General features: G+C 40.3%; 20 protein-coding genes and 1 long non-coding RNA gene across 70 annotated transcripts in view; 11 read left to right on the forward strand and 10 right to left on the reverse strand.

The window, feature by feature from the left end:
- cdk14 (cyclin dependent kinase 14) overlaps window positions 1-18335 on the reverse strand; it is a 98288-nt gene extending 79953 nt beyond the window's left edge. For 3 of the 7 annotated variants that reach the window (XR_014124150.1, XR_014124151.1, XM_035525925.2), the window contains exons 1-2: window positions 17926-18335; window positions 15924-15955 (exon numbers count right to left, since the gene is read on the reverse strand). Coding sequence is in view for 2 of the 7 variants with exons in the window: in XM_035525925.2 (XP_035381818.1) it covers window positions 15924-15955; window positions 17926-18019 (126 nt within the window). In the remaining 5 variants the exon portion in view is untranslated. Of the gene's footprint in view, window positions 1-15923; window positions 15956-17317; window positions 17688-17925 lie in introns of those variants that run through there. The other 4 variants (XM_081715911.1, XM_081715904.1, XM_035525929.2 and 1 more) reach the window with 3 other exon arrangements.
- A 5961-nt stretch (window positions 18336-24296) lies between these two features.
- On the reverse strand, window positions 24297-31690 carry LOC113574452 (pituitary tumor-transforming gene 1 protein-interacting protein). Its single transcript, XM_027005395.3, has 7 exons — window positions 31407-31690; window positions 30897-30943; window positions 30645-30753; window positions 28691-28808; window positions 27797-27862; window positions 27395-27441; window positions 24297-24816 (listed from the first exon to the last, which is right to left on the reverse strand). Exons 1-7 carry the CDS (start codon window positions 31513-31515, stop codon window positions 24767-24769), a joined length of 546 nt encoding a protein of 181 aa, XP_026861196.2. The 5' UTR covers window positions 31516-31690; the 3' UTR covers window positions 24297-24766.
- A 5465-nt stretch (window positions 31691-37155) lies between these two features.
- Window positions 37156-43160, forward strand: LOC113574422 (kin of IRRE-like protein 2). 2 transcript variants are annotated; one of them, XM_027005345.3, is made up of 8 exons: window positions 37156-37276; window positions 39224-39601; window positions 39808-40119; window positions 40550-40813; window positions 41332-41604; window positions 41890-41992; window positions 42132-42303; window positions 42464-43157. In XM_027005345.3, the coding sequence occupies exons 1-8, from the start codon at window positions 37234-37236 to the stop codon at window positions 42608-42610; spliced, it is 1692 nt and encodes a 563-aa protein (XP_026861146.2). In that variant the 5' UTR covers window positions 37156-37233; the 3' UTR covers window positions 42611-43157. The 2 variants fall into 2 exon arrangements, with proteins under 2 accessions (XP_026861146.2, XP_081572060.1); XM_081715934.1 differs by lacking the exon at window positions 39808-40119 and having other exon boundaries at window positions 42464-43160.
- LOC113574423 (myelin-associated glycoprotein-like) lies at window positions 41696-47557 on the reverse strand. Of its 5 annotated transcripts, XM_035525823.2 has the most exons (10): window positions 47450-47496; window positions 47156-47203; window positions 46652-47014; window positions 46231-46536; window positions 45850-46125; window positions 45539-45679; window positions 45185-45340; window positions 44855-44962; window positions 43723-43773; window positions 41696-42530 (listed from the first exon to the last, which is right to left on the reverse strand). In XM_035525823.2, the coding sequence occupies exons 1-10, from the start codon at window positions 47490-47492 to the stop codon at window positions 42505-42507; spliced, it is 1518 nt and encodes a 505-aa protein (XP_035381716.1). In that variant the 5' UTR covers window positions 47493-47496; the 3' UTR covers window positions 41696-42504. The 5 variants fall into 5 exon arrangements, with proteins under 5 accessions (XP_035381716.1, XP_035381718.1, XP_026861148.2 ...); XM_035525825.2 differs by lacking the exon at window positions 43723-43773; XM_027005347.3 differs by lacking the exon at window positions 41696-42530 and having other exon boundaries at window positions 43390-43773; window positions 45991-46125.
- Window positions 47558-49234: 1677 nt separating this feature from the next.
- On the forward strand, window positions 49235-61134 carry xrcc1 (X-ray repair complementing 1). Of its 7 annotated transcripts, none has more exons than XM_035526634.2 (18): window positions 49235-49361; window positions 49952-50052; window positions 50217-50309; window positions 50426-50533; window positions 50630-50788; window positions 50908-50985; window positions 51476-51599; window positions 53121-53212; window positions 53500-53662; window positions 53789-54011; window positions 54350-54466; window positions 55914-55992; window positions 56421-56544; window positions 57631-57679; window positions 58209-58369; window positions 58771-58861; window positions 59755-59830; window positions 60098-61134. In XM_035526634.2, exons 2-18 carry the CDS (start codon window positions 50002-50004, stop codon window positions 60203-60205), a joined length of 1896 nt encoding a protein of 631 aa, XP_035382527.1. In that variant the 5' UTR covers window positions 49235-49361; window positions 49952-50001; the 3' UTR covers window positions 60206-61134. The 7 variants fall into 7 exon arrangements, 3 of the variants coding, with proteins under 3 accessions (XP_035382527.1, XP_026861149.2, XP_035382528.1); XM_027005348.3 differs by having other exon boundaries at window positions 49253-49445; XM_035526635.2 differs by having other exon boundaries at window positions 49253-49445; window positions 56421-56517.
- A 6542-nt stretch (window positions 61135-67676) lies between these two features.
- drd2l (dopamine receptor D2 like) lies at window positions 67677-73194 on the forward strand. Its single transcript, XM_027005310.3, has 7 exons — window positions 67677-68147; window positions 68329-68438; window positions 69692-69828; window positions 70982-71187; window positions 71471-71554; window positions 71772-72081; window positions 72323-73194. Exons 1-7 carry the CDS (start codon window positions 67761-67763, stop codon window positions 72517-72519), a joined length of 1431 nt encoding a protein of 476 aa, XP_026861111.3. The 5' UTR covers window positions 67677-67760; the 3' UTR covers window positions 72520-73194.
- Window positions 73195-81743: 8549 nt separating this feature from the next.
- LOC113574425 (persulfide dioxygenase ETHE1, mitochondrial-like) lies at window positions 81744-89388 on the forward strand. 3 transcript variants are annotated; one of them, XM_081716014.1, is made up of 8 exons: window positions 81744-82291; window positions 82807-82951; window positions 84020-84168; window positions 84366-84495; window positions 85001-85090; window positions 85182-85298; window positions 85686-85779; window positions 89251-89388. In XM_081716014.1, exons 1-7 carry the CDS (start codon window positions 82121-82123, stop codon window positions 85730-85732), a joined length of 849 nt encoding a protein of 282 aa, XP_081572140.1. In that variant the 5' UTR covers window positions 81744-82120; the 3' UTR covers window positions 85733-85779; window positions 89251-89388. The 3 variants fall into 3 exon arrangements, with proteins under 3 accessions (XP_081572140.1, XP_035382233.1, XP_035382234.1); XM_035526340.2 differs by lacking the exon at window positions 89251-89388 and having other exon boundaries at window positions 85686-86115; XM_035526341.2 differs by lacking the exons at window positions 82807-82951; window positions 89251-89388 and having other exon boundaries at window positions 82152-82291; window positions 85686-86115.
- Window positions 88252-91281, forward strand: LOC113574426 (persulfide dioxygenase ETHE1, mitochondrial-like). The gene is made up of 5 exons (XM_035526342.2): window positions 88252-88378; window positions 89251-89391; window positions 90179-90268; window positions 90360-90476; window positions 90858-91281. Exons 2-5 carry the CDS (start codon window positions 89307-89309, stop codon window positions 90902-90904), a joined length of 339 nt encoding a protein of 112 aa, XP_035382235.2. The 5' UTR covers window positions 88252-88378; window positions 89251-89306; the 3' UTR covers window positions 90905-91281.
- A 150-nt stretch (window positions 91282-91431) lies between these two features.
- On the forward strand, window positions 91432-109165 carry phldb3 (pleckstrin homology-like domain, family B, member 3). 8 transcript variants are annotated; one of them, XM_035525908.2, is made up of 14 exons: window positions 91432-92808; window positions 98050-98174; window positions 98256-98366; window positions 98897-99034; window positions 99141-99254; window positions 99584-99733; window positions 101714-101824; window positions 103400-103481; window positions 104105-104261; window positions 104531-104618; window positions 105837-106016; window positions 106197-106401; window positions 106574-106659; window positions 106911-109165. In XM_035525908.2, the coding sequence occupies exons 2-14, from the start codon at window positions 98067-98069 to the stop codon at window positions 107043-107045; spliced, it is 1665 nt and encodes a 554-aa protein (XP_035381801.2). In that variant the 5' UTR covers window positions 91432-92808; window positions 98050-98066; the 3' UTR covers window positions 107046-109165. The 8 variants fall into 8 exon arrangements, with proteins under 8 accessions (XP_035381801.2, XP_035381804.1, XP_035381802.2 ...); XM_035525911.2 differs by having other exon boundaries at window positions 106194-106401; window positions 106911-109164; XM_035525909.2 differs by having other exon boundaries at window positions 99141-99242; window positions 106194-106401; window positions 106911-109164.
- A 4950-nt stretch (window positions 109166-114115) lies between these two features.
- On the forward strand, window positions 114116-122500 carry LOC113574460 (zinc-binding protein A33-like). The gene is made up of 6 exons (XM_027005407.3): window positions 114116-114636; window positions 115296-115391; window positions 115776-116006; window positions 116182-116204; window positions 117152-117270; window positions 119655-122500. Exons 1-6 carry the CDS (start codon window positions 114247-114249, stop codon window positions 120185-120187), a joined length of 1392 nt encoding a protein of 463 aa, XP_026861208.2. The 5' UTR covers window positions 114116-114246; the 3' UTR covers window positions 120188-122500.
- A 2541-nt stretch (window positions 122501-125041) lies between these two features.
- pabpc1a (poly(A) binding protein, cytoplasmic 1a) lies at window positions 125042-132429 on the forward strand. Of its 2 annotated transcripts, none has more exons than XM_035525906.2 (15): window positions 125042-125884; window positions 126369-126562; window positions 126713-126828; window positions 127353-127492; window positions 127593-127687; window positions 127983-128120; window positions 128255-128350; window positions 128676-128948; window positions 129090-129180; window positions 129286-129402; window positions 129536-129684; window positions 129832-129916; window positions 130028-130158; window positions 130355-130450; window positions 132227-132429. In XM_035525906.2, the coding sequence occupies exons 1-14, from the start codon at window positions 125692-125694 to the stop codon at window positions 130442-130444; spliced, it is 1908 nt and encodes a 635-aa protein (XP_035381799.1). In that variant the 5' UTR covers window positions 125042-125691; the 3' UTR covers window positions 130445-130450; window positions 132227-132429. The 2 variants fall into 2 exon arrangements, with proteins under 2 accessions (XP_035381799.1, XP_035381798.1); XM_035525905.2 differs by lacking the exon at window positions 132227-132429 and adding an exon at window positions 130549-130861 and having other exon boundaries at window positions 125043-125884.
- A 3052-nt stretch (window positions 132430-135481) lies between these two features.
- nr0b2a (nuclear receptor subfamily 0, group B, member 2a) lies at window positions 135482-136427 on the forward strand. Its single transcript, XM_027005309.2, has 2 exons — window positions 135482-136013; window positions 136183-136427. The coding sequence occupies exons 1-2, from the start codon at window positions 135482-135484 to the stop codon at window positions 136425-136427; spliced, it is 777 nt and encodes a 258-aa protein (XP_026861110.2).
- Window positions 136428-140172: 3745 nt separating this feature from the next.
- On the reverse strand, window positions 140173-145210 carry kdf1a (keratinocyte differentiation factor 1a). 3 transcript variants are annotated; one of them, XM_081716056.1, is made up of 4 exons: window positions 144516-145210; window positions 142679-143841; window positions 142498-142578; window positions 140174-141082 (listed from the first exon to the last, which is right to left on the reverse strand). In XM_081716056.1, the coding sequence occupies exons 2-4, from the start codon at window positions 143820-143822 to the stop codon at window positions 141045-141047; spliced, it is 1263 nt and encodes a 420-aa protein (XP_081572182.1). In that variant the 5' UTR covers window positions 143823-143841; window positions 144516-145210; the 3' UTR covers window positions 140174-141044. The 3 variants fall into 3 exon arrangements, with proteins under 3 accessions (XP_081572174.1, XP_081572182.1, XP_026861085.2); XM_027005284.3 differs by having other exon boundaries at window positions 140179-141721; window positions 144516-145208; XM_081716048.1 differs by having other exon boundaries at window positions 140173-142578.
- Window positions 145211-145526: 316 nt separating this feature from the next.
- On the reverse strand, window positions 145527-148403 carry tpbg1a (trophoblast glycoprotein 1a). 2 transcript variants are annotated; one of them, XM_027005287.3, is made up of 3 exons: window positions 147872-148403; window positions 146900-147737; window positions 145527-146383 (listed from the first exon to the last, which is right to left on the reverse strand). In XM_027005287.3, exons 1-3 carry the CDS (start codon window positions 148123-148125, stop codon window positions 146339-146341), a joined length of 1137 nt encoding a protein of 378 aa, XP_026861088.2. In that variant the 5' UTR covers window positions 148126-148403; the 3' UTR covers window positions 145527-146338. The 2 variants fall into 2 exon arrangements, with proteins under 2 accessions (XP_026861088.2, XP_026861087.2); XM_027005286.3 differs by having other exon boundaries at window positions 145527-147737.
- Window positions 148404-148637: 234 nt separating this feature from the next.
- On the reverse strand, window positions 148638-152461 carry tmem222a (transmembrane protein 222a). 12 transcript variants are annotated; one of them, XR_014124202.1, is made up of 9 exons: window positions 151904-152288; window positions 151273-151357; window positions 151146-151177; window positions 150966-151062; window positions 150719-150849; window positions 150433-150525; window positions 149921-150109; window positions 149644-149804; window positions 148638-149265 (listed from the first exon to the last, which is right to left on the reverse strand). XR_014124202.1 is itself a non-coding variant. In XM_027005298.3 (7 exons), exons 2-7 carry the CDS (start codon window positions 151330-151332, stop codon window positions 149181-149183), a joined length of 498 nt encoding a protein of 165 aa, XP_026861099.1. In that variant the 5' UTR covers window positions 151333-151357; window positions 152300-152461; the 3' UTR covers window positions 148638-149180. The 12 variants fall into 12 exon arrangements, 6 of the variants coding, with proteins under 6 accessions (XP_026861099.1, XP_026861103.1, XP_026861101.1 ...); XR_014124214.1 differs by having other exon boundaries at window positions 149644-150109; window positions 150719-150778; XR_014124203.1 differs by lacking the exon at window positions 149644-149804.
- Window positions 152462-152604: 143 nt separating this feature from the next.
- On the reverse strand, window positions 152605-160856 carry wdtc1 (WD and tetratricopeptide repeats 1). 4 transcript variants are annotated; one of them, XM_027005290.3, is made up of 16 exons: window positions 160721-160856; window positions 160399-160482; window positions 160091-160137; window positions 159725-159836; window positions 159007-159194; window positions 157394-157576; window positions 157206-157300; window positions 156664-156779; window positions 156279-156354; window positions 156079-156169; window positions 155812-155985; window positions 155280-155515; window positions 154986-155154; window positions 154646-154838; window positions 154201-154377; window positions 152605-154057 (listed from the first exon to the last, which is right to left on the reverse strand). In XM_027005290.3, exons 1-16 carry the CDS (start codon window positions 160784-160786, stop codon window positions 154028-154030), a joined length of 2037 nt encoding a protein of 678 aa, XP_026861091.2. In that variant the 5' UTR covers window positions 160787-160856; the 3' UTR covers window positions 152605-154027. The 4 variants fall into 4 exon arrangements, with proteins under 4 accessions (XP_026861091.2, XP_026861094.2, XP_026861092.2 ...); XM_027005293.3 differs by having other exon boundaries at window positions 152605-154060; XM_027005291.3 differs by having other exon boundaries at window positions 152605-154377.
- On the reverse strand, window positions 160720-166070 carry cndp1 (carnosine dipeptidase 1). Its single transcript, XM_027005365.3, has 13 exons — window positions 165952-166070; window positions 165759-165866; window positions 165424-165567; window positions 165084-165246; window positions 164746-164834; window positions 164280-164477; window positions 163996-164080; window positions 163742-163902; window positions 163403-163567; window positions 163162-163303; window positions 162816-162963; window positions 161752-162720; window positions 160720-160856 (listed from the first exon to the last, which is right to left on the reverse strand). Exons 1-12 carry the CDS (start codon window positions 165952-165954, stop codon window positions 162648-162650), a joined length of 1479 nt encoding a protein of 492 aa, XP_026861166.1. The 5' UTR covers window positions 165955-166070; the 3' UTR covers window positions 160720-160856; window positions 161752-162647.
- Window positions 166071-182050: 15980 nt separating this feature from the next.
- On the forward strand, window positions 182051-185784 carry ncoa7a (nuclear receptor coactivator 7a). Its single transcript, XM_081694734.1, is given in 8 exon segments — window positions 182051-182247; window positions 182690-182708; window positions 182710-182837; window positions 183761-183905; window positions 184322-184474; window positions 184611-184706; window positions 184808-184881; window positions 185023-185784. Coding segments are annotated over 8 exon segments (777 nt in total). The 5' UTR covers window positions 182051-182221; the 3' UTR covers window positions 185159-185784.
- A 2787-nt stretch (window positions 185785-188571) lies between these two features.
- LOC145658599 (uncharacterized) lies at window positions 188572-190209 on the reverse strand. Its single transcript, XR_014124228.1, has 3 exons — window positions 189870-190209; window positions 189565-189633; window positions 188572-188681 (listed from the first exon to the last, which is right to left on the reverse strand). It is a non-coding gene; the product is annotated as an uncharacterized LOC145658599 (long non-coding RNA).
- Window positions 190210-190218: 9 nt separating this feature from the next.
- On the forward strand, window positions 190219-198078 carry azi2 (5-azacytidine induced 2). Of its 4 annotated transcripts, XM_027005363.3 has the most exons (9): window positions 190219-190378; window positions 190974-190996; window positions 191966-192185; window positions 192644-192760; window positions 192845-192944; window positions 193359-193501; window positions 193752-193810; window positions 194266-194396; window positions 195977-198078. In XM_027005363.3, the coding sequence occupies exons 3-9, from the start codon at window positions 191973-191975 to the stop codon at window positions 196336-196338; spliced, it is 1125 nt and encodes a 374-aa protein (XP_026861164.2). In that variant the 5' UTR covers window positions 190219-190378; window positions 190974-190996; window positions 191966-191972; the 3' UTR covers window positions 196339-198078. The 4 variants fall into 4 exon arrangements, with proteins under 4 accessions (XP_026861164.2, XP_081572248.1, XP_026861165.2 ...); XM_081716122.1 differs by having other exon boundaries at window positions 190219-190996; XM_027005364.3 differs by lacking the exon at window positions 190974-190996.
- Window positions 198079-198258: 180 nt separating this feature from the next.
- On the reverse strand, window positions 198259-204608 carry cmc1 (C-x(9)-C motif containing 1). Of its 3 annotated transcripts, none has more exons than XM_027005372.3 (4): window positions 204468-204608; window positions 203010-203102; window positions 199274-199364; window positions 198259-199028 (listed from the first exon to the last, which is right to left on the reverse strand). In XM_027005372.3, the coding sequence occupies exons 1-4, from the start codon at window positions 204484-204486 to the stop codon at window positions 198908-198910; spliced, it is 324 nt and encodes a 107-aa protein (XP_026861173.1). In that variant the 5' UTR covers window positions 204487-204608; the 3' UTR covers window positions 198259-198907. The 3 variants fall into 3 exon arrangements, with proteins under 3 accessions (XP_026861173.1, XP_026861174.1, XP_081572266.1); XM_027005373.3 differs by having other exon boundaries at window positions 204427-204583; XM_081716140.1 differs by having other exon boundaries at window positions 204557-204580.
- Between the last annotated feature and the right edge of the window lie 6598 nt (window positions 204609-211206).

Raw genomic sequence — 211206 nt, forward strand, 5'->3', positions numbered from 1 at the left:
TATACAACATATTAGAACAACAGGAACATTATGACAAAAGCAAATTACTACAAATACAATACTGCAATAAATGCCACGGTATTACAACAATAACACAATACTACTACCTAACATTCAAAACCCAACTTCAACCTACAAAAAACAAAACACAGTCGTCAGTACTGTTACATTAAACTTCCATCCACTGATTCAGGCTGAGGGCAAAAATGTGCACTGGCTTGGGAAACTGACCAGTTAAAAAAGGACATTTCAAACCAAAACTGTAGATGCAACACTACTTTCAAATGTTACATAATTAGGATGTCAGCTGTCCACCACCAAACCCCTCCTACACCAGAAAGTGCTGCGTCCAAACCCTACACCCTGCTCTCTGGATGGAGCAATGCTAAGCTCAGACCAGCCTCCTCACCAGATCCCTCTAAATTATATCCATGTTTGAGGACAGAGCTACATGACATGTATAGCTACACCGCTTTACATGTTGCGAGGACCTATTTGTATATTCGGCTCTCTGTGACATCAACATTGCAAAGGCCAACGATTAGCAAATTATATAATGGGTATCCAGAAAAAGCAGCTAATTTAGGAAAACTGCAAAAAAGCACAAGAGGCAAAACCTAAAATGGCTTTAATGTGGCTCCAGAACATTGGGTTGAGAAAGTGGCAGATATTGGCAAAATCAGTAGCTGTGTGCATCTGGACACCACTGTCTCTGTCTCCTTACTCCACTGCTCAAACAGGAAAACCATCTGCTGCTCACGCGTACACACGCACGCGCACACACGCGAGAGAGAGAGAGAGAGAGAGATAACTAATCCATGCACTCTGTCAAAGCCTAAACAACTTAAGACTGATACACACCCGCACACACATTCCCGCAATTTGACCAAAGGCACAACTGTGTGGGCATGGATTGTGAAAGGAAGAGGGTTGGGAGTCAATAAGGGCTGGAGATCCACCAACCCCCCCACCATGAGTCTACCCACAGCACTAACCACCTCTGTAGTCACTATACTCTACCTCCAATTGCCTTAGCCCCTTCCAACATTACTGAACAATACTGCAGTAACCCCCTCCACCATTACTGTACGCTACTGCACAAACCCCTACACCATTACACAACCCTAGTACAGTAGCCCCTCCACCATTTCTGCCATTACCCTGCCTGACTCCTCACCAGATTATTTACTTTGACAGGCCACTTCCTACCATTATCCATGCTATTACACTGGTTTTGTACGCCCTCCCACCCCCGAATCTAATACGGTTATCTCCGTGCTCTTCTAGTGTTTCAGAGCTTGAGTGGACAGCTTCATTTCTCATGTTACAGGTTTAGAACAGGGCAGTTCCTCATCTCTCTCCCTTTCCCTCCTCGCTCTCTCTCTCGCTCTCGCTCTCTCTCTCGCTCTCTCCCCATATCTCCATAACTGTGTTTTTGCTTTTTTTGTCTTTACTCTCGGTGGGTGGCCGTCATGTCAAGAAGCTCAGGATCCATCGCCTCCATCTGACAGGTGTCAGCAGATACATTTTAGGACATTTTGAGAAATGTCGAATTTCTTTGTCCTTACAAAGCACAGCTGCAGGCTGGTGTTTTCCACCGAGTGGCTGCCTAGTGCGATTGAGAGTGAACACAGGGTAACCCATTCCACTACCCTGCTAACTTCTGCCTGACTGACGAGTCAATCCACTTCTCCTGAAGGCTGAATGGAGCAAGAGCCCAAATCAAAATAAATCAGCTCATTCTGGCTCACTTGCCTGCTGGAGAACAGGCTATTCAGTTGCAAATGACCTCAGTTCACATCATAATAAGCCTCATTCATCACTGCAAGCAATGAGAGGGCTCATTACCAGCCATTCTGCTGTCTGTTCAACTGGCCACTAGACCAGACACTCACACATCAGCAAACAGAGCAAGTTAATGGTGAACAAAAAGCACACTCACAGCATCAGTCCTGACGTATCAGGTTTAACGCTTCATGCATTTCAAATTGCTATAGATGAAAGAATGTTTGGGTAATGTCTTTGTTTACAAAAAGAAAGCACTCAGCATCTTCAAATCAGCATTTGGGTTCTGCTTCATACACAGCAATACCACTTCTCTGTCTGATTAAGTGGGTGAAGTGTAAACAGGAAGTGAGGGTGAAGTGAGCGCAAATTCACACTGCATCCCAATACTGGAAATGTGCACTGGGAATCTATCGGTTTTGCTGGATGAAAACTCAAGGACACACTGCACCTGCAGAACCCAGGCCACCACAAACACTTACCTTTTAAACATGAAGCAAGCCAGCTGCACAGCTGCTGTGGAGGAGGGCCCAGCTGTTCATGGAAAGGGTGTGTGTAGGAATAGTGGAGACAGGGAGGACGTAAGAGAGATTCACAGGTGGACAGGGAAATTCATACCCTTTGCAAAAGCCCACAAATCCTCCTAGTGACCCCCTGACACATCTGTGCTGCCGTCAACCCCCACCACCTCTCATCCATGGTCTGCCTCCCAAAATGATACCGTCTACCTCCCTCCGGCACCCAATCTGTCCACCACAGTCTCCATATCCCCAACTCCTTACCCTCTGTGGAGACTTCTTGTCTACACCCTTAAGATGCTCCCTGTTTAAGGCCCCTCCCACCCTTCTGTCACTCAACTCATGCTTCTGCCTCAATGCTTTGCCATTTACTCATCATGTACAGTATAAGTTCCTTGTAATAAAGGAGCTGTCATCGACAGGGGAGGAGACATTCAACCTGCAGCTAACTATACCATAGTGCTATTAATCACATTAAAATTTAAATCTCGATATGGACCCGTGCAATTATCTAATCGTAAATGGCTACGATTATTACTGCAATTAATATGCCTGTGCATTGTTCACGTGTAAATCTCGTGCTAAAACACTCCACCAGTGCATTGTTTTGATCTAGCGGAGTGCATGTGGCTTGACAAAGAACGGTGCCAAATGATGAAAGGAAGTCTTCCGTTTTTGCTAATATGAATATGAATACAGCAGAGGAGAGGGAAGATAGTGAGTTGGTGCCGACATAAAAAAAAAGTCCTCAGTACTTAGGATTTAAAAACAGCGACACTCGTCCTATGGAGGTGTTGTGCAAGATATGCGAGGTGAAAGTGAATTTAATTTATACCAACATCTCAGATAACACCCAGAACTTTACAACGAATGTCCTGCTTAACAGGGAAATGCAAGTACAAATGACCCTTACGAAAGTTTGACTGGGCCATCACATAATTACCAATGTGTCATGTCGTATGAGAAGACGTCGAAGAGACAATCCTGGATGCAGTCACATATTATTTAGCGAAGGACATGGTGCCCGTGTATTCTGTGAGCAAGGAAGGATCTCAGAAACTAATACACTTGACCGAAGATATAAGTTGCCTTAGCGCAACTACTTTTCACAAACAGCCGTCCATGAACTATAAAAGCAAACGCAAAGCTGAAGTTCAAACTGACGTGGCTTAAGCAGAATACTATGCAGCCGCCACAAATGTGCGGTCAAGCAGGAAACTGAGCCTTATGAGTTTAACTGTTGATTCATTAGTGACGAATGTGAACTAAAAGGTCGCTTCTTGATAACATCGTATTTGCTTTATTGTGAAGGCTGACAATTTAGTTAGTTTATTTATGATTATGTTTTAACATTTGTTAAATACGTCCTACAGAGAAAGTGGATCCATTTGTTCCCTGGCATACAATCGATAGTTTGTTTGTTTTTTAAATGACCTTTGCGTCGCTAAATAAAATGTTGGTAAATATTTGATTAATTATATATTTGATTTTAGCTTTAATTAATACTAAATTGAACATTTCATAATGCAGTTCAAATCGCAACCGCAATGTGTGTCAGTGTGTTAATGTGATTTTTTTATTTATTTTTTTTTATTTATTTTTTTTTAAAACTGGGCAGCCCTAATTCACCCCACAATCATCGAATTAATTCTGCATGTAGGAGCCTCCTGGCTCTCACACACACACACACACACACACACACACACACACACACACACACACACACACACACACACACACACACACACACAGATGCTCCTTCAGTAGTTTCACAGCTATGACTTAGAACCTATTCCTCACTAGGTGCTCTCACACCAGCCCAGAAGACCTACAACTCAAACATACAAGGATGTTATTAAAATGTATATATTTCATCTATACAATTTTCTAGGATGTATTAAAATGACCTCAAAATTCTTTGCGTCCATTGTAATTAAACTGGGCATCCACAAGGGGGAGGTGTAATGTCCTGTAATAACTAACCTCCAGAATCCCTCACTTCTCATAAATATATTTGGGGAAAGGGAAAACAAAACGATGCTTGGATGCACACAACAAATATATCCACAAATCAAAACTATACATAAGCCACACAGTTTGCTCAGCACAGACCAAATTCCTTTACATGAGGATTTGTTGGAATTATAGCTGTTTTTGAAGGTAATTATGTATTGCTATATTATTACTACTTACTATAGGCTGCAGCTAGTATTTCCTTTAAAAAGAATAATCAGAAACATTTCCCAGTCACTTATCCAGTCATGAGAAGGGCATTGGCATCAAATTGAACACACACACACACACACACACACACACACACACACACACACACACACACACACAGAGTTTCCACAGTAATGACCAGCAGGCGGCAATGCTTGGCATGTAAGTGGGGCAGGTGTACCCTGAGGAGAGTTGTATCAGATGTGAGTATGACACAAGAAACAGAACAGCACCAACAGCAGTGCCATCCCACAAATTGAGGTGGGGCACACTTCACAGCAGCCAATCACACTATACAGGCACAGGATGAGGAGGAGAGAACTTAAACCACAAGCAATGTTTAAATGCACACATTAATTCCCCTGCCCCACTGGCTGCCCCCCACCCCCCTGGATCCTGTGTCCTGTGTCCTTCACATACTGAAGCCTGCTTAACAATTTAAAGAAAAACCCTTGCCAGAAGTAATATGGGGAGGAGAGGCAACACAAAAAACTCCCACCCATAGGACAGCCTGGGCCTAGGGACAGCTAGCGAACCAGAATCAGAGAATCTTAGTTTACGAGACAGGACATATGGAAGTAGTAGTTCAGAAGGCCATGCAGTGCTTTGGAGCCTAACAGGTAACTAGTGTAATTGGTAAAGAATGGGGTTTATGTGAGAAGTACAAGGTAATGTGCAAAATGACTCTGGCTACAAAATTTTGAATGTACTGTGGAGAGAGAAAAATCTTTTAAGGTAAACCATAAAACAGAATTACAGTCATCTAACCTACATGTAATGCATGTAACTCAATCGGTATTTTTAAAACAGTGTGGGAGGTGGATATTATTCTGTGGGATACATGTTAAGACAATTTGAATATCATCAGCATAGCAATGAAATTTAAAGGCCACGATGAAAGATGATATTTCAGAGGGGTGGGATGTAAATGATAAATAACAGAGGGCTGAGAACAGAGCCTCGAGGAACACTTTGAGCAACGCAAGTAATGTTAGGTTTGTGCCTCCGAATGGATACAAACTGATACTGATCTGTTATAAATAGAATGTAAATCAGAACGGCACCTTCTAAGGTCAATAGTGGATAGTAGAGGAACATTATGATTGACCATATCGAAGGCTGCACTAAGGTCAAGAATAATAATATATACAGAATTAGAAGAGAGGGGGGGGGGAATCATCTAGAGCACAGAAAAAAGCTGATGCTGTGATAGAAGCAAAAAAAACCAGTCTGAAACATTTTGGAAAGGTTATTAGAATAATGAGGTGGGGGCAGGGTCAAGCTGACAGGATGAAGGATTAGATTTGAAAATTCTCTCAACAGGACAAAAGCCAGATAGGATGTTTCTACAGGGACTTGGGAGTGAGGCACAAAAACCTGAAGGGGGCATCCAAGGGAAATCATGTTAAAAAATAGTACTAATTTTATCCTGAAAAGAAATGGGAAAAGCAGTACATTTCTCAGGAGAGATTGAGGGTTCTTGAGTGGGAAGCTGAAGTCTGCTGATGGTAGACAAGTGTCACTTGAGTTTGTGACCCAAGCCATTAACAATATTAGAGAATAGGAAGAAAATCAGCATTTAAAATATCTTTATATTTAAGAATATGATCCAAAAACATGAGGGAATGCATGTGTAATCTAGTTGTTGTTTTTTTTCATAAAGATGCTCAACTCATGCCAGTGGTTTTCATCGCACAGAGCTCAGGAGTAAACCAAGAAAAGGAGTGAGTGGAGGGCACACTACTAGTTTTCAGGTTAGCCAGAGCCATGGACATCAGAGACCAAAATTTCTTTTCTAGTAGCAAAATCATGGCTAATCACCTAGTGTGCACCCAGCATTAGCCTTATCTAGTTCTCACTCATCATCTCAGTGATGGAGGTTCAGCACTGCATAATATGAGCAATACATCATACTATACAAATACTGTACTAGAATTACAATAATTAGCTACTGTCATCATTGCTACATTATGATTGATTTGTCTTGCAACATATTATAACATGTAATGTGACATTATTAACAGTGGTTAAAGATTACATTCTCCTCAAAGGGTTTGTTCTTGTAGTTTTCACAGTCTTTGTCAAGGGTAACCTAAGTGTATGGAACCTCTCATTAATAAAAGGGCATTTGCTCACCAGGTGCTACAATTATTTACATTTGCTGGATAATGTAAATGCTGTGATTCAGTAGAACACTCAAGAGTGCCTAAGATTGGTCAGGATGCCTGCAGCACAGCACAAAAAAATGATTTTATATATATATATATATATATATATATAAAAATGAGAGTGAGAGCGCATCTTACTTATTGCATCTTAAATTGTGTCCTATAGAATGCATGGTCAGTTTTAAAGACAAATACTGACTAATGACTAACTTAAGCTTACAGCATATCCCAAGCAATCTTTTTGCATTTTAATGGAAGCCCATCTTCATTCAAATCCAATTTGTGTAATGCAAAATTAGGTTATCGGTCTAGTCTGCTCACAGTTAGAGTGTTGGTACTGCAGAGCGATTAGTAACAGATCTGGGTGCATCCACAGAGCTTCTCTGCATACATGTAATGGCTGAATCTCACAATTCTGCTATACACATGGTTTTGCATTTTAATGTCTCACTAAAGTCATCACACAGCCCTGGTCGGCCATTAGGGGAGGTTAATTAAGACATAGATTATACAACTCATATGCTTTAATGAGACAGTCAGACTGAGCCCCTTCTAAAACAAACACACACATACACACACACACACACACACAGGTTTTTAGAGGTCAGCACTGCAGGCCAGACCACACATACCAACACAAGCACACAGTCCCTATTCCCTGTTTTACACACATGGCCTGTTCTGAGAGGCAGCTGCTTACAGCCAATTAACACTCTCAGATTAGCCCGCCCACTTGTCAGATAAATGTCTGACCTCAGAAACGCACAGCTGGTGCCAGAACACTCACTCACACTCCACTCAGTCATGGCAAAGGCGTGAGCTGAGCAGCCCAGCATGGAGAAAGCACTGAAGCACTGATGGAATTTATTCTCAGTGAACATGACTGGGAAACAGCAGGGAAAGTATTTGAGAGAGTATACAAAAATAAAACCAGAGGTGACACACACACATATATTACCCATAAAAGGATAAAGGAGGAATGTTGGAATTTTTTTTATCTTTCTAAAGGGGTGTGCCCCTAGAGAGAGAAAGATGAAAGGGAAAGAGATGTAGAAAAAGAGAGGATGGTGATTTATGTAACATTCCTTTAGAAGGCTAACATTGGGTTCTTTATTTAAGGGTGAGAAACATAAGGGGCGGCATTGTAAAAAGTGACATCCTGGATATTGAGAGGGTCAGCGAAGATTTCTTGTGCCCATTACCTAGTTCTGCTGGTAAACAGGTCATCAAGACTGGGCAGGTTTGTATTATAATATTTTCTGCACACCTAACGATACCCTGGATTGTGTTTCCAGGAACATAAAGGACTCCACAGACCCCCAACCCCCAACCATGTCCAGTAGTCTTTTTTTTTTTAATAATTCTGCTTTAAATTTTTCTGACTGCTCCACAGGATATGCAGGTCATATCAACCTGTGAATATGCAGGCTCATCATCAACTTGTACAAGACCAGTGACAGTGTCAGACACAAACTTCTGGGATTTGAAAGCTGGGATTGCAGAAGTGCAGTCATTATTGTACAATGGGAAAAGCAGCAGGGAGAGTACACTACCTTTAGGGCGTTCCCCAGCCCCACCTACTGAGCCCTACCTGTGAGGAAGTTGATAATCCACTGGCAAATGGACACGGAACACAGAGCTCGGTGTATTTGACTTGGAGCATCTCTGGAAGCATCATACTGAAGTCCAAAATCAGAATTCTAGTGTAGGTCTTTAAGCAGTCAAGGTGTTAAGGGATAAAGCATAGTCCCAAACTGACTGCATCAACAACAGGTCCACTGGTTGGATATACAGACAGCAGGAAGCCCAGCAGGCAGGGGGCTTATGATATTTTAACCAAAAGACCATTGTCATTTTTCTTCTTGCAATAGATTAAGATACTCCAGTTTCTGGGTAATGCACTCCAGTAAAAAGTCACGTTATAAAAAAGGTCTCAGGCCAAATTCTGCCAATATAGCCAAATAATTTAATTATTACATTTTTTCTGACCTTTTAATTGTACAAAAGTAGAATTTACAGATTAGTGGATGACAAAGGCCTTCCCAGAAGATTCTTAGGATTCAGATTAGTGAACAATGGAGTCAGAGGACACAGCTGAGAGCTGGAAGGCGCTGTTTGGAAGCTCACTGATAAAGAACACATTTGTAAGTAAAGATGTCTGCAGTGGGTGAGAAGTGATCCTGACATTTTGACCGAAGTTGATTCTTCAGTGTACATATAAACAAGTCCTCTGTGTATGATAGCAAGCGTGATTTGCAGGGATGTGAAGGGCCTTGGAATATATGAAACTTCAATTATTTCTTACCCAGCAATGTCTGCCATGCGCAGAGTCTGCTTTAGTTACCCACCAACGTCCACTCCAACAACAACAAAAAAATAAAAGGAAGCCAAATAAATTAAGATGCTGTGGTACCTTTCAGCTGTACTCCAATTCAGAGCAGAGTTACAAAGGAGAAGGAGAAGAAAATGAGGTGCAGGTCAGTCAGAACCCCCTTTTTCCCCCATCGCTTTCTAAAGAGGAATCATGACTGTGTGCTACAACGATAACTCATAGTTGAGATTGGCAAAAAGAACCTCGGAGTTGTTGGAAAACAGCCTTAAAAAGCTGGTTTTGTCTGTGTAGCAACACAGAGATTAAGATATCGAGGAAAATGGTACTATTATGCAAAAAAAAAAGCTGAAGTCTTGTAGATCACTCCTTGGGGGCTGAATTCATTCGGAACAGTATAGTCACTGGGTTTATTCTGAATTCAACAATGTATTCATTACGTAGTCATGGTGAAGGGGACAAAAGCAGCCGTTGCAGCTGGTATAATCTTAACTGCTCAACAAATGTGCATGACCACCACCCACTTAGTCCGTGAGGAGTTGTGTGTGTGTGTGAGAGGGAGACCAAGTTGCAGAGAAAAGCAGAGCCAGTGAATGAAAGTGAGAGAGAGTGTAAAAGAGACCAAGAGGGCATGGAACATGCTGCTGTTGTAAGCGTGACGCTGCCGAGTGCAGACAGCGTTCTGGCGAGGAGTGTGAGGCAGCCCTGTGCCGAGGGCACTCTGTTGAGGAGCGTGACGCTGCAGTGTGCCGAGAGACTGTTAGCTCTCAGAGGCAGAGCTGCTGTGGTGGGTTTCATGCTGCTCCAGCACCCACACCCTCAGCTATGCACATAGTGACATAGTGATAAACGATTTAAAAGCAGAGTAGGAAGTTTGATCTTTACTGTTCTTAAGAATGCAGCTCTGTCCCCACAAACCCTGAGAAAAGCCTGAGATCTGAGTGACCTACCCCGTTGTTTATAACTTCACCCCTTGCTGCAAGTATCTTTCCAGCTTAAACCTTGATTAATCACTTCAGAAGGTATTAATAGAGTCAAGTAGCTTATCTAGAAGCAGCACAGGACAGTGTGTGTGCAGTTTTGGATAAATTTAAAATCTCCCTCTTACAGCCTTCCTGACACTGACACACAAATGCACACACACAAATGCACACACAAACAAGTGAGCTGTTTGCTGTCTGCTTAAACCATCAGAAATGGATCCCAGCTTCATGTTCTGCAGTTGATGGGGGGGGGGGGGGTGTTCAGCCTCCTACCCATCTACCATGGCAAACCAAAACTGCTGCCAACATGATGTACTGATACTTTTATTGGTGTTCTGTTATGGAACACAGCAACAGGGCACAGCAGCCTGCAAGGGGGGGGGGTCTAAGAGAGGGGCCACGGGAGGGGCTGTAAAGATTCCTCGAGAAACACGAGTAACTCGATTACCACAAAAAATATCTTCGATATTTGTACCCCCTTTCAATATCTGAGTACTAGGCTCGATAACAACAAAAATGTGGTTGCATACCAAAATAACATTACAGCGATCTGATATTGTATTTCTTATACCGTAGCAGGGAGAGTATAATATATAGAATTCAAATGTGTTTTTGAAGTATTGCTGTGTATTTCTTAATCGTTTGCAAACAGAGAGGCTATGAATAAGCTCCCAGTATAATCCAGCATTTTCATAGCAGTAAGGTCGAGCGGGTTCTAGTGAAGACGATTGACAAATGTTTACTTAAAAGCAGACATCGAGCCTAGCCAGAGTCCGAACAGTACGAACCACCATGCTTGGTTTATCATTGGAGAGGTTCACACATCAGGCTGCTCGTCCATGCAGTTATGATGCTGCTATTGTATGGAAAGTTATTAACTGGCAAAGTCGCTAGTTCGTTAGCCAAGAACGTCAGATTGTTGAATTGTACCGGAGCCATTTGTCGTCATGCTTATTAGCAGAGACGTCGAAGTGTACATTTTTGGATCTATGAGTTACAGTAAATGGACTGGAGTAAGTTACATATAATTGTATTTGAAACGAATGAATCAACTGAATGAATGAACAAACACTGTGTTAAGGAATCACTTTCCGTACACTGGGGAAGTAAAAACTTCTGTGTTCTGGTAAATCTAACGTTAGCCAGCGTTATCTAGCTAACCACTGTTTTCCAAAACTATTTTCACACAAATGTTGAGGCCAAATCAGAGGGGTAAAGGGGAACAAACTCCCCAGTATCAGCATCAGCAAGAAAAGGAACGTCATCCAGACAAGCCATACACCAGCCACTCAGAGTTCTTCAGTATCTCCTCTCTGTTTCCTACCACCATTTTAAAGTGATTTTATCTGCTCCTATTACTCAAAACAATACCACAGTTCTACATGCCAACAGATTATTGAAGCAATCACAAACAAAACATCTGGATGGATACCTGCCAACTTCTGTGCACAAACAAACACACATGCACACACTGGAGCACAACAGTGTGACAGTATGATTGTGTGAAGATCAATTCACATTTTATTATGAGATGAGCCTGTGGGCAGAAAGCAGATGACAAACCATTCAATTTGTGACTAGCAATAGAACATTTTAAAAACCACCTCACACATGCAACATTGACCTTGATTCAGGCATGCATTCCATGTACAATGTGCTGCGTGAGGTTTAAAAGTCAATTACAGAATAGCAGCTGAGCACTATGTGTAGGAATAAATATGTTGTCATGATCGGTGAGATTTCATTCCAGCATCTCTCTCACACACACACACACACACACACACCTCCCCACTCTCTGTGTTCGACTGCTGCACCCTGCCACTATAGATGGCTGACCTCTGACCTCTCCACACTATTACTGGTCCCTTGTCTCACTTTACTGTGGGGTAACATACAGACTCTTCAAGGTCTTAAACACTATGTGCCAGACAGGGCCTTCCATTTTCAAACAATCACAAAGGAGTGAATGCCGGCCATTTTGTGTTGGGTTTATATTGAACTTGCCCCAAATTTAGCAGCTATGACTTCACTTGTATCATTACATTTTTAAGGAAAAGGAAACTATTGGAAATGTATATAAGCAAGTTAAGCAATTGCAATATCTTAATATTTTCTGTATATAAAACCAGTGCAAATTCCAGTATTTTACCTTTGTGATAATTAAGTGTAAATATGGAAGATGGAAGTAAACATAAAAGAATATACACAATAATAAAACTGATGAACAGATAAAATATACATTTTGTCCTCACTGCAGATTAATCAGACATAAGATAGTTACTTCCAACATTTAACCACCTCCAGTCAGTCAAACCTTAATAGGAACAAATATGATGATTATTCACTGATATGAACATGGAAAGTATTTGGTTATAAGTGGTTACACAGTGCCACATAAAAAAAAAAATGAAATAACTAAAATCCATGATCATAGCTGTGTGGTTTAGGAGATATGACCACAAGCCAGGGCTCAATACTGATGACTCAGTACTGATGACCCAATTCTTCCTTTCCATAATCTGATGTCTTAGTGAAAAGTATTGAAATATTGTATTGAAATAAATACAATAATCTATTGTACTCAGAACATAAGAAAATGGAAGAACAGTTATTTAATGCTTTAAACTGACTGCTTACAAATAACAAGGGAGTATTTAAGATGATGAAAGAGTATATTTATTAATTTAATTCAAGCCTGTGACACCAAACAAATGAAACTGGAAAATGTGCCAGACTGCAAGTCAGCTGAGAATAGATAATGAAGTTCTGAAGCATGAAAAGCACAACAGAGGAGCGGCAAGATTTATGATTTAAGAGTAAAATCATTACCTAAGGGGACAACTGCGTGATTCCACTCACACTAGGGAGTTCCCAGCCGAGCTCATTTCCATGTATTTCACAATGAAGAAATCAGTGCATATCACTCAGGAATGCGCAACATGGCATGGAAGTATGACTTATCAGCGAAACTGAATATGGTGTGTGTGTGTGTGTGTGTGTGTGTGTGTGTGTGTGTGTGTGTGTTCTCTAAAAGTGTCAGCTGAGCCTAATCCTACAAAATGGTTCATAAATGCATTAATTGTATGTTCAATGAATGAATGTTATGTTCTTATGACGATCTTCTCTGTCTCTCTGTCACTCAGACGCACGCACGCACGCACGCACGCGCACACGCGCACACACAATTATTTAAAAAAAAAAAAAACAACTCTCACATGAGCCCCTTATTACAAGGTACCACAGCTCATGGGTATTTTGTGAAGTGGAAAACATTTTGGTGAGGTAGTGTCAGTAGGGAGATTAAAGTGGGTGGGACAGAATGAGAAGGAGGGAGTAACGCAGAGTGGGGGAAGGGAGATTGAAGAAAGGTTGGGGGGCTTTGTTAAGGGGAACTGTATGAGGTAGAGTGGGGGGAAATGTCTGAGGCAGGGTGGGACAGGAGGGTGAGTGAGGCAGGTGAGGTTGTGTGCAGGGGGGCACATAAGGCAATGTAGAGATAAGAAAGAGTGTGAAATTCTCAAGATAGTGTGAAACAGAGTGGAGAAAGATTATGAGGCAGTGTGTGTGTGTGTTTGTTTTGGTGGACAGGTCAGAAGACAGAGCACTGTGGCCTCAATGAAAATTTTCAGCAGCACTCACATTCACTAGCAGGAAGTGAGTAACATAAGTGGAGGGAGAGATGGAGGTTGATTGGGACAAATAGCAAATTCGCCACAGGTCAGCCATATAGAATGCAGTTCGTTATGAGAAAACCTCCACTGTTTCATCCATCACCAAGACCAGTCAAAAGAATTATTGCAACTATTACAAAATAATTCTGGTGGAAAAACGTCACATGAGATGGCCTGTTGTAGTTCAGGATTGCTGAAATGATGTCTCCATTACCTACATGTGCGGTAGCCATGCCCTAACCTCCATCCGAACAAGACAGTCTGCAGTCAAGTCATTTCACACACAATGAGCCTTTCTATTCTCCAAATACACCAACACCCACACACACAGTTCTGTTCTGACTAGACAGACTGAATCAGAACAGCAGTCACATGGACCACCACATCCTGTCGAGTCACTCTCTTCCCTGATCATTAATGCTTCATGAAACACATAGAACCCAATATTATTCTCCAAAGTCTGAATCTAAAATCTGAATCTCTGTGTCCCTGGCAGTAGTAGAATCTCAATGGTTCAACACTTACTCTCTATAATCACAATTTAATACAGCTCTTTTTACACACTTTGCATTACAAGATTTCCCCACTACTGTCACTCACACACACACAAAAAAAAATATTACATATATATATATATATATATATATATATATATATATATATATATATATATATATATAAAATCATGCAGTTTCAGCAGGTCAAACGCTTGCTGCTCTCTGTGAGACAATTTGTCCTGAACAGGAAATGTCTCTTTTCCTTTCCAGATTCTTCACATTTTTTTCTCTGCTGGCTGACACACACAGACACACGCCTGCATGCACATACTTATCAAACTGACAACACTCAAAGCCAGTGGTCCGAACCTTTGGCCAAGGCTGCAAATGATCTAGTTCACCTCATTTTAGCTCAGTCACACCAGAGGTCATCCTCATTGAACAGGCATGACAGACTGATATTAATACAGGTAAATACCACCATAACAAACTATATATTGCTATAAACACAGAACTATATAAATGCATAAAACACAGCTACATTCAGCCATAAAAACAGAACTACACTTCTTCATTAAATTGAACTACATATAGCCATAAAACACAACTGCTTAGAGCCATAAGAACACAGCTACATTCTGTCCTAAAGTGCATACTGCTATTTTAATCACTCTGCAAAGCACTTTGTTAAATTTATTTTTTTAAGTATTATATATCCTGGAAAAAGAGAACTGTGATGATCTGCAGATCTCAGAAACTGAGCTGTCTGCCCCTACACCACTCTGCTGAAATCATGAAAAATAGAGAGAAATGGAAAACTCTGTGCAAGTGTTTATGTATGTGTTTGTGTTTGTGTTGGGGACAGGCTTAGAAAAGTAAAAGGCTGATGAGTGAGCACAGCTTTCTACATCCCTCCTCTTCATTAGGCTGGAGAGGCCCAGAAACTCAGACAGCTCAAACCAAAAGTGCAAGCTACCAACAGCATCAAGCTGATGAACACTGAAAGATACAGAGAATCATTCACAAACAAATTCAGGAATTAGCAATTAGCTTGAATATCTTTGTGCTGGAATGGGCTGTTACTGATTAGGTGCACAAACCATGGACAATTCTCAAAGCCTATAGCCAGCCTGAACACAGAGACCCACATGGAGGAGTGGCACTGTCCCTCACACAACTACACTACAACAATCCAGCATTTTATATGATAAATGTACACACATGAATATCAAAAAGCATGGATGTGTGTACACACACAAACACACATGCATTCCCTCTCCTCCCATCCAACAAAAGGTCAAGAACAAAGAGCAAGAGCTATTGTGTGTGTGTGTGTGTGTATGTATGTGTATATATACATTCTGGTCAGATTTTTCTTTCCTTTAATATCACTTCCAGCTCTGTTTAGAACACTAATGAAATAATCAATTGAGTTTAAGAACAAACGCCCAGCCAAGCAGATCACACAAGCTCTGAAACACACAGAGTGCAGCCAATATTTATAGCTGCTTCACACAGTGATATCTAAACAACTCAATCCAGCTGTCTGTACAACACACACACAGATGCAGCCCATAGCTGTTATTATTGTGCACAAAGCTCTATGAGAATCACACACTGTAAGCTGTGATGGGCTTGGGAGGGCTGCACCTTCCTCACACCTTCTTATCACTTCTCCAGTACTAACCACCATCTCTGCACCACTGAACACACTGTAGCCCTCACAGAAACACACTTGTTTTCACTTACCTCATCAAATCCACTGTCTTCCTTCTTGAAGGCTTGAAAGGAAAAAGAGAGTAGACATCAATTATTCAATTACAGACAGCAGCAGATCGAGCACCAAACACACTGTAATTGTGAGACTGTTATTCTCCATGTTCTATTGCTTGGAGTTGGTCAGAAAAAGGCACCGATACTATCAGATAAAGACAAAAAAAAAATAGTAGACAAAAACATTAATGGAAATACTGAATGCAAAATGATGGACTTTGGGTTTAAATACAGATATAGCATGAAAGATGAAAATGTCAGTCAGAACAACTATGGCAACATACTCCATCTAATGCTTTTATTTGGTTGGATCATCTAATTACAACACAATCATGCCAACAATCACCAATCAACCCAAAACAGATGCACTGGTAAAAACCAAACCTGTATCAAAAGGAGCAGCTTTGTTTCAAATCATTTGTGAAACAATTTACTCATGTCTGCTTTACTGGTTTAAACTGGCTACTGTCGCAGTCACTGAGCCACAAAAATGATTCACACTATACACAAAGACAAACTGAACAGGTTCTCTTTAAATTTAAACTACTTAAATTCTTCTGTTTGATATCAGACATCACATAAATGCAATCAAACAAGATAACAAAAACTCTAATGAGCACTTAAAGTGTACTGCAAAATATTTAATGGGGGAAAAACCCTATTCCATCAGGGCAATTATAATACAGACCAGCACAGATCAAAAAAAAACTGACCAAGTGTGTTACAGTGGCAAAACCCTCCTCAGACTCACATACACACATAGCCTGCACAAGGGTGGCAGGCTCTGAAAGCTACACACACACAAACACGCACACGCACACGCACGCGCACATGCGCGCACGCACACACACACAGCACAAAGCAGGTGCTAGATGAAAAGATAAAAGGTTCTTATGCAGATGTATAAAACAAGTCTGCTTTAAACAGAGGAACCACACACAGAGAAAACCACAACTGAATCCACCACTTATAAACACTGCCTGATTGTGTCTCTGCACAAACACACACCAGTAGCCATGTCCACTCTATCAGCCTGTTTGCTGTAGAGTCTGGGATGTGCAACTAGCTCCTCTGATGGGGAGACGTCTCCAGCCTGCATCCCTCCAGCATATCCATGCCAAAGAGAGTGGCTTTACTCCAGATCCCCCTCTCTGCAGGGGTCTCTTCCAATCCGATATAGGCAATTGGCAGGGTCCAGAGGGCACTTTAGAGAGAAAGATTATCTGTTTTCCTGTTCACTAATTATAAATTATCATTATAATTCATGTGTACATCACAAGACGATGCAGCACATGTGCTGTACTTTGACACAACACTAATACAGCGGGCTTTTTGTGTTGTGAAGGCGGGTGTGCCAAACCTTTTCTTACCGTCCCAAACTCGACGCTCTATGAAGTCAGATATTGGAAGGGCACGATTACAAAGTTCTCCCAGTAACATTAGATATTGAGCCTACGGCCGTGCCCGCGAGGACAAAACTTCTGAAGTTAAGATGATGACGAACCAACGGGAGAAAACCGGTGTACAATTTCTATTCGAATCATCCATTGTCCAGTTTTACGCGAAACACCGCGCTTTATCATCACGAAGGAACGATCATATCAGTGACTGCTAAATATTTTATCAATATTGTTCTGTGCACAAAATAACAACGATTGTATCCTTACATTATTGCAGTTAACACTCAAAACTGCGTCTAGTTCACCTCTTTATTGTCCTAAACGTGCATCTAATGCACAGTGAGCAAATTTTCCGAGCGGGCACCCTAGCAATAGCCACTTTTCTTTTTTACACCATTGTCTGTCACAACGCTTCTAAATACGACCCGAAAGGTAACATCTGCGGCAACCACAAGAGAACCATTCTATTCTTCATCCTTATAAATAATGTAGGTCAAATTACATTTTACTACCGTTACAATCAACTTTATGTTCATCTATGCATCTAATACCCTGACCAGAAATAAGAAGTTATTTACCAATGCGACTGAAGCTTTCCGACAAAGTTCTTCTCAACTTTTTCATTTTTCCGATTTTTTCGGCGGGTTGCGACGCTGGCATTAAATCACACATTTCAAGCGAGAATCGGATGTGCAGCCGCGCGTGTCCTTAAAACTGTAGGTTTGTGGGGTAGGCAGTTCAAATGGGGCTCTCCTGTCAAATGCGAAATAAAACTGCTCTCTGAAGCGAGGTTTTAAATCTCAAATACACATTGCATTGTTTATCCGTAAATGAGTGGTGCCTTAGACTACATATCTGGAAATAAAACAACTCGTTACAGTACAATAAACAAAAAACTTCAGGACAATCAATTTATTTGCTAAGTGCTGACACACTGCGGTTTTCTCCATGAACAGAGCGATAGTTCCCTCCCTCTCCGATCCCTCGAAGTCTGGATGTCATTTTAGGGATTCTCCCTGGTTGGCGAAAGCAACCAAAACGTGGTATAAATAAACTCCGCCTATTCTGGGGGATCATTGGTCGAGCGGGGGCAAACTCAGTCATAAGATTCGCAGGTCCCCTTTTCAATCAACGATTGACGCCCACTCCGATCGATTAGGAAACGAAAGGGTTTGAAAATTTGAAACATAATAACAATTATAATTAACATTAACAATAATAACTAAAATCCCACAAATTTTTAAACACGTGCAACAGCTGCTCCCAACCGTAGTAAGCCTATTTTATCCACAGTTGTACACTAATGATTAGGCTACGTGTGTGGAGAAAATACACAAATCCTGTGCTTGAATGAATAGGAGATATCCTTGGTAAAATATTAGGCTACTTGTGTAAAACTAGATTTCCTCTTTTCATATTTGTACTCTGAAGTACTGAGGTACTTTTCAACCAGTATAAGTAGTAAAAGTACAGTGTGATATTATATGTTATATTTTTAACTATTTATTCAAAGGAGACCTTAAAAATAAATTGTTCATTATTTTGCACTAGTGTTTCAAACATATATTTTAGATAAGGCCAATAGTTCTGCAAAGCTCCAACCTCATCAGGCCCTGCAAAATTAAAGCTGTTTGACATTTTTATATGTTTATAGATGTACTCCTAACTTGTTGTCAGCTGTTCTCAAAGCACAGTAACTGTTGTGGTGCAGGTTGCAAGTTTTTAAGTATCTGGTTTTCTATCTCCTATATGAGCATAACATGCCAATCAAATCAGCCAATTAAATGAAGTGCAATAGCTGGTTTGCTTCCATTTGAAACTGCTTCATATTCTTTTGGATAATTTGACAATCCCATTTCCTCTCATTTCAGAGTAACAAGTATCACATGCTGCAGGAAGTAGCTGTATATTGAAATGTAGTGGAATAAATATGAAAGTTCTCCAAAAATGAAAATACTTCAATAAAGTACCAAGCATAGTTACGCAACTGCAGTCTTCTGTAGTTAAAGATGTAGCTATAGTAAATTGTAGTAAACAGAGAAACAGGATGAGTAGTCTTTGATCAGCTGTGCTATTCAGAAAGTGTTTAGACCCCTTTACTTGTTGCAAACTTTATTGTGTTGTAGATTATTGCCACTGAACACAGAAGACCAGTGTTTGATCCATGGATCAGGCGAATCTAATGCAAGTAAGAATCATTAGGCAAGACTCCATAAGCTACGATACCTTTGAAACATGAACGCATGAAGAAAGAATGCCAGTTTGGAACGTCTCTCAGATTAACAAGATCTGCTTTGAATGTTGAGGAACATTTGAAAGATGACTTGTTTGTAAGTGGAACAAACCATAGACAGATGAACTGGATGCCATGGATGCTGGCTGGGATATAGGTATATTTTTTGGCTTTGAAAGTTTTTGTTTCCTGTTTTTTATAATCAGACATATAACAACCTTTCTCCAAGTATTAGTAGTGAGAAATGAACTGCTGCTTTGCACCCTCACAGAGCACATTAAAATAAGACAATCATTTAGACTTTTAAAAATCGATAGATCGCCTACAAATATGTTTATGTATATTTGGAACAGTACATACAGCTCTCTTAAATGTTCCAGTCCTTTGGGAACTTTGGGAAAAGTCATGGCAGGAGGGCCATCTCTGAAAGTGCTGACAGAGGTGCTCCAAAGGCTCACAGAGAGCTTGGAATAATGGATGTAGTTGGCAGCAGTGCAGCCTGAGAAGAAAGCCAATGAAGGAGCCAGTGCCCCTGACTGCAACTGATAACCCCAAGCACTTGGCCAGCTTCAAACACATTACCAAGTCTGCTACCGGTAGAAGCAAGACTGTGCCAGATCATCTTAGTGGTCAACTTTGCTGTTGTTTTTTAAATACTTTCACATTTTCCTCTATTTTATATTTTGTCACTATATAGCATTAGCCTAGACAGACTGAAGTTTATGGTTTTGAATCAATCAAATAAACATATCTGTAAAACAACTAAATTGCTTTAGAATGCATATGTCATAGGCTGTTTGGACTGTTCCATCTGCCAGCCCCTTTACTTGTATGTAAGTAATGCAAGTTTCAAGTATTGAAGATCAAATAGATTGTGAGTCTCTCTAGGCCACACTAGTGTACAGCAGGCTGTTCTCACTCACTTCTAGGTCTACCATCCCAAATTTTGAAAAGGTTGCCATAAGATGCTCTGTAATTGGCCCTGTTGTTGCTTATGACTGAGATGAGGTTTCCAGGTTGTGTGGGTAATAATCAGATATGACAGGTAGCTCTTCCCCTTGAGTTGCAAATATCCAGCCCAATCAATACACTGCTGTGATCTTTTGGCATAGGCTGTAGCAGCTCTTTCCACTGTGTTCTTTTGTTCTCAAAACAGAAATTGCATATTTCCTCTACATGCTTTATGCCATATTAATATTCTTGGCCCTCAGTCTTGCAGAGATTTTGATAAGCTCCATGATGTCCTTCATGGATACATTTGCATTTCTCCTGTCTAAACAAATTAGGAACAAATCATGCAGTTTACTAGTGTGATCAGTCCCTTGCATAATGAAGCAATTTCTTCTATGGCTGTGTCAACCATCCCTTAGAAATTGAGAAACTAGTTAACTAGTAACTTGTCTCTTTTTGTGGCTAACTTGATCAAACTGGGTTTACACAGAGGCACCAGCAATGTACAGCTTCAACATGACAAGTTAAAGCCCCTTTCTCTGAGCTACCAGTGCATATTTGTTGGCTAAGAGATTTTTAGTACTTGGATTCAATCTCTAACAGTAGCCAAAAATAGCACATAACCCGTCTCCTATATTTTCCCCCTTAGCTCTAGTAAGACACTGGGCAATCCATAACTACTTTCATTGGCCTATATCACTGTCTTTTTATTCGGTGTGCCAAGCACTGTACTGTGGTCAGTGTTTCCTTTAGCCTTCTGATAGCAATTTGCTGTGACTGGTCCTGCATCAACACAGTCTCTTTTCGCAGGAAGTCCTATAGAGGACCTCTGTATGAAGCTAGCTCAGGGACATATTTGTTCATATAATTGATCATTCCCAAAGGCACACTTGTGTTTTTGCATGATAATGGGCTCCTTCAAGTCACAGATGTCACATACCATGTCCAGATCAATACTGATCCAGTGGGCATCAACTACATGGCCAAGGAAGCATATTTATGACTCTCTAAATACAATCTTTTATCTAAATTGGGACCTACTTGATCTATTTTGTTCAGTGCATTTTGTGTGTGATGTGAGCTGTCATGGTTTGCCCATAAGCTATGACTTTGTCCACGGACACCAGACTTTCTAAAGGTACATTCACTTTGCACTAAAATATTTTGGGAGCTATACTGATTCCAAAGGGAAGACATCCAAAACAACAAAGGGCATTAAAATATATTTGCCCCTTCAGCCCTGCAAGAGATATAGGGCTGGAACATCTGATAAAGTAGCAGATTCTTTTTCACGTTGCTGAGAAAGAGTCTTCAGTATAATATATTTTATCAATACATTTGTACATCTCATGGAAAATCATTTTATTGCTAGGTATAAATCACAGAAGAATATATAACTAGCTCTTACTACCTTGAAAAGAAAAATGTGCTTACCTAAACTAAAACCAAACTCTGTGTCATCTTGATGCAGAAAATGAGACACTTCTTCTAAAGGTAATTTAAAAGGAACATTCCTGTGCTAAGCCTGAAAGTGAAGTCATGCATTTGATGGAAGTCTATGGTTGCACCCAAAACCATATACTACTATACTACATGGTATGCCTACGATAGTATGCTTCCAGTGTCTAAAATGTGAACAAGCTATTTTCTCATGCAATAAGTGTACATACTTATAAAATGGCAATGGTGTACATTTGTAGCAAGTCGTTACAAATGTATGTGCTTTTTGATGCAGCTTATAAAACCTTAGCAGTAGTAAAATTGTTAAGGCATTCTCAGTAAAGTGATTGCACTTGATTAGATGGTGAAAACATATGGTGAAAAAAGATTGCTCGTTTAGTGGAACGATTGCTCTTTTAGTATTTGTCTAGCAGCAACCTAAGATATTTAGGGCTCAGTGGTTAAGGTATTTGACAAAGTTGAAGGGTTGCTGGTTCAAGCCCTGCTCATGCCAAGCTGTCACTGTTGGACCCCTGAGCAAGGCCCTTAACCCTCCAGTTGTACTCAGTCATAATTGTAAGTTGCTTTGGATAAAACTGTCAGCTAAATGCCATAAAAAATATGGGTTGTGAATTGTCTTTTAATTTTGGAGCTAAGGAACTCTAAATCTGAATATTTTGTAGAGAATTGTACTTGGGTATTCTAAAAAAAAATTACACATCTGAATTGCACCTAAAAAAGCTTACTTTTGTCTATTCTTTTCAGCCCATTACATATGCATTAACAAATTATGAACCGACCCTTTAACCGAAACTAAAGTCATGTGCTTTTACTGCAGCAGAGTAATGCAGAAGAAGTGGTTTTCCCTCTTTGGAAGCTCTGTTAGTGCAAATGAGGTGTGGTACTTGCATTCCCCAAGTTTCCCCAGTGCTGCATGATTACCAGTTTAGGGCTTAAAGAATAGTTTTAGTAGGATTTTGTCTTAAATATTGCAACATTTTTTAAAAAGGTTTTTTAAAAAAAAAACAAACAAAAAAACAACAACTCAGACAAATTAGTCCTAAATAGTGCTCATTATGGCATTGGCAATATAAAAGGTGCATTTAGAGTAGGATTATAATATAGCTACACATTGTGACTGCAATCTGCAATATAATACAACATACATTGGTGAACCCTTGATGTGACATGGTTAAACCCGATTTAGTTCGGCCAAAAATGATTTACATCTTTTGGATAACCTGAATATTGTGCTTAATCAAACAAGCAAACATTCTTGAATATATGGGGCTATACAGGATCTACACAGTATACATTAAAAATGCATTATGTTAGATGGCTCTTACATAATGCAGCTTTGTGTGATATTAAAGCACAGGCCAATACTTCAATAATAATTATCAAAGAATATAGTGTCTAGCCCCTTTTTGCTTCCCAGTTCTTTAGCAATCATTTGTCTATGCAATACAAATGTTTCAACAGCAGGTTTTATTAACTTGACTAAAGTAAGGTTGTGGATGGTATGCTGTTTTGTTGTTGTTTAATATAAGATTTCTAGTAACTATACCATATAGTTGTTAAACAATGAGCATTTCATACCTAATCTAATCTAACACAACGCACAGAAATCCTTTGTTGTCTCTCTTGCTGACATGAGAAAGCTTTTCAAACTTCCATTTATAATGCTCTGCATCTGAGGGCTTTTCTTGGTGCACCAAAGGAATGTGTTTGATCAGCAATCTCATGACCACACTGGCTGCAACATTGTGCTTATGGCTGGATTAGACCATCAATAAAGTTTATTTGAATTTTTCCAGATGTCATCTTGCAAGATGAGAAGAACTACTCGGTGCAACCAATGATAGTAAATATTTAAATATTTGTCAAAACCTAGTACACCACCATACGCACAAGCAGAGACTGAGAAACATTTTCTGGTATCAATACCTCAAACAGGATCCATTTTCAGTATTAGTGATGCATCAAGTTTAAAAAAAATGGAACTAAAAACAAGAAGTAAAAATAAGAATACAAAAAGTGAATAGCTGCCCTTGCAAAGGTAACTCCAAACGTTCATGTTAAGTCTGCAGGCTCTCATACAGGCAGCTGAAGCCCTAAGCAGTGTTTGGAAGGGTGTTAATATGGAAGAATGTTAATATAGGTGTTTGGGAACAGCTGCATTAAAGATGAAAGCAGCTGTCCATAGGTAAAACAGACACCAGCAGTGTGACAAGAATTTTACCCGAAGACATCAGCACAGGAAAATGCTTAAGTACCTTGGAAAAATGTTTTAGGCTTAGTCAAGTGCTTGAAAACCTCAGCACATGATTTCTTTAAAATGACTTTATTAGGAAACATTTCATAAGATGACATCTTACAGCACAAACAGCTAATCCGGTGAGTGATTTAAAACAATGGTTTCAAGATGTCTAAATTTCACAATCAAATGTAAATTAGGTGTCAGAATACAATAAACATCAGTTCTTCAGAGATTTTCAATGAGTGCAAAAGTGCATTTAACAGAATGAGAGACAGACTATAGAAAGATAGCTCGTATTACATTAGTTCTGAGAAATTGATGAGGCATCATGCATCAAGTCAATTAGACAGATATACAAATCAGTGAAATGCTTGGGATATGATGACATCAACCTTAGGTAACTATCAAACAGCTCTCCCTCACCTAAAGCAGTTGGTTAAAAAAAAATGCTGAAACTTCAACAAGAAAGAACATAGCTAAAGAACTCTGCTCTTGTTCCTGCGTTCTCCAGGAAAGGAACCACCCCCTTTCTGTTTCACTCATTTTCAAACTTGCTGTATGGATGATCCGAGTCAGGAATAAGACCTGCAAATAAGAAAACCAAAATGTAGAATAATGTGACTGCATGTTTGGAGGGTGTGAAGTCATGATCAAATGGTGGATTTGAGAGTCATGAAGGGCAACATATCAGATGAGGGTCTTTGTGTAAATGGCATGGGGAGGAGTGTGTTAACAGTGTTGAGCAGGTGTCTTTGGGCTGTCCTTTTAACTCTGTCTGTGTGTGTGTGTGTGTGTGTGTGTCTGAAAGAGCTCTTCGGTGGACAAAAACATCGACACATCGGCAAGAGCAAAAGGAACAGAAGAGTTCTTCATTCATCATACTGTCACACCGCCTGTACAGATTCACCACTGAACACACACAAACCACAAGACAACATAACTCTCCCCTGCGCATGCCACTAGAGGACACAGATCAGAACACAGACCTACCTAGACTTTGCCCAACTCTATGGGACTGTACTAATTATACTAAACAGAACATCATCCAGCAAAGTACTCAACCGCATACAGCCATTTTCCTCTCAGAAAACACTTTCGCCATCATAACATGCACACATGACTAATAAGACAGATACTCAATACTCTTAATCTCTGAACTAGTCCAGCAAAACAATTGCTCATATAAAACAAAAAACATTGCAACATGCAATTCCCAAATACCAAGGGAGAGTATGACCTCCTCTAGCTTGAACCAATATGTCTATACATATTAAATTATACATGCCTAGATTGCCTCCTTGCAGCAGAATAGCCCCTGCACCAATAGAACAGCCTCTGCCCCAGCACAGTAGTGAAAGTAGTGTCAGCCTGCACAGGCCTTAAAGCTCTCAAAGGCATACTGACTCTCAGGCGTACAAAACAAGAACACAAATACAACTAAACAAGTCAGTCAAACTCCAGTTTATTTATACTGAACTTTTTACAGCTCACATCACAAAGCAGTTTTACAAATGGTTGGGTCCAGATCCCTAATGAACAAGTCAGTGGCAACAGTGCTAAGGAACAGCTCCCTGAGAGGATTAAGAAAGAACACTTAGGAGGACCCAAACTCAAGAGGGAACCCCTACCCCTTGGCCAGAACTAAATTCACTGCGGTAATCTGCAGTGCGGTATATCTCCAGGACTGGGCTTGGAGACCTAGAATCTACAGGACTGACTTAGCCTTGTCCTGCTTCTTCTTCCAAGCAGACAACAATTCACTGAATTCACATTTTGCAAGGTTTAATATTAGAGAGGTTTCTTGTAACCACTAGAAAACAGTAGTCACAATGTGTCCAACACAAATCGACCACAAAAAAAATAAAACAAAAAATAAATAAATAAATAAATCAATGAATTAATCTTCAGTCTCAGACATCAGACAACACACACAGCCATGTAAACATCCACAGGTCATCTTTCTGAGAGCATAACTTCATTTGATCTGTTCCCTTTGTGTAGGCGCTTCAGTAGCTGCTGAAAAATGAAGACCAGCAACATGAACACACCTTTCCCTGACCAGCAGGGTGTGTGCGCACGCAGGACAGCTCCTTGGATTTAGGCAATCTTAGCACTCACTCACAGATCACTCAACACCCCACAGACTCCGGGCTGCATGTGGACCACAGCGGGTGTAAAGCTGCCCTGTTCCCTATTGCACTGCTCATCCCTGACTTCCAGGGCCCCTCTGTTTCTCCCATTCTCCCTCCCTCTCTCAGCGGAGGTCTTCCGTGTCTCCCTAGGAGAGGGTCTCTCAGCTTTGAGATACATTTGCATTTTTCTCCTATCCCCTCTCCTATCCCCTATGGGGGGCAGTCTGGGCCTGCCACCCGGCCTCACTGAATCTATAAATCATCCAGCGCTTTGCCAACACTAATTAGCTCTGATGATTTATCATCAAGAAGAGGCTAGCTGGGTGTGCCATGACCTATTCACCCTGGTGGGATGTGGGTGGGTTTTTCCCCTTATTATGCTGTAAGGGAATCCAGAGATCATCTACAGGAGAATTATCAGTTTCCAGCCTAGATTATAGCAACAGTCACCTTACACAAGCAATATTGGAAAGGAAACGGGTCAATATTAAGATCTAATACTCAGCAGTATACAAGACTACAACAGGAAAACACATTGCTGACTAAGAGTAAGGCACTAGAGTGGCACAGGTCAGCAAAGACATTCATTAAGTATGGTCCAAAGATACCCTTGTTCTATCTTATACACATGAACATGTATACACACCAGTGACTGGTGTTATCACTCCTCATTTATGCTTCCCTTTTCTGAAAAATATACTCAGGAAAGAGTATGGTGTGTGATTGGGGTTACTTTCACTCTGAAAATGTGTAGGTGGAGTTATTGCAACTATAAAAGGTAAACGGGCATTTCATTCATAACAGAGATCCAAGTCAGCAATATACTAGATAAGCCACATACATGTTATCACCACATAATTGAATACCTGTATATTATTTATTTTACAATAATTACTTTATCAAAGGACATCAAACATTAATTTATATTTCTGCTTTACTTCATACATTTAATTAACATACAAAAAATACTTACTAAAATGTATGGAACAAAGCCATAATATAGAACCAAATAATCTAAAAACATAACTCACCATATTTCTTACGGATTTCATCATGTCTTGTCTTCCTTTCTGCCTTCCTGCAGCAAAAAAGAGGTTAAAAAACTTTAATCATCAATCAGCATTACATTCACACAGCAACAGTTCACATAGGCTATAATTTCCCTTCATTTAAGATGAAGGCTGCACTTCCTTCTCCATTCTTTAAGTCTTGTCTTTTCACATGGTTCCAGTTAGCGATGTTATTGTTGGATAAATCTTCTAACCATATTGCAAACCCTATGAATACAAAATGATAGCTTCATCCTTTTTGCTGTTTTGTTACAATTGGTGTGCTGTGGCCTTTGTCTGCACCAGTGTGCAGCCACAGACGGGCTGCAGGGGGCACTGTTTGATGGTTCCAGGTGTTTGGTGTGCATAAGGAGAACCTCTTACCTCTCGTCCGAACGCTGCCTGATCTGCTCTCTCTTCCGAGTATACTCTTCCTCATACAGGTCCTGCCTGCACACACGTACCAACACACACAGGACAACACACATCTGCACAAGTGCACATACACTCAAAAATCCAAGACCTAACTGCTAGATCATTATAAGAACTAATGAAATATAAAAGGGTGCACTCCATTTCGAGCAGACCACATGCTGTTGACTATTATTGATGGTAAATCTGATTGGTCAGCTTAGTCAGTATATCACGAACACAATACAAGTGCAGACACACACCCTTACACAACATCATCTAATTACATGTGTATACTATACCCCAAAAGATTAGAAAAACCTGCATGAGTGTTTTATCACCTTCCAATGTCCTTCACACACAATCTACACACAAATCTGCAATGAGAGACCCCCAATACTCGTGTCTTCAGCTGACAATTGGATATTTAGCACTTCTTAGAAAAACATAGAATTAAGAATTAGTGTTACAATTACTATTAGAATTAGTTCTAATTAACACATGGAAAGGTTTAGAAGGAGCTTCTGCAGATACTACTACTGCAGTGGCTTAATGGAAACAGGCACATGTCAGCGACAGCCATCCCTTCAGCTCCGCCCACACTGATGACTGACAGGACAGACTAGGGCTTAATGACTGACAGCTTGATATTGATGTAATTTTCAAACCCCCCCCCACACACACACGAAAATGAAAGAGTCCTATACAGTTCTAGAGAAGAAGCGTGGTTAGACATGCTAGACATGACTGAATAAGCTAGAAGCCAATTTGACGCCACAAAACAAAAGGGCTGGAGATCAGGAGTCAGGCGGTTGCACACCGCCAGATGCAGACACAGGAGTGCCAGCGTGCGAGACGCTGCATTACCGTGACAAGCGTCTAGAGCGTCCACAACGGTAGCAGCACCAGCAGCAGCACACAGTAACTACCAGCAGCACAACTCCACCCACCACCGCCATGGCAATGATCAGGGCCTCAAAATTCACTGTCACAGGATGAACACAGATTAAAACACACATTACTAACGCATACAAATTTATCACACTGTCGCCAGTTACAAACATTTATTACTGCTTATAATAAAACTGGCCGCTATTTTTTATACAGTCAAGATGAGGTTTAAACAGTGATGGGCTAGAAGATTCAGTGAAAATCATCTATGTAATGGGGGAAAAATACTTGGTGTGTTAATACCTTTCCATAGTTTGTGAGAAATTATATTTATTATTAGGATTAGTGCTGCCACCTGCAGTCTCTTTAGTGAAAATATTTGTACATAGTGTTTACTGGTACATTTATATTCATTTCTGAACAGATGTTTTCCAGATGACCTTGCCATATAACAGATGAGCTGTGATCTGGCCTTTAATATGGCCTGACATTGGTGCAGTCTGTCTTGATGGACAATAGGCTCAATGAGGTATGTAAGCTAAATGGGTTCCATATGAATTATTGATAATTGCTCTACTGCCTGGGGAAAATAGGGAGTATATTTAGACTTTGTTGCAAATAAATGTCTGACTTCAACTGTGTCTTATTGCATTTCAGAAACAGAAGTTTCTCAAATAAAGGCAAAACACAGTCTGCCAAGTTATTCTTGATTCCAATGCAGTACCAGAGCCAAAATAACCTGCATGTTTCCTAAGAACTCTGATTATTTTGCTTTAAAATATGTTCCTTTACATTTCCTTTGTTGAACTGAGAGGCTAAACTAATTTTGATCAGAAGATTGATTTACCGGGCTCTAGAGGGACTCTCAGGTCTCAATTACAAGGGAAATATTTCCTATTATAATTTTAGCTCCGACTTTTATGGCATTTTGTGGTTTTGGATCCTTTTATACTTAATTTACTCTTTTATGCTACTAGAACTTGAGTTGGTCCAAAGCTGAGTGAAGGTTATGACCATCTGAGATCTCAGCATGTTATAAAATGGCAGATCCTGGCCGTTCTTTTTTTCCCCTTTTCCTTTGGCTCCAGTATTTGTGACAAGTGCTATCAGTACCTTCTCTCTTCAGGTGGTCTGACATGGAGTGACATATGAACAATCTTGTCTGCGTGTAAAACGTTATTGTTCAATTTCTAGTTTTTTAGATGTTCCAATTTGACATTTTTCTTCACAAAACTGACAAAATTTGCAAATCTCTAATTCCTGTATTTTCATTGGAATATATGCATCAATACCACATTTTACAGAGTAAAGATGTTTCTGTTGAAGGTAATGCATTTTCATATATTGCTCATGACACCAGTCAGATTAATAGGAGTAAAGATTTGAACTATTCCGAGACCTATTTCCTTTCTGTTCCTCTTCTGATCTTAGCCCAAATGCAGATATAAAACCCAATATAATATGCATTGTGGTCAGCTGATGGAGAACTGAATTTGTTACCAACAGTGATGGATAACTATTGGGCTAAAACCCCTAGCCAGTTATACAACCATAACTCTTCACTGGAGTGTGGCATGGCTCTCTATCACTCCCTACTCTGATGAAGGCCAGAAACAGGTCCTCTCATAAGTGGGAGTCCTAGGCCTGTAGTCTATAGGACTGCAAATTATGCAGCACATCAAGGACAGAATGCGAATATGATGTCTACCAATACCAATCGTCTACCAATGAGAATATGATGTCCCAAAAGCAGACCCCTAACTGCCAGCACATGACACATCCACAGTTTGAATCAGAATGTCTTGGTTGTGAACAGAGTGGCACCACTGGGTAGTGTTTTTATTAGTAGTGCCATGATATTATGTCTAAGCCATCACTACATTACGGGACTCAAGAGAGGTTGTGTTGTGGAAGTGGATGAGCTACTTACCCCAGCAGACACCCCAACGGGCCTTAGAGAGTTTACACACAGAAGATGGGGGGATGACATAAGACACTGGATAATCCATGCACGTGGCATTGGTCTGACACCACAGACACTATAAAATAAAACACACTAAGCCGTCTGGCAGTAGAATAACAGATTATAAATAATTATAGATGTAAACAGGGCTTACTTTATTTGTTGCTTCTGCACGAAACTGCTATGGTACACAGCATGATTGTCTACTGTATTACTTACCGACACGTTCGTGAGACAAGTCTCACAGCTTGTTTGAGCGGCGCATGCTGCGATAGAAAAGCATAGCTGTGAGTGATAATGAAGCACTATCCACCTACCTATCTAGCTTCATAAGACCACGGTGTTTAACATTGCTTAAAACTTTGCAGGAACTTTTAAACAGTGATCGTATTTCATAAACTTTGAAAGGCACAACTGAGGTGACAGCTCATTAAAAAGCCAAACAAAAACGCCACGAGAAAGTACGTCTGCCGTTGATCGCTAGTTTAGCTAGTTAACCCTGGATATCTATCAATATATTAATAAAATAGCCTACTTTGATTTCACTTCCTACTCTTGTTACGGAACGTTAGCTAACTGTTAGCTAACCTAGCTTGCTGTAAGATACGAAGACTAGACTATATCACCGGAAGCAATAGTTCACGCAAATTAGCCAACTAGTTCATTTTCTGTAGTCAAATTTCCTAGCTAAACATTGTTAACTAGTTTGCTACTTAGTTATTAACTTACGTTTAGGAGGAGTAGGAGTAGAATGAGTTGTGGTTATTGAACCCCGAGTAACGACGACACAGATCACCAGAATAATAAACATCGACTCAATTTTGTTAAGGTTTTCCATGGTGACACTCGTTAACTCCCAATGCACCTAGCACAGAAGGTTCCGTTGAAAGATGGGCTGAATATACTTCAATTACGTTAGCTAGCTAGAAATGTAACTAGTTTTAAGTTATTAACTAGCTAGCTAAGTTAGTTTACCAGCTGGACACTGCCACAAAAACGCAAGTGAAATAATCAACATGGCCGACATAAGCGTCATAAAAAGAATATATTTTCAAAATAAAAGTGTTGCAGTTTGTGTTAGTGGAAGCTAAATAAACCGCATCGTGGATTAGTCGCCTTTATTTGTAACTGCAAAAATGTTTTCATTTTCATGGAATCAGATTAATATAGAACAGTTAAAGTTGTATATCTACGTCACACTCAGGCCTTCATTTTGTAATCATGTTCATTTATTAAAAAATACTTATGAAAAAACGGGTACTTTTTGGCCTTTGAACCTAAATGTTAGTGCGGTTTCAATGTTTATAGAGCAGACTCTCAGAGCGGGGCAGCTGAGGCTTAAAGCATCTCATATGTAAAAAGAAATATGCCTGTCCCTCGATGCGTCACTCACTGTAGAGTTCCAAACTGCTTCTAAAAATAACATCAAGACTAGAACTGTGGATCAGGAGCTTCAAGAAATGGGTATCAGTGGCCAAGAGGCTGTGCAGAATCCCAACAACATCACTATGCGCAATGTCATGCATCGGTTAAAGTGGTATAAAAGCACACGGCCATTGGAATCTGGAAGAGTGTTCTCTGGAGTGATGAATCACACTTCACCATCTTTCCGTCTGATGGACAAATCTCGATTTTGTGGATGCTAGGAGAATGCTATCTACCCGGAATAGTGGAAAAGTAAAGTTTGGTTGAGGAGGGCTAATCGTCATGGTATAATGGCACAATACCAATTTTGTACCAATATAGATAAAATAATTAAAAAACCATAAAAACTTGGCTTTGTTCATCACCTGCTTAGATCCTAGCACACACACACAGACACATACTTACACTTTCTGTCTTTCTGCTCAGTATGCCTCACTCACTGACTCTTGAAATTTACGTTATAATTTACCTGCATTTTCTTCTCATTACTGAATGCAACTGTAACTCCATATCATCTTCATATTGCCCTTGTAGTTCTTCTTCTTGTGAATTTCAGCAGTAAATTGCTGTTCTACCCACTACAACACACACACTGAGTGACCAGAGAGGGGCTATTTGTACTATAAGTCTCTTCACTTGACCTCTGCTTACTAATAGAAATGTAATCTAACAATGATTACAAGATCTTTCTATGCAAAAAATCTATGAACAGAATTATCTTAAGGTATCTTATTCTCCAACTTTTTCATATTTTCCAACTCACAATAAAACTCAGCAGGCTAATGGCAACTCTGCTTTTTTCACACTTTCATGCAGCACGAATTTACTAAAGCCATAGAGTAATTAACATCATGAATTTAGAGAAGTAGAGTGCTTTACTTTTTTTTTCTCCTTTCCGGCTCTGTTTCTGTTCATTTTGTACTGCACTTTTTTTTTTCCAGGTTGTGTGAATAGCTTAGTGAATTAGTTTATATTTACCAGTAGTTAGTACATGCTTCATGTATTTTTCTGCTTGATACTTTGTGTTTACATCTACTGCCGCTGGCTAGTCCCCTTCATAGGAGCCGAAATAAGGAGCTGAGAATTTCTTCCAAGCCTCTGCAGAGCCTTTTCAGTGTCTATACTCCTGCAGTGCCTCCTTGTGGCCATAGATGATAACTGGGTACTTTCCTGGTTAAATTGCAGGGACCAGAATATATTTACATTTACGGCATTTAGCAGACGCTCCTATCCAGAGCGACTTACAAAAGTGCGTTGTCATTTCATTTAGTCCTAAAATACATCCTAGGCAGGACAGCAGGTTAGAGTCCACTATACAAATGATCTAGAATACTGTAGAAATACATGGATCACTGCTGATCCCTAGAAGTACAAAATACATAAGCTCCATCTTAAACAATAAGTGCTAGAGTTTGTTAAACAAGATCATTGTAGGGTATTGTTTTACACTAAGTACTAATTTAGTCAGTCAATATAGGAGCAGGGTCAGCCGTCATAAATATTCCACGAATAGATGGGTCTTCAGTTTGTGTTTAAAGACTAAGGGACTCTGCTGTCCGGACAGCAAGTGGAAGCTCCTTTCACCATCTGGGAGTCAGGACAGAAAATGGTCTCGATGATGGTCTTCCATGAGACTTGAAGCCGAGCATTTCAAGCCGAGCCGTAATTGAGGTTTGAAGTACTCAAGCTACGGATCGGGCTTTGACCACTGATATGTACGGAGGGGCTGGTCCATTTTTGGCTTTGTAGGCAAGCATCAAGGTTTTAAAACTGATGCGTACAGCTACTGGAAGCCAATGAAGGGAGTGCGGCGGTGGAGCAACATGTGAACTACGAAAGACTGAAGAACAGTCGTGCTGCTGCATTCTGGACAAGTTGTAGAGGTCTGATGGCTCCTAGAGGAAGACCAGAAAGTTGCAGTAGTCTAGTTGAGATCACAAGACGCTGCACAAGCACCTGGGTAGCTTCCTGCGAGAGAAAGGGCCGAATCCTTCGTATGTTATAAAGGATAAATCTGCAAAGCCGGCTTAGATTTGAAACATGAGTTGAGAACGACCCCTGGTTGTCCAAAGTTATGGCCAGGCTACGGGCAGCTTCAGATGGTGATACCAGGGAGTTCTTTGAAGGAACCATCAAGTCTTTTTGTAAAGATAAACAAGTAATTGGTTTTACATCCTGATGTAACGGTGAGCTGTAGGGAGGCGGACACGTGCGGAGAAGAGCGAGATTTATTAGGAGCAAATCCAGATTCAGAGTCACTACGACGGTCCAGGGTAAATTTACCAATACGGAGATTACGAGGATACATGATAAACAAATTAAAAGCACACGAAGGCAAACAGGAGAAGCAGGTTATAAGACACGAAGCTAACAATAAGCAAACGGATATAATAACGCACGGATAACAAACGAAGGCTTCGAAAAACAGATAGGCTTTCAAACATAGCCAGGTTTACCTACAAACTTACATACAAACATTCAATGAACAGAAAAATACAAGGCCTCAGAGAGGATTTAAAAACATTAACTAATGAACATTAAACAAGGCACATGTGCAAATCATGAACGGTGAAAACCATAACAAGGATTGGAACGGAATGGAGAAAGGAACATGACCGGGAAACCATGGAACATGGACGATATGAGAGACCAACCGTGACACCTGACAACTGTCATTTGCATTTTTTTTTATAGGTAGGCTACAGTATCATGTGTTATATAAACGCAATTGTTTTATGTACAACACTAAAGCCATATGGTCAAGTAATAAATAAATTATTTATTGAAAATGTAATAGCTTATTTTACCAGTCAATTGCAAACAGACTTTTAAACACAAAAGAAAAAGATGCGCTACTAGAAGGGTACTTTACAACATAACATTCAGTTTCTGGTGGCTTCTGCCATTTAAGACTCTTCTTTTAACTGTGGTGTGCCCTCTTCTCATCAAACACCAGCAGGTGCCAATCAAGCCAACAACCAGAAAACCTTGTTGAGGAAGAATACTGGAATAGTTAACAAAAACAAATTGGTCAAGCAGCCTGGCTGTAATATACAAATGGCCTTTGATAGATTAATGTGTTTAAAAGACTGCTGTATTCGTCACGATCTTTGAACAGCTTTAACAAACTAATATCTGAATAATAAGCAGTTGAACATGTACCATGCTATTAACTCTCATTTTTTATGGTCTGACAACTGTCACTGACATTTACATTTTAAAATTCTTCTTTAAGAAGATGAATATGTTGACATTCTCCAGAGAGAGGGCTACTCTTTGAGTTGTCACAGTGTCTCCTGCCATTAAGAACACTCCCTAACTTGCCACACTTGTTGCTTGTACAATGAGAGTATGGTACATTTGGAGAGCTTGGAGAAATGTGGGACTAGATGCTCATTTTCTTTCCACCAGTTCAGTGGATGTGAATTCAGCAGGATGGCTTTTCCCGTGTTGTAGAATTGCATCTCGTATTCCATATCATGGAATGCATATTGACAGCATAGTTTGGGTTGTACTGATGAAATTGCCAAACAGTTCACAATTGATTCGGCAGGGCTCTGGTCCCTTCAGAGGCCTGAGTCTAAAAAGGCCTTCCAAAACAGCTGTTTTAATGTAAGTGAGGTGTACATTTAACATTTAGGTTCTGATTTAAGACATACATCAGTTCCATCAGCAGTGGGCAAGTCTTGGTTATGTTTCTATATTTTGTCAATACATCATGGCCCCTGACAATGATGGAAACATTAGCCGGCACCGTGGACAACAAGGTTCTTCAGAATGTGCAGTGTAGTGGGATCTTCAGTGTAGTCACCTCAGATGTTTTCCTTATAAATTCTATCAATATGAGTAAATAGATAAAGAAAATTATACATGTTCTGTTCATTTAATATAATAATAATAATAATAATAATAATAATAATTCAAAAATTAGTTTTTATGTAAAACTGTAAACTCATTAACTACATAAGTTCTAAGGCATTGTTACCAGGTTACACTATAGACTCATAATTCACTAATGGAGGAATGAATGCAGTGTAAAATTGCAAGAATATCTACAGTGGAAGTATTGAGAAACTACTTTAACTTTCTCTGCAACTTTCCTTGTATGCTCATGTTGTCTTGTAAAATATACCAAACAACACACACTGGTGGTGTGTCTTCACTACTATGGTGATCTCCCATTTTTGAAGTGTCTGGGCTTTTTCTCTGCTTTTGGGCTTTTCATTAAAACAATTCTCTGTTGCATTCACTTGCATCTTGCTCTGTGCCTGCAACATGTCATGTTAAATAGTAATTTTTTAGTTCACTCAGACTTATGTTTTACTTAGCCCATTTTCAATCGACTTCAAACTAACTGAATTCCCAGCAACTCTTACCCACAGTACTGAAAACCTCTAGCTATTTTTTGGAATGGCAATACCAATAATGAATTTGTCATCAATGATGATTTATATTTTAATAAGTAAACACTTTGAATGGTCAGTAGGGTTGCAGTCATATATACGAGTTAGTGAGGGGCAATTAGGAGGAAGTTGGATGAGGCACAAGGCTGATTCAGTCATACTCACATGCAACCTTATCCAAGCCTCAGACCAGAATATATCAGCACTTTAGGTTTGCTGAGAGGATTAGTCATCTTGAAATCCTTTTGAAAATAATGATATTGATAGTAGGGAGCTAAGCCCAGATTACATTTCTCTCTATTGCACCTTATTCACATGAGCCCTGATTCTGCTCACTATAGAGGACCATGGGATAAAATACAGAGATATTTTTTATCAGTGTTATCTGCTGCAGTTATTCATCAATCTCTGTCTGACAAAGCTATCTGTTACTAGCTTAATTTAACTAAATGTTATTTATCAAAATGGTAATGTGGCAATATTCAAAGTTTTTGACTCTAGTGTGATTGTGGTTGACACTGTCTTCACGTTACTCGTCCTCTATAGGAACGAGGTCTGGGTGGGTAGTACTGCGTAGGTGGGACATATGTATGAGGAAACAGGCATGGTTTTTTAAATGGAGTTCCTCTTTACACCAGAGTTGGAAAGGATCTTCCATTACTGCTCTGCTGTGTGTTTAATCACCACTGTCTGGCATCCAGCTGTCTCTCTCCAGACTGCACAGAGACATGGCTCTCAGGTTCACCATCCTCATCTCTGCCATTATGTTTTGTAAGTCCTTTTTTCTTATGACATTATCACATGTTCTTTCTTTCTTATGACATAAAACTGGAAGGTTGGACATCCACTCTGGGATAGGATAGAAAATAGTGATTTTTATATTTTTTTCCAGGCACTGGTATTTTATACTATGCACGGACTCTCTGTGTGTGTGTGTGTATATGTGTATATATATGTGTATATATATATATATATATATATATATATATATATATATATATATATATATATACAGTTATGTGCAACATCACTTATGTATTTAATTACTGATTTTGGCGGAAAAGATAATGCAACATGGGGGAAAAATTCATGACTAGGTGTAGCCAAGTAATGGCCAACCAACAGAATCAACAGTCATGACATGCATGCTGCTAATTGGGTGTAATTTACTCATTTAATGAAAGGGGCGTGTTCAAATTAATAGCAGTGTGGAGTTCAATTAGTGAGGTCATTCATTCTATGAAGAAACAGGTGTCAATTATGGTCCTTATTTAATGAAGGAGGGCAGCAAATGTTGTACCTGCTGGTTTTAACCCTTGCTCAGTGAATAAAATAGGTCATTACAGACATTGTACCGAAGGAGAAAGAACTTTGATCAAGAAGTTGATTGGAGAGGGGAAAACATATAAAGAAGTGCAGAAAATAATTGGCTGCTCAGCTAAAATGATCTCAAATGCTTTAAAATGGCAAACAAAATCCGAAACATGTGGTAGGAAAAGAAAAACTACCTTCCGTGTAGATCATAGAATAACAAGAATGGCAAAGAAGCATCCAATGATCAGCTATAGGGTCTAAAGGCCACAGACAGTTTCTGAGACGACCCATAAACACTGAATTCAAGCCACAGTACACTGTGAAGACTGTAAAACATGGAGGTATAATGGTTTGGGGATGTTTCTCATACTTTGGAGTCGGACCCATTTATCGCATACCAGGCACCATGGACCAGTTTGAATAGAAGAAATGCCCTTGAAATTGGTGTTTCAGCAGGACAACGACCCCAAACACACTAGCAAGCAGGCAACATCCTGGTTCCAGACCAACAAGATGTTGATGTTATGAAGTGGCCAGCCCAATCCCCAGACCTCAATCTGATTGAGAATTTGTGGAGTGACATCAAAAATGCTGTTTTTGATGCAAATTCAAGAACTGTGGAATGTAGTCCAATCATCTTGGGCTGGAATATCTGTTCACAGGTGTCAGATATTAGTTGACTCCATGCCACACAGATTTAAAGCAATAACAGAAATAAAGCTTATACAACTAAATATTAGTTCAATGATCAACAGAAAAGCTAAATCTGTAAACAACTTTCAGTTTATATTGTAAATATTTGAATTTGTAAATGAAAATGAAGATACTGCTATTTTTTTGAACAGCCCATTATTCTTTTTTCTTCATTTTCAGTATAAAAATTGATATTTCGTTCATTTTTTCATTTGGAATTGAATGTGCAGTGCTCCCAGTGCCTTTGTGTATATGGAAATAAATGCTATTATGAGGATTGAGCTTTTTCTCAGTTGTTTTAAACACACTGCTATTATTTTGCACATAACTGTGTGTGTGTGTGTGTGTGTGTGTGTGTGTGTATATATATATATATATATATATATATATATATATATAAAAGGTATTTTTGTTGTGCATTAATTTTAATATTAGTTTAGCAACACGAAGACATCCTGTAGATTTTCAAAGGTTTGCATACATGTGAAGATGTAGTGCTTTGTTTCTTGCTTCCACTTGTTCCTGTTTTACTGGTGTTGTGAAATCCCTTTGTCAGAGAGTCACTGTAACTGACGCATGCTGATCTGCTGAGATTTCCATTTCTCATCCTTGAGCCTCCCAGATCTGCTGAAGTGCAGTCTGGTAGTTTCCATCACACCACCCTGCCTTTGCAGCTGCTCTGTGAACCATGATGTTTGTGTGTGCCTCCAGTGTGCGTGTGGAGTAGGCCCCCTGCTCTCTTGCCCTCTGCCCCAGACAGAGTGTCTGCCCAGCTGGGTTCCTGTGCTCTCCTCCCCTGCTCCTTCCAGCCACACTCCACTGCAGGGCAGGTGGACATCAGGCTGAGGTACCGCTCCTCCATCATGAGCCTGAGGAGCACGGCCTTCAGCAGTGATGCAGGAGAGCCCCTGTGGAGTAGACAGAATCATTTTGCAGGGCGAGTGGCTCTTGTAGGGACCCTGAGCAAGGGAGACTGCTCTCTCACCATCACTAATGTCAGCACGAAAGACCCAGACATGTACGAGATACAGCTCAAAGAGCAAGGAGGATCATGGGGCAGAGCCAAGACCGTGCATCTGACCATGACCAGTGAGTTTCTCTCTACTATATGTCACCACTGTACTCTTACCTCTTTAATTCAGACCTGTACTACATATTAACACTTTTCAGTTTACTCAAATTCACACTAATAAAACACCATGTTATTACTTTAAAATACCACATGTAAGACATTAGCACCACACCATAGACACCAACATTTGTTCCATGCATACACTATTGTGTCTCTTCACCAGAGGTCCCAGAGCAGCCAGAACTCTTAGCCCCAAAGGTAGTGGTTGCTGGGAAGGTATCTGTACTGAACTGTTCAGTGAAGGTGAGCTGCCCCTCCCAGCCCCCCAGGTTACAGTGGGTGTGGGAGAGAGGAGGGCTGCAGGGCAACAGCGTGCACGGAGAGACGGAGAGAGTCCAGGTACAGAGCCAGCTACCCATGCTCCTCTCCTCTCTATCTTTCACTGCCTCTCACCTGGTCAAGCCCAGGGTGAGATGTGAGGCTGTGTATCCAGGCAACAGGAAAAGATCCACAACCAAAGAGTTTCATGTGAACTGTAAGTCTTGCTCTGAACTTGTCTATTCAGAGTTCACACTAAATGCGTACATGCTCTATATAATAAATGGTAACTAAAGGGAATTTGCTTGATGTGCCCTAGAGTAGAGCGTGGGACTGACTGCACTGCACTGTTTTGTGCACTTCCTGCTCTAACACACCTAATTCAATTTATCAGGTAATGGTCAAGGTCTTCATGAGGTGAATTAGGTGTCTTAAAGCAGTGGCGCATAAATATGCAGAGCATGGGAGCCCCAGTTCTGGGACTGAAATCCTTGTGCAGCTGATTGACTCAAGGGTCATGGCACCAGATTCCTAAAAGGGGGATTATTTAAGAACTTGCAGTGTAAGGGCTGTGGGTTTGAGGATTCCTGTTTCAGTAATATACAACACACTAGAGTAAGGCTCAGTATTTCTGGCTTTTTTTGCAGTCCCACCCACTGACGTCTCCATAGAGATCCATACTCTCTCTGTGAGGGAAGGAGGAAGTGCCCAGCTGGCTTGTGTATGTAAGGCTGAGCCACCAGTGACTGGGTACCACTGGTCTTACACTCAGTCAGGTGACAGAGTGACCCTGATGAATGGCACACCCACCATCCGCATCCTGAATGTCACCCGGGATATGAAAGTACAGTGTTCTGTGTGGAATACGCTGGGCAGGGCAACTTCCCGTCCCACCCCCCTAAATGTGCAGTGTGAGTGATGCACACCACTTCTCTCACTTACCACCTGCTGCACAATGGAGACAGAGAGTAGACTTCACACACACATACTGTTTACTAGTTTACTTACACACACGTTTTGTTCACAGAACTTTTATGTACTTTCATTTTTTTACTGGTATATAAATGCATATCACACGATTTTATTTCCGAATGGATTTTTATATTTAGCTCCTAGAGAGTATTCATTTTATTTACATGATGTGTACATATTTGTTTTAACCTTATTCCAGCTTTCTAACACACCATAATCCAAGCCAAGATTCATGCTGAAAAATACTTAATTTATATCAGACTAGACAGACAAGACACTTGTATCAAACTAGACAGATTATATTCAAATGAGAATTCTAGAATTGCAGAATTCTAATTCTAGAATAAGAAAACACAACAGAATAGGTGGGCTGTAGATTCTGTGTCTGCAAATGATAATGTGTGTGTGCATAGCCCCAGACACCCCTGCGATCTCTAATGAGTGTGTGTAACCTCAGACACCCCAATGATTGTACATAACTCCTCCTCCTGTGAGTGGGACGGGCAGCGGCTGACATGCGAGTGTATGGTGGACTCGAACCCTCGCCCAGCTGTCACCTGGAGTGTGAACGGCAGCGTTCCACCCAGGGACTACAACGTCTCTTCGTCATACTCAGAGCACACCCTGCAGGAGGTGCTCCAGGGGCTGGCTCTTGCCCCTCTGCCCGTCATCTGCTACGCCATCAACAGCCTCGGCAATGACTCCTACATACTGATGCAGGACATGAAAGGTGTGTGGGTGTGGGTGGCTTTCTGTCTGTGTACTGTATGTTTTAAATGGAAGGGCATTATATGCACCAGTCTGTTTATAGAGAGTAGGTATTTTATTGTGAACTGACTGTATATTATTTGCTTTGGAATATTTTAGTAACAATGATTCTGTTAAGATGTGCTTTGTTTATCATATGGTACTGTATGTACAGTATAGTAAGAAAATGTGTGTGTGTGTGTGTGTGTGTGTGTGTGTGTGTGTGTATTGTTTTTGGGTACTGGGGCATGTATATTTTGCCCTGTAGACAGTCTGCTGTGGTCTCCAATGCCTGTAGGATTTGGCATGTTATCCTTCCTCTTCTTCCTTTCCATTCTGCTCCTGTGTGGTTGTAGGAGGGCAGGAAGAAGGTAAGTGCCATCTAGGCAGTCTGGAACTCTTCTGTGGTTTAATACCCAGGTGGAGTGAATTAGGCTGGAGAAAATATATCTTCCTGATCAGAAAAACCCAAAACAGCACTGACCAAGTGTCTCTTATGATCCCCATTAGAAGAAGTCGGGTGGTAGCCTGCAGATCTCCTGTATTCCCAGACAGTGTTAATATCTACCAGGACCACATACCCCTCTATATCAACTGCTCTGAGGTCACGCATATCTACACCAACGGCAGCTACCAACTCATCTACCAAAACTGTACACCGTGTTTTGTCCACAGCAAACAGGTGCAGACACACATTCATCCATAAAAACATATATGGAGGATCACAATTAAAGCAACTTAGCTCCTGTAACAGAGGAATGCAATAAGCATCTGTATGGAAGGCAGTAGAAGCAGTTTATCCGGGGGTGAAGGACAGCTTGGACAGTCTGTCTTCCTTTCAGATCCATAAGAGACAGAGGAGAGGAGCCAGACGTCAGAGACCTCACCAGGAGAGAGACCGAGCCATCCCTGCAGATGAGAGAGAGAGGGACAGGCAGCAGCCTTCAGCTACAGACATAGACACTGCTGTCTATGTGGAAGTCATCTGAATAGCTGGTCAGCAGTCAGCACTCTGCCATCATTCAGCATTACAAGACATGCTGTTGCTTCATGTTCTTCATGTGTTTTTTTTACTTTTTAAATTGTACTTTTTATATCTCCAGTTAAATTGGTATGACAATTACAAAAAGAGAAAAACTTTGTTAAAGTACTTGCATGGTATGGCATAATTTGCATGTCAGGTAAAATATATTAAGTTAAATCTTTTGTTCACAATAATTGACGAAACATTCTATTAATATGCATTAGGAACACTGATGTGGTTGCAGTTTTAAATTTCAAAACGTCAGCCTTATGCTAATGTGGGGTATCACTGGAGTATCACTGATATTCAAAAGTATGGTTTGTCATACAATTGAGACATTTGATTCAGTCTTAATTCAGAGCTTTCATTTTAGTTGTCTTTTTCAGTGCTGGTTTTAGCCTTGGCCTCATTTGACCAACTCTTCCTGTCTCCTCTTTGTAACTGAACACCTTCCTCTTGGGCTTGAGTTTAAAGAAATGTCAAAAGAAATAAATCTTCTCTTAACAATAAAAATCTCTTCTAATAGTCTTCACTATATACTATAAACCCTTAAGGTAGCTCTAATCAAGCCCCTTATCAGGAAATCTAATCTTGACCCCATGACCTGTCAAATTATAGACCTATTTCAAATATTCCCTTTATATCTAACATGTTGTAGAAAGCTGTTGCACAACAGCTAAGCTCACACTTGTATAGGAAATCACATGCATTAACATTTTCAGTTGGGATATAGGCTGCCACAGTACAGAGATGACTTTAGTAAAGATAAATTGTCTTTTATTATCTCAGCAAAACCAGATTACATTTCTGTAACAGTGAGTGGTAAGGAGGCGGACGCATTTGCAGAGAAGAGCAAAATTTATCAAGGGCAAATCAAAATTCAGAGTCGTTAGGGTAGTCCAGGGTCAAGTTACCAACACGGAGAGTTTAAGAATACATAACACAAAAATAAGGGCTAGGATATTAAACAGAGGCCAGGCTAAACGACGGCTAGGAAACATGAACAACTAAAAATAGCAAACGGCGGCTAAACTGACATACAGACTTACAAATCACATAAACGGAGGCTCAACTTACATGCACTACTTAGACTTTCAATGAGCAGATACGGGCTTTCAATGAGCAGCCCTGAAACATGGCAAACACAAGGCTTAAATACTAAACATAACAAAGCTAGAAATGAGGAACAGGTGAAAGTAATGAAAATCTAACTAGGGGAGGAGAAAACAAAACTAAGAAACGGATGCAAAACAATAACCCGAGACAGGAAAACCATAGAAACATGGGTGCTAGGAGGTACCAACTGTGATAAAATCAACATAATATTATTAAACAATATGTAAAGGACATCAGACAATGGATGTTGGGAAACTTTCTCTTACTTAATTATGGTTTTTAAAAATAGGCCCACAGGCAGCCATGAGTAAGATTTTTGTAATTATTATATAATAATTAGGATTGTAATGATTATGTAATAATTATGTAATAATCCTTGATGGTCTTTCAGTTACATCAATTAAACAATTAAAGATCATGGTGTAACTATGGATTCCAGTCTCTCTTTTGAAGCTCATAATATTTCTAGGACAGTCTTTTTACACCTTAAAACATTGCAAAGATTAGAGATATACTATCATTACATGATGGAGGAAGGTTGGTCCATGTGTTTATTACTTTTACACTTTACTCTAATGCCTTACTATCTGGTTATACCAGAAGTTCATAAACAAGCCCTTGTTAGTTCAAAATGCAGTAGCTGGAGTTTTTACTAGAACTAGAAAGTTTAATCACATCACTCCTATCTTACCTACATTAGATTGGCTGCCAGTAAAATATTGTATTGATTATAAAATACTGTGGTGACTGGTTTAGAGAGAGAGAGGGAGAGAGAGAGAGAGAGAGCGAGCAGGGAGGAGCACAGTGAGTATTCACAGGATACTGTGCACCTCCCTGCAGCTTGTAACTAGTTTACATTTAATGTTAAAATGTTGATTTGTGTGCGTTTGTGTTTATTTAATTAGTCACATGCTTTTTCCAGTTTGTTGGCTTTAGAGTAGCCATTACCATCATTGTGGAGTCTGTGTTTTAGTTACCTGTCCCTTTTGCCCATTTAGTCAGTGCCATTATATATGTTAACTAAAGAGCCTTTAAAATAAAACAGGGCCCAACAGGTTTGAATTGGGCTGAATGGTTTTTCCAAAGCACTTACCACAATGCCACTGTGGGAGGAGCATGGTTATTGCAGTCAGACCCATCATGGGACCCCACAGTCCCAAGGTGGGGCCAGTATCAGATAGGACAAATGCATTCAATGTGGCTGTGGAGAGGATATAGGACACTACATTCAGACAGAGACAATATACTGTACACCAGCCACAGATTCAGACTCAAAAGAAATTCAAACTAAGCTAATAATAAAGTATTTGACAGTGTATAGTTAGCTTGCTATTAGATAATATAAAAAGCATTTAATAATGAAAAGTTAGCTCACTAATAGCTAAGAATGTAAATAGAATTTAACTGTGTGAAGTTAGCTCACTGTTGAGAGTCAGTGTGAAGGCTTTAGTGGTGGATGACAAGCTATTTTCAGCCATGCACAGTATGACTAGCTCTTTTGCTGTGCTGTTCCACAGTACTGAAGTATTGAGGCTTACTACAGCTTTATGGCCTCCTGACTGAGACGAGTCCACTTGACCTAGAAATACAAGTGGACGCTTTATTTTTCAAATACATTCATAAAAGAAATCTCAGGCAGTGTATTGATGCTATACTCTGCTATAGGAGTGTAGCTTTTTCCTTATTTACATTATCATTAATAATTTACATCATTGTTATTATCAAGAGTGTCAGACCTGCCACTGCATTTGTTCATCCTCACACAGTTCATTCTCACCATTTATTGGCTCATGTGAATGCATGAAAGTCCAATTGATAGAGGGTTTTGGATTGCCATGGGCAATGCATACACAGTTCAGCTCCAGCTCCTGCTCAGAGATAACTGAGCAGCAGCTCTCATTCATGATCTCAGGCTGGTCTGAAACAGAAAAGATCAGCTTCATACTACCAAACACTATCAAATTCTCAATGCAGTGTTTAAAGCTACCAAACACACAAGGAGGACCACACACTACATCACACTTAGAAACACCCTTTACAGAATGAAAGCAACTCATTAAACAATGAATTAATATTACATGAACTCACATAGCACATCCAGGAGGAGGGGTTGAGAGTGAGCAATGCCCATAGTGTTTTCCGCTTGGCACCAGTACTGGCCGGGCTCCCTAATTATCTTGTTTATGTAGAGCTCGTGCCCCCTCTGGGCTGTCAAAAGTTGTTCCCTACCTGCAGCCCACTGGAACCAGGAGAATGTGTGCGGTGCTGGGTGACTGTCTGCCTGGCAGGACAGAATCACAGTGTTCCCTTCTAAGACTGAGTCCAGTGGGGATGACACATTTACTGTCACATTTTTGGGAGCATCTGACACAAAGACATAGTAAATCAGCACGTCTGATTAGAAGGGTGTGGAAAGAAAGTAAAACTCACTATTCACACTCTTAATTAATTAAGCTCAATTTAACTTACAGTCGACCACCAGCCTGCACTCGGGCCCAAACTGACTCAGACCGCTGGGAAACACAGCAGAGCAGCGCAGCACTTCCCCATGGCTTCCAGAAGAGGGCAGCAGATTGAGCACAACTCTCTCCTCCCAGCCATTTTGGAGCAGGCGTCGGCTCTGCGGCTGAGCAATCGTCTGCTCAGCCCGGATGGAGCTCCAGTGCAGGGCAGGTGCTGCCTCAGGACAGGAGTGCACTACCGCACACACAAGCGAGACAGCAATGCCTTCAGCCAGGATGCCAGGACACTGCATGGAGGGAGCTGAAGGAGCATCTGCCATGAAGAAAACCAGTGAACGAAGTGATTTTATCACATACATGCAACTGCCTTCAAATGTACAAAGTAAACAAATAAATGTCCTAAACTTTAGACCAGGTGGCAGGCTGACCGATAATGCTGACTGTTGTGGATTGTTGCAAGTATGAATATTTGTCTAGGTCCGGTATCTCAATTCGAAACGTGTAGATCTTGGCGTCCGAAGACCTCAGTGGGCCTATTTTCAGGGAGCACTCATTTCTGGCCAAAGAGCCAACGAGTCTGGTTCTGTTCAGATACAGAGCGTTTACCACCTCCGAATTCATGCTGTTGTATATCTGAAAATTTGTACTGCCCTGGAACCAGATCCCTGTGAGTTTGCCAGCTGGTTGTCTCGGCCCAGGATAGGAGAAGTTGCATGGGATGTAAATGCACAGACCTGACAGACCAGAAACAGAGGCAGGAATGCTCGCGGACCACTCACTGCCCTGAACTCCTATAAACAAGATTGATGAATATAAGACCTCTAAGACATTTAGGGCTGCAACTCATATCAACTTTGTTGTGCAAGTATCTGTATATAAAACATTAGATTGTCTGGAAAATAGTCTGAATACTGAATACATTTGGTACTCACCCAATATGCTGATGAAAGCCATGCAGCAAAAACAGAGCTTCATTACTCCTAAATGGCGAGGGAAACAGATCATCTTGATGATAGTCCTTTAAAAAAGAGGAGATCCAGGTGCATACACACACAAACACATTTACATTCACAGCTCACACACACACACACACACACACACACACACACACACACACACACAACACAAGGATTTGCCAAGTGAACAATAAAGAAGACAATAACTGCTTTTAACAGCTGACTGAAGCGGAAATATACCCAAAGACAATATATTAAGAAGCTACTCACTTTTATGTAAATGTATTTTCTTCGAGTATAGAGCTACCCACATATATGTGAAAGCATGAATGAGTTGACAATGTATCAACTCAGCTTTTATACAAGCTTGTGTTTTATTTCACTGGAAAAGGTAATGGAAAGGGGAAGAGAAAGATATAGAAAGAGGCTAGTCAGCTAAAAGACGTCTTAAGATTTTTTTTTGTTCATTTGGAGAAACAAAACTGATCCTTCAAATCATATTAGTAATATGAATTTAAGTAGAAATTGAAAGTTTAAAAAAAGTAGAAATTTGAATCCTCTCCTTATTTGAGGCTACACTATTTTGAAAATATTTTTTTAGGACAATATTTTGTTTTATTTTTTTTAGTATATTGTCAGTATATTCTCACCCTTTCGGAGGGTGGGCATATCTTTTTCCTCAAGCTCAGGCCAATCAGGTGTGGGTCAGTATACACTGTTCCCAGAATTGTTCTTTTTGACTGGGATTGATGTTGTTAGTTCTGGGATCTGTTGGAGACACTCCGTCCTCCTCCAGCCTCCAGTTTAGCAGTCAAAGCCCAAGGTGCCTCTATCACCACTGAGACAACCTTGGAATTAACCTTCCAAATTATTTCAGTCTCTGGTATTTTTGCAGCTTTACATATTCCTTTCTTTGAAGGTTAACATCACTCTGCATGTCTGCACAGTGTTATATATTCAGGGTTGGTGTGGCCTATGATGGTGTGGTGGTGGTGCCAATGTGATATCTGTTCATTGGGCCCAAAATCCCTGTATATGTCTATAAATGTATAGATAAATTTATATGAACTATAGGCCGATTAGCTTGACTATTGTCAAGCTAATGGAGGGGATCGTTCGTGAGCAGATGGGGGATTATCTAACTAGGCACCATCTACTTCAGCATGGTTTTCAGAAGGGATATTCCTGCCTGACAAACTTGCTGTCTGCCAAGGAGATGTGGGCTGACATGGTTGAGCAGGGCCATGCTGTGGATGTAGTCTTTATAGACTTCTGCAAGGTGTTTGATAAGATCAAATACTTTGTTTCAAATTGAGAACCTTTGGAATATGTGGCAGGTTGTTGGACCTGACCTAACTTGGCTATTTACACCACCTCCCCTACCAGCCCTTCCGGGATATTCTATGAAACTGACTAAGCCCAGGTCAGACCGCATCAGACCTGAGGCTCCGTTCTCTGGGAAGGTTATAGACTCGTGGAACTCCCTCCCTGAAGACGTTGTCATGGCACCCACAACTGCAGCTTTCAAGAGATGATTGGATGCCCTTTCCCTGCATCTACGCATGGTCCCGCATGCGTAGTCCCTCTCGTCCTCCTTTACTTCGGAGCACAATTTTTTTAACGTTTTCTTTTGGCTTTGCCTTCATTTTACTAATTACCCGTCTTTCCCCTGGCCACTTAATTACTTTCCCTATATTGTCACGTGATTGGTGCCAGTGGGGACAGCTGTCGCTGGTCGCGTGGGTCTTACTGGTTGAGATGGAGTTGACTGTGCGTGCTACCTTTGTTCCCAGGTACCGGATATCGGCACTATGCCAGCCCCAACGACGCGCAACTGGAGGAACAATCACGGGATTTCTTTCCTAACGTTCCGGTCCCCATCTGAAATATGGTAATTAAACGAATCTGGTGTCCTTAAACACGGAAACCAACAAACTGGGCTGCAGTCTGGCCCTCGAGCAAGGTTTGCCACAAACTACACGCACTACATTTCTCTGTACTTACCGCTAGAGGCCCCATGAATTTCAGCAAATATATTGACAAATCGGAAGTTACGTCATTATTCATGAAAGGGAGTTGCTACTGCTTTTTGTGTGTTGCCGCGTAAACCGTATATACAGTTTTGGATGAGGAGAGCTGCTCACTCAGCTGTTGTGTCAGATCTGTGGAGCGCATTGGTCTTGTATGTCCAAAGACATTTTAACTGCTTAATATTAATTTTCTTCATTTAAAACTCAAACAATACATGGACTGTATTGTTAGCTAGGTAAGACTTGTTAGCTATTGCTCCTTTATGCTAGCGAGCTAACGTTCCCTTGTGTGTGCGCTTTGTAAGTTAGCCAGTTAGCATGACAAGCAATCGTATTGTCTTATATAGCGTTACCATTAGAATAAAGTCCGTCACTAAGGGGGATTATTTACGTCTATGTTGTATCTTGTAAACTCATATTTCATCCGTATATAATTGGCTAGCTAGCTATACTAATTGGTTGGCTAGCAAATTAGTATAAGAAACTTAATTGCCCTCTTGATTTGTTTACTGCGTATAAAATTGCAGTGTCCTTTTGACACCTAGCTACAGCAAGTTAGAGCTAGCTAGCTAACTAGCTAGCTAACTAAACAGCAAATGGTCATCCCATGTTTGCATGTTCAGTTGTTGAATTTAACTGCTTGAATACACCATATCTAGCTACCTGATTAGTTTAGCTCAGCTATTAGATTGTTGTTTAATCTCTTTGCTAATGCAGCAATGCCTATTTTGTTGCATTTAAGGTTTGATAATCGCATATGCAAGTTAATCATCTGAATACTAGCTAGCTAGTATGCCTGAAATCAAACTCAAGCACGTCGTTTCCTGCAGCAGTGAGGACACTGTGAGTATATTGACATTATCAAGTGCATAATTAAGATATTTTTGCCCTAATTTCAACTATAGACTTTAGTAATTCAACCTCAACGAGTAATTTAGTAATTCAATTCAACCAGTAATTCAACCTCTGACTTTAGTAATTTGGGAAACTCTTGTTTTCATGCATAGACTCACAAAGCAGACAATCTGCTGAGCTCTGACACTTATAGGAAGTGGAAAGCTGCAAGGCCAGGAGAGAAACAAACTTCAATCATTTTACAAGTATGGGGAGACTTTACTGCTGAATGCCATCGTGTAACAAACTTATTTCATTTTATTTCTGTAAGTGTTTAATGCTAATCTAGTTTTCCCTTGTGTTTAATTGCTGAATTCATTAGTTTGACAAAGAGGAGCAAGTGCACAGTATAGATATTGGAAATGAGGGTTCTGCCTTCATTGAGGTGCTTGTCGGACACTCAACATCTGTCAAAGATCAAGATTTTGAGGTATTGCCCCCCCCCCCCAAACCCCAGACACACAAAAGGGAAAGGCTTGTCGGTACCCTCATCCTGACAGTAATGCTTCCTGTGTAACCCCTGAAGGTGTTGCTGGTGACATCATCGTTCATGTCCCCCACTGAGAGTCGGGCAGGCAACAACACAAACCGAGTGCGATTCTTTGGTCCCCAGCAGCTGGTGAAGGCCACCGCTCAGGAGAAATGGGACCGGGTAAAGATTGTATGCAGCCAGCCATATAGCAAGGTCAGCCTCCTCTCTCACTTTCAAGAGGTCAGGCCATTTGGAGCCCTGGGGATCTGAATTCTGTGGATACAAGTAATGTGACTAGATTCAAGTTTTGGTTTTCTTTTTCTGAATCCTAGACCATAGCATATGGAGTCGCCTTTATAAAGTTCCACTCGCCGCCTGACAACAGTGATACCCCTGCAGATACTCCACCTGTGAGTCCCTCTGTCACGCTGATGACACTTAAAGATTTAACTTGAATAAAAGATCTACTACATGGAGTCTACGTTAAAGGCTCACTAAGTGTAATTATGGTACATGTGAAGTAATTAGGTGAAAGTTCATGCCAATTTAAGACCCTGGCAGGTGGCACTGCAGCACCTACTTGTGACAGTATGAAGAGACATTTCCTACATACAGTGGCCCTTTAATTCATTGATTAATAGTTTTGACAAACTACCTTTTTCATGTGAGCAACACATTTTGGTTCACAGTATGCTTTTTCTGCTGCATTTAATTTTAGCATAATACACGATACAGGGGAATCTATTAAGGCTTTTCATTTACGGTTTTCCCTTTGCTCTTTTACTTTTAATGAAGCATAAAGCTTTTTATTGAACATGGCAATGATAGCCCAGTGCTGAATATCCAGGAATCTGCTTGTGTTGTGAGCCCAGTCTCTTGCCTGCTCTGTGCATATGGTAGAAGCTGACTAAACTGGGCCAGTTCCGGGTGAAGGACGACTCTCCATTGTCAGGCTCTAGCCTTCAGCCTGGCAGCCTCTTCTTAAACAGAGATGCTGCAGCCAAAGATGGTGCAGGACTCAAAGGTAGGGCACCCATCATGTGCTGCAACCACGAATAAATAAATAAACAAACAAGGTACATATGTGATATGGCACAGTGGTGATTATTGCAGTCGTATGGCCATTCAAGCTACTAAGAAAGTATTAAATTGTATTTAGTGCTACTAAGTAATATGTTGGTTAATCATGTTGATTTATGAATGAACATCCTAAGTAATGTAAAATCCTATTACCATTTGACTGGAGGAGGATAAGCAGGATGTCATAGGAAACAGAAACATACATTTATTCAAACACTTAACAAAGAACACGTGGCATGCAGGCTAACACGGGTCAAACATCGACAACATCCACAATGGATGTTGTCTCCAAGACAAGAGACTTGTATACACGTACGATAATGACACAAAATAAGGATCAGGTGAGAAACACGAGAGGGCCTGACCATGCAGGCGAACGAACACACGCACACGGAGATGTTTGTTTGTGTGTGTGTGGGGGGGATGTCGTGTGTGTGGGGGGGGATGTCGTAACGTGACTGAGCCCCTCCCCAATGGCGCGACTCTCGGCGAGCTCTGAAACCAACACCAAACGGCAAGGCTGGAGGACCGAGCGACCCAGCGCAGGCCAGCATGAGCAAGACAGCGGGGGAAAGGACAGGGACCAGGACGACGAGAGACACAGGGATGCACACACTAACTGGGACGGGCACAGACACAAAGGGGGACAAAGTGATTAAGTTTAATAGGGACAGGCACGTGAACACCACACAGAGGGTTGGAATACAGTCCGGGAAACAGAGAAGGAACCCCAGCCAGTCCCCCATTCGTCAGCTGGGTCGGAGTCCGACTAGCTTGGGGGTGTGTTGTCCTTTGCTGGCTTGGGTAGCGGCAGCTACTTTGGGGTCCCCAAAATCCTCCAGTGGCACTCCCCTGTTGTGGGTGTCTGGAGTGTGCCCAAGAGTATGGAGGGTTCTCCTGCGAGGGCTGTGGGAGGGCGTTTACATCTTTTCTTCCCCTTCCATTTTTTCATTTTGTCCCAGGCATTCTTCAGTGGTCAGTGTTTCTGTGACGGGAGGAAGCTAAGCAGATGCGGGGATGAGTCGTAGGAAACATACGTTTATTCAAACACTTAACAAAGAACACGTGCACGTAGGCTAACACAGTTCAAATATCGACAACATCCACTATAAGACAAGACATAGAACGCACGATAATGACACAAAAGAAGGATCGGGTGAGAAATCAAGAGGGCATGGCCATGCAGACGACGCCACACACTCACTCGCTCATTCACGATTATGACACAAAAGAAGGATCGGGTGAGAAATCCGAGAGGGCATGACCATGCAGATGACACCACACACTCACTCATTCACGTTTGTGGGGGGGGGGGGGGGGTGCGTACCATGACACTATAGGTGTAATGTGGTGTTTAAAGTTCACACAACTCACTGCAGCAGTCATGTGGTGTTTAAAGATGACATGACTCACTGTAACAGTAATGTGGTGCTTTAACCTAATATGACTCTCTGGTTTGTGCCAGTTTCTCCCCAGAGTGCCAAACTGAGCTATGCAGCAGCCGCACTGCAGTCAGAGTCCTCCGTTCCGAGCCCCTCAAAGGCCAGCTCACCACAGGTACCCACCAATCACTGCCATGCTTCACTGCTGCTACCCACCTACAGCTCAATCATTGCCCTGTTCTGGGGAGATGAATACGCAAATGGAGTGTGATTTTTGCCCTTTTCCACTTTACCACTGTTTGCCATTTTTTACGTTTACACTGGTTTAAAACGGTGATGGCAGCTAATGTAAAGGAATACCTTTTTGTTCTAAATCTTGTAGTATAACTCATTAGTAAGGGTTTGCTCTTCTGCAAAAGATCAGCAGGACCAGACCCAATGTACTGTTTGCCCTCCTTGTAGGCTGCTGTTAAAAGGAAGTTTGAGTTCACTAAAGAGCGCCAGGAGGCTCCAGGACCCCCAGCCAAGAAGCCAAGTCCAGTGGGATCCCCACAAGCCAGTTCTGTTAAGGCCAAGCTCAGTGCTGCTCATACACACATCCCCAGCACAGCTAAGGGCAAAGCAGGTCTATCTCAACACAGGGGGGGATGTGATGGGAGTGATTCATTTGGGGGGGTTAAGTTACAGGTCACTAGTTATATGGAGAGTGTAGTTCTCTTGCTTCATCTGTGTTTGTTCTGCCCTCTTCTAGCTGCTTCTGCCCAGAAGACCCCAGAGAAGAAGCCTGAGAGTGTCGCTAAACCCAAAGCCAGGCCCAAGAGTGAGGAGAATGTCCCGTTCAACAAGATCATGGAGGGAGTCGTGTTTGTGTTGAGTGGCTTCCAGAACCCGTTCCGTGGGGAGCTGAGAGACAAGGCGCTGGCCATGGGGGCACGTTACCGCCCTGACTGGACCCCTGACTCCACACATCTCATGTAGGACATGTCACACACACAGCCTCATTGAACCCTGTAGGCCTTCATGGGGACCCTTCTGTACTGTAGGCAGGACTGTGAGTCGCCTGCGGAATATGGGACATTTACTTTCCAAAAAAACGTAAAAGATTTCCCAACAAACCAGGCAAATTAACAAGAAATTAGTGTTTCCCATTCTACTATGGTCATGACGACTAAATGCTCACTGTGACAGTGCTGTATGTGGTAATGTTTGTGTTGTGTTGCATCTATAGGGCTGTGATTGATGTGCTGTGTTTGAAGAGCTCTGGGAGTTCTTGATGCTGATGCATCTGCTTTCTCTCTGCTTCCCCCTGTAGCTGTGCCTTTGCGAACACCCCCAAGTACAGCCAGGTGAAGGCTGCTGGGGGTCTGATTGTCCATAAAGAGTGGGTGCTGGATTGCCACAAACGGAAGCAGAAGATCTCCTACAGACGGTGGGTGAGGAGCCAAGTTTTTTTCAAAAGTTGTATGTTTTACTAAACTCTTGCAATACCAAGGCTTTTTTCCCCATTAGTCAGAAGTTCCACATTAACCCAAGTTATCACAAATTCACATTAATCCAATTCAGTTTTCTATTAAGCAAAACGATGTATTTTTTTTCCTAGTTATTTGACTTGTTAATCCGTAAGAGTTGTTAAGTCAGGGAATTTTGTAACTGAAGAGAGGGAATGGTAAATGTTTTAAATTTCACCAATTTCCTCCCTAAGTGCACGGCTTTTTCAGGGCGCTCAAACTAAACCTAAAGAGATTGTTATAATGAATGATTGATTTCCAAGTCAGCAAGAGAAGTAGGAGACTGAAGTTAGCATTTCTGACTGTATCTGATTCAGAGTTTTCATTGATCATTTATAGATATCCAGACAGTAAATAATTACTTGCCCCCAAGCTCCATTATTTTGTATAGTGCATTTAGGATTGCATTTGCATCAGTCATAGGATAAGGGCCTTTTCACCATCTTTGCATAAAAATTAATAATTATACATATCACTGACATTTATTTAGTATAGTAATGTTTATTTACTCAGTACAGATTAGAACACACCATCTAAAATTTTTGAAAATCACTAATTTCATTGTTTAACAAAATCACTCGATGTTTCTTAAATATCAGGATATTGTAATACTTTTGAAATTTTTGCTTTCTTCTTGCAATTTTCATCTGTCTTTCACTCTTTCTCCCTTCTCTCACCTCCCTCTCCCTCTGTTAGAGACATGCTATTGTGTTGAATGAGAGTGGCTCTGATGTATTCTGTATTTAAAAGCTGCATCTGCAATGAGTAATTAAAGCAACCACTTCCTTTGAAGACAAGGATGGTGTATTCAGTCATGCACATGTCTGTCTCTGCAAACGTACACACACACTGACACACATACACACAGATGATGGGCACTCTGATGAAGCTAGCTGTGCGTTTTTACATTCTTTTCCAAATAGCACCCCAAACACTCCTATTAGAATTCATGTTTGCATACATACGCACACAATCGAGCAACAGAGATCTGTATTCTGAGAGTATACTCTTATACTTTGAGTGCTATTGATATTTCCCAGAGGCTGAGCTGAGTGAGATGAATCTATGAATGGTTCTGGATGATATGCTAATGAAAGGGAATGTTCACATGGCTGTTGAACTGTTTCCCACTGGTTACACTCTGTCTCACATAACGATTGTAGCTATATCACATCAGCTAGGAGAATAGTTACGACCACAGTGAATGACTGACAGACTCTTGCCCATTGGATTGCTGGTGCTGGATGTTTTTGAATATTTGCAAATAGAGAATCGGCACTGTCTCTGTGCTGTGATATAGGAGCAGACCATTTCTGTGTAATTGCACTAATTTCCTGTAAACATTTGCGTTAAAATGTTCTTTTCAAGGTATCTGATGGATGGAGCAGAGTCCAGCTCAGAGGAGAGTACCCCAGAGAAAAATGGAAGAAGTGAAGAGAAGAAAAAGGTAATTAATGTCATAAGATTAAAAAAGGATACATGAGTAAACAGCCATGGAGCATTTGGTGTGACTGACCACGTGCTTAAAACACCACGATCAATGCTCACGCTCATGTGGGTCTGCCACTGCAGCTGCCTGAGTGCACCCAGCAGTCCTCTTGCACTAGTGCAGCCCCTCCTCTTCCTCACTGGCCTCTTCAGCGACTGATTAAAACCACTAACATGACCTTTGGAAGCATAATGTTGTCTTAGAAATATCGTGATTATGGCTATTGCCTTTTTGTGCCAGCACGGACTGTCCTCTGCTTTGTGGCAGGCAAACGTGTGCGTACGTGCATGTGGGGCTTTGTTGTGTGGGTCATTGTGACTCCAGTCCTTTTTCCTCCTAGTCATTCACTCTCCTCCTCCTCCCCACCACCCTGGTGCAATTCTCAGAAAATCGCTGAGATGAGGCAGAGTACCCTCGAGAAGCATCAGGAGGAAGTTTCAGCAAAGACGGAGGAACCTTTCAGGGGATCTACCAAAGATGGAGGTGAAGATGTCACACTTCCAATGCAGGGTGGGTAGGTGGGATCAGGAGGAATGATAGTGTGACAGATTTTCCTTAAGAATGTGGAGAGGGAGGGATGAAGAAGAGAGGAGCCTTTGGTCTGACTGTGTTCTATGGTTCTTCATTTGGCAATGATCTGATGCACCATAACATTTTTCACTTGACTGGTTTCATCTGATGCTGCTGTTCATCTGTGCAGTGTTGCAGAATTAACTTGTCTAAGCAAAAATAAAAGCTTACAGCTCAAACACAATAATTTTTGATTTTCCATAATTTAAGTGTAATTTTAATTAATTTATCTCATTTAACTGATAACCATTAAAGACCCATTTAGAATATGGCAATGGAATATGGCAAATGGATGGCAATTAAACATTTTCCTAAAGTACACCTTAACTAAATTCTTGCACCTTTTTGGGACAAATAAGCATCTCGGACCTCATGCCTCCAAAGGTGACAGTAATGGCCGGTCAGGAAGAGGTTTACCTCTGCTTGGTTTTTGGAGGCACGTGGGGATGGATAGATGTTTTGAGGAAGAGGGTGAACATGAGCATGGTGAAGTGCAAAGCTGCTAGCGAAGAGGCTAGTGGAGGGGTTGGACAGCGAAGCTGCATGTAGCTAGGAAGACGCTTGGTTATGTTTCTCATTTATGCGTGTGTGTGTGTGCGCGTGCGTGTGTCTCCATCCTATCAGCTACTATTCAACCCCCCAAACATACTGTCTGAGAGGATGGATGGGCCAGGGATTAACATCAGTAGAATGCTATTCTCCAATTTAGCTTTTGTCAGGTTACATTTAGAAAGGAAAGAACAGTTATACACTTTGTTTGATCAGAGCAATATGATGTGGACAGAAGTGTGGAGGGTATTCCTCTGCATATGTTGATCATAGTGATAGTTGATGAATCTGCAGGGGGTTTTTTTTTTTTGGTTCAATCATGTCTCAGAATAGATGCAGCAATAGCAATAAGATATTTATTTAAAGAAAAATAGATTAATGGGTTAAACAACTTAAAGAATAGGTATTCAGACAGGGCTGGATCCTGTACTATGTTGGTGTAATGGGATCATTCCTCTGTGTCTGTTTTCTCCACAGATGAAGATGAGGAAGACTCTGGCATGGACACTGAGGATGAACTCAGGAGGTAATGAGCATTGTAGTGCACTCCAGAACGGGGTTTGGAATTGGCACTGTTTGGTAGCTTTGCATCCCTGAAAATGTACATCTCCACATATGGGTTAAACTGGTTCCAGGTCTATGAAGAGAAGCTTTATGAAAACCCAGAACAACTGACCTGTTGATTACAGCTCAGACTGATTTCCTCTGATTGATGATTGACTGGAACAGACAGCCGTGTTTTGAGAGTGACACTATCTTGTCCACAGTGTAATTATTTCCTGTTTTGTCCTCAGTAATGCAACCCAGAAATGTGGGGACCAGTCTGGAAGGTTCCATGCCACTGTTATATTATTGCTCATATCATTGAGGCACAATGACGTACTCCCACTTCATACACGATCACTTAGTGGCAATATCTCCAGTGACCCGACACTCCCACACAGCACACCGCAAACATATTCTGGCCCTCAGGACCCGAAAGCACTGGCTTTTGGTTTCTTGCTTACAGTTTACGTGGTAGCGGTTGTCGGAGTGCAACGTTGGCTTTTCCTCAGGGTAGAGGCACAGAGGAAGGAGAGAGAAGAGAAGGTAGTAAGAGAGGAGTCCAGGAGGAGCGCAAGAGAGCGGGAGACGGAGGACGATCCATATGGAGGCTCCACGGATGAGAACACGGATGCTGAGGAGGAGGTGGATAAACCCATTCCAGAACTGCCAGGTGGGTCCCTGAGCTCTGCTCTATGCTCTTCTTCTCATCCTGAAAAGGAGATAGAAGTGTCGGTCACCATCATTCTTTCTTCTGTCTCACTCACACTGGCTGCATTGCCATCCTTTCTGTCTCGTTTAATCTCGTTTAACCTAGTGGCACTTTTGGGGAACACATTTGGGGTATTGCTAGAGCAAATAAGGATAATTGAGTTTAGGGATAATTGAACTTATTTCACAAATGTAACTTTTGGACGTATATAAAAAATAACTTGGACAGTCAATCTTACTCATAGACACCTTGCATTTACGGTGTGTACTTTTTAAATAAAAACAGTTAATGTACTTAGGATGGAGGAGGGATGGAGATATGTTTGTACTAGTATAGGTTATTCATTTGTGTTTGTTTTTCAGACTTCTTGACAGGGAAGCGGTTTTATCTGTATGGCAAGTTTGCAGAGAACCAGAGGCGTCTGCTCCAGCGGTACATCGTTGCCTTTAATGGGTAAGAGAACAGGAGCTAGGAGGCAGCGAGGGAACTGGGATCTGTAGGACACTGGCACTTTTAACCTAAATAAACTGCAGGGATACATTAGGCCTTTAGATGGAGAATCTCAGGGAGAATAGCACCAACTAATGACCAGCTGCACCTCATCTGAACACGAGTTCACTGTTCTCTCATTTCTCAGTTCAGAATGTGCTTTATTGACAAAAAAAGATCATTAACAAATTGACTGATCAGCAATGAAATTAAATAAGTTAAAGCAAAAAAGTAAAAAAAAAATTGCACAATTTAGACAGCATCTCCATATAATGCACATTTAATTAAAAATGTATTAAAGTGGATTTTTAAAACACTGGGTATGTTTTGGTGTTTTATTTATTTATATATATATATTTATATATATTTATTTATATATATATATATATTTCTATATATATATATTTATTTATTTATTTATATATATTTATATATATATTTTTTATATATATATATTTATATATATTTATTTATATATATATTTATTTATATATATATTTATATGTATTTATATATTTATATATTTATATATATATATATATTTATTTTTATATATATATATATATATATATATATATATATATATATATATATATATATATATATATTTATTTAGTTACATTGCTTAGTGTTTGGATGGCAAAAGCTCACATTGCTTGCAGGCTTTGGTTCCTTGGATGGTTATTATTCAAATGATGTATTCTTATTTTTAGCATTGTGGTTATCCACTCTTGCAGTGTTAAGCCGTGGAACCATGCACTTGGGAACCTTGTTAGGCTAAGTTAGTTTGTTAATGTTGATGGATGTAATTGATGTATTTATGCTTTAATTCCTCTGTGTTTCTTATGTTCTTTCAGGTCGGTGGAGGACTACATGAATGAGAAGGTTCAGTTTGTCATCACCAGTCAAGGTTGGGATGATGCTTTTGAAGAAGTAAGTGCCCTTTGTTTTATTTTTTGTTTTATGCTCCATGTTCAGACAATAGTCATTTTTATCTTTGCCCACTGATGTTTTGTTTCCTGTTGACTTCTAAAGTATTTTGTTTTGACCCAAGACATTAACTGTAACCCAGCAGATTTTGTTGCAAAGTTACAGTACATCATGAAGATTCTAGTGACAGTTTTGTTTTGTTTTTTAAATAAAAGCCCCTGAGAAGAGAATTTTTTTTTCACTCACACACATTCATACTCTCCTCATCAGGCTCTCCTGGAGAATGAGAACCTCAGCTTTGTGAAGCCCTCGTGGATCTTTGCTATTAACGATCGGCAGAAGATGTTGCCCTATCAGCCTTACACTGTGGTGCCCTAGCTTTGGGACGCAAGGCAGCAAGGCAGCAAGCCTTCAACTGAACATCAGCGGAGCTCCTCTCCTCAACACGCTTTTTTGGCCTTTCACCTATTTTACAGTCGGGACCAGTCATGTGTATGGACTCTGCCTGTTACCACTCTTCAGAGTAAAGTTCTGGTGGGCTGCTGAGGAGGGTGTGTGTGTTGGTGGTGGTGTTTTTTAAACCATCACAGAGCTTTGCGCAACTACACTTGGCTCTGCTCTGGAGCGCAAGCAGGCAGACTGGTCCTGTTCAGTTGTTCAGTAGCAGTGACAGGTGAGCAGCTGCTGTTCTTCTCTTCCCTCCCTGCATTCCAGGCCACCCACGCAGCTGGCTGGCTGGCTGGCCTGTGCACATCCAATATTTAATTAGGTTCGTTACACCTGTTAGCATACTGAAACGGAGTAGGAACAAGCTGCCATGCAGCTCTGCCTGCTTCTGTATCATCATTTATTCATCTGATCCATATTTATCTGATTTTCATGACTTTTTCTGGGTTAAGTGGGATGTTGTGGTGCAGCTGAGCCTTTTTTTGTGGTTTGGTGAGAGGTCTGTGGGAGGACTATTCAAGGTGGATTTGTCCCACCACACTTTCCGTCATGGTGTGTTATATGAAATGCTGCTCCGCGATGAAGGCCTAGAGCTTAATGCAGCTATTTCAGTAAAATGCAAATTTAAATGGTTTAAAATGGTTTAAAATGGTTGTTTTCATTCTCGCTTAATCTCCAGCTGACCCTTTAAAAAGGCATATGGTGCAAGTAGGTGTATTTTTATTATAATTGTAGATTTCAACTTGAAAGTATTGTTCTTTCTTCTTTTTTGCATTTTTTTTGTCCTGCTGGTATATTTTTGTATGGTGTAGACTTTTCTACTATTAATTAGTGATTAAAAGGAGGCTTTTTAGACCATAGAGGTTTGTTGTGGTCTTTTATCCCCTAACTCCTTGTTTTATAACACACACACACACCCTCTTGCTGTAATTAATCTGTGCTTTGGGTAATGTAATGACTTCAGTATGTTCTACAAAACTGCAGATGCAGTGGACATTCCAATCGGCTGCACTGCCAACATGCTATAGGGATGAATGTGATTATATTTAGCCATTTGACATTTGTATAAACTAATTTTATTACTACTTGTATGTACTGCAGTATTTTGGTACTGTATTACTGCTGAGTTGGAGAGCCTGTATTTACAATATAAACTGTTGAATTAGAGCCTGGAGATTCATAAGAAAATACTGGCAATAATCACTGAGAAAAGTATAGGCTATATGTATTATATGCTTATGCAGGCTTCTTGCAAAATGGCTAGAACCCTCAAATTTCTCAATTTTTATTGGGTATCTTCCAGGCGCAAATGTCCTCCATCTGAGAGTTTAACTCAATTGTCAGTCCTTCTTCAGGCTCGGTGAACGGGTAATCGCAGTTAGCTAATCAGTCATTACTGTTGCGGATCTGAGAGCCAATTCGTGGCGGAGGTGCAGGGGCGCAAACGGGAGGTGCGCGAAAATCTGACAGCAGTCGGCTGAAAAAGAACTACACTCGCTATACGTAGAGGGCATTGCTTTACTACATCGAGGCCAGCGGTCATTCCGAAATCTGTACGTGTTTAGGTTGTTGTTTACCGGCAGGATTTGAACCTTAAAGCATCTACAAAAGTAAGTGAGTTTCGTATCACTTTACTGGCAGGTGGGAATGGATTCATTTTGTGTCCTTTTAATAAACTATTGTTCTGCTTGCTGTAATGGCATACTTTAATATATTTTTAGATTTCTGCTGCTACATGAGCTTTTTGATGTATTTATTGCAGCTTGCGGCGTTATCAAAAACTCACTGAAATCTGAAATCCAACCGATCATATTTAAATCGGTGTTTTTTTAAAGTCTATTTTTAATGTGTTCGTGTTCTGTCTCAAATAAAAATAAGCGAGTGTGAAGGTTTTCTTTTAGCCTACTCTGAACATTTTACTTATGTTGACAGATCGCCACCTTCGGACTGATTCGCATCGCTTGAATAAAAGGTTTTTAAAAAATAATAGATTTTATTGACGGCTCATACAAAGGACATGTATTTGACCCACAATTACTGAATTGTTTCAGTAATCTCATCTATTTTTCATTAGCTTTATAGGGGAAAAAAAAGAATGGCAGTTGTCACACTGGTTCTCCTGAGCACTTGTCTGGTGCGTTAATATTATTTGTAGAGGTGTTTGTGGCTCACCATGTCTTTAAGGCCCCGATCGAATGAGTCGTCAAAACAAAAGCTTTCACATCAAATTAGTCCAGCGGGACTTCCCAGAAAGGGCAGTTCATTTAGTATGCCCAGTCTGAACACGGTGTATAACTGAACCATCGGCTTTTATTTCTGCTGGTAATCGTCTAGAAAAGGTGTGCGCGCGCACGAGGACCATGTTATTACTGGTCTGCGAATGACCTGCCAATCCAAAACATGGATGGGCGAACTGATAATGAAAATTATTTCAAAGATTTATAAAGAACTTTTATCCCAACCTGCGCATGAACCAAATAAATCTAGAACTGAAGAAATATGGGAGTGACAATAGATACGAAATTGTGGAGTGATCTGTGTAGGGATGTCGTAACCTCTAACTTAAACTCCAGGCATGTATTAATTCAATTTAACGTTTTACACCAACTTTATTTCACCCATCTAAAATGCACAAATTTAAACCGACTATATCACTCATTTGTTTTAGATGTGGTTCAGCCGAAGGAATGCTCTTGCATTGCACTTGATCATGACTAAGAGTGCACAGCTTTTGGCAAGGAGTCATATCCAAGATTCATGACATCCCTTTTCCAGTAGATATCAGTGATTGCCAAAAAATGCATTGCGTTAAGATGGAAATAATACACTCCCATTCCTATTAAAACCTGTAAGTCTAAAATCAGACACTCTCATTCCTATTAGAATGTGTATATCTGAAATAATAAACTAAAAACAATAGTAGGGTATTCTACAAAATCTGGAAACCATTTTTATTTTTATTGATTATTTGAAAAATGTACGATCAGACCAGATCGACTGCTAAAAGTATACTTTGTGTCTTTTTTCCCCCAAAATATGTCCTTATGTAATTTGTAATAAGTTTTTTTCTTGTATCTTTAAAAAGTAAAACTAAAACATGTCACAGTCAGTCAGCTTTCAGGATAATCAGGATAATAAAGTGTCCACATTGATCTGTATTACCAAAGAAAGCATAAATAAATAGGATTGATACTGTACAAAGTTCAGGTATGAATACATTGGATTACTTATGTTTGCGCTCTTCATAAATTGTTGGGTTCACAACTCATTATGACTTAAGAGTCAGAAAGGTAATTTAACAAATAAGGCATATAATTGATGTGATCTTAAAAAATAAGTGGAAGTCATATTACAATTTGAGGATTTAAAATGGCTCTACAAGTGTCTAACTGTAGCATTAAATCTATCTACGTTTCATATCTCAAACTTCATTTTCACAAATAACTGATCAATACTGTAATTTTTTTCAGTGACGTCCATGAATGCTATGACTCCCAATTATCGACAAGATTCTCCAACTTTAACTGTTCAGCTCCTTTCCTGTGTTGGTCCTCCCATTGTATTCTGAACTGGCTCAGTGGTGCAAACAGAGCAGAATAAACTCATGCCAGAGTGAATGTATTACATTTACTTTAAATGTCAAAGAGGCTTACAAATGTAAATGAGTACAGAGCACAAATCCTGTGCATGAGATGATGCATGAGATGATGCATGTCTAGTGACCATGAGAGGTGTGCTCATGGTAGAGTGCTACTGCCTCTCCAAGAAAGCCTCATGAGTGAGTGGTAAGCGGTGCTGGGCTGTCTGTGACAATTCGATTAGACCACATCTAAACACAAAACACATGAGGAAGGAGCAGAAATGCGCCAGATTGCATTTGCAGAGGGCTATGTGTGCTTAGCCCAAACGTGTTTGAAAGGATGGAATATATATCAGCAATATATTTGCTATAATTCAATATTATTGAATGCATGCTAATAGGTACTATTGATCAGAAGGATTTTCTGGAGTGAACACTACAATAGATTGCATGGGCTAAGGTAGCTGGAGCTTTAATATAATCTGATATGTAGTTTAAACTCTGATCTGTTATATAATCTGCAAGCAGTAACACTGTGTATTTCAGAAAATTACAAAAACATCATATAGAGTGTTTTTGCTTAGAAATTGTTTTAGCCATTTAAGATTTTCTGTTAATGTATCTACTACAGTTCTGTATGTGAGATTTTATTCTGTAGAGGATTCAATGATAATGCTATAGTTGGCCCCAAAAGAACCTACCCCCCTCCCCTCATTAGGAGCATCTGTCAGTATGTGGGTTTTTAGTTTAGTGCCATGTTTAGGCCAAACATGACCTGGCACCTTACTCTCATGCTTGTCACCAGACCAAAAGGCACACACTCAAATGCAAGCATTTTATTTTAACTGATCCATTTCTTAGCAGGTTTAAGTTTGCCCCCCCCCCCCCAAATAAAATTAACCAATTATAGAAACTACTTTGAATATACAAAATTACATACAATATATATAATGTACAAAATTGAAGAAATGAAATTAATAACCATAATGCAAAACAGTAGACAGGGGAACAATAAGCAGGGTCTCATTCACCTTGTGGCCTTACAAATATTGATATATACAAAGGCAATAAATAACTGCACCTTTAATAAATAAACCAATATGTAACCAATATGCACTGTCACAGGGCTTCATCAACTGCAGTGTTGCAGGTTTCATATTAAGTACATACACTGAGAATTCAGCTGTTATTGATTTCACCAGTGTCTCCACCAATTATTTGTCCTTGTGGCAGACAGGTGTGATCAGGAGGGTGGAAGCAACTTGCAGAAAAAAAATGCTTTCTCATAGACTTGGCAAGTGTGCTACATCTCTTTGTAAAATTCCATAATGCTCACCATGTAGTTTTAGTTGCCTTTAGCTGTCTCCTTGCCTTGTTCACTTCCAGATGAGGAATGTTACTGTGGAGGCAGCCTAAATGCTTTAGTATAGGTGTGACCTCAAGTTAAGCCCTCTTCATTTTGGCTACCCATGCACAGGGGCAGCAAATGGATGGAGCTATATTTCACACATGACATGTAATTAAATATCCATGGCTCACACCAATCATTTTTCTTATAAATTAGTGAATACCAGAATCCCAAGACAGATGGTTTCTTCCCTATGAAGCATCATAGAACTTCAGTGATTTTACCACTGATAAAAGACACCCACACTGGACAGATTAGAGCTGTAAGGTGCTCTAGAATGTCTGATGGGAATCATAATAGACATGGGAATTACCTAATGAGTTCAGGTTTGTAGGGTGTGCTGCTGTCAGCACGGATCTCCCTGCAGTGTGGCTCCATGCTCCAAAAACCAGATCAAAATGCCCTCACCCTGCTCCTCTGATTGGATCGTAGAGGAGAGGGGAGGGGAGAATGTTCAGTTTTCTGTATTCTATGTATATATTGCACAGTGACCTTGAACATGGGAAAGGTGCTGCTGTATAAATTCAAGAAAGGACATATAGAAAGAACTTACTGCTCAGCCTCAGCTGCACCTCAGCATCCATCCTGAGAAGAGGGGCAAGTACAATTAGCCAAGGATAATGAAGTTCCACTGGAAATGAACTCTTATACATAAGGAATTTTTACAGAAATAGACAAGTCAGTTATCAGAGGTTTATTTGGTTTGGTTTGTACATTACTTCACTGTTTTCACATGACATGCAGATTATGACCCTAAATTAAGCCATGCTGTTAGTAAAGAGTGTCGAGATTCGTTTTATTTATTTTAATCTGACTAAATCCTAGACTCATCTCTCCTCTCATCAATCCCAGCCCACCCAAGTGTCTGGAGCATCTTCTCCTCTCATCAATCCCAGTCCACCTGTGTCTGGAGCCTCTTCTCCTCTCGTGGAGATTGTAACTGTAATGATGTCCCCTGACATCTTGGCAGAAATGACAGGATGAGGTGGAGGCTGGTCCAAGTCATCTTTCTCCACACATCATTAAGTTGTTTAAATTAACTGTTTTCAAAGGTACTAGTATGATGATATATGCTGTTTACAGTCTAGAAGTATATGCTGCTTATAGTTCAGTGTAGGCTAAAAGACAGGATAGTGACTTTTTCTGTGTAGCTGATGAATTAAGTGTAAGACTAGTCAGTGCCCTTTCTTTCATACTAGTATATTAATTTTTAATTTCGTATTTGATATTTCTAAAGCCATTCAGATTTATATATACATTTTTTAAAAGTTCTGTATCAACATAAGTGAATGTACTGTATCTGAGAATGTATCAAGGAAACTATCTGAGAGCAGGACTTATTTCAGCAGTACTTACTGTAAAAAATAGCCATTCATCTGATTTGCTATGACCTGACATGCTCTGATATTGCATAAACCCATGCTGCCTATTGACTTTATATAAAATGACAGATTAGCCTTCTGTTAAACTTAATTTACATCATTTAACATCAGTATGTTGAATTTACTGTCAAGATAGACATCCTCTGTAGCACTTCTCATGAACACATACTCTTGTACGAGCAAAGCTGTTTATGAGATTCATTTTACAATAATCTGGTAAACTTCGAGGCATTTGCTGAATCTGATGTGGCACAGTCATACAAAATCACAATAAAAGTATGATAAGTTTAAGATATGTTCTTGCCTTAAGATCACTGTTTTCTCACAAAGCAGTAAAATTTTAAAAAGTAAAATAAAAAATGTTAAAAGTTTAAGTTCTAGGTCTGTGTGGATTTATGCAGGAAAAAAAAATTGAATTATTTGAAGTACTTCTGGGTAGATGTTCATTTAATTTAAGGAAAGACTGCTATAATTTCATACAAACAGGATATATTATATAGAAAGTATTGGCAAGACTACAAAACATTTTGTCCCAAGCATTCATATCATTATGCTAGTGTGGGTGTGTTCAGAGGCTAACAAAAGCACTGTGACACTCCTTCACCTATGCGTTCACTCTGTTTGACTGGGTTGTTTGGTTTCAGTGAAAATGCAGTTATCCAGGGGTCATTTTTGCTGGGTCATGTTGGAACATGAAGCACACACACTAATCAGCAGAGAAAAAGGTTAGATGTGCTAGGGCCAAATACCAATGAAGTCAGAAACATTTTATATCTTATATGTTTAATGACTTATAGAACTCAGAGAAAGCAGAAGGCAGCTGAAAGCAGAAGGCAGTCTGACCTCGACATGCCATGTGAATGACTCTAGTGTGATAGTAGGATCTGTGAAGCACTACAAGTTATTGTAATGTTATTGTAGACAGTTATTGTAGTGATTGTGTTAATGGGTGTGAACATGGGAGACCCCATCCTCCCATATTGCTGCTAACAGAACAGATAAACTGAATAATCTAACCAAATAGATCACTAAACTGCATTTTTAAAACGGTTAAAAATAAACCAGCTGATTTAAACATAAGCAATTGTTTATAAATATTTTGTTTATACTCAGAGGATGCCAGCGATGCTTCTTTGGAACATGACGGAAGACACAGTCGCCAACACTACACCCTCTGCCTCCCTCTCTTCATCTTCCTCATCCCTCTATCTTCCCTCATTCACCTCTCTCCCTTACTCTTCTTCACTCCCTCCTTCTCTCTCTTCATTTCTCTATCAAACTAACTGCTCTGTCTCTCAATCCCCTTCATCCCCCCCCTACAACTTCTATGCTGCGTTGTTGGTACTGCTGATTTTCTGTGTGGTCTTCGGCAACGTGCTCGTGTGTGTTGCTGTATCGAGGGAAAAGGCCCTTCAGACCACAACCAACTACCTCATCGTCTCACTGGCCGTGTCGGACCTCCTCCTGGCCACTCTGGTCATGCCCTGGGGTGTCTATCTGGAGGTCAGACATCTGAACATAGAGTAACAATGAATATTAACCTCAGTTCACTGTGTTTTATTAGTAATGCAGACTAAATTACAATAATATCATTTGATTAATGATAAATTTAAAAAATGAATCTTTGCTGTGAGCCACCGCTGCTTGTGGTTGGTGTGGACTGAGTGTGCTCTGTCCCTGGTAGGTTGTTGGTGAGTGGAGGTTTAGTCGCATCCACTGTGACATCCTCCTCACGATGGATGTAATGATGTGCACAGCCAGTATCCTCAACCTCTGTGCCATCAGCATTGACAGGTGACTCGTCTCCTCCTCTCCCTCATTCTTTCTCCCCTCTCTGCTTGCTGCTTACTGAGCATAGCGGTTTGTAAAATAAGAAAACTGTGTCTTGCTTCATTGAGGTGTTCTTTGAGAACATCACTTGTATATATTATCATGCTGTCGATACCTAATCTGTTCTGCTTCTCTCTCTCTGCCTTCAGTGGGTCTCTCATTGAATTCACCTTTGGATTAAACTCTGTCTAGGCAATTACTTGTCTGAGATTGAAAAGAGCCCAGCAACAGGGAGTTATAAATTATGAATACAGCCGTCCGTAAGAGGGGTACTGTGTGGAGCGTTCTGCTAGTGTACCCATGGATTAAAGCCCAAATCAGAAACCTTAAATGTTTCATACTCTGTACCCTGTAACATGGTAACTGTACCATGTTAAATTCATTTTGTAAGTTCACCAAATTGGTTTAAATGTCCTACATTAACAAGTGTATAACAAGTAGTACGAGAGCATGCATTGATGTGAACTTTAAATTAGCTTTTTTGACAGACCAAAATGCCTTAAACAACTATTTGTCCAGAAGTTTCATTCCTTCTAAGTGGAATAAGAACAATAGTGGAAATAAGAACCACTAAAGCCAAGAAATGCTAAACAAAAGATACTTATGTTGCTTGTGCTGTCAAGGTTCAATGTATCACAGAAAAATTAAGATATGTTTGATATAAAAGTTAGATAAAACAAAAAACAAACAAACAAAAAAACAAGGTGGTACATTACAAAAAAAATGGCAGGGGCACAAGGGGATATAAAAGACATTACAGGCAGGCTAATGTTGCGTTGTTAGGTTTTGCAACTGAGGCTGTTGCCTAGACTGTGACTGTGAACAATATCATCAGGAGTTGTTAAATGACCTTGATTTACTAACTGTAAATGAAGTCCATGGTCCTGTGCAGTATTATAATGTACTAGCAATTCAAGAATCAATCTGTACGAATCTGTTTAAACTGTTGAAAAGAACCTTTTAAGAACAAGTTTGTCAGATGAGTGTTTTTTGCACAAGGCCCCAAGTCACCGGGTTGAGCAAAATCAATTTTCAAACTGAGTTTTGTTTTATAGCTTTTTAAAAAGTAAATCCCAAGTAAACAAATTTATGACTCAAATCCGACTTAAGGTACAGTAACAGTACAGTAACAGTAAATTACAGTGAAAGTCACTTGTCTTGGACTATAGTCCCATCAAGTTTGTGCTTTAGTAATGCTTTATTCCTTTGGGCTGCAGGTACACAGCTGTTGCCATGCCGATGCTCTATAATACACGTTACAGCTCGAGGAGGAGGGTAGTCTTGATGATCACGGTGGTCTGGTTCCTCTCCTTTGCCATCTCCTGTCCCTTGCTCTTTGGTCTCAATAACACAGGTGAAGGTCACCTCATCCTCACCTATCTTATATTAAACACGTATGTTCAGTCTCAGCCCTATCAAGAGTACCACATAATTGCATATGTTTATGGGATTCATGACAAATGCAAACTTCTTCTGCAGACAGGTCCTACATCTTACAGCTGTAGCCATGAATTGTATGGAAAATTGTGAAATTCTGTTTTTTTTTATAACCAGATAGATATAGAGCAGATAAATATTCTGCTCTCATGCAGATGGATTTGTGATTGCTCCTCACCACTATAAAAGCTGATTATAGCACATTTGAATGTTTTGCATTTGAATGTTTTGTTTGCTTCTTTGTTGGGTGAGAGGAAGGCATCAGGAGCTAAAAATTGGAAAATGAAACTGAAAGTACCACAGATTGCTCTAATTATAAGATAATCTTGGCACAATAATGTCATGACAACCAAGAGGGACTCAGTTATATCAGGTTGGTACTGTGCAACCATTTTACCATCCAAACACCAGAAACCAAACTCCACACCCCACACCCACAAATGTTTGACTGATCACGCATCTCTAAAAAGCGGAACACTTCGTACCCTCTTGCACCACGTTTGGGAGCGTGGGGAGAAACGAGTGGACAATCGATGCCTCCCACCTCTGTAGAGGGGGATTATCTAATACAGCATTAGCTGAATCCTAATGAATGGCTCCTTCTCAGCTCAAGAGGCAAAGTGTACCCTGTGGATCAGAAGTCCTTAACTTTCAGCAATTCTCCCCTCCCCACAAATTAACAAGCTCCACTAGAACACAGAATAGCTCCTTAATGTGATGTTTGTGGTGAGACACTTGTGTTCACAGATCATGTTCTTAAGAGCCTGACTTGGTTCCTGCTTTCTGATTGCAATACTGGATAGGTGAAACAGCTGCTCAAGTTTTAAACATCTCTTAAGTGTATCATGGATTGTAACTTTTCTAATGTGTGTGTCCAAAGCTTGAAACATGTTTGAGCCCAACTTTATCTGTTTGTACCTTCTCTAATCCACCTCCTTAACTTAATTGTACAGTCTTAGACATTGGCAGTTCACTGTCTCTTTTGTGATTTTCTTTGCTGCACTGAGGTTATTTACCTTGCACTGATGTTCGGGGGTATTTTTCTTGTCATTTCTCTTTGACTGTTTCAGCGAGTCAGGAAGGAAAGGACTGTAGCTTTGCTGACCCGGCTTTTGTTGTCTACTCTTCCGTGGCCTCCTTCTATGTACCCTTCATCGTGACTCTGCTGGTGTATGCACAGATCTGCGTGGTGCTGCGCAAACGTGGCAGACGGACAGCTCCACCCCACAGACACGGCCTGCACTCGGAGCATGCCGACGCTCTCCGCCAGCACAAGGTGAGCTGCACAGACACAACACAGCAGAGTGTGCCTCACGCAATGACCAGTGGCCCCCACACACACAGTAACCCTCAGACAGCTAGTGGCCCCCAACACTGCTAGTAGCCCCTACCCCACACAGCTAGTGGCCTTCATGCTCCTCCCCCATACAGCCAGTGGTTTCCACCCTCCTATAGGAGCAAGAGTGAGGATCATCTCTCTATAGTCAGGCCCCTTGTTCTCTCACAGAGACATTATATGGCCCTTGCATTTCAGCACATGTCTATCCCTTTTTCCCCAGAATAAATGCACCCATCCCGAAGATGTGAAGCTCTGCAATCTAATAGTGAAGCCACCTGCAGTTGCGCCCCAACGTAAGAAAGTGGTGAGTCAGCATGTCATGTGCCCACTGCACTAGCCAGAACCCAACCCATTCACTGTATACCCCTCTCACTTACTGTCACCCACCTGCATTTTAGATATTTAATTTCTTATAGAAGCTCAGCTTTTTTCAATTTTGATGTCTCTCCCTCTTCCTTTTGTCTTCATCTTTTTCATTCATTCTCTCTGTCTCTGTCTATCTGTCTCCCACTCTCGCTCAGACACTGGTGAAGGAGGCAATGGTCCACCCTCTGGAGGTGGAGCCCGTGTGTTTTCAGCAGCAGCAGGCTGGCCGGGCCAGCCTGTCCGTCTCTGTGGCACCCGGCCCCGTTGACCCAAGCCCTGCTCGCTCCGCCCGGTCAGCCCTGGCACCCTGCCCAGCCGGATCGCAGGATGGCTCGCGTGTGCGTCCGGGATGGAGGGAGAGGGCTGGAGAGAGAGAGAAGGCTGGAGCAGTTACGGAGAGAGTGCGGGGCAGCCTGTCTCAGCAGAAGGAGAGGAAGGCAACGCAGATGCTAGCGATAGTGCTGGGTGAGGAAAGCGAGAGCGAGTAAGAAAGAAAAGAGAAAGGAGAGATTCTTCAAATGGAGCAAGAGGGGCTATCGGGGATAAATAGTTTTTAAATGGTGTTACGTTTAACAGCTAGGAACTAACTGGAATTAACATTTAGAGAATTGCAATAGAAGTACTAAATGTATAAATAATTGTATAGCTTAATATTTGACTTTGTATGTGCTTAGTGTCTCATAGTTCTCTGTGTGTGTGTCCACAGGCGTGTTCATTATCTGCTGGTTGCCCTTCTTCTTGACCCACGTGCTGAAGGCCCACTGCGGAAGCTGCTGCATTTCCCCCTCCCTGTACAGTGCAGTCACCTGGCTGGGGTACCTGAACAGCGCCGTAAACCCAGTCATCTATACCACATTCAACATTGAGTTCCGCAAAGCCTTTATCAAGATCCTGCACTGCTGAACTTGAGGAGGAGATGAAAGAGATAAAGTAGTTAGAGAGAGCCTGCAGAGACTCAGAAGAGACACTACAGAGAGACAGCGGAGAGGAGAATAAGGAGTTGAAATGTGGAAGTAAGAAGAGAGATGAGATGAAGACAGGTAGGGTATATCCGCAGTAAGATAGACAGTGGAGAGACTGAAGCCTAAACAAAGACAAGCAAATAGGAATAACAGTGATAAAAATTCATCTTTGGCAATGAACAACTCCTTTGGATAGATAAGGAAGAAGTCTTGGGAGAAAGCAGACACAAAAGGTAAACCTGACCTACGAACAGCAGCGTTCATAAATAAACAAATCATAATAGACAAAAACAGAGATGCAGCAACTCAGGAAATTAGCATCCTTCAAGGAAACTGCAAAGTGTCTGCATTATCCAGATGAGTCTAGACTGCTAAGCTTTACATGAATATTTTTCACAACACAGAAGTGTGTCGGAGATGACTCCCTGCTGTGAGAGCATGTGGGGTGCAGAACACATGGAAATCTACTCAAGACCAAGCAACTCTGAACTGCAGGACACTGAACTCTATCACTGCCTAGGACATGCTGGTGATATAAAAAAAAAAAACTTGCGCAGTATTTAGAACAGAATTAAGTCAGGCACCTGGGGTAATTACAGCAGGTTTGGGGATTTTTTTTTTTTTTTTTTTTTTTTTTTTTTTACATAAAGTAAATCTTGATACACCAATGTAAATAATACACCAATTAAACACAGTGAGGCTGTGTGTTCATTTTCCATTACATTTTCTTATTTTGGAAGAAAGATGTTGTCTTTGTGGAGGTTAAATACATGTGCGTCATGCTGCATGTTCCCATTCTGTCAAGTTTGGTGTGTGGTCAGTTACAATTACCACTGTAAGAGGCTCAGCAGGTCTCAGGCTGACGGCCAGAACCTAGCACTCTCTGATCCAGCAATGCGATACACCAACAAATATCTGAGTGTGGTGAGACAGGATTCACAGGCCAGGTGTCACACACCTACAAACACGCATGCGCACACAGAAACACACACACAGTTTTTATAGGTGATATAGGGCAGAAGCTCCATTTATTGTAGTTTTACAGTGAATCGCTGGAATTGAATCTCATAGGATCACTAATGTTGGTTCACCCTTTACATTTACAGCATTTAGCAGACGCTCTTATCCAGAGTGACTTACAAAAGTGCTTTGTCATTTACTTATAAAATACTTCCTAGCTAGTAGAGTAGGTTAGAGTCCAATATACCAATGAACTAGAATACTGTGAAATGTAGAAATACAGGGATTTGCTGATGCATAGAAGTACAAAATACATAAGCTCTATCTTAGACAATGATATGTGCAATAAACAATAAGTACTAGAGTTTGTTAGTCAACAATAAACAATACCCCACAATAATATTTAATACATTTCAAGTTAGAGTGGATCATGACATAGCAGGTGACTCTGTAACAGAGTATACATTATCCTCAACTGTGCATCTCTGACCCAATGCCACAATAATAAGCATGCATTTTTCATTAGGCTCTGCAACTGATGTACAGCTATCTGTTACAGCAGGACAGCTACATTCACTGCTACCCACACAGAAGGGGCCATAACCAGCCAGCCAGCCAACCAGAAGGACCTAAAGAGAGGAAATAAAGAACTGGAATTGGGAGGAAAAAGAAACTCAAGAATAGATGAGACAGACACTGCAGTTGAAAAGAGGAGTAGCATTGAAGAACGAATCCTCCTCACACTCGATGCTTATGGGAATTTGTTGACACTTTTCAATGGTCTTGTGCTTTATGCTTTGGTCCCAGCTGAAGTTTTTTTGGGAGCCGCAAGCAGAAGAGCCAGTAGCAAGCCCAGCCCTGTACAATGATGCTGCAGCAGGTAGGCTAGTGTGCAAGTGTGCAGAGTGAATGCCTTTTTATTGCTTTGCTCTTGAATAAAGACTAACATGTTCCCGCTTGTACTGTGCTCACAGCCTGGATGAATAAAAAGTGTCCATTTGCAAGAACACATTTATTTAAAAGCTTGGATCAAATGACCTGACTCTGACTATGAGTAATCCTATGGAACTATCACATCACTCAAAAATGAATAATTTAGCATTTGTTTTAGGACAGTCAATAAGTTGTACAATCATTATCCAATCTTAGAAATAGATTTCCTAAGCCTTCGCAGACATCGGGGTAATGTACCCCAAGAAAAAAAAATCCTGTGTTCTGATGGTGTAAATATAGTAAAAAGCTAACAATATTTTAACAGAAAAATTAAATACTGTTAAAAAAAAGTTGATTGAATCATGTGATAAAAGGAAAAGGAAATCCAAATATTACCTATAAATATTGGAGAAATTACAAGAAATTGAGACTTCTTGTAAATTTGAGATCTATATCTATATATCTATATATATATATATATCTATATATCTATATATATATATATATCTATATATCTATATATATATATATATATATATATATATATATATATATATATATATATATATATATATATATATATATATAGCTTTAGATCTCAAATATATACATATACATACACACACATACATCAAGAGGAGCCGAGCACCAGCTGATGGTGGATAAAACAGTCACTTGAGACTGTAAGAACAGACAGGCTAAAACTGTGCACCACCTGTATTGATTACAAGAAAGTCTATGATTCAATGTCCCACACATAGATCCTCAAATTCTTTAGGCTGTACAAAATTGACAGGACTATCAACTCTAAGAATCTTCATCAAGTACTCAATGTCGCTGTGGAAGATGACCCTAGAGCCCAACTTCAAGCCAACATCACAAGTTACCATCAAGGGCGGGATATACCAAGGATATGCCCCATCCCCCGCTGCTATTTTGCATTGGCCTGAACCCCATTGGTGAGATCGTCACCAAGAATGGCTATGGATATCAGCTACAGAATGAAGCAACCATCAGACACCTCCTCTACATGGATGACATCAATCTGTATGGCAGAAGTGAATAAGACATCAACTTACTAATCCATCTCACATCAACGACATCAGAATGTCATTCAGACCAGATAAGTGCAGTTGTATGCCTACAAGGAGAGGAAAGGTAGCTAGATCAGAGGGGATCACACAAGAAGATATTATAACGCATGTTGAGGGAATCCCACAGGCAAATGGGTAACATGAAGAGGCCACAAGGAAAGCAAGTGCAGCCAAATGCCTACAAAGAATGAGGCAAGTCCTGAGAAGTCAGCTGAATGGAAGAAACAAGATCCAAACTATTAACACCTATGCTCTGATACCCCGCTGGCCAAAAAAAAAGGTCACCACTTGGATTTAACTAAGCAAATAGATAAGCAAAAATAACTAAATTGGATAATTACTGCATGGTTGAATATGTTTCAGCTGGCAACAAGTTATTTAACCCTAACTGATGCAGTGAGTAGCTTCTCATTTGTTAAACGATACATCCTGTGGTCATGGAAAAGATGCTAATCTGTTTCAGAAGCGTCAAATTATTGGCATGCATCAAGCAGAGAAAATATCTAAGCGGATTGCTGAAACTACTAAAATTTGGTTAAGAACTGTCCAACACATTATTAAAAAGTGGAAGGACAGTGGGAAAACATCATCCTCCAGGAAGGAATGTGGTCGGAAACAAATCTTGAATGATCGTGATCGGCAAGCACTTAAATGTGTGGTGGAATGAAATCATAGAAAAACAACAGTAGAACTCAGGGATATGTTTAATATTGAAAGTAAGAGCATTTCCACATGCACAATGCGAAGGGAACTCAAGGGATTGGGACTAAACAGCTGTGTAGCCTTAAGAATACCACTCGTCAGTGAGGCTAACTGGCAAAAACGGCTTCAATTTACTAGGGAGCATAAAGATTGGACTCTGGAGCAATGGAAGAAGGTCATGTGGTCTTATGAGTCCAGAGTTACCCTGTTCCAGAGTGATGGGTGCATCAGGGTAAGATGAGAGGCGGCTGAAGTGATGCGCCCATCATACCTAGTGCCTACTGTACAAGCCTGTGGGGGCAGTGCCATGATCTGGAATTGCTGCAGTTAGTCAGGTCTGGGTTCAGCAACGTTATGTGTCCAAAGAATGAGGTCAGCTGACTACCTCAATATACTGAACGACCAGGTTATTCCATCAATGGATTTTTTCTTCCCTGATGGCACAGGCATATTCCAAGATGACAATGCCAGGATTCATCAGACTCAAATTGTGAAAGAGTGGTTCAGGGAGCATAATTTTCACACATGGATTGGCCACCACAGAGTCCAGACCTGAATCCCGTTGAGAATCTTTGGGATGTGCTGGATAAGACTTTGCGCAGTGTTCAAAATCTCCCAATATCAATTCAAGATCTCGGGGAAAAATGAATACAACATTAATGCAACTCTGGACAGAAATAAATGTTGTGCCATTGCAGAAGCTTGTGGAAATGATGCCACAGCGAATGCGTGCTGTAATCAAAGTTAAAGGCGGTCCAACGAAATATTAGTGTGTGACCTTTTTTTTGGCCAGGCTCATATAATATTATATATATATATATAAAATGAATGAGAGTGAGAGAGATTCAAAATTGTAGTAAAGTACACAGTTTCCAGAGAAACTGTTTCAAACAAAAGGTCCTTCATCGGCTGTGCAAAGTAAAGCATGCCGACACTGGACTTTGTAGCAGTGGAAACGTGTTCTATGGATGAATCATGCTTCTTTATCAGGCAGTCTGATGGAGAGTCTGAGTTTGGCAGAAATCTTAATTCTTCAGCACACCAAAATATTTTGGACAATTATATGCTTGCAACTTTGTGGGAACAGTTTGGGGAAGACCCTTTCTGTTCCAGCATCACTGTGCCCCAGTGCACAAATCAAGAGCCATAAAGGCATGGTTGGGTGAGGAAGAGTGGTGTAGAAGAACTTTACTGGCCTGCACAGAGCCCTGACCTCAAATCCACCAAAGACCTTTGGGATGAACTAGAACCGAGAATGCAAGCCAGGCCTTCTCATCCATCATTAGTGTCTGACCTTACAAATGCTCTTCTGGATGAATGGGCAAAAGAAATCTTGTAGAAAGCCTTGTATGTGTGTAAACAGAGGAAACTAATGTTCCCCTTTGTCATTCTCTTTTTTCCAGGTTGGGGTGCCATCTGCCTGTCCACCTCAACAATCTCACACCTCACCATTTCCACCCACATCCATATTTTCGCACACTTCTCCGCCTCTATACACAGCCCCAGCTCCACCCACAAGTCTAGTTCCATACTCAGCCTCACCCCCACCCACAGCCCCATCTCTACTGATGGCACCTTCAGAAGTTTTGATGATTTTATCTCCCTCTGCTCCAGCACTCTCGAATCCCCCTGCTGTAGGTCAGCTTCCCAATCTGTTTAGTCTCCATGACTCAGAAGCAGAGTTTACACCTCCTTCATACCTTGCCCCCACATGCTACCTCAGCCCTCCAGCCTCCTCCACCTGTTCCCAGGTTCCAGGGGTGTCCCAGCTCACCCCAGAAAATCTGCCAGCAATTCTGCCCAGCTTGTCCAACATATCTTCCCCTCCTCAGCAGAATGAGAGTGACTCTAACCCTGGACATGGCTCACAGGGCCAATTAAGTGAGTTGTCTGCAGGGGATCCAGTAGGGGGCACTGCTCTCTCTAAGAGTGCTACTGATGAGCTGTCATGTAAAAGAACAAGCTGCTGTTTTCTTTTCAGCATTAGGAGCTGAGCATTTGAGTGTATATTTACAAATTATTCCCATTTTTTGCACAAAGGTGTGACTAGAAAGCAGTCTGCACGCTGTTACCACTTGCCGTTAGTTGCAGCTCTTCTTACCATCCTCATCATCTGTGCTCTCATCATTGCCATCACAGGCAAGCCACCCGTCCTCTCCTTCACACAACTGCTTTAGTGGATAAATAAAATGTTATATATTAAGGACATTGACATATAAGGAACACATACATATATATATATATATATATATATTAGGCTACTTTCCAATAAGAATGCAACATATTCAATTGTAAATGTCTAATTTAATCCTATGAAACAGCCTGAAGAAATAATGCCTCACCTTTTTCTCCTTATTAGTGAAGTTTCAGTTTTCTTCATCCAAACTGCAAGACGCCAGTGCCCCTTGTGAGAACAAATGGAACTACAGTGTCACATCTGTTCCTTCATCAGAAACGCTCCCTGTTAATCAAGCCACAAATATTTTACTAGGTACCGCCGATTCAATGTGGTGTTCAGGAGACACCCCACTAAGTTATCAAATTATCTGCTCTGATTTGTCCCACAGTTGAAAAACCTAATCAAAATAAGATTAGGCTCAACACAGAACACAGCTGTGTAGTTTGTAGTCTTAAACAAATACAGTATACACAAAGTCAAACCAACATCAGACATTAATCAAATGAACCAGAATTGCATTAGGTGTCTTCCTCCACTTCAAGCCCCTCTGTGTTTGTCTTTCTCACAGACTGCATGATGCCTGAGCGAGATGACGGTGATAGGAGGCGAATAGTTGGAGGTTTCCTGGCCATGGAGGACCAATGGGGCTGGCAGGCCAGTCTACAGTGGAGAGGGCAGCATGTGTGTGGGGGGGCCATCATAACACCCCGCTGGATCATCACAGCTGCACACTGCTTTGTAGGGTAAGCAGAGAGAGAGAGACAAGGTGTAAATGTTTGCGTACTGATGTGTGTTTTTACTTTACCCACCATTCTTGTGTCTCTCCTGTCAATATGGCAGGTTTAACATGATGATCGAGTCTGACTGGAAGGCTGTGATTGATACACTCATTGCATCAGATGTGACACATGGCAAACGCTATGACACACTCCAGATATACCCCCACCCACAGTTCTCCATGGACACCAATGACTACGATCTGGGTCTGCTTCTCACTCAGACAAAGATGAGCATGGAAGGTGGCTATGGGAGTTTCAACACGTCACTTTTTGTAGTCTGTTGTACTAAACACAATTTGAAGGAATTATTTACCTAAAATATTAACACTGGCAGAAATAACAGGTGGTTGTTTTTCAGCCTCCCAGAATAAAATATATTGTATTTACAGATGGTGTGAGACCTGTGTGTTTACCAAGCACTCATCATTCCTTCCCTACTGGTTCCTCTTGTTGGGTGACTGGCTGGGGCTACACCCAGGAGGATGGTAAAACACTTCAAATCACACTTCAAATAGAAGACATTTACTGGCATCTTTATAAGGCTTTTTATGCAAGACATTTATTTAACTTTTGCGATTCCCCACTGTAGTAGACAGCAGCCTTCCATAAATCACAGCAGACCAGAATTCACTTGCTCTGATAGGAATAATTTGCTGCAGTTACACATGATCCCAACACATGACACCCAAGTCATTGTGTTATACTTCAGAACAAGCTACAGCGACTCTGCTCTCTGTTCTTTCACTAAAACTATAGCTAAATAACTGCACCACTGCATACTCTATAGGCTTCTTATGGCATTGCAGCTCTATATCCCCTATTAGCTCATCTGTGACACATTGGACATCCCTGTTGCAGGATCTGTGTCACCCCACCTGAGGCAGGCACAGGTGCAGGTCATTGATCAGGCCTTGTGCTCCAGCCTGTCTGTGTATGGCTCTTACATCACTCCCAGAATGCTTTGTGCTGGGCTCATGGAGGGAGGTGTAGATGCTTGCCAGGTATTGCCAACAATAAGAGGCTTCTACCTTCCCCCTGGTGCACTTGCACCAGTTCGCACAGCATGTGTTTTCTGCCCTGCAGGGTGACAGTGGGGGTCCCTTGGTATGTCAGACGGGGGGTGGAATGTGGAGGCTTGCTGGTGTTGTAAGCTGGGGTGAGGGCTGTGGCAGACCCAGCAAACCAGGCGTGTACACCCGAGTGACTGAGCTTCTGCAGTGGCTAAGGCAACACTTAGAGGTACAATTTCTTCCTCTCATACCACTCTGGCCACATTTATGTCTTTTAGATTACATTCTGCTGAGATATTTCACCTTCTTGCTGTTACAGGATGAAGATGCAGAAGTCACTGACAGTAACAAATGAGGAAATTAAGTATTTTCAGCCATTTTGTTTGAGGAGTGTTATATGAATGTTTGCTGTAAAAGTTAAATTTCATGTTTTACTCTTAATAAAACAATGACATGAGTTTCAATCTTCAAGCCATTCGCTTTATCTGGTGATTGCAACTACGTGTAGGCAATCACGTAGCTGGACTGGGGGATGGGAAAGATTTTAGTGTTCTAATAAAACCACTCCCAAATTAGTGCATTTCTTACATGCTCTGCAACCAGCATTTTCAGATAACCCACTGCTGCCTGCAGAATAGCAGGATAATGTATGCCCAGTCTAAATATCTGGTCTTTTCCAGACTTGCTGATCCATGTGCATTCCCAGGAAAGTTCACAGGCAGTAGCCCTGTTTTCAAAGACCATTCTTGTATACTTGACATTCTTGTATACTTCACATTTAGTCATGGAGTGTGAAATTACAGAAACAATGACAAATGACAAACACAGAAAAAAACATAAAAACAGACCACACAAGAGAGCATGCACAAGTATCCAAACATGCCAAGGCACATAGTCCCAGATGGTCAAAATAGTATTAAACAGAATTTTTATAGCTTCAGCATTTCTGGTGTCTCATAACAGAAGAAACTTAGATACACTCTTAAAAAACAGTAAAGAAAGGCTGTAAGTTACTAAAATACATTTATTATGGTAAAATTTGGCAACTAGACAGGATAAAAAGCATGTATTTTATCTGCCTTTTAAACAGCTAAAACACCAAAGAACACTTTTAAAAGACAAAATAAACGTTGCTGTATATATGAATTTGGATATAACAAAGCACATCAGACAGAAATTTGATTGCATGGGAATAAGACCAGAACTATTCCATAAAATGTACAGAAATTTTCACAATAAAAGCAGGTAAGATCCAAATTCTTAACAAATCTAGCAAGAAAGAATCTACCCAATTAAAATCTAAATACGACTTCTCCAACTTTATTTGCCAATAAGAATTTCAAAGGCAAAGCCCTTGCTTTTTCGCCCTGGAGTATTTAGTCACACGTGTAGGAACGCAGCTAGTTGCGATACTGCATTACGACCGATAGGGTGCAATAGAACGTTTTAGACGCGACCTTGACATTTTCAGCAAGCGTCTTCCTCGTATAAGAGCAGCGAGCGTCACTGTTGTCAGCCTGTGTTTGTGTGTAAAAATGGGAGGAGAGTTTGACAGTTACAAATAGTTTGAGAGTCAGACCCATCCTTTCTTCAAAAAAACAAAGGGACGTTATTTTAATAGGCAGGTTACTGCACTACCAAACAAGATAGCTCTGCTACCTTTTACAAACGACATTAGGCTGAAGTAAAATAATCTGGCACGATACTATAACCTTACTAACTTGAACGATTGAACTAGCCTGCTTGATCAACGGTGTTTCTTTTTTGTTTTTGTTTTTTTTTAAAGTAAAAGTCCATCTAACGGCTATAAAAGCAGTGCGCGTTCTTACATCGCTACTGTAAAACCGGTTTTACAGTCGAGGAGGGGTTTTGTGGACCATCAGATATGGCTTTGGCTGCAAGTAGATTGAAAGCCTTACTCTCCCCAGTACTGCATTGTAAACCTACCAGATTGTTCGCACGTTATAATGTAGCTGCTAAAACTGCGCAGCTTTCCAAAAGTGGCTTGAGACTGTATTGTGTGCGGATGGATTCTACAGGAGTGCTATTTCGTCAGGTGAGTTACTTTAAACCTACTTGTTCAAGTTCGATCCATTAACAACTATTTTCATTAGTTGAATACGCGACGAGTTTGTGGTGACTGCTGCTGTGTGAAAGAACATTTACAATGCCACGTACATCCTGCAATGAGGCTGGGGTTGTTCGTTTGTTATAACGTTTGCTATCAAATGTTTGATTTTTCAAGAGTAACCTGGTAACATTTTCAGATGTCAGTACAACAAAATAATCTGCTAACGCACTATTAACTCTGTGTAGCATCTTAAATACGGTTAATATACATTGTTAATATACATGTTAATACTCAACAGTATTCGGGCCATCTGGTTGTACTCTGTAAATGTATATTAATTGGTGCTCAATTAGTGACAGAGAAAGGTGTACCTACCGAGCTAGAATACAGGCATTAAACTACACTGGAACGCGGATATACGGACTTCCTGTAGAGCTCGGTTTAGCTAACTCATTCTGACTTGTCTTACACCAATGTTTTCTTCTGGCTTTGATGGAAAGCTGTTTGAGCCCGAGAGCTGCACATACACCTACCTTCTGGCAGACGCAGACACCAAAGAAGCTGTGCTCATCGACCCGGTTCTGGAGACAGTGGACCGGGACCTTAAACTCATTAATGAGTTAGGGCTCAAATTGAAAGTGGCCGGTAAACACTTAATTTTTAAAAAGGAAAAAGCTTTAGCAGATGGATAATGTAAACCATGGGTTTCCAACATTCCTGCGTGACGACTACTTTCCCACATTCCAGATTTAGTCTAAAATATCTGATCCAGCTACTTAGTCTTTCAGAATACCTTGGTTATCTGAATCAGGTGTATTAGGTTTTGGTAATGATGAACACTAAGAAAAGACAGCTCTCAAGGAGGTGGGTTGGAGACCCTGAATATTCCAGGAATATTCTGTGTACCCATTTCGATCTCTGTATGCAGAGCAAAGGTGCTCAACCAGACATCAAATTCAACCCAAAATCAAGTCCTGGATTTTGTAATCACTGGTGATGAATTTGTCATATGACATAACCAATGAGACAACCAACATGACATGTGTCCAAACAGTTACAATAACTGTTTGATTAACTAGTGGTTACAAAATGCAGGACTGCACATGGTGGTTTCAAGATCGAAAGTGCTGTATAGCCAATGGATAGGGTTCCCTTAATTAATGATAATTGATTAATAATTGTATTTAAAGATATTATAATTCAATGGAAATCGAAATTCTGATTTAGCCTGAACATATCCCACTTATTCTTTAGTCTTCGTTATTGACTTCTACCTTAATTACCCACAGATTCCACTTTAGAAATATCTCCAGACATTTAGCATTTCTAAGCTAAATTATAAATGGCTTCCTATTTAACATGTGATGAACTACATAGGATATAAAATCCATCTAGCATGTCCAAAAAGTCTACACTTGCAATTTCTTAAGCATTAACTTATTTCTGGATTTAGGAAAAAATGTATAGGTACATATAAAAACCGCCAAGGAAAGCTAATTACAGAAGTTGTAGATCTGTTTGTTTTTTGTTTGTTTTATAATGCATAGTTCTCCACTGGCTCTGGTACCACTCTAAGCAAATAAGGTGTTTGAATAAGTGTATGAATAAATATAAATTCCTTGAATTTTGTCAAGTGGTCACTCTAGAGCTGTTTTAAAATCAGCTTCTGTGCCCTTTGCTGACAGCCTCCCATTAATTTTGTCTCCACTACAGCAAACACTCACTGCCATGCAGATCACATTACAGGCAGCGGGCTGCTTAAGCAGAAGGTGTTTGGGTTGAAGAGCGCCATCTCCAAAAACAGCGGAGCTACTGCAGACATCATGCTTTCCGATGGAGACACTATCTCTTTTGGGAAGCATGTAGGACCAAAGTAACACTAGTTAAAGCCCAATCATAGCGAACTACATACACATTATAGTTAATGCTTAACTAAGCTTTAATAATAATGGTTACATTAATGATTTATTGTTTATTAAACTGGATAATAAGGTTTTTGATGCTCTTTCTCACACGTAATTTGTTACATGTTCCACATGACTGCTTTTTGCTGGTCCAGAGTCTGACGGTGAGAGAGACTCCAGGACACACTGATGGCTGTGTGACCTATGTAACTGGAGATCAATCCATGGCCTTCACAGGGGATGCTCTTCTCATTAGAGGCTGTGGCAGGACTGACTTCCAGCAAGGTCACCCTCCTCGGGGCATAGTCTGTTTTTTTTTTGAAAGAGGTCATTTGGGCTGCATTCACAGTACGAGCCACATTGCTTGTCTTGATGGTTCACATTCATAATGTCAAGTGACCTGTATCTGTAATGTGAACACGTCTGTCATCCGAAATGGCACGCATGCACACATTGATATGTTTTTGCATGTTTGCATTGCATTTTACTCAAGATTATGTCAAACAGTTTGCCATCTGTACATGGTCAGGCCAAGATGGCTAGCTTTTGTTCTCTTCACAGCTAGACTAATGTGACCATAGCCTCTGTCTTCTAGTAATGGATAGGCCTTAAAAATGACACAGTTGGCATAACGCACAAAGTGCTTTAATGGTCATTGCCTTTCATTATGTGGTTATTGCTCTTTTCTGCTCTTTAGTCCCCATGACCTTGTTTTACTTGTACTTCACATGACCACAAGATGGTAGAAGTGTGTAGAGGTTTAACTCTCTTTGGTCTTTAACTTTCTTAGGCTGTTCTCAGAAACTGTATAAATCTGTCCATCAGAGGATTTTCACTTTACCTGGACATTGTCTTCTCTACCCAGGACATGACTATAAAGGTGTGTGTTCATGCTCTTCCACTCAATTAATCTATATCCTGACTTTAAAATGTGCAAGGCTTTTAACTCTTTAGTTGTTTTTTGTAAACAGGACAGACTGTGTCAACAGTGGATGAGGAAACAAAGTTTAACCCACGACTAACTAAACCACTGGATGAGTTTGTGAAAATTATGAACAATCTCAACCTCCCCAAACCTGCTAAAATAGGTACTGTTCTATTCTGTTCATACTGTATGAATAGCAGAAAATACCAGTAGCACTCGTTGTTTAAAGCCGCTAAATTAAAGTTAGAAAATGTGCAAATAAGTAAAAAAAAAAAAAAAAAAATCTCCAAAAATATATATACTTTTATGTGTGACAGAAAATGTCCTTTATGAATCAGAACAAGAGTCAAGAGAGCTTTAGAAAATCACATCTCGCTGTAGAGTATTAGGTTTGAGTTACAGTTGCTTGCTAGTATCATCTGATGAACAACTGTATGAAATCACTAAAGCCCATATGAATGAGAAGGTAATGGGGAAAATAGGGGAAACTAGAATTTAGATAGATTTATAAATCCATTTCTAAAAACATTTTCTTCTGTTTTGCTTACAGATATTGCAGTGCCTGCTAACTTGGTGTGTGGACTTCATGACGTTTAAACATTTTAATCAACATGGAGAATATGAATCTAATCTAATGAGAAAAGGTTTTTTCCTTTTTTTATTCTACAATAATTATATTGTTAATCATAAATGGGGTACTTTGTGGAATATAGTGCTTGATAGATAAGAGAATTTGAAAAACGCATGTATTCAGTAATAACAAAAAGCAATAATATAATAATGTTAAGTGTATGCTCTGTGTTTTGGATATTGAATTATGAAACCATAATTACTCTTCTCTTAGCTGTGTCATTTTGCCTCTTCTGTGATATCTGTTTATCAGTGGGTATACTCACATGCTTACAGGATCAGGGCTGTTTCCAGAGGTCAGCAAATAATCATTTGCAAATAAAATCTGGTGCATGTGTACATACTCCTCACATTCTGTCAAGGTACATTTAACTCAATAGCTTTTCCTGATGTAATGAACATCGTATATGGTATTATAGCCCATTCTCTGTAAATGTTTGTTTGTTTTTGAAGGGGGTTACACTTTATATGTAGTTATTTATATGTGTTATTTGTACCTATTCAAACTTTCCCTTCCCACATAGAGAAGAAAAATGAAAGACAGGTTTGGGTAGATGGGAGTGTCTAGTTTGACACAGGTCATGTTTGCAAGACCATGAACAGCTGTTGTCCCTTCATATTGTATATTACACACTTTCATTTCACAGTCACATTCAGCTGATGTCACAGCAACGCAATAGTTATACAAACATATTTCGTTACCTGGGGCTCTGTTGAACACAATAATGCATTTGGTTTGAACTAAAAACTGAACTTTATATATATGAGACACTTGAACTTAATCACATCCTTTTACGTTTGTTGTCACCCAGTTCCAAAGAATGAACTGATGTATCTATGAGAAATCTGGCGAATCCACTCAGATTTTATTGGGTCAGTAAGGTGAGCGTAGTCTTCGTTTTCACATTCAGGTGAAAATAAGGATACTGACATATTCGCCATCCCTTTGACACACAACCGTAAGCACTGTGTAGCTGAAGTCGCACACGAGATATTTCGTAGGACATGTCTTCATTTGCAGGGAGAATTATAGGCCCATATGGTGCATGTCACCAGTTGTCAGGACGTCATGAGTGTACAAAGCGTCCCCCGTCTGCTCTCTCCTGCCCCATTCAGCATGTCACCCTTCTGTCCGTCTGACCCTTTTTCGCTATAATGAGTGAAGCTCGTGTGAGTCGTAATCTGTCTGTTATTGAAACAATAGTGCAACAACAGCAATGCAACTGAATGCTCAGATGTGTGATTAGCTAGATCCTTGTTGAGAAACGCCACACGTGGCTAAAAATGGCAAACAACAACAAAAAAAACATAAATCAACCACTTTTATAAAAGAATGCATTGCACCAAACCAGTAAATGGCCTCACATTTTGTTTTATTACTACACTAATTGGGTGTGATTGTAACATCCATTATAGGCTTTTACACGTGACTTGACCTTATCTAAGCATTCGGAACAGGTGAGGTCGGAGAGGACGCTTATGAGAACACATTGTGGCCACACGTACTCAAACCAACAGCTTTTGCCTTTTTCTGTTTCTTTTTAACCGGATTGGATTCAGACCTCGCGCTCCCCGTCATTCGGTCTCAAGGCCGCGTACGTGCAACTGCCTCTACGTCACACCTTCAACCGCGATGTCACTCGGGTGGCAACAGAAAAGCTGGCGTCACTGTTGTCAGCCTGTGTGTGTAAAAATGGCAGGGGATAGTTAGAGATAGTTTGAGAGTTAGATACATCCTCTGATCAAAAACAAAGTGACTTGATTTTAGTAAAAGCAGCGCCCGTTCTTGAATCGCTACTGTAAAGCCGGTTTGACAGTCGAAGAGGCGTTTTCGTGGACTATGTACTGCGTTGTAAATTTACCGGATTGTTCGCATGTTGTAATGCAATTTAGCTACTAAAACTGCACAGCTTTCCAAAAGTGGTTTGAGACTACTGTGCGGGTGCATTATACAGGAGTGCTATTTCGTCAAGTGAATTACTTTAAACCTACTTGTTCAAGTTCGATCCACTAACAACTACTATTTTCATTAATTGAATACACGACGAGTCTGTGGTGACTACCGCTCTGTGAAAGCAGAACATTTATATTGCCACACATCCTGCAATAAGTCTGGGTTTGTTTGTTTTTGTAACATTTACTGTCAAATGCTTGATTTTTCAAGAGTAACCTCGTAATATTTTTCTGCTGTCAGTACAACAAAAATAATCTGCTAACGCACTATTACCTCTGTGTAGCATCTTAAATACGGTTAATATTGCGCATGTTAATACTCAACAGTGACGCTTCGGGCCATCTGGTTGTACTCTGTAAATGTATATTAATTGGTGCTCAATTAGTGACAGGCAAAGGTGTACCTACCGAGCTAGAATACAGGGATTAAACTACACTGGAACGCGGGTATACGGACTTCCTGTAGAACTCGGTTTAGCTAACTCATTCTGACTTGTCTTACACCAATGTTTTCTTCTGGCTTTGATGGAAAGCTGCACATACACCTACCTTCTGGCGGACGCAGAGACCAAAGAAGCTGTGCTCATCGACCCGGTTCTGGAGACAGTGGACGGGACCTTAAACTCATTAATGAGTTAGGGCTCAAATTGAAAGTGGCCGGTAAACACTTAATTTTTAAAAAGGAAAAAGCTTTAGCAGATGGATAATGTAAACCATGGATTTCCAACATTCCTGCGTGACGACTACTTTCCCACATTCCAGATTTAATCTAAAATATCTGATCCAGCTACTTAGTCTTTCAGAATACCTTGGTTATCTGAATCAGGTGTATTAGATTTGCGTTAGTGACGGACACTAAGCAAAGACAGCTCTCCAGGAGGTGGGTTGGAGACCCTGAATGTTCCAGGAATATTCTGTTTACCAATTTCCATCTCTGTATGCAGAGCAAAGGTGCTCAACCAGACCTCAAATAAAACCCAAAATCAAGTCCTGGATTTTCTAATCACTGATGATTAATTTATTTCATATGACATAACAAATTACATCATGTCCAGAAAGTTACATTAATGGTTCTATTAACTAGTGGTTACAAAATGCAGGGCTGCACAGGTTGGTTTCAAGACCAAAAGTGCTGTATTGCCAATGTTTATGGTTCTGTTAATTAATCATAATTGATTAATAATTGTATTTAAAGATATTATGATTCATTGGAAATCGAAATTCTGATTTAGCCTGAACATATCCCACTTATTCTTGGGTCTTCATTATTGACTTCTACCTTAATTACCCACAGATTCCACTTTAGAAATATCTCCAGACATAAGCTAAATTATAAATGGCTTCCTATTTGACATGTCATGAACTACATAGGATATAAGAGCCATTGAGCATGTCCAAAAAATGATACAGTTGCAGTTTCTTAAGCATTAAGAATGACATTAATTGTGTCAAATGGTCAGTCTAGAGCTGTTTTAAATTCAGCTTCTGTGCCCTTTGCTGACAGCCTCCCATTATTTTTGTCTCCACTACAGCAAACACTCAATACCATGCAGATCACATTACAGGCAGCGGGCTGCTTAAGCAGAAGATGTTTGGGTTGAAGAGCGCCATCTCCAAACACAGCGGAGCTACTGCAGACATCCGATGGAGACACTATCTCTTTTGGGAAGCATGTAGGACCAGAAGAGCACTAGTTAAAGTCTGATCAGAGGCAACTACATACACATTATAGTTAATGCTTAATGAAGCTTTAATAATAATGGTTACCTTAATGCTTTATTATTTATTAAACTGGATAATAAGGTTTTTGATGCTTTTTCTCACACGTGATTTGTTGCATGTTCCTCATGACTGCTTTTTGCTAGTCCAGAGTCTGACTTCTGAGTCTTCTCATTAGGGGCTGTGGCAGGACTGACTTCCAGCAAAGTCACCCAACTCAGGGCATAGTCTGTTATTTTTTTAGAATAAGGTCATTTGGGCTGTGTTCACATTACAAGCCACATTATTTATCTCTGATGTTTTGCTCACATTGCTTGTCTTGATGGTTCACATTCATAATGTCAAGTGACCTGTATCTGTAATGTGAACACGTCTGTCATCCGAAATGGCACGCATGCACACATGAGATATGTTTTTCCATGTTTGCATTGCATTTTACTCAAGAGGATGTCAAACAGTTTGCCATCTGTACATGGTCAGGCCAAGATGGCTAGCTTTTGTTCTCTTCACAGCTAGACTAATGTGACCATAGCCTCTGTCTTCCAGTAATGGATAGGCCTTAAAAATGACACAGTTGGCATAACGCACGAAGTGCTTTAATGGTCATTGCCTTTCATTATGTGGTTATTGCTCTTTTCTTCTCTTTAGTCCCCATGACCTTGTTTTACATGTACTTCACATGACCACAAGATGGCAGAAGTGTGTAGAGGTTTAACTCTCTTTGGTCTTTAACTTTCTTAGGCTGTTCTCAGAAAGTGTATAAATCTGTCCATCAGAGGATTTTCACTTTACCTGGACATTGTCTTCTCTACCCGAGACATGACTATAAAGGTGTGTGTTCATGCGCTTCCACTCAATTAATCTATATCCTGACTTTAAAATGTGCAAGACTTTTAACTCTTTAGTTGTTTTTTGTAAACAGGACAGACTGTGTCAACAGTGGATGAGGAAACAAAGTTTAACCCACGACTAACTAAACCACTTGATGAGTTTGTGAAAATTATGAACAATCTCAACCTCCCCAAACCTGCTAAAATAGGTACTGTTCTATTCTGTTCATACTGTATGAATAGCAGAAAATACCAGTAGCACTCGTTGTTTAAAGCCGCTAAATTAAAGTTAGAAAATGTGCAAATAAGTAAAAAAAAATAATAAATCTCCAAAAATATATATACTTTTATGTGTGACAGAAAATGTCCTTTATGAATCAGAACAAGAGTCAAGAGAGCTTTAGAAAATCACATCTCGCTGTAGAGTATTAGGTCTGAGTTACAGTTGCTTGCTAGTATCTAATGAACAACTGTATGAAATCACTAAAGTCCATATGAATGAGAAGGTAATGGGGAAAATAAGGGAAACTAGAATTTAGATAGATTTATAAATCCATTTCTAAAAACATTTTCTTCTGTTTTGCTTACAGATATTGCAGTGCCTGCTAACTTGGTGTGTGGACTTCATGACGTTTAAACATTTTAATCAACATGGAGAATATGAATCTAATCTAATCTAATGAGAAAAGATTTTTTCCTTTTTTTATTCTACAAAAATTTTATTGTTAATCATAAATGGGGTACTTTGTGGAATATAGCGCTTGATAGATAAGAGAGTTTGAAAAATGCATGTATTCAGTAATAACAAAAAGCAATAATATAATAATGTTAAGTGTATGCTCTGTGTTTTGGATATTGAATGGTGAAACCATAATTACTCTTCTCTTAGCTGTGTCATTTTGCCTCTTCTGTGATATCTGTTTATCGGAGGGTATACTCACATGCTTACAGGATCAGGACTGTTTCCAGAGGTCAGCAAATAATCATTTGCAAATAAAATCTGGTGCATGTGTACATACTCCTCACATTCTGTCAAGGTACATTTAACTCAATAGCTTTTCCTGATGTAATGAACATCGTATATGGTATTATAGCCCATTCTCTGTAAATGTTTGTTTGTTTGTTTTTGAAGGGGGTTACACTTTATATGTAGTTATTTATATGTGTTATTTGTACCTATTCAAACTTTCCCTTCCCACATAGAGAAGAAAAATGAAAGACAGGTTTGGGTAGATGGGAGTGTCTAGTTTGACACAGGTCCTGTTTGCAAGACCATGAACAGCTGTTGTCCCTTCATATTGTATATTACACACTCATTTCACAGTCACATTCAGCTGATGTCACAGCAACGCAATAGTTATACAAACATATTGTTTCGTCGCCGGGATCTCTGTTAAACTCAATAATACATTAGGTTTGAACTAAACAACTGAACTCTTCATATATGAGACACTTGAATTTAATCACATCTTTTTACGTTTGTTGTCACTCCATTCCAAGGGCTGAACAGATGTATCCACTCAGGTTTTGTTGTGTGAGTGGAGTCTCCATTGTCACATTCAGATGAAAATACGGCTACTGACATATTCGCCATACTTTTGACGCACACCTGCTTTGACGGAGTAAGCACTGTGTAGCTGAAGCCGTGCACGAGATATTTCGTAGGATATGTCTTCGTTTGCAGGGAAAATTATAGGCCCATATGGTGCATGTCACCAGTTGTCAGGACGTCATGAGTGTACAAAGCGTCCCCCGTCTGCTCTCTCCTGCCCCATTCAGCATGTCACCCTTCCGTCCGTCTGACCCTTTTTCGCTATAATGAGTGAAGCTCGTGTGAGTTGTAATCTGTTACTGAGGCAATAGTGTAAGCAGCAATACAGCTCTGAAAGCTCAAATTTGTGATTAGTAAAGATTCTTGTCGAGAAAAGATTTTAAAAATGAACATTTAAAAAATGAAAAAAACAAATCAGCTACGTTTATAAAAGAATACATTGCACAAAACCAGAAAAGGGCCTCATCTTCTAACATATTACTACATTATTACGGATTAAAATTATTTTAATGATTTTAACATCTATTATAGGCGTTTACACGTGACTTGACCTTATCTAAGCATTCGGAACAGGTGAGGTCGGAGAGGACGCTTATGAGAACACATTGTGGCCACACGTACTCAAACCAACAGCTTTTGCCTTTTTCTGTTTCTTTTTAACCGGATTGGATTCAGACCTCGCGCTCCCCGTCATTCGTTCTCAACGCCGCGTGAACCCACCTGCCTCTTTACGTCACACCCTCAACCGCGATGTCACTCTGGGGTGGTAACACTAAGGGCTTGAGTCCGGCTGGAGGGGCTGTGAAATAGTTTATTTGCCCTGTCAAAGAACACTTTCGCTTTTCGGTAGACTGTCGAAAGTTGATGATAAGCGTCTCTGGATATTGGGATTACTGTTTGTCAGTCTCTAAGAAGAAATATCTTCTGGAATTATCTTTTTAATACTTAACTGTAGATTGTGTGGAAGATTTCGCAGGAAGTTTGAACAGGTATGATTGATACGTGCGCTTTATTTCAGTCGATAGTTAGCCTAAATAATAAGCCTAAACAAGTGGCATATATTTTGCTTAGTTTGTAATGGTAGACTATTTCTGCAAACTAGTGTAGAAAATGTAAAGTTTGAAAAAGTAGGTTCAGTCATAAGAGCCTTTAACTAATGCAGTCATGACACTTCCATTGTGTTGGTGTTCTTGTTGAGTTTTTTTCCTCGCGTACCGCCAAATTCAAAGACAACAGCCAGTTTGAGAATTCATAATCTCGAAATCTATTCGCTCCCATTCACTCATCCGGTTCTTAAGGAACGTATATGTTCTTAGTGTTGTTTATTCCTTGTTTGTTTGTGTAGCCATCTACACTGAGAAAGGTACCAGTGTAGATACAAGTGTATGGGGACGCGCAGCTTACCTTTCCTTATTATTATCATATTCGGCAATCACTTAAGTAAATCTACGGGCATGCAATATTTTGATCCTAGGAGGTTGTTTTGGGTCACTGAGGACAGGGAACCTGTGACAAAAGGGAAGACTAAATCATTAGTAAGGAGTACATTTGTTTCTGTAGATGTTCTGTATATGAAACTAGTACTTATTGTATTGTTTATTACACTGATGTTGACTATCAGACTCTAATACTTATTGTTTATTGCACTTATCATTGTCTAAGATGAAGCTTATGTATTTTGTAATTCTAGGCATCAGCATTGATCCCTGTATTTCTAGTTATTTAGTTCATTGGTATATTGGACTCTAACCTACTCTACTGGCTAGGATGTATTCTGTGTGAGAGTAACAGACAGTAAATGACAGCACCTTTGTAAGTCACTCTGGATAAGAGCGTCTGCTAAATGCTATAAATGTAAATGCTTGATTTGATGCAGGTAGAGAGTGAAAAGTGAGAAGTAGGTGGATTGTCTTTTGTCTTCTATGGTGCTCACCTGGCTGTCAGTCCTGTCTTTAATGTATTTTAATCTTTTAATAAATGATCATTAATAAATGATCATTTAATAACTAATTTGATGGGGAGTGTGTTATTTACCATAAACAACCAGTAGTCCCCCAAATTACATGGGGAGTCTCAGAGCTGACCATGCCCCCATTTCTAAGATCATCTGACTTGTCAGACAACTCTTTCACAAGCTGATTCATGGATCAACCATGTCTCTCAGCTCTGTAATTACAAGGCAGGTTGAAGGACTGGGTTGTTCAACTTCAAGCCTACTAGTAGTATACTAGCATGTCATTTTGTTAATGGCCTTCAGCTGTTCTGTAAGGAAGGCTCTGTAATAAGAGAGGAGGCAGTTTTCAAAATGGTCACTGTGGAGAACCCTGAGACTTGCTGTAGGGTGGCACTCTGTCTGATGGTCTGACCAAGCCCAGATTAAGACCACACAAGGCCCTGAGGCTATAGCATTTCCAAGAGCCTCCTCCATAGTACTACCAAATATATTCAAGCTATTTCTGTACCATAGTGTTACCATACATATATTTAAAAAGCTGCATACACATGCATGGGCAGGCACAACGCATCTAATTTTGTAAACATGGGATGACAAAGCACGCACATGCACACACTTATTGTAAATTGAGGTAAAACCATGTCTGTCCAGTGGCATCAAAACTTCAATGCAAATTACCAAAAAAAGACAAACACTTTGCTCTCCATATGACATGCACTCACCTGTCTGTAGCTATTCTCAAATGAGAGTAAATTTGGTTAGATACAATGAATCAAGTACAATAGTGCATTACGAACAAACACTGGCTCATAGAAAATAGGTTTATTGGCACAGCAACAACACTTACAAATCAGATATATTTAAAAGATTGCTTTAACTATTAGATGGAAATCCTTGATGATGACATTAAGGTCCATGATTGTAACAATTACAATTGCAGGGACATGCATGTCTTTTCTTCTTTCACAGACTGCAAATGTTTTTGTTCATTTATTTTAAATCAAAGTCTATTTACAAAAGGGACATTCAGATGCATTGGCAAGAGGCAAGGTGGGGTCAATTTGCAGAGCTATATTCACATTTGAAAATACATTTTACAGGTTACTTGAACTTGATAGTTGCAATAATTACTTGGTGGATGTTCTTTGTTCATGCTTGCAACATTTTTAAGTGCTCCATCTCATCTGTTAAATCTTGTAAGTCCATATTTCTCCTATAGCTCTCTTGCAGACCGAATAAGAAAGAAGTTCTTTTTCATTGATATTAAGAATGCAAATAGGTCACTATTGTCTCTATAGGATTCACATCTGTCAAGCTTTTCTATGAATTTGGCATTTATGATATTAATTACATCTACAACAAGCTTCTCCAAAAGCATTTCCCAAACATGAACTACCAGGTCATGGTCAGGTTGTGATGATTCACCTGCACATCTTTCACCAGCCCCCCCCCCCCCCCTTTTTTTTTTTTTGATCAGCATCATCGACTTATTTTAAAACATTTTCCCATCCACCAAGTCTGTATTTCCTTTAGTCACCAAACCAGTTGCCATGAGGCAGCAATTTTCTTCCTTTTGTTTAGACACTGAACAAATACTCATTCAGTAAATCATACTACCGGTAGGTATGACTTTTCCGCTCTCACCAAGCCCTGAGGCTTCGGACTCACCTAGCCCATATGTTAATCTGGCCCTGGGAGTTCAGCCCCACCTAGCACATATGTTAATCTGGCCCTGGGGCTGATGTCTCCTGTCTGTCTAGTGGTGTGCAGCACTGACCTCATCTTTTGTGGATACCTCATTAATGGACATGATCTTGCATCAAGATGATGTAATTATGATGTATATGATTTATTATGCTCATGTGCATTATGTAGAACAAACTGTTGTGTAGAACAAGATCTTGGAAAAAAAAGAACTTTTAGAGCTAACCTAATGAAAGTTTATTCAGTATGTCATTTTAGATGTGTATGGTGAAAGGTGAATGGTTTTATTTGCGTAGACCACCCAGCTCCCCATTGGTACCTGAGGCCCATGGACCAAGCTTGGACCCTTCTTAGAGATAGGTGTCACACACACTGTACCCTTATTATGTAACAACAGTATGCAGCATTAACTAACTCATTTTACATGTATCATGATATAAACATAAACATTATAGGCCAACTGGACTCTTTGTTGTGGAATAAGGACCATGCTCTCTGTCTTTATCCAAAGGCATTCTCATTTCTGTATGGCTTCCCTTTCCTGGAATTTACAGTGAAGTTAAACATAGCAATTTATCATTTTTAAAAAAGCAAGTCATTTAAGTATCAATTTTCCTCCTGTTCCCTTTACTTGGGCTCTAAGGGAGGAGGGTCTGATGCAGCACACTTTTTTTGTGTGAGATTAGCTGTTGCCACTCTGATACTGAAGCATGTGGTGTGTGCTACTGGAGAGACGCAATATCAGTTGTGTTGTGTGCTCTTACATACTCTGGTGTGTGTGTGTGTGTGTGTGTGTGTGTGTGTTTGTGTGGAGCATGATCTTAGTGGAGAGGAGTCATTGGGAGCACAGTGTGTATGTGCTCTCTGGACTGCAGAAGATGCAGCAGTGAGCATGTGTGTGCATGCACACATGGATGGGATGGTTACGGCTGGATTTAGTAGTGCTCAGTAACACGGTGTGTGTGGGGGTTGATTCCGTAGTTCTCGGGAGAGAGAAGTTACACAACTACAGGATGTTTATTCTCTAATTCTCTAATCTCACTGCCACTCCTCAGCAATAAACACTCATTTACACTCATTACAGATTTAACTGGCTTTCCTCCATTATACCAACCATTGTCCATTCCTTTTTTTCATGTCATGTTGTTATGTTTGTAATGAGAATATCACCACCACTCACTCGCTAAGTCCCCTGTGCTTCTCCATGCGCACTAATGTGCTGGCATATTAAAATTGCTTAATCTGTGTCAGTGCACTCACAGTGTGGACTTCAGCACTGTCCACTTGGTGAGTGTTGGACTTGGTGAGTGTAGAACTTAGATATAACAGCATGTGTAGACTTGGTGGTGTTTTCCAAATCAATAAATGAGCAGCATGTTCTCAAACAGTCAGTTTCATTAAACTGGTTCTGGCATCAGCTGTAAAAACCTGTTTCAATGAATAAGAGATCTTACAACATCTTAAAGACTGTGGGTGTGTTTCTGTGCCTGCTTTCAAACTCAAGGGGAGAAATCAGATTTAAAACAGTGTCTAATGAAACATCAGGGAGTTGAACACCGTAAAAGCACAGTAGTTCACATGTTTACATCATGGCCAAGCTGTTTCATACTGTAGGCCTCTGGAAGGAAGCAGAAGATACATCTTCTAAGTCGCTGTAAATAATTTAAATATGTGTCCTGATACATGTTATTGTCATGAGTATGTTTATTAAATTCCAGTGTAAGCAATTTGTGATTGAGTCAGCTCAGATTGGCAGTTGGAGTTGAGTAGGGAATGCTGTCTCGTGTGTGTGTGTGTGTGTGTGTGTGTGTGTGTGTGTGTGTGTGGAAATTTGACACTAGTCTCTGACATTTAAGAACTAGCTTCATTCTCTCTTTAACTCTCCTTAATCCTTTATGTCCATGATTGTCTCTCTCCTTCCTTGACTCTATTGCACTCCTACAAACTTTCTCCCATAAACTCTCTCTCTTTCTCCTTCTATGTGTCACTGTGCCAGTCTGGGTTTGGCACTTGTCATGTCAGAGTTATATATTTATCTACAATGGCTTCAGTACTGCAGACCGTAGTCTCCTTATAAGGCATGAGTATGAAGATAAGTTGGGGGGGGGGGGGGGGGTACAATGGGGAATAGCTGTTGATAGGCTCCCACACAGAGTATTCATATACTTGTGCGTGTATACAGCCAGTGGTGCCCGGGGGAGGGGTGGTTGTGGAAAAGAAGAGCTGGTTAAGTGCAGCAGTGAGTACATACAAAGGCTCTCTGATCAAAGCACAGCAGGTTAGTTCTGAAAGGGCAGAATAAAGACATGTTTATAAGTGTATGGAGTCCCATCAGCGGTCACCATGCCCATCTCTGCACAGAAGCCACTTTTGTTTCCCTTTTAACACACACTTTCACTTTCTTTGATCAGTGTGGAGAGGGTTTTCTTTTCAGATAATAATTCCCTAATATGATGTTCTCAGCCATGCACTGTCTGACCAAACAGTCACCTGATCTATCATTAATCACATATCTCCACACAGCACTAAGGGCCCATGTCTACATCAACCCCCTCCCTTTTTCCATCTTCAGACAGATCTATTCACAATATGGACACACAAAAACCACCCTGGTTCATCCGAGTGGCTTGTGGACAAAGCCCCGCCTCCTCAGGGGCAGAGTCAGATACTGAGGGCAGTAGTACTGAAAGTGAGAGAGTAAGTGGAGGCTTTCATTGTTTCATCTACCAGAGATATTGTGAGAAGCACTGTTCATCTTATCCTCATCCTCTCTTTCAGTCCCATGCCAGACAGATGAGTGTTGACTCCACCAAGTGCCTGATCTCGCCCTCTGTGATGCAGAAGCGAATCACAGAGCTTGACCAGCAGAAGGAGGAGCTAAAAATAGAGGTGAGTGAAGGATGAATGTCTGCAGCTGTATACATCTTCAGGAAGGGAATTGACTTATTTCTATGAGAGTGCTAATTGTATAGAGTGCTGAAATATTGTTTACTGTTTGTGTGTGCGTTCAAGGGCTAGAGTGATGGTGTATGTACTTTCTCAGGCGCGAGTTACAGCATGTTTGCTCTTTGAGGACAAGAGTCATGGTGTGACTGTTCTATGGGCTGAGAGTCATGGTGTGTCTGTGCTCTGGGCTGACAACCATAGTGTGTGTGCTTCTTAGGGCTCAGAGGCACAGCGTGTGTGCTCGCTGCAAGAGTCATGGTATATGTGTTCTGTAAGTTGAGGGGGTGAGAGTGACAGTGTGTGTGCTCTCTGGGGCAAGAATGCTAGTGTGTGCAATCTGGGGTGAGAGTGATGGTGTGTTTGCACTCCGGTGTGAGAGTAAGGGTGTGTATGCACTCTGGTGTGCAAGTGATGGTGTGTGTGCACTCTGGGGTGAGAGTGATGGTGTGTGTTTTCTATGTGTGTCTGCCCAGCTGCAGCTGGAGATTGCCCTGTTACAGGGCGAGCTGCAGATGGAACAAGAGCATCTGCTCAAACACACTGCACAACTGCAGAAACTGCAGGAGACCAGAAAACAGAAGCAGATACAGAAAGATGCCACCACACAGCAGGTCTGGACCTCCCCCCCCCCCCCCCCCCCCACACACACACACACACACACACAAACAGGAGGAGATCTGATCCAGAGCATTGATTTGGGTGTTTGGTTGTGGGCAGGAGCGTGCACAGCTGGAGCAGGAAAGGCTCAGGGTGGAGGAGCTGAAGAGAAGGTGGTCAGAGAAAGGCATCACAAATCCAAGCAGCCCGAGAGAGCAGCAGGTGTTTCGACATGTAACAGCACTCTGAACCCCAAACACTAGAACTAACCACCTTTCCCACAGCTCAAAAGAGGCATTGCCTCCAGGAATATTAGAGCTGTGTTACGTGTGCTGTGTTTCTCCTGTTGTTTTCTCAGTGTGTGTATTGGCTGAGAGCCAACTGTACTGGTTTAACCAGCTTATTATTGCAATTGCTATTCCCACAGCTAGACCTAACATGCCACATATACACACACACACACAACCAGACACAGACATGATTGATCGACACACACTTCGGAGGATTGTGTGGTTGTGTATGATGGATGTTAAAGTGACAGATGTGTGTTTGTGTGTATGGAGGAGAAGGAGGCAGTGGACACAGCAGTGCGAGCATTTGAGGACTGGGAGTTCCATGTACTTGAATTAGAGAGTGGATTGGAGGAAGAACACAGCCTGGGCGAGATAGCGAGAGAGATCAGCCATGAACAGCACACAGTCAACAGCACTCAGGTGAGACAAACAGAAATAGCGAGAGAAAGAGAGACAAAGAAACTAGTTAAAAGTGTTCCCCCTGTTACGTGTTGAGGAATGCCACTGTAATTGTTCGCTCTTGTCTGGTCTGACTGGTTCATAAGTAAGTCCCATTGTGTATGGGAGCTCCACAACACTCAAAGCTGACTCCAGCACCACACTCTCTGGGCTCTGAACTCACTCACCTCCTGAAGAGCCGAGAGGGCGGGAAGGACTGGAGTAGGCGTGTGTGAAAATGTCATAGGTCCACCTCTATACCCTGCTACCTACAGCCCAAATATGTCCACATGATACTGCAAACAAGCTAATTACATTAGCAACCCAGTGAGTCAGCAAAAAATAGTTGGTCATAGTTGGTCAGAGGCTCATGAAGTAAACATGCAACATGTTGGATATTGTTTGCTAAATAAAATTGCCTTTATATATTATTGTGACCATTATGAGTAAAAATCAAATCAAATTTCAGGAACCAACTTTGCAGAAATCCAGGCAATTGAAACGGTCACAAATTTGCCTTGCCGTTTATAGGAAAGTCAAACCAGAGGACAGAGAGAGGAGATACAGAGCCCGGGTGAGGCTGAGGTGCTGTGGTGGAGAGAGAATTCTTGTGTGTGTTGATTCAGCTGCTCTGTGACCGTATGTTGTTTGGGAGCTCATCACCACACCTCTACCTGTCATCTACTAGTCATCGTCCTGACATCTACCTGTCAGCTTCGATGCACAGGCCACCTCTGTCTCCTCTAATAGGTTATACCAGCCAGTCCTGTCTCTTTTTCCTCTATCTGTTTTCTCTGTCTTTCTTTCTCTGATGTTTTCCTTCAGCTAACAAATGGCAGAGATGGAAAGTCAACACAGAAGCAGTGTGCATTTTATCTCATCAGTAAAATGTGTTAGAGATGATTTTCTGAGACACTTCCTTGTGCTAGCTGAGGAATGCCACGTTGACTCCTGTGCTCCAGTTTTTATTGACTTTCATCATCAATGACATCTCCAAGCTCCCACCTTTGGTCAAAGGCAACCTGATCCACACTAATACAATTGAAGTGTGGCGAGATGTTACCAGATTTGTAGGCCAAGAGGATTCTCCCTTCTCCCACTCACTCCTGGGATGGGTGGAGGTGTCTTTCAATACTGGAACAACAAGAGAGTTGGAATTGTTAAAAACTTGATGGAAAAGAACTGCTCTGCAATCATTTGAACAATTACAAGAAATGGCATACCATCCACTCACTTCTATGGCTTTCTTCAGGTTATTTTTTCAAGCCTGCAGTTCTAAACAGATTTGCCTATATTCCATACAGTGGGTTCATTTATTTTACAGTATAGATGTAGTAAGTGCTTTATTTTTTGAGTTTACAGTCTCACAACCCATCTAACATTGATAAGATAAAAAGGGTCTTGGGCGGGATACAGGACGCAAGTTTGAGGATGAATGCAAGAATGCAATGCACTCTCCAGGTCCTTAACCAAATCGATCCTAAACACTCCACACTGTGAATTAGGTGGAGTATGGAGGAAGAGACTGGGGTCAGTTTCTGGTAATATTAAATAAAGTTTGCAAGAGAACTCAGTAGAATTTTCAACCATGCGGTCTCATCTTAAGGGCAGTGAGCCATATGTCTGTAGGATGTAGCAGTCTTAGACTCTGTGCCTGGTGGAATCACTGAATCTGTTCTAAACAAACATCATTCATTTGCTTGGTGTCAGACTGTTCCTCCCTAAAATGAATGTGTGCATTTTGCATCACACTTCTACTGCCATGTGTCCTTCTTTTTGTATGAAAAGATTATTAAAAATAATCATAATCTGTACCTTGCCTGAGAGAGAATATGAGCTTGCAGTCTCCGTACATTCATTTTTTATAAGTATGTATACATAAGAAAATGGATATATGTAGACACAGTTCTGTATGTATGTTTATGCAGGTTATAAAAAGAGACTTTATTTTTCGTTCTATAGGAGCAGGTCCAGCAGCTGCAACAGCAGCTGAAAGAGATGGAGAGAGAGAAAGAGCGAGAGCTAAATGCCCTCCGGCAGGAGAGAAGGGAACTTCTCCACAAATCCCAGCGGGTAGAGTAACATCAGCCATTGCTCTGTGCTCACCTACCACAGCTCTCCCAAGGATGCATCCATATTAACAACATAACCACCAATAGATAAGGACTTATTTGTTCTTTATTAGTGTACTTTGGCCAGTTCTAGTTCTTCAGAATCCAGTTACATTTACATTTACATTTAGAGCATTTAGCTGACGGTTTTATCCAAAGCGACTTACAGTTATGACTGAGTACAATTTGAGCAATTGAGAATGAAGGGCTTTGCTCAGGGGCCCAGCAGTGGCAACTTGGCAGTGGTGAGGCTTGAACCAGCAACATTAATGTAGCTATGAATTTAGCTGCAGTAGGAGAAAAAAATGGGGGAGGAGACAAATAACATTTGTGAATGAAGGAGAGAAAGGGCAAGAGAAAGAAGGAAGGAGAGAGAGAGAGAGAGAGAGAGAGAGAGAAAGGAGAGGGGGCATGCAGGCATGAAAGCAGACAGAGAAGGAAGACAGCTCAATGAGGGCAGAAAGGGGGAGGGAGAGAGAGAGGAGCCAAGGGAGCAAGGCAAAATAAGTGTGGAGAGTCGGCAAATTGACACCACAGGTAAGCACAACTCAAACAAATACGAGTGCAAGTGTGAATGTGTGTGCACACGTGCACTTGTGTGTGTTTTGTGTGGTCTCTCTTTTAATTGAATTCCTTTGGATGGCAACAGCAGAGTGAGAAAGAGGAAGGAAGCAAGGCAGCAGAGACTCTCGCCATGTGTTCGTAAGAAACATTAAAAGTTCTTTTAAAAGTACACTGTGGCAAACTACAAGTCTTATGCCTGCTTACCTGTGAGAACTGTAACTGCTCACTTCAGTATGTACAAAGTTCGAGACAGGGCAGGACAGGAAAGGGTTAACAGGTTTTGCCTGAACTGCTCGTGTGTTCGTGATTCACAGAGAGAGAACAAGCGATGGAGAGAGAGACAGAAGGAGTTACAGAGAGGGAGTGTGCATGAGAGAAAGAGAAAGGGAGGGAGAATTCATGAGATAAGCAGAGTGAGGAACACTGTTTAACTCATTAGTGTTTCCAGCACTGCATAGTGCTTTTTGCTGAGCTGCAAGTGGGTTGTGTCACATGGTATGTCCAAACTCATTTTGCTCTAACTTCCTCTCGTGTCAGATAGCTTGTCTTATGCTCTTAAACAATGCTTCTTTGTGTTATACATTGATCTGAACTGAACCTCAGAGTCCAGATTTTGTCTTAAATGTCACATGATTTCTCATGAAAACATCATCTTCTAGTCTTTATTTTCCTCACATTCTATTATATCCAGAGTTTCATAAAACTTGTCTCTCAACCATTTACCGATTTCTGGTGGTATCTGCCTCAGTAGATTTTGAAAGAGAACAAACCTTTCACTGACTGGTTCAATATCACTGGGTCCGCCTCCAGCATGTCACTGCTGTCTCTATTAGCCTCTAACAAAACAGCGAAGGTGCATAATTCTAAGCATTTGCATTCAATATTTTAAACATTGGTTTGACTAGGGTTACAATACTCACAATCACTCATTTCATTGTCAGTTCAACTGAAAACAATTTAACTGTTTTTCCAGGAACCTTTGAAGGAAGCACCCGCAGTTCCCCGTAAACGCAGTTCACATCGTAAACTTTCAGAGAAGCTGCCAATATCACAAGGTGAACTGGCAACTGGTTTCAGTGGTTAAATCAGGAGTGGCACATGGAATGGCTACCTGGGTCTAAGACCAATCTTAAACATCTAATTGCGCTAACCAGAGCCAACAGGAACTTCTGGTTACCAGGGCTGTGATGTGGATCTTGGCTGGAGCAGTGACCCTACAGTTGGTCTGCAGGGCATTAAATCCCACTGCTAGTCTTCCACCTTTAGATGCAACACAGGCCAATTGTCTCATGAGCTCAGTGGTTGCTGGAGAAGGCACGCCCATGCATCAAGATACCTGCTCATACAGGCAGAGCCAGAATTATCACTGGGGTTACTGTGTAGACATGCATTTCTGCCCTTTTTTTGGCATTATAGGCATACTGAATCTTTATCTTTCATTTCCACTTTCTGATCATCTCTCCCGATCTCCCACACCCAGCCAGAGGCAGGAGCGGAACGCTCCGTTTGGGAATGGGTGTATCTGCATGAGCTCATGAGTCAGCTGTCATAAGCAAACAGCACTGCTCTTATCAAGTTCGTACAGGTGTTTGGATACTGACCCCATTCCATTGCACTCACTCCAACCCATTTTCACTCTTACAAATGGGTTGATCAACTCTGTGCTTGTATGTTTCAGGACCCCTGAGGGTGATGCCAGATAGGTCAAACCCTGAAGTTAGTCCACCTCTTCCCCACCCAGCACACAGACTCAGTAATGGGAATGCTAATGCGAGTACAAATGGTAATGGCTTCCTCACACCATGTAACAGTGCCAACAGCTCCCGAGCTGCCAGGTAAGTCAGGCGAGAGGCTGAGTGGCTGTGTTCCAACATTACACATGCTCTCTTCTGTGGCTGAGTGATCGTGTTCCAACATTACACATGCTCCTTTCTGTGGCTGAGTGGTTGTGATCCAAAATTACACATGCTCCCTTCTGTGGATGAGTGGCTGTGTTCCAACATTACCCATGCTCCCTTCTCCGCCTGTGGTGTTGCTCATTATTTATTTGGGTTTTAGTGTGTTTTGATACCTCTGCTTTATGAGTGTGTACTCTGCATTAAAGCCCCAATGTGTGTCTTCTGGACCTTGTGGAGATTGAGAGGAAATTACGAGAGGCAAAAGCAGAGAGAGAACGCTTGCTCAAGGAAAGGGTGAGTCAACAAAAGCACATACACTCTGGCCATCCTAATGTTGGTGAAGGAGTGCTATTGCTAATGCCACTACACTACACTTGCACACACCAGAATGGGACTGTCCCATCTGTACTCTGCACATCAGAGACAGAAGCAGCTCAGTGCCTTTGATATTTTAGTCATTGTTCAGGCCATGGCATCATTCCCAGTGTTTGTCTGAAAATAAACTGAATGCTGGCTTTTGCAAATATTGTGAAGTCACTCACCAAAACAGTACATTTAAAGTCTCAGTGCCTGATATGAACTGTGATTACTATATCCTAGAGATTAATACTCTTAATCTTTAGTGTTATACCAGAGCTGAGTCTCTGTAGGGGCCAAATGTGAGGATATATGACCTACCAGAATTGAGAAGAGTGACCTGAAGAGTTAGACCATGGGTGCTTGTGAGAAGGGTGAAGGTTTTAGGGAAGGGAGGTTAGATTTAAGGTGTTACGTTTTTGGAGAGTGCAAAGAAAAGCCCTAGATCAGAGACAATTGGTGTTCAAATCATTATGTATGAATTGTCACCATCTGAGAGGCTTGCCGATGACTCGCATATGACCAAGAAATGTCAAGCAGGCTAAATATCTGGACCTGTTGGCAAAAATTCCTGTAGAGTGGTGCTAGCATCAGGTTATTACTAGCAGTGAGTTGGGCACCGAGCTACAGCCAGTGAGAGCGTAAGGCACAGTGTGAGGAGAAAAACTGGGATGAGTTGTACAACAAGCATGGCTACAACAAAAGTTGTTTTCTGTCTTTGGTTTTTTTTTTTCATCCCAAATCAGCACACAAACAACTTGGACTGATTGCTTCTTGCTGATAGCCATTTCTGGAAGAAAAAAAATCCCACTTTTGCACATGGTATTTCATCAATCCCTGTGTCATTTCTCTTGTGTGTTTTTGTGGTATAACATAGTTTGGAGCTCAGACAGACTTGTTGGATGGTGAAAGATTTTGTAATGCCTGTCACTTATCAGTTGTGTAGTGTGCAAACCACAAAGTCTTAAAGATTCCTGATTACAAGACAGCAAGTTGTGTAGTGTCAACAGTACAGCAAACTGACGACTTTGAAAGTCATATAGTATGTCTTACACCAGTGAGTTTGACTGGATGGTTAGCGTTAGGTTGTATGTGCTGTGGGTTTTAGCGTTAGGGTAAATCCAAAGAGAATAACCACTCTTTGTCTTACTGCAGGAGAGGAGACAGCTTGTGGTAGACGACAGACAGAGAGAGCTGGAGGCTGTGAACACGCAAATACATTCACACACACATTCACAAACAAACATGAAATCACACTCACAAAAACGCCTGTACACCTATACTCACACACATTCTGAGGAGCACAAACCTAGTCTACTCCAGAGCCCCCCTGAGGTACTTAGCTGTGTGTGTGTGTGTGTGTGTGTGTGTGTGTGTGTGTGTGTGTGTGTGTGTAAAATCACCAATAGAGCATGAACTATCATAATAATAGTTATCTATGATCTCAGAACTGTAAACTGTAAGGCTGTGACTTACTCAAGATTCCTTTAAAACTGGCTTTTTCCTTGACAGCAGGGTGTTCCGCTCTTCCTAACTGTGAACTTTGACCTGCGGGCTCATGTGGAGTCTCTTGGTCATGGTGTGGCAAGCTGTTTGGGTGTGCAGCTGTCTCCACGGCAGTGTGGGGGTTTCCTAACGAAGCAAGGCGGTCGAGTAAAGACATGGAGGAGAAGGTGGTTCCTCTTTGACCTGGACCACCGTCGACTAGCTTACTACACTGGTGAGAGCCATGTCTACATCTGCTCAAAGCCAAACACAGCAGAGCAATTGATTAGCTTTACTTTGAAGGGGAAAACCTCACTGTGGGTGGAATTAGGGGTACTTTATCATTTGAATTCAGTGTCTAATGTTTCTTCAAAAATCTCCCTTGCTGTTTCTCTCTCTGACCTCAGATCATGATGAAAAGAAACTGAAAGGGGTGATCTACTTCCAAGCCATAGAGCAAGTTTACTGTGACCATCTGTGTACAGCTACCTTAGTGAGTTATCCATGTTTTCTTCTTCTCTAAACTCATTTGTCCTGGTCACCCACCCTGTGCCTTCCAGTGTTCTGTCTCGTCTTTTGGACTTGCTGAACCTCCTTCAGACGTTGCTCCTCTACATCTGACTCCTGCTCTAACTCTCTGTATGCCTATTCTTGTTCTCTGTATTCCTGCTGACTGCTGCTCTAACTCTGAGTGCCTGTATTTGCCATAACTCTGTCTTTTGTGCTCTGTCCTCCTCATACTAGTCACCACGGCCAAGCTTGACGTTCTGTCTGAAGACATACGAACGGCTTTTCTTCCTCGTGGCCCCCAGCGCAGAGAGCATGCGCATCTGGATGGATGTGATTGTCACAGCTACAGATGAGCACAGCAGATATTGACCAACATGCACCACGACAACTTCAAACCTGGAGCTGTGTGGCAGGTGCTGCTGTGCAGACCACAGAAACTCAGCAAGATTTTTCACTAAAACAGGCGTATCAGGCTGAACTCAACATGGGAAAAACAATGACAACACAGATCTGATAAGATAATCAGAAACTGCGAGCCCCATCTTGGGAGGACTTACATGTGGATTAGCCTGCTGAGTCATGTCTTGGTACCTGCCAGCTGCTGTAGCATGAAGGCTGAAGTCTTGATGCCAGTCCGTTAATCGAAGTCATCCAAAGATCTGCTACAAAATTTTACATTTTAGTAAATGCTGCAAGATTCCATGAACAAGAGAAAATCACTAGCCCAAAGGAGTATAGGCCCTGAAATCGTTAACTCATGGGTTATTTTTACCCAGGGAACCTGGTTAGTTTTGAATGCAAATCCACTTAACAGCATTACCTTGTGGTACTCTGTCACAGCTACAGGCTAGCTGCTTATATCCTTAATATCCTAGGCCTTATGAATAAAACCTTGCATAGATTTGACATTTCAGATTAGATGTACACAACAGAAGTTCAGATTTATGGATCTTTGCTTATACAAAGTCCCATGCACATTTCTTTGTACATCACATTCAATATACAAATGAGTCCACATACAGTGGCCTCTCATCCAGCCTTTTCTTTAAACCAGAGAATCCAGATCCTTGATGGAATATTGAAGTTAACATAAATACCTCAATATTTGCATGTGCTTGTTAATAAAGATTTGCAAAGGCAATGGGGAAGAAGCAATGGGGAACTGAAAAAGAAGCCTGAAATGAATGTACTTGTTAGAGAAGTGAAAATTATTAAGTGGCTTGCTGTCTATGATTAGTGATAAATGCATTCTTATAGTGACAGAGTGCGACAGCAGTCATAGGTCCTGACAGCATAGAGAGGCGAACAATATCCAATAAAGCTCCAATATTAACGTTTATCAGCACTGATGTTAAAAGAACAGTGTTGACTGGTACAGGCACTGGAAGGATGAGACATGAAGTCCCATAATTGTCTGAGAAACCCTCATATTAGATAAGAAAACATTCAGTAGATTAGAGAATAACATCACAAAAAAATACACAATATGAACACAGACAGAGAAACACAGAGAAGCAAATCTGTACTTTTTATTATTGAAAGCCATTATCATTTTTGCTAATTGAAAAGTATGCCCAGAACCTGTCTGTGATCAGGACTTGCAGAGGCACAGGTAAAGCTCTAAAGGTAAAGCAAAATGTATGTGAAAACAGGCATATGCAACTTTTATGTTATAGGACCACTGATGAACATTTACGACCAGCATAAAACGGAAATCTATTGGCTGCTGCCATCCTGTGGTCACTTTAAGAAGCTGAAATGTATTCTAATAAACTAAGTAACTAAACAACTGGAAAAATGTTTTAAAAAAAATTAAATTTAAATTCTTACAGGCTACATTATTTATTAAAATGGTATTATAACATTGAACTGTAAAAGCTGTAAAAGCATTGGTCTGAGTGTCTTGCATATTTTTTTCAGGATTGCAGAAACGACAACATAATGTGTAAAACTTTATGAATGATATCATACCTTTTTGTACAAGTTGTTCCATACATTTGTCTATGAAAAACAAAAGGTGTGTTGTTGTGCTCAATTCAAGAAAATATTGTAGGTGCATAAAGCAAACATTGAAAAAAAAGGTCTGCAAAAATGAAAAATGTGGCCTGCATACTACCAAAAAAATCATTGTTATTCCATTAGTATGTGAATCCAACAAGTGAAGCAAGAGCAAGCATTTCATCTTACATGCTATCGTCAGTACTCATGGGAAACTATCCTACACCCTGCTCACCTTTTTGTCTATAATGTTATAATGCATATTCCAATCTCATTACGCATGGTATTGTTTTATGGGCAAATAGAAAAAGAAGTTAACTTTGACAAAGCCTACACTCAGTGCACACAATGGGCAATTAGGCAATGTATTCGCTTTTACTAACTGGACATTTCCTGATTTAGCTGTTTTTAAATTCGAATCAGCTGCTGTTGACATCTGCAGGAAACTTTATGATGACTGTATTTATACATATGTGCATTTTGTTATCCCCAGTTTATCCATAAATATTTTGCTGAGCTCAACATAAAATAAGAAATCTAGCCTAATTTCTAACTGTGAATATATAATTTGGCACCTACCTAAAATGCATGAGTGACTGCACAGTTTAAATAGGCAGCGTGTAAGATATAGTGGCATCTAGTGGTGAGATTGCATATTGGTTGCAGATATTATAATCCCTCACACCACCCTTTCTGTGCGTAGCAGAACCCACAGTGGCCATCAAGTGCCAAGATAATTCCAAATGATGTACATAAAACAGGAAACTTTGGCATCAGTCTGAAAACATTTGTCCCTTATCAGTGATTTCCATCTAGGAAAGATCATTGCTCTTTCTTGTGCTAAATGATAAATATGATCCCCAAAGTGTGGGTTTTCCAGTGTCTCACTGCACAAAATGGTTAGCCAGCACCAGCAGCACCCACTGATGCTTCTTCTTCCTACAACTTCCAACCAGTGCTATGGCACCACCAAAGCTGCTGCTTCAATGTAAAAATGTAAAAGGCACTGCCTAAAGTCAATGTTTGGTTTGTCCATTCTGGGCTACTGTACAAACATGGCAGTGCAATATGGCAGACTCTGTTGGAAGAGGACCCACTGATAGAAGCATGGCTTTGTAGCCCCCTAAAATACACTGCACCTTTACCATCAATAGCTAGCTACATTTCTACTACTTAATCGGAAAAAACAACAACAACATTGAACACGGTCATGTGTCTATCAGTAAGTGTTTCCGGTCAATATTTAATAGCAATTATCTAAATAAACTAACATGATACACATTTGCTTGTTTCTGGTGAGGTGAAAATATTTACTGGCTTTATCATTTAGGAACAACCATTATCATATTAATCATTATAGGTGAACAATCACAAAGATAGAATGAAGTACTGTAGTAAAGGGCATCAACTATACCCCAGGTCTGACACATGTGCCCTGATCACCAGACCAAAGAGCCAGCTCCTTAGCATAGCAACCAGAGCACCCACTTCACCTGCCTGAAGTGTCAACCCTTGTCACATCATCCTCTTTCCTTCAGGAGGGGATGATCTCTTACACCACAGGTACTTAAAATGGTGTTTTCAAATATATATAGTTCTTTTTAAATTAACCAAACTTCTGTTAATGTTCTGTTAAAGGGAACCAGCTGCAGCTGACCAAAGTTATTTATATGTTCACAAAGGCAGTCTTGTATGGTTTCTGGGGATTTCCAGAAAAGGTAGTAATTGTGTCTAATGTTACAACTGCCATACCTGAGCCCTGTCCGAAACTTTTGAATGAGCAGATTCAGGAAACCTAAATCTGTATTTGCATTCCACTCCACAGGGTCCTTAAACAGTGCCCTTGTATTCCGTACACAGTACCTAGTGCACAATAACAGTCCCACAATGCATCACAAGTGATGTATCCTAAGAGGCAAGTAATATGCTTAATGCACTATGTTGTTTGGTTTGAAGATTTGTACACAGCTTCTCTGAAGAGGACCAAGGAATGATGGTGATGAATCAGAGATCTCATAGGCCTGTTACAAATATAACCAGCAGATTAATGAAGAAATCCTTTCAGATTTTCACATTTCCTTCTGTAATCACATTTGGTTGAGTTATTGGCTAGGCAATACTGCAAAAAATGGCATCTTGATTTTTTAAAACTCATGGATGCAATGACGACTCGTATAACACACAACGACATTTATTGAGAGACACAACAAAGAGAACACAGTGCTTAGGTTAATGTGAGGTCAAACACCGACAACATCCACAATTAAACAAGAAACTTATATACACACACAATAACGACACAAAACGAGGAGCAGTTGTGAAACACAGGGAGGGCATGGCCATACAAACGAACACACACACACACACACGTCTGGGATGAAGGGCCTTACCATGACATAGCCCCTCATCAACAGCGTGACACCAATGCCAAATGGTAAGGCCGGAGGACCGAGCTACCCAACACGGGCCAGTGCAAGCAGGACAGAGGGGGGGAAGACAGGGACCGAGACAACAACAGACACAGGGACGGACACACTGACAGGAACAGGCACAGACACAAAGGGAAACAGAGTGATGGGCACATTAAGTGTGACAGGGACTGGTACAGTGACAGGGACAGGTACATGACAAAATTATACAAAGGGTTATGAAAAAGTCCAGAGGAGGCTGGCAGGAACCACAGCCTGTCCCCCAGTCGTCAGCTGGATCGAAGTCCAACTAGCCTGTGGGGGATTGACCTTTGCCGATTTGGGTGGCAGCGGCTTTTCTGGCAGACGCCTCAGGAAGCACACCAGCTGTTTTGCCTGTCTCTGGGACGGGCACTGTTTACACCTCCTTCTTGCATCCTTGAGGCTTGCGCGTAGGCACACAAGCTCTGGGGCTGTGTACCTTAGGTAAGGGAGTGTCCTCAGATGACGACGATGACGCTTCTCTGCGAGTCACGCGTGGCAGCTTGCTCACTCTAGTGTGGCGTGCCTTGGGCGGAGCCTTGGGCACCGGAGGCTTGTCGTTCTCGGAATCTGCCAACTACGTGTCCATCGCAGAGGGGGAATCCTCCTCGAGGGCCTCCTCCACCTCCATTACTAGATCCTCCAAGCGGTCGACCTCCGAGTCCAACCAGAGGCTGATGTTGTGGTACTCCTCACTCCGTTTGTAATCCCCGTAGCCCTCCCGGAAGTCCCAATACAGATAATAGGACCCTGCAGAGTCCAAACCTGGATACTGGTTGTAATTGTACCAGTCGAGGGTCTGTAGGACTCCTCAGAGCCTCTGTGCTTTATGACACTGATAGTTTTACCTGCAAGTGATTACACCTTAGCAGGACTCTATATGTCAACTGAGTGCTCTCAGGGTGAGCCACCTAAGTTTACACAGCCTATTTTACACCAGATGGGGCAGCCATGTAATTTTTACACTATAGCCACATACAGTGGTGTAAAAAAGTGTTTGCCCCCTTCCTGATATCTTATGTTTTTGCATGTTTGTCACATTTAAATGTTTCAGATCATCAAACAAATTTATGTATTAGATAACAAGATAACAAAGTAAACAAAAAATGCAGTTTTTAAATGAAGGTTTTTATTATTAAGGGAAAAAATCCAAACCTACTTGCCCCCCCCCCCCTTAAAACAGAAATTAATTGTGGTTTATCACATCTTTGGAAAGATGAGTTCAATTTCTCTAGCCACACCCAGGCTTGATTACTGCCACACCTGTTCTCAATCAGGAAATCACTTAAATAGGACCTGCCTGACAAGGTGAAGTAGACCAAAAAGATCCCTAAAAGCTAGACAGCATGCTGCGATCCAAAGAAATTCAGGAACAAATGAGATTCAAAGTAAATGAGATCTATCAGTCTGGAAAAGGCTATAAAGCCATTTCTAAAGCTTTGGGACTTCAGCGAACCACAGTGAAAGCCATTATCCACAAATGGCGAAAACATGGAACAGTGGTGAACATTCCCAGGAATGGCCAGCCAACCAAAATTACCCCAAGAGCGTGACGACTCATCCAAGAGGTCATTAAAGACTCCACAACAACAAAACAAAACATTGTTTGATGATCTGAAACATTTAAGTGTGACAAACATGCAAAACAATAAGATATCAGGAAGGGGGAAAACACTTTTTCACACCACTGTATGTTATATTGTGGTTCAGTGGTAATGTGCATGTGAAACACAAAATATGCTCAGAGTCTAATTTTGATGTTTGTCTTGTGTGACAGTCTAGCAGTTTCTAGCTAGAAACAGCACAAAAATCAGTTTTCTTGCAATATAATGCAATCTAACCTATAAACAAAATAGCAAACAGCTTTGTTATTTTTAACTTCCCTATTCCCTAATTTCCCTAGTACAAAATTTAGGAAGGTCCTAGAGTCTGAGATAATTGCATTTTAATTTTAGTTTGTAAAAAGTACATTACATTTATCTTATGCTTTTAGCCAAAGCAATTTACAATTATGACTAAGTACGATTTGAGCAATTGGGGGTTAAGGGCCTTGCTCAGGGGCCCAACAGTGGCAACTTAGCAGAAGCAGGGCTTGAACTAGCAGCCTTCTGATTACTAGTTGAGTACCTTAACCTTAAGTGAGCTACCACTGCCCTAAGTACAAAAACTGAACATGACCTCAGTTGAACAGTTAAATATAAATGCACATATTTTTAGGCATGACATTCATAGTTACATTATGTAAAGTCTGGATTCACCACCATGATCGCTTTGACGTTTTCTAGAGGCAGACCCTCCTTTTCATGTTCCACTTCAGTTTGACATTTAGACTTGCCTTGCCATGCCTCGCCTTGTCATCTTGCCTCCCTCACACCATTACAAAATACATTTCAGTACTAATCACATTTTATTACCAATAAATAATACACACATCTGGCATCGGTATCTATGCTGAAGAGGTGATTAGAGCCAGAGGCTGGTAGAGTAGTCAAAAAATATACTCAAGTAAAAGTACTGTTACTTTAAAATATTAATTACTTAAGTAGAAGTAAAAGTAGTCAATTAAATTATTACTTAACTAAAAGTAAGAAAGTGTCCATTAAAAAGACTACTCAAGTAGCGAGTTACTTCATTTAATAACATCGGGCAACAAAATATATATTATATATATTATATATTACAGATATTTGAATATGAATATTTGGTCTCAGGAGCATCCCTTTTCAGCGTCCAGTAGTAGTCTGCCAACACACAGAGGGGCTCCACTTATCTTCCACAGACCTACTATACATGTGAGTATAATCTATCTATCTATCTATCTATCTATCTATATATATATATATATATATATATATATATATATATATATATATATATATATATATATATATATATATATATATATATATGATTTCATATAATATTTCATATATTGACTACTTTGAATATTGACTACTTTGGCTTTCCATAGATTCTGCCGGAGGGTCGGAAATCGGCATAACATTGTTACAATATGAAACTGAAACTGAAGCGTCTATGTTTCAAATTTCCATACGCATACCAATAGTGCTTGTTGGATAAAATAGATTTCTCTGCAAATTAGTGTTCGTGTGTCACCGATAATGGCCTCTTTTGAAGAAGAGTTATCTTGTTCGATTTGTTGTGGAATATTTAACGATCCTGTTTTACTCTCTTGCAGCCACAGTTTCTGCAAGGAGTGCTTGAGCGATGCATGGGCTAAAAAGAGAGCAAAAGAATGTCCATTGTGCCGGCGAAAGTCATCGAAAGATTTCCCTCCATTAAATCTGGCGTTAAAACAAGTATGCGAGATTTTTAAGAAAGAAAAAAGTAAACAACACGCAAACGAGAGAGCACTTTGTGATCTCCATCAGGAAAGCTTCAAACTCTTCTGTAAGCATGACGATGAGCCGGTGTGCGTTGATTGTGTTGGTTCAACAAAACATCGAGAACATAAATTCTGTAAACTGACGGAAGCGATTCAAGAAAAAAAGGCAAGTTAAAAATACATTTCTGGTAACGCAAGAGACTTGACGCTCTAGAGCAGTATTGCTGTCTATCTAATACACCTTTGAAAAATTGGGCCTACTTTAGTCTGCTCTAACACATCTGATTCATCTAGCCCTTTATGCATTATCGGGTGATTAGTGCAATATGAGCAACATTCAAGTTTTAAGGTTTCTACCAAGTTAATGCTTTTTGATGCAGGACGTTTACCATTTTACATGTAACAGATTTGTCAGATTCACAGCAAAAAGAGGAACACAGACATAACTCTGTAGCAAAGCTAAACACCAAATCAAGTTAGTTTGGTCATTTAAACCAGTGTTTCTCAACCCAGTTTCTAAAGTCAAACAGTCCACATTTTTTGCTCTAATATACCTCCTGTACCAGGTACTCCATATTTTTAGTGGACCAGCCAGGTGCATTTGAAGCTGGGGTAGGGCAAAAGTATAAAGTGTGGGTTGCTGAGACTGAGGTGGAAAATGTTAGTTTAAATAGCTCTTCTCTCTCTCGTTCTCATTCTTGCATTTCTCACTCTCACTTCCTCATATATACATGAGAAGACTTTTTGTTTGAGAGCCTTTTTTGTTTAATCATCTACTGTCTAGTAGTTTGTTCAGGCTTTTTTTCTGTTTTTTTTTTTCCTCAGGATGATCTGATGGCAGCCTTACATCCATTAAAGGAGAAGTTGGAAATTTTGGAAAAAATCAAACAAAGTTGTAATTCTACTGCAGCATACATTAAAGTGACGTATTGCTCTCCCTAACAAGCTTAGTTATCATTTTGTTTTTATACAGTGTTACTTATATTTATCAATTTGCCACCTACTTTGTCTGCTACTTATGGGAATTGACTATAACCAGAGTGATCTAATACAGCTTCTTCTACCCAGCCTCCACATCTCAAGTGATGTATGAAGGCCTCAGTTATATTACATGAGTACAAGTTGAAAGAAAAATCATAAGGTGATACATTTCTATATGATGGGAAGCTTACAATATGGGAAAATTGCAAAATGCTGAAGGCCCAATCCTAATTAGATAATCATTTATTCAGTTGTTGATTTTTTTAAGTGGAGATGGTTTTGAAGGTAGGATATTCAGAAGGTTTTGTCCTGATCTTCTTGCAGAACCAAGCTAATCAAACAGAGGCACAAATAAAGCAGGAGTTTGAAAAGCTGCACAAGTTTCTGCATCAGGAGGAAGAAGCACGCATAGCCAAGCTCAGAGAGGAGGAGACAGAGAAGAACCAAATGCTTGAGATAACTGTCCAGAACATCAGCAGAAAGTTGGACTCCATCTCAGAGTCTATAAGGAGCATTGAGAATGAGATGAAGGCAGAGGACATTTCTTTCCTTCTGGTGAGTTAGAGCCAATGTACTCACAGAATCACTATGACTCACAAGAACATTAATGTATTTAATTATAAAATGTTATGAAATGCAGTACTTGCTTTAATATAAGAGACTAAGTGTGTAATTTATAGGTATGACTTGGCTATAGCTCAAAATGTATTTTTATATATATTGCTTTCAGAGCTTCAACAAGACAAAGACCATGTAAGTCACAATTTGTTTAAGCTAAAACAACAGTTTAGCCAAAGCCATATTTACATTATTTAATTTTCATACAGATGGGTCCCCCAGCTGAAATGGCAGTGGGGGGGGGGGGGGCATGGAGCTTTTAGCATATTTTTTTTGTCACATGATTACCAACCATGAGTAGACATATCTTAAAATGGGTCACTATGCAGGATATATGTTTAAAAGTTGCTTAACTGGCCATGTCTAGCACCTTTGTGAGATATTATCCCTTTTTATTACTGACTCTTCCTCTTCATACACTGTCAGCCACAGTTTTCACACAGCTAGTCAGCCGTGAATGTCAAATCTGTACTTGAATAGTTTGTCTTTTGTCTTGGAGTATCCTACCACATGCCCTGAGTGTGATTTATTTATGTGGAATCATGATTTAACCACTGATCTCAGAGTGGCCTACAGTGGCAACAGTTTAATGACACTAAACCTTTTCTATGGCTTTTTCTATGGGAGTAGTGACAGCTACTAATGTGGTCAAACCATGAAAGAGTATTTACCTAGAAGAAGAAAGTTAAATGTATTTGAACTTGCTTTGTGAATAACAGTAAGGTGTGTGTTCTTTGTTTGTTTTATGCCATGGATGGATGTACAGTCTGCATAGGGTAAAGGGTAAAGCTGTAGGTTTTAGTTCCAACCAAGCGGGAGCACACATGATTCCACTTGATTAATCTGTTGGTCTCAATTATCAAACAATTGATTGGTTACACTTGGTGTCACTCCTAGTTACACTGAGTGTTAGCACATAAGATTCCCCACACTTGTTCTAGAACAACAAGGCAAACTAGAGTAAAACATCTGATCTCACTAGCTTTTTAAATATATTAAATTTCCACCTCTGATATCCCCAGTTAACAGATTTTTGCTTTACTCCTCTCAGCTGTGGTGTGCTTCTTCATTTATTTTTCTAGAGTGCAGGACAATATGCAGGCTCCTGCACCTATTCCTGTGCCTCTAATAGATGTTGCCAGGCACCTGAATTTGCTTAAATACCATGTCTGGAAAAAAATGCTGAGTATTATCCAGTATGGTAAGTACATTTGGTCATGCTGTGATTATTTGATGAGATTATCGGATGCTGTTTTAGGTCTTTCATAGAGCAGATAATGTAATTAGCAATTTGTGTTGACCTTTTAACGGGATACTCCAGGCTAAATGTATCTTAATCTGTGTCCCACGTCTGCAGTGAACTGCTCTCTACCAAAGACAAAAACATTTAAGAAGCACAAACAACTTGCTTGAGGCAAGCACTTATGATCATAAACAAACATTTAAACACATAAATGGGTCATATATGTTGTATAACTTGTAATGTTCCAAAAGCATTTGTAATCAGATGTGAACTACACAAAATTACAAACAGAACATTTGTGTTTATTATGTGTGCTTAATCTTATTTAAAATAATTTCCCACCTAAACACCAAAAACATGCAGATATACCATAAGAAATGTAAATTCTTATTAGATCCATATTAGATTTGACTAGCCAAACAGCAGCATCAAATGGCTTAATTATCATACCTGTCAATTCTTCTCTATGGGCCAGAAAACAATAGCCATCAATTGTAAATTGGGACCAAGAGTGGCTAACTGAGTATTGTCAGGCAAAGGTAATGAAACTCCATTATCACTCACTTAAACAAGAATCAGTGCCTGGGCTAACATGAGAAAGACAACGATCCCGGAATTGCAAATGCCCCAGCTGTTAGTTAGCTATCTCATACGGATCTTCGAAGTCTGGTGAAATTAGTCATGCATTTTAAAGTCTTGAAAGTGATCCAGTACAACTCTTGCCAAATCTGGAGTATCTAGTAAATTCATACAGTTCATGTGGTTGAGAAGCATGCTTACATATTATGTATTGCCTTCCCCACATTTTAGTAATGCACCATCATAAACTGTTCTTAACCAAACAGCAGACAGAGGTGCAAAGAAAGAGGTTCTACTTGGCATTGTCGGGAATGACTTGATTAAATGGAGGATGTTAATAAAAGTGACAATGTACCACCTTTGAATGCAGACTAGGAACTGATCATCCAGTAATTTCTATCACAGCATGAAGAGATTCACAACAGACATTTCAATGAAAGTTGTAATTTGTTATAAGTGTGGAAAAAAGGATCACATTGCAAAATGCTGCACAGGGCATTGCTTGTTTTGTGTGTACAAAGAATGGACACAAAGCAAAGGATTGTCATTCCTCATACAAAAGAAGAATGAGCTATCAGGAGTTGCTTAAGAAAGTGGGCCATCCAAAGACCCAGCTGGCATTGTTGAAAAGGCAGCATGAAGAATAGACCTTGCAGCACTGCTTAAAGATTATTACTGTGGATTAGCCACAAGCAGCTGCCAAATGAGATTGGATAAATTGTTTGATGTAGTCACACAATGCATCGTTACTATCATGAAAGGTTTTCTTTGCTTTTCAGCAAATAACTTTCTTTTCAGAGCCATTTGTACTAATAATTCATTCATAATTCACCTGTGGATGGACTGGCCCAGGTGTTCAATGGGCAGTGTATGGACTGAGGGATATAGGGGACTTCAAGTGCATTGATCACTGTATAGGCTGTTGGGCCTGCAGATAGATAACTTTTCTACAGTTAGTTTATTTATTTAGTCCTTATTATGTATTCCTAGGCTATTTTAAAATAAAAACAAAAACAAAGCAATAGCATAGAGTGTATGTGATGCAAAAGAAGGAGACTGTGATATTCTATTAATGTTAACCTTTAGCATTAGCATTAGAATGACCAGGTGATAGATGGAGAAATGACAAACAAAATGAGAAACTCCTTGAAATTTAACATATACTGTATATTGCTTGCTTCTGTGAAATGTAAAGTGCCCATTATTGATCACTGTTGAGTTGAGTGTCTTGCCTTACAGAAATGGCCAAAAGTGGCTTTACTTACTGATAAATTGCTAGAGAATAGCTAATGCAAATGGTCCATGTAGCTCACCTGAGCTACAGGAGCTAACCATGCCACCCATGACATATTTAACACACATAAAGTATATCTAACATACAAAGTTTTATCTGGCATTTTTAGTGCAGCTCTTTATCTTCCTCCCCATGCATATGGTATAGGTTACACCATGGGGAAACTTGTTCCATACTAAATTAGGTTATAAACCTGTTTTTCAGAGATTGTCTGTGGTAATGAGCAGTTAACTAAACTTGTGGCAGTGTTTAAAAAGATCTGTAATCTACTTATTTCAATCATTAGTCATAATTACTCTGACTATTGCAGATATCTGGATATTTTGGGGATAACTACACTCTGTAGTGTTTGCTTATGCTAAATGAACTTTGCTTTTATCGATTTTTTTCCCCCCCCATTGAATTGTAATAGAACTAATAGCTGCTTCAGATGAGATCAGAATTGTATCTAATATTCATAATATTTCAGTTCCGTTATGGTTGGAGCCCCTCTCTGCCCATCCCCAGCTCTCGCTCTCTGAGGAGCTAACTAGCATGAGCTACAGCATAAGGGGTACATCCATCCCCGCGAATCCAGAGCGCTTTGACCTCTATGTGTTTGTCCTGGGGGCAGAAGGCTACGACAGCGGCAACCACAGCTGGGAAGTGGAAGTGGGCTACAAGCCTAATTGTCGTATCGGTGTGGCTCGTGCATCCGTCCAGAGGAAGGGCCATTTCTCAGTGTGCCCAAAGGAGGGCCTGTACACAATTGTCATTCGTAAAAGAGAGTTTTATGCAGGCACATTGCCAGAGATTCATTTGGATTTTAGGAAGAGGCCTCAGAGAATAAAAGTAAATCTAGACTATGAGAAAGGTGAGGTGACATTCAGTGACCCCAGTGATGGTGCTGTGATATTCACCTTCAAGGACATATTCACAGAGAAGCTGTACCCTGTGTTTGGGCCATCGAAAGATTCTGCACCCCTGCGTATATGTCCTAGGGTAGTTACTGTGGCTAATTAGGAGTGATGATGCAATTTTTACTGCATTCCATAAATTGTTTCATTATTGTACATACTACACAAATCTTTCATATGAAGTATCAGCATTTTGAAAATTAAGGTAATGTAATTTTAAAAATTAGGGTAAAAAAAAAAATCAAACAGGAAAATTTGGCAATTTGTAATCAATTTAATATGAAAATTCAGGTTATGGACATGCTGGTTGTTAAAATTCAGGGAAAACATTTGGGTTACTTAGCAACCTAGTTTGATGAACTTCCCCAATCACAAAACATTTCTAACAAACCTTTTTAGAATGGAGAATGATGGGAGCATACAGTGGTGTGAAAAAGTGTTTACCCCCTTCCTGATATCTTATGTTTTTGCATGTTTGTCACACTTAAATGTTTCAGATCAAACAAATTTAAAATTTTAGACAAAGAACACAAGTAAACACAATGCAGTTTTTAAATGAAGGTTTTTAATTATTAAAGGAAAAAAAAAATCCAAACCTACATGGCCCTGTGTGAAAAAGTCATTGTCCCCTAAACCTAATAACTGGTTGGACCACCCTTCGCAGCAACAACTGCAATCAATTGTTTGCGAAAACTGGCAATGAGTCTTTTACAGTGCTGTGGAGGAATTTTGGCCCACTCATCTTTGCAGAATAGTTCTATTGGAGGGTTTTCGAGCATGAACTGCCTTTTTAAGATCATGCATCTCAATCGGATTCAGGTCAGGACTTTGACTAGGCCACTCCAAAGTCTTCATTTTGTTTTTCTCAAGCCAGTCAGAGGTGGACTCACTGGTATGTTTTGGATCATTGTCCTGCTGCAGAACCCAAGTGCTCTTCAGCTTGAGGTCACAAACAGATGGCCAGACATTCTCCTTCAGGATTTTTTTGGTAGTCAGCAGAATTCATGGTTCCATTTACCACAGCAAATCTTCCAGGTCCTGAAGCAGCAAAACAGCCCCAGACCATCACACTACCACCACCATATTTTACTGTTGGTATGACGTTCCTTTTCTGAAATGCTGTGTTACTTTTACGACAGATGTAATGGAACATACACCTTCCAAAGTTCAACTTTTGTCTCGTGAGTCTACAGAGTATTTTGCAAAAAGTCTTGGGATCAAGATGTTTTCTGGCAAAACTGAGCTGAGCCTTTATGTTGTTTTTGCTCAGCAGTGGTTTTCATCTTGGAACTCTGTCATGCAGGCCATTTTTGCCCTGTCTCTTTCTTATGGTGGAGTCATCAACACTGACCTTAACTGAGGCAAGTGAGGCCTGCAGTTCATTCACTGTTGTTGTGGGGCCTTTTGTGACCTCTTGGATGAGTCGTCGCTATGCTCTTGGGGTAATTTTGGTCTGTTCCATGTTTTCGCCATTTGTGAATAATAGCTCTCAATGTGGTTCGCTGGAGTCCCAAAGCTTTAGAAATGGCTTTGTAACATTTTCTAGACTGATAGATCTTAATTACTTTGTATCTCATTTGTTCCTGAATTTCTTTGGATCGCAGCATGCTGTCTAGCTTTTGAGGATCTTTTGGTCTACTTCACTTTGTCAGGTAGGTCCTATTTAAGTGATTTCTTGATTGAGAACAGGTGTGGCAGTAATGTGGCAGCCAAAGATATGATAAACCACAGTTAAATTATGTTTTAACAGGGAGGCAATCACTTTTTCACACAGGACCAAGTAGGTTTGGATTTTTTCCCCTTAATAATAAAAACCTTTATTGAAAAACTGCATTTTGTGTTTACTTGTGTTATCTTTGTCTAATATTTAAATTTGTTTGCTGATCTGAAACATTTAATTGTGACAAACATGCAAAAACATAAGATATCAGGAAGGGGGAAAACACTTTTTCACACAACTGTATGTGGCTATAGTGTAAAAATGACATGACTGCCCCATTTGATGTAAAATGGGCTGTGTAAACTTAGGTATAACATAATAACAAGCCTTTCATTTTATAATAACTTTTTTTCCACTTTTTCTTTCGCATATCTGCTGTAACGAGGAGCACTTATGGGGGGCATTGAAGATGATTCTAATGGCCCATGACTGACAAGGGCCTTAAAAAGGCTTTAGTGGTGGAGTGATGGGGCCCAAAATACCATAATACTAGTGTTGTGTAGCATGTTGTTTGTCATTACCAGAGGAGCAGCTGGAATCCTTTAGACCAATGTCAATGTTCATGTTCAGATTCATGTTCATGCTGGAATTCACAGATCTGTACTATTGTATGTATCCCGTTGTTCAGCACTTTATGTGTGAGTGCCATTGTTGTTTATCGTTTGTGTCTCGTGTTCAATAAATGTCCGTCATCATCAAGAGATGTCTGTGTGTCCTGCTCCTTGCCCTGCGGCATTCGGGCCATCACAGAATGATCGACCACCACTGGACCCCAACTCTCGACGAAGGTACTCCTTACGGAGATGCAGTCAAGATTGAGCTATGAGGATGGCACAGAGCCATCCTCTGGCTTTGGCAGAGAGAGGTAACTCGCTGCTCAAACGCAAGAGGATATTCCCCTAGTCTATTTTAGTAAATGGGCAGGTACTGGGTCAAGTGAAGAAGTACATTTTGATGAGCAGATCAACAAATCTAGCTCAGCCTGCTAAATAGATCTAAAGGATTGCAGCTGCTCCTCTGGTAATGATCATATTAAAATCCACATGGGTTAGAGTAAGCATCTGATTTGTAGCAGCTAGTTGCTTAATCTGAATTTCCTGCCTAATGTTACTGATTTTGTCATTAATCAAACTTAGTGTTTGCACACAGTTGAGCACAGAGAGTTGAAATTATCTCATAGTTTATAGGAACAAAGATTGCCATTGTGAATTCAGATCAGTGTTTAACATATTTAATCTGCCCATCTGAGATTTGTGGTAACTAGCAAAATTGGAATACTGAACATATAACAGGTGCACACATTTGATAGACTAAAAGTTAATTTATTTATTTAACAAAACAGGGACATGCTTACAGGATACAGAAGTGCAACTGGAGATGGGGAGGAAAATGTTCTGCTCTGTATGCTTTCACATTAATCTGCAGTTGTTTGGGTCTTTTTGTCACTTGCTTAATAATTAAACGAACTAATCATATTAATTAATTCTAACATAACATATAGTATTCATTAAATATAGCATATTGTGATGTAAACCTGAAACATTATTTAATAAACAAGAACATCTCATACAGAGAAATGTCAAGTGATACTTCTGAACTGACTGCTAACACCAAGACCAGTATGCAACCATACCAGCCTCCCATACAGGTGGCCAGCACATTAGCATCCTGCTGTATTTTGGTGACCAGAACACAATTGTTCAAAACACCATGCTTGCCTTGCTGGGGACCAGCTATGCATATCAGTGCTGTTTTTCTATCGATAGCTAGCCAGGTTCTGGTGACTCTCCTGCAATTGAATCAGATTTATCAGTAAACCACTGAAAACCGACAGAGCTCAAGTCCTATTGTTAAAAAATGCTATTATAAACTCTGCTACTATTTTGTCATACTTTGGCAGCCATTGATAAATTATGTTTTAATGTTGGACAAACAAATGTGTTTCCTTATAGAGTTAGAATAGAATTTTAAACAAATTTTAGGAAATGTCTGAATGCATTTGAACTGACTTTTATCTAAAAATATGATTAATTCAAATTGCTTATGCTCTTGCAGTAGTGACAACAGACACATACAGTAGACAAGATATTCATTGTAGGATATCTTATAAATCAAATAAATAAATCTTGAGAGGTGCAGTTTGAGAAGTATCATTTCTTCTGCATGATGCGTTTAAAAAGACTTTTTATCCCCTCACAATCTGAAGAGATTTTTTGTTGTTGTATTTGCAGAAATTGAAGCCTACAGAGGATGTATGTATACATTTGTTTTAAATACAATCCAAATCTTCAATATATCACATGTAATTTACGACAAATAAAATATTTAGATGTGATTTACATGATTTCATATGATATTTTTAAAGGATACTAAATATTTATTTTTGATATATTCATTAATTAGCAGATATTATATATGCCCTTTATGCTTGGACTTCTAACCTAAATATTAAAATAATAATAATAATTGATGTATTTATTTCACAAAATTTCTAACAGAAAGGGACGTCCTTTTACAAATTGCACCTCATTGTGAAATTCTACTATGTTTCATTCCAGGCGAATATAAAGAACATATGAACATATGCCTTTTCCAAGGCAAATTCATTTTATCCCATTAACTAACGTAATGCGATTTTTGTTGCATAGCGTTAGGCTAAAGAAAATTAATGTTACTGCGTTTATCAAACTAAAAGTATTTATTTGGAGCCATGCGGTAAATGATCCAATGTGACCAGCATATGAACGATTTTTAATTTAAAAAAAAAAAAAAAAAAGGTCATATTGCTTAAAACAAAAAAACAAAACAAAACAAAAAACAAAAACCGTACTAGCTAATATTTTGAAATGTAAGGCGTTGTTAAAGCCTAGTAGTTAATAGGCTAGTACAGACACAAGCCACTCATTCACGTTATTTATATCAGTTTAGCGTCCGATTAAATATTTTTGAAAGAACAGTTACGAAGCGTTAACAATCATTTTTTCATTTATCTCCAATATAAAGCTAAATTGTTCCATAGATCAACAAGCGCCTGTTACTGTTGAATTGATAGTCCATTTTGGAAAACTGTTTTTATAACTCGTGTAGATAGATCATTTGGTTAAACAGTTTAAGATTTTTATTTTGTGTTGGCGATTTATATCGCAACGGATCTTTATTCTTACTTGCTTTTAGGATTTCTTCGTTTACTACTTTCGACTGCGATTTCCGGTAAGGTTAAGTCTTAGTTTTAAAGCGACTTCCGTTTCCTCCCCCTACCGTTTGTGCTGTGTGAGAGCGTGTGCCCCGGAGCCAGTCTCGGCACACATCTTATATAAAAAATCAAAAATACAAAAAAAATTACAAAACAGAAAATCAACAAAAAATCTATTTTCGTAACCAACACTTGGTGAAGCAGGATCAGCAAACGTATCCTTGTGAGAACGACGTGGGATCTGAAAGTTAACTTGAAGCCTACCTTACCGGTCTGCTTTGGAGGCCGAGGAGATTAGCTAGCTTAGCTTAGCTCGCTAGCTAACGTTAACTGACTAGCAACCGCTGTTTAGTTTGCCTAGCTAGACTTAAGCGTCGAGTTGCTAGATAGTTTCGGACTGGAATTCGCTAATTAGCGTCTTTTAGCTACTGACGTCTGTCTGTTATAAGGAGGAAAAACTGACAGTTGATATTTTGATTTAACTACCGTCTGAGTCTAAAAATAAGTCAAGTTAACGCTAGGTAACTAGCCCCCATAATCACCTAGCGTGATAGCTAATAATCCATCTTCCTCGTTGTGAATCACCAGTGGATTGAGTCCGGCCTAAATCCTCTGTTTAACCGCAGTCGGCAGTTTGGTGATCGTAACACATAGTTAGCTAATTTGTCGAACAGATTGACCGACGTCACACACGACGATGAATCCAAGTGCTCCAAGTTACCCGATGGCCTCGTTGTACGTCGGTGATCTTCACCCAGATGTTACCGAGGCCATGCTATACGAGAAATTCAGCCCTGCTGGCCCAATTCTCTCCATCCGGGTTTGCAGAGACATGATGACTCGTCGCTCACTTGGATATGCGTACGTGAACTTTCAGCAGCCGGCGGATGGTAAGCAGTCTTCATATATATATATATATATTTATATGTACGATAGGTTAGGTTAACTGTCTCTAACTCGCTGCCTACCTGTTGGCTACTGCTAATGTTGGGCCTGCGCAACGTGTAGTACTGTGCTAGCTAATGCTAAAGTCGCGCGTAAGCACATGGATTTGAGGTTTAGATCGAGGTAGTCGAATCATGTTAACTTAGCAAGAATCACACATCCACATTTTAATGTAAATATAAACTTAAATATTTGACCAAAACACATTTGACATGTGACTTTTACCATCGATAAGAAATAGTTCCATGGCTCCGTTCAGAGACTTGAGAGGAATTTGAGTTTAGCAAAGAAACGGGTGACTAACATTGTCAGTTATCTTCTAAAGTCGTATTTTGTATTGGCACATTCTTCCACTGTCCCGACCACATCACTGTACATCATTCCTCCTTAACTAGCTAGCTGGATATGTAATCCACTTTTTTCTCTTAGCTGAGCGTGCTTTGGACACCATGAACTTTGACGTCATCAAAGGCAGGCCTGTGCGCATAATGTGGTCCCAGAGAGACCCCTCTCTGAGGAAGAGCGGAGTTGGCAACATCTTCATCAAGAACCTGGACAAGTCTATTGACAACAAAGCTCTTTACGACACATTCTCCGCCTTTGGAAACATCCTCTCCTGCAAGGTAAAGGAGCTGCTTTGAGTGCAGTGCTCTTTGTGCTTGGATGATGTGTAGCGCATGCACACTAAAGTCTCGTATTAACAGTGACTGGGAAAGCGGTTAACATGCATTGTGAGTTTGATTTGTGTACTCATGCGTATGCCTTTCCTGAAGGTGGTGTGTGATGAGAATGGCTCTAAGGGCTACGGCTTTGTGCACTTTGAGACCCACGAGGCTGCGGAGAGAGCCATTGAGAAAATGAACGGCATGTTGCTCAATGACCGCAAAGTGTAAGTGGGAGCAGGGACTAAGACGGGTTGCCTGTGTCAGGCTGTCACTCGGCCATTTGTTTTTGGGTTTTGTTTAACTGCACCATTTTACTAAATCCTCTTAATGGATTGGAAGGTCATGAAATATCAGGGAATTTTGATTGCGGCATCTTTAGATTTTAGGTGGTATTTATCAAAATGTTTCCCATATTGTGTGAGTGGTTGAGTTCTTGATTTTAACAAAGCCAACCTGTTTTTCTGTTCATAATAGGTCATGGAAATTTAGCCTTTTAGTCAGTGAAAGTCATGGAATTTGATGTTTGAATTAGAATGGGGACCCTGGTTTCAGTCAACATTCAAGATGTATATTTGACACATCCTTTGGTGTATGCTGCATAACAGATTTGCCATAGACAACTGGTGCTTATTGGAATGTGGACAGCTCTGGCATAGAGACTGAACTCGTAAGCAGTCAGTCAGAGGTGTGTTTCCTGCACTGCTGTCTCACTTCTTCCATGTCTCACAGCAGTTTCTCTTCTTTAAAGGTTCGTCGGCCGCTTCAAGTCTCGCAAGGAGCGTGAGGCTGAGATGGGGGCCAGAGCCAAGGAGTTCACCAATGTTTACATTAAGAACTTTGGCGAGGACATGGACGACGACAAGCTGAAGGAAATCTTCAGCAAGTTCGGTGAGGATGGTGGGCCCCATGGCGGAGGGGAGAAGTGAAATGGTGCAAGCAGAGGAGTGCTGTTGCGTGCTGCTCGCTTTGACTTTCTTTTGCATTCCAGGCCCAGCGCTGAGCATTCGCGTCATGACTGACGAGAGTGGCAAGTCCAAGGGCTTTGGCTTTGTGAGCTTCGAGAGGCACGAGGATGCCCAAAGGGTGGGTGCTGTGGCTGTGGGGACAGTGTGACTCCTTATAATTTGTGTGTGGGGAAGCTAATAATGAATGATCTGCGATTATATTAATGTGTGTGTATATGGTTAGCATGTGTATGTCCTGTCTGTGTTTCTGTCAATGTGTGACTGACATTGGTGGGGCGTGGATGGGTGTGTGTGTTTGTGGATGACATGAACAAAAAATTAGTGATTACTGTTTGTTTATATTACTGTGTTTATTAATCAGCATTAGTGCATATAAGTGTGTATATATGTGCTGACTGGGTTTGTGCGTGTAGGCCGTGGATGAGATGAATGGGAAGGAGCTGAATGGGAAGCAGGTGTATGTGGGTCGTGCCCAGAAGAAAGGCGAGAGGCAGACAGAGCTCAAACGCAAGTTTGAGCAGATGAAGCAGGACCGCATGACTCGCTACCAGGTGCCTCTGCCTTAAACACCAGCCCTTCCCACACACTAGACAAGAGGGTCTCTGGACAGAGCTCTTATTGTAGAGATCCTGATGTTTGTTTAGTTCCAGGCGCTGACTTACCTGTTGACCCTTTCTGCTCTCAGGGAGTGAACCTGTATGTTAAAAACCTAGACGATGGTCTGGACGACGAGCGTCTACGTAAGGAGTTCTCTCCATTTGGAACCATCACAAGTGCCAAGGTAACTGGGAACCTTAAAACACACAGATTCTCATCCGCATGTAGGAACTCATCCTTTTGGTAGAACTTGGTTACAGAACTCCTGAGGGACCTGAGGTTGACCAGGTTCAACCCTGGAGACCTACTTTTCTGCAGTGTTTAGTTCCATCTTGTATATAATCCAGCGAGTCAGGGTTTTAAGGAGGCGTTGTTCAGGACCATTGTCCTAACTGTCTTTAAGCTGCACAGTAGCCAAAACAGTCAAAACATACAAATAAAATCCAATAAACATTTAGTATTATGTAAATTAGCTGCTGGGTCTCAGTATCCTCGCTGCCCCCCTGCAGGTGATGATGGAGGGCGGCCGCTCCAAAGGGTTTGGCTTTGTGTGTTTCTCCTCTCCGGAGGAGGCCACCAAAGCAGTGACGGAGATGAACGGGCGCATTGTGGCCACCAAGCCACTGTACGTGGCCCTGGCGCAGCGCAAGGAGGAGCGGCAGGCCCACCTCACCAACCAGTACATGCAGCGCATGGCCAGTGTACGCGCCGTGCCCAACCCAGTGCTCAACCCCTACCAGCCCGCCCCACCCTCCGGCTACTTCATGGCAGCCATTCCACAGGTCAGACACACACACGCACACGAATGCATGTAATTCATTCCTGTGATTTGTTCCTGTGATAATTCCGTTACTTTGGCGGTTGGTGCTGTATAACACGTGTACGTATTAATGTGTGGCCACGGCCATGGTATGGTTTTGTAGGCTCAGAACCGGGCTGCCTACTACCCGAGCAGCCAGCTGGCACAGCTCCGCCCCAGCCCCCGCTGGGCCACGCAGAGCGTCCGCCCACAGCGTCAGTATCTCTCAGGCCCACTATAAGTCCTGTTGGTATTCTGCATTAGCTCCATCCACATGGATTGGCTCCCTCATGATCTCTTTTCTCCCGCTCTCACTGCAGATTTTCAGAACATGCCGAGTGCCATCAGGCCCACAGCACCCCGTCCACAGACCTTCAGCACAATCCGACCCACCTCCACCTCCCAGGTCCCACGCATGATGGCCTCTCAGCGCATGGGTGAGTCTCCTGAAAATGCATATACATCCACATGTGACTCGTTCAGACTCGCACCCACATATCCCAGTGAGTCTCAGATAATCACACTTGCTGGGCAGTGGTCCTGACTATGTTCATTGTGTTTTATCTATAGCATCTCAGCCTCTGGGGCCGCGGCCGACCAGCGCAGGAGCAGCCACCGGGGCGGCGCCGGTGAGAGCAGTACCGCAGTACAAATACGCCACAGGGGTTCGCAACCCACAGCAGCACCTGGGCACACAGCCGCAAGTGCCCATGCAGCAGGTACACACACACCTCGCACAATGCTGCTCTTATACTGAATTTGGCATTATTAATTGTATTTATTGTATACTGTACAATTTTAATACATGATTGGTTTATTGTCTGAAGTAATATATCATCTCCTCCCTGCCTCCTGTGCATGCCTAGGCTGCAGTCCATGTGCAGGGCCAGGAACCTCTCACTGCCTCCATGCTGGCTGCTGCACCTCCACAGGAGCAGAAGCAGATGCTGGGTGAGGAACACTCCTAAACATACAATGCACCATGGCATAGCTGCAGGCTGGGGCATTGGGCCACACATTAGTAGTGTTGGCGAGTCTCACCACATTCTCCTCCCCCCACAGGTGAGCGTCTGTTCCCCCTGATCCAGAACATGCACCCCACCCTCGCAGGGAAGATCACGGGTATGCTCCTGGAGATCGACAACTCAGAGCTACTGCATATGCTGGAGTCTCCTGAGTCTCTTCGCTCTAAGGTACACATACATGCTATCTCACAAATGCACCAAGTGGCCATTTGACCATAGGTCCTGTTACAGTAGTGGGCAGCAGATTCTGTGTCCATAACTCTCGTGTAGGTGCTGATGAGGCAGCTGGGGTCTACATTAGTGTATTACAGAAGTACTGGAGTGAGATTAAACAGACTGCAGTAGCAATATTGTATTTGTATAGGTGGATGAGGCAGTCGCTGTGCTCCAGGCCCACCAGGCGAAGGAAGCAGCTCAAAAATCTGTAACCAGTGCTGCGGTTCCCGCTGTCTGATGGAAGGTAAGTGAAAAGCATACTTCGCACCCCCCAGCCCAAACGCATGCGGAACAGATTAGGTACTGGTGTTCTGTAGTGAACTTGCTTTCATTCTCTTTCAGAATAAGTAAACCTGCAAGCCAGCTTCACCAAGGCAGAAAAAGGAAAAAAATACACATTGAAACTGAAAAATGAAAAACAAATTAAAATTTTCAATATTTTTGCCAGGTCTATAGACTCCAAGTCTAGGCCTTGATTATAGTAAATTTAAAAAGGGAAAAAAAAAAAAGAAAAAAGGCAAAATGATTGACATGAACAGTTTATCATTCCTTTCTGTTTATTCCTATTACTGTTTGAATGCTCAGAATCAGTTCTTGCAGTTGATAGCTGAGCATTAGGAAAGTATTGGATTGCATTAATAAAAATTTAAAGATGCTTGTTCTCGTTTTCTTTCTTTTGGTGTATGGGAGTTGTAAATATTTGGGGTTAAGAGGATTCAATTTGAAGGAACACTTCCATTTTAGAGAAGGGAGGTTTGGAAAAGCAGTCAAGTGTTTTGAGGTGGTGTTTACTCGCTTCATTCATTCATGCAAGTTCCAGTTCAGTTCCACAGAGAGATGATGGTGGTCTTTACAGAACTTGTTGCTGTTGGGTTTGAGCTAGGGTTTGGCTGGAGAAGCAGTTTGTTAGTGGTGTGTGCCTACACTAGATGGCAGTGAAAGTGGAGGAATTTTTGGTGTGTGAAAGCAAGCCGAAAGATATAGCCTGATACTGCACATACTGATCCCACCCTGAAGCTTGGCCCCAAACTGATCTATCAGATCACCATTGTTTTGATTTTGAAGCAGTGTCTCAGTTTTACATTTATTTTTGAGTAAACTAAATGATTTGATGGGAAGGAGTGTGGCGATTTTAGTGCCTCCAGCCCTCAATTATACCTAGTGTGTGGTTCGGCAACAGAAAATTTGCACAATTCACCAGCTACCACAAATGTAATCAATCGGTCAGCTTGCATTTTAGGTCTCCCAAATTCCCTTTTTAATTTTTGCATTGGAGTTGAGCTTAATATAGAGAGTACATATGGAGGCACTTTTGCCCAAAGCATTCACAATGTAATCTATTTTTAAGTTTTTTTTATTCTCTAATGTTTTGATTACAATTTTTTTTTTTTTAAATGCTATAATCTGCATAATTTCCAGCTTTGCCGTACAGTTTGTACCTCCAAAGGAAAAAAGTGTTTTGCCTCCCAAAATGTTAGCATCAGCTAAATTACATAAACAGAGTGACATTTTTAAGAACTGAATTGAGTGTGAGGAAAGTGGATGAAAAATCAGGTTGTGATTTACAGAAAAGATCTGGAGTGAAAGTTTCCAACACTTAATAGATTAGCCTCATGGCATCAGTGCAGCACTAATAAAAGGAATCACCAGACACTGAAAACCATTGATTGTGCAAAATTTGGGGTATGTGAAAAATATTTTGCCAAGCCATTGCTTTAAAGCTCAAGACATTCCTCTACATCTACATATCCTTCATATGGCATTTGTGGGGCAGGTTACGAGAGTTCAGCAAGCTGAGCAACTGCCAAGCCTCTTTAATATGCTGACCTTCAACTTTACAACACACTTATACAGCAACTCCAATAAATTCTAGAGTATTTATAGCTGTTAGAAGCTGTCACTGATGAAAATATACAGGCACATTACAAAGCAATTTTCACCAGGAAAGAAGTCCAGCAGGATTGTTTAGGCTCAATGGGTGATGTCATGGCAACATTTCTCTCTTCCAATTTTGTTTCAGGACCGTAAAGGATCCAGCTCAAGAAGTATTTTTAAAAAAACTTGGATTACAAAATCTCAAGGGGAAAAGCAATTTTTTAGTTGTGTTAATCTTAAATACCCAAAAGGTTTTGCAAAGAATAGCATAGTTCGGTGGTCCCTCTCCAGTCACATGAAACATAGAAACATTGTTATACAAGTATGTAATAAAAGTTGAAAAATGTATGTTTGGAGTATTATTCCACATTTCTCAGATCAAGATGTACCCTGCATTCTCAAAATGAGTGAAGACATGCTCAGCCTATCAAGCTTGTAGGGGCCAGTTTGCAGTATGGAGATCAAGTCAAGTAGATCTTTGTTATTACAGCCATATACAATGTGCAGTATGCAGTGAGCTGAAATAATGTTTCTCCTGGAACCAAGATACACATATACACATGCACAGTGCTGATGATAGAAGAGTGCAATGTGAATAACAACAAGCATGCAGGGTGGGGTGGTTTAAAAAGTGGTTAAAAGTGATGGTACTGGTTGAGAGACAAGTTAAAGTGTCTATAAACAGTCAAGTGTGCAATAAACAGTAAAGTCAAGATACTGTTTCTTCATTAGTTTCCGTTTACCATGAGACACATTTTGGTGAACAGTCTCCAAATGCACAGACCGACTAGAGAGGAGACACTGAGCAAACATTAATTAAGAAACCCAAGCATGTGTGTTATCTTGATTCCCTGATCACACCCCCCTTTTATAATAGCTCAGTGCTAATATGGCTGCAAATTCAGAATATAACATATGCTCCAGTCCTCCTAAGCCACTGTACATTTATTACTTCAATATATACAAATACACTTAAGTTGCAGAACTTCACCTGTACAGTTCATAAAGACCAAATCATGAAATCACAGTGTGAATAAGAATTAAAAGTAAGAATAATTTTTAAATAAACAATATTTTATTTTGACAGTACAAGAACACTGTTAGTTATTAACAGGTCTGTTGTCATTGGTCTAAATCTTTCCTGTTGATCAAAAATATATCATGGTATGATTTTATGATGATGACAGCATAAGACATTACAGATCCCTAAACCCAATCTGTGAAAGTTTTTATTCAGTCTATACACCTGTGCAAGTTGTGTATGCATAGTAATATCTGAATGTTACTTTACTTCTGCTTTGTCTCTAGCACAAAAAACTTGTACATTTCCACAAGCTTTGAAACACCTAACTGCAATATTTACAGTTATATGCATTATAGATATGTTTATGTATGTGTGTTTAATTATGTATCATGTTTGAAAACACTATTGTTTACATAGTTTAAACATTTGGTACAGGATAATGTCATAGCTTGTTTAGAACGTGAGATAAAGGTCTGTTTTTACTGGCATAGCACTGATAAGCAGCTACAATCATTGTCTTGGACTCCTGGTTCCAAAAAAACCTGCTGCCATCTCTGAATGCATTTACACAGTTAAATATAAGCTGCAGTGTATGCAAAAATGTGCAAATATAATTCATATCCTAAACAATTCCAAAGGTTTTTCCACGACTTCCACTGATTTCAATTAGAAATAATACTTAATTCATTAAAGTTTTTCAATCTGATGTTTGTTTTCTAACATACAGCTTGTATATGACTTAAGACAGAGGATAATTAGCAACTCATTATTAATTAAAATATATCAAATACTAACAAAAACTAAATGGTTTAATTGTTGAGATTAATAAACGTTGTGACAAAAGCATTGGATGTGTGTACTACTGTATCTGAAAACACAACCTAAGCCCAACAAAGAGAATTGCGTAGTGAACCATTGGAATTCAACAACAATCTGTGACACCAGTTGTAAACATTATTATTATTATTATTATTATTATTATTAACATTTATATAGCACCTTTCTCATACTCAAGGACAGACATGTATATTAGCTTTTTACAATCACTCACACACCGAAACGTTCAATTTCAAAGGCAAAACAGGAAACATGTTTGTATTAGTGAAATAATGCAAATACAATACTGATTTACTCAGACTATTTCTCATCTCCTAGATATGGAATGGGGAGGTAGAGGATAAGTCCATAAGCTGTATAACATTTTGCACTGGATTTCTTTAGAAAAATCTAAATGAAAATGAAAGATCCTGAACAGAATCCTATACAGTTAGTTTTATGTTCAAACACCAGCAAAAAAAAACATTGCAATTATGGTTTATTTAATTTTACAAGTGAATGCTAAACTAAATGCTTAAACTTTATGGTGAGAATATTTAACAAAACAATTCAGTGAAGACCTAAGTATTTGTTGATTTGATTCAGATCAATAAAGTAATTTGCTTATCTGGCTGTGGCCTCTGTGCTAGGCACTGCTCAGATAATAAACATTTAATATGATGATTACAGCTCAAAAAATGAGTCAACATTTCATATGACGGTTACAGCTCAAAAATATCCTGTTCAGTAATTTTGAAATGAACCATTTAAAGTTAATGGTTTCCATCAGATTAATTTCACTTCCTTCTGCGAACATGTATGCTGCAAAATAGTTTGTGGCACTTGATATAATAAGGTTTCAACAGTGATAAATGGTGAGTACAACCATGTTTTTAGTAACTGCATTACTTCTGTGCAAACCCTTAAGGAAAATCCATGCAACATTAATGGATTGTCTCCACAATTTCTAAAATAAAATATTCTGGGATATAAATCTTAATATGTTAACTTTCAGACTTTTAGTCTTTTACATATGCAATTTTTAAACCAAAATTAAAGTAATTCACCTTGAAGTTGGTTTTTACCCATTATGCCTACAAAAAATATGCAGTTACCCAGACAAATGACCTGGGTGAGTGTGTTTTCTGTCAAGGTCCCTACCAGGGTAAGTGAACTTCTGTCTGTTTACTCTGGCATTCCGCCAGTCAAGGTGTGAGCTTGTGATGACACTGACTACATTCTCAAGCAGTCCTTGGATCCTTGGTACAGCCTGGTTTAATGACTATGACCTGAGATAAAACTGCCTCACCTGAATCCTGTGACTTTGTCCGATGGTTGATTCCCATTCATGGAGGCTTATCACTCTATAGCATTTTGCCAAGTAACATAAGGATGAGTTGTTTTGCTCTACAAACATACGTAATTTGGCAGGTCAAAGTTCTGGAGTGTAACCCAGTAAATGGCCTTTATAAACAGCAGTGAGGCACAATCCCAGCTCTTATGGCTCTGATCAGCAACAGATGTATCAGAGTTTATATCTAGTGATCAGCCTCGGTCATAATGGACTACGAGTGCCAGTGTTCAGGCAACAATAATGGATGCTCAAGTGCCATACTGTTTAACATCCTCAGCCAGGCAGACATTGACGAGCCAGCCAAGAGCAAGCTCAACTACTTACCCCCCAAAAGATGTCACTGTGAGATGCACAGAATTGTGAGACTCAAAACTCCAACGGATACATGCTGGGTTGCCTCCAGTGTCCTCGTGAAGACAGTCTACTTCATGAAGAGTTTACCTGCTTTCCAGCAGCTGCCACCAAAGGACCAGCTTGTGCTGCTCCAGAGCTGTTGGGTACCGCTCTTCATCCTGGGTCTGGCACAGGAGCATGTTTGCTTTGAGGTGGAGGATACTACTGCTCCCAGCATGCTGCAGAGAATCCTCCTGAACCACCAGGACAGTAAAGGGTCCGATAGAGAACAGCCCACAATGGCAGGGGTCCAGAAACTCAAAACCTGCCTGAAGAAGTTCTGGAATCTGGACCTGAGCCCAAAGGAGTATGCTTACCTTAAAGGCACCATGATATTCAATCCAGGTATGTAGACACTGTTCAGTTTCATATACTTACATTTAGCATAGGTTTACAAAGGTTGACAAATTCCTCCTGTAAAAATATGATGAAATGATGGAGAAACAAAAAACCCCAGATAGTATCTTAAACAATTCAGGGTCTAAAATTAATGCAGATGTTTCCCCCTGCACAGATGTGCCAGGATTACAGGCAGCACCATTCATCAACAGCCTCCAGCAGGAGGCTCAGAATGCGCTGGGAGAAGTTCTGCTCCTTCTCCATCCAGAGGACCAAAGATGCTTCCCCCATGTGCTACTCGCCAGCTCGTCCTTGAAGAGCATCACTTCTGACCTCATCACTGAGCTCTTCTTCCGGCCAATTATTGGAAAGGCTCATCTCTTGGACCTGCTTGCTGACATGCTCTTCAGTAGATGCTGAATCACCTGGAGACATGGCTATAGGCTCACTCTAGAGACTTTCCCCTAGTTTACCACTCTTAAACTAAAATTAATACCAGGAGGTGGACAGTTATGTGAGGGTACAGTTCAGGCATTCAATGGATGGATGTAAAACCCTGAAGAGAAGATATGAAGAGGTTATGTCTGACTTGTCTGACTCATTCCAGGCAAAAGACTCTGTGTTGTTTACAAATGGGGGGAAAAAAAAACGTCTTTGCACCTTTCAAACAACTTATTCAGGTCATGCAAGCATGTGATGTTTTCATTACTCATATATTCTTTTAGATGGTGTTTATGATCTTTTATGTTAGAGGACATTACACCTGTTCAAAACCCCTTTCAAATATTGTACATCTTGAAATCCAGAGGCAGTGATGAATTTAGTCTCTGGGAGACTGATCCTGTTTTATGAAACTACTTGTTCTAAATTAGTTTTATGCTCCTATGTTCCTTAGCATACTGGAATAAAATCTTTTTTTATTTTTTATTTTTTTCACAAGTTACTAATTGCCCTTGGGAGAACCTTTGAGAGCCCTGAAGATACAAAACCTCATACTGCACATTGATTGTCAGGTCTGGTAGGCAGAAACAGAGTATACTGTAGGTTTAAATAAGAAAGCTTAAAAAAAACAATCAAGGGGTAATCCAATGGCAGTGTCAAAAAGCATACCAGGCACACTAAACAGGCTAGGGGCAGCCAAAAAGGAGTAACCAAAACCAGAGAGAGTGAAGTAAGTACAATATAGAAAGGTTTGGCAATGCTAAGACTAGGCAGAGCAAAACTTCACAAAGCCAACTACAAATGTATGGGTTTAAATACAGAGAAACAGAGAGTGATAACTACACAAAGCTGAAATCAATAGACAAGGGACTGGGAACACACAGGAAGATTATGGAAAGTCTGCAGACATGACACTTATGCTAATTTTTGTCATATCATTTACTGCTTCCATTAAAACTGTTCTTTGTCAAGAAAAAATTGGCCATATGACTAACGTCTGCATTAATGGCAAGAATTTGTTTCTGTGTAGCAGATTTTGACAGGACTGTGTGGGAGCATAAACTTTGCACTGGATATCCCTGATAACAGCAACACCATTTAATACTGAGCACCATATGCAGTGTGAGGATTATCACGGTAAATATGAATCTTAAAAAATTCTAAATTAATTACATATTATTAATTAAGCAATGTGGTCAAATAACATAACTTTCTAGAATATAATACCATACTGTTTTATTTTTCAGATTGGCCAGTATTATTCAGAATGTTCATATTTACTCTAACAAAAAGCAGCCACTCATGTTTCTAATGTTTATAACTGATCTAAGTTATGTAACTGATCTGATGTGTAATTTGATTTCTCAGTGCAACACACTGCCATAAGGAGTGCTATACCTGGTGTTGTGGGCCCGTGTGCTTGTCTTCTCTGTGATTACTGAGCAGGAGTCTCCAACATTAACAGGACGTCCATGACACAGCGGGTCTTCACTGCTGTCCACACACGATCTGCTCTGACCTCAAACAGTTGCACAATCCAAACTCCAATTTATCACATCAACAAATGGGTTACTGGGGAAATGAAAAGGACGTTTATAGACCGTCATTATAATTTTATACATTTGGGTTATGCGTCAAGGGGGATTATTTTCCAACTATATATAATATGATGATAAATATATAAGAGCTATAACAGTCAACACTTTAAAATATTTTGAAAACAACATAAGGACAAATAGTCTGTGCCCAAACTTCAGTGATCAGTCACAAAACTTGCAAAGTACTTGTTAAGGTGAACAGTAAGCCATGAAGAACCATATAAGCCATAAAGAATGACTATATATATAAAATGTTTGAAGAAAGCCAAGGGATGTCAACCCAAAATGATTCCTGCCAAATGTTTAACATGGTATTTGATATATAATAATGGTGGATGTATAAGGGATCCATTATGATATTATCAACTATCTGATCTGACATTTGCTCTGCACAATCATATAAAAGACAAGAAAACCATTTTCATAGGCCATTACTCCCTATAACATTCCCATATCCCAAGATGATAATGCCCCCAGACATACTGCTAAACAAATGAAACAAATAGTTAAATTGTTCTATGGCCTGAACAAACCTAAACATTATTAACTCTTTTTGAGATGTTTTGCAGTGCCAGGTGCAAAGAAGGTTTCCACCATTTTCATCCCTAGATGTTTTTTTTTCTTCTGGAAGGATTGTCCAATATCCAACTACACAGAGTTCAGGACTTGCATGACAACATTCCCAGAAGAACTGAAGTTGTTCGAAAGGCAAAAGGTGGCCCTGCTCCTAGGTACATACTTGACATTATTGCTGGGCATCCCCATTAGTAGTTCCACTCCTAACTGAAATAGTGTTATAGACCTAAATATAGAATACAACACAGCAAATGGACATATTGAAAACCTGATGAAATTTAATCAGATTTAATTATACTTGAAAATTCAGCAATGAAAAAGGAATACTTCACTGTAGAGTTTAGTTTTTAAAACTAAACTAAAAATTCAATTCACTGGCTAGACAAGGATAAAGCCCAGGTAGATAAAACCCTGAGCTGGTAAAGCCATTAACACTGTAGCTCTATGGACCTCTAAGAACATTAGACTATAAGCAAGACATTTTTATAGAAATTATTACTGATCAGAATTCACTTCTGGATATAAAACGACCATCCTAAACTCCTGGTCACATGGTTACAAAATTCTGCCTGTGATCATTTAGCGCCCCCTTGTGAACTACACAGAAACATAATAAAGTGGATTAAACGTAATTTAGTAATGTTTACTGTAGATATTATTACAGGATTGAACATAGTAGCCATTTCTATAAGTCTCTCATCACTGAATATAATAAAAACTAAATATAGTGCAGAACTGGACAAATTTGTGTTCTCATCTATACCATAAATAGATGAAGTCCTTAGGTTTACCTTTGATCTATTGAAAGACATCACTTTTAGTCTTCATTAGGCAGTTTTTAAAAATTTTTCATCTACAATAACTTGATGCAGTTTTGAAAGCTAATCTTTACAACATACCTTAATAGTAAACTGCTTTGCAACATTTCATTTTTACAGAACAAGAACCTTCACCTTTGGGATTTAGCCAATATAAGGAACTAAATTAAAAGCACATTTTAAGACCAGAATATTTTAAATGGTCTAAGTGCAACTAAAAAAAATTGGATGTCGTCATTTGACATTAGCATGACACCCCCCACCCCCACACTCCAAGTCAGCAGGAAAGTGTCATTCCTGTGTTGGGATGAGTCATGAGTGTTTTGTCATATTGAAAAATTCCCATACATGATGCTGAGCCTGATTCTATAAAAATCCACACATCCTTACCCTTACCATAGGCTATATAGGTTTGCACATCTAAAAAGCTACCTGAGAATGATTAAAACATGTGTTTTTAAAATACGCGTCACTTGTAAAACAGCAGGCCAAAAAAAAAAAAAAAGAAGTATTTGTAGGTGCAGCCAGTGACCATTGTATCGCACTAGTCAGAGCAGAGCAGAGCAGAAGTGTCTTCAGACAGCACTGTGCTGCTCCCCGCAAGGCTAAGCTCTTACGCATGCTAACATCATGTACACAGTACTGGTTGTGAAATACTTGGTTTTGCAGGCACAACACAGACACAAGGTGCAGAATGGCAAGAAGCCAGAAAACACAAAAAACACAATGGACCATGTATTGTAATGTCACCACTTAGAGGACAACCAGTCTTCCCACTAATGTTACAAATCTACATTGTAATGACTTTTTCACCTTTATTTAAAAAAGTATGAGCAAGCAGGTTCCAGTAATCTTTTTAATATGCCAGAAGTAGCTGTAAAATCAGTAAACTGTCCTCAGCAGAGGAGGGAAAGTTGAGAGGGATTTTCAGCCCCTCCTCCACAATTTGTACCTCCAACAAACACTTGGATTTTATTTCCTTTCTTTTGTCAAACCAGTCAAGCAAGTTCACAATTCACAACACACACAGAGTGGAAAGGAACAGGAGAAGGAGGAGACACTTCCAAGAAATATGTAGTGAGTGAGTGTGAGTGAATATATGTGGGGGAGAGAGAGAGAGAGAGTCTGTGAGAAAGGGAGACACATAGAGGTACAAAATGAGCGAGATGGAGGCAAAGAACATCTCAAAAAAGTGCAGGTCATAGTAAATAAACCTTTTTGGCTCAATCTCATAATTAAACAAAAACACTGTTTTTGAGTCCATGAATATTTGTAGCATAGTGCAATGTACAAATGTAAACAAAAAAAGCAAAAGGAAATATATATAGTGTCCATTTTTATTTTGCCTTAAAAAAAAACAAAACAAAAAAAAAAAAAAAAACAACTTCACAACACACTTTAAAAGTAACAGAATAAAAAACGAAAGACATGGGTCCTCAGCAAACTCGAGAAACAACATTACTATGAAGTTTGTAACATCAAATGGTCACATCGCAGTACCAAAAGCTCTGCGGCTACAGGAAGAGAGAGGGTGGTTATTAAAGAACAGAGCAGCCTAATGAAGCTTACCCCACCACGTCACACCAACCTCATCAATCAGGGGTTTAGTCAGACATGACCTCTGCAAGAGTGCCCTCCCCTGCTGTGGAATGGAATGAAAAACGTACATTTTAAAAAGAAGTCCTTAAAAACTACTGGTGGTCTATAATGAAGCAGTGAACCTGGTGGACAGTGGAGGCACCTGGTTGCCTGATTTAATACAAGCTGTGTTTGAGAACCAACACAGACAATTTGTGCAATCTAATCCTGATAAGACATCGTCACAAAGCTGCTACATACGTCCTCGTTTTGCTAAAATACTAGTGGACACACTGGATAGCTGAATGGAGCAGCAAAGAAAGTGAGGGCCCGGGCAGTTCGGTAGCTACTGCAGAACTGGAGCTCTGATCTTGCCAGCCAGTCTGTAATCCAGTGAGGATGTATGGAATGCAGTAAAGCAGTCTGTCATTTAGCCAAGTGGTCTGTAATCCAGCCAAGTGGTTCATAATCATGGCAAGCACGCTGTAATCCAGCCAAGAACTCGATAATCCAGCCAAACACTCTGTAATCCAGCCAAGCATTCGGTAATCCAGCCAAGCGCTCCAGAATCCATCCAAGTACTCTCAAGACATGTCTGTAATCAAGGCATGCGGTCCATAATCCAGCCAAGATGTCTGTAAACCAGCTAGTTAGCACAGCAGAGGCACTCCTGAAGAGTCTGTGGTTGTGATGGAGGCATAGGCTGGGAAAGCAAAAAGCAGTATACTGCAGTTACAACAGACTCTCGGTTAATCAACTACAGCGGGCAGGACATGGCTCCATATCTGCAGTTATTCATTAAAGTGGTAAAATGTGTTCAACCATTTCGCTACAATAATGAAATCAATTTAATGAATGCAAATGCTTCCCTTAAATGTAGCAATATCAATTAAAAAATATTCAGTGTCTAGCAAAATAAGATGTGAAAACATTTTTATATCCCCTTCTGACATCTTGTCATTTAAACAGTTTGGTAGTATTTAAAATAATCTCCTTTTTTTTTCCCCACTTTTGCACTGTAAAATTATGTTTATATTAATACTCTATGCATCATAAAAACATTCCATCACACAGTCCTGCTGCAATGTAGGTAAATCACTAAATTCCATAACAACCATGCTGTTTATTTAAAAAGAGTTGATCAGAACATGTGGAGGACAGAGGAAAACTGTGAACATCTGAAAAATGAGATGAGGAGGTCTAGCAGGACAAACAAAGGAAAGGGCAAAGGCTTCTGGAGCAAAGAGAACTCTCACAGGCAGCTTTATTCTTCAAAAACAGAGCAAACAGATCAAACAGGAACACCATACAATACGACATATGCAGAGATCAGCCTTAGGGCTTAGTGTAGTTGATACATTTCTTGCCAAGAGTGTTGTGCTCATAGAGCACTAGTGAACAAACATCTTGATGTGGCTGTAGTCTGACTCAGAAGAAGGAATTTAGTGCAGGAAAAAGACTTCACTGTGTAAAACTCACCACTTCGTCCACTGTGCACTCTCATTTTCCGTGCAAGTTCATCTGACGGTGTCAAATCAGACACCTGCACCTCAGGGTCCCCTTAGGAGGAAATCAAATCATGAGGTCATGTGTTGAAATATGAGGTCATGAAGGAGCAAAATCACGTATGGCTGATCATTTTCAGCAAGGAGCCACTTACCGTTGCTGAAGGTGAAAGTCATTGTCTCATTGCCACTGTCAGGCAGTGTTCCATCCCTCCTCCCATTTGCATGAAGCAGAGCATCTTGCGATCTGTAGTCCTTGCTTTTGCCTTTGGAGGCCTGAGACTTATACTTGCGTGTGCTGATACGCATGACGCCATGCACCAGTCGACACTCGGCTTCTTGCTCCTCAAGGTTGTAGTCCTGTGCAATGCTGTTAATCAGGTCACTGATCTCATTTGTCTTGCGCGAGAAGGACAGGTCTGATGTGCACTTGGCCAGCTGCTCAATCTGGTGCAGTTTGTATAGCTCCAGTAGCTTCCTGGTGATCAGTGAGTCGATGTCTGTAGCATTATCGTCCACGTCATCCAGGTCGAGGTCCTCCCGTGAGTAGATGCTCGTGTTGCTGATGGGTCGCTGGCTCTCGCCCTTTCCTGTTACCCTGCTATGTCGCTGAGGGGCCTCTGGGATCAGAGGGTAAATGACCTGCTTCCCAGCCAGGTAGACATCGCGGTAACGAAAGCTGCCTGAGCTGGGCAGCTGGGGGGGCTTGCTGGGCTCCAGCGGTACGCCACAAGCGGGGTTGCTATTGGCCATGACGGTGGGCTTCCGTGGCTCGGCCTCAACCTTTGGTGGGGTGTCGGTCGAGCTCTCGCCTGCGGGCAGGCAGGGGGGATGGCTGTTGTAGAGGCCGCAGGTGAGCACGCAGCAGAGCAGCGCCCTACATCCGCTCCAGCCCAGAGAGGCACAGGAACTACAGGACCGGCTGCCTGACGCCGAGGTTGCCCCCAACGCTGCCGAACCAGGGACGAAGCCTAGGAGCTCGGAGCCACGGCCGTTAGCGTAGCGTGGCAGTGGCTTGCAGCTGGGCTGCATGTCAATGCCACACAGTTGTTCATCATGAGGCTCCCTGTACACATTCCGGCTGGTGGCACTGGAATCTTGTGGCAAGTCCCGGCTGTTAGTGTGGGGATCTCGGGGTGAGTCGTGGCTGCTGCCGTATTGATCTCGGTATAAGTCCTGGCTGGTGGTATTGTCACGCGACTTGGTGCGGCCCTGCCGGTAGCCATCAGCCCTGTAGTGCCCCGAACTGTGCGTGTGCGAGTGGGACTTGTGGTTTGTCCCTGTGCTGTGGCCAGACATGGCACACCAGAATCACGACCTGAAGAACACCGACAAAGGAAGGAAAATTCACATCCAGCAGCAACCTGCACAGACTGGAAATCTATCAGTAAATTCAGCACAGCAATTTTGTTTCAGGGTTTTGGGCACATTCAATATTCATGGATGATGCAGACTTCTAAATGAAAACAATATAAAATCAGCTTTTCAGTACTTAGTAGGCTTTTTTAACAAACCGCCTCCCTCTCATAGCATTATTGGGATGCCATTAAAGGAACAAGCAAGGAACAAGCCATGGAAGAAAGAATGGTGGAAACGCCCCTGAAAGAGAGCTGTGGGGGTTGAAGCACTGAGGACGAGGTGTAAAGACACCATCAAATCGCTAAAAATAAAGCCATGCGTTTATCAGCCTGCGTTAAAGTTGCCAAGAAGCTGGCAAAACCTGGCAAAACTGCGAACAATTTCTATAGTAAGGAGAATAGGTTTTACTCTTCAACACGTATCAGAGTAGTAGGAAATTTGGCTGACGGGACATCCTTAAACGTTTGATTCGATCAATTAGACTCTCGCGCCCTTGCTTTAGCAACTGCCCACAAATCTCCGTAGTTCTTAAAAGACAACATATAACACCACAGAATGTAGGCTGTTAAAAGCTAAAAGCTAAATGACGCATCGGGGAAATTTCCCTTAATAAGAGCTTCGACTTTAACTTACCGCATATGCTTTGAAGAAATCTTCCGTTGTTTTTGAGCGCAACTTCTTGGCGTTTAAAATCACGGAAGTCGGTATGAAGGTCTGTCTTTGGTCAAATGTAAAATTCTCACTTTTTCACTCTTTAGAAGGAACCCGTAAACTAGACTCCTTGACAGTTCATATGGATGCGCAGCCTTTCTAGCTCAGCTCATTGTAAACCTTTGTCGGTGAATTTCACGATGTACCTTCCTTCGCCCTATCCTAGTTTACCTGTGCTACAGGTAGGCTAGTGCTACCTTCAAGTGCTCCTTTGAATCTGGGATTTCCCACTTTCGAAAACGTCACCATGAATCGGGCAGTAAATGTGCTTAGCCTACAGTTGTTAGAATTCTGTTATACATTGTAATTATGGATTACAATAGCATAATATTATATAATTATATATTCCTATTATTGTGATTTTTGTTCCATAGGTCAATCAGGTCTCATCTTGGTTGATTTACTGCTGTAATGTAATAGAACTTGAAAATTGTTTATAATCAGTAAAGTTCCTTAAAATCACGTATGCCAACAAGTCTCAAGACAATTTTAGTACTTGGACGTAAATGCCATCTAGTCACGAAACTGAATCTGGAAAATCGTTTCTTAGCTAGGTTTCTGAGTAAACTACATATTCTCAATGGCACCGACCTAAGTGTTAGATTAAAATTCTGAGGTAACTTGAATGCGCATCAGACCAGCAAGTAGGCTAAGGAATTACGTCAGGATTTCAAACGGATGTTTTCACCAATTTTATGTTTGTAAACAAGCTTCTGCGCCCGCTTGGATTGTTCACCTTCGTCGACCCTATATCGGCTGTCAAGAACGCATGGATTATTCATTAACGATGCATTTTCTTGTGGCGTTAAAATTAACACGTTACGGTTAGAAGTACGAAATTGATTAATCGATGTGATTTTATTTTGTATATCTCTACGTTATAAATATTCTCCGAACAGGGTTAAGCGTGGGATAGATGTTTTTAAAATTTATTTTAACATGAACTGATTTGTCCTATGTATGATAAATATGGCCCTCGGGGTGAGAAATGTGAATAGGTCTGGGTTTTAAGTGTAAAACTCACACGGAAAAAGCTAAGACATAAAAGGAAGTCAAAAATCGTTTACAGCAAAGCTTGACACAAAAGCTAGTCGTCTCCGCCCTGCTGTTGCCTGTCTTCACAGACGTGTCTAATAGGACAAATACACCACTGGCCAAAGATGAGCTGCAATCACAGAAACTGGTCACTTCTGCATTCATAAAAGAATTTGAACCAGTAATCCTCTGCCATCACATACCTGCCACTGCTTAACTCCGGTCTAAAGCCTTGATGAGTTCTGCAAAACAGAATCACTTGAAAGCACACCATATGCGTATGGATACCTAAAAAAGAGGATGAATGTCTTACATTTTGGTCTTTTAAAACATGTTATGCTTTATTCAACTCCTGATAGTATTACTAATGTCCTGTATTAAATAGTCCATCAACAATGTTCTGAAGATATTTTCTTAGCGTACAATACAGTGTATACTACCACAAACACATTTAAACTAGTGTATTTGTATTTACTCCAAGTTGCAGATGCACTTTATTAATACTATTTCTAGAGTCTACCATATTCTGTTAAATTTCTCTATTATTATATCTTATTTGTTCTTGAATGTAATGAGCAGTGGCAAATGTAGCAACACTAATTATATATACATTACATGCAAAGACAAATAAAAGTTAATCAGATGGGCTTCCTGAAGTGGCCTCTAATGAAGGCCTATAAATTCACCAAATGCAGGGACATAGATTAATATCAGATGTCTTCACTTGATCCATTGCAGTCATTAGTCCCAAACTCCTGCAAACACATGAAGACAAAGGTTCACTTCTTTTTGTGATGACAGCCCAGAGGTGGTGATCCTTCACTGCGCCCCAGTTTCTCATGGAGAATTCCCACTATACACCACATGTTCCACTGATCTGCCCTAGGCAGCAATGGTGAGTTGTGAAACCTCCCCCGGAATACAGAAAGGGTGGGACCAGATTGAGGGAGGAAAGTGTTTCACATGTGTGGGGTGATGGAAAAGAATATAAATATTATAAACAAGAAACGTAAGTTTTACACTTAAGTTCAGAGATTTATAGTAAATAGACACATTCTTTTATTAGTCCTTTTTAAAAAATGGTCCTGTTAATCTTTGAGTTTATAAAAATTAGACACTGACACAGCCTTTTTTGTCCCATATAAACATTACAGTGTGTTCAGACCTATTTTAAGAACAGTTAAATTCCATTATAATGTAACATCAGCAGGAATGTGAGCGATGCAGATATCAGTGGGTCGTGGTTCTGTGTGGAGATATTGTCTGCTTACAGGATAGTGTCTAGCTCTCGGATCAGAGTCAATCTCGTAGCGGTAGTGATAACCCTCCAACACGTCTCTGCATGCAGCATGCATTTCTGTGATCCACTTCCTGATGCCGTGGCGGTTGAGATAAAGCACAAATAGGAAGATCATGCCCACCAAACCCAGTACCAGGCCCAGAAACACATATGATGTTTGCAGGGTGGTGACCACCTCCTCTGGGTTCATCTTACCATAGCAAGATGAAGTGTGTATGCTGATGGCTGTCACCACCCTTCCCTGTAGTGATGGAGGAGAAGCACACAGCAGCCTCTCCACATCCCCCACCTGCACCCTTGAGCTGTTCAGCCACCTTGCAAACTCCTGCACATCACAGGAGCAACTGTACGGGTTTTGACCAAGAAGCAGCGTCGCCCGGCCCAGTATCTCTATCTCTCTCAGGCCCTCAGAACTGAGAGTCCGAAACATATTGTACCGCAGGTCCAGCTCCTGCAGCTGTTCAAGGCCTGAGAAGGTGTTGGTGTAGATGGCCACCAGGGAATTGTTGGCAAGGATGAGTTGCCTCAAGCTGGGCAGAGGGGAGAAGGTTGCTGGGGGCAGCAGAACCAGGTGGTTCCCTGACAGGTCGAGGTGGAGCAGGTTCCTGAGTGCACCCCAGCGGAGGGCAGTGATGAGGTCGGTCACAGAAGTGGAGTTATACAGAGATCCACTGAGACTCAGTTCCTGGAGGGGGCTGCCAGGCACAGAGAACGCCTCCGGGTGGATCAGAGCCAGTTGGTTCTGACTCAGATTTAGAGTGCACAGTGTAAGCAGTAAAGAGAAAGCATGGGAACCCAATTCTTTAATTCTGGAAGAACATGATTATGATTAATAACAAAGACCATAGACAAACATGTGGATGAAAATAGATCATATTCATAAAAGATGTCTACTTAGCAAAACGAATACATTGCTATAAAAAGAGAAATGGTGGTTACTTACCCATTGTTACTCAGGACCAATTTGGTAACGTTTTCTACACCGTGAAACGAATTATAGGAAACACGATGAATTCTATTTCCAGTTATAAATAAGATCTTCGTGAATTTCGGAATATCCCCAGGTACTTCGCGGAGACCGGCGTAAACACATCTAACGGTCTGAGAAGCCTCCAAACATTCGCAGCCTGGTAAGCATTCCGCGTGACATGGGGACGCGTAAAGAAGAGCGCAAAATAAAAGTGGCAGCCTTGGCATTTTCTGAAACGTCACATTCGTCACAGATAATTTGATTCGATTTATTCCAGGTGTAATTTACCGTTTCCTTTTGTTTAGTTGAACAAACCGCTGAGTACTCTATGCTGCATTCCAAAATCGCGCTCTATCATTTGTGCTGCAGCTTCTTACATCGCTCGTCTTCAATGGGTAGTGGTATTTACTTGAGGGTATAGCTATTTCATAAAAAAAGCAGTTTTTGGACTAAAAACAGTAAAGTGTTTCACCACTAAATTACGAAGCACAGAAACACCAAATCCTAAATATATTGGGGCAGATGGGAGGGGCCGCCGAGTTTGCTCGGGATATCCATCCACAGGCGCGGAGGCGGGATGAGGGCATTCTTTAATGGATGTTCTGCACTAAGGACATCAAGGACATCACGACACTATAAGCGCGCGCACTCTCTGGTGAATACTCCCACTGACGACAAAATTAAGTTTTAAATTTAAATTCCTTTCTTAGCATGCTTTCATAAGACACGAACAATGCAATAAATTCAGTTCCAGTGTATTTAAGATTAAAACATACAGAACAAATACAGAACTCTGTAAAAACATAAAACATACAAAACACCTTATATAGGTCTGTAGTTTTATTTCTAGACTTTATTGCATATTTAGTATAACCAAGAAAAAAGTATAAAAGACAAGTTCAGAGATTATAATACTGTATGTTTCCAGCTAAGAGTTGAGCTGTCAGGTCACAAATCATAGCAATTAGTCTTCCTCAGAACTTTGACTCATTATTGTGTCAATAACCATTCATCTAAGAATTTCTAAGTGTGCATAATACTCATCCTTTCTGAATTAAATTGTCCGACAGCTATGAGAAAGTCCGTTACGAAAACAAATCTGTCCTCGCTGTCAGTCAATGTATGTTCATATGAAAAGCCACTTCCATGAGATGTGATGGAATAAAGAGGCATAATATAAGACTGAGGGCCAACAGTGTGATTCGCTTTTGCCTCTTTCTGCTGCAGTGCCAACAGCTCTGGTTGTCCTTTCAATTATAGGTCCTGTCCATGGTAATGTCAACTAGAGCTTGAGTGCAAGAGTGGCCGTAACAATGATTCCACAGATCATGAGGAAAGGCAGCCACGTCTTCAGGATTCCAACAGTGCTGAAAGAGAGGGGAAACATAATTAGAATCATGTTTCCTTTAAAACCACATTTCCTGTCTCTCCTTAGCACACCTTCAATCTGGGGAGGAGGGGTCTTTATTAAAGTTGCTTTAAACACACACAAATACACAACTCTATATTTAAGGCAATGCATTACAGAGATGATGCAGAACAGACTCTGAAATTAATTTTGAATTACTCTACATTCTATGCAGGAACTTGTCAGCAGCATGACTAATTATATGCGCTTTGGGCTGAGGTGTTTTCCTCGGTATTAAACTTACAATATTGGACAAAGTAGTAAGGCCTGTTTATTTAGCACTATTCCAAACAATTTTGGTTGAAGTAGGCTGAAGGTAGCCTTTTTTGAGACTTACATATCCTTTCCCTTCAGTGTTCCCTCCAATGCTGTACATCCATAACATGACTGCTAGGCAAGGAGAAATGCCTCCTTGTCCAAGTAGGAGAATGTCAGTGATCTGCCCTCATCCTTGACCCCCTGAGCCCACCACCAGCTTGGGTTAGCCAAGACTTGAGACTAGAACAGAGGCTGGGATCTCCATCTTCTGAGCATATTTTTCATTGCCAGAATATGATGACAGAATTTTGTCAGATATAACAAAAAGTGTTTTAACTTAAAATTGGTGACCCTACCTTCAAACTAGAGCTATACAAAGGACTTGTATTAAATCTCCGTCAACCCCATTTCCTGCAAGATTCCATTCTGCTCCTGCAAAATTCTATCACTCTCCTGACAAATACTGTGTGCTTATACTTCACGCATTCCATATACACTTGCACACCTTTCCATGTACACTTTTAGTTAGAAGATATTTGTTTAATCTGAAAAACAATGAAAATCGTTAAACTGCCTCAGCAATATATTGTGTTAAACATCCAACATAAACCAAGAAATAATAAATATTAAAAGGAAATAATAGCCCAACATCAAAGATTTGCACTAATCTTCTAGTGTCAGTGATCATTATCAAATATGTCTACACTGATTAATTTTCATGTCTTTTGAGTAATATTTTAGATCACTACATTGATTAATCATAAAAGTAACAACTTTCTAGCTGTTTCCCTTGCTTGTTGCTACATGATGTGATTGTATTTAGATAATATTTGTGGGATTTCTTCAGTCTTTTGTGTTCTGCTCCCACCTGCTCTGGCTTCTGACTGGTCCAACTTTAAACTTCAATAGTTTGAGTCCTTTTCCACTGTGGACAAATATGAATCTCCTGCACACAGCTAAACTGTGTAATAATACATGATGACATGAAACAGGATGTGAACAACATAATCCCTAACAATGCTGAAGTATGTTCTTAAATTAATGTACTTCTACAAATAACCCAAGCTTGATGATTCCATGTCATGTGCATTTGGACTGCTTCTGATTTTATAAACACCAAGCAGAACTCCAGAAAAGAAGAACCTGCAGCTCACCTGACATGTTTGCTGTGGATGAAGAACAATAAGCAGAGGTTCACCATGTTCCACGAGATGCTGTTGTCATAGCGCATCAAATTCAGTGCCGTGGCAACATGAGAGTGACAATTATCATAACAAAGGTTGTGCTTGGCCATGGAACAACAGGACAAGAGAAAGGAACAGAGTGAGTTAGATCATTGTAAAATTATTTCAGTCAGTTAAAATGCAAAAAAACTAATGCTAAAATGTCATTTTTAAATACCATTCTATGTTTGTATTCTTCAGAGGCATCATGCACTGCTGTGTCCCAGGCACTGAAGCCTCCACTATAGAGCTTGTCTTTATCAAGCTTCCAGTACCTTTGTACAATAATAAACAGGACGTTTAACTGCTTTATAAAATGTATGCATTACATGGGCACACTTAAGTAAGATTAACTTACTTTGTTGGTTTTCCAAATGCCATGTTATCTTCCTGTACAAAACATACATAAGAGCTCAACGCTTGTTACTGCATCCACCTCAATAAAAGATATCACATAGAATAAAAACATTATAATGCTTACTTACAGATACAAAATAAGACCCAGCAAAGTCTCGGATTACACCTGTGGAGGTGCATATTCCCATATGGCCAATGAATGGCAGGAACCACCTGTAATAAAATCAAACCAATATTAATAAAACTGCACGACATATCATGAGACATTGGCATTAGCAGTGAGCAGCTGTTAATGTAAGGAGTCTGTTTTATGAACAAGCGAGACTGATAAAGTTAAATATTATATGGTTCCAAATCCCTAACATTTTCAGTTTACACGCAGATGGGATATTTTGGGGCTTGTCTTAACTTGCAAGATGAAACTGTTATCTGTAATTGACTAAAGCAAAAATACGCACGCCAGGAAGCTAGCTAAACTGGCTAAGAAACAATTAGGTTACTACCTGGCAACATTTTACAGGAGAGAGCCTGACAATGGATAGCTAGGTTAGCTAATTAATTTTGATGTATTTGTGAACCAGCCAGCTGGTTAACTAGCCAACATAGGGCTAACCCATAGGTACTGAACATGAACGCTCAATTATCTACCGCTATCGGTTAGCTGGCTAGGTTAACAGACCGGCAAGCTACGCGTAGTCTTCGAAAAGCTTCAGTAAACACTGAAAGAAGACAAACGAACAGTGAAACCAGATTACTTACGTAAGGCCCGGAATTGGTGTCCAAACAATACAGTATGGGTAGCGACTCAATTCCTTATCAATTTTTTCGAAACCTACCTGTATAGTGTTCATCGTGTCTACCTCAACCAAAACAGCCATTACAATTTGTCAATACTGTGACGTCGACAAGGACGTGCCAAATATCATACCATAACAGATTTTTAGGGACCGTTTCCTCTGCTGGGCGAGGACCGGTAGACCTTTAAACGCCCTTATAAACTGATAGCAGTAACAGAATCGTAAAATCTAAAATGAATTGGGCAGAATAATTTTCGGAAGATGTATATGGGGCTAACGTTTCGGTACTTAGGCTTGCTGAGCTTCCGATTTTTCAGTACTGATCGAAATTGTCATATGGGTTACCATTCTTCCGTACCCTAGATGAGATGCGTAGTAGCGTATGTGGGCCAGCTGGTATGTGGCCGCGGTTTCTTTTCTGGTTTTGTCTTACGACAGTATATAAATCTCTCCAGACACGAAATTACTATTCAGCAAAACACAGACATTGAAAGATGATTCTCCGCGCTATTCCGACCAGCTGTGATATTCCTTGAGAGGTCTGCCTACGGTGGGGCAGTGTGTGCGGGTATTCTGTGCTCGGTTTGCCAGTTTACCCATCTACAAAAACTCCTAAAGGCCTCTTCTTTACACTTTTTTGAGAAAAAAAGGTGAGAGGTCAAGCAGTTTTAATCATTTGTTTATTCTTGCAGCAAACTTAGTTACTGAATTCTCCAAAGAAAAATAAACAATGAGAACCTCACCCAAATAAATACATATGGCAGCCTAGTGTTAGAGAATTCAGTCATTCAGTTTAATGCTCCCCACCAAACTGATAAGTTTGAAGCCTAGCTGTAGCGAAGCAAAGTATGAGCTAGGGTCAGGGTTGAGAAGGCAGTGAAAACTGCTGCTTAACTTCCTCTCTTTGAAAACCACTGTAGAAAGACATATGCTGATGCAGGCCCCCATATCAAACATCTACAAAAACAAGCATTCAGAGGGGGCCCAAAACCCATGAGGAAGCTTAAAAGTGCTTATACCAGTGCCCCCAAATGCCACAAGAACCATAAGGTCAGTTTGTCTCTGGCTTTGAGGCATGAGAAGGTACAGCAATGCTGATAAGTCATAATTAGCTATTTTCTCCCCCAAATTTTTTAGCATTTGGCCAGAATAGCAGCATGGCCTAATCTTGTGCATTGCTAAAGCAATGTAGATAGCTGGGTTCATTTCAGTTCTTTTACGTTTGTGTGTCTAGAGAGCTGTATGGCAGCTGGTGGGGATTTTTCTGATGTCAGCATCCCCTTTTGTGTATTTATGTAGCTATTTCATCATGTCTATGTGAAAAAAAACAATAATCTGCATATACATCTTTGAACTCTGATAATGTATTGCAAAAATAAGAAACATACAAAACTCCTGATATTAACTTAGACAATCTGACAGGTGACATGAAACACTCATCACCAGAATCTCAAAAGCTCCCAGTTAACTTTCCACTTAACGAACATTTTAGAAACACAACACATCTTATTTTTTCTCTGGGATGGATTCAAAACCAAAATGCTGCAGTCTGGAGTTCAACAGGAGTTCTCTGAGTAGCACTCAAACCATTCTGCTGGCTCTTCCTCACTGCAGCTCTCGGCAGCAAAGCGCTTCTTGGCTTCGGAGCAGGAAGCAAACTGGAACATCAGTGTGCGATGCAGCTGAGGGCATACACAGGCAGGTGGCTGCCCACAGCAAGCCCTAAATCCGAAAGCAAACGAAGCGAGCGGCCCTGGAGGCAGCACTGCAGAGGTGCCGGCTTTGGGACCAAGCTGAGACCTGAGAGTAGGTCACATCAGGGACCGAGCAGAGTTCAACCCCCCACACCCCCAGCCACAACCCTGCCAAAGTGTTTCTGTCCAGGGTGAGGTTTAAGTGCTTTGACTTGACTGTAGCTTAATGAAGAGTGGATTTCATCACTGCCTGCAGCTGAAGGAGGATGCAGGAAGGTGGGGGTTGGGGTGGGGGTTGCTGCAGGCTCCTCCTCAGGGAGAGAACCCATCACCAGCCTGCTGTTCTCCATTCTTCTCCCAGGGGGGCGGCGTGCAGTGCAGAGCCATAATATTCACTCAGCGCTGTGCTCGATCAGAGGAGGCTACTGAAGAAACAAAATATCTATGGTGCGTTCCCCTCCTCACAAAAATACACACACACGCTCGCAAGCACGCACACACTGCTGGATGGCGTGAGGGGTGGGAGTGGAAGGTGGAGGGTGTCCTAGCTGGGGCGGCACTGCACCTGGCCCTCAGAGCTGTCCTCATCGTCGGAGGCGTCTGGACCACGGCTGTTCAGACCCGTAATGCGGTAGCCCATGTTCAACAGCATCACCTCCAGGGGGTCTGCATTCATGCGCCGCTGGTTGGCCTGGGCCGCCCCCTCCATATCCTCCACAACACGCCCATTCTCCTTCTCCGTCTGGGACACAAATGTACACAAAGCAAAACATCAAGCTCAGTCTGTACTGGGAGGATGGCTTCCTTTGCCTTAAAAGATACGCTGTGAGCATTTGTATTTACACTTAAATCATGATCTACATGATCTACAGCCCATTCTCACAGTTTAAGGAGTAATAGTTTAAGTTCAAGGGAGCCACAATGGTACAGGTATGAGAACTCTATATAACTTGCTTAAGCATGAGTTTCCTATGATCTCACTGTTGTGCAAACTATAATGTTCTGGTCACCTCTGGTCTGGGATTCCACAGCCGCACTACAGGGTCGATGCCACTTGTCGCCAGGAAACAGTAGCTGGGGTGAGGTTGTAGGCAGTTCACGATGGACTCATCTCCTTGTAGAATCCGCACCAGGTTGGTCGTCTCCTTCTCCCAGATGAAGAAAGAACCATCGTCTGAGCCACTGACGATGTACTGGCCTTTACTGCTTAGACAAAGCATAACACTACCTAAAATTCTAAAAACGTTTCTAATATCATAAAAAAAGGTAAGGGAAGAAAAAGACTTTAAAAGACTTGTTCTGAGTTATTCCAAAGGAATGTCCAACAGACAAATTAAAAGTCTTTCAGACCTTCCAAAGAAGTTAGCCTCTTTGATATCCGTGGTGGTGTTGCAGTGGCCACAGTAGCGATGCTTGTAGTCGAAGCTACGCTCTCTCAGAATGATCTCATCCTCAGGAATAGACTCCTTCCGGCTGAAATTATGGAAGCGGATCGAGCTGTTTCCTTTCTTGTCATCCGCTGGACAACAAAGCAACATACAGAAAACAAAAAAACGGGCAACCTCGAAGTTATTTTTTAATAGTCCAAAACCCTAATAACAAGAGGCCAAACACTTGTAAGAACAAAGTCTGCGAAAGTCTCACAGGAGTCTGTTTTAGAGAATAGGGCGGCTTTGATGTCCTTGTCGAGTGCATTGCAGGCGCTGCTGTGCGCCTGCTCAGGGAATTTGCCCTTGAAGTCGTCCAGGCACTCCAGAGCCTCGGCCACGTACTTCAGCTCAAAGAGGCAGCGTGCCAGGCGGAAGTGTGCCTTCAGGTGGCCCGGGTTCAATGCCAGTGCCTTCAGACAGTCCCGCAGAGCATCGTAATGGTCTCCATCCCTGCAGGACATCAAGAGGTCCAAGAACGGAGAGGAAAATCAGATTTGTAACACCAGGAAAGTAGGCGCTGGGTTTTCCTGGAGTGCGAAACTGATCAACAATGTCAAAATCAACAAAGTAAGGCAGTGCACCCTAAATCACCAATGCTTTAAATGCATTACCACATTCACAGGAGTACATTGAATATTATAGGATATGATGAATGGATAATTAAAAGCAGCACAGATTGCATGCTGGCTGGGCACTGCCACTGATTAAGCCATGATTAAGTGATGATCATATGATGGCACACGCACCACTTGCGCTTCATGTAGGCGGCAGCGCGGTTTCCGTACAGCATGGCGTTGTGGGTGGCTGCGTGGATGCCAAGGCTGTACAGCTGGATGGCCTGAGTCCACTGCTGCCGCGCAAACGCATCGTTAGCCTGCTGCTTGATCCGTTCCAGATGAGGAGGCAGCTCAGTCGAACTACTAACACACAGAGACAGACACAGAGTGTATGAGTGAACATAAAAGTTGTTCATTCACATGTCACCCATCATGCCTACTATGGTTATGGCATACCTCAAAGCTTTGCTGCTGGCTAGTTTGAGGCGACTGGCAGGAAGGTGAAGTCCATTAGACATGCCGTTGGTGGTTTTACCATTCTGCACCTCTGGAGCAAGCATGTTAAAGGAAATGCAAATTATGAAAAAAGGCCCACAATAGGACTCAAACATATTGCTGTTGAGGCTTGTTTTAAAGCAGGAGTGTCAACATCAAACCTGATGAAGAATGGCACTTCTTGGGCAACAAAAACGTGTATGGCCTTTGTTTAAACGTCAAATCAAACAAATACACCTGGAGAAGATAAAACAGAATGTCACTCTACAGTACACACAACACAAAATACACAGAAAGACAGATAAGAGGAAATGTCTTAAACAGGTCCCTCATTTACTGACCCCAATAAGATTAACATTATCATTTCTTTTCTATTCCAGTGCTTAATGTACTACTATTCATTGTTCGTTGACCAATGACAGGCCAGTTCATGAATCCATAGAGCAGGAACAGAACTAAATAGTAGACTGTCTGGATAAGGACCGAAGACATCTGCGGTAAGGTATTTTGTCCAACAGCAAATGGAGCAGAATTAATGTTGCCCACCTGCTCTCCACCCATGTTCACTAGCAGCTCCGTACCATCTGGGCTAAAGGTGACGTAGGTAGCCACCAGCACCCGCAACCGGTTATTGTAGTCTGGAAGCTTCACTGGTAGGTGACCTGCACAGGAAGAGATGAACTATGGTACTAGCCTGTGAATTCAATTGCATTTCATAACTAATTTTTTAAGTGACTGTCATGGAGGAAATGCATAACTTGAGAACAAAACATATTTTCTTTGCCAAGACGTGTTTCAGAACATGCACGTGTGGTAGCCCGGCATTTGGATGAGCTGCTCTTCTCTGTACGATCTACACCGATGTAAACAATTGCAAAATAGGGGTGCAGTATTTTATATTCAAGATCCACTGCTCAAGATGAAATCAAGACAGCCAGTCATCAGGACTGAAACAAGGCACATCATTCAGTTTTTCTGCCTTATTCTAGTATGCAATTCTGAGAAAATTAGATAAATGCGTCAATAGCTTGGTGATTGGTGCGTCACCTTATATTAGACAGCACTGTAAATGAGCCACAGCATATTACCTGCCACATAATACTGCCCTGCCCCATCTGGGATGGGCTTCTGTTTATCACAGAACGTGTGCACTCCCGCAGATGTGTTGTGACTCAGTGACTTCCTGGAAAATACACAGAGCTTGAGATCTGCCAAATTTTTGAAGGATATATTTTCGCACAAGGTAGTGCGGGGCGACTGCTGCACGAGAGGTCACCTGTGGTTGTGGATCATCCGGATGTCATAGAGCCGCACAAAGGGACCGTTGGCTCCCACTGCCAAATAGTTGTTGTCGCGTGGGTTCACCGCCAGACACTTGGCCTCGACCAACTGCCCGCAGTACTCGGTCAGATCGATGAGAACCTCGGAACGCTTGCTACTCTCCCTCAGGTCATACTGCCTGTGGAGGAAGCACAGGCTCTAAAATCCCCTCCAGCACCTCAGGTTTCTGCTTAGTCAGTGCTATGGAGCCAACGTAAATCATACAGGTCCACATAATCAGATAATCAAGTACTGGGGCACACCGTGGTTATGTATTAATATGAATGTTTTCATTGGCAGAGATGCCAGTTTTGCTGTTTCACTGGTCTTTGAGTAAATACTCATCAGGGTATTATGTGGGCACAGGAAAGAAAAGGCCTCAGTTGCTGTCCATCATGACTGTTTCTTCAATGGACTATTCCTTGCTTACCACCACCACATGATACACATTTACTGTTTTATCAAGTTTTAGTAGAAGGTGGTTTTGTTGCAAAGTTAAAACAAATGCGTAAATCAATCCTATCTTTTAAATTTAAAAATGTTGTTAACCAGTGTTGCAATCATCAGCCAAACCATGTAGATAGGCATAATCCGTTAATCTACTCTTCAGAGTCCTTTGACAAGCTTAATAGTGAGACCAAGTACACATTTACAGGGACTGAAATCAACACCACTGAAATCAACAACCACAGTTAGCTCCAGAAATTACACACTTTGCTAAGGTTGCCGCCAAGATTCCCAGCCATGCCACAGATATCTATAACAGTTAACAAGAGTATAACTGGTTGCGTGTGGGAGGGGTAACTTAATTCCTCCCTCAATGTCAATTCAGAATGATACCAGCTAATTTTGTGTTTCTCTTAGGTCAGCACTGGAAGATCTGTACACACCTCTAAGGTCTAAAAGATGCAGGGATTGCCTCCAATCCAAGATAGAAAATCATAGATGGTGGGAATCAACAGCAAAACAAGTTTACTGTTTAAAACAAAACAACAACATAATTTAAAAAAAAAACAACAACAACAACAAACCAGAGCTCTTAATCTGAGTGAGGTTTGTCTTCTCTATGAGCCATGAAAGCACGGAGACAGAAGCACGACACCTGCAGTCAGCAGTCACATGTACATATGTCTCTGCCAACGTGCATGCGAGTATGTGCACATGTGTTGGCTCATGCCTGGATGTGTGAGTGTGTGAGAGAGAGAGAGTGTGTCATCACAGCTCCCTGATGTGGAGCGCTGCCTAGTGCCAGCACAACAGCTGCAGCCGCTCAGACATAACATAGTGTTCAAGGGCAAACAGAGCTGCCCTCTGAAGATAAAGATGGATCTTTGAAAGATGGATGTGAATCTAAATTACAGAACAAACACCTAACAGAGCATGCTGAGGACAGTAGTAGCAGGATGACCCTGCATTCTCCATGAATTCTACAAGGAGAACAACTACATGAACTTAGTGTGTAAGGTTAATGCTAGATGAGTGGTGACATCTCTGTGATAGCACATGAAACCCTTGCTGCTGCTGCAAAGGGGGCAAGACAATGAGGCGTGGCCATTCCCATCAGTCTACCTGATGACCCCGTCCTCCGCAGCACTCCAAAAGGTGTTGGGCCACATGGGGGCAGTGGCAATGCGTTTGACCCGGTTGGTGTGGTCAGAGAACATGTGGATTGTCTCCTTGGCAGTCAGGTCATGGACATGCACTTTAGTGTCTGCAGCTCCGGTAACCAGTATCCGGTCTCCAGAGTGGGGCAGGAACTGTATAATGAAATGCAACAGAAAGATACTAGAGATTCCAGAGTTACAGGAATACAAATGATAACTACTCTTCTGGGAACAACTCAGAAGGTGTATGGAAGTGCCTTATGCAAACACATCCAAGTCTGGATTATGAACAATAAAGAAATTAACCCAAAATTATGTAAATCTGGAATATTTTTAATCTAAAAAGGTGATACCGCTCCAGCAATGTTCTTTGATTTCTGAGCACATTTTACACACCCAAGTTTAAAAAGGTGATTATAAGGCATAAACAAACAATGTTTGTGCACAGTGGCTAAAACTGGTTCTGCCTGACAGACAACATCCATTTCACAGTAGCACAGGTTTTCTATAGACAATGCCATCACAGACACAGTGCTCATTGATTTTCTTGTTGTAATCTGGACGTTACCTCACTATTGGATTACGGTTTGATATACTGCTCTTACCTGTTTGGCAACTGATGATCAACCCCTACACAATAAGACGCCTCATGGCGGAGCAGTGTGTTACAGATTTGGCTGTACCTTCACTGAGAAGATGTTAGCTGCATGTCCCGTGTGCATAGTTATGAGCTTCTTGTGTCTAAGGGGGTCCCACACAATGGCATGCTGGTCATCAGACCCAGAGGCCAGCAGGCTGGAATGAGCAGGAGTTAACGAAGAAAGACCCTCAAAAACAGTACATTTGGGTAAGGCAGGGGCTCAGTGTTTAACCAGAAAAATCAAATGCAGCAAGCATGCACTAGGGTAACAAAGTACACAGAATAGAAGTTTTCATTATTAAGGTTAGTGCTGCCACAAATAAGATATGTCTGTATTAGGATTCTGCTATGTTCCTAAACTTAACCCTAAACCAACAATTATGCTTTGCTTCTGCATTTCATTACTTACTCTCCTCTCTCGTTCCATTCCAGACAGTTAACACACCCAGAGTGGCCCTGACAAGATAAAAAGAGAAGCAATGTACAACACAATACATGGTAAAATAGCTTTTAACATTTGCCTAAAATACATAGCAAATCAAATCTTAAACTTAATTATTATTCATTACTACTGATGAATTAAATTAACTATAAATTACAAATAGAAAACTACAGTAATGGTGAAGAAATAGAGGAGGTCTTCTGACACTCTTATACAAACGCATATCCATACCCACATGCATATTGGCCTGGGACAAAAGAAAGAGGGTTCCTTACCTGGAGCTCAGCCTCTAGGCCGAGTCGTTTTATAAAGGGGTCAGTCACATGGAACTGTCTCTGGAAGGCCAGAGCTTTGTTTTCCTGCAGACAAACACCACAAACATCTACATTCAAATCATTCCTAAAGGCACCCCTGCTTGAAGTACATTACACTATCCACTGGGGAGTCCCATAGAAAATCCTGTGTCTCTCTGTCTGTCTGTCTCTGTGTGTGTGTGTGTGTGTGTGTGTCTCTGTGTGTGTGTGTGTGTGTGTGTGTGTGTGTGTGTGTGTGTGTGTATTCAAGGTTTGACATATTAATCAGGATATTGTGCCTCACCCGGATTTGCCTATGCAAAATATCCCCAGTAATATTCCTTAGAGACATGGCTTTAGAGTAAATCATTGAACATGGTCTCAAGGTGGATAATGCAGGGGTCAGAAGTCATCTGCCATCGGAATATTCCAAACCGTCACTGGAATAAACCATGATAACATAAAAAACACTTCGGTGAGCACAGAAACGTCTGCTGAAATGATATGAAATGAATTGAGTGCGTTCCGTTGCCTTACGAATCGCTATTACGTTAATGTAAAGCATTAAGCAGGTAACTAGACAGTTCGGTAGATAGTTTACATTTATATGGTAGACACTGATAAAGTGAGCTAAAATTTAAAAATAAAATCTAGTATTACCAAGACCTCACAAAGTTTTGTTCCCACTAGCCTAGCCTAGCCACAGTGTTAGCTAGCTAGCTAAAATAGCGTGTTCCAGTTTTTTTTGCTTGCTAGCTACCCAACTAGCTAACAAGTTCAACCAATCTTGACAGTCCGTTCATGACATGGACAGGCCACTGTTTTAACTGCATATCACATGAGAATTATAAGTGGCTTAAAATTAGCTAGCGAGTTATCTAGGTAGTAAAGACAATGTCATGAACTCAACGCTATACTGCGTAGAGCGAGATAGGTTAGCTAGATTATCTTGCTGGTGTTATCTAATATACACATCCTAGCTAGTTAGCTAGCTAATGTCAACTGCGTTATGTGGATAACCTAGTTCATATAGATGTGTCATTAATTCAAGCATTTGCTCAATAGTTCACTGCATTTTCTAATTACAAATTGTCAACTTATTTTAGTAAGTTACTGTCGTTATCTAGTTCATGTCGCTACGTTAGCTTAGCTAGCTGAGCAGTGATACTGCTAGTATCGACTTACCTGTAATATCGGCTCTGAAGTGCGTAGCTAGCTAGCTAGCTAAATTAGCTAGGGATAGTTAGCTAACTGTGAAACGACGTGGTAGGTTGTGCACGATATAAGTTATTAAATAATTTAGTTTTTTTAATGGCCGCTGCACAATGCACTCACATATCCTATTGTTGGTGATCAATCGATCAGAGTATTTTGAATCCACTTGCACATATTTAGGCTAACAACTGCTCTTCTGGTTTTCCTCTGACAGATAGGGTTGCCAGATACACTGAGCGCTATGACTCTTTAAAAACTACTGCGAGAAAAAAACAGTTATACACTATTTCTTTTCAGATATTTCTTTTCAATATGTCTAAATTCTGTTTACATTTTTGTATATTTTCTTAAAATGTAATTTATACCTGTAATCGAAACGTTTAGAAATAGCTTGTTTTTTTAATCTTATCTAAGATATTTGGCCAAAGCCCTCGGTAGATTAGATATAAGTCAAAAATACCTAGTGAGAGTGATAAAGTGAAATCTTGATGTTTACAGAACTTGAAGCATTAGCAGCTGAATACCACAAGTTTACCACAAGTAAACCAAGAACCTAGTCTTTAACTGTAAATGTATACGAAAATATAGAAGAATCTGGCAACATTCATCATTAAAACATTCTTCCGGCCTTGGAATTACAGAATAAGTGTCACCTCTTTTAAATTTAAGATTGCCCAACAAATGAGACTAAACTAAAATAAAATAAAATAAAAAATTATATGGGTTTTAAGGTAGAGGCATTATATATATATATATTAGTTTTATGTAACTCATGGTGAAGCTCTGAATCTTTACCAAACTTCATTCAAAATGAATTGCACAGACATGCACAGTATTGATCTTCAGGTTAATATTTTTTATCACCTATAACCAGTTACAAAGCAAGGTATATGTAAATTAAAAGTTTAAAAATCATTAATGTATAAATCATTGAGGATCAAACTAATCTTAAAAGTTCTGAGACTGGCAACAGTCAGTGCTACAGAGAGCAAGCCACGTAGCTTCATCGCTCATGATCAGTCCTTCTTAATCTGAGCCACTTCATGCAAGTAAGCAATGAACAGCTTGGTTCCCTCAATGTAGTTGTACCTGTGAAAGAGTCAACACATAAAACCATAAAAACTCACGATTCACAGACAATGCAAAGCAATTTGACAGGTCAACTATTCCAAAGGTCTGTTTACCTGCTCATCTTCTCATTCTGGGAGTGAAGGCCATCGTCAAAGCCTCCAATGGGCAGCATGATAATGCTCTTATCCATCACATCCTGGAAGGTCCTGGCAATTGGAATTGTACCTCCTTCGCGGATCAGGTCAGGCTCTGTGTTAAACACTGCATTAAAACAGAAGTTAGCATTCCTGATCCAATGTCATTGCAACTCATTTTATCACATAATAATTGCCAATATGCTCCAGGCAAATTTAATACAGAAATGTAAGTGTTAGTTGAACTTTAATATTAACAGATGAAGTTTTTATTTAAGAGATCTGAAAGATCATGTGTGTGAATGTTTATTTTTATGAAGATAACCTCTTTGGACTGCTGCCTTTCCAGCCTGATACAAAGGGTGTTTGGGGTCAGCTAACCATGGCTTAGCCCCAATAATCATTGTCACCTTTAGTTTATTGGGGCTTTTACGCTTTGCAAACTCAGATTGTAGGTGGTCTGTCACCTGCAACAGAGGGGCTCGAGTTCACTTATACTGACACCTAAGGATTAGAATGGCATTCAGTATCAGTTTTGCTTGAGGAATGACTCTCCTCATACACACCTGTTTCTCGACCACTGCAGGGTCCATGTCTGGTACCTGGCGGATTGAGAACTTAGCAGTGACCTTGGCTGGGATGACCGTTTTCGTGCCTGGGGCAGAGAAGGCACCCACTATTCCATGGATAGACACAGTGGGGTAACGCCACCGATGAGCAAGAAGCTCAACCTTCATGGGGACAATAGATGGAAAGTGTCAGCCTTCATCTTCACAGTAATGCCACACATAAACAATTACCATTCCAGCAAGTTTATTTGGTTATTCTGCTTTCACTGCATTTATAGAGATATAAGCAATGGTGATACATGCTAGTTTAATGCACCTGTAGGTTTTTGTTCTTACTTTGTTTTCATACATGAGCTGATCAACACCAATCTTGGCCTTGTAGCTGTCCATGTCAAAGTCAATTTTTTGATACAACTTCCATTCGTCATCGGAGAAGGGGGCCACTGCATCTCTGATGCCGGGGATCAGGATGCTTCCATTGGAACTGATCATTGTGTCTGTGAGTAAGAGTTCACTAACCTACATTAGATCCATGACACTCTTAAATTTTTAAAATCACACCTTAATAGTGAGAGAAATTTAAAATGCACCTAAAATTCCAATCAGATCTGTCATAGGCTCCTTCACTGTGCCTCCGTGTACCCCAGAATGTAAATCCTGCTTGGGTCCTTCCACCTGGAAACCCAACACAGACCTTTTACAAACAGGTGGTCTTGGTAAAAAAAAACAAAACAATGTTACATGGGTCTGATCCAACACTGCACAGAATACAGAGCAAGACTTACCAACAGTACAAAGGGATGTAGAAATATGTTATAAAAAACCTTTTTTTCAATTGAATAGTTTGTAAAAATAGTGGGTTTCACTTGTGCACCTCAGCAAAGAAGTAGCAGTTGCCTCTGGTTCCGTAGGTGAGAGCAGGCCTTGTGCTCAGCCAGCCACAGTCAGAAATGATGATGTAATCAACGTTGGAGAAGAATGTGTCTCTCTGGGCCTCGATCATGGCAGCCAGACCATTCGAGCCAGTCTCCTCCATCCCCTCGATAATGAACTTCACGTTCACGGGCAAGTCCTAAGGACAGCAGGAGAGACAACAGCCTTAGTCAGCGGGACCAGACATGCACAGCTTCCTTTGATAGGTCAGTCTTTGAATCCAACCTGAAACTTAGTCAGACTTATGGCAAACCTGCCTGTAAATGTGGAGTTATTGGCTTGCCTGCATTATGCTCAATGATGTACTATTGGTTGTCGCACAGATGCACTGTAAGTCCTGATTATATCCTTGTAAGGTGTACTGTATATACTTTCATAATAATGTATGGTATGTCCTAAGTTCCTACTATTTCAAGAGCTTGGTAAGCCTCCACTGCATGGATCCACGCCAGTACCGGAGCTTTGTTATCTGACGTCCCTCTGCCATACAAGTTTCCTGTGAAGAAAAATATATAAAATAAACAAAATACAGGTCTGGTGCTGTACTAGATCATAAAGCTCAGAATGAACTAATAATCTCAAGCGGGTCCATTTGATTAGGGAAAATTCTAAACCGAAAATAGAGGTTGTGCATGGTTCTGAATGAAACAGTTGTCTTCATTTGCAATGAGACACAGTAACTTGGGAAACTTATGAGCATGACACATCATTCAGGACAACCCATAACAGTGGACAATGACATGACCATAAATGTCAGTTAAGTTGTAGGGTTCTGTGGACCATCCATCCTCTTTTCGGGCTGGCTGGACGTCTGCATGGCCATACACACACACCGTGGCTTTCCTCGCATTAGAACCGAACTCTGCCGTTACCACTTTGGGCAAAGCTATCGTGCCTCCCTCTGGCAGCTGAGTGAGTGAAGACAAAATTAAAGGCAACAGAGAGCAGAGCAAGTTGAAAATTTGATTCAAACTGTTTGTTTTTATTCAAGATAGCAAGAACACACACACAGCGTCTGATAATCAATATAAGTAAAGGAGGTCATCAAGTATTGGAGGTGTTTAGTGTGATGGGGTTGGTCCCACCTTCTGCATGCCAATATCCACCATTTCCACCTTGCCCCCGAGGACACGCAGTTTCTCTGCTACCAGCTCCATCATGCGCTGAACCTCTGACCTCTTAGTGATGTCGCTTGAGTCACTCTCCACGGCAACCCACTCTCGCAGCGCCTTAAATGTCAAAAGCAAACTTAATTACAGACATAATGTCCAACTTTGTGGCAACAAAGAAGGCAACGATAAAAACAAATGAATTAATAAATAGAATGCTGGAATAATTGACATGCGAATCAATTAAAAAATATATATATATAATTGTTTCAAACACCATTTGGAATATGAAATGAAAGCTCTGATAGTACCTGTACATACTCTTCTTTATGTGTGTCCACATATTTTTTCAACTCATCAAATTCGAATGAATGAACTCCAGCCCCTAAAAGGAGTAACACTACGGCAACGTTGTTTATCTGCAGACACAAAAATGTCAGATAATTAAATGAAGAAAAATAAAATTTTCTTCCTTCAGTTGATCAAAACTGCTTTATGACTTACCATATTCAGCAGCCTTGGTTTGGTACAGCAGTGGGGTAGGACTCCTAGAGTTTCCCAGGGTGTCTTTATAGCATCACGCCTCCTTGAGGCAATTTCACAAAAGCCTCAGCTTATGGGGCCAACCAGTTTAGCTGACAAATCCAAAAAGTTACATGCTGTGTTTGGACATAGGGGCCATAGATCGGGGTTAGCCACATTCCAGACTTTAAACGCACACACACTCTCAGAGGCTTTCATAAAATCTATGGAAAAATAGCAGTCACAGTGTGTCCAGTGAAAGGCTGAATTTTTTTCCATTTCAAAAATTAAGTGGGGGGGGGGGGGGGGGGGTTCAAGATCAATGGAAAAATAGCAGCAACAGTGTGCCAGTTTTTCTATTTCAAAAATTAGCTATTTTGGGTGGGGGGCCCAGTGAAAGGTTCAACATTTTTCCATTTAATAAATTAACTATTTTGTGTGGGGGTTCAAGATCAATAGAAAAATAGCAGCAACAGTGTGCCCAGTGAAAGGTTAAAACATTTTGGGTGGGGTGAGAGGGTTCAAGTCCAAATTCCCTGCCCAGCTCTGCCAGTTTTGCCAGGACTTAACCTTTTACTCTTGCCTCAGCAGGAAACCCTATTATAGCTTGAACTACAGCTCAAACTAAAAACAAAGTTAATGTTAGTATTAACACATGCTCAACATAGTTGGGTAGTAACAGAATACCTATTACATCATTACACAATAAGGATACAAAAAGGTATTCTGTTCCTGTTACAGAAAAATATAGTACTTAGATTTAAATATTGTGATTACTAGCAGGATTACATCGGAATTTAACAAGAATCACTCAGTAATCAATTACTCTGTTTTTTCTTCTCTTCTTTCTTCTAATGAATGATTCCCATGTCTTATTGCACTACATCATCTGTGTTTAGGGTTTTTACCATGGGTGCATTTTAGGGCTTTTACTTCATTCCCTTGCAGTTTGTGACTGGAATCAGATGTACATTTTTGAGATCATTCAGATGTTACCTATACCTTTTGTAGTGAAGATAGACTACAAATTATTCCCCTGATTAAACTTTGACCTGTCATAAGGGGGCTCTCTCCAATCCCCAGGCCTTGGACAAGACGCTGGACCCGCTAGTGCTTTGAGGTTGAGCAACAAAGCCATAAACAGCTATCTATCACTATTTATTTTGCATTATTCACCCAGATTACTTGTTGCTTACCTCATGCATATTGTAAACAAATTTTTACTTACTCCTTGTTGTGTTTACCAGAATGGTCTGGCAACCGACCATAAAAACCTCGAGTACCTCCAGACAGCTAAAAGGTTAATCTCCAAGCAGGCTTGATGGTCTCTCTTTTTCTCCTGGTTTGTTTTCCAGATCACCTTTAGACTGAGGAGAGGAACATGAGTCTTTAATGCCCCCCCCCAAAAAAAAAAAAAAAGACATACAATAATGACTGAGTACAATTGAGGGTTAAGGGCCTTGCTCAGGGGCCCAACAATGGCAACTTGGTGGTGCTTGAACTGGCAACCTTCTGATTATTAGTCAAGTACCTTAACCACTGAGCTACCACTGCCCTGTGTGAGTTGTAAGAACTGGCATTTCCTAGTTTCCCCTTACACTGTGTCACAAAGTCTGGCTCTTGTTCCCCTGATGTTGCTTTTAGACTCCAAGTATGCTTGCATCATGAATATAATTTGATTAATAAGTTTGCTATGTTGGTTTTGTTTGGTCGATAAGTAGATTACCCAGTTGGTCAATCCCAGAGGCTGGTTAAAACAGTTTCCTTTCTCTTTTGTTTTTTTTTTAAAAAAAAAATCCTAATTAGCTACCCCTTCCACCACAAATTATTTGCGTTAAATTTCATTTGGTTAACTGTTAGAATGGTTATTCTAGTCAACTTAATACTTCTACTAACAGAATTTTAGTCAATGATTGTTGTGCATGTTTTTCCTACCTATGCTTACTCAGTAAACATCACTTGGTTATTATGTCTAATGTTTAGGAGGCAAGATATAATTACGTATTGAATTGGTGACATTCATCGAATTGGTGAGTTCAGACTGAACTATTAATCTTTTGTTTTTGCTCTCAATCAGTTCATCTACATCTCAACTACAGGACTTCATGAATTCATCTAAGTATCTTCTCATATTAGCTCAGTCTTTAATCTCATATATCCACAAATCAAGCATCTGAAATATGTCTCTCAATGCCTGTCCACATATCCTACAGACCTCCTCGACGCCATCATCATAGACGTCGCAATCTCAGCAACCTCACTTTCGCACAATGTTCACCACCATCACAGATCATGGTGGCAGGAGGGATCTGGAATTACCAATCTGCTGTCCAGAAGGCTGACTTCCTCTCAGCACTAGCATCCCTCCACTCCCTACACTTCCTGGCTCTAACAGAAACATGGATCACCCCTGAGAACCCGGTGACTCCGGCTGCCCTGTCCTCTGCCTTTTCATTTACCCATTCTCTGAGGCATCTTGCCAGGGGTGGTGGCACAGGTTTACTATTGTCTCAAGAGTGACATTTCACTCCACTTTCCTTCTCTACTCTTTCCATCTCCTCTTTTGAATTTCATGCCATTACAGTGTCTTTCCCCACCAAACTTCATATCATTGTCATCTACCGCCCTCCTGGTTCCCTAGATAATTTCATTGATAAGCTTGACACCCTTCTGAGTCAATTCCCCATTGAAGGAAATCCACTCATTCTCCTTGGAGACTTCAAGCTTCCATCGGACAAGCTGCATTCCTCCTGCATCCTTCCGCTGTTGACAGCATTCAACCTCACCTTCAACCACTCTCCTCCGAATCACAAAGCGGGCAATGTTCTAGACCTGCTCTTCACCTGCACTACTACAACATTGGACATCATAGTCACCCCCCTCCACCTCTCGGACCATCACTTTTTATCCTTCTCTCTCTCCCTTCCTTCTCTTTCCATCCAGTCCTGCCCAACGTGTTCCTCCTCTTCTCCGTCACAATCTTCAATCCATAACTCCCTCTTCCCTTACTTCTACTATTTTATCCACCCTTCCTCACCCTCTTTGGATACAGTTACTAATTCTTTCATTTACACTCTCCTCATCAATGAGTCTTCTGTGCCCTCTCTGCTCTAGACCTGCTAAGTCCTCGCCACCTGCCCCCTGGCTAACAGACACACTTCACTGCCACAAGAGAGAACTAAGGACTGCAGAGAGGCAGTGGAGGAAATCTCACCTAAATTCAGACTTCAGCTCATACCAGTCTCTCCTTTCCAAGTTCTCACTGGAAGTAACATCCTCAAAGTCATCCTACTACAGAGAAAAATTCGAATCATCAGCATCTGATCCACGTAAGCGCTTCACAATTTTTTCTTCTGTCCTGAATCATCCCCCTCCCCGTATCCACTCAACAAAAACCTACATTTCTGTCAGTAGTTTGTACTGATACTAATTTGTTTGTACTGGGTTGCTTAATCAAAAATACAGGTCAATAAAAAGAATGGGGAAAGCCAACTGTGATTAACGAATTAAGATGGGCATGTCCTAAAAGATAAGAAATTAAACAAAAGAATAAAATGAGACTCAAGTCTGCAATTGACTTCATTTCAATAAATAAATGCATGCATACATACATCAGTTTATTTTCACATAAACTATACTTGTTCTTACACACTCAGGCACAAACTTATCTAAAAACTATCGACACCATTTTTATCAGGTACACCCCATGGGAAGGGACGTACTTGTTCGGGGTTCATGTTTTTTAATATCATTTGTTTTAACGATAGGGAGACATTCTAAAGGCATTCTAAGGAGGTTCACAGCGAGCAAATTTAAAACAAAATAAAACAACCATACATTTCTTGACCCTTGACTACCCACCCAGTCGGTCTGAGCTGGATGAACCCATCGAAGCCTAAGGCCTGCATCCCCACTCTTACGAATTGGCACTGGTAGGATTAGGCTACTGTAATCTCTATGCATCAGAATTGGATTAGGTAACTCATTGTGGTTTGTGAGTGGTATTACTAATTTCAGGTAGATGAGAAATAATTATTTTGTCAAACTTGCGAATTTTATTATTTGAGACTGAATTAACAGTTATTAATCAGATAATAATGAAGATTTCTCTGCTAATCAGGGTGGTGCCCCTATTAATCTTATCAGTTTTGATTGACAAATTATCGAGGTGTTCATAATGCTACACTTAACGCTGCTTACTTTCATTACACACAACCCAAACTGAGTGCCAAGCTTTTTTAAATCATAAACATGGGATTTGTTTCATGTAGACGTGAGGATTGTTTATCATGAACACAGGATTTTTAAATATAACGAGTATTGGGATTGGTCATTCTGTAGGAAAGGGCCATCTCCTAAATTTTGGATGGCAGGAGAAGGGACATGTTTATTATATGATTATATGGTTTTACACATCTGAGTTGATCATAAATCTGTACAGAAAATATACAGGGGCTTTGGGATTCTCTGTGTGTGAAATTCTCCCTAGATATGGACTCTGAAACTAAGCTAGCTGACCCCAGTGTCTTCTGTGAAAATAGCTCTCAACAAACCATGACACAGGAGTTGTGACAATTTTGTACACCAAATATGACACCTCCATGGTGACAAAAAGGTTGTGATGTAAAAAAGCATTTGTGTGTATGGAGGATGTATGACATGTACATGGGTGGTGTGGACCGGGCACTGCAGTGTGAAATATTAACACATTGGCATTAGTGAATGCCTACATTATTTAGCAGGAGAGTGGCAATAACTTGGATGCAGCAGATATCAAGAAGAGAGTAGTACAGGGTCTTCTAGAGAGAGAGAGAGGGGACCAGAAAAGTGCAGATGCCTCCAGTGTACATGGATGTTTGTCTGATGGAACAACATTGACAGAATTTCCAGAAGACAAAGCTGCACAGTGCCTCTACCACACTAATACCTGCCCAGTCAAACCTGTCCAGTGCCTCTACTACACCAAGACCTGCCCAGATAAACCTGCCCTGTGTCCCTACTAAACCAAGATGGTTTATTTTGGATGGCAGTATTTTTCAGTCAATTTGAATGTCTGTTGACGATAATGACTAACACCACACTCATAATATTTATCAGATTATTATTTCAACATTGACTGCTTTGAGAATTCTTTCCCTATAGTTTGCTTTACTGACCCACATTCTGTTCTGCCTCCAATCTCCTTGGAGAAGTGAAGTGAAGAATTTGAGCTGATCTTGTTTTTTATTTAATGTACTACATATTCATAAATTATTTATTTTTACAACAGTTAATAATATTTTTTTAGATATAAATCTGTACAAGTTGTTACAAATCTATACAAAAGATTTGGTGTTTATTGTTCACTTTTGCAAACCTATTCAAATTGAAATTAATTAAACCTTTATTAATTATTGAAGGGTAATTCTTTCCAGTCCTTTACAAAGGAACACAAAAGCACTTAAAAATAAATATTAATTTTCTCATCTGTTTAAGAGTAGTACATATGCAGATGGTAAAACCATGGTTTTCTTAGATGATGTCTCAATTATAAATGTCATTTTCATAATTGTAATGTTGATGCCATATTGGCTGGCACAGCAGCAGATACATGTACTGAACATTTAGCATCTAATGGGTTACAAAGTAATCCAAAAGTAATGAAAAGTAATCAGATTATGTTGCATTAATATAGTAATCCTATGAATTAGGCTACAATGGCATTTCTAACAGGTTATCAGTAATCTGTCATGAAATGCATTTTTAAAATAAGTTCCTCAGTCCTGAAGAAATCTTCAAGCAGCAGTTGGCACTTAAGTGTTCGTGTGGGGGGTGGTATTCCTGGTCTTTAATTCCCTTTTTTATGACAGCATCCTCATTCGTGTCTGGTGCAAAACAAGGTCAATGAAGATTAATTCTGTATTTATCTCCACTATACAAAAAGTTCTATATGATGATTTTTTATTAAAAATCCTCACTTTTACTGATATTTGAAAATACCTATGAAAATAAATATGAATCTTTAGCATGTATAATTAGAATAATAAATGAGGTACCTGTAATATATATACTTTATAAATTACAATCAGTAGAGTGATCTTTCTTAGCCGTTGGTGGCAAGTAGAGGAAGAACAAAAGTAAAATAATCAGGCTCTCATTTTTAAAAGAAGCACCACATACATTTCAGTGAAACAGACCTTGAAAAATCCTTCACACCGCACCTGTTAGAGATGAATGCAACCTAGGCAACATACGATACATCGGAACAATGTGTAGTTAAAAAGTAGTTTAAAAAAAACACCACTAGGCGGTGTTCTTTGGAAACCTTTTATCTGAGTAAATTAGCTGTGATTATGGAAAGAATGATGGAAAAGTATTTATATTTAAGTGCTCCTGTGCAAACATAGTTGTTGTTAATGTTTACACTGTTTGCACAAATATTTTGCACAAGAGGACATGCTCCATGACAGACCTTCAACAAAAATTCATATAAAAATATATTGCCAATATAAGTGTTGTATTCCTAGGTAAACAACACATTCTGCATTTAAACAAAGTATCAAACTATCATTTCTATCAGTTGAACCTGATGGAATATTGCAAGGGATCCTTTTGTAGTTTCAGCTTTTACATCAAAATCCCCTTAGTGTAGCTCTATTTCAAATAGCCTTTGCAAAAATTTTTTGTGAGCACTAGGGCCAAGCTCAAAGTAAGGTCTGATCTAACTGGAAGATGAATCTCTTAATTTAAGTGGGTTAACATTGAACATGATCAAAAATGTAGTCTTATATCATGTAAAGCTTTTAGCATTTAAAGTATAAAGCTGATTACTGATTAGAACTGAATTGCTGAATTAAGTAGTGGACCTTTTAATTCCCAGCAGAAGGCGTAAAGAGAGCTGTGCAGGCCCTGGTTACCTTGAAAAAAGTCTCTAGTAATCATTTTAATACAATGTGCTACAGCTTTGGGATTAACCCTTTAGATTCCATGTGAGAGGTCATGCTACATGCTATATCCATGTGAGATGTCATGATACATGCTACATGGAACATTTAGGTCATGATACAATTTTGTTTTCTGTATTCATCAGCTGTTTTTCTACTTTTATGTACATATACTATATGTGCAAAAATACTGGGACAACCAAACATTACACCTACAGGAGCTTTTATGATAACCCATTCTAAATCAATATGCATTAATATGGAATTGGCACCTTCTTTGCAGCTATTACAGCTTCCATTCTTCTAGGAAGGCTTTCTACAAGATTTTGGACTGTGCGTGTATGATTTTTTTCTCATTCATGCAAAAGAGCATTTGTGAGGTCAGACATTGATATTGGATGAGAGGGCCTGGCTTGCAATCTCCATTCTAGTTCATCCCAAATGTGTTTGATGGGGTTGAGGTCAGGGCTCTATGTGGACCAGTCAAGATCTTCCACACCAAACTCACCCAGCCATGCCTTTATGGACCTTGCATTATGCACTGGGGCATAGTCATGTTGAAAATATTTTTTCCAACTGCAGCCAGCCTCATCAAAAATAATCTGGGTGCCCCACTGATATAAACTCATTGCACTCTGACTATATTGCACATCTTTTGTCAGTTAAATTGTACATTTTTTTATGCGCTCCTATGATCTCTTCAAACTCTGAAAATTCTGATTGCCACGCACCAATGTGGAAATAATGCTTGGCCAATAAACAAATTCTGATTATGCTTTTGAATAAAAAATAACTTTCCCGAAACTGTTCCCACAAAGTTGGAAGCATGCAATTGTCCAAAATGTTTTTGTGTGCTGAAGCATTAAGGTTTCCCTTCACTGGAACTAAAGGCTGAGGCCAACCCCTGAGAAACAACCCCATCCCTCCTTCACCTTTACAGTTGGCACAATGCAGTCAGGCAGGTAATGTGCTTCTGGCATTTGCCAAATCCAGACTCATCCATCACACTGCCAGATAGAGAACCATGATTCATCTGCAGAACATGTGTCCGCTGCTCCAGAGTCTAGTGGCAGCATACTTTGTACCACTCCTTCTGACGACTAGCATTGTGCTTGGTGATGTCACGCTTTCATGCAGCTGTTCAGCCATGGAAACCTATGACATGAAGCTGCCGGCACACAGTTTTCGTGCTAATGTTAGTGCCAGAGGAGGTTTAGAACTCTGCAGTTATTGAATTAGCAGAGAGTTGGTGACTATCCATCTCAGCATTCGGTGACCCCGCACTGTAACCTTATGTGGTCTAACACTTTGTGGCTGAATTGTTGAATTTTCAGTACTACCACTCTCAGTTGATCGTGAAATATCTAGAAGGGGAGACATTTCACAAACTGATTTAGTGCAGTAGTGGCATCTTTTTACAGTGCCACGCTCAAATTCAATGAGCTCTTTAGAATGACCCATTCTTTCACAAATTATTGTAAAGGCAGGCTGCATGGCTAGGTGCTTGATTTTATACACCTGTGGCAATGGAACTGAATGAAACACCCAAATTCAATGATTAAGAGGTGTGTTGCAATGGTGTTGTACATATAGTATAGATAGTATATACCTAGGTAGTGTACCATCAGTATAGCCTACTAGAAGCAAGCTGGCAACCAGCAGGCCTAAATCCCAGGATTGACTGGGCACCGCTGATTGGTGTCTGGGCTATCAAGTAGAGGCTTGTTAGTACCAGGATCCTAGATATGACTGGTCTGCTGCTGTATGCTTGGCATCCAACCCTCATTGCCCTAAGCAGTGCTGCTCTGCTTGGCAGTACTATGAAACTCCATTTTGGGTACACTTAATCCTAAAATGTCATGCTTATCATATATGATACACATATTTGGGAGGTCTCTACTTTGCCATCTAATGAAATCAGATACCAAGGAAGGTGTTGCTGTCTCTTTGGATGCTTGTACAGTATTTTACCCACTATATGCTACAAGTGTTAACAATCTGCTCATTATTATAATGTAAAATGGTGGGTGTCATAAACAAAACACAAAAATGTATTAAAATCAGTTAGCTAAACTGGTGCAATAGGAGGTCAGATGTAAGTATGTGTTGTGTGCAATAATTCAATATTTTATCTTTTTTATGTTACTGTTTATGTTTTGTGTATGCTATAGTGTGTTTTATAGTGTATAGTGTAAAGTATTTTATAGTAATCTAATGCGGAAAATATTTTTATCAAATGTGATATTTTATTATAAGCAATAAAATGGGAATTGATCATTTTGTTGTATTTCTTTACATGTTGGTATTTTTAACAACTGATTTTTTAAATGACAAAGCACACTTCTGAAATTCACTGAAATCATTCATTGACTGTAATGCTTATTATGATGATGTTCCACAGCTTTTTTCTAACCTGACACCTGACCTTGCATGTATTTCCTTTTTTAGAAGTATTTTTATTACACTTTTAGAGTCTGATTTCCCAACAAAACCAAACAAACAATAACAACAGTCAAGCTCAAGTACATGAACAACTTATCCTAGCAGCACATTACAAGCACCTGCACAAAAGAGAGACACCACACTCAGATGCAGTTGGATCTTAGAAGGCAGTCAGTGTTCCTGAGAGAGATGACTTCAACCACTCTCTGGCCAGATATCTTAATGTGGTGTGCAGTAGAGAAAAGGCTCCTCATCATAGAACTTACCATGCCCTGGGAAGAGTACATGGCAGGCAGCAGACCATGAAAGGGAAAGGCTTTGTCAGGAAGCCAGGTGTTCAACTGCTCCCCAGTGCTGGCATGAACATGCAGAAAGCCATGAAGAAGCTGGCACAGAAGGCAAAGAAAGACAGTTGCTGGATGTGGAAGTAGAGGAAGAACAATGTTTACAGGTCAGTACCCACCGCCGTAAATCTTTAATTGATATGATCATGAATATGGTGATATATTGAGCTAAATTTTTAAAAAGCTCATTCAGGAAGTGTTAAAATGTTAACTTTATATATATATATATATATATATATATATATATATATATATATATATATATATATATATATATAGTTTTCAGTTAAAGATCCAACAAAATGACAAATTGCTATTGTAAAATGAAACCTTTGGTAAGTTTAATTATTTCAATGGAGGTAATTCACTCATGGATTAATGGGACCTTTGGAAATGGCAAAGGAGGTATCATGATAGCCCAACTTGCAATGGAGAGCTCTAGATCACAGATATGGCCACATTAGGGTGAATGATGGAAAAAAAAAAAGTCATCCAACTTTGGAGCAAATTCTGTACTTTCTTTTTTAATGTAGTCATAAAATCTCCCAGGATTCTTCCTGTAAATCTCACTGGTGGCTGGAGTTGCTTCTCTTTGTCCCTTCTGCCTAGTGCCAATACTACAAACTACAAACATCCTCTCTCAACTTATGGCACAGTGTGAGCAGTTGTTCGCTATGTTTGCTGAAATTACACTTTGCTCTATAAATATGGCCAACTTGTAACCTAATAATAAGCTTTAGCTTGGACTAATAATTGACTATTAACAGCAGTGAATGATGGGATGTGTAGATAAAGTCTACTGATGTGGCCTTACAGTATGAAATCAGAAGGTTCTGGGAATAAAACAGAAAAGCAACATTGGTGGTGTTTTATTCTTTATATTTAGAGATAATGTGGGAAATTCCCCAGTCCCCAGTTCCTCAGCTAAGGAAACAATATAGCCATGTTCTTAGATCTCACCACTTTAATGTACGTTATGTAAGAAGACATCTAAATCTAACCCAGATAGCTCATTCCCTGTATATGATACATCTTCAAAGTGGCCCTAGCTGTCATACAGAGGTGAGAATCTTGTGATCTTGTGATTTTGATTTGCTAATTAGTTTAAGCACCCGATACAGAATCTGGCATGACATTTACTTTTTTCAACCTGTGCATTTTTTATAAGGAAAGGGAGCTCCCCATCTGCAGTCTGATCTATATGAAAACAAGGAGGAGGACAGGAACTTGACACGACAAGTAGCACGCACTTCTCCAACATCATCAAGGAGGTGGTCTAAAAATACATGTTTTAATTTCAAGTAAAGCATGATATACAATGCTTCATATGCATAAAATAATGATGGAAACTACAGAAAGGTGCTGTTTAAAAGGTTATATGACACAAGCACTCCATGCCAACTGACTGTTTATTCTAAAAAAAGTGTAAGCTGTCATAAAAACTGATAAGTTGATATAACAACTGTGTTAAGTGACCAATTTTTGGTGACATTGGGATGTGTCGTGACACTTTGTGGGATGTAATGACATAACAACGGACTTTACAGCTCAGACTTTGGTATGTCAGTTTAATATAATACAGAAGATATGACATACCTTGTCGACAAAAGTGAGTACTTCAAAAAGAAGCTTTGTGATATTTCCTGTATTAATGTTGTAGTAATGACATAAAAAACTGCTGTGTAACAGATATTTTAGTGACATTTCTCTTACCCGATAATGACAGATTACAATGTGCCTTTTTGGCCCTTATATGAGTTTCATCTTGCTGTTTATAAGACTTATATGCAATGGCATGACACTGCAATCAGGTTAATGTATATTTTTTTCTAGCCCTTATGTGAGTTTTGGTCTTAGGATTCTTCTATAGGATTCTTATAAATGATTATACAGTGCTATGACACTGTAATGACAGTTATGTATCTACTGATTAAGTAAATGAGTTCCATTTGGCTGTTTATATGATTTTTATGAATCCTTATGAAATGCCATGACACTACTGACAGAGTTATGTAGCTATATTTTTTCAAGCCCTTAAGTGAGTTGACTGAGCTGGCTATACATTTTATACTGTAACAATAATAAAACACAACATAAACTTACTGATACATGGCAAATGTGTTTAATATACTTAAAGTGTTTTATTAACACTTTAACACATTTCATCACAGGAAAGAACCTCTCCCAGTTTGCCAGTGATGAAGTCTGTAGTCCTTAAATAGGATTTCTTGAAGATGTGTGTAAAAGACATTGCATGAATTTTTGTTTTGAGACACCTGGAATGAGAAACAAAACACAAAAAATAGATTACTATATTAAGCACTCAATTACAAAAGTTACCAACTACTTTAAGTTATGGCTACAAAGAATGGTCGGTTTGACTAGGCAGAGTGAGTTAGCTGAATAGATATGGTTGGTATTGGTGAGCATTGGCAATTAAATATTACATATAATTTTAAATATAATTAAATATAATTTTTAGCTTGAGTTGTGCATTATTTTGTCAGTACCTGACCTACTGATTTCTCTTTTTTTTTTCTCATTTTCTCTTCTGACTGTTGATATATGTTAGAGCTAGCAGCTCCCACCATAATGCTGGAGCATTGGGTCCTTTTAAGTGCCCTGGCACATGATGCTGAAACTCTACTCATGTGCTCTTAATATCACCAGTTGAACTTTAGCAGGTTGACTAAAGACTGCATTAAAAAACTAATAAGTAATTATTCATCCTGTCTGGTTATTCATTCATTTTCATTGAAAAATAATTTTCATACTGAAAAATCTCAATCTGCAAAATTTAATATATTCAAAATATACACTTTAAGTGACATGAGAGAAGTAATATGATGTTTTATCTTCTGTTCAGTTGTTTTAATCTACAGTTTCTCCTGTATTAAAGATGAGAGGATATTTGGATATACTGTCTCAAAAACAGTAAATCATTTTAATTGGTATACACTTACTTTGTGTGTTTTATGTATGTCAGAGATTATTTGTAAGATTTCAACATCATATTGGGGTTGGGGTGTGGTTTAAGGTTAGGGTAAGGCATAGAATTAGAATGTTCAAGAAAGATTAATAGTTTACTAATTGTTTGTCGACTATTTGTATTTACTTTGTTAGACATGCTGTTAGATATTTTCCGTAAACTCTCTGTGGGAGGACTATCCAAATAAGGTGTTACCCTTCTGTGGGAAAACTGAACAGAATAGAATATAGTAATATATTATGTCACACCATGTGTTTGCATCCTGATGTCTACACTATACAAAAGTTTGGCTTTACACCTTTCAATTTACAACCAAATTTAGACGCAAAGGGGCGTCTTTTCAACAACTTGAAAGAGACAGCTTTTCAGCTTTCACTTTTCAACCGAATTTAGATGTAGACATCTTTTCTAGACATCTTTTCAATAACCTGAAAAAGACAGCATTTTACCTGTCAGCTGTCAACCAAATCTTAGCATTGTTAAGTTATCTTTTCAATGCGTTTTTGCTGGATGGGTCTGCTCTTTTCAGTTTATTGCTTTTATTGACATTTTCTCTAATTCTCTTTAAAGATAAGAGGAAATTTGGGTGTATAGTCACAAAACAAAACTTTCTGTGAACTGAGTTTCTCAATGACTCATCAGAATCACCTCAAAAACCAGTTGCCCAAACAAATGAAAGAAAATGCCATTAATGATATCATTAATGTCTAAGATGCCCTTTATGTAATACATGATTGGACACCAGATTAAACATGTTCTGATAAGGAACTTTAATATTTCTAGATGAGAAAATGAGCTTTGTAAAACATAGGTGTATAAGTCTTGTGTCACACAGACTGCTCTGCTGAAGTCACTGAACTTATTTTGAGTTAACATGAGTTTCATGCCTGAGTTTGATAATGATATGATTGACAGCACAGTACTGATCTTTAGCTGTTAAAAAGTTTTAAAGGTATCAAGAAAGCCATAAAATTCATTCATTAGGAATCCACTTTAAAAACATTATGACAGACCCAATGCTATTCTCTTGATATACAAATTTTCAAAAAAAAATTCAGTTTAATTATGATCCTTTCCACATACTATATAAATGTATTTATATTAAGATGACTGGTAAAATAGGTAGAAATATCCCAGTAAACCTAAATCCTAAAGATTATTCATTTTTCTGCATTACAGACAGAGCACACTTTATTTCATACCAATTACCAAAGTAGAGCTGTTATAAAAGAGGTCTGAAGTACAACATACAGTGTGTTTTTTGAAGCATGGAAAAAAATCTGCCAGAGCATCTCAGTTAACAGCCAAGGTTATGTAAGTGCAAGTGTTATTTAAGAGGATTAACTAGCCTCTAGTAACCCATGGCCTTCAACCTTTCGCTCACCCCCTCTTTCTCATCACCATAGTGTTCTACTGTCCATGGGAGCAACCCAATATCTCTGGAAATTAAACTTGCCTTAAAAATAACAGCATCTCTCTCACTCTCTCTCTCTCTCTCTCTCTCTCTCTCTCTCTCTTTCGTACACACTATCTCCGCCTCTTCAACTTTCCAGAAAGTCAAACAATGCTTCTACCCACAGAGCTGTGGAAAGTTTTAGGGGGTTTCCTTAGAAGGAGGCTCCACACTGAGTGGCAGTGCTAGCTATGAACAAAGTAGGCCTAGCTAGTTTACAGTTTTACAAATAGAAGTTGTTCTAAAATACAAATATTTGTACATACATCCACATACATCCAGGATATTCATTGCTGACATTATCACTTTAATTATTAACACTTTAATTTATTTTTTACCAAAAAATGCCACCCTGAAATAAAACCATCCACCAACACATTAGTATGTCTTCAGTCTTTACTTAGGCCCTTAGCACGGCATCAAAATCAGGTAGGTTATGCCTATTGTTATGACCCTGTCTAGGCCATAGAGCCGTAACAGTGTAAAAAAAAGATCATTATCTGAGAAATGAGTAAAATATACGACAGTGATAAGGTGAGAAAGAGGTGTCTTCAAGACATAACATGTAATATGTATGACTGGTAAGGCTTCAGAAGTGGTCCAGTGCCAAAACACAAACAAAGCCCTCTCTAAAAATAAACAAGACATATACATACATTGCAAAACAAAAATATAACTCTTAACTTACTTTCTGAGAACCCCAACCTCAAAACAAACAGGCAACCTCTTCCTAAGGCCAGTTCAGTAACAGACACTAGGTACATATACAATCAAATGGCACTCACAGACACAAACTGAACAAAACTGAACTAAGCAGGCTATGAAATCAAATCAAATCAAAGTTTATTTGTCATATACATAGTCATACACATTATAACCAGGATATGAAACAAACTAGGAGTCCTACACAGGTGAGCAGCAAGGTAGCAAGCAAGTCCTCTGGTAACATCTGTACTGTAAGATTTTTTGCTTTGTTGCTATTTATTTTCCAATGGCTGTACTTGGTGAACCAAAATTGCAGCAGCTACAGCATTGAAGCCTCAAGCCTGGTAAAGCCGTCACCGCTGGGGAAAGTGGTTAAGGTTCAAGGTTTAGAATAAAGGTGTTTATTCTAAAACTTTAATCTAGCCTGGTCAGTGTTATCAGAACAATGCTTTTATTAGAACAGTAAAGCTCCTAGCTGTAAGACAGGCTTGCATTGTGTTTTTGTAGAGTAACTGGTCATTTGGTTCTAAAGCGGTGTAGTATCTCTGTGCAGTGCCATATTTCCCATACAAATCACAAATATTTCACTTAGCAGAAGTTCCTACTACATTAATTTATAACTGACCAGATTTCAATATGCTGCATTAGTAGCCACTGCTAAAGTTAAGTCAACAACCATTTTCTGATTGGCACTGCATATTTGACTGTAATTGAGATACAGATTTGCAGCACAAGTTTCAAAAAGCCATCTGTGCCTGCTCTAAAGTAAGAGACTACAATGGCCCTCAGTTGTGAATGTAAGCTGTCAATTGTTCTTCTTAATTTTTTTTTTCATATCATTTAAGTTCATTTGAGACCATTAAGCTGTGCTTAACCATAAATTATGTTCTTTTTTCATGTATTGAATATTCAGTTTTAAAAACATATTTATTTCATATACAAAAGCTCTGTCATGGGCACAATATTAAAACGGCTCTGAAAATTACTGGAAAGGAATGGCGTGAGGAGCCAGCAAGATTCAACTGGTTTTACTAAGCTTTCTCTTGTTGGGAGTCGTTTTCTCCTCTAATGTAGGCCAGACACGTGTCCCTTGACCCACTTCTTCTGCACGTTAGCACTTTGGCACCCCACTCTTTTTGGTATGAGACAGAGACAGGCTGGGTTAATGTATTACCTAGCAGCCATCTTAACCTGGTTCTGAAAGAGCAGCAGTAGTTGGCTTGGGAGGGCTTACTGGAAGGGCTTATTTCTATCATTATAAAAGCAGGCTGAGCATGGAGAGCACATGGACATGGTGCTACTGAACTGAGCTTCCAGTACGTTTCACTCCTTGCCACTCTCCACCTTCCCTCCACCTTTCTCTGCACCTGTGAGCTAAATCCTGCTCTTTCTCATCATGGGGGCAGCCTACAGTGTGGGAGAGTAAGTGGATGTCGTTGCACTTTTTGGCTCATGATTAAAAATATGAGGTTTTGTGTCGGGCTGTGGGCAGCAGTGTGCACAGCATTCCAGTGTTTCTCACTGAGGCTGCTGGCTGGGGCATGCAGGTTAAGAAGCTGATGCTCATTTCCTGGGCTATGTGGTATGTATGTGGGTGTGTGGAAATAGGCCAACGGTTTTGATGATATGTGCTAGCAGGCTAGAGCACTTTCATTCATTCCACTTGTGTCTTATATTGTACAGCTTTAGTCACAGTATTTAAATTGCATATTGGTAATAATGCATATGAGGGTCAATTAAAGAAATGGTTATAAATTGTTACCGATATATTCATTTACATATTTTATGTTAATGATATCCCTCATTATATTACCAATGAATGAAATTCAAGGTGTAAGTTGTTTACTCTTATGATTTTCTCCAGAGTCAACCACCTCTACACTTTTTTTTGTGCAGTGGTCACCCAACCTTTACTCAAAACATGGCAGGAAACAGAGCTTCTTGGTGGTCAACAAAGACAAGCTGGCTGTGATTGACAGCTTGCTCAGGAATCCTTTCACAGAAACCAACTGTGAATTGCGTAAATCAGGAGGTCTCCTCCCAGCACAATATTATCACATAATCAATGCACGGCACAACCTCTCTATTCCAGGATTCACTTCAGTCTTTTGTAACTGCCTTCACACATTTAATGGTCTTTTTAGGTTTTACTTCCTGTTCTAAGCCTTTTACCAGAAATGAAACCTATCTAGCAAGTGAAGCAACCAATGGCACACAAGTGCATATAGAGAGGAAAAATCAACACACCAATAAGGTTATATGAGGGTTTCTGTGGGCACGTTATATGGTGCATAAATGAGGGATTGTCCATTCATTCACAGAGCAGAGCTACAGAGGACAAAGGCTTGCATAAGAACTATAAAAAAAAATAATTATATATATATATATTTTTATATATATATATATATATATATACACACACACACACACACACACACACACACACACACACACACACACATATATATATATATATATATAAATATATATATATATATATAAATATATATATATATATATATATATATATATATATATATATATATATATATATATATAAATATAAATGTATTTTAGATGCATGTTTTAGAAACGAGATAATATGAGATCAACAGAGGAGAGTATAAAAATCCTTTACTTTTCCAAAGGACATGAGGAGCCTTATGTACAGGTGAGGTTCTGCCTTTGCAGATCAAATTCAAAAAGGCATTTTATGGAATTCTCAGAAGGATTTTAAAAGCATTAAATCCCTCTGAAGAGATTAAAATACATGCATGATCCAGGTATTTGGTTTGCGTTTGCGTGCCTGTCAGCAGGCGTCTGTTATTTTAGGAGCTGAATCGTTACATGCACTAGGAATGCAGCCTTAAAGAAAACCAGCAAAGAGGGTAGGTCATATTTTCTGCTTCATTAGATGTTCTTGTTGTCTGCTTCTGCAGATAATCACAGTGAGAAAGGCAAAGCGTTCACTGAGCATCTATAGCTCCCAGAGCACATGCACCTCTGACAAGGAGGTGGACGACACACTGCCCATTTTAAAACAGCACAGCCACATCCTGTTGGAGCACCATATCCAGAGTGTGAGTGATTCTATACATATCTATTCATAGATCAGTCTACTCTCTATGTGTTAATAGATACCTATGCCACTTAATTTTATCAAGGCTAGGACATTTTTTAGTTATAAGTGATGCTGAATTGTCTGTTATTTGCTTAATGTAATATGGTTGTGGAGGACTGTTTCTGTTTTTAAATAAGTTATTGATGGGGATGTGAGGAATTCATGGCTTTTTTTAATGACACAATATAAATTGTATATGGAAACAAAATATATATAGTCAAATTATACTGTGTATGATTTAATTAGGTGTTAATATTTAGCACCTGTCTGAATATGTGGTCATGATATATCACATAGTGTGAACCTGAAGAGGCATGTGGCAAAACCTGCAGATGATCCAGATGTTCACTAGTGATTGTATGTGTGTGTCCACAGCTGGCCAGCCACCTGCCTGCGCGGATCCAGTGCTGTCTGTGGCATCTGGTCTACAGCACTGTGGAGCATGGCACCAGCCTAAGAACCCTGTACAGGTGCATGGCTCATGTGGACCGCCCAGTCCTGCTGCTCATTAAGGACATGCGCAACCAGGTTAGTACAGGGAGAAATCCTGTGTGCATGCAAATTTTTTTTTAGTCACATTTTTACATTAAATACAGTCTAAGTAAAGCAAGTGCAATGGTAGCGTATATGAAATCTCAGAGTTGCTTTGGTGAACTGTTTGCAGGTATTTGGTGCATTCTCTTCAGATCCGTTCAGAGTGAGCGACCGCTGCTATGGCACAGGAGAGACTTTCCTTTTCACATTCAGCCCAGAGTTTAAGGTCTGTTCATCTCTATCTCTTTGCTCACCTGTGTCTGCTTGCTTTAGCAGAAATGTCTTTTTCTGATTAAACATGTGAAACAAGTTGCTCTTTTTTCACAGATGTTCTGCTGGAGTGGGGAAAATTCTTATTTTGTGAGAGGATTCCTTGATTCCCTTCAAATAGGAGGGGGAGGGTATGTTTTTCAGTCATTATTTTGTCTCAGCAGCTCATTCATTTATTTTGTAACAATATTAATACAATATATAGGTAAATTCTCTGAACAATCTTACTTAAGAGTGACAGCCATCCCTCACCGGTGTTGTTTTGCTTTTAGGGGCTCTTTTGGTCTTTGGGTGGATGCTGACCTCTATCATGGAGCCACATTTCCTTGTAATACGTTCCACAACCAGCCCCTCTCCCCCCAGCATGACTTCACCATCCAGGCCCTGGAGGTGTGGACCTTCCAGTAAAGCCAAACATATAACCAACATGCTCAAGGTTTAACAGGCATGCTGATTGGAACTGTGTTTAACCTGACATTCCAGCCCAGAAACTGGTGTGTCATGCAGAGACAAAGCACAGCATGCAATCAGGTTGAGGCAGGTTGAGATTTGTGGCAGTTTTGCAATGTACAAACTCTGTCTAAAGCCGTTAGAAGACTAGACCAAAACTGCACTAGAGCTCTGCTAGGAGAAAATGGAATTCTTTAGTTGACACTTACATGACACTATTAAGACTAAGATATTCTGTAACAGAACACAGAGCAACACAGACAGATATTGGATTGCACTCAACACACTTGGAGCCTGTACTTTTCCAAGTGGGTCCTTCCTGTTTCACTTTGAAAAGCATTATAGCATAAAATTGTTTATATTTGTTAATATCTGAATGAGCAGGCTCTGAAAAGGATTTTGAAAAGGAATGTTACATTTTAAATTGTACAATTTGTTAATCATTCTTTCTTATTTTGTACATGTTCAATTTTGTTTTATTGCAAAAAAGAACATTTGAGACATTGCAGACATTTGTTTGTAGTATTCTTATGCAGTGCCAACACTGTCTGTAATTCACCTTTTTGTTACAATAAATAATTTCTCTGTGATTCTGTTCTAGTTTATCTACAATCCATCTAGCATCAAACACTTTAATGCAGGACACTTTAATCTGTTAATCTAGGACAAGTTTCAAAATGCTAGTCAGGAAGCATATGTGTACTAGATGACCAGAGCATGACCTAAAATCTAAATGGCAGAATATTTTACAGAGTTTGGGAGCTTTGCCAGTTGCTTTAGTTATCTGTCTATTTTATTAGTATAGTGCATTTTACAATAGGCATTCTCCTAAAGTAGATCTATGGAGGTCAAGCCACAGACCCTAATGATCAAAGGGTAACAGCCAATCTGAAAATTCAGTGAGATCAGGGAATGACAAAATAAGATGCGAATATAATGAAGATGTCATCTTCAACTGGCCATTGGATTTCAGGCAAACAAGAAGGTATAGAGATTGGCAGATGTTCATGAACATCAAATAAAGTAGAAATAGAGAAATGTGCTACACTGTTAAAAATAATGCTTCAAAACATAACTGAATTGGTTGCAAAGATTTGGCTAGTATTTTTAGTTGGCTAGAATAATAGTTTTGACTAGTATAATAACTTTATAAGCTTCCTGAAAATGAAACATGTGTTTCTGTGAATGTTTTATTTAAATTGGTGTGTCAGTTTACCAGTGTTCATCATGTTACAGTGAATGTGTTTGGACGCAGGGTTTTACGTCATGATTTTTATGTGAACTTCCTTTACACGATGTCAAAATCTGGCCCGCAGCGTAATCATATTTGGCCCGCGAGAAAATACCAAACATCTACTAGACAGCGCATGCACCACTAATACTACAAATCCCAGAATGCTCTGCTGGTGCGTTGGCGCGTCAATCAGGACCCACAAGCGCCCTCTCCTCTGTTGACGTTCATTAGCAACCTCATGCTACAAGCTGCACAACTTGCAGCTTTAGGGGCGGGGTCGTGTCACTACAGACATGTACGCTGCAGTGAGGGCTTTTAAAACGAAATTATGCCTGTGGAAGACTCAGATGCTGCAAGGAAACCAAACCATAAAAACGCAAATCTTTCCCGCCGTGTTCCCCATTGCACAGTTTGCTGAAAAACGTAGTGTACTCAGAGCCAAGTTTACCCGACGATTTGCTGACTATGATGCCCAGAAATGTAGGTTTTAACTGCTTAGTAATCCGTTTGCAGTTGATGAAGCTGCTTGAACTCCAGTGTAGTGACACGCTGAAGTCAAAGTATGAGGCTGTGAGCGATGCACATCCCTGACACAATGCCCCAGCTCCGTACCCAAGATGCTGAAATGTTCTCCATGTTCGGCAGCACATATCTGTGTGAGCAACTATTCTCCTTGATGAAGATGAACAATACATCACACAGGAGTCGTCTTACTCATGAACACCTTCACTTTATCCTGAGGATTTCCTCAGCTCAGAGCCTGACGCCAAACATTGATGAACTAGCATCCAAGAAAAGATGCCAGGTATCTGTCTTGGACTAGTGTGCATCAGAGCTTAGCAAACTGAGCTTGAATTAATGTTTTCTTTATGCACTTTTCCTTGCTACTTCAAAGCATGGACTTGAATGGTTGGATTTTCATTGAAGGAAATTATTGTTAGCCTGTGAAAAAAGGGTTATCGCTGAAATTTACTCGGAAGGCTACAAATAGAGAGAGAGAGGCATAAGAGTTTTTTGTTTTTGTTTTTAGAATGCCACAGATGCCTTTTATTTGACATTTGATTTTATGTGTTTATAGTATTAAGCTTCGTTTGTTCCAGATTCAATGTTTAAGCAAAACTTAAGTTTGTTTCCATATGAAAAGGTTCCTCAATTGTAAAAACTTCCTCAATTATAGACATTTTTTCAATAAATATCAAGGTTGGCCTGTGACTTTGTCCAAGTTTTTAATTTTGGCCCACTGTATATTTGAGTTTGACACCTCTGCACTAAACAAAAAAGCTGTGCTTTTTCCAAAATAAAAGTGATGTCAAAGGTGAACATTATTAATGTGACATTAAAAATGTGTCATTAATAACATTTGCTTTATTAGAAGGAACACAAAATTCAAGCTCATTTGCAGTGACTGAACTGGATGCCTTGCTCTTAAAGGTTTTCCTATATTTTACACTTTATTTCAGCAAAATGTTATGGCCTGGTATTATAATACTACTTCCCACAGCAACACAAGAGCAAGAGAAATGTTAATTGAAATATCCTTTAATGGAGACTGGCATCAGGAAAACTATAAAATAGCTCTATCTACTGGCTGCCTTTATGCACTACAAAATTTCATAAATGGGCACCACAATTGTTTTATGAACCGAGAAAAAACAGGTATAAAAAACATTTTCCAACAACAATTTAAAATTCAACTTTAAGATAAAATGAATACAGTAAATTAAATAGCAATGTACTTCACACACACAAAAAAAAAACCAACAAAAAAAAAACCAAACAGCTAACCCAAGGTGGCACATTGGAGAATGCAAAACGGGTGTGTCTAGTGTTAGTCTAAGGCACCTGTACAAAGGACAAGTCTTCCACTCAAGAGGCATAGAAGAACCTGAAGCCCTTGATTATCATCAGATTCTCTTCAAGTTCCATAATGTCTCTGAACTCCTGGTTCTCCTGTGTAAATAAAAGCTCCATGCATCACCCAATAAAAGCATGTTATGGCAGGCCCTGCATTTGGTGAAGCCCTGCCAGGCTCAGCATGAGGCCCAGTTGGAACCTGTGAGCCGCACTGTTTACCGATGTTTAGATTAAGATGCAACTAATGGCTCATGGGCTTGGCAGAATAAAACAGTTTGTTTACCTTCATTCAGAGCTGCTGGTGAGGAGAGCAGTATTGTGCAGGTTGCTTGATATTGCATTGGTCGATCATTAGCTCTATAGCATTCATCAGCATCTTCGCCTTACACACCACTATATACACACATACACAATAAGCCTAAAATTCAGATTACAACAGAAAGCTCTTCCCCTATGAGCTGAGATGATAAAATAAAAAGGATAAAGAGGGAGTTAATTATGTTTATTACAGAAGCCTACTAAACACTAATAGCAGGAAACAATTGACCCTTTTTTCTCCACACTATAATTCTAGCCGTACTACAGCTAAGACTTTTGCGCTCACATTCCTTTGGTTTAAAATGGCAAAGAAGAAGCCTCTCCTTACATTCTAGAGCCTGAGCACACATTGCTTCTTCCACAGCCTTCTCATATGATTGCACACATCTGAGATGTTTAGGCTTGAAAAAGCAGAAGGGAGAAGATGTCTTTCAGTTCCATTACTTCACATTATTACTTCACAAGTAATAATTCCTTGGGACAAGAGAAAGTTAAAAAGCTCCACTTTCTTTGCAGAGGCCCAGAACCTTAAGTGTGGATCCCCCCGAAACTCCACATGGTACTTTAGCACATGGCCCTCTCTATCCCAGAGTGCATACTGCTCTGATGACGGATCTAAACTAATTATGGCCGGCCACCTATGAAGGCAAAAAAAGAAATACCCCTCAAAAATCTTTATAAACACAGATTTGGAGGTTTTATTTGCTCCTACCAAACCTGGTAATTAACTGATGAGTTAAATCAGGTGTATATATTTGCCCATGTGCTTGCTTTTACTTGAACCAGATTTACAGAGTGCAGCTGAGAGGAGGCAGTTCCCAGGGAGAGGTCTCACATGAGCCTTAGTGTGGGGTCTGAGGGATGCATTGCAAGCTGTGAAGGGACCCTGAGTTCTTGTGGCAACCCAAGATAGAATCTGAGTTGAAGCTCACATTCTTAGAAATTGTTCTCAACTTACAGTCTGTTGATTCACACTGCATCCAAGTTCTCTTTACTGTCCTTATTATTCACAACTGGTTCATTCATGCTGTGGATAAGAATCCCAATGAAAATCTGAATTTATACTGTGTATGTCACTTAACCCCTCATACAGACAGCAACAAATACTTATAGCTGCTAAATACTTATATACTGCTATCTAGGCCCATACTATGCTGAAATTTATACTATTGAAATATATACATATTGGAAGTTCGGCTAACTTTATTTTAATTATTTTTGTTGTATTGTTACATATTTCGTACGGCTGAAGACCATAATTACCTAGATGTAAGAACAAAGGGGAAATAATGCATACATTCTTCCTGACGATTTAATCACAGCTGAATAAACGAAATTTAGTCAGTTTTGAGCTACCTTTAAATTACCGCAGCTAGTGTAGCTAATGCTGAGGAAAGTCACGAAAGTGACGATTAGCCCGCCACTGTAGCTGGGTATTCTCGTTTTAATCAAAATCAGCAACCTATATTCAACTACTAATACGCCTCCTGAATAGAAGACATCAAGACAGGGTATGATCAATGCCTTTAGACATTTGCGCTGTTTTTATTAAGGCGCGGGCATATTTTATGCAACCTTGTTTCCGCCGGAAAAAAGTTGCGTCACTGAGGTGATTTACTTCCCGGTTTATGTTTGTGTCAGTCGTTGACATTTTCCTGTAATCCTAACGAAGAAACGCAATCTCGTGAATTTACCACATCCTGTTTATAATTGAAGTTTTATCATGGTTTATATTTTTAGCGTAGTTTGTACTTTAAATTGACTGCTATTCGGTAAGTACTGGCTTTGCCAGCTTGCAGCTTGGCTTGTAAGTAGGTAGCTGCAGATAGTCTTAACATTGAAGCTAGCTCGTACACTAGGAGGAGGAACATTTGTTTTCTGTCTCTGCTGCTGTTTGAACAGTATGCTTGACAGTTTATCCGATATCTCATTTTTTGACAATATATGTGTGTAGTTTTAGCTGTTTGTCCAGATGCATGAGTCATCATAGAATGTTCTGTGGAGTTAAACAGACACGCACGGGTTTTATTGTCAATGTCTATAGTACAGTTTGTCTATAGTACAGTTTGTCTATAGTACAGTTTGTCTATAGTACAGTTTGTCTATAGTACAGTTTTTCTTGTCCCTCAGTCCTTTTTGCTGCTTTAGCTAGGAAGCTAATTGCATTATTTTAACTAACGCTAAAATGTTTCATTATTACAAATGAAGCCTGTATCTTTTCCTGTAGAGAGGGTTTAGTTTTTAGGTTGATTTTTTAAATCGGTGTTTCCCCTTGATTTCTTTTTCATGAACGAGTAATACTTTCCCTTTCACTTTTGAAAACAATTTATCTCAATATGATCGACAAACCTGTATGAATCTTACAAGGGACCCTCGACTTAATATATAGAGTAAGTATTGTGTGTGTGTGTGTGTGTGTGTGTGTGTGTGTGTCTGTGTGTGTGTCATATATAATATAAATATCTGAAGAAGACTAAAGTGAGTAACTGAAGCAAGATGTTAATCGGGGGCAGAGGTCCTTAATTAGATGTTCATACACCTCTGTCTGAAACGTCCTGTTTCTCTGGAAACCTTGTTTCTTCACTTCAGGTTTTGACTGTGTGTGTGTGTGTGTCTGTGTGTGTGTGTAGGTGTGTATGTAACTGAGAAGGTCAGTAGGTTTAGTCTGTCCATATTCTGATACATTGTTTTTTTTTCCATCCAAGCATGTTAAGTTTGTTCAGTCAGACAGTTCAGTGTAGGACTGAATTGTCCATCTGTTATAATGGCAGGTCTGTGTCTGTGCTTTACCTGCCTTTCTACGCTCTGAGGAGAGCCCTTGGCTCCAGATTCTACCACATATTCCAGTGCCATGGCCTTTGCCTTCAGCTTTATTCAGGGCATTGGTCCTTTCTTACAGTTAAAGCAATTAGTGGTAATCATAAGTCTAACTAGCAAAATACATTGATCTACATTGCTAGCTAGCATAATTACCCGCATAAGTACTGTTACATAAGGAACGACATGCATCAGAATATCAGAATGTCACAATGTCCAGCAATGCGGAATAAGAGAATCACTATTTAATCCCTATGCCATGCAACGTCAGTAAGTAAACCTGAGTACTCTCATCCATTCGAATGAAAACATGTGTGATTAGTGCACTTGAGAAGCAAAAGTTAGTGTAACTCTCACATTTATTAAAGCTGTGCTAATGTTTTTTCCTGTGTTAAAGTAATAAACCAGCTGTTTCATCTTCCCAGACTTCTGATAATGCTTTAAAAAACCATAAGGGAACTAGATCTAAGACCTGAAACTATGGTAAACGCAGTAGAAATGCCTGACATCTCTCTGATCCACTGGGACATGTCCCACTGCAGTTCTGGCATGGAGTCACCGCTGGTGGACGACGACATCTGCATTCTGAAGCATGAGACAGCGTATATGGCGGAAAGCCCTGTAGCGGCGTGCGCGGGGGACGAGTCCGTCGCCTCTCACTTCGCCCTCGTTACGGCCTATGAGGACATCAAAAAGCGCCTGCGGGACACAGAGAAGGAGAACACGCTGCTCCGCAAGCGTGTCAAGCAGCTCGAGGACAAGGTGAACTCAGCCATTGACTCCACAGTTCACCATGCTTCAGCCTAGGGTAGAAAACATTTTAGTGTGCTGGGTAGTGTGTTACATGTGTATGTATGTGTTATATGTATATCTAGACATAGATATAGATAGGCAGAATTCCAGTGAAGTACTGTTTCCAGAGAAACGGGACATTTCGTACAGAGGTCTTTCATCATCAGTGAAAGGAAAGTCCTCCTGAAGTTCTAGGAAGTTAAGAGATTGTAGATCAGTTCTTATTCTTTGAGATTTCTAGCTTCAGTGCTGCTATAGCAACAACTGTCAATGCAAACAGATGCGTCATCTATGCAATGTCCATAAGTTTTAAAGTTCCGTGCCACTGGAAATGAAACATGACATAATCATATAAGGGTGATGAAATTGAACTCTGATCTGTTGGGTAACTAAGGGTGCTGACTTTGATGTGTTTTACATATGATCAGGTGTTCCGACCTGAGGCCCCGCCCTCTGAAGGGCCCCAGTACATGAACAAAGCATTCAGTGCATACCGAGGCATCTACATGGAGAAGAAGGATTTGCAGGCGGAGCTTAACAAACTGGTATGAGACATTGTTACATTTGAGTTCTGCTGCTGTTTCAGGACTCAGACTACCAGTAAGTAAGGGTGTCTATGTGTGCTTTAGAGGAAAGAGCGGGCTGAGTCAGAAAGGCACCTGACGGAACAGCTACAAGCCAAAGAGCTGGAGCTGCTGCAGCTCAAGTCTGAGATGGAGACAAGCCAAGGTACGTACTCCTCTGAACACATGATCTGCTTTCTCAGATATCCCAACCCAGCTGCCATGTGTCCTATCATCTAAAATGTGCTGTATACGTTTTCGCTATGCTGTTTTAACTAATTTGACTTGTAGGAAATTCATGTTGCAGTATTTAATGAGACGACTCTTTTTGTAAATAGTTTCTATAGCCAAATGCATTTGCTTAATGTGCTAAGCCTTTAAAATCCAATTCTAGATTTGGATTAAAGTAAATAATTAGTGTCTGACATTTATATTTGGTGTAGTAATAAGGATTAATAATTACTCCTTACTGCATGGAGTATTAATTGATACATGTTGGCTTTAAAGGAACAGAAGATGTAACCTTTTTTGGTTTACTGTAAGTGATGTATTTGTGTCTCTGTGTTTGGTGCTCTGTCAGTGATGAAAAGCCTGAATGACACACAGGATTACTGGCAGGTGGACCGAGGGAACCATGAATTGCAGCACCACACACTTCAAAAACAACTGGAAAGACTGAAACTGGAAAATAGCCAGCTACAGAACCTCTGTGGTCTCAAGCAGGTGTGAGCATATGCACATGCAAGCGTGTGCTAGCAAGTGTGTGTGTGTGTCTCCTTTATAAGTGATGCCTGTGGACCATCATATATAAATGCAAGTTAACACAGCTTTTTATTTTAAGAGCTTGCATGAGGTCTTATTTTTGCTCAGTAACTGTTACTCCATTTGACATAATGTCCTCGTGAGACCAATTTGGCCAAGAGCTGAACTATTCATTATTCATTTCTTGATGGATTTTAAATTTTTTTAATAGGAAGATTCATTGAGCTCTGTTAAGAATGATGACAGCCAGGAGGTGGCAGCAGAGTCCAGGTAATGTGGTTGCTCACGGGTCTGTATATCCTGTTTTCTTTCTACAGTGAAGAGAAATTCTTATTACCAGAGGGAGCTGTTTGATTATAGTAGCTTGTTTTGAATCTGTTCAGTGTAAACAATGCAGTTTGTTCTTTCTTATGTGAGGGGTGTAAAAGAATGCACAGTATGTGTTACATGTCCTGTTTCTGGCAAACCACACTGATCAATGACTTAAGGCAGGCAAACATTCTAAGCTAATGGTATCTGGTATTTCGGTCATCTCCTGGACTCCTGCATGATAATATTTGTAATATATGCAATATAGATATTGAATATATATTTTTTGTACATTCCTGACATGTCCTAAACATACTTATTGTCTTTTATTTTATTTTATAAATTTAAGTAAATTTACATATACATTTTGCATGCATGTTAATGATGTTTCATTGTTGGTTGTGTTTTGGCATCAGGGAGGTGGCTGTGGTGAGACTGTATGAAGGTGTTTGCAGTGAGATGTTGTGGTTGCAGACGTTGGTAAAAACTCAAACTGATTTAATGAAGAAGCTTCGAAACAAACCTTTGCCACCAGTTCTCCGAAGAGGTCAGTCCTCATTCAAACACAATTGTGTACGCACACACCCTTTTCTACATCCACACTCTGTCTCTCTTTCACACACACATATCTACTTTCACCTCTCATATTCACAAACCTTTATACATTTAAACATACTGCAGATATGTACACACAAACCTATTCACAGGAATATACAGTTCTACGTAATGGTAATTTAACTTTTTTGTAAGTCCTCACTTTTCACAAAGAGTCCAGTTTAAAATGAATGAATGATGGTGGCGTACAGCTCTAATTATGTGTACAGAATTAAAAAGGAATTACATAGTCTTGTGAAACAAGAATGTATAAAGTTATAGATATATTGATCTCTTCATAACATATCATCAGGATGTTGGTCTTTGTTTCTTCACGTTTTGGTGTTTTAGGATGCCCGAAAAACAATCCCATTTTGAGCACAAAAAGCTCCAGTTACACTTTGAGCATCCTAAAACTGCCTAATAGGTCATTAGACATTATTTCAGACATTTTGTAGAATAGGTATAAATACTTGTGTGTGCTTGGCGAATTATAATAGTAGGCCTGCATGTAAGTGGAATAGTTCCCTTTTTCTTGCTGCTATCTGCTTCTGAGTCTTCCTCTTTTCATTCTTTTTCCTCCACTACCTTCTTTGGTTGCTTGTGAGAAGGGATGATGAGTTCATGAATCCCCAGATGAAATAAATTCAGTGCCTGGTGGAAAAGCTTGACCTCACACCTACAGTGATAGTGCATGTGGTCAATCTTCCTTATGTCTCCATTCAAAACCTAGGCAATCAAATCCAGCATACATACATTACAGTGCACGAAGTTAGCAGATGAAAAACACATTTGGATGATCTCATTCCTCTTCTCCAGTCACATCCAGGGAAGTGGAAATAATTGCCCATCTGTAGCGTGAGATGTGAGAGAGAGTGGTGGCCCAAGCGGGATTCAGTGTCTGGAGGTTCTGAGTTTCTTAGAGTTTCCCAAACAGAGCAGAGGAATGTGAACTGGAGTGTGTTAAAGACCACCTTCATGCTTATTTCAGTGAGTAGGGTGGTCCTTTTCCACACAGGTCATACACACCACACACACACACAGAGAGAGAGGTTTTTTTTGTTTTTTTTAATCTTTAAAAGGTTAGAGGTTAGGCTGGGCATGCTGCAGTGTGGCACTGTGAGGGTATGCACTTTTGTGGGTACTTGCATGCGAGTGCGTGTGTGTAGGTGCATGTACCTGCATGCTAAGATGGTAAGGCAGAGGGAGATTTCTGGTGACCCTCTAGTGAACCAGCCATCTTACGGGACCTGTCACAACAAAAGTGCACACAAACCATTTTTTTACTGCATTCACGTAGGGAAATTGAGAGCTGTGTGATATAATGAGAAAGTAGTTAATTACATGTGTTCTCTCATAGTCATTTTTTTTCAGTCTGACATCTGGTATTTTTGGATTTGAATGCCTCATTAATTTATCTACATAAAATTTTGGATTGTACTATCTGAAGTTTAAATAATTTGTATGTTAAGATGATTTTTAACTAAGCTTATGGTGGTTGATGGTGCATGGGATTGTTGATGTGTGTTGTAGCTGCTTCAGCTCTGCCTGTGCAGTGTCGGGATGACGTGGAAAGGAACAGCTCCCCAGTGCGAGTGACGGCACCGCGCCCCCCCAGCGCCCCCCCGGTCCCCTGCAGCTCAGCCCGCCCTGGCCCCTCGATAGCACCCCTGTTCACCGATGGCCTGCAGGAAAATTGTTGGAAGGAGCCCTGGCCACTGCAGCGGCCAGCCCCTGTGGGGAGCCCTGCCCCCTCGGGGAGCCCCGTCACCCCCCCCAGCCCCCCACAGCCCGGGGCCCCTCACAGCCCCAGCCACCCTCGGCCCAGCGACGCCTTGTTCTGGGAGAACCCCATGGCCAGCAGCTCCAGTGCTAACAGGGCCAAACCATATTGACAGGCAACCCTGTGTCCAACCACAAAGATGCCCTATCTGCCTTAAATCCCCACGTCTCTAATGTCCAGGATGAGGTACCTCAAAGCACCTGCACTGTCTGCTGCTGAAGGCAGGTGTGTTGCTTTCACCTGGAGGATGTAAATAACTTTACAGAGAGGGGTGGCCGTGCGTGTGCGTGCGCGTGCGTGCGTGCGTGCGTGCGCGTGTGTGTGTGTGTGTGTGCGTGCGCGTGTGTGTGTGCATGAGAGAGAGAGAGAAAACCGACATAATTTTCACTCTCCAAATAAGAATCTTTGTTGTTGTGATTTCTGTGTAGCCACTGGTACATCTTGAACCTTAGGGATTTATGTTCATGTATTGTTTCATATTTTCATTACTGTGAAAGATCATAAATAAGGTGAGTTACATGGCTGTAGGTCTGGTAGCTAATACTTGTCAGTACCCTCTCTGTGATGCTTATTTAATCCACACATTTTTGTTAATTTCCGAATATTAAATGATTTCACATTGGCTTTAAATTGAACCATTTTTGGAAATAAGAATGTGTACAGAGAGGCTACAGTTGTAATGCTGTAACTGTTTAAAGTGGATTAATTCCACATTCATATTAAGATCGTTTAGCACTTTGTTTCACATAGGAGCCCATGGAGGGTTTCAGGTCGCATGTTAATTCAGTATCAGACTGTATCTTCTCTGGTCTACTTACCCAGGTTAACTCCCTTTAATCACCAAGATGTGATTGGGTTAGTGTGTACTTATGGGTTTAAATGGGTGGGCAATCCATAAAGGGTTGGTGTGGTTCCATGTTTTCATGGAGTAAATCCCATTTAATTTATTAGTTGTTTGAAGGCTTTAGACAAACTGAATTAACAAATGGAATAAGATGTATTCCAGTTTAATTGAACTGAAAACCTGTTGCTATGGTGCATAGTTGGAACTGGGTCATTCCTGAAAGCGTGATCCTTACAACAGGCAATTTCTTTCCCTAGGGCTGACTTTTAAAACGAAGCTTTTCGACATGTTGGCACATCCATTTGTGTATATCGATCTATACCTGTACTGACTGTACCACAGCACATAGTACATCAAACCTCCCAGTAAGAAACAAATGTGAAAATGTTCTCGCACATGTCTAAGTGCAGTTTACGCATTTTGAAAGTTAAGATCAGATCTCTTGGGTTATAGATGCAGGACTGGAACATGTCATCATCAATACCCTCTTTTATTGCTCTTGCTAAGGAAACTCCATCATGAAACCGCACCGACACGCTCTGGTAGCGCTGTCAGCGTGTGACGAGTCATCTGTCCGTTCTTGGCACGAAGGGCCGTTACTATGGCCTCGGTTTATAATTTGACATTTTGATTTCAGAGGTAATGGAGTTGTGTCCAGTTCGGTTACTCCTACTATGGGAACCAAAATGCAATGTACAGTTAGTGTAGATTATTTTTTAGGATGATCATGCTTCAAACTGTTTGTAAATATTAAATAAATCAATGTAAACATTTGTACTTATTGATGAATCAAACATTGAGTAAAACATGTCTTTCAGTATTTAAATTGCTGGAAACAAGCATCAATCTTTGTTGGGGAGGTGGTCATTTTATGGTTTTAATCCATTTACAGTGTATATTGTGAGACTGTGGTAACTCAGTGTTTATTGAAAGGGCTACCAAGTTGGCCTTTTAGTAGGATTTCATATATAATGGATTTTTTTTTTAATAAAATTTTGTAGTAATGCAGTTTTTGTACAGCAGTATTCACCACTTTACAGGACAATACACAGCCCAAGTAGTTGAATGTCCTTGGTAAATGGAATACAGCATACATGATGGAGTCTCTAAAGCTCAATTTCCTTTTTTCTTCCTTTGGTTAGACCCATGGAGCTGATCAAAGGTTAGATGGCCAGATCACAAGTTGGCTGCCTTAGTATCACTTTATTTGATATCAGGATTTGATTTTTAAACACCACAAGCATCATTACAACTGCAAAACAATTGTGTGTGTATATATACATTAAATAATATTGCTAAAACATTCACATAGTCAACAAAATAATGGGTCAACTCTGTTATGGAAACTCTGGCATCTTTAGTGTAAATAAAGGGAGGTGGAAAACAAAGCTATCTGAAAACAATTGGACCATGGTTCACATTCATAGTTTCGACATACTCTGCAAACACACCATCAGAGAAACAGACCAAAGTAAACTACTTTTTTTCAAAACCTTTTTTTTTTTTAGGGGAAAAATTGTCTATAATTCCCTGTGGATGGAAATTCACACTGCTATCTGATGCAATTCAAAAAAATAAAAAACCCTATTCCCATGAATTTTTATTAGGCTTTAGGTGCTAGTGAAGATTCATATAAGGCAATCATGAATATAAACCATGACCAGCCCACTAGGAAAGTCTCCATCATAACGTAACCCAGATCAGCCCCAGTTCTTGCTGGTTGCCTGCAAGTGTCTTTCCTCAGGCATCTCCAGCATCACCGCAACATGGAGAGTATCGCTGAGAGCTGCTACTGCTGTCAGCTGACCCAGAGGCCCAGTGGGGGCTGTGTGGGCTCCTATGTGCTGTTGGGGGACTTCTGGTTCCTGTTCTTGGCAGAAATTCCAGTCTTCTGATATTCTTGTTTCTCCCTGATATACTCTTGCTTGCATTCCTCAAAGAATGCAGGGTCATTGTAGCTGTAAGCAAGAAGAATACATTATATATAGATGACCAAGTAAAACATTTTTTGACATTTAAATTTTTAGAAAGGATATAGGTTTGATCTGTCTGGGTTCTAATTCCACTCTTGGAGATCTCAGCACTGTTTGTGTTCCAACCAGCTGTATTGATTCATCAGTTCATCAGTCTTGAAGGAAGGAGAAGCTAGTGTGCAGTCCCATGACTGCATGTTAGCAGTCTCTCAGGGGCAGTAGCCACTCACTGCTTTGTCAGGCACTCCTTCAGGGCTTTGTTTTCTTCCTGGCATTTAACAACCATGAGGAATCCAGTCTCCTTGCAGCAATGAGTGAAAGCTGTTAACAGAAGAAAAAGTTCAGATTGCAGATGACAGTGAGTTAGAAAAAAAACAAAACTTTCTTCTTCTTTTTTTTCACTCAAGATGTGAAACTGCCAAGGACGAAACAAGACAGCAAACCACAAACTGCCCCTCTGGCAGGCTGTAGCAGGACCCACACTTTGCTTATCTGACAAGAGCCCACATTTCCTCTCCTAGGCTAAAATAAAGGACGCTGCTTGCATACGTGTTCAGACCTCTACCATCGTGCAAAAGGCACCAACAAAAATACCCTTCAGGCCAAGAGAGGACCACTGCACCCCAGTTATAAATACTCTCTGGGTCCCTAAGCTTTAGACATAAATGGAGCCCCAGCAGCCTGATCGTTAACTGCTGATGGGGCAAAAGCAGCTCCTTGTGCTGAACAGGACGCTCCAGTGGCCGGTTACACACGACCACAAAAGCCGTTGAGCCAACCTCATCAGTATTGTCATTCATCTTTAGCAATTGCATACGTGGGATGCAATAACACCTGGTACTTAGGAAAAAGGAAATATTAATGAATATTAAAGGAGTGGGTGGGGCCATGCTGAACAACTAGCGTTCGAGTTCCGAGTCAAAGTTTCGCTCTCCGAAAGCACAGGAACAATGACAGCTTGGCTGTGTGAAAAGGCTGCTTAAGGGTTTTACATCACTGTGGTTAGCAAGGTCCTGAGATGTGCGTTAATTAGGCTCCTCTTTCCTGCATCCCAAAGCTCCCAGATAAATAATTCCAATTACTTATATATGACTGATTATTGTCAACATGTTTCATCTGTATGCAGAGAAGATTGAGCAAAACCAATTCCAGGATTCACAACCCCGAAACTAATCTAATACATATGAAAACCATTCCACTCAATCCGTCAGACGCATAAACACAAATCTAAAAACACCACAGTACAGTAAACAATCGACTCTGTCCATGTGCTGTAAGCAGAACTGATTTTTGACTGAAAATGCAGCATAGATTCACTTTCTAACTTAAAGAAAAGGCAAGAACATGAGAAGTAGGAGCATGTATGGAACATACATGGCTTTCTAAAGGTCCATAAAACTGCTCACACTCCACTCATTGTAATCAGGATGAACACTGTATAATTTTTCTATCAATTCATTTGATAGCCTAATCACAGCGGTAAACGCCAATATAAGCAAAATGAAATTAAAGCACATCTATTGAAACAAGTCCAGACTATCACTGGAAAAACTGCATCTCTGCACTGCACTGTTTCATCAATTAACAGTGGCAGTGAAATGTAAGCAGTATTGAATAGCTGCTAATACAGACTTGATCTTCGGGGGAGTACACACCTCCTCAGCAAATAGTACACTCTGGCACCTAAACAGTAGTACTAGTTCAGCTAATGCATGTTAGGATCCTCTGTCTATTCCAATACTCCTAATACATTAGGATCTTCTATCCTAATTCTCAAGAATGGATGCTTCTGAACTGGGGAGTCCTACTTGACTACCGGTCAAGTGACATAGAACTGTACCAGGTGTGCTGCTGCCTGGTAAACTCCCAGTAAAGTGGGAGTGCAGGTCAGTCTCCCCCACTGTGCAGTGGGCCTAGACACAGGCCTCTGCTGGGCACGCGCTTTCTGAGACTTTTTTCCCTTCGTTCTCTTTCTTCTGGTTGGCTGAGCAGCAGGAGCAGAGGGATTTTACTCCAAAGTCAATTAATTCTCACATGATTAGAAGCAAAGAAGATATCCAAACTCAATCATCTCTCCAGCAGCGTAGAAATCAATAGTCCTGATATGATTTTCAGATTAAAGAAGCCTGACGCAGAGCAATTGGTGCAACAAAAGCTGAAACGATATATCCAGAGAACCGTAAATAAGGGTGATATCAGAACCATATTTATCAGAGGGGAGAAGTGGTGTTGGATAATCTCTTTGGAAAGAACAAAAGATTAGAACAAAGAAACCACAAGACCTAGATTTACAGATATATATATATATATATATATATATGCAAACTGTCTAGTGAACTTTGGTTTAACATTGCAGTATCCTTGTCTGAAATTACCTTAGAATTGGTTTGACGAATGGAGCACCAGAATGGACAAGACACAACTAGAGAACCACTCAAAAACCATGACAACAGAAAAAACAAGCTACTTCAGCTCTGATTCTACATTTAAGGTGAATTCATGAAGATCTTACAATAGACACAGCACCTAAAACGGAAATCTCACATTCAGCACCTTTAAATCACACTGTAACCACTTTAACAGGAAAGGTAGGTCCAGGAGAGTAGGACACATCAAGGCAGTCTGCAGCTGTATGTTCACACACAAATGCGTGTGCACACACTCTCTCTCTCACACTCTCTCTTTTACACACACACACTCACGGAGGAGGTGTGAAAGTGTGCACTGAAGGTTAGGAGGGGGCTTTCCACGTCTTCGTCAGTGTGTGCGCTGCTGTCTCTGTATGGTGTGCAGGTGTGGACATGAAAAGATAAAATGAAGAACGAACAGAGATGGGTGTCGACCCCGCCAACTTAACCGAAGCGAGTGAGAACCGTGAGGTGACTTGTATGAAGAATGGAGGGGAAAAACAACAAAACTCAATGAGTAGTAGGCATGCGAACCAAGGGCTGCTTTGGTTTAGCATTCACCACCTCAGATCCTAAAAGTATATAAATGATCTAGCCACAGTCTTTCTGTTAAAATTTTTTAAAGAACTGATACTTCAAATTAACTTTAAAAAAGTCTTCAACCTTTTCTATTAAAAACACTTTTGTTTAAAAAAAGCATGATGTAGAATCAAGTACTGGTTTATGAGCCCACCTTTTTTACTGTAATCAAGATTCTTTAACTGCCATAAAATACCTAATTTATATGATCTGTGAAATGGGGAAAATTTTCTAGCTGACAAATGTTAACATTTGGACTGTGGTTGCAGTTTCAGAATTTGACAAATCTCAACATCTAGAATCTAGAAATCAGTTGGTCTCATCCTGGGAAAAAAAAATAACCAAAAAGTTGAAATGAATTATTTACAGGAAATGCAGGACCTAAAAGAACAGCTCGTGGAAGGTCAAAATGAAAATGTTTTGCAAACACTTTTTTGGCTCTGCAGACTTTTCCACAGTCTTCTGATAAGGTTAACAAAATAATGCATTAACTATAAATTACAGATCTTGCTCCATTTTGTTAGTTTGAAAGGCATATGATGAAAATACTGTCTAAACACTAAATTTGTGTTATTTTCCTCTCAAAATACTACAGCTAGCTGCAGCTAGAGAACCCAGGCATATATAGCTCAGTGGTTAAGATACTTGACTTGTAATTGGAAAGTTGCTGGTTCAAGCCCCACCACTGCCAAGGTTCCACAGTGCAAGGCACTTAACCCTTACATGCTCAAGTTGTACTCAGTCATGACTAAGTTATTTTGGATAAAAGCATCAGCTAAAATGATCACAATATAAATTCAATCTGATTACTTGCCAATAAGGACAAGATATTCTCTTCCTATCTTTTATGATGACAAAATTCCACCCATTAAGAAAAGATGTTAATTCTATTTTACTTAAATACAGAAAGGCATGGTTGAGAAAATTGGCATGCTTTTGCAAAGTGCCCCAGTTCTGTGGCTCTCTAATGGACACATACCTTCAGCCTGCTGATCACAGAGCACTCTGGCCTTCTCTCGCATCATCTTTGGAATCAGCACATCGAGCTCCACATGCCTCAAGTGTGGCTCATCTGGGGGTTAGAGACAGCCACACACCACTGATCATTAAAACAATGCCTGTTTTTAACAAAGCCAACTTTTCTTACTTTTTTTTTTTTAAGAGTTCAGTGTTTTTCACACTTTCATTAACATGTTCTTATGCAGACTGGTCGGAATGGATTTTAAAAATTTGTTTTGTTAATTCTATCTATCTAATATATATATATATTAGATAGATAGATAGATAGATAGATAGATAGATAGATAGATAGATAGATAGATAGATAGATAGATAGATAGATAGATAGATAGATAGATAGATAGATAGATAGATAGATAGAGCGATAGAGCGATTTTTCGAAATTGCAGAAAAGTACACAGAGCTTCCAGAGAAATGTTTCGGACAAAGGCCCTTCATCAGTTGTGCAAGCAAAGCGCTTCTGAATTTGTAGGAGGAAGAACTTTATTGCAATGTTGAATATTTCTACATCTCTCACTACAGTACACTGCAGTTCCTCATCTATATACATGTGTGTGGGGATAACTAAAATTAAATTGGGCAATAATATATACTACACTCTTTAAAAATAAAAGTACTGCTATTGGATACCAAGTTTACTTAACGTGAGGATGTTGATTTTGTCCTACACCTTAATACTTATCCTGTAAATCCCAAATATAGTCAAGATGGTCTATAACTCCCCTGCTGGTTATCCTGCTGTCGCTAAGGAATCTTCAACTAGCTCAGAACACAGCAGCTTTTTACCAGGACACAAAGTGACGGCAAACTACCCTGGTCTTGCTGAGTTTGCACTGGCTGCAAAGTTTTTGACAAAGTTCTTAATTGCTTAGCACATCTGTTAATCTCCTGAGGCATTACAGCCCAACCCAACCACTTTACTCAGCTGAGATGTAGAAATACTAACTTAGTTACTAATAAATACTTGCTCGATCTTTAGCGTTATCACTGTATTAGAAGTCGCTGTATAGTCGTTATATTGTAGCTAACGCTATGTAACTACACCGGCAGTAGCGTCTCTTGATGCTAGTAGCAGCAAGCCAGATAGCGTAAATTAGCTAGCTAGCTCCTTCAAATTAAAAGAATTACGCGATGGCTATTCGCTAGTTAGCAACCTGCACGAGGACAAATCGTGATGTACAAATGAGGTAGCTAGCTTAAAGTGGCGAGCCAAATTCTGTAACGAAGATGTCATATGCACACGGTTGCTACTAGAATCGTTTTCAAGGTGCATTTAAGGTGTATTAGTTTGCTAAATAGATTTCTAGGTGGCGTTAGCTACCTAGCTAACCTAGCTAGCAAACTAGAGTAAAATCTTCCATTTTAGGACAGCTTACTCTTCACTCAGCCTGAAATCCAAATGCTCGGAGATCAATACCTGCTTTAGAAGTCTCCATGTGTATATTAAGCTGATAACTATGATATACTAACAAAACGCAAAGCCACAACCCAGGCAGGAATAGCTACCGTGTGTATACAGTGTGACCCTGATACCGCAGGTCTGTCCCAAACATAGCTCACTTCCGCTGACGTAACTAACATGGCCCGAATTCGAAAAGGTTTAAACTAGTGTAAACTGTGTTTGATCTTTTTTTTTTTTTTACTTTGAGAAAGTAACCTGGTTTTAGCTATATATCTACGTGGTAGTTTAAATTTACAAATCATTTTCTAAAGTACTCTATTGTAATTGTTTCTTTTAGCAAGAAGCTTACATTCTGTCTATTTCAATCTAAGTATAAAAACATTTGTTTTTTTACTGTTTCCTAATATAACTACGTTAATAAACTTTGTCAGCTGTCTTGACAATATCCAGAATCACTCAGTGAGAGTTAGCAGATCAAAACTGCTTCTTAGCCACTGGAAGCTATCCTCAGCTAAGATTTATTTTGTTGTTATGTAATTCACTGTAATAGTCATTCTCCTGGGGATTTCTAAACCATTCATGTGCTAGATAGATAGATAGATAGATAGATAGATAGATAGAGAGAGAGAGAGAGAGAGAGAGAGAGAGAGAGACCCTACAGACCCTACAGTACTGTAAATGCCCTCTAAAGGCAAGATCAGGTGAAACCAAGAATTCAAATTTATAGTTCTGAAAGTTATTTAGCCACCTATCCCTGAAGTTTGGACACAAAGGTTTCTATTATATCAAAATGACAAACATAAAAGGGCATATACATATTCCAAACATGTTGTCATTGTCATGCTTAGTCCAAAACTTTGGCAGCACTGTTCCATTACAAGGTTTTGGGTAATAATGGAAGATATGTAACAGGGTTACATAATCAAAATACCAAAAAAATATAACTTACATGGTTGAAATGAAGTTGAAATGAATCCTACACCACTGGACTGCACAGATTTAAAAAAAAAAAAAAAAACAAAAAAAAAAGAAGAAGAAGAAGCTTGTGGGTTGATACCAGGACATTTGTTTTAGTAGACAGCATCTCATCTATAATTGTAATTTTTACAGATGGAATGTTGGCTGCCATCCTGGGACTGGTGTTTCTCAATTTTTTCACAGTTGATGGGTTACAAAGGAATCAAAAGAAATGGAAATAATCAGATAACATTATTTTAATATAGTAATCATTTGAATTTGGTTACAGAAACATTGTTTCAACAATCACTAATCTGTAATTATTTTCCCAGTATATTTTTATTTGTTTTTTAAAACATCACAGTCAATGTCTTCACGGTCACATAAGTTCATGACTTGTGAACCCCTATGCATTCCTTTCTTCTATTTTCTACCCAATTTTTCACAGTAGAGTACATTTTTAAAGGAACCTTCCCATCCCTGCCCATTAATAATTATTGACATGTTAATTTCAGTTTGATATCAATATTGACAGTATTGCTTGGCAGTATTTCCAACTTCTCCAGCTTTATCACAAAGTTAATTAGCTAATTAACTGATGTCAAATACATGGAGTTCCATTGTTACAACTTGCCCCACTTCCCAGGTAAGTTGTAACATAACCTGGGCTAAATTGTAACAATAAGAATCTAAATACTGAGACCACACCACAAAATATGCATCTAAATGTGTTTAATTTCAATACTTCAACATATAGCGATAATACCTGAATGCATACATATAAAGAGTTACACATATACACAGTTAGTTAGTTATTTGTCATATGATCCCAACACAAATGTCCAGAAACAATGAAAAGCTTATTCACAGGTGTCTCTTCCTGTACATATCAACATAACGCAGATATAAAAGAACTGCATATACTAAAGACCAATTCCTAATGAGGTCTAACACACTGTACACACTAATCTACACCTGTCAGATGCTCAGCAGGGCCACCTCATGTGGAGACAATCCAAATTACAAATCTACTTCCCAGTCAAGGAAGCAGTCAACACATCCTCTTGCTCTGCACTGAATACGTTTTTCTGCTGTGATAGCCCACACTGGGTAGCTGTTTTGATTCTCGTTCTCTGGGGTTTTGATATTTCTTGCAGTATCTGCTCAGTGTCACATGGCAGATAGAGTATTCTTTGGCGACAGACCTTACTGTCTTTCCCTTTCAACTTATCTGATGCAGATTTAAGTATATGTGCAGGTTCACCCCTATTAGATTCTCTCGTCCACTGTCTTGGTGTGATTTTAAAAAAGGAGTATAGAGAAAAAGGAGGATAAAGAAAATGTTTATAATTGTCATTGAAGGATTAGTACCACTTTTTAAAAGGTGTTACAATCATCCCCAGCCCTGTCAGCCATTGCTAGCTAGCTGTAGCAGTATGGTGGTTTGAAATTAGGATAAATGAAGTAACTCACATTTTACCTAAGAAACTACTCTTTATTATGATCCAAGTTACATAATTCCAACTTCTAACAGGATCAGCACTAATCAAAATATACACTTGGTAAAAAATAACTTTTTTTTATCTGAAAATCAGTGTTTTAATTATAAAATCTGCATACCTTTTCACACAGATATGCAATTTTAAAGCTATAGGAACTTTACAAGACATCTCTTTTCTCTGTTACTGTTTGCACCTGTGTTACAAAGTCAATACAAATGCAAGTATTCAAGACAATGAACAGAACTGACCACATCTTTAGTTTAACCCCAACCACAGAGACTAGTCTGAAAGATGTACGTACCATGCATGCAAACAACCACAGTGGAAAGAAAGCTGAGAAGTTCCATTCAGGCCAGGCTGCTGTGGCAGGACTGTGGTTAGGTTTTGTACTTGTTGAATAAAATATATGAAGTCCCTTTCCCATGTCCCCATACTCTTCTTCAGACAATCACTGTGATGTCTGTCTGTGAGTTTATGCTTATTTGTGCGTGGGTGTCTGTCCATGGGTTTATGTTTAATTGTGTGTGGGTGTCTGTGGGTTTATGCTTATTTGTGTGTGGGTGTCTGTGAATTTATATTTATTTGTGTGTGGACATCTGTGAGTTTGTGTTTATTTGTGTGTGTGAGTCTGTGTTTAATTGTGATTGGGTGTCTCTCTGTGGGTTTATGTTTATTTGTGTGTGGGTGTCTCTCTGTGAGTGTTTAATTAGAAAGAGCTCAGCTTGCCCTCTTGGACCCTCAGGAAGGTTCCATGAAGAGTCAACTCCCTCTCAGCAGGTGAAGCACTGTGGCACATACCCAAGCCCACGCACCTTGGACCTCATTTACTCCCTCTGCCACCATGGCAGGAGGGGGGAACAGCACACAGGACCGTCTAATAACATCACATCCCCGTGTTATCAGGGGCTGCCAGATCGCGGGGTTGCGTCTCCCCTGTCCAATATCTCCTCACAGCAGGCCTCTGCAAGGCTGGCAGAGGGAAGGTTAGCAAAGTTAAACCCTCTTAGGGTACGGCTCACTGCCTAGGCCAACCACGGATGCTCCAACTGTCCTCCACCGGGCAGGCTGCACGCCCCACCCGCCAAACACCCAGGCGACAGCCCTGGCGCTGCTTGGGTTAGACTCCTGTGAGGAACCTACTCCATCATGATGGAGAAGATGCACAGATGGCTCTGCTGCCCTACCCTTAAATCCTGTAACGCCTTTGCTGGAGCAGTTGCTCAGCTGTGCACATGCTTATTAATTCATGAGAACAAACTTATAGCCGCATGCTTTGTGCTTATTGATTCACAAGAGCCGAGATTGTAACTGTTCAGATTTGGTGGGAGTGGTGGAGGCAACTGCTGATGTTGCTGTGGGTTTCATGTGGGACTGTATTAGGCAACAAGGTTGAGCCATTGCCTGCTCCAGGCTGAAGTTTTGTTCTGTGTCTCTGCTTCAACAGCCTAAAGATCGAAACACCAATGATCTATGTGAATGAGGCTCAGTTAATCAGCTTCTAATGAGCTGATGTGTTGAATTAGGTGTGTTGGTAGCAGGACAAAACATTAACATGTAAGATGGGCTGCTCAAGGACCAGTTTTGGGAAACACTGGGTTAGGTGAAGATGAATTAGATATAACTCTTTCCCACTTATGTATCGTCAGTGTCCAAACATAAAGCTGAAGACATTTAGACTTGAATACAGATTACATGTTATACTCTAAAGTCTTTTATGATAACATTGTTGAAATCATATTTTTGCAATGCAGACAAAGCAGTTGTTGCTCCAGGATATTGAATGTAATAGCTACTTAATAATTGTTAAAGACACAAATATTTTTGTACATTGAAATATATGATGCAAATAGTCCCAAGACTACTGGCTAGATAACAAGCCTGTAGATAACAAACTGTGTCACTAGTGTTCAGACCGTTCAGCACCTGCAAAATCTGCTATGCAATTGCCAATTCAGACAGATGACTGTAAAGGCAGTGGTAAAGGTGGCCGTTGTTGTGTGGTTTACGAGGGCTAGGGCCTGTCTCCCAGCATGCAGCTCCTGCTTCTGAATGCGCTCCGTGGGAACGTGCACTCTGAAGACGAGCAGCTTTTGTTTACTCTGCCGCTTATTGGCCTTGGCGCTTCGGCCGAGTCACTATCCATTTCCTCTTAAGCAAATGAGGGGTTGCCACAGCGCCGCAATCTGGGCCCGCTTCTCAGGCGAGCTGAAGCCTTTGACACTGCAGTTTTAATTAAAATTACATTAGAACTAATCAGCCAGAAGAGGAGGAGGGGGAGTGAGGGGTGGACACGCAGAGGCTGAAGGATACACGCCAGTCAAACACGTAGGCTGAAGGATACATGCCAGTCAAACACGTAGGCTGAAGGATACATGCCAGTCAAACATGTAGGCTGCCAACCTGTGGAGGATTGACACTAACTTGCGAAAGATGTGGCAGATATTGTCATTATGGTCAATGTAATTACCATATGTACAAACCAAAAAATATGGGTGTATAGTGCAATTGGAGCATATCATCTGCTGCCACTGAGCCTTCCCCATCACTTAAAGAGCTACTTCTCAACTTACTAGCTAATGATAAGACTGAATAATTTTTTTTTTTAATAGTGCGAAGTAGTTTATATAAAAGTAAAGGCTAGATCAGGAGTTTTTTATATAAAATATAAAAAGGGTTTTTATAATATAAAATATAAAAGTTTTTTTTAAAAATATGAAATATAAAATGAAGGTGCTCTTAAATTATGCTCTTCAGGGGTTCAGGTGTGTCTGGGGGTAAAGACGCAGGATTTCTATTACATTTTGAAAGGGTTTGGCATGTATCATACAACTCGCTAGTATTCAGTTCATAGTTCAGTGCTAATTTTTATTTTTCATAATGCAAATGAGTTTTTCTAGCATGTTCCCAGAATTAATATGGTTATCTTCTAGGAACGACAGTGTAATTCCTTTAGTAGTACTATGGGTACGTATTTTGTCATGCCCCTAAAATTTTGAGTCAGTAGTAGAGCTAATTTCTTACTTTTTCAGTGCATTTTTGCAAAACCAATAGCTTACAAAAAGATGCTTAAAAAATTAACTAAATAAATTAAAAATCCCAGTGATTTTCACACACTGTTCCTTAACTTAGGTACCAATTGTCATGCATTTTCAAGTTGTGTTGTATGTGGTGATATAGTGTTACACTTGTGCTTTGTGTTTCAGTATTCTGCAGTGTTCTATGTGCAGTGACATGTCCAGTCGTCAGGAGCTAGTGCAGTGGATGTGATGAGTTTTCTGACCTGCAGGGTAGAGGAGGTGCAGCTCTACTCTGCAGGACTTTGTTAGCTTTGTTACAGTCACAAAGCATTATAGTCTAGGGGACTCTGGCTGTCGGAGTTGTTTTCTTTCAGGAAACAGTGAGTGTGTTGCTCTCCTCTGGGGCTTTACTGCAGAATGAACACAAATTAATATCATAATTAGATATTGAAAAGAAACAACTGTCTGTGTGTGTGTGTGTGTGTGCCTGCGTGCATGTGTGTGTGAGTGGGTCTGTGGATAAAAATGGATAAGGATAATTTTCTTTAAGGACTACATGTATACATGTAACTACATGAAAAAAATGTAAAAATTACCTTATCATGTACAAAACAAAGGAATATACATAAACTACTTCTTCAGAAACCAGGGCACTGCATACACACACGCGCGCACACATGCACACACACACACCGAGATGAAACTATTGTCCAGTTGAAGTAGAAATGTTAATATGACTTCCATCTTGGTCACAAAAAAATGTCAAAAAGATTGTACAAAGACTCCAAGGTTCTTACATGAGGGTTCTCGCCAAGATAATTATGAGCTCCATAAAAGCTCACTCCTAAAAAGCAGTGGACGCCGGCAGCCAGAGAAAAGGGCCTGGTAGAATTACTCTCTCTGCTTTCGCTTTATGCTCTTTAATAAGGGCAGCGTCAGATAGAGGCTTCTTCATGGATGGCCTGAGGTTCGCACCAGGCTTAGCAAGAAAGGACAACCATTCAGAGCCTCTGTTTTCTGTGTTCATTAACAGAGAGAGAGAGAAAGAGAGAGACAGAGCAAGGAGAGAGGGAGAGAAAATCTGCTTTTCGTCCTATATATCATCAGATTTTTTTCCTCTACGTGGTGCATCTCCAACATGGTAAAAAAGAGAAACAGGCTGAATAGGCGAAGAGGAAAACGAGGAAGAGGAAGATAAGGGGAAGATGAAGAGGTAGATGAAGACCCAGTTGGTGTGAAAGGGAGCAGATATGAAACACATAAGCTTTCAAAGTTTTA

Source organism: Electrophorus electricus, chromosome 1 (assembly GCF_041902795.1).
Source record: "Electrophorus electricus isolate QZ-2024a chromosome 1, ASM4190279v1, whole genome shotgun sequence".
In the NCBI taxonomy this organism is placed as follows: Eukaryota; Metazoa; Chordata; class Actinopteri; order Gymnotiformes; family Gymnotidae; genus Electrophorus; species Electrophorus electricus.

Excerpts from the sequence above, each read along its gene's own strand:
- wdtc1 (XM_027005290.3), bottom strand. The coding sequence starts at position 160,786 with ATGATTTACTCTAAAGCCATGTCTCTAAGGAATATTACTGGGGATATT. Across the intron at positions 157,301-157,393 it reads CGGATGATCCACAACCACAG|GAAGTCACTGAGTCACAACA; the intron begins GTGACCTCTCGT and ends TGTATTTTCCAG. Across the intron at positions 154,058-154,200 it reads AGGACAGCTCTGAGGGCCAG|CCTCCTCTGATCGAGCACAG; the intron begins GTGCAGTGCCGC and ends TTTCTTCAGTAG.
- xrcc1 (XM_035526634.2), top strand. The coding sequence starts at position 50,002 with ATGCCTGAAATCAAACTCAAGCACGTCGTTTCCTGCAGCAGTGAGGAC. Across the intron at positions 53,213-53,499 it reads CAAAGGCCAGCTCACCACAG|GCTGCTGTTAAAAGGAAGTT; the intron begins GTACCCACCAAT and ends CCCTCCTTGTAG. Across the intron at positions 54,012-54,349 it reads CCTGACTCCACACATCTCAT|CTGTGCCTTTGCGAACACCC; the intron begins GTAGGACATGTC and ends TTCCCCCTGTAG.
- kdf1a (XM_081716048.1), bottom strand. The coding sequence starts at position 143,822 with ATGTCTGGCCACAGCACAGGGACAAACCACAAGTCCCACTCGCACACG. Across the intron at positions 142,579-142,678 it reads GACTTTCACCTTCAGCAACG|GGGACCCTGAGGTGCAGGTG; the intron begins GTAAGTGGCTCC and ends TTTCCTCCTAAG.
- drd2l (XM_027005310.3), top strand. The coding sequence starts at position 67,761 with ATGCCAGCGATGCTTCTTTGGAACATGACGGAAGACACAGTCGCCAAC. Across the intron at positions 68,148-68,328 it reads CCTGGGGTGTCTATCTGGAG|GTTGTTGGTGAGTGGAGGTT; the intron begins GTCAGACATCTG and ends TGTCCCTGGTAG. Across the intron at positions 68,439-69,691 it reads TGTGCCATCAGCATTGACAG|GTACACAGCTGTTGCCATGC; the intron begins GTGACTCGTCTC and ends TTTGGGCTGCAG.
- LOC113574426 (XM_035526342.2), top strand. The coding sequence starts at position 89,307 with ATGTTTGGGTTGAAGAGCGCCATCTCCAAACACAGCGGAGCTACTGCA. Across the intron at positions 89,392-90,178 it reads CTATCTCTTTTGGGAAGCAT|GCTGTTCTCAGAAAGTGTAT; the intron begins GTAGGACCAGAA and ends TAACTTTCTTAG. Across the intron at positions 90,269-90,359 it reads CCCGAGACATGACTATAAAG|GACAGACTGTGTCAACAGTG; the intron begins GTGTGTGTTCAT and ends TTTTGTAAACAG.
- pabpc1a (XM_035525906.2), top strand. The coding sequence starts at position 125,692 with ATGAATCCAAGTGCTCCAAGTTACCCGATGGCCTCGTTGTACGTCGGT. Across the intron at positions 127,493-127,592 it reads GGAAATCTTCAGCAAGTTCG|GCCCAGCGCTGAGCATTCGC; the intron begins GTGAGGATGGTG and ends TTTGCATTCCAG. Across the intron at positions 129,685-129,831 it reads CGCAAGTGCCCATGCAGCAG|GCTGCAGTCCATGTGCAGGG; the intron begins GTACACACACAC and ends GTGCATGCCTAG.
- tmem222a (XM_027005295.3), bottom strand. The coding sequence starts at position 152,022 with ATGGCTGTTTTGGTTGAGGTAGACACGATGAACACTATACAGGTAGGT. Across the intron at positions 150,850-150,965 it reads AAGAATACAAACATAGAATG|CACAACCTTTGTTATGATAA; the intron begins GTATTTAAAAAT and ends TCCATGGCCAAG. Across the intron at positions 150,526-150,718 it reads ATCCACAGCAAACATGTCAG|TTTAGCTGTGTGCAGGAGAT; the intron begins GTGAGCTGCAGG and ends ATTATTACACAG.
- LOC113574425 (XM_081716014.1), top strand. The coding sequence starts at position 82,121 with ATGGCTTTGGCTGCAAGTAGATTGAAAGCCTTACTCTCCCCAGTACTG. Across the intron at positions 82,292-82,806 it reads CAGGAGTGCTATTTCGTCAG|CTGTTTGAGCCCGAGAGCTG; the intron begins GTGAGTTACTTT and ends TTTGATGGAAAG. Across the intron at positions 85,299-85,685 it reads CCCCAAACCTGCTAAAATAG|ATATTGCAGTGCCTGCTAAC; the intron begins GTACTGTTCTAT and ends TTTTGCTTACAG.
- LOC113574422 (XM_027005345.3), top strand. The coding sequence starts at position 37,234 with ATGGCTCTCAGGTTCACCATCCTCATCTCTGCCATTATGTTTT. Across the intron at positions 39,602-39,807 it reads CGTGCATCTGACCATGACCA|AGGTCCCAGAGCAGCCAGAA; the intron begins GTGAGTTTCTCT and ends TCTCTTCACCAG. Across the intron at positions 40,814-41,331 it reads CACCCCCCTAAATGTGCAGT|ACACCCCAATGATTGTACAT; the intron begins GTGAGTGATGCA and ends GTGTAACCTCAG.
- azi2 (XM_081716117.1), top strand. Across the intron at positions 192,186-192,643 it reads TCAAGCAGCTCGAGGACAAG|GTGTTCCGACCTGAGGCCCC; the intron begins GTGAACTCAGCC and ends ACATATGATCAG. Across the intron at positions 192,761-192,844 it reads AGGCGGAGCTTAACAAACTG|AGGAAAGAGCGGGCTGAGTC; the intron begins GTATGAGACATT and ends TGTGTGCTTTAG.
- cmc1 (XM_027005372.3), bottom strand. Across the intron at positions 199,365-203,009 it reads CTGTGATCAGCAGGCTGAAG|CTTTCACTCATTGCTGCAAG; the intron begins GTATGTGTCCAT and ends TTCTGTTAACAG. Across the intron at positions 199,029-199,273 it reads AAGGAGTGCCTGACAAAGCA|CTACAATGACCCTGCATTCT; the intron begins GTGAGTGGCTAC and ends TCTTGCTTACAG.
- LOC113574452 (XM_027005395.3), bottom strand. The coding sequence starts at position 31,515 with ATGGAAAACCTTAACAAAATTGAGTCGATGTTTATTATTCTGGTGATC. Across the intron at positions 27,863-28,690 it reads CGCTCTAGACGCTTGTCACG|GCAGGACCTGTATGAGGAAG; the intron begins GTAATGCAGCGT and ends ACGTGTGTGCAG. Across the intron at positions 24,817-27,394 it reads TGAAATCCGTAAGAAATATG|GTCTTATTCCTGACTCGGAT; the intron begins GTGAGTTATGTT and ends TCTTATTTGCAG.
- LOC113574423 (XM_027005346.3), bottom strand. The coding sequence starts at position 47,492 with ATGTGGGTAGCTCTATACTCGAAGAAAATACATTTACATAAAA. Across the intron at positions 47,204-47,449 it reads GAAAATACATTTACATAAAA|GAGTAATGAAGCTCTGTTTT; the intron begins GTGAGTAGCTTC and ends CTCGCCATTTAG. Across the intron at positions 46,126-46,230 it reads GTGCAGGCTGGTGGTCGACT|ATGCTCCCAAAAATGTGACA; the intron begins GTAAGTTAAATT and ends TCTTTGTGTCAG.
- tpbg1a (XM_027005286.3), bottom strand. The coding sequence starts at position 148,125 with ATGCCAAGGCTGCCACTTTTATTTTGCGCTCTTCTTTACGCGTCCCCA. Across the intron at positions 147,738-147,871 it reads TTGGTCCTGAGTAACAATGG|AATTAAAGAATTGGGTTCCC; the intron begins GTAAGTAACCAC and ends ATGTTCTTCCAG.
- phldb3 (XM_035525911.2), top strand. The coding sequence starts at position 98,067 with ATGGACACACAAAAACCACCCTGGTTCATCCGAGTGGCTTGTGGACAA. Across the intron at positions 98,367-98,896 it reads AGGAGGAGCTAAAAATAGAG|CTGCAGCTGGAGATTGCCCT; the intron begins GTGAGTGAAGGA and ends GTGTCTGCCCAG. Across the intron at positions 106,402-106,573 it reads TCGACTAGCTTACTACACTG|ATCATGATGAAAAGAAACTG; the intron begins GTGAGAGCCATG and ends CTCTGACCTCAG.
- nr0b2a (XM_027005309.2), top strand. The coding sequence starts at position 135,482 with ATGGACTACGAGTGCCAGTGTTCAGGCAACAATAATGGATGCTCAAGT. Across the intron at positions 136,014-136,182 it reads CACCATGATATTCAATCCAG|ATGTGCCAGGATTACAGGCA; the intron begins GTATGTAGACAC and ends CCCCCTGCACAG.
- cndp1 (XM_027005365.3), bottom strand. Across the intron at positions 164,478-164,745 it reads CTTACCAAGCTCTTGAAATA|GACTTGCCCGTGAACGTGAA; the intron begins GTAGGAACTTAG and ends TGCTGTCCTTAG. Across the intron at positions 163,568-163,741 it reads AGCTCATGTATGAAAACAAA|GTTGAGCTTCTTGCTCATCG; the intron begins GTAAGAACAAAA and ends GTCCCCATGAAG.
- LOC113574460 (XM_027005407.3), top strand. The coding sequence starts at position 114,247 with ATGGCCTCTTTTGAAGAAGAGTTATCTTGTTCGATTTGTTGTGGAATA. Across the intron at positions 114,637-115,295 it reads AAGCGATTCAAGAAAAAAAG|GATGATCTGATGGCAGCCTT; the intron begins GCAAGTTAAAAA and ends TTTTTTCCTCAG. Across the intron at positions 116,007-116,181 it reads AGGACATTTCTTTCCTTCTG|AGCTTCAACAAGACAAAGAC; the intron begins GTGAGTTAGAGC and ends TATTGCTTTCAG.